The sequence below is a fragment of the Aythya fuligula genome, chromosome 5 (genome assembly GCF_009819795.1).
Source record: "Aythya fuligula isolate bAytFul2 chromosome 5, bAytFul2.pri, whole genome shotgun sequence".
NCBI classification, from domain to species: Eukaryota; Metazoa; Chordata; class Aves; order Anseriformes; family Anatidae; genus Aythya; species Aythya fuligula.
The window spans coordinates 55,914,145-56,202,502 of NC_045563.1; the positions used below are offsets into that span (position 1 = coordinate 55,914,145).

Below are 288,358 nucleotides of genomic sequence, written 5' to 3' on the forward strand. Positions count from 1 at the left end.
TACTTCTCTTGGAGAACCTTGCTTTCTGTCCCATAGAATTTGAAAGGTCCATCTACTGTTGAAAAACCACTTCAGGAAAAGATCTATTGCTCTTCTTTGTAGGTAGCTTGTGATTAAATAAACACTTGAGAGAAAGCTGCTTTAATGCCTTTTCACACAGTCTACCTGCTGCAAGACATTACGTTGCTTTTTACATTCATCCATGGTAAGTACCCTTAGAGATGAGAAAAATAACTTGAAAACTTCCTCGTTAGTTATAATCACGACTCAGTATATGAGCTGACATGATTTAAAGGAAATGTCTTGATATTGCACAATGTAGTAGTTCATTCTTTTCTGCTGCTTAGTAAAAAATGTTTTTAAGAAATAATTTGCATAAAACAACCGAGCAACTATGTACTAGTATGTGCCTTTCTTTTTTTCAACTTGGCTTCATGAAAGGACAGCAACGGAGAAGCTTGTTTTTGTTGTCTGAAAGTACGTTGGTGTTGTGACAGGTCTTTAAACAAGAACGGACTATCTATGAATACTTAAACATAATGATCAGTCTGAGGAGAGAATCTTTAGGGAGATGCTGTCATTTCCTCAATAAAAGATTAGGGATGGGGGGAGAACAGTATATAAAAGTGTTCTTATTGTAAATATTTAGAAGAAACCTTATTATGCTGAATAGTCTTGCAGCTGTGGTATTCATTGTAGATGTGGGAAGCCCTTGAGGTTACAAACACTCAAAGAATGAAGTCTGAGAGGTGTCAGAAATGGATGTTGACTGATCTGTTTTGATGAAAGCTGCTTAAGAAATTTTTTTGGTTATTCAGCTTGTGGAAGAAGTTAATGCTGAACCAGTATTTTACTTGAGGAGCCATTTTACTGTCTATCCATGCGAGTTTAATGCTTTTTCGCAATGTCTTTCGCAGGATGATTTTCCAAGACTTCGTTTCCCATTCAGTAGTAACCAGTAGAGATGCGGAGGACAGGACAAGTCTTTAAGAGTGAAAAAGATTGTCAGAGGAGAAAATAACTGTGCTGTCCCACCTGAGGGGAAAAAGTGTAGTTATAGTGAATCACTTCTCCCTTTCCACATCTATTCTGGAAAGGGAGATTTACACTGCTGTGGTGACCGAGCTGATATGTGAAAGCTGCCTGCCTCAGCACAGATTTTCCATATGCATTTGCCATGTCAATCAAACACATTTCATTATCTTAAGCACATAAATATTGAATGATCAGGACTAGGGATATAATACGCTTTTACTCTACTTTCATAATAGATTTGAGATAAATCATAACTGTGAATACTAACTTGGAATAATTCCCCTAAAGGGGAATGGACTTGGTCCAGTGGTGTAGTTCCTGGAGAAATTGCAAAGAAGATGGAGGAATTAGGCAGTGATTTGTTACTTGGTTTTTGAACTAAGATTTTCAAAGTGGCCCTGTTTTTATAAAATAACAGGAGCGACTCTTCTGTTATGTGTGAAGTTGAAATCACTTTCTGCAGGTAGCTGCTAGATGACAATTTGCATGAATATTGTTTTGCATTTCTTCATAGGAGATCAAGTACTCTGGAAACAAGCTGACTGTGTTGTGGCTTGCGTTTCTTTGAAATCTGGACAAGCTTGAAAAAGCTGTCTCAGGTAGTTCTGTGCAGAAGCAATTTTAGTACAGAGCCTCATGCAAGATTTCATTTTCTTCAATTTCTAACACTGATTTGTAGAGTGTTTAGTAGATGATCTGACAAATGCTTTAATCACATTACAGTATTGCAAACCAGTAAAACAGGGATGACAACGTAGCATGTAAAAAGCTAAGCATACAGGCTGTGATGACTTGAAAGACACTTGCTTCATTCACTGAAGAAATGTGTAATGTCTTCCAGAAGCAGAGACAGGGCCCTGTTTCGGAAAACTAATTAGAGGGGTTTGTGGCTGCTTCAGGTCCTTAAAAGCTCACTGTTCTCCTCTGCCTCTTGCTATAAATATTTAAGCATGCACTTCACCTTCTGGAGAAACTGTTTCTGTGGTGACTCTTCTGGGCTAAGCCTCAACAAGGGGTGGAGGAGGGTGCGTGATATTAATGCAAGTGTTGCAGTGTGTCTGAACAGCTGGCTTCACTGCCCACAGAGTATTTATGAAGTGGGTCACTTTACACCAGGAATGGTGTTATGAGCTCTTTCTGCAGGGGTCTGTCCTAGATACACTTCACTTCTAGAAAATATTACTGTCAGTGAATTAAGTGGATGAGGAACTTCAGCTTGCTGAATTCACTGGCAACACAAAATGGACAAAATTTACAACTCCTGACAAGTGTTCAAAACTGCCTTAAAGAAAAAGGGGGGGGGGGCAATTTTAAAGTGGAAAAAGTTGCTACACATTTCATACTGAGATCAGATAGAAATGGTATCTGCAGAATAATCTAAAAGCCAAGTGTATATTGGAAATGGTGAGTGCTTCCTTTTATGTGTTCTTTGAGCTCCAAGGAATAACTTAACTGGAAGAAGGTCTATATTTTAAAAGGAGGAAGTACTTCAAAACCAGCATGGCAGTAGTATATTTCCTCAGACTCAAATCTTGCATAACAAGTATCCTAATATCTTTTATAAAATATTGGTAGTAAATGAAAAGAAAAGGAATTCTGTTCATTGGTGTGAGAAGTTAAATAGATGAAATATTTTGCAGACATTGTCAGAGTTCAGTTCATTACAATGCCTTGGGGTTGAAAGGGTAGAAACAGTTCCTCTGCTTACAACAGAGTAAGTTGCAGAGTAAAACTCTCAAATGAAAATGAGGTTATAAATTCTACAGAGTAGTGGTACTGTAACTGATAACAGTACTATCTGATAAATATCATGCATAGGGAAAAATCAAAGTAATTTGTTAGTCTTGAAATTGATGTGAATGGAAGTTTGTGCTTTTAGTGTTTTTTGAGGAGCAAATTTGGTATATACTAGTGGGAAATGAGAAGCAATGTTGGGTTTTTAAAGTATTGGATGATAGAAAATACTGATTGTTCTCAAGCAAGACAATGGCTCAGAAGATTAATTGCTACTTGAATTTAATTGTTTTGGACCTGCTTATCAACTGCCTTATTAGCATGCATATCTTAGGTGTACAAAGCTGATAATTAAACCTTAATGGTACTGAAGAAGTGCAAGTTACAAATAAGAACAGTGTTTTAAGTGTGGTAAGCCTCCTAAAATACAGTCTAAGACAACTTCTGTTAAAGGGCATCAGGGTGACACCTTGTTAACTTAGGGAAAGAAGGTGAGGTCAGTGAAGTTCTTGGTGAGGAACCAGTATTTCGCTTGTGTTCAGGATATGGATTAAAACCATATCCTTGACTGTTTCTTAGGGAGGGGGGAAAAAAGCAGTCTTACATATCGATTGCCACCTTAATTGGAAATGTCTTGGATCTCTATTATAGAGCTTCGTATTTTTTCACAGTATTTTTTCAGGTCATAGCTAAGACGTATAGTTCTGGAAAACATTAAATTTTCAGCTTGGTATTGTGCTTATTTTGATGTTACTTTATTGCATCAGTATTTGTGTTTATATTGTGTTGTTTTTCTGCAGCGTGTTTTACCCTTGTAAGATGAGGGCTTGCCCAAAACAAGCAATAATGGAGTGTAGATGCACCTTTAGCTATTCAAATTAGATATTGGAAATCGAGTATAGTGTAACCTGAACTGATTTTGGCCACTTGAAGATTCCAGGCATTTAAGGATATTGAGAGATAAATCCGTGTATTCCCTATATATTTCTTACCTGTGGTTCCAAGCTGTAGTTGTTGACCAGGTTAGAAGGAAAATGTCAACAGCCCATGCAGACTGAGAATTAACAGGGATGTATGTGTAAGAGCCAAATGGGAGAAAGCTGCTTGATTTTCTTTATAGATCATGAGATCATAAAGCTTATTAGGACATAGTATTGCAGAATACTATAATTGCAGAACTAGATGCTTTTTTTTCTGTGCTTCCTTCAATTATTTGTAATGACCATGACTCTTTTAATTCTTTTTAGAAGAGATCCTTTGTCATCCTGATGTCTCTGCCACACTAGTTTCTATTTGTAGGAGTTAACATAAGATATACCAAGGCTGTTGACCTAGAAAATAGGAGAAATTGCATAGTGCATTCCTAGAAAATATACCAAATCGATCTAAACACCTGATGGTCTTGATTGATTTCTTACTGTCTATATTCTGAAAACATTGCTACAAAAATCATACATTGATGAATATATTCTTATTAGCATACTTTTGAGATGTAGGATATTGTATGATTGAAATGCAACTTGGTGCTTGGAATATTAGTTCTATAAATGGAAGTTCTATTTGGGAAACTCCACTAAATATTCTACTTCTGCACATAACTCCCAAGTTTAAAAAAGCTTCAGTAGTTTAAAAATAGTTAGGAAAAAAATAGACTTTTCTGTAAGATTGACAAGATAGCAATTCACTGTGTTTCAAGAAAATGTTAATATTCAGGCAGTAGTTTTCAAGCAGCAGTGTAAACTTTGCTCACCTGAAGGAATTCACTTCCACTTCCTTGGCAGGGATTCAAATTTTTACTTATTGTGCCTGCTTTATTTGGCAAAGTCTAACAAACACTTCTTTTAATGCCAACACCATATTGCATTTGTCCACTTAGTGATGATCTTAACTGGTAAAACAATGAAATATAGAACAGTCATGCCTGTATGCACAGACTTGCCTTGGTCTATTGCAAATGGTGAATCGCTCATCTACCTCCAGATGAAGGGTCCATCTGATCCATAGAGGTGCATATGGATGTCTTTGCTTTATAAGGATTTAATCAAAATAAATGAATTGTCAAAGGAGGAAGAGAATTCCTTTCCTCTATGTGTCATATTTGCAAAGAATCAAATGTAAAATACTGCTCTACAGGTCAGTGAATGCTATCAAGGTGGAGGACCAGAGCTGTCTGTAACTATGCTCTCAGTTGTCTTGTACGGCTCTACCAATAGGGGAGTGGAAGAAGATCAAGTGCCTGTGGCACTTGGAGGGGAGGTGGGGGAAGTGTTCTTAGTTTGAATGATATCAGCCTTAATTCATGGCAACTTCAACATCCTAAGATGGTCTCTCAAATACTTCTGTAGATACCAGTTAAATGCTTGCTTGCATTTTTTCACAATTACTGCAGGTGAAAAACTTTACCAGCTTTAAGAGCAGTCTTCCATTGTCAACAGCCTTTCTAACAGGTACTGAAGTAAATTGACACCTCAAGCCGTTCTTCTTCCAGCTGTTAGACATGTGAATGCTTTAGTGTCATGTGGTATGTGCTTACTATCCAGCTGTGCTGTAAATTGCTAAATAATGTCCTGAAGTATCTTCGATGACAAAGTGGAATATGGAATAATGACAAATATCAATACACACTGAAATATGATGAAAATGAATCTGGTAGCAAAAGCAGTTGCTAGCTTGGAAGATGGGGAATGGTGTCACAGAATGAGAAGAACGGTACCTAATGCCAGTATCTTTAATGCTATGAGAAGTGTATATGTAAGTCAGCTAAAGAAATAGGCTGTTCTGCAGTGTGTGAGAGCATCGCGAAATGTCAACTCTCAAAGGACTCCGAGTGCAGTGCAGAGGAACTGCTGCTCCTTGTCCAGGCAGTGATACTTGGCTTGTGTACTATCACTGAAGTTCTTTCTGTAGCCTGTAGTATGTTCCTTGGTGGCTGGATTTAAGCTTCCATGAATAGATGATGGCTTGCTGCTTCTGAATTCCTGCCCTGTGGGTTGCAAATGACTAAATATTTTGTAGGGGAGATGGTTGGAGCTTGTTGCTGGAGCTTATAATGGAGAACAAGAATCTATACAAGTATCTTTTTTTGGGGGGTGATCAAAACCCTTAATGACAAAACTTCATGTAACTTGGTACATTGCTTGGGTTTGATTAGAGTTGGCTCGCTTATGAAAGTGTTTATAACTTTAGGTTATTTAGTGAATGCTAAGCTTTCAACGGACCAAGGTTGCTAATAGTATCTTATTGTAGGAGATTTACTTTGTTTAATGTATTGAGTCAGGTAATGCTATGGACAAACCTTATGAGGTGAGTTCAAAATGTCTATATATAAAATACTAGCAAATGTCCTTTAACTGTTAGCCAAGAACTGAGTGCTGCATGAGTCTCTGGATGGATTTATCTATCATGCAGTTTAAACTCGTGTGTGACCGCTCCGTAAGTAAATAAAACTGGTTCAAACGTATTTAGTGATAAATTGCAAAGATTGTTAAATGGAACTTGGGGAAAACTAAAAGGGTTACTAAATATTCTTTTTTGTAACAAAACATTGACTCACTGGGTTTTGCAGTTAAACCATTCTTCAAATGCTTTAGCTGAAACTGCAGACTTTGTAAAAGGTTTTGGAGAAACACTGACCAACAAGTTAAAAAAATGCTTGAACAGTATGTTGAACAGTAAATGGCTTGGTTCTTAGTTTTATAAGCCTGTTGACTTATACTTGGTATTACAATTTCTGGCCAGCTACTGAAATCCTAAGAAACAAGAAAGATCAGCCTTTTTCTGGCATGATTTTTCTCTGCTGTCATTTTCCTGTGGCAAGCAGTTTAGCAAGTCACCCTTATTTCTGTATAAAGACATAGTTCTATAGTTGCATCCTTTAATAGTCAGGGATAAATTTAGGGATACACTTGCTAAGCAGTGCACACCATATGGTGGAATTTGCATTTATTATGGGAAAGCAAAAAAAAAAAAAAAAACTTCCTATATTGGTGTAGTGGCTCTCATACACACATGTAAGCATAAGCTTTATCGAGATGCAAGTTGATGAGACAAATGTGCGTCTAGGTTAAAATGAACTTATTTAATGAACTGCAATTTCCTCTCATTAAGAGCAATTGCTGAATGTCTGAATGTCAAGCCAGCATGAGGCAAGGATAATCGTGGGGGATAGTACTGTGAATAAAGTAAATCCTCCTGGAGAGCACGAGTCAAGAGACTTCAGTGGGAGGTAACCAGCATACAGTAAATCGATGCACAGTAAATAAATGTGATGGAAGGGGCACATACAGTACAAATGGTGTAAGACATTGTTCCGTGAGTGCTTGCCATTGTTATTGGTGAAACGGTATAGATGATACGAGCTCTTCAAATACCGGATGGGAGATGGGAATAACTGGTGAGTTAGAAATGCAACAATGAGTGGTATAAGCAAGGGGTGCTCTTTTTTACAATGCATGCTTTATACTTAGTCTTCTAGTCTGAGCAAAATGAATGGATGTATTGAGATGGCAATTCAGCTTCTAGTTAGCTCTTAATTTTGAAAGATCTTTAGAGGGCCTTCAGCTGTACATGCAAGCCAGGAACATTTGTACTACCTCATGTGGGAATCTACTCTGATTCAACTGTCTGTACAAATCTCTTTGCTTGGTTTTCATCTTGAAAGTAAAGCTAGCCTATTCATCTGGGTTTTCTGCATTATTGTAAGTGGGACTGTGAAGAAAGTTCCACCTGACAATGATGATGAACTTAGCCAATTAACTTGTCATTAAAAAAACCTTTCCTTTAGAATCACTTCAGAGACTGCTTGTGCTCTGCATGTGAAATGCAGTGAAATGTAAATGTCTTGTTAGTTGTCACTGAATCAGCATGAGCAGTAGTAACCCTGTTGTTACATATTGGGATGAAGATACAGGGCTTTCTCTGCAGAGTTATCAGGTGACTGAGCTGTCAATGGAGTTGGTCAATTTATTGGTCTAGTTTTTTAATAGGCCCAGGGCAGTATTCTGTACATGTGTCTAGTGAGGTACTACCTTGCCTGTCATTGTATTGTCAAATATTTTAAAATAAAATTCATATGTACAGGATACTTTTTCTGAACTTTATGCACTGAGATTATGCCTGTGTGTCCTGGTTTCAGTTAGAACAGAATTTTCTTCCTAGTAGCTGGTGGAATGCTGTGTTTTGGCTCGGGATGAGAAGAGTGCTGATAACACCCCGATGTTTTAATTGTTGCAGAGCAGTGCTTATACCAAGCCAAGGACATCTCAGCCTTTCGCTCTGTCCTGCCAACAGGCAGACTGGGGGTGCAGTAAGAGCTGGGAGGGAACAGACCCCGGACAGGTGACCCAAACTAGCCAAAGGGGTATTCCATACCATCTGGGGTCATGCTAAACAATATATAGGGGTGGCTAGCCGGGGGAGGGGGCCAGACTGCTCGGGGTTAGGCTGGGCATCGGTCAGTGGGTGGTGAGCAATTGCATTGTGCATCACTTGTTTGTACATATTAGTAGTAGTAGTACTATTATCACCATTGTATTATTATTATTGTTATTATTTTCCTGTCTTATTAAACTGTCTTTATCTCAACTCACGGGCTTCACTTTCCATTTCTCTCCCCTGTCCCAGAGAGGGAGGGGGAGGGGGAGCGAACGGCTGCGTGGTGTTTAGCTGCCGGCCAGGTTAAACCACGACACTGTGATGTACAACAATTGCTAATAGAACAGTGTTCAGAGTGTAAATCCACGCCGAAGTGGGGGAGTATGGATGCTTACAGTAAATGTAACAAACTGGGTGAAAATTTCATAGTTTAAGTGATTAAAGATTTTTTCTGCCAGAAGTCTGGAGCTTTCAGAATGTGTTTCCCTAGTAAAAGTTTGTAGCTGTGCAGTTTTCATACCTCAATATCTCATAGGTGCAAAAGAAAAGCAGGAGTAATTGCTTTGTCAGAAGGCAAACTGTCCAAGACCATCATTCTTGTATTCAGCAGGCTCTTCTTGAATGATGTTACATAGTTCATGTCCTTTTCCAGGTGCTACCGTGTAATCTAGTTCTTACTGACAGATGGCTTATCCATCTATTCCTGAAATGTCACTTTATTGGCGTACTTGCCAGTTGAATATAGAAAGACAGAAAGCTTATGTGACTACTTAGCCTCAGCTTGTGATGAGTTACAGTCATCATGAGGAGGCTTAGGGATGTCAGAAATACTTGTGTTTTTTCTGGGTTTAAGTGAGATTCTAGGCCTTTAGTCACCCAAAATGAATTCACTGGTATTGCGTCCATAGCTGCTGTTCTTCTAACTCAGTGCAGTTACATTTCATTACTCACTGTTTGTTTTGCCTGGCTCTGATGCAAGGAGTGCAATGTCTTGTTGTCTTTTCAGTCTGGGTGGGTAGTTCAGATGGCTTTTTTTCTATCTAAAAATGCACAAATCAGGCACTTGAACTGCTGAACCTAAGAGATGAGAGATGATTAGCCTTCTGTCTAAGCATATGTGAGAAGACAGGACCTTACACTTTGAGTTAGATGGACTCTAATATTTAACTGTAGATTCCAGGCTGTGAATACTAAAGAAGCCTGTAGTTTTTCTCCCACAAATTTACTGCCTCATTCTCCAGGAGTTTTTTGTTGCCTTGTTGGAGAAGGGTTCCCTTTTCTAATGATGTACAGGCTTTGGGTTGTTCACAGCTGGGTGTTGTGGGTTGTGCTACACTTGTTGGTCATCATTTAAGAAAGGTGAAAAATGACAAGTAACAGTTGAGCTGGACAATGTTCAAACTCTATTTGACTTAGAGGTACTTGGGCTTCTGTGGGGGGTTGGGATAAGTCCGACTGTGGTGTCTTCAGCTTGTAACCATGATTTGTCAGCGCTGTCTGCTGTATCTTTGAGGAGGAGGCTAAATATTAAGTATTTTCAATTAAAATATTTTAGTGTCATGTGTAAAGAGAACTTATATCCAGTTGAATGTGTGGTAGTTAAATACCTCTCTGAAAATTTTAGTAGTCCATTAGGCAAATGGTATTTCAATATGGTGTATGTATTACAGCTGACCCAGATATGAGGGCTACAGGGAGCAGGGAGAAAGTGTTCCAGGGAAAAAAGCATAGTAACCCTTGCATAAAGTACTGTTGTTATGGTGACAGACAACTGGTAAGAGGCTGTAAGCTGAAGACAACTCAAGTTGAAAACTCATCTCTTCCTTACTGATGCAAGGGAAGGAGTTAATTTCATATTTTCTGCTCAGGTAGAATATACTACCAGTGTAATCAATATTAACTCCTGCTATATCCTATTTACGGGCCCAGGAATACTTTCTGTCAGTTGATAGAATCAATAAGCTCTTGACAGATAGTTCTTGAGAGAGGTACCTACCTTTCAGTATGCATATTGTGTGGGGCTTTGTTAGATAATGGAGACGCCATGCTGCAAAATTACCATTGTAATAATGACTGCATGTGTCATTCTAGAGAGTTGTGTTCAACTATGCTTCAGATCATTTTTCTTCTCTCAAACAACTCTGCACTTAAAATACTTGACTTGAGCACTGGTATCCTGGTTGAATTTCCATTTTGCTCTCTGTATTATGTTTTACAGCAGTTGTGTTGTGATTCGTTTTAAAATCAGTTGTGCTTTCAACCTTCTATCCCTTAATCTGGCTGGGGGGCGGAGGGAGTTTAACAGTTGCTTTCTTTAAGTGTTGGTTATATGAAGACATCTCATAGGCTGTACATCTCTGGCAGATGTGTTGCACCGGTTCCTTTGTCTTTTTCCTTTCTCCTCTTTAACCTTTATGCCCTGTGCTCTTTTCAAAAGTTTACATTCAAGTTATTCAATTTTGGGAGGCATCATAGGGAGGTAAAAAGCAGGGGAGGACTGAGTCAAATGTTAATATTAGAACTAAAAAGCTGTCTCCTTAAAATAAAAAAAAAAAAAAAAAAAGCTTTGTTCTACAGTTGGTAGAAGATGGCTACTATGCTTTACTCTTCCTAAAGAGGAAGGTGCTTTATCCTCCTCTTGTGATTTTGCTAAGTTCAGTGGTGCATCTGCTGAGCTGCAAACAGACTAAATATGTTCCCGTCAGTCAATTGTTACATAAATGATAATAGTTACGTTAGATATTGAAACACATAATTTTCTGTTATAAAATTACATCCCATTGATTCAGCCATCATGAAAAATCAGAAAACCAATAGCATCTCTCAGATGGATTGAAGGACTAAGATGATGTTATGGTAGTGGCTGTTAAGGGCAGGAGGGAGGGAGGAGAGTGTTTTTAGCACAGTCTTGTAACCTTTTGGTAGTACTTCTGCCTATGAATTAATCTTGATGTTAATTGCATAATCTGGGTCACTGCTAGCCAGCTGACTTCTGCCCAGCTTTGCTCAATCCAAATGTTGTTTTTCCCATGCTTTCCTCCCTCATTTTTCCTGTTCACCTCCATGTCAGGTTTTAATCATGGAAACTGCTTTCCAGGCTGCTCACCTTGCTGGTTTACCACAATGAGCTCATGGTCTCTGCAGCTCAGAGCTGGTGGTCCTACCTGAAGTGGAAAAGGAGATGGACAAGCGGATGATGCTGCTTGCAGTTTCCTTGTTCGGCGTGGTGGTGGTAACAGACCAGGTGAAACAAGCACCTGAGAAGGCAAGCTCTCAGCCAGCCAGATGCTCTGCTCACCTTTTTGCTACTGGAGAGTTGCTTTGCTTCTCCTTTGCTTCTGCTGTGAGATGGCTTTTTACTTTTTCTGAAGCACTATTTTATCCTTGGTTTTTGGGTTGCATATGCAGGCCATGATATGAGCTTGTAATTAGAAGCTATTGACTTAATTAGATATTTGCTTTAATGCATAAGCTCCAGTGAAAGTTCCTCAGCAGTGACAACAGCATAAATACAACTCTTGTGAAAATCAACACACTAGGCTTTAATCTTAGTAACTGCACTCTAGAGCACAAAAACAGGTATTAAAATGCCAGTGTATGGAAAGCCCTCAGGAACTTTGTTCCTAGCTTTCTTTTTTCAGGTTTCAAAAATAAATGGTTTGCTTCAACAAGAAGGTTTAATGCAAGAGTCATTTGTGTACAGTTTTCCACATGATGTTCCTTTTTACAACTTTTCTGTAAACTTTTCTGCCACATACACACAGATGTTTCTCTTGTGCATGTTACCTAGGGGAAAATGGTGAAAGGTGAACACTTCTCCAGAACAAGGAAAAAGTAACTTGCTTTCCACTTTGTTTTCTGATGCTGCTATGAACTTACTGCCACACTTGGATGTGACATGTGCTTGCTACTGATGTAATCTGTCAACTGTCCTTACATTTTTCTGTGTGTAATAAAAGGCTGGGTGTCATGGTTGTATTATTTCTTCCTTTTGTTAGGATTTACATTTCTTAAAAATAGGAAAGATTTAATGAAATGGTAAAATTTTTGAGAACTTCACATAAAGCATGTTCAGAGAAAGGTTCCCTAGAGCTGTGAAGCCACAGCTATACAGCTACCAGAAGCACAAGGGATTTCCTGCTTGGGGCGGGATGAGGGATGAACTCTGAGCATCCCTAAGGAGTTGGGTGTAAATCTGGGTTTGGCTCTATGTACAGAGCATGCTCTAATATTCATTGTATTACCCATGTATTTTCTGGGTGGCATAGACCATCTCAAGCCTTTGGAAGCTTAACCTTTGAAATTTTCCCTTGGGACAAGGGTTGTGCAAATACAGGTTGTTAATAAAGAAAAACAATACAGCTTATAGGGCTGTGCCCCTTAGCCTACAGCTCTGTAATTCCTAGGGACTGTAGTAAATAATGCAAATATTGTGCAGAGTTCCTCTCAAATACCAAACTCAAGATTGACTGCCGGAACACCTCCCTGTGTTCACTTTCATGATTTACTGAAAGATGTTGTATGCTGAATACTCTTTTAAGAAAGCCGTCACAGGATTATCTTCTCTTGATGCTTGCACTGATGCAGAAGGAAGCCTCAGACATCTGAGTGTAATCCCAGTTTGTCACTACAGTTTGTACTTGAAATTTCTTGACTCAAGATGTCAATCCTCTGTGCAAAACAGGTGTAAAGAGCAATTCATTATGCTTCAGGAAAGAGATTTGCCTTACAGATCAAGGAACAGCCTGGAATCTGTTTTTTCTTAAACAAATCGTATGCTAACATCCCCTCTGAAAATGTGCTGAGAGCTACAGCTTTGAGTAGTGTCAGATCAAGTGATTTGCCTGGCTTCTGAGTACGTCAGGCACAGTTTTCTTAACCGTTTTTCCAGTCTCAAGTAACACGCCTTCTAAGGGAACTAAACAAAAGAATTTTGGAAGATATTAAATTCCAAGTATGATTAACTATGGGTCAGTGATCTGATAGCTGAATTGGATGAAAGAGTAGAAATTGACTCTAAAAATGCTGGCAGAAGCTTGAAATCCCTATAGCTAATCATCAGCTCCTTTCGATCAGTGTAAGCAACACATGATTAGAAATAGATTTACAAAAAAAGCTTGTAAGTAAAATTATTATTCAAAGCTTGCAACAGTAATCCAAGTTTAGAGGGAAGGTGTTCATTGGCTTTTGAGAACATCAGATAAATAATGAAGTAGGAGTGGTTTAAGATTTGGACTGTGCTAACATCTCCCAGTTTCTTTAGAGCTTAATTATAACTCAAGGCACAAATGCAACACTTGGTTGTTTCTTTCATCAAGTATTCAAAAGAAAGCAATACATATATGAATGCTTGTTTACAGGATTTGTATGAAAACTCTTAAACATGGCCTTCCGAGTGCTTGCAGAAGTTGATGGGTTATAATTATAAAAGACACCAATGAATTCAAAAGGAACCAACCACAATTTTTTTTTTTTTTTTGTGAAAAATGCTTAGGGGAGAAACAAGTGTTTTTTTTTTTTATTTCTTGTTAATAATAGAAAAATAAAGGAAAAATGTTTTAGGCTGGAATATCTAAGTACTGAGTTTCAGACCACAATGTTGAATCTGATGGTCACAATGTTAAGCAGTTGCACAAATTGTTTTTCTCAGCCTATGTGATATGTCAAAAATCCAGAGCAATATGACTCTTGCAAGCTACTGGAAGCCAAGGAGTTGTTAAAGAGACTTCCATGTGGTTAAAGTTGCTATTACTTGGTTTACTTTTTCATGTTGAATGACAGTTAATCAGATAAAAATCGTAAATTACTCTAAGTTGTAAGATACTTGTATTGGGTTGCAAGTGACTGCACTCGAAGTTGCATGATGTGATAAGCTGCTACTGCTTCTGGTGCTTGTTGTATGCTTAACATTTTCACACAACTGAAGACTGTCACCTGTTTGAGTGTTTCTTGTTTCTTCTACTCCAAAAAGACTTAATTTATCTCTTTTCTTTGTGCTTTTAACTGTATTTTTTCATCTTGTAACTGCTGCTAGCAAGTGTCTTCTATTTTTCCCCTAGTACCAGGAAATAACAGCATTCAGTTGAAATCTGTGTTGTCATCTACAGCTTCACTGAGACCTCACAGCATTCAACATCCAGTAGTTGTACTGGGTTTTTAAAACTGCTCCTGTTCCTTTCTGGGCACCTATACGAAGGGGTTAGACTTGGATCTGACAGTCACAATAGTGATTGTTGCACACAGTTCTTGAAAAATCAATTAAACGTCCAACTAAAAACAATTACTTTGTTTTGTGCTTTCTGTCACAAACTTCCAGTTTCAGTGTCTGTCATGGCTGCATAGGAACATGCAGGTCTTGCACCTGAAGGTGGTTATGTGGGTTCAGCAGTAGTTATGAAGAGAAAACACTAAGATGAATTTGCGGAAATATTATTTGTGCACTTACTCATATGTTTTCCTCTAGAGATGCTTGTTTTACAGTAGATTAAAAAGAATTTAGTACAAAAGCAGAAGCCTTGTTTCATGTTGTGGTTATATTACTGCTTTTTTACTATTGTGAGGAGGAAATCAATTCCATGGGTCAAAACATTTCCTTTTTAATCAAGAAAGCAAAATGTAGAGACTTGGTCTTGTGAAGATTTACAGTGTTGTAGCAAATGTACGCATTCGTGAGCATTAGGAACTGTCTCATGCAAAACACATTACATTTAATAAACCATAAATGAGCTGTTCTTAGGGAAACCTGAAAGAAGGCAGCATTTCCATAAGCCAGAAATGTTTGATTGTTTTTTTTATAACAAGTTCTCCTTAAAAGAAGGAGCATGGGCAGGATATTCACAGTGAATTGTGCGACATGCCACCAGGATGGACTAATGTGCTAAAAGGAAGCTACCTCCTTCAAGTTCTATATTCAAAACCAACATTTTATACAATGCCCATTTTGCTCTTAGGCCTGTCATTGCTGCTTGGTTCATTTTAGTTATTTATGAGGTAATTATATTCAGCTTCAAGTGTGTAATGGAACAAATGACTCCCATGGCTCAAATAACTTTGTTCTGCTGCAGTATGGCAGTCCCATGCATAGAGTGCTTGCTATTCAAGTTGGTATGTTTGTCGGTACCAAATGGTGTTATGACAGTAACACTGAAAAGTTGTACAATTCCTTACAAATGTGTAGCTTAATGGCTCAATTTGTGAATAACTGGCATTGTTTGTTTATGGCTTGGATCACTGTGGCAAAACTGGAGGAAAAAAAAATAAATTAAACTCACTTAACCAGAAAGCTTAGAGAATCTGTATCTCCAGCTGTTGGGGCATAGTCCTGGACAGGCTGTTCTTGGTGAACAGGCTTGCGTGTGTATGTAGGCTAGATGATTTCCAGAGGGCCCTTGAAATTAAATTTCTGTGAAGAGGTGAAAATTCAGGACAAGGAGGAAATTTCCAAGAGCTGTCTTGCCCCAGCTGAATTGAAGATGATGGGAGGGTTGGGCAAGGTAATGTCAGTGCTGCAGCTTGCTTCAGTGCTGAAGAGGATACGTGAGAAGAAGCACGTGCTGGGATGATGGCATTGTTTTCTGCAGGCCTTTGCTCTTTGAAGTGTTCACACAAAGTGCTTCCTATGACTGAGAAGTCCAACTTCTCTTGTACTTCCCCCTCCCTTCCCTGGCAAGGTTTAACAGTGTATAATTTTCCTTAGATTGTATAATTCCAAAACCCCATGATACAGGATAATTAGTAATACAAAGTGCTGTGTCTATTCAAAATTATGAAACAGCATTTTTATCTTAGGAAGTTCGATGAGATCTATACTCCATATTCAGGTCGGACCTGTTCTCAAATCTTGAGATCTGTTAGGACAATTGGGGAGGTTGCAGATGCCCCATCCCTGGAGGTTTTAAAGACCAGTTTAGATGAGGTCCTGAGCAACCTGACAGAATGGGTGGTGTCACTGCCTATGGCAGAAGATGAGAAACCAAGTGAGCTTCAAGGTCCCTTCCAACCCAAGCCATTCTAGGACTGGGAATGTAACTATAACTTTGCAAAATGATAGCTCTTACTCATACTCGATGTAGTGTGATAAAGTAGATACTGATATATACATATCTACTGTGATAAAGTAGATACTGATATTCTTGCTGAAACTATTCTTTAGTAAAGACCACGTGTTCAGTTTTGAAGTGCACTGGTGCCATCTTGGTGCAAAACTCTCAAGGCCTAAAAATAAATATTCTGCACAGGAAATCTGTGCCTAAGAGCATTGCAGGTACTGTAGTAAATATAACCGAGACTAATAAACAGTACTTGGCAAAAAGAATTCAGGTTTTCAGCAAAGCAGCATTTATTTCACAACATAGGTTTTTAAGAAAAATGTTTTGCTGTTCCTCTTTTTATCTAAGTAGTTTCAATGAAATGTTTGTCTCACAGTACATCTCTAATGCCCAAGTTCTGAAAATAGTGATGCGTAATACAACATGATCAAAGGGTTCTATTAAGCAAATGTCTAGTGAAGTATGTGATCTCATAGAACCTCTGGAAGTACTTTCAGACTGATTTTTATTGAAGAACTCATGAAAAAACTAGCATTTGAAGTCTAATAATATAAATGGTGTTTTTTTTTCTTTTTACCACGGGAAGTTTTGCAATGGGCATAATTATAATGAGGAAAGGAGAAGAGGTGATAGGAAAAAAAAATGCGGTCAGGGTGAATGAGAGGCAGAGATAAGAACCTTCTGAAACCGAAATCTTTACTGAATATTTGAGATATGAGTATATAGAAAGAGAGAAGGTTGAAAACCTTACATTTCAGTATGCTAGGTAAGCCTTTTTGGTCTATGTCAAACACAAATGAATAAGTAATGTAAACTAGAAGTCATTTTTCCTGGGTTTTGTGCTTATATTGTACTGGGGAAAGATACAGGCAAAATGAAACTGTTCACATGCAAATAAAAAAAATCATCCCATCCCCAAAGGACTAGAAAGCAGTAGAAATGAGTTGCTTTTCTGTAAGAAATATCTTCATCTGAGTATCAAACTACATATATACAACTTGATATTCACTTAGTTCTAGTTTTACAAAGTAAAACTAAGGGCTTTCAATTTTCTGTGCAGCTCCCAGATAAAATGTGGGAGTTAATTTAAATGAGTAGCTGGTGTGGATTTATGATGCACCATTATGGGAAGCCAGAAAGGGATTTGAGCAATCCTTAATGTGTTTTTTTCTATTACTTCTGTACAATGTGTTTGCGCATATATGTATTCGTTTTGTCTCTAGGTTTATGCTTTTCCTCTGTGTGTAAGTGTAACTTGACAGCTTCAAAAACAAAGTGTTTTTAATGAGGAAACGAGGTTTTTGTGTGGAATGAAGGCAAAAACTTAGTGATCAGGCAGTTGGACAAAATGTGCTTACTAAATGCTAGAGGTGAACTTCTGGGTCTCTAGTAGGTGACAGCACAGTGATCAGTACTATTAAATGTTAGTGGCTGCATAGACAATAAGGATTTTTGTTACCAGTGATCTTTTTCTATTAGCATCAGTCAGGGGTTTTTTTTGCACTATTAGAAACACTGTTTACAGTTTTCATGTAAAATAGTGACTTCTACAGATGTGAAGGAGTCATAAGTAACAAGTTATTAAACTTGTTGGAACTATTAACTACTAAGTAGAAATTTCAGACATGGAATTACGCCCTCCAACATTTTTATGTGAAACCTCTCAGACTACTTATTGAAAATTGTAAACAGTCTGGAAGGGCTTATGGCAACAGATAGCTGAAGATGTTTGTAAACCAAAGATCAAATGATAAAGCTTTAAAAGCAGAAAAAAATGATAAATTGAAATGCAGCTCCTTAAGTAGAAATTAAAAGCTGCGCATAGTCTACCATGTTGCTTTAATAGCTTTAAAGTCTAGTTAAAAAAAATGTGCCAACTTTAGATTTAGATCTACCTTAATTTTCCATGTAGCTTCTGTATTTCCTCAATTAAGGTCCTTTTGGATTGTGAAAACACTGCAGGCTGACTTGATCTTTCTTCTGGGGACTAAACAGTGTGGAGTTCTCAAGGAATTCTTAAATTTCCTTGAAGATAGTTGGCACTCTGCAGTGGAAGTTGATATCCAAGCTCATACGGGCACAGATGTGCTCCAGAATCTTCTTACACAAGAAGACAACATAGGCTAGAGCAAGAATAAACCCCCAAAACGAACATTCTTCAGCAGAACTTTTTAGAAATACTGTCAATTTGGTATTTGCAAATCCAAAATATTCCTTCAATGAAGTTCTTACTTCGTATCTTCAAATGTACAAACTCCTTTCTCTTTACAGTTGAAAGGAAGGCAGAGTAGAGCTTAGACAGGTATAACTTACGCATATTTGAATACAAATGTTTGTTAAAAGTTTTTCCTTAATTTTTTTACTACTAGTAAATTTTCTTCTCAAAGGGAAATCATACACTGAATCTTTCATAACATGTTCAAAATATATGAAGTTGCAGAAACTATACCAATTGAATAGTACTGCATAGAAAACTAAGATCTGAAAATGCAAATGGTTTATAAATGTCCATAGCTCAAATTTTTCACTGAATTCCTGGCTCTTGCTGTATTTGGGGGTAAATAAATTGTTAATGTAAATTTCTCAGAGGTAGGGGAAAAGGTGTTTGAACAGTAGCAGATTATGTACTGTCCAGGTCTGTTTTACCTTGTAAGGGAAGCAAAGCAGATATGAGTGTTAGCTCTTACACTCCAACACTTCTGAGAGTTTCAGTTGTATGAAAGAACAGGAGTTTGCTAGCCTGATACAAATTAAAGGCTAAAGGTTACTGTAAGTGAGCAGAGGTGTATATTACTGCAGATCAGTGAAAACATTAAGTGCAAATGAGTGAAAATACTCTTCTCAAGCAGCAGCTGTCTTGCTGGTCCTTCTGTTTTCCATCATTTAGAAGAACACTTGCCTTAGGGCAGAGGCTCAGAGATTCTAGGACAGCATGTTCAGCAGGCTCTGGTTCCATTGCCTACCTTGTCCAGCAGAAGCAGGTAATTTTGTTTTGGCAACTGAGTTATTGCAATGCCGATGCAAAGTAGGTCCAAAATGCGATGTGGCTGTTTGAGGCATAACCACCCTGTGACAATATCAACAGGTCTTACTAACTCTGTAAGGTCAAAAAAATCAGTGTCACAAATGGGAAAGTGACATAGTTGATCTCTCAAACTGGAGGCAGTACTCTGGCTGCTAATATGTAACCTTGTAACTGCACTACAAACAGTGAGAAAGAGAAGGGAGATGCAATGAACTTGAATACTGTGAGAAAATTATAGCATATTTTGAGGTGGAGTCATTTTGTGTGCGGAAATGAACAGAAGTGTCAGGAAGCCACAGTGAAATGTTATTGGAAGGGAAACAGCAACTACGCTGGTCTTTCTATAACTTCTTTCTTCTTACATAAACTATCTTGTGATTTAAGAACTTCATGTGGTTCCCTACAGGAAATTCATCTTGAAGTTGAAGATGACAGGTATTCATCCCAAATGTTAGAAGAAACAGGTTGAACAGGAAGTTAGAGTCGATAACTTCATATCCTTGGGAGAGATCAGCAGTGATATCTCTGTTGCAGTTAGGGAAGTGCTAGTACTGCAGCTTGAGGCTATACAGGATCTAAGTACTGTGTTACAACCTGACGTAAATTCTCCAAGATGAGTGAATCCAAACAGGCTGCTGATCTTACGGAATAGAAATCTGAAACCCACAAAGTTGACTAACTTGTCTTGGGTTTATGGCGATAGTTCTGCAAGCCAACTCTAGGTGCATACAATGTAGCTAATTCCTTTCCTTTTCTGAAGCGAAAGTAGTGCCACAAGAGTAAATACTCTAAAAGTAGTCTTTCTGTAATTTACAAGTCCTACTTAGATTTTGAAGTAGCAGAACAATTTTCCTGGTAGGAGTGGAAGCAGAATACAACTTGCATAGAGGAGGAGCTAGGTAACTTCATGGAAAGAACAGAGTAGGTGAAGGTCTTGGGAAAATTAAAAATTATTTAATTTCTCTATTTCCAAAAATTTGTGAAAGGATTAGGTAGCACTTGCACTATATGATTCTGTGATTATTTCTTGCCATACAGGAATCAAGAACTGCTTAGTATGACACACCATAAGGTTCCTCAATGATTCTTTCACTGTCTTTGAAAATAGGGGATGGAATCACTGCCTGTGACCACCAGGGACTAGGTTTGAAGACCTCAGTGATTTGTACTGTCCTTGTTTGCCAACACTAACTTGTCAAACTCCAGTTTGCACTTGCTTGACTGCAGAGGTAAAGATGTAGCTCCGAAACAGAATTTTCAGTAGTAAAAATGATCCCCTTGGGAGCCACTTAAGAATCGGTCATTTCTGAAGCTGAAATACATGCTCCTTACACATTGGACAGGATTTTGAAATCTTCCTATTTCAAGTCCATGATAGCCCTGCAGGCTGTTATCACTGAAGGAAAGTCAGCTAGGTCTGCTAAGCTTATACAAAGTGCCTTGGGCAGCTTTCAGTAAATATGAGAAGACTTCAAGTAGTTAGGCTTGTTTTGATTCCTTCTCTCCCAAGCTATTAGGTCCTGTTCCTGAAAGCTTCTTCCTTTCTCATGCAAAAGAACTAACTCTAATGTCAGCACAATTTTTTTCATTTATAACCTTTTTTTTCTTCTTCATTAGGTCTTTGTCTCGGGCTAGAAAAGCGTTCGGTACCCATCACTGGTGTTGACAAAGAGGATTTGCACTGTTTGTAGGTGCATTTTTGCTTCCTGAAGTCTTCACGTTGGTCCTCGTCTTCTGAAGACTTGGATGTCTTTAGAATTTATCTTGTGTTTCCTTTATTTAAAAAAAATCTCAGGTAGACTGAAGTATTAAATCTGTGTATTGTATTGCTTGGGTTTGCTTGTATCCAAGATATCTTCCAAGGTGAGAAAACTTAGCTTCCTTAGAGCACACAGCAGAAAAGTATCATTCTGTAGGGAGCAATCAGGACAGTGATTTTGTTGTTGGAGCATACCTTCAATTGTTGGTTCACCTTTCCACTGTAATTGATATTAATATCCCCTTCTACAGAATTACGTGTATAGTATTCTATTAAATGAGTGCAAATGGAGGGATCTGGACTCATCTTTTTGCAGTGTAAGATCTGCCAGCAGTTCAAGGGATGCTCACTAAAACTAGAGGCCATACTATAATGTTGAAGTGAGGATTCTGTTGAACAGACATCAGAGGATCTGTGTGTGCTATGGTAGTGTTGAAATGGGATTATGTTTGTTTTCACTCTAACTTCAAGAGAGCTATATTATTGTAATTTTTGAGGTTGGTATTTAAAAAGAGTGTTTGGGAAAAGAAGAAATAAGTAATTAGGTGTGGCAGTTTTTCTAAGGCTTTTAATATATCCAAAGGCTTTTATATGAAACAGCGCACCTCTAGCTGCCTGTCCAAAGTGCCTGCTAGGGTATCATAAGCTGGCAGGGAGAAAACATCCAGCATAGTGGAATGTAGGGACATGCAGGTCCCTCAGTCCTTTTCTGGAGAAAATGTGATGCTGAAGCTGCAGCTCCATGGGCTTTGGAGCTGCTGCACAGGCTTGTTTGTTGTGCATGTGCATGCTCCAGTTGTGTTCCTTACCCCTGCTTGTACCCTCTTCTCAATGGAAATACAGGAGGCTGCAGGCAGGCAATGCATGGGACAGCTGTTGCAGTTCTGTAAGTTACAAGGGAACAAATTTTCCAACATTTGGTATAAAACTGTCCACAGTGAGTTTGCTGCAAGCAGTTCTGCAAAGCAGCTCTTGACCTCAGGTTTTGTTATATCAGTGACATAAGATGTGTTCAATTCAGAGAGCTTCAGTCATACAACAGTTTTTGAAAACTGAAATCCACAGATTATTGGGGAACATCAGAGCTTGAGAGCTCACATAATTTTCAAAAATAATTCAGCTGTTTCTGTACTTGTCAGGTCTTTGACCAAATGGTGTTGAAAAACTTTTTTTGATTCTTAAGCAGTCTGTGCACATGATTCTTGCTATCCTAGTGTAATTGAATGCATGAATTACCTTATCAGAGGTTTCTTCCACAGCAGAACTTGTAATGCAGTCACCCCTTTTAAGCCTGAAATCACAGAGCTCCAGCCAAAAGGTTAGTTAGAATCAGTGTTTTTCCCTAGTAATGAAGAGCTAGGAGGTACTGAAGGAATTGTTCTTTCCTCTAAACAAGCCCTGATGTTTTGGTGGAATTATGGAATAGTACTGTATTCAGTAAAATAAGTAGTTGTTCAACCCTTTCTCTGAACAGGAACCTACTGGTAGGGAAACAGTTGCATTGTTTTTATGTACTTTGATTTACGGAAGAATTTTAACAGCACAGGTGGATAGGATCAGGGATTGAGAGGAAGGGACCAAGGAAACAATTGTTGACATTGTTATAGGTCTCTGAACACAACCGCTGTGGGGTGGGGGGGAATACAGGAAAATTTTATTTCTACATGTTGGGACTTGTGAGAACATCACTGAAATGCCAGACCTGACTCTGACATTTACTTTTGGCTAGTGGTATGTTCTCTATAGACAGTGAACTGCAACCAGCAATACAAAGAGCTGAGCCACAAAATCACGTCCTTTGTTTCCCCCCAAATTTCAGATGTACGTACAGTAGGCCTTCCTGTTACTAAAAGATAAGGCCAGATGGGGGTGGGGTGAGGGGAATGGTTTCTCTCTGGTTAAATTGCTCTGATATTTCCCATTACCTTTCTGTTCAACAACAAGCATGTACTATCATGAAGCAAGTCAGACACCTAGTGTCTACTTGAAATTAATTCATTGAGCAAGTCTATCATTCACAGGCTAAGCATGCTCAAAGTGGCTGCCTGGCACTGAGAAAATAGTGTGCATCTCAAAGACTGTACATGTGAATTTTTCAAGAAACAACTTCAGTAATCTGATGGTAAATGCAAATCCAACTTCAAAAAATGCAGATGTGAAATAAACAGTTGAATGACTTAGTGCTTTGAGTAACATCCATTGTCTGTAAGGAAATATTATTGCATTTTACAAAATCTTATTTTTAAGTAAGCAGTAAGAGAATGTTTGAGGACTGTTTAATTTCCTGTTGCTTAGGGAGTACTTAGTATGTTATGCTTAATAAGTCAAGTTCCTTAACCAGCTATCATTCTAGAGTTTTGTGAACCTAGGCAGCTCTGTTTTGTCATGGAAATAAATCTTCCATACAACTAAATGTTTCTGAAACCAATTGAATATATGCTTGTCTGCATGGGTCTTAAAAGTATGAAAAAAATATACTTTCATAGTTCCTATTTTGGTTATAGATAAGGTAGAAACAATGTCTTGATGTCTTGCTTTGTTTGTGAGGTCTTACTGGAAACAGTAAACAGTTGTACAGAGCATTCTGTTGCACCCATTAATATCTTAGATGAAATTTGAATTCCGCAATTGATATCTAAAATTAATTAGCTGAAGTTACTAAAAGTAATGCATAGCTTTCAATTTTGTGTTTGTTAGAACCTGTGTAAAAGTAGCATATAACTAGAAAAATATATGAAGGCCTTTAGGAAGTTTGTCAAGCATTGTGGAGGAGATTTCAGGAGTAATTGCTTTGTAACTAGGGTATGTTTCGGTTTTGGACTTTGCCACCAGGGGCTGATCTTTGTTTCGTTTATCTCTTTGCTGTTGGTATTTTGGTCTTCTCTTTAGGCTACAAGCAACACCTTAGTGGAAATCACACATTGCTTCAACCATGTGAACATGTTGTTAGCAACTGCAAAAGGTCTTTGTGTGACAAAGCATAAGGTTTGTAGTGCGTTATGGGAATGGTCTCTTATCCTAGTAACTATCTGATATTACAACGAATGCTGAAAAGTAGTTACTAGATGAATATCAGTAATGTGTAATAGGTCAACCTGGTTTTAGCTTGCTGTTATCAGCAGATCTTCGTTAGTGGTCTCCCTTCACACTTCTTTACTTCGAAAGTAAATTAATGCAAACTTCCAAGTACTGTTTTCTTATTGGTAATACTGTAACATAAACTGATTGCAACTGTCACTGTTGCTCACAAACAGGAATGATCCATTTTGTGATATGTTTTGCTGACTGCGTTCAGCATGCTAAAAATCAAAATAAAATGTAATTGGAAATGTATTAACATTATCTAGGAGCAAAATAAACATGAGCATTTTGCTCAAGACAAAACAGTTTTTTAATGACTCAGCAGTATAAATGATCTTCTTGCATTTGAATGACAGAGTATGTTCTCGATGCATTTTGTATATGTCTTGTCAGCAAGTATATATTCAGAAGTTTGGCTTAAATTAAATTTAGATAACGTATTTCTACAACTAAGAAGTGCTAAGATTAAATAGCCTTTGGGTTTTTGGACTGCAGTTCATTAAGTGCATGTCTGCCTTTAATGGTATTCCCCAATTTATTTTCCTATTATAATTGGTAAAGTTAGGTGATGACAGTGTGCTGTCTGGCTACTTAATTTTGTTCTTTCTTCCCTGGGGAGGATGATGGTGACCTATTTTAGGGTAGTTCTTCATTGAATCATGCACTAATGCTTTGAAAACAAAGAATTGCAGTAAACTCAAGGGAATTTGAAAATTTTATGGGATAGTTAATTCATAATTAAATATTGCCTCCCAACAACACTAAATAAGAAAATGGGAAGTAGAAAACTATGCTTTTAAGATGGATTATTCAATATTGCAGGCAAAGCTATTTGCAAAACATTCAAATGTGTTAATTCATCAGCAGAGTGTAGCCAGAATTGGTTCACTTATCTACCAGCTCAAAACAGATAAAGATGATACAGTAAAATAATCAAATTCAAATAGTGCCTCAATTGATTTAGCAGACAGTCTGAGGTATTCCTGGGTCTGTTAACAGAAGACAGATGGAGTTTTCTTCCTTGCCTCTTCTTACAATGTAAATAACCACTTCTGTGGAAATATAAATGGCTCTTGAATTAATTGATAAGATAACGTTAAACATGTGCTATGGTAGTATAAACTTTTTTGCTATTTAAAAACTGCTCTGGTTCATTACAGCATGCTGTATTTATGGTCTCTTTATGTATTAGGTAAAACATAATTCTTTTGTTAGGTATAAATGAAGTTCTAGATGGAGTTTAGATGTAGAGCTTAGGGATATGGTTTAGTGGGGATTGTTAGTGTTAGGTCAGAGGTTGGACTCGATGATCTTGAGGTCTCTTCCAACCTAGAAATTCTGTGATTCTGTGATTCTTTATGCATTGAAGCTGTCTCTGGTACAGATATTGCAACACCATTATTTTTGAAATCATCAATGTTAAGATGTGACTTAACATCTTAACATCTTAGGAGAGCTTCTGTGCAAAGATGTTTTGGGTCAGCTGCTTTTTCTGTTGTATGCCTTTTCTGTTGAGAAGTTCTTTCTGGCCATTGATGTGGTGGGTTGTCTGTGACCAAAACCCTCAATAAGGATTGTAGCTATTCGTAATAAAAATGAGGTGGTTTTATATTGGACCTGTTTAGATATTGTTTCAGAACTAGTTCTATTTTCTTCCTTTTGTGCCTTCTCACAGTTTGAGGTTGTGTTAACAAACATCCAGGAATAAGACAAATTAATTCAACTGATTAATCAATGCTTATCTTACTGCTTCTCTTCCATGCTGTTTGGTTTATCTGAGAAACATGCAGCCAGATGCATTTTTTTTCCTTGAAGTGCACTGAAGCCTCTGCTTTTTTTTGTCCATTGATATCTATCAAGTTTATGTCCTCACTGCGAAGTCCTTGCCAATTGCTGTTGGACTACAGTTGGCTTGTTGAACGATATAGTCAGGCTAAAAACTATTATGTGAGAGTTGAGATCCAGAGGTGTTTGGCATATATATTCAAACAAAGATAGTGCACTTCTAAGCAGATGCTGCACAACCATCTCTAGATTACTTCCCACATTCTCAGTGCTTGGAGCATGCTAGCCTTGTAATATAAACAAATACGCTTATCTACTGCGATTGAAACGATATAATTCCAGTGTAGTTTAGCTTTGTTCTAAGAAGGTGAGAACTAATTTCCTCTGTTTTGAACATCTTGTTTATCTGTGGTTCAAATGGGTATGACAAGAGGTTCAAATTAACACATGGATTCCCCACCGACACTCGAACAGAGAAGTCTCTGGGAATAGGCACAGCTCTGTCCAAGCTGAGGGCATTAAGCTTGGGTCTTCAATTAAATGAAGGCCTAAGCACTGAAACTTTGGACTAAGGGAGAATTGTGTCAATGCATCTTCATTACCGTATACATGTAAACATGTACTTCTCTTGAATTAAGAGTTTTTTCACAAATGAGACAAATAGTTGTCTTGACATTCTCTTATTTGTAGTCTTTGAGGGACAAGTATTCATAACTTGGTTGGGCGTGACTTGAGTTTTAGATCATAATATCTGAATGGTTCATGATAATTAAATTTCTATTATCTCTAAAATACTGCTAGTGGTATAAACCCTACTTTCACATTCCAAAACCTGCAAATTTTGATGCTCTGTTGACAAAGCATGAGAACCATGAGACTACTGTAAATAACTTACCAGAATGTATACATATTTGACCAGATGTATTAGAGTATGTCTTCACAGAGCAACTTTAAAAGAGTCAGATTGTTTCAAGACTTCAGAGGAACAGCATGTTTTGGTGCTTTTGATTGTTCAGTTAAGTGCCTAATATGAGTACCTTCAGGCACTTAAGGTTCTGAAAATGGTTTGTTCCTATGCTATTTGCTAAGATTTTGTTCTAATACCTTGCCAGAAGGGACAATTGGATAGCGTTTTTCCTTCTTGTTACTATAAACCTCTTGGCCAATAGAAATAATATTAAAATAGATCAGGCTCCTGGTTTTTCCATCTTCTACTGTTGGTGTTGAAAGAGGAATGAAGATGCCAAAGGAGAGATGCCGAAGATGCCATACCATACAGGACTTGAGCTGCTCACAGGCTGGCTCAGCTCTGCGCTGCCAAAGCAGGTGCAGTGTTAGGCCCTGCACATCTGTTTTGCTTTACTAACATGGAAATGTCTATAGGTATCTGCTGCTGTTCTGGCCTTCCATGGGCCACAGGGAAAAGAAGAGTAGGGTTTATCAAATTTCAGCACTACGTAACTGCTTTCAGTAGATAAATGAAAAGTAAATAGTCATGATCAATATGCTGTCATCTTCTACCACTGTAAAATGATCCTTACCTGTTAGCACAGTTAACTGGTATTTCAGGGTTTTTACACACACCCTGTAACGCATAAATGGTAAACCAGTTTGGGGAATCTCTAAATTGATGAAAAAATGAGAAGCACTGCCTACTGTTAGCATATGATATACATAAACACGTAACATAAAGGAAAAAAAATATACAAATGAAAAATGGTCACACTGCTAAAGATTTAACATGTCTTAAAATGATTTGCATATTCAGAGTTACACAGTAGCTATGTAGAAAACATAATAGTAACATAATAATTAGATGCTTCATTTTTACAGTAAGCTACACTGAGTTCAGTGTCTCTGGAGAAACCTAAAGCATCAGATACAGACTTGTACAGGAAGTCAATTTGTTTGCATATGCTGGAAAAAATCACAGATACCCAGCTAAGCACAGGAAAATGTGTCACTAACAGCCAGCATTTTCGACTGGGGGAAGATGGTTTTAGAATACCATCATGTTACTTCAGCTATCAATAGCAGTATAACCAGACTTGATGTAATTAAAAACTGAAATAAGGTTCTATTAACACTGCTGTATGTCAGTTCTGCTTTTTTGCCTTTCTTGGCATGAGTTGTGCTGGAATTGCCTTCCAAACTATGTAACATTGGCTTGCTTGTTTTCCCTGTTACATAACCATTTCTAAAGTTTGGGGAAGTGCTGTGATTCTTTGACCAGGCTGTCTTTTTTTCCCCACTCCTGATGTGCATTAATTGAAGTGAAATGAAAGAACTGCTTCAAATTATTTCTGGCCTCTTGGAAAGCCTCCCCTGTGACTGAAATTCTGAATTTCAGTGCCCCTTGACTGTTTCTCTTAGTAGCAATAGCCTTGTTCCACACCTGGGTTTCCTGCTTTGACTGTAAGTCACCTAGACAATCTCCTTCTGCAAGTTTCCTTAAGATGGAGAAGTGTCCCACTGGGATGTTTGGGGTTTCCTTGGCTGACAGCTGGGTGCTGCTGAAGGATACGTTTCCCACGCAGGCACGGGGGAGCTCTACCTGCTCCCAGTCAGCATGGGGATTGGAGAGGTAACTGCCAAAGGCTTGGCTTGAAACGAGGGTATTGTTAGCTGGAGTTGCCCTGGCAATTCCTCTCTATCAACTTGAGTTTACAGATTTGGGATTTGTCCCCTTGGTACCATTTAAGAGACTTTTTCCTACAAACTGTGTGGCCACGTAGATGGTTATGCATTTACTGCTAGCAAACAAGGTAAGCAAGTGATAGGCAACTAATACCTCATGCATCATCCGTAGGTGCCTTTTCTCTAGTCAGGCTTGATTTTTCCCTAGCACAAACTCGCCTGTGGCACACTCGGGGGAATGATGACTCCTGCTGTAGCAGCTCTGCCGTCCTGCAGGGAAACGGAGCCGTGCAGTTTCCCCTGCCACCAGCGGGTGCCTCCCTCGGCACTGCTTAGTGGCGTCTCCAGCTGCCGGGGCAGAGGCTGGAACGAGGGGAGAGGAGCGGATCGGGTCTCGGGAGTTCTGCCGGGGTTTATTGGTATCGCAGCTTGGGGGAGAAGCGCAGAGAAAGCTTCCAGGGCTGAGCCGGTTGGCTTAACGTTACTACTAGTGGTTTTCCTAAGAAGGAACTTGGTATAATCAAGCCTTAAAAACATGGAGCAGAGGAACCAAGAGCTGTTCGTTGCTTGTTTTCAAGGACTGATGGAGTGTGTGGTGTGTCTACGTCTTGCTGCGTGCATCCTGGACATAGACCTGAGCGCTCACCCAGGAAACCGAGCTGTGGAAGAAGCAGCTTCCCCGTGCAGCTGCCAGGCTGGCGTGCGGGATGCACTTGAGTTCATTGGTACTGCTTAGCCCCTCCCAGCCGGACCAGTGGGTAACAAAATGGGAATTAGACTCTTAAAGTTAGTCCAGAACTTAGCGGAGATACAGATGTCTCCACTTAGCCTTTCTATTTTTGTACCAGCTCTGCAGGAATGCTATAATATTGTTGTCACTCCGAGAAGAGAACTTGTTAAAGAAGTATTTTTCTACCTTAAAGAAGAGCTGCAATATTTAGCAAATGCCGCAGAGCTGGAAGAACAGCTTCATGGAAATGGAGTTTCTCAGTCAGTAAGGAAGTTGAAAGCATTTTGCACTATTACGGCTTGGGGTAATATTTTTATGATAGGAAGTTATTTTTTCCCCAGAAGGCAAAGAAGCTGAAGTTAAGGTGGTTTGTTCTTTTATTGACTTCGGTTTTTATTGAGTTACACTGAGACTGTTTCACAATGTCAGAAGTGTTAATTGAACTGGATAAACTTTCTTCAGATGAATTTGGGAGCAAAAAGGCTTCCAAGTCAGACTTTAAGGAAGGCAAATTGAGTGATTTATGTGCCGATTATCGTGGTTTTCAACTTCACTGCTCGCATTCTGCACCAGCTGGTAAGCCTGCCTTTATATAAACTGTTTCCTCAGCTCTGTGTTCATTGACTCCTGTAACGTGTGAGTGAACTATAAGACCAGATGAGCAACACGGCAGTCTTTGCTGTCACATGTATGCAATCTGAAGTTGTTTTTATTTAAGATAAAGGGTGGAACACATATGCAAGCGAACACTTTTCAGCATCATCTGAGCACTCCAGCACACAAGGTACTGCTAGAAGAGCCCAAGAGGCTGTTGCCTTGTGTTACCTGGATGGCAATCTGTATGTGGGTGCTAACATGGTTCTAATCTAAATGGAAATCAGAGCAGCCTGAGGAGCTGTGCTGGCTGGCATTACACTTGGTGCAGTGTGTACCTGAGGTGTGCCCTCTGGTGCTTGTGCTGTGCCTCCTCTTCTGCTTTCCTCTGGCTTTATCACATCAGGGCTTGTGAAGTTGGAAACGTGCATGCTATAAGGCTCTTCCATGACCATTGTTACTCATCTATAGCTTTTATTTTGGGGCAGGTGTTAAAATAGCTATATATAGCTACTCTAGCTGATAGAGCTAGAACAAGCCGCCCCCCCAAAATGTCAATTAACTAAGTGTCTTGAAACTTGAGTTTCTCTAAAAATTCAGTTACAAAAACACACACAATGTGGCAGTCTTTATTTTTTTCTAACAGAACCACAGTTGATCAATATAATCTCACGTAAGTCTTGAATGCCTACTAAAGCATTGAATGGAAATATATTTAGGGAATCCTGTGTAAGAATGACTAGTATCTTGTGGACTACATGTATTTGGACATGCACTGCTCCTGAGGAATAATCTGGTTTTTAGTTCCATGCTTTTATGATCACTGGAACAAAATGTAAGCAAGAGAAATAGGCAATATCTGAATATATGACACTTGTCCTGTAACAGGATAACCTGCAAGATCTGGAAGACTGCAACTTCCATTCAGCTCAAGTAGGTGAATATGGATATAACTTTGACATTTTCAACTCTGAAGAACTTCTGGAACAGCTGGTCCTTAAATTCAGTTCTTGCACTTGAAAATGGACAAATGCCATGCTATCTGTTCTCTTGCAAGAAAAAATATATTATGCTTTCCTTACTAGAAACGGTTTTATTTTTTTTTTACAACTTTACTATATTTCTTATGTTGTTTTTTTCATAGCAGAAATGCTTGTGGAATCTGGGGATTTTATGGAAACAGGTCTTTGCAAGTTCAGGAATTGAATTTGTCTGTTTCCTGGGATCCTGCAATGTAACTTCAAAATTACCTCTCCTACCCCAGACTGTCATTAAGGTACTTGTGCCTGCAGTAGGTGATGCGCTTTGCTATATTACCAGAAAGTCCAAGTAATCTGTTCTAGCCTATCTTGTCAATCAATTCAAAAATGAATATTCAGCTTGAGCAGTGTATTTTAGTGGGATGGTAACACATTTGCAGGAGAGAGGGAAAAAAAATAAAACCACCTTGTGGGATTCTTATGCTCAAAATAAGATACTTTTTTGAAGAATTACTTATTGGAATTATTTGTTGAAAATGGTATACTTGGGCTGGCACGATAGGATCATCTTGCATAAATGCATTTCCTATGTGTTAGGGGGCTTTTTTTTTTGTTTTTGTATCATGAGAAGAATGAGGTAAATGCTGATGCTTCATATTTCTGATTTGGATGAATGGTTGTGGTCCATGGAATGGAGTGCTAATGCAGTTTCTCTTCCTTTGGAGCTTTTCCTTGATATATTTTGCCAGTGTTTGAAGCAAGCAAGTCATCCGTAGTTCAGTCTTGCGTTGGGTTGGCAGAAATCTGAATGAAAGTGGCCAACTTTCATTCGGATTCCACATGTCATTTCCTAAAAGGAACTTCTTGATCACCTATGGCTATTTAAAAAAAAAAAAAAAAAAAAAAGCTTTTGCTTGTATTAAAACAAATCTGATTTCTTCAAGATCCATCTGTTTCTTAGCAGTGCTGTCTCATAGGCAAAATGAAACCTTTTAAGCAATGGAAACAGGAAACATTTTTGTCAGGCAGTGACAATAGGATAAGAAATTTTCCAAGATGTCAACATGCATCATGCCTCAGGGTGTTGCACCTGGTTTTTCTGGTGCTGGCTCCTGTGTGCCATAGTATTCTACTCTCTAAAGATTCCAAATCTTTCACTTAGTCTTGATGGTTTTTAAGAAATTAAGTATTTTTGAAAATGATTTAAAGAACTGTTCTAAAATCATACCAAGCACCAACAAATGATAGCATAAAGTATAAAACATTAGAACTCAGTGTAAACCTAGAAGAAGCATTAGAATATTTTTCTTCTGCTCACATGCATTGAGTTGTTCTTGAAAAGTAATTTATCACACTTGTGCTATGACTTATCATGTACAAAACAGAATTCAATATAGAAATACGGTCACTTCAGAGAAAGCCTTCTCCTGTAGTGTGCCAGTTGTTTAATTATAAACATGGCACTCAGCAGTGCTAATGCAGAAAAATGAATATCCTGAAATAGTATAATGTTCTATAAACAGGAAATGGAATTGTCATTAGAAGACCTGATGTTTATTCAGAGTTACTGGACACAAAAACTTCTTAACTTTGTTTTTTGTTCCTGGTTTAACCAAACCCTTATCAATGGGATATAAATGTTCAATTGTTTTCCTATGCAAATCTTCTTAAATAAAATATATATAAGCTAACTTTCTGTATATCACTGTCTTCATCACTGATGCAGGTACCAATCCTGAGGCATATTTATTTGGGATCTGCGATCAATAATGTCAATAATGTCAATATATTCTAAAGTAATACCCTAGAATGTGAGGGACAGTATTGTCAACCTCTGTGTGTCCTGATTTTTCCACATGGACCATCTTGATGGTTTGATGACTAATAGTGTAATATCAAGATTGTTTCAAAAGATAGAATTTTGAACTGACCTTCTTTAACAAAATGCTTAGTGACCAAGTGAAAGGCCAATGTCAACTGATTGCCATGGCACTAAGTTCAGCTGAACTCTGAGTGAAAGCTTGAATGAAGCAGACATCCTTTAAACACATGGTAATGTTGAAGCTGATGGTTTTTAAAGAGACCAAGCAATCCTTAAGAAAATAAAGTGATTTTTTTTAAATGTAAATACCTTATTAAAAAAAGAAACTTCAAATAACTTTATTTTTAATACATGATAACATGAAATAACGTGAAGGCCTCTGTTGCAGATAGAGCAATTTGTCTTGACCAATGGGCACCTGAAGGTTATTTCAGCAAAAGAAACGCAGAACTAGATTTCTGTGATCTAGACCTTTTGTATTTGCAGTTCAGAGTTCTCACAAGAAGCAAAGCCAGCCTCTATTCCAACTGTAAATATTTGTTCAGGCTTAAACCTTATCACTGATAGGTGCTATTCTGTTTCATTTCACTACTGTGGAAGTGACTGGAAACATGCAACCTACAATAATGGCCTTATCTACTGGTTTTTGTTTTATGACTGCAAGACAAAAAACGTTCTCACGCATTTCTTGACTTACCTTCTAATATGTGCCAGAATATGTTTTTTGTATAACTTTCTCGTGAATAAATATTTTTATTAAATATCAACACATGAGCGTAAGTGGGGATGGAGTATACATGTAGCCCTCAGACCCTTGTGAAATGAGAAATGTTCTAAATGACATGGCTTGGACTCTTTGACTTCTGTCAGAACTATTGACTTAAGAAGGAATGAAACGTCCAGGCTGGGAACAAACAGAATAATAGGGTGGTCAAGGAAAATGTGCCTTAGTGGGTAGAGAAGATAAAAATTAGTAAATGCTTTCAGCAGTTACCAGTTGGGGAACCACGACCATCAATGTTATAGGTGTGCATACATAGTAACAACTGTGTGTATTTCAGCAAAGGTAGAAGACTGACTAGCCTTTGGGAGTTAATAAAGCAGTGGTAAATGAGCAAACTCCCCTGCAGCTATCACTCCCTCTTTTCATTTCTGAGATGGTTATAGGAGGGAGCAGCAGACTGAACTGAGTGCTCTTTATCATCCCTGTATGTAACAGCCCTCTAAGTAACCTGTCTAGACGGCTTGCTATACCACTCCCTCAGAAGAGCTCAAAGTGGACAAATTGCAGTCTCACCTCATAAGAATAAAGTCATATTATTTATGATATCAGCTGAAAGTAGAAGCCAGAGTGGTAGATCCCTGTCTTTTAAATGGAGCATTTCCTTTTACAAATTGAAATATTTAGTAGTTCAACCATGTGTAAAATCCAAAACCTACATGTTATATATGAGTTTCTTCTGATTGCAAAGACCTATATGAACGTAACTCCTGCTTAACTATGCTTGACAAAATGTTTCTATCTCTTCTGGATCATCAGAAGAATCCTCCTAAACTAGTATTTCCTATTTCTACAGTTTATCAAGTTTTAGTTTCTGAATCAAATTTTCTCCTTCCCTTTATTAAAATTCTGAGAAGTGCTTTGTTTACAGTGCAATGTCCAGAGAACTGCATAAGTAAGGTGTAGTTTCCTGCAGATGTAGAACTGCACAGGAAAAACAAGTGAAAATACACCAGACATGGAAAACCATGTCTAATAGTTGCAGTGCAATTGAAGGTCTGTATATTAAAATAAATTGTGGATGAAGCTGCAGCCTGTTGTAGAATCAGAGTTTGAAACACTTCCACTAACCCAATTTTTTGAAACTATGCAAGCATTTGTAAAATCAACAATTGTAACAAATGATTGCATAAAGCTTAGGTGCTATTTCATACTTTCTCACATTTCTTCTTACACAATAAGAGGTCAAGGAGTGTGATTTTTTTTTTTTCCTTGATATCAAGAAGCAACTGAGATCTTGTTTTGAAGTTCAGTGTTCTGAAACCATCTTTCTGTTTGTGTCACAGCAAACCACTGCTTTGCTGAAAGATGTCAAGCAACATAATGACGTCAGAAATAGAACAGAAATGATATTAGTCTCTTACCCTCAATGCAGCAGTATGTATTTCATTACTTATGGATAACAGAATTGCTACAAACCTTAATCGCCCTTATATTGAATTCAAACTTTATCTTGGAAACAAATGTTATGTCCATGTCATTGCTCAGAAATAAGTTCTCACTTTGAAAACAAAACAGGTATCTTGTGTAGGGATGTATCTTTTGTAGGGATTGCAGGAGAAGGGAAGCTGGGGTAAAAAGCACCTCTGTTCGTGTATTTATGGAGGCTGGAACATTGCATAGAATGCTCTAAGGCTTAGTACTGACAACAGTCAGTCTTACTATTCAGCCTTAAGATGTACTATAGGTACACATGGAAGATAGTTCATTTTGGCATGCCTGCTGTACCAAAAAGTTGATTAATAATGTATAAAATAAGCCTGTGGCTAATGAATAATTCAGAGATTGTATAGAAGCTGAGTGTACTGAGGTATTCACCTCTGCCCCTGGGGGTCATGACATGATCCTCACATAGCTACAATAAATGGAAACTAAGCTGAATATAGAAACTTAATTTTTCCCGGAGGCATCATTTCTTTTCTGTGCTCTTCCTTCCTATAATGAGCTATTTACTTTTGGTTCAAGGGTGGGGTAGGTTAACTAACTCTAAGTAAAGATACATTAATGATTTATAATCGCAGGTTTTATTTCCCAAATTCCCTCAGTAGCAATAGACGAAATATGTCTACATAAAGAATGTTGCACTCACAGGTATTTCAGGAACTTTGAATTTTTTGAAAGGTGAAGTCGACATTTACAAAACATCAGTATAGGCTCAATAACCAAGGTCAAAAAAATGAGAGTTAGAATCAAGCCTGAGCAATCTTGTTGTAGCACACTGTCTGAAGCCTGGAAAAGCTGACTACAGTAATGAAACACCTGTGTCTTGTTAGCAGAAGTGATGCTATGTGGCTTTTCTTTCTTGTATTCTTTACACAATGAGTTTATATTGACAAATTGGTGTCCAGTATGCTATAAGGACGCAAGAAGACAGCACAGATGGGGGAGGTCACTGTCGTATTTAAGGTCTCCTTAAAAATTTTAGGGTAAGGATATATCTTTGTATGGTACTATAATAGAATGATGTTTTGTGGCACTGACTACCAAAAAAAAAAAAAAAAAAAAAAGAAAAAAGACTGAAGTTCGTGAGTATTATAAACAGAGTAAGTGTATTAATAACTTTGGTAAGTTATTAACGTATCAAACATGTTTGGTAAATTCTAACCTAGATTAGAGATTAGTAGCAAGTTTTTCACTCTGAGGGTGGTGAGGCACCAAAACAGGTTGCCCAGGGAGGCTGCAGATGTCCCATCCCTGGAGGCATTCAAGGGCCAGGTTGGATGTGGCTTTGGGCAGCCTGCTATAGTGTTTGGCAACCTTGCCCAGAGCAGGGGGTTTGAAACTAGATGATCTTTAAGGTCCTTTTCAACCCAGGCTATTCTATGATTGAGTAATGCTCTTCAGGCAAGGTAGAATACATTTGTATTTGATATTTGAAGCCTTACTGTAAAGCTTGACAGCTCTGCCTAGACAGCATGCAATGAGGAAACAAATGATGTCAGTACATAATCTATCAGCTATTGCTTAGAATCAGTTTCAGTTTCTTTTATCTTAATAGAGAAAAAAAAAACAACTTGGGGTTCTGTTACACCACCATGAATATACAGACACTCTACCAGTTTCATGTTCCTCTAGACCTTAATATTTCTTGATATACTATGTCCTCAGTTAATCTGATTCTTTTTAAAAAAATAAACTTCCTGAAAAAACATGTTTAGTAATATTTAGAAGGGACATCATGGGACACAGAGAGAGAGTTATCTGTGCAGGCAGATGAATGTTATAAATAGAAAGAGCTTTGAGTGGTGCTGGAAGAGACAAGTGTGTTTTTCCAAGAGCACATGGTGAGAAAGAATTTGGCTGCCTATTAGTCTCAATCCTAAAATGTTCTGTTTAGCTGGTAAAATAATAAATTGAGATGGTATTTTTAGGAATTAAGCATTTGTACATGCAAAGGTATTATTAAGTATTTAGGTCTCCATCATATCTATGCTTTGACTCCTAGGAGATGTGCTGAGGCATGTTACTTAGATCCAAATACAGGCATCTTGAGCCAGTGCAATTATGCCAGATCTCTTGAACTGTGTACAGTTTGTGAGGATGATCAATGTCAAGTGTCTGTTTTAACTCTTTGACTGAATGCTGAAAGTGACTATTTCTAAAATACATACATCCTGTTCAATATTAAAATTAAAGAGCTTGTACTTCTTTGCAACAACAAAAAAAACAGCATCCTAAATTAGATTATGCATTGTAAGTCTTTTAAGTAATAAAAGACCTTATTTATCTATTCTTTTACTTCTATCTTGCTCTGTAATGCTGTGTGTTCTATGGAAACTGATATTGTAGTTATCTATTAACATTTCTGTCAGGATGTTATTAAAATGAAAAGTAGTTAAACAATGCTTAGTTAACTTGCTTCCAAGGAACATTATGATGTCCATTGAAATGTACTAGATTGGTCTTACCAGAGCACTGAAGTGCAATCTACTTCCTATAGTACCATTTTTCTTGCATGATTAGAAACGAAGAATTTTCTTATAGTTTTTAGAAAGTAAATTCTCATCTTTATCAGTGTGTTTTTGTTTGTTGGTTGGTTTTCTGGTAGTTGCTTTAATTATCTTTTTCCTTAATTATTTTTTTCTCCCTCCTTTTCTGTCTAGAATAAGGAATAACAGCTCAAGCCAGTCTTTCAGTCATTATGGTTACGAAGGTTGCTGACAGCTACCATACAGGGCGTAGCATTGGGACTGTGAATAAGAGGTTAAAACAAATTTCTTCTTTCCTTACCTAGGCATTGATAGATGACTAAAGAGTGGAATTCCCTGAAGTCGTTAAAATAACTTAGAGCCTATTCTGCAAGCTTTTTCTCATTTCATCTTAGTATATCTTTGCCTTCTATGTTCCAGACATTTTGATGTTGACATTCCAAAGCTGTTCCCACCTCTTCCCATTCAAAAGTTTTCATTTCTGCAAGACTATAAAATATTAAAGGAAAATGCTCTTGGGGGGGGGATATTCGTTTACTCCATCTCTCCTTCACTCCAACATCATGCTGCTGAACCTGAACAAGGAGTCAGATGAATTATTTAAGTGAACCACCATCAAAGTCCTGTGCTGCTGTGTCACAGATTTATGCTCAAGATTCCTGTTGTCAGATACTATTTTGCTAAGGGGTGAGATATACGAGGTATGTGTGGCTTTTTTCTAAGGTTCCCTGCTAAGACAAGCTCTATTTGCACAGCTTAAGAGAGACAAAACTTAATGAATAGAGGCCCTCAGCCTGGAGGCCCTGCCAAGCTAAAATGACTTTTTGTTCAATGGCATTTTGATACTGGATTGTCACTTTTATTTTTGGAGAGAATTCCTGATGTAAGTCAATCAAGAATGTAATTATATTCATCTGTGTTTTTTTAAATGACTGTCTTCAAAAAAATGCACAGACTCTGGAAGTTGTGTTTGAGAAAACAAAGAGCTATTGAAAGAGAGAACCTAGTTTTGCTATAACGTTTGTGTTGGCTGGTCAGTGTGGCCCTGTGGAATGCCTGCTATGAGTCTCTGATGGTTGCTGCTTATTTCTATTGACAAAACTTAATATTATTTCAGAAATAAATAGTAGTAAAAATAGCAAGTATATTCTGGGTAGCGCAGATATTTTGTTTCTTTCTGTCAAAAAGAAAGACAAAAGATTGAGTTACTCAGGATTAAGGAACTGAGTGTGTGTAAAATTAATGCCCTTCTGGTTTGTTTATCAAAACCCAACAAGACCATAAATCCTCAGAAGTCAAGGATCCTAAAAATTAAGTTGAATGAAGTTTATTCCAAATGCTGACTTTATTATTATTTTTTTTTTTGCTTGAGAGGAACTTGGCTTTGTCCTCTGAATTTAACTAAATGATGTAACATTTTTATATTATTTTCCTTATTTCTGGAGAAGCAGTTTTGTCGTTAGTAGACACTTCTCACACAGGATGTATTTCTGGCTTGTTCATTAACGTCAAGAAGGAAATAGAGGGGCACTGAAAAGCATACAGACAGGTGTCCCGTTGATAGATGTTCTGTCAGCCTCAGATTCACGTAGGCTTAAATACATTGTATTTCTTCCCACATTCTGTTATTTCTGTTTGTGTTATCAGTTACAGTGGACCTAAACTTGCTAAGTGCTACTTTTATTTTTAGGAAACCTTTCCACACGTTTTCCTTCTGATTTTCTTTGTTTTGCCAGGAAAGCAAAGTAAAGATGACTTGGGATCTCTGGGGGGAATTGTTATGCTTTTCTGTCCTTGATAGGATTTCAAGGAATTCCCCTACTTACGTCAAAAGTCCACCTCACTTGGTATCCTGTTTCTGGCGTGGAACAGTATCTCCCCTTACAAAGGAAAGGAGAATAGGAACGCATCCTGTTGGCCATGTTTCCAGAACCTCCTCAAGGATATCCTACCACATGATCAGAACGAACAGTGATGAAATCCTGCAGGAGGTATGGCACCCAGCTTGAGAAAATCAGTCGTCAGCCTCATACATGCACAGTTTTTGTCACTTGAGACCGAAGTTTCCAAATCACTGATTTTAGCTAGTTCAGAACTGGGATAAAGTGTGCTTAAATGGGCTGGGGCCAGGGGAAGACCTACTAAAAAAAAAAAAAAAAAAAAAAAAAGATCCTCTGATGTACGCTGAAAAGCCTCCAAACTGATTTTGACTCTCTTTTATGCAAATCATGTTTCTAATTTTCAGCTGGTCTGTTTCTCTCTCTCTTTGTTCAGGGTCAGAGAATATTCTCTGACTGTCTGATCAATTCTCTGTTCTGTCTTCCGATCAATTGAATATACAGCACATGAAACAGTCTTCCTCTCTTACTAAATTCCTAAGGTTTTTTCTTGACCTTTGCATAACTAGTCATCCGTCCATCACATTTTATTTGGTTTCATCTCACTTATGACTTTTCATTTCACATGGCATGTCTGGATTTATTTTTAACATTTGTTTTCTTGCTCATTCCTTTACACCTCTCACATGACAACTTATCAGAGTATATCATACATGTAGGCTTTAAACATTGGTATTCAGTCCATTTCTTGAAACCAGTTGTCTAACTGTACCTTATTTTTTAACTACTCTTTTAATACTTTAACATACGTTGAATTAATGTTACTTTCCCTTTCTCTTCTGGTGCCAATAGCACAATTTTACAGCTATTATTTCTGAGTAAAAAAGTAAATTTATTCTCTCCTTTTTTAGGTCTAGAAAGCTGTACGTGTAATATTTTTTTTTTTTGGGGGGGGGGAGAAGGGAAAAGAGGGAATAAAGAAAAGAGTTTGAAATTGATATTTTTAGACTTTTTTGGGTGCAGCTGACAAAACTATGCAAGATCTGGTGTGATGTATGCCATCTATATAACTTCAAATGTCTTCAGTGATAAGGAAATTGCTGTTAGGCAATTTCTGGAAAATTGAGGTGTGAAGAGATTGAGGAGCCTCAAATCAAAAAATAAAATAAACATTAAAGTTCCTTCTGATTTTACACAGAATTAGGACCCCTTAGCATTTTTGGGAAACAGGTCCTGATTCATTTGCCTAAGCCCATAAAGCAGCTGGGAGATCTAAGTTCTATAGAGCTGCTTGTGGGTTTTAATATACATACATCTACATAGATGTATTTTCAGCTGTTCCCAAATTATATTATGAATTTGGTGTGCTATATAATGCTTACTGGATGATCTTCAAGAATAAAATGTCCCTATAACAACATTTTCTGCCTCTAGGCAGCAAAAAAAGTTTGAAGGTATCCGTGACCCCTTCTCACAATGTCAAATATACATGTGGAATCAGGGTATACTCTGATAAGTACAAAGAGAAGACCACTACTGGAGTTAGGCATTTTTATTTCTAGGTTATAGGCTGATCTTTCCAATTCAAAAATAGACACAATAAAGAAGAACAAGGCTTCCTGCTAATGCAAGGCTGAGTTCACTATTGGTTCACAGAGTTACACCTGTTTGCTTCAGATGAGGGATCTACCTCAAACTCACCATGCAGACATAAAAAAAAAATAAATAAAAAAAAAAAAAAAATTAATCCTGTAGGATATTACCACAGGGAAGTTGAACTGTGTGCAGAAAATCATCTGAACAATCAAGTGAAACACTTCTGAGAAGTGAGTTCGGGAAGTAAAGAAAGAAAATTGCAGTTTAATCTTCATAAGAAAATAGTTCTGATGTAAGAAAGTAGTCATTTACTGATACTCCTATACTTGAAGCACCTATCTTTCTGTTTTGAGTAGTAATAATAATCATACAGCAACTTTAGCTATTTGTGAAGGAGGAGATGAAGTGAGTTTCAAAGAGATTTTTTCCTTTTCTTTTTTTTTATTTTAGAAATGCAAATTGATTTCTCTGGAGGGAGGAATGCTTACAGACAGCTTTGCAAAAATGATTTTGTAACTAACAGCCTAGAGTAGAAAAAAATGGTTATAGCCTTTCCTCCTGAAAAGATAAGGGAGTGAACCAAGGAATCTCTTAGATGTGCCAAGCTTGTGACAATGTGCTTTCTGAAGAATTTTATGTGGTAAATTGAGATGTTAAAACCTGGAACAACTCACAGTGCATATATACATACGTTGACTTCTTGGAGAACAGATTGGGAAGGCGACCACTTGGCACTGTCAGCGCTCCTTTGTTCTTTGCAGCACACGCAATGTGAGCATGAAACCAAGGTGTGGGTGCAATTGAGGCTTTGGATTGGTAACAGCAAGTCATATGTAGCTGTGTGTGAACGTTTCCTTTTGCCTTTTGAAAAGATACTTAAAAATAAGGCATAAAAAAAAAAACAAAAACAGATGAATGTTAGAAACGTGAAGCTACTACACGTTCCAAGTTGGCATGTGAGCTTTGTTCAAACTGTCCTCCAAAAATAGTTCTGATGATAATGCCACAAGTTTAATGATGTAATGAAACTCCTCTCTGCCACTGCACAGGGAAGCAGGGCAAACGTTTTCTCATTTATCTCTTTTTCTTTAGTAGGAAAAAGCCCTAAATATGTTCTTTACACTGAAAGAACACACTATCTCGCTAGTTATTTAGCAGGCTTCTGCAGGCCTGTCCTGCAGCACCAGCTTACAGTAGTAAACCATTGCGATTTTTTTTATGATGGCTACTTGCTGTCAGACTACCTGAGTACAACCCAGACCTGAAGATTCCATTGACTGCAGAAGCAATATTAAAAAATGGAAAGGGGAGATAAAGAAACACAATCCTGACGGTGTTTAAAAACTTGAAATAATTGACATAAACCTAATATGAGGCTACAAATTTTGGTAGAACTTGTCATCCAATAGTGCTTTTTCAATACAAATCCAACTATAAACCAGCCAACAACTTTACTGTAACAAGCAACCCAGTGTTCAAATCAACTCCAAAAGTATTCGTTCATCACTCTGAAGACTATCAGATGTAAACAAAAGCTACTGCACAGCGCTTTCTTAAATGTATTTTGGAAAAGCTATTTATATCAATCAAGGTTTTGAGTGTTTAGAGTCAAGATGATGATTTTGTTCCCTAGGTGGAGTTTCACTCTTATCTCATTATTTTCCTCTTACTGTTACAATATGAATTATGTTTTGACTTACTTTATAACCTTACAAAAACATGAGAAGGACCAAAGAGCAATGCAAACAACTCTTTTTGTTATCAATAGCGACTTATTTGCATCTCTTGGGAGAAAACTGAACTCGTGAAACTGCTGCTATGCAAGCATATTGTGGTAGTATATTGCTTACGCTATGGTTTAGTATCCAGCACTGTCTAAAGCTGTTTGTGCTTCTCTTCTGCAGTGTCATGTATCTAAAATTTTCTGTGAAAAGGATACTGAACAGCCTGACTGTACCAAGTTCTTTGTTTTCACCCTCTGTGCTGGCACACACCAGCACTGACTCTGAGGCTGCTTGTTTGAGAAAGCCTGCTTTCTTAAGTGTTGGCAGCATAACACGAGGATATGATGCAAGTTAAAATTCTGATTGGTTTGAATGTTGGTTAATGCTTAAATGTCTCCAGCAACTTATAGCTTCATTGCATCAATATACTAGAACTATACATCATGAAATTCACGTACATTCATTTGTTATTCCTTCCTGAAAATTTAAATCTTAAAAAAAAAAAAAGTCAAATTTTACAAGGAGTTGCAAAATAAATTATCACAACAGTGTCTTTAAATAAGAGTTTAAATCAGCAAGAAGTTCAGATAATGAGTTTTAACTTGGTCATGCTCTTGCAATTTACATGTAGGCTAAAATCTGATATCAGCGTTTTGAGGTGTGGTTAAGTACCACACGATGCAGTAGAGAGTTGTAAGCTTGGTCATCCATAGTTTGACAGCTTTTTGTGAAAGTTTTGTTCTGTGAAAACTAATAGTGAGCATCATGTTCTTCAATGGCAGAATATGGATGTTTCCTGACTAAAGCCTTTCTTTTTTTAAGTACGTTTAAAAAAAAAAAAAAAAGAAAGTAAGAAAAAAGTTTATAGATTTGGGGGGAAGATAACTTGTTAAAATGGCCATTAACAAGGGCAACTTCCACCAGCAATGCATGTTAATTGAGTCTTTGTCATTCTTGACACTTTTTTCATTATTATAAATGCCTTTGCAATTTTAGCCTAGACATGGAACAAAGATTTGTGAAATACCTTTGAAGACAATGGCGTGTTTTAGTGATTTTAACAGCCTCTTGAAGGTTGAACCTACAACTTAAGTTTTTATTTAATTAAGAAACCTTGATATAAATCATTTCTTTGTACTCACTGCATTTTGGAACTTATCTCAAACTATCAGATACAGTAACACTTCCACAGTAAGAGGGGCCTTGGGTTTGGGGCTTCTGCATCTGTGTTAATGAGGAATGTTTCCCAGTATTGGGATACTGAAGAGATGGGAGCTATGCTATACTGCTGCAATAGTTAGAAAATCTCTGAAAGAACAGAGAAAGTCAGCTGTGCAGCAAAACAAAGGGCATTCTGCTCCACATCATTCACTCTGATGGCATTTGCTGCAGAAACTGGACGTGGTAAAGAACGTAACTAGTGAATAAGAAGTGACAAGATATTTCTTCATCTTTACTGCTTCTGACTAATATATGTATTTAGCTTGGGCATAAGTTAATATTTGTAAGGGAAATCCTCAGACTTGGCTGTTGATGTCAGAATATCAACAAATTAAGCAGTATTAAAAGGTAACTTTTGAATCATTCACGTATGAAAGATACTTTTCACATGACATGTAGAGTAGTTATTGACACAATGTACGTGGAGAACTATGACATTAGAAGGCCTTGTTATAACAAACTTTGCATTTGAAGAACACTGCAGAATGATGTGCAATATGTATAAGCTGCCAACATGGTAAGGGGCTAGCTTAGCTGAAAAACATTTGAAAAGTGAATGACTTGTGCAACTGTATTCTGAAATGACTAGGGCTCAGTATGACGCAAATTTCCCTTGACAGAATGCACTGAAACAAGGCTGCTCTGGTGGTATTGTTATTTCTATAATCTCATAAATCTAAGAAATCATTAGTAGATGTGACGCTGTAAATGGCAATTGTGCTAACTGCCTTACATATAGGTATTTCTACAGAGCTCACGAAATGGGAAGTGCCAAAATAATGATCATACTACTACTACTTCATCTCTCTACCTATGATCATACTACTACTACTTCATCTCTCTACCTATGATCATACTACTACTACTTCTTCTCTCTACCTATACTTGTTACAAACATGTATTTGAAACCTGTCTATCTTTTAAGGAATAGTTATTGCATTTTTATTTTTTTCACAATGACTACATTTCATACAGCATTCAAATAGGACATCTACACAAACCGGGAGGCAATGCATAGACTTAGTCAAGGAAACAACTGGACCATAAGTTTTCATTTGCTTGTTTACTTTTCATCGTTTTCTATTTGGTTTCTTTCATGCCGCTTCTGGGCTATGGATAAACTAAGCTTCTTACTGTTTCTGCGTGTGTAACAGGAGGATTGCACTCTTCACAATCCCGTGTCACCATCTGAAATACTTACATCGCTTGTCTTCAAGGCTTGTTTCTTGGGTTTGTACTCATTGACAAAGGACAAGTTGTGTTCTCAGTGCATGTTATTTGGTATGATTTTATTTCTGAATATATTTATTTCTGAAAGTCATACACAGAATAATTGATGGTGTTCAGGATGGCATACAGAACCAGTATAGTTTGTATAATTTCTACTACTGGCAATAATTTGTACTAATGCACCAGTGATTGATACGGAGGTTATAAAGTTTCCACTATTTTCTTAACTTGGTAATAGTGCTGTTATTGTTGCACTATAGAGAAAAGTTATAGAGGTCATCTGTAGTTTTGATATTTTGACTTTGATTAAAAGCTAACTTTTTTTGTGTCAAACTGTAGTAAATATAGGAAGTTAAAAAGCAGAGTTTTCCCGTGGCTGAACTTAGTAGCTCAATGTGAACTGGTTAGGACAAATGACAGAAAGCAGTTATCAAGCTACTGTTGATGGTGATGGAAGCACATCTGGAAACATGACACTGGAAACATGAACCCACAGTTTCAGTAAAGAAACGAGTCTTACACATATATCAATGACTGGTAGACTCTGGAATCAGTCATTAAAAAGAAATAAGCATTGTGTCACTTAGCTAATGAAATATATTGCTTATTTATTTTTGATGCTGGAAGTCCTCTTTGATTTGCATTACTAAAAATGGCTGTGCTAATATGGTTCTTCTGAGACATTCATTCTCTGTTCTTATCATGCAATCCTTCTGTAAAACATAAAAATGATTAATGCAGGCTGAGGTTCATGGCTAATTTCTTCTCATCCTCTGTATTCCTATATCAATAACCTCTTTGACTCACATTTTTTTCTTCATTAACGTGATGGAAGATTTGTACCTTGAAATATGACAATACCGATCAATAAGTACTGGGTAAAATGTGCTTTGCCTGTTCTTATTTCTGTGTTAGTAGTACTGTTGATTTATATTTATTTTTTTCTGTAAAAGGGTCTTGTGACAAGAAAAAAAAAAAAAAAAAAGTTCAATCTTTTCTCTCTTAAAACTTTTGAACAGCAAGTTGCATATTCAGTTTATCTGCAGTACGAATAACATTTTCCAACAGGCCGTGTTTGGACTAGCTAGGTAGGCAATGTCCAAGCCAAGAAGTCTAACAGTGAGAAGTGTTATTTCCCTGCCTTACCCTTAGCCTAAGAGTAGTCTAAGAAACCTGAGGAAACTGCCTCCACCGAATGGAGGGTAGCAAATTAAAGCAGGATTTTTAGTATTTTCTCCTATTAATAATACTCCTGTCCTCACAGTTCATGTGCCATTTAGTTCATGTTCCTGTGTTATGGTTCTCACTCATCTTAAAGAGGACTTGAAAGAGAGAACTGGTGCAGTTGTTCAACAGGCTGTCTTTAAAATGAAGAATGAAAAGGAACTTGGACTTCCAAGGATATTTTGTTTCAGCAAAATATCTTTTTGGACCAATTCTAAGTCTCTGATGTTGCATATAATAATAATTGTATAGTTAATAGAAATTAAATCTATTCATGTAATTGGATTGAAGTTACTTAATCATCATGATCTACAATGTAGAAGTTTAAAGTAGATTTTAACTTTTAGCCTCAATTATAATTGCTAAAAATTTATTACATATTCAAAATGCAACTGTTCTGCAGTTGTTGGAGGTAAAGTGAATGTTCATCATGCTTCTAGTCAAGAGCTTTTACTGTTCTCCCTGAAAACAAAACAACATCTGTTTTTGTTTGAGCTTGCATAGTTTGGGTGTTTGACTTCTTGAGAAATACGCACCAATCAAATATTTTCAGCTTTAAAATGTCTAAATAAGCAAGCAACAAGGCATCCATGACAGAGAACTGGCATTGCTACATGGATAGGAACAATGTCTACAACTTCCAGTGAGATGAAGTAAATTATAAGTAAAAATAGTCCTTTTCAACTGTGCAAAATTAGGTCTCGGCTTTTTCTCCTGACTTTAATCTTAAATATTTGTCATACTGTATGGGAGTCTGAGAAAGATATTCAGCTTCGATTACTTATCTTCACATCTGTAAATTGGAATAAGATTCTCTATTGCTAAAATGAGGATGCAGAGGTATGAAAATCAATTAATTTTCAGAATTCTGGATAATAGAACTGTGCGATGTTGGTTCTTTATGACTTCATACAGAGGGTTGTTCCAGGTTTTAATACCTTCGCTTTTTTGTCCTTTACTAGAGAATGAAAAAAAAAAGTAGAGGTATGCTTTGCAGAGATACCTCCGATCAAATGAAGACCATTCGATCTATTATAAAAATTATTATCAGTTTAAAAAATATAATTTTTTTTACTCTTCATCCTTTGTTATCAGTTTTCAGATAGTATGCAGAGGTGTTAAAAGTAAAATGAAACAATAGTACCAATATGGCCTGGGGGCCAATTCAAATTATATTCTCTAGGGGAAGTAACGTCTCTATCTGCACATTATTCATGACTCCAAGGTTTTTCAAATGCATTTGTGAAATAACCTGCATAATCTTGAGCTGATCAGGAAAAATATTGTTTCTTATAGATTTTTAAAATAGCTGCTGTTTTTTGCTTTGACAGGTAGCAGTTTGGGGAGGACTAGTAGTAAGTCCAGGTATAATAACCACTGAATAAAGAAAACAACAAAACAAAAAGAAGATAAAGCTAGATGTAGAATTAATTTAATGAAAAATTATTATTGATTTTTTTTTTGTCAAGAACCTCAGCCTATTCCTCTAGTAGTAAATGAAATGTATGAGACGTTTTCTCCAGAGTGAAGTCTAACTGGTAGAGCTTGGTTGATGTGTGTTTGTAAGGTCTTAGGTGCTTAAAAAAGAAAGAAAAGAGGGATCTCCTATTGAGTCGTAACATTAATTCCGTGGCATGCACATAACACAGGAATATCTTGTGGTATGTCGTGGGTTGTCATGAATGCCTGTATGCCGAAACAGGCCCCCATGGCCTTCCTCTTTAGTTCAGCAGTTTGAGCACTCAGTCCTCCCAATGCAATCACTGCTTTTACTGGACCATCTCATGATACCTGGGGTCCCTGAAGGCCATACCATTCTGTCTGTTATGGGTTCATGCCAGAAGACCATTATGCATTTTCAAGACAGGAAGGGTTGCAGTTTACCAGTCTTCCCCAGGAGCCCATCTCTTCTCCACAGTGAAGAGGGGCAATTAGCACTGTTCAGGTTCACATATGTAAGCTCAAAATTTCAGCCTGTGCAGGGCAGAGCCAACAGTCCTCATCTGCCTTTCTCCAAGAGGTTAAGGAGGTCTGGAGTCCTGGGAGAGAAATACCCAGTGGTGAGATCAGGCAGCACTGTGCACGTGATGTGTTTTGGTGTGGGAGCAGGATCTTTGTGTGGAGACACTCACTGTGGAGACAGCGCTGGCCTTTTGGAACCAGAGCACTGCTTTTGGTGAGCCCATCCCTGCAATGCAGATATCCCTAGTTCTTATTAGTCCCCAGAGCTCAGTAGGGCTGCATGAAATGGCAAGTATTACAGGTTGCTAAAGCTGTCCACATTTCCTAGCTACAAGTGGCCTGTACCAGCCACCCAGCATGTGGACTGGTCCAGTCTCCATAACGGAGTGGTAGGAGAGAGAGCTCACCTTAGTGAGATCTGCACCCCTTCTGTGCCTCCTTTTTCATGCTCTTGTAAGTAAATTGGTTACGTCAACTACTGTTCTCTCAGCTAGCACCCCTTACAGCTCTGATTGTATTTGTAGGTTAGACAAATTTTGCTATAGCCAGATTACATACATTGAACCCATATATTCACAGCAATAGCAGAGAGGAAAAGGTTTCCTTGAAGCAGGTGTAGCTTACTTGCACTGCCATTAGTGCAGTGGCTGGCCCTTGCTTCCACTCTGGGTCTTGGAGGTTTGGTTGCAAGGATGATAACCTTACAGCAACATCTCAGTGAGTCAGTTTTTGGTGGTCATTCAAGGCACAGGAAACACTGAATAGACAAGTCAATAATCTACACATTATCTCTGTCTACTGCATATGTTCTACCTTTGTAAGCAGGCAGGTGAGCTTTGCCATTGGAGTGGGTCCAGCGAGGCCAAGTCCTGCACCTCCAGCATCCCCTGTCCCTAGGGTATGCCAGTCAGCAGCCTAGGCATGTCCTGGTCACAGAGTTGGAGTTAAAGCTTTTACCTGCTTTGGTCTTTTAAAGTTTATCCATTTCTTTTTGCAGTAAGTGGACATATTGTCAACACGAAGCCATTTGCCTCACTGGCCATAAGCTACAAGGTAGACGCCCCTTCCTGTGTGCCTTCTCTATCCCAAGTTTCTCAAGAGAAGTCCTCATTCTGCACTCATTATTGGCAGTCCGTGTTCTTGTCCTAGAGCAAGAGGAAAACAATGAGGATTTGTCTGTAGCTTTCAAGAATATAATGAGGATGATACCAGGACTGTGTCTGGTTCTGTCTTGAGCCTATGGGGGTCCTTGTGGAGGATAAGGCATCTCCTGGAATAGTGCTGAGCGACGAACTCAGGAAAAAGCCAGTGGCATGGTCCCATTGAAATTAATAATTGGTAACCACTGAACCATGTTAACTTCTGGATTGTGCAAGGGCATTGTTTGGGAGCACCATGTTGGCTGCTCAGTGTGCCAGAAACTGTTTGTTTTAATAAAAATTGTAATAATTTATTACATTCCACATTGCTAACAGTATAAGGGCAAAGGCCATTGCATGCTTGTTCCCACAATTGATTTGCTTGGAGAGAAATAGCCTCAGACCTTTGCCATGTGGAAGCTACATAGAAGACAGGCATATGCAACCAAAATGACATTGACAAGTATTACTTCCTTGTTCAATTCCTAGTCTAGAAAGGATAGAGAAAGCAACTAAAACAACTGGGTTTTGCCCTCTGAAAGGTTGCTCGCAGGACATGCAATGTTTCATTTTACGTGCTAAAAATTTATTTTGTAGCACGCAGCAGTCTGGAAGGGGGGAAGGGGTTTGTGTTGTTTCTGTTGTTGTTTGGGTTTGTTTGGTTGTTTTGTTTGTTTTTAATCAAAATCCTATTTTCATAAGATATATATTGTTTACAGCATTTGTGACAAAACAGCAAGACCTTGGGGAAATAGATCTCACAATGATCTGTTCTCCCAGAAGTTGCCAGATGGGATTTCTTCTTGGGGGATTAACTCCTTCCTCCTCCCTGTCTTCTCTTTAAGATAAGTGCTTCCTAAACAGTCTGGGCAGTTTGACTGCTAAACTCTACTACTTATTGAGTAATAATCTATCGTGTACTAAAAGCTTGCTTTAGGGATGGTCCCATATTTTTGGGAAAAGCTTAGCCATCTTGTTTCCAGAATTTCAAATCTAATGTTTGTGTTCATTCCTGTTACACAATGGGTTAGATGCCAGAGGGATTTAATTAAAATTATTGTTCTTTACATCTTTTTAGGTTAAAGTGGATTGGTCTGATTTTTTACTAATGTCCTAGTCTTTGTTTAAAGACATCTTAGTTCTCTACTCCATGAACTGGAAAACTAGTTTGTTTAACCTGAAAGCACAGTTTCCTGAAGGGTAAAAATGCAAACTAACGCATTTACATTTACATGCCCTAGGAATATTAGATGTTTGTGGATATTTAGATGTTTTGATCCTTCCACTCGGGCTCATCTTTAGGCACCTGAATAACTTCAGTTAATCTCGCTCCTATGTTTGAAAATGGAGCTGCATTATGTGTTTGGGGGACAAGGACAGGGCAGTTAGATGCCGTTAGCTACTGTTACCTACTCTGTTTGTTAGCCGCTTATCTGTACTACCTGCTGTGCCAAAATGAAACAATTCCATTGATGATCTTGTCTGTGATCTAAATGTGGACGTGACTGATTATTATTGCTCTTCACAAGGTGATTTCCTCAATGTATCTCGTGTTCATTTATTTTCCAAAACTAAAATTTCTTTTTTATTATTATTTTATTTGTTTTTATTTTGAACAGTCAACTGGAATCACTTCACTTTAGAAGCTGGAAGACTTTCAGAGAGATTTATTTTGATAATTGTTCTGTAGAAGGATTTGATGTGTTTCTGTTCTGTGTGAGTTTTCTGTTTTTGTTTTTTTTTTTTTTTTTTTTTTGAACTGTGTAATTAATCGATAGTATAGATACTAGTTGAAGTTGTTTCAGGTATATGTACTGTTCTATAGCTGTCTTAATCTCGGCTTATTTATTTCTTGAAAAATCAACATTTGTATTAATTTTACAGTGATTGCACCATACTTTCATGTGTCTGATTCTTTTGGTAATTTTTTTATTGAGGTGAAACTTCCTTATATCCACCTGAAGTGGGTTCCTGGTTCGAAAATCTCAGATCCACCCCCCCCACCCCACCTCCCCCCATAAAAAAAAAAAAAATCTGTGTCATAAGCCTTAACCATTCTGAGTCACTCTTTGTCAAAGCTCTTTTTACCTTTTAATGGCCATAATTTATAAATTTGAGTAACTGTTATAACCTAGCATGATCATCAGGTGGGTATTTTTTATCCCACTTTGATTACTATCTTGAGCTGTCTTATTTTGTGCTGGTGTATTTTGATCACATTGAGCAAGGAAGTTTTTGACAAAATGTACACAGTTATTTTATCAAACAGACTACATGTATAAACTCAGACTTGTTCACAACTTCATAGTGGTATTCAACTTGATGTAAACATTTATACTGACAAAACACGTAGTATACTTTGGCCTTTCAAGGTAAATGAGACAAGTAAATTCTGTGAAGAAGATTTTCTTAGCATTTTGGATATAGGAGAGGTAGTGCATGAAATCATATTAAAATTTGGTATAGGAGAGGGAACTTTTTTGGAACCTTTCAGGAATCTTTCATTGCTTGGATAAGAAAAGGGGATAAATACTACTGATTCTGAAAGGACTGATTAACTATAGACATTGCAATGAATAGATGTTTTCCACCTTTGAAATGACAAAACAAGTAAAAAGCAAGCAAGGTTTAGAATAATAGGTGATAAAAAGTCACCTGTAGGGATAGCAGATTATTTCTATTGCAACATTACAAAAGCTTCAGTTGTAATATTATGAAACAGATGGATGAGATGGGAAGGTATAAGAACAATAATTTCTTTTAGTAATTTTTCATTTTGAGAATATGTACACATTTTCCAGGGAGACTTCAAATTCCAAATACTGTGAAACACAAATTGTCTGATAAAAATGTCAAATTTTGGAGTAAGCATTGACAGAAACAAAACCAAAGGCTTAGAGATAAATGAAGGATTAAATGCAAAGTATGGTTTGAGAAAGGTAGATATCAGTAGGTAGAACTTTTAGGTTCTACCAATTAAAACAAAGTTTCTGCATTTAAAATATTCCATGTGAACCAACACAGGAAATTAGTAGTTAAATGAGATGGGTAATCCCACTTAGTAGAAAAATTGTAAATGCTTTGATATGGCTTGAAAGAACAAATGTTGCCAAAATGATGTATGGAGTTGTATTTATGCATTATTGCATGTTTTATGTTGAATTGAAGCAACATGCTTAAAGTAATGGAGTAACCTTGCATTTCAAACTGCCCATATTAGGAAAGCAAGAAAAGGGGACCGTTTAACTTTGCTATCTCTTTTTCAAATTGCTCCAAAAATCCAAATTACTTACAAAGGTAAAATGTAAACAAGCTTTTTGTCTAAGAAGCAAAATTGCATTTTTTTTCTATAAATTAGGTAATAAAAGGAGGAAATGAGAAACATGTTAACAAACACAAACTCTCATTGAATCTATGTAGTATGGCTACTTCATATAGCAAGAACTCAGTTCTTCCTTCTTACATACCAGTATTCCCAACTAAAATGGGCAAATCTAAACTAAAGCCTTTGTTACAGGACTTCATCTCTTTTTTTTTTTGTCATACAATAATTCTTCTGTTCCCAAGCTAACATGTTTATTTGAAGCATGCATGTCTGTTCTTGACTGTGCTGTTGCCTCCAATTATATATGATTATAGGCAGTGAGTTGCTGGCAACTGTCCCTGTATTAAGAAAATGGGTTTTACGTGTTTTGTCTAGTTCACTATTCTTAACCATTGGTCCTTGGAGGCCCTTATGGTCAGCCATAAAAATATAACTGGCAAGCACAAATAAAGTGATGGAGTGAAGATGCTGGATGGACACTGGTCCAAGATGTGCAGGTTCAAAATTGACTTCAGTTTGGCCTTAACTTCAGTTTGGCCTGTGGTTCTGTAAGTCTCATAGCTGTCTTTGTCAGAGTGAATTTTTTTGGTTCCCGATTGATACCAGAGTAATACTTAGCAATACAGGACCCACATCAAATCTGAGTGTTGAGTTAATCAGTTCATAGTATTAGATGTTGGGTATTGATGAAAGCTTTATTTTATTCAAGCCTTCGAGTCTTTATTGAAAATAGTGCAAAGTTGTGGCTTCCAGCATTTTGATATGCACAAATGAGGAAGGAAGAGTGGAGCAGTTTATCATTTTGTGGTGATATTCATACCAGTTTTGAAAACGTAAATATCCTTCCTAGGGCAAGTTGGGAAAAAAAAAAAAAAAAAAAAAAGTGTAGGCCCTTTGTCTGAAGAAGAGGAAAATGTTTTTCCAGCTGAGATTTTTATTTTTGTCATCCTTTGTTTTGAAGGTGAAACAAAATAGTAGAGTGATCATAGTTTATGAAAGAAATTGTAATCCTATTTATGAATGTGTTCCTTTTTGTTTTGCAGTAAGACTTTTTTGGAGAAGGTAAAAATATATTTATATGTTTCAGTCTAAACTAAATGGACCTTTCTTCACAAGAAAGCAACTTTTTTTTTTTTTTTATGGCAGAAAAAAATAATTATCCAGTTCTAGAGTTGCTCACTGTGTTTCTGTTTTTTGTTTGTTTGTTTGTTTTTTAAGTGATTTGGTTTCTTTGGTGTTTATCTGTTAGATTCATTTCTAATCTTTTTTGCCTAAACAGTAATTTCACCAGCAATAAACCAAAATGTTGTTCATTACCACACGGTGCTTTTGCAGAAGATTGAAATCTCATCTGTAGTTCTCAACTTGGCTAAGGTTTGTCCAGGATTAGGTAATTACTTTTATAAAAAGGACAGGACAGCACTTTATCACATCACGTCATTCCTGTGTTGCAGTAATTGCTTTCCTGGTTCCTTTAAACTGATTTTTAAAAGCTATCTTTTCTCATTTATGCTATCTTTTGTCTTTCAAATACCATTTAATAAGTATGGTATTTTAGGATACCTATGCATCAAGAAGACTCACAGTCTTATAGTTCAGAACAAGTTTCAAATTTTAAAATGGCCTTTTTCATGTTTTTAAAGCTTTTTCATATGATTATTCTATAGTCTACTGTTCTGCAATATAATATTTCATCTACTATAAGGAAGTATATTTCATTAATTGTTTCTGTGGTAGCCAATTTCCTTTGCAAAAGGGATTTCAAAACTGACGTTATGAACCCCTTAGCAAATAAGTTATACTCAATACCAGTTGTTTTTACAAAGTAATAAAAAGGTAATTTTCAAAATGTTAAAAGGTATTTGAAAACTTTTTGTGCTGTGCAGGACTGATTTTCTTGATTGAAAGCTCAACTTTCTTTGTTGAAGGAGTTGAAGACTAAGGGATTTAAGGGGGAAAATTGTTATGGCTATTGACCACCTTGAGACTGTTTTTGTGGCTTTTGCTATTTGTGTTACCTTAGAAACATAAAAGCTACTTGAAGAAGGACAGACAAGGTTCACCAGGCCGCCTAGATGTCACCTCAGCCACTGCAGGGTTGACCTAATATTTCCCTGCTGCCCCTGCCCTTAGTTCTTACCCCGGGAGAGACCTTGACCAGAGATCACTGGTCTTTGGCTATTTTCAGGTCTCTGGAGTCAATGTGAGGGTAGCGCAGAGGAACAAATAGTGGAACTCGGTCCTTCAGAAGTTCTTCCTGACTTAGATGCCAGAATGAAATAACCAAGGACTCCTTGCAAGGGTGTAACTGAACTTCGCTTGATAGATGTCATATTTCAAAAGCCCAAGCCTGTCAACGGTTGACAAAATGCCATATCTGCCTTTAAAATAAACAGAAACTCTGCTGTGTTTAGTTCTTGAGGGGAAGAATTGAATACAATTAACAGTTTATGCATTATGTAAACCACACGTTAACCTTTTAAACCAAAGATTTGCAGACTTTAAACAGTTTAGAAAATTTCTCAATAAAATTATCTGCTTTCCTTCACAGTATACAGAACACAGAGAGAATTTTCTGAAGGGAACTGTGCTTTACCCACACACTTGCAGCATGAGCTCACCAAACTGGGCTCTTCTGTGGCTGCAAGAATGCAGGGCCCCTGCTGCTTCTCCCAGCTGCTGTCCCTGCACCACTTGGTACTCAGGCTGTCCCAGGGACAGTCCTCTGCTGTGCTGGAGCATCCCTGCATGCTCATGGCAGCATTGGGAAGATTTGAGATGGAAGTACAGTCTGCTGCAAACCATGCCCAAGTGAATTCAAACCCTTCAATGAACTTTGGATCAGTCCCAATGTACATAAAGCAGCCAGAGATGTCTGATGATGGGATGGAAAACATTAAAGAAATCCCCTGCCATCTGGTGTTGTAGATGTCTTGCTGCCATAATGTCCTACAGAATCCTCTGTGTGTTGCCTTTGAGAGTAGGTGTAAATATTGTTCTTTGACCTAACTGTTAAAAGATGTGATTACATTTGGGAAGAAAGGTGTAAGGTCTGACCAAGATATATGTGCAGAGACAAACCAAGAAGACTTTACTTATAAGTAACCTGTAGTTATTATATATCAACAATTATAGCTTCAACAGTTAGTTAATTCTTGCAAATATTTCTTAAGTAGCACTTCTTAGCACGATTTTCCAGATGAGATTACATTAGCTTCACTTTATGTTACTACACTTCCAGCAAGTACTATTCAGATTTTAAAATAAAATCTCGAATCTCTCTGGCTAATGTAAGCATAACTGTTTATAGAGTTGAGCAACAGAAGGATAAGGGATGGAGTCTTATAGGCCAGGTTGCAGGGTGTTGGGGTTTTGGTTTGGTTTGGTTTTTGTTTGTTTCTTTGTTTGTGCTTGGGAAAGTCGTTATGACTTCACTAATTAATCAGAGAAATAAAATAAGAGGAAGGATCTTTCTGAATTAGTTAGAAAACATATTTCCAAACCCCAATTTTATGAAGATTGATTGCTGCTTTGTGCTTAGCCTTGTCTCAGTGTTTATGAGCAAAAGACTTGTGCATACAGAGGAATTTCAAATACAGAATAACATGAAGACAATTGCTAAAGTCATAATTACTTCATAAATTAAATGATTTTGTTACTACCCACATCACGCTTAAAATACTCATTATAGTACAGAAGTGTGGTGTGAAACAGCTAACATGACCAACACAAATTTGCACTACATGTCCTTGAAAAATGCCAAGCAGTAAGCTCAGTAGCAGATAACTTCTACACATTTCACCACACTACATGCTTTGAAAATACAAGCGATTTATGCTGTCGTTGCCTTTTTTCCAATGAAGAACTGTCTAGGAGAAGTAAAATGTGTGATACAGGCCAAACTAGATTTTTTAATTATACATTTACCAAAAAAAATACATATGCATATGGAACAGGAAATGTATACATATATTCCTGTAATGTGTGTCAGCAAAATGTTTTTAAGAACAGCAGTTATTTCCTTTTACATACCATAACTACTGTGAAAACAGATCTTCCAGAGCACCAAAGTATTCTGAACATGCTGTTGTAATGGGCATGTCTAGGAGTCTCAAGATTACAGTAGCAGGTTTCTTAGGAAAACCTATTGCACACAAAATGCAACAGTTAAAACCTAGGCAATAAAACATTTGAGGTCTATTTTTGCATTTATTTTGAACTTTGCAGTTTGCATCATGTGATAAGAATGTTAATTCTGTGTAGGTGTTCATATGCATGTGTTCACTTACCCATGCACAGCTATCTGCTTACAGATAGTTACGTGGTCAGTTAAAATTTGGAAGGAAAATGTTAGTTTTTATGGCTCTATACCAAGAATTTAATTTTAACACAGCTACTGGTAGAGACCACCCAGGTAGAATATAGCTTTTCCTCCAGAAAAAATAAATAAATAAATAAATAAATAAAACAGCTCTTCTATTGAGAGCAGATTGAAAACAACACTTTTCTGGAAGAACTAGCTTTTCTGGAAAGCTAATTTAAGAAAAATAATAAAAAAGGGCAAGACAGAAACTCAACATAGATACTGTAGTACCCACCTGAAATATGGGAAAAGGAATTTAGTGTTACTTCTATTCCCCATTCAATTTCCAAAGCATCTTCATGACTATCTGTGTGTCAACTGTTCTGAGGGGAGTACTCTACTCTTTTTCTCATTAGAAGCTTCCTGCTGATCTTGAGAAATGGCATGCAGTAAACTTATCAAAACCATCGCATTCTGTAAAATGTTTAAGTTTGGGCAAATAGTCATTTTCTGCTCATTAAGATATGCCATTAGAGAATATCCCAACAGTTCCATACACAGGTAGTTTTAGTGTTTAAAGGAGATGCATCAAATGTTGATATTTTCTATATACCATTAGGAGTGTAGTGTATTTTGTTATAGTATTACTGAATTCAAATGATAGGGGGTTGGCTGATTGTTTTAGATCAATAACAATAGTGTGATTTTTTTTTTTCTATTTGCAAAAATACATAGTTAGTAAGTTTGTGACAGTCATAGACTACATTCAATTTTTAAAAGTTATGCTCAATTTTTGTATAGAATTTGTTCTGTATGGTACTGTTTTCCATAACTGAACATGCTATAAAGATGTGTGCTTGGATTGTGTGTGCAGTAGTACTAGAAGAGATTTGTGCTCTTTGAAACATTTTGGGAAGTGTTCGGGCTAATCTTTGTTAAATTATAACTGTACCATATAAGATGAGTGGAATGTGACTGGGCAGTAATATTTACTTTAAATTTTATATTTTGATTGGTCAATCCTCTGAACTGGCTTTACGGAACAGTGATAAAGATTCACTTAACTTTTTTTTCTCTTTTCTAACACCAAGTTCTTGGTATGTTCAACTTTTTTTCTGACCTCAGTTTACACACAGCTGTACTATCTCCTTATTAGTATTTTTAGGTGAACTCTTGTCATCTTGGATCAAAAGTCAAGTGGCTTGAAACTTCAGCTCAGATGATCCAGAGATATGGAGGGGAAATGGTACAATATGTCCTCCCATTATAATTTGCTGGTATTTGCGATTCAACAGATTTATTGGAAACAAAATAAAGTTTATGGGAGCTTAAAGATTGCTATTGCAAATAGCACTGTAAAAAACCTTCAGTGATTTTAATTGTTCTTGGAAGCAACGAAGTCACTAAACTTGGTATTTCCTCTAAGAAAATATTATGACCTCAGGATAATGTCACTAGAAATATTCCATTACTTTCCAATCCCGTATAAGGGAAACAAAGGAAAACTAAGACCAGTAGTATTATGTAAGATATCCAGACTAAAATCCATTCCAAATGCATTTCAATACAGCAAAGCATTCCTTTCATCTAGTCAGTGACAATTTGAGGTGAAAGCTGCATAGTTTTTTTGAAAACCATCTAAGCAGTGTCTGAAATGTTGTAAGCAATGATAACATAGGATTTTTTTTCCCCCTGTTACCAGCTACCATAGAGTTCAGTCTGTTTTATGTTACACTATAATCTAGCAACTCAGCTATTTCAGGTACCTTTTCCAGTGAATAGAAGTAGAAACACTATAAAATCCTGCATGGTAAAATTTATTTCATTACTGGTTTTTTAGGTGATATGTGAAAATTACATTTTAAGTAAATTGCATTGAAATGAAGACATTGATGAAACAGAAAAGATTTCCACGGATAAGTAGTTATTCTCTGCATCCTTCATTCAAGCATAAAATGCCTGAAGCGTAGCAGAAAATATTAGAAATATTAGTCAAATTGAGCCTTGCACCGTGTCTGGATAATAGTGGATAACTGAATACAGAGCCTAGGAGTTTGTGTGAAATCACACAATAAGATAATTATAAGGATAACTCTACTCTTTTGATTGCTTAATTCATTCAGGTTTAATAACAGCCATGTTAACAAAAATGAAAAACTAATGAAAGCTCTGTATTCATCCGTCTGGCAAGATGCCAATGCTTTTATATAGGAGAACAATTGTGCTGTATCTTGTTAAACATTCTGGGCCTAGTTTTCCAGCGTGAAGGATTTAGATTTATTTTTATTGCTTTAAAATAGCATCACTAGAATAATATATGTAACTCAATTATATTTCCCTGTCTTGCAACCTCATTTAATGCTTTGCAGTGTCTTGTCCTTTGGGACTTTTTAGATTGCTGAGTCAAACTGTGATGCTGTTACATTTCAGATGCTTAAATGAAGATACTGGAAAAATGTTGGTTGAGACAAAGATTATCTCGAAAAAAATTTGCGAACACTCGATGCACACAAAAATACTGTAGGAAGTCTTTACCTTTGTGCTTATTCTGACTTCAAATTCATTTTATCTTGTTTTTTTCATGTCCCGGTTTCAGTTAGGATAGAGTTCATTTTCTTCCTACTAGCTGGTATGGTGCTGTGTTTTGGATTGAGGATACATATTTTGTACATAGTAGTAGTATCATCATGGTTATTTTCTCTTTTTTTTTTCTGTACTATTAAACTGTCTTGTTCAATCTCCCTCTCTCCTTCACCTCTCCCTTCCCCAGGCTAGTTAGGATAGCTCTTCAAAACTTTTGAATACCCTTGGGATCTTCAAACCAGCATGTTCCTATTGTTAGAATGGCATCCAGAGATCTGTTCTGAGGCAGGATAGTTGTGAGTGGCATGGGGCATGGGAGGATATGAGCAGGCACCTAGAACAGTGGGCACATCCAATGCTTTGGAACTTCAATCCTGAACAAGTGCAGAATACTAAAAAAAAATAAATAAATAAATAAAATAAAATAATTGGCAAAATGCTTGAAACAGCATTCTGACAATTACAGAGTGATACAGATCGCTGCAACATGCTGGGTATTGGCCTATGCTTACTGAGCCACAACCAATGCCACTCCAGCCCCTGCCTGCGACGGGCCCTGCAGCCACTCCAACCTGTGTGATGGACCCCAAGGCTGAGCCAGGGAACCAAACTGTGCCAGTATCTGTTGTCCCTGTAGGCAAGATGAAACAATGGATGAGAAAGGTTGTTTAGAAAGCAAAGGAACTTGTTCTCAGACAGCGGAGGAAGGAGAAAAGGCAGGCTACTCCAAAGCGGCTGGGCTGTCGGATGAACAGGAGGGCAAAGAAGAAGATAACATAAAAGCATCAATAGCTACCTGATGCCTAAACCAGCATGAGCTACAAGATTTGTGAAAAGATTTCAGTCGTCTCTACAGGTGAGCTTATTGTCACCTGGCTGTTGTGTTGCTGGGGTAGCAGGGCCGACAGCCTGGCTGAGGAGAAGTTTTTTCAAGAGGTCCACCAAGTCAAAGAGAATGGTTGGGAGAAGCTTCACCAAGAGGTCCACCAACTTAAGGTGGCTGTCTGAGAAAACCACTGCTCCGATTTCTAGTGGGCAGTCCTCCAGATGCAGTGATGAGTACTATAACCAGGACTTAGGGGATCCTGCCTCCAGCCAGCAGGAGGAAAGGGACAGTCAGACTTATTAGATTGTGTGGATTCAAGGGCCTTGCATGTCAGACCCACAGGAGCATAAGGCTTTGATAGACCCTGGTGCACAGTGTATTGTAATGCCATCCAGTTACAAAGGGGCAGACACGTTTATATTTCTGGAGTTACAGGGGGATCCCAGACAGAAGGGTGAGTGAACAGCTGTGTGGTGCTTAGCTACCTGCTAGGTTAAACCACGACATTTGTTGTTTGTTTGTTGTTTGGTTGGTTGGTTGATTTGTTTTTTTTTGTTTGTTTGTTTTGTTTTGTTTTTCTTTTTCTTTTTCTTTTTTTTTTTTTTTTACTTAAGATACTTTGGATTTCTTATTGTATTCATCATCTGATCTCTCCCCACAAGTTACTGTTTTAGAATACCTGATGTTCTTTTTGCTTAACCAATACTAATTATTTGATGCAAGGTGACTGTAGTACAGTTCCTATTCAGGGATTCCCTCTGACCTCTTCCACTTGCCCTGGCCTCTCATATCAATTGCAGGGCTCTCCTTTCAGTTGTAGGCTCTGCATGGCAATATTTAACTTTCCCTATCGACCAGTTCCTGGCACAATCACTCTTTTTTGGCACTTGATGGATGTAGGTATGCTGTGAAACACAGGCTCACTTTTTCGTGGAAGGTCAGCACTGTTCCCAGCACATAGCTGAATGGAAATGGAGAGATGAGAGATGGCTGCAGGCCCCATTTCCATGATTAATGTTCATGTTTTCCTGGGCTACTTTTTAGTTTACATTAAGTTCTCCAATATTTAAAAGGGAGCCGTGCATTTTTCTGGGGTTATGCCTGGATGTTTAAATAAAGGTTAGTTTCCTCTTTCTGATCAGCTTAGCTTCATCAGTTTTATGTATTACACTAATTTCAGTCACTAAAGAAGGTAGAGGATTTGAAATAGGAATTAATGAGTCCATTTTTCAGCAGATGTTGGGTCTTCCCCCCTCAATTCTTTTGCTTATTTCAGCAACTTGTGTGTGTTTGTTCTGCTACAGCTAAGTTTCCAAATGTAACATTAGTTTGTTAAGCAAATGTAACATTAGTTTGTGGTGACAGAGTTATTTTATGAAAATTGGTAAATACTGATGCTAGAAGTAGGGTTGCACAAGCTTGCTGAACTATGACAGTGTTGATGAAGTTTAACGGCGCATTACAAAAGGAAAGACTGGTCCAGTGATTAGATCAGAGCATCGGGGCTTCTCAATTCTCTTTCCAACATTGCTACAGACTTGGGTGGCTTAGAGTAAATCAGCTGAGCTCTTTAGAACTCTTTTTACTCATTCATAAAAATGCTATGATACTGCTGTCTAAGGTAGCTGTGTGCCTCCTGCTATTTAAGTTAAAAACTTATATTTTATACTACTATTGCTGTTAATTAGCAATGTATTCATAAAAAGAAGACGGGGAGGCAAACTATATATATGTGTGCATATATATGTATGTATGAAACAATAACAAAAACAGGTTATCTGTACCAAAATATCATGATATAACTACATTGTCATTGCAGTTACAGTTATTTAGATAATGAAGTGCCAATGGCACAGAACTGAAGGTCCAAAGCAACAAACGATAGGGCTATCAAGAAAAATGGTTGTTATTATACTCTTATTTTCTTTGATTACAGCAGTAGAACCGGTGCTGAGCTTTTAACTTGTGAAAGTTTACCCCTTCTGTGTAAGTATATGCCAGCCCAATTGAAGGGGTATGGCAGAATTCCCTGTGTTGGATTATGTTTAGATTTACTGTTAAAATGATAAGAGAGTCGTTGACTTTATTTGGAGCACATCAGCAAAAACTAAAATGCATCTGAAAGGTCTAGAAAGCCACTTCAATTTAAGTACCAATTAATTTTGCTTTTGCAAATGTGTTTAAAATCTTTTTCTAGCATTGTGTGGTATATTTGTGTTTTCTGATTTAATGCACAGGGAATGTGGATTTTAGAATGATGTCAGTGTTATAAGATGGCACGTCTGTAGGACTTGTGATGCTGGTGGGCATCACGGAAACGAGCAATACCCTGTGGCAGCAGAGCGGCATCCTCGCACTTCTCTCCCTCCTGTTCCTTGTACTTGCTGTCAGCTGCAATATGTACCAGCTCCTACGTGCATTGAGCTCTTTGCTGAGCTGATTCAGCTTGCAAACCCTGCAGGCAAGCCTTTTCTTTTGGTTGATGTAGTCATCTGTTAACTAACTGCAGCAGCCCAGCAAGGGGCCTGATGGATGCCAGAGCAGGAGTGTGTGGCTGGAATAGGGGTGGGGTGCAGAAATAAAATGCTTTTTGTGACCAGCTGCAGTGACTTACTGCTGCCAGAGCTGTATATAGCTTGTTCTCTTTAAATCACCAGTTTCTCATTTCATGGTAGATGTCAGCATTGACAGATTTTGAAGTCTATCCTGAAGTTTATAAAGATGGTCTCTGTCTTTCATTTTGTCTTCCTCCTTTACTCTTTTATTGAACTGAAATGACTTTCTACTGTGATCATTAAGTAAAATGATAATGCAGGCTACAGTTTAGTAAGTTTCTCTGCACAAATGTAGTCTTCTCCGCCTCTTTTCTTCTCAACATCCGTAATCTCTGGCGGAAATCCTGTAGTACATCATCTCAAGTGGGTGGTCAGCCTGCACGTGTTTGAGAGCTCCCAGATTGGCCTTTGGAGGAGGTTAGGGTATGTGCAGCGTGGGCTCTATTGTTCTCTTCCCTGCTTAGATGCTTGCGGACAGCAACATTACACAGAATTCAAAATATTTCTGACCATTAACATTTTTTTTCCTACTCCATTGTACTGAATTTATAGCTATTGTGTTTTTGGTTCTTAAGAATTTTCTACGTAAATGGCAGGCGAGATAGTCATCGGAATGCTGGGCTATACTTGCTCCCTTTCTGTCTCATTCCATAAACATGTGGGTTCATCAGACATGACTCATAAGGAGTTGCAAAGTCTGAAAGACAAAACAACAGGTATGGAAGCTTCCTCACAGAAATGTGGGTGCTCAATTGTTCTTCTTAGAACTGCGCTGTTTCAAAACAAAATAAGAAACTAGTATGATACACTGATATGCTGCTAAAGAAACAGAGCAGCTGGCCATTTTCCTTTTGTTAGAGTAGACTGTCCTGAGTTGGATGGGACCCAGAACAATCATCCAGTCCAACCCATGGGTCTACGCATGAATAACAAACCCTATGTCTGAGAGCATTGTCCAAACGCTTCTTCAATTCCAGCAGTCTCACTGCCTTCACCGCCCGCCTGGGGAGCCCGTCCCAGTGCCCGACCACCTCTGGGTGCAGAACCTTTCCCTAACCCCCATCCTGACCCTCCCCTGTCCCAGCTCCATGCCGTTCCCTTGGGTCCTGTCACTGTCCCCAGAGAGCAGAGCTCAGCGCCTGCCCCTCTGCTCCCCTTGTGAGGGAGCTGCAGGCCACCATGAGGCCTCCCCTCAGCCTGCTCTGCTCCGAATAACTCTGGTGACTTTCTGCAATGCTTTAATCTCATTTAGACTCTAATGGCACCCGAGAACATCTTTTCTTGTTACCCTTGAACAAACCAAGGCCGAGTCTAGTGCCATGTAAATCCAACTTGAGGTAAACTAGATCCTGTACTGTATGAAGATTTCTTGCTCTGTGTTTCTTCCTATTTCAGGTCAAAACTGTTCCCCCAGATTGTCTAAAGGAGACTGTGGCAGTTATTTTCTTATGCTTTGAGCATTAACAAAATGCTTATCACTGCTGAGAACTTCTATTGTCAGTACAGATATAAGCACAAAGACGTACAATTTCATTAACTTCTTCTCCAGTTGTTGACTGTGCTACTTATGGCTCAATTGGAAAGAGCGTAGAAGTCCTGCTGACATTATTTGCTTTGTACTTACTTCTTGTCCTTATGTATTACCACGCTTGCTCTGTATTGAAGAGAAAGCTGAGATTTAATTCGTACTGAATTAGGAAAGTTTCAATAGTTTAATGTACAGGAGCATTGCCTATCATTGCAGAATTTTGGATCAGGCTATGTGTAAAGGTACACACGCCTTCAGACTTTGTTCTTAAAATTTCTCACATATTTTATAGTGCAACAATCTAATAAAATTGAAGGATTGGTCACCACTATATTCTTCTTCCAGTTCTGGGTTTTAAAACATGTAAGGGTTAGATATGTGCATCTTGATTAAAGAGATCTCTTATATTGCTCCGCCCTTCATTCTGCAACAAATACGTGCTTTTCGTACAAACGTTTTGTCAAATGCAAGCATTTTCATCAATTTAAAGAGCATTAATTTTTTTTAACCCTGATATTTCAGGGTTAAAAACAGAAGGATAAGAGAAGGATATCCTTCAGAGGATACTGTAGAGTCTGAAACAGTGAGAGGATGAAATGTTTATGGCACTTTGAGTTTTCTGACAGGATGGTTTAAGTGTGCCGTGAACCTATTGTATGTGACCAGTGTTTCAAATTCGTGCTTTTTGATAAAAAAAAAAAAAAAAAAAAAAAAAAAAAATTTGAAGGTCAACATCAGTGTATCATAAAATGCACATCTGTAGTGAAAGAAGTGCTTTTATACCTATCAAAAAAAAGTGAGCAGTTTGAAGTCGCATGAGGTTTTGTTGTACACATCTAAACCCTTTAATAGGTTTCATCTGAATGCTGTAGATGCTGGGGTCTAAAAATATGTTTGTTCCACAGCTACCGGATAGAAAAAGGACTAAAATTTTTGGTTGCTGAAATGTACTTTTTCCTTTAATTCACATAGCTTACTAGAACTGTTCATGTCCTTATAAAGCCAATGAATTTTCTATGGGATAATACTGCTTGCTTTGAACTGCACAAATGAAATATTGGAGTTGAGATGAAATAAGTGTACCAGAAAAGAAATCAATAGAATCCTGTGGATTTACAGTACAATGCGCATGTGGATTAAGGGAGGGGGGAGGGGGAGGGTTGGAAATAAAGGAGTGTAAGGTGGACGTAAGTATTTCTATTAATATCACACCTTGGAGAATGCCTATCAGTAGGCACAAGCTTTGCTGTTTCCCTGTATCACCAGCTAATGTAGCTGTGTATGCACCAGTGTTTTCTTGTGGTGTAGTATTCAGTGTTAAATGGATTTGTTGTGCTTTCTGTAATGACTGATTGACCAGGTGAATTAAGCGCTTCCTGCTAGACAGTACTTGATATTTGCCCATGCAAAAAATCCTATCGTATGTCTGAGTGGTGTTTAGGATTGCTTTTAGTAGCCTTGGGCCCATGGCATCATCCACTAAGCCGTGGATGGCCTCCCTGAGTACTTACTGTGATTTCGTTCCAAGCATTATTGTTTTGCCTTGTTACTGAGTACTCAAAGATTTTAGCTAATAGTCTTCTGTGTCAACTATAATAAAAGCTGTGGCCATTAAGATAGAGAATCTAAGTTTGATAACACTGAATTGCTAATCATAAATAGCAAATGCTTTAAAAATAAGAATTCAGATATCTAATAAAGATTGTTGGCTCAATGTTGATTTGGATAGCTTCAGATATTTTTTGTCACAATATTTTTCATTTCATCTTTTCATTCCTTACAAAAAAGGGAATCCTCACTTGTCTACCAAATGAAGTTAGTTAATTTTTGTTCACATCTAGCTTCATTTTGTATTGTTCAAAAACTATTTTCCGTACTCTCTAAGCCCTTTGAGAAGCACAATTGCTTCACAGCACAAGTCTCCAGGCTTTAATCCAGGTATTAGATGGGCCCCCAAATCAGTATCTACTCAACTCATTCCCAAAACCTCACTTGAGCAAAATACATGACGGAAGTTAAGTGTCATTTTATCAGGGTTGTGTTCAACTAGCTTAGCAGTTCAATCAGGCTTTGACTGAAAAAAAGCTTTTTGTTTGAAACATATTATTTTAAATGGGTTTGGGTAAGAAAAATCTTTTTTCCATTCTACTCTTATTAAAGCAGAAATAACACTGAATTTTATTTTACTTTTCTTTAACTCAATGACTCGGTACCATGATGTCATTCTGCAGTTCCTTCTTTGACCTTTGATTCTATGAATGGTTTATTATCAGCAACGAGTGATGTTATTTCACTGTTTTTTTCCTACTCATATACAAATACCTTGAACAACTTAAATCCCACTACGGTATCCACTAATAATTTTTCTCCCATCGTACAATTTATCCAGTTATTCTTATCTTTTGTTCCTACCTTTCTAATAGGTATCAATCTATTTAAAGAAAAAGCTCATTGTATCTCATGTATCTCATATTATTTTTTGTGTTTTTAAGGTGTTTTTTTTTAAGACACTGATAAATTGTTGAAAGGTTTTTGGAAACAACAGCACACGTAAGAGCTTAAAAACTAGTCACATGTTTGTCTGCTTAGTCAGGTGCTTGTCACATGCTTCTCTGCTTCTAGTAGATTTGAGACATGACTTGTATGCTCAAGGCCGATGTTTGTGGTTTGGGGTTTTTGTGTTTGTTTCATTTTTTATTAATTACTAATTCATACATGAGGCTTTGTATCGTTATTGATAAATAGCTATTTCCAGGTAAATGTGCAGTATTTCCAGGGTGTACATGACAGATCTGCTTAAATAGTGGAGTCACCTTTGATCTCTTCATATCTGTTACACAGTGGCCATTTCAAGTGTTAGGCCACTGCAAATAGCCCTACAATTTCCCATTTATCCTTCTATACAAAAATAAAAATAAATTGAAAAATCGTCATTGGAACATACACTTGTTATTTATTTTCTAATTATTTTGATGTTTCAAACAGACCCATTCCTGAATACTACTCTGAGCTTTATTTCATTAAGTGTATCAAAGGCTGGGAAATACTGGCTTACTTTTAACAGTTAATTTTTACTATTTGTATTTTTTGTGATTAGTTCAGTGAAAAAGGTGCCTGTGTTGAAGCACATGAATAATTCCAAATTGGTAGAATGAGTGCCCTTAGATGAATGTTTGTGCTCTGTCTATGCACTTCTTGCATTTTTTTGACAGATAAAATTGGTAACCTCTCCACGCTTGCAGTGGCTTTATGACACAAACTGTACATCATGTGTTATCCACCTCAAAATTTGATTAATAAAACAAAACATAAATCATACTCCTGCAACCAACTGGAAAAAAGTATTTGGTCAAAAGGATATAGTTTCAAAAACCAGACAAGTTTCAGAGATTCAAAATTGAAAATAGCTCTGGAACATAGGGGATAGTTCCACCTTTTTTCTCCATTGCATTTATGCAGAACGGACACTTATTGAAAAAGAACTGGATTGTATTCTTCTTTTTAGGAGAGATTCTTCGCTTTTCAAACACGCAAATCTTTGTATCTTCCCAATTCTACAAAACCCCTGCATGTCACTGTAGAGGCATTAATTTTGTAAGCAGTGAGCACACAGTGCAAGAGAATGACTGTGCACTCCTGTGTGCTGCTGTTGTGCTGACACAATGTTCCTTACAGAGCACAGATAAAATATCACTTTTGTTCACTGAGTGAGAGATGATGCTATAAAGTACAATTCGATCTTGCCTAAACTGCTTCTTTACTTATGGATCAGAAAGTGTTCATTCTGGTTTGAATCATGATAAAATAGGAAAGATAGTCAAAGTAGTTACAATTTGAAAACAAAGAATCAAAGAGTAAACGATTTGTACGAACGAGTCAGATATGATATACCGTCATCACATCTGCTGAATCTTCTCAGAGCTCACACTGAATTCATAGAAGTTTACATGTGCATTTCTGAGCCTTTGACTTAAGAAATGAATAATAACTCTGTTCAGATAGACCAAAATCATTCCCTAAACCCTATAGCTAAATATGATAAGCAAGAAATATACAGCTTTGGGAAAGAATCTGATTTCATTATGGCATGCTGTTTTTTGATTTGGCAAGTACTTTCCTTGCTGTGTTGTGAAATGAATTTATAGCATTACAAAACTAAGCCGAGTGTGAAATATAAATGAGCAGTGTATGGGAGCAACACTTCAGCTTTTGATCACTGGTTTTCTGAATTTATGGAAACTCACAAGCTACCAAGAGCTTGTATTGTCCATACAGGCAATAAGGCAAATTAGGGTTAAAAAGTAATATCCTCTGCCCTGTAACATGGCAAATCAGATACTCAGGTTTTGGTATTCACAACTGAAATACTAACTAGAAGATTTTTAAAAGATGGGGATGTTTTGGAAAACACACACAAAAAATCAAGATGTTTTCATAATATATGAGCACGTAAACATCCCTAGTAGATCTGGTGGGTTGTGTGTGTGTATATATATATTCAGTTAGACATACCAAGTTAGTTATTTACTGAATCTAGTAAGTATTTATTTCAGTAATAGATAAATACTGGTTATACGGGTTGTTTTTTTGTGTTTTGATGTTTCTTTCTGGTGCATTTAGAATTTGAAGGCTTTGAAGAACAAAAAGCTTAAATTTGTATGCGTGTGATTCAACAGGAAAAAAAATATTTGTTGTATCCTTAAGGTTAGTCAGATCAACCCAGGATGATGTAACTTTGGCTCCATACCCTTAAATGTCGTTAATTATCTACCCCATGTGTCAAGTGCAATGAAATCTGGGAAACTGTTTTAAGGTGTAGAACATCTCTTAGCACTGTCAGAAAAGGTGATCAAAGTAATGAGGACTGAAAGGAAAATAGGTTATTAAGGATTAGATATGAGACAAATTGAGCTATGTATATGTTTGCATATATAGAACGTGAAAACATCTAAAGCAAAAAAATAATTTTAAATTATTATATAGAATAAAAATTATCAAAGACTAGGTTAAAAGTATTCTATTTTACCTATTTTTTTCTAATGTTGATTTTGTCAGTGAGAGTTAAACATGCTGACAAGACCATTAGAAAAACAAAATGTATTTAAGCACTTCATATTTGAATTCATTTGTTTGTAACTACTGATTTTATTAGTACAACAATTTAAAATGGATCTAGCTGAGCATCCTTGAAAATGTTGCTGAACCCACTGGGATAAAAGTAATAGCAAGATCTTTCTGGAGAGACATCCAGATTAGTTTGCTCTGTGTGGTGCGAGAAGTCTGACTACTTAACATTCGCCTGTGGATTCCTCACTTAATAAAAAGCAAAATAATGCCGGAGGGGAAAAAAACAAATAAAGCCTCAATAGAGGGAGGAACTCTGTTTTCTGTTACTGCCAGAACCATTGTTTTCTCAAACAAACGCATGCCCAGAAAATGAGAATTTTTGAGAAAATAAAAAAGCAACCCAAAAAAAGCACAACTAAGCCTTAGCATAATGCACTGTGTACTCACATCCTAAGTGTGCTATGTGATCTTGGATGCCTCATCTAAATTAGAGCACAGCAGAGCCAAAAGTGCCAGGGAGGAGGGAAATGGCTAAAAGCAATCGGACAGGGAATGGACCTGACAACTAAGATCAGATAGAAGGTGATGAGGGGAGGGATGCAGTTTTTGATGTTACCCAGGCATTGGAAGATGCACTGTGACAGGACTGAACAGGCAGAAATACAAAACAAAATGGGAAAGGAGACACTTTGCCTTGCTGCCATGTATTGTAGAATTCAAGAGACTTGAAATGGGATTAGATAAAGAGGATATGTCGGGACCACAGAAAACCTGGTACTGATATGAGAGAGCTGCAAGCTTCATGCCGCAGGAAGCTGGCAGGCCTTGCTAGGAGAAAAATGATCTCAATCTGACCTTTTTCTGTATACTGTTTCCAATATCTCTGTGCTGATACCCCTCATAAACTAGGTTAGAGAGGCATTTTCCTGAGCCAGCATGCCCTTGATAGTCAGCTGATGATTTAAGCTATGCTAGATCAGCCTGGCAATGGCAATTTCTGTAAGTCTCATGTACCCCAGTATCTTCCAGTCTCTCAGAAAGCCTGCAGTGTCATGGTGGTCATTGGAAGACATTTGGCTGCCCCATTGCCTCTGTGTGACTACTTCACAGATGGATCCAGATGAAATGGGGGGGGGGGGGGGGGTTGTGCCATAACCTTGTACATACAATGCAGGATGGTTGATAGCATTTGTTAAGAAAACCTGGGTACTTTGGAGATATACAATGCTTAGGTGAGGAATACTTTAGGAATGCTTTTTATCTTCAGTCACGTGTGAGGCAGGTTATGTAAAATGCTACCACAGATACCCACAAAGAGTTCTGTTTTTTTTTAATGGAGGTTTAGTTGTTCATCTGCAACATAGCCTGGATGCCACGTTGCTCTTCTGCAGGGGACAGCAAAGGTGAGTCAACTGCTCCTCGCTAGGGACATTTGTGAGAAAAACACTGTGACGGAGCTGTACGCTTGCATGTCAGGCATTTCAAGATTGGTGAGCAAACGTGCCTGTAAAGTGAGGAGAGTTTTATGTCTTAAGCTGCACATCCTTCTATTTGACATCTTAACTCACAGCATTCTGCAGGACAGAACCTGGGCAGGAAACCAACAGTTCCTGGGTTTTCTCGCTAACAAGGTAAAGGGAAGCATAGATTCAGAACAACAGAAGATGGGTTGGTTTTTGTTTTTGTTTTCTGCTTTGTTGTTTTGTTTGTTTTTCTTACCAAGTAAGCCCAAAGCTTTCTTGAAATCACTGCAAAGGAGAACAAATTTAAATAAGCTTTAGTTACAATCAACACCTCTGCAACCTAGGTTCTCCTCATACAGAAGATGGCTAGCAGTTGCTGGTGTACAAGGCAACCCCACAGGCCTTTTCCTTGAATAAAGGATTCTTTTTCAGAAGCATATTGATGTAATTAGTAATATATACAAAAAAAATGAGTCATATCAGAGTTTTAGTACCAACTCTTGGCATTTTTATTGGATACTATTATTTTTGAACGAATGAGTTTATATAAATCACTTAAAATTATGAGATTACAGCTCTAATAAATCCTTCTGTTCTGTGTTTGACTGTAGAAATGACTGAGACATCTTTAGAGCCACGAGTTACTTCCAAGTGACACCACTTGTGCAATTTGAAGGGCTAAGAATCTGCCTTTCCCATGGGAAAAATCTTAGGAGAAGTTCAGTAGGTTTGGCCCAAGCGAGACTTTGTGACTTCTGTTGTTGCTTACCCAATCTTCTGATGACTTAGCTCACAGAACCTCAGGAAGTCCTCCTACATAGCTTCTCTTTGTTTTCTGTCTTTTAAGCATGATAGCAGACTACCCACTTAAATAGTAGCTAGTATACAGTTCTCATCAAACTAAACTTCTTCATATGCTAAGTGTTCATCCTAAACTAAAGAAAACACTAAGCACAGATCTTCAGTCAAGATTGTCTATATCTGGTTAATAACAAAGATAACCAATTGATAATCCACTGATTTAATTTGGCGATGTCAATTCACAAGGCACTTCACATGAAGGTTTAAGTTACATGCTTATTCCCTTTCATATGAGATGTGCTTATCCCCTTTCTTATGAGATGAGTCATGACTCATATCCACACACACACAAAAAAGGCTGGAAGAGGTTAAATAACTTGCTTTATTATGCCATATGTTCATTGCAGATCCAGGAGAAAAGCTCAGACCACCCATCTTCCAAAGTCACTGCAGAACTAGTCCTTGCCTTATAATTCAAATAAACATTATAAAAAAATTCCTCTTGAGAAAATAAAATATAATGTCAAGTACATCTATCAGTAAAATCTTTTACTACATGAGTTTTCCTTGTTAGAATGGAGCAACTTCTCTGTTTACTGTAAATCATAATTATGCATTCCTTCCTAGCCCCGCAAATGCCATAACTGACCTTTGAAGGAACTGAAAGGCTTCTTATTTGTTAAGGCACAAGCATGCACATCTGGTTTTTGCTGCATCAGCTGACAGCAGTTGTAACATTAGGTATGTTCGCAGATCTCTATTTTTCACAGTTATGATGCTGTTTATCATTTCCACTTGAAGCTTCATTTTGTTTGATGAATAAAATAAATATGCACTCACCTTTATGAATGCATTTCACTCTACATCGATTTTACTCATTAACTGAGAATTTAATTAGTTATTATCACAACAGTTCACTGGGATAAGATAAATTTTCAGTCTTTCCTACAAACTGAATATTTTTTGTTTGACCTCTAAAGCAATAAAAAAAAAAAAAAAAGTGATCATTATAGATTTATCAATAATGAAGGCAAGTGCAAGGAGTAATCTACAGAACAGTTTATTCATTTTCCAAGGAAAATGACCAGCTTATTACCAAAATATCTCGGATTCATGAAGGGGAATTTAAAGATACTCTTCTCTGCTCAGAGGCTGACATAGCTCTTCATACTGGGAAAAGCTGACCTTATCTGGTTGATCTTACCCTTTTTCATTCTGAGACCTGTATTTTTGTGGCACTTTGGCATGTTTTATACCTGGAAATTTCAATACAGTTTGGATTTAGGTTGATTAGTTACATGATTATTCTTCATGACAGGAATTAAACTAGTGTCATATTAGATATTGTCGAGCTTCCATTCAAATCAGAATAGCTATCAGGTTCATTTTCTAAATCCAATACTATTATCTCTAAGATGCTGTGATAACAAGTTAATGCGAAAGCTGTGTAACAAAAACGTGATACAGAAATAAATATATAGTGATTAAAAAATCTTTTTTCATGTAACTGTCAATTTAAATCTGTAAAACTTGTTTGCAACAGATGACAGTATTACAAAAAGTAAACTTAATCACTTTGGAAGTGTAGGGTAAATATATTTCTGTGATCTGTTAGTAGTTACCGTTTATTTGCTACCATGATAGATTTTACTTTGAAGAATTTCTAATATAATTGATTGGGTAAAAATGTATACGTCCTACTTATTCGAAATTTTTAGGCGTGACATGAAGGCAAACTTTCAGTTTCGATGGAGATTAATTTGTTGTGAAACAAGTGGTTATGGCAATGTGATGACCAAGGCAGAAGGTCAGGGGGGTTTTACATGACTGGATTAAATTTTTAAGGCTTGTGTTAAAGGATGCAAAATCAAAACATTGAAGGATTAGAAAATTGTGCTTCTGAAGTTGACAATGCTAAAATAGATGTTCTCCCCCGTGAAATTAACTTGAATTACATCCAGGGCAATTTTGCCCCATGGGAATGAAAAAGTATGTGCTAATTAATAGAAGATAGTGTGCAGAAGATGTTAATCTGGTTTCCACTTGAATTTGCAACTTTTTGTGATTGTTTTGATTGAAGGCATGTCAAATACAGCCCTAATATGTTTTTTTATTAGCTACCTTAAAAGTGTTATAGAATCTTAGATATATTGTGAGAAAAAGTGGTTGTATACTAAGGACATGCAACTCTAATTTTTATGCGACCATAAGTGAGTGCAAACTGCACTAACAGGCTGCAAAAATAATTAAAAAGACAAATGAAGGTATCTTCACAAAAATGCATCAAGTATTTAGAAGTACTGGACTATCTGCTTTTCTTGTGGTACTTCATTGAAAGACCTTTTATGTCTTCAGGGTGGGAAAAAATAACTCAGGAACCTATACTAGTTTTATTTTAAACATAGTCAAGAACCATTCTGGAGTAGTGTGTGGTTCTGTTTAAATACATGTATGTATGTTAGTCACACTTAAAATTATTTTTTCTTTATTCTTCAGTTTCAGAAATTCCTAGGAGGACTGTAAGCCTTTAACACAACTGTGTTAAAAGATTCTCTTTCCAGTTGTTAATGTGATAAATATAACAGGAACTGTTGGAGCTATGCAGTGAAGTAGGATCATGCTGTCAGAGCCTAACACTAAGAAACAGAAGGGAAGGAAATGATGAGAAAATGAGCTGTGGGTAAATTCAGCATTTTATGGTTTTCACTTTTTTTCCTATATTTTTATCTTCAGTGTTCCAGAGGGCCATTGAGCTTCCTGTTAATTTGCTTCACTTCTACATGGTCAGATGGTACTGTCACTATAGGACATTAAAAAAAATAACTGTAGGTCTTACCGGTACCAAAAACCTAGCAGAAACACAGGTCAGAGTTCAATTTTTAGATTAATCTATGGGTCTGCTGGAGTACAGAACTGAAAATAAATGAATGTTAGAGCTCATGGCAAAAAAAAAAAAAGTAAAGGAAAAATTACAGCAAATGCAACTTGGGTCATTTCGATGTTCTTGATCCACGGGTCAGAACAGGCTTAAAGCCTTTATGCTACTGTGGAAAGCAGAGCTAAGTGCGCTGTGGGGCCATTGGCTCACTTAAGACACTGCAGCTGATGCTCTGCACACAACAAAATCAGTTTATGCCTGCAGAAAAAGTCATGGCAAGATGAAATTTTTCAAGCTGGGGTTAGTCAAGAGAGGAAATGGTTTTCTATAATCTGCTCAAACACCTACTATTTGAGATTTTAATAATGAATTCTACAAGGCAGCATATTACTGTCTATGATGAAATTCCTACGTGAGGTCAAGGGCAAGCTGGTCATCTTAAAGACTGATTTCAAAATTAGATTGATCTGTTTTTTTCCCAAGTGTCTTGGGGTGGGGGTTTTTCACTCTGGCAAAAATTCTGTAGTTACCAGTTCAGTAAAACATTTGAATAAGAAATTGAAATGCTTTAAAAAAAAAAAAAAAAAATCCTTTGATAGTTAAAATGCTGTGTTTATCTATCTCTGAAGAATCTCAGTGAGATGACACCCCTGGGAAGCATCGCTGTGTCCCCCTGTTCCTACTGGGGTACAGAGGGGAACTGCTTGTCTGTAGCCAGGGCTCTCTTCTGTTTTTCTCATGCATATGCATATTTTGAAACAAACCAACAAAAAACATAGATATGAAGGATGGAAGCCACAGTCATAACCTTCTATGGACACACATGTACATTTTCACCTCATTATAATGACACAGATACATTTCTCCTGAAGCCAAGTAACCCGGATGAAGCTCTGTGTTTCAGGAAGGTACTATAAACTCTCCAAATCGATACCAAGGACTGGCAATTATTTTTAGTAATTCATTATCATGCAGTGGGGATGTGTAGCATGAGCTCTGGTTAGATGGTAAGAGAAAGATCTTAATGCATTCAATGAATATTTGGTCTTATGATCATTTCTTTTGGGGTCCGTTTCTTAAAGATTACAGTGATTTTTTTTTTTTTCACAGAAATGAGGATGTAGATAGATAGTAATGGGCAAGTTTTTATTGACTGCTGGACTGTTCTTTTCCATATGCAGTCATCATGAGTCCTTAACACACTTAACATTAAACTCCATTCAAATGAATCTAGCTTTCCCAAAATTCATAAATTTCTATTGTTAGGATTACATCCATACTCCTCTCTGAATCTTTCTATGTAAACTCATGTAGCTGCTCTGGGTGAAAAATAGAAGTGGATTTTTTTTTTCTTGGAGACAGAGAAATCTGTTCAAAGCTTTAACGTTTCATTCCTAGCACCTCCAGCAGGGGTACTGATTGGGATCTTCGTACTGTATAGGATGATGCAGGGACAGGCTACATTATGTAGTGTAGCACAGTGATAAATGACTTTTTCCTCATCACCTCACACATAGAAGAAATATCTGACAGAAAGATGTCATTTTAGAAGTAGATCGGACAGTAGCAGCATCATTTGCAGCCTAGGAGGTTGTACAAACCTTTTCTAGTGTAGGGAATTTTAGGGAATCTGAATACCTGCCCCCGGCGAAGCCCTGGGGTGTTCTGAACACATCGGGGATGAACTTCAAGCTCCCTTTGCCTCTTTTCCCCTAAATCTTATCTTCTAAGTGTATATTAGTTGTTACCCACAATAACTAAAACAGGCTTTATATAAAAAGTATAACAGATGCGTGTTTTGGTGGAACAGGGGAAGCAGTTCTAGTTTGAAACCACTTCCTATTACATTTTGTAGATGATCTTAGAAAACCTGTGAAACAGTCAAAATCTAAATTAATTGTAATTCATATGATACGATTACTTAGCTTTCTGAGAATATGTAAATTTAGTAGGGAACATGAGGTAAAATATAGATAGATTTTATGAACGATTAAATGCATAAATTCTGTGAGTCTCAGATTTGTTTGGCAAATCCTGAATACTGCCCTGTAGTAAAATTGTGGTAGAGGTGTTATGAAATGTCATGTCTTCTGGCTGAGGCAGTGTAAAACTGAAACAGGGGGCTTTATCTTTGTTTTATGAGAGAAAAAGAAAAAACATCCAGGGAAAAAAGCCAAATGCTTGTAACCTTTCACTTCATCCCAGGAATACTGGAGTGTAACTTCAGTATTTTTTTCCTTTTTTTTTTTTTTTTTTTTTTCTTTTTCTCCCCTTTGGTTTGTTTAGTGAAATAATTGTATAGGGAGTAAAATACTTATTGAAGCTCATATAAAATATACTAAAATATATTAGGTGAGATTCCGTACGTGCCTACTTATAAATAAATTTAGAGCTCCCTCTAGTGAGATTTCAAAATAGTGTTTTCTTTGAGTTCTCAAGTTTTAAAGTAAAATCAAACATGAGTATATCAGGTGAAAAGTACTAAACAAACAGGGATAATTCAAATGTAGGAGCGTGTCATATTATTAAGCTGTTCGAGCAAGTTGTTATGAATTAAAAAAAAAAAAAAAAAAACTACTGCCATTTGACTATAGTCACAGGGAGTTGTTTTCTGAGACTGAATGCTTCTTAGTGCACATGGCTTATGTAGTTGCACTAACTGTAATTTAGTTTTGCTTCTCGAGTTAGATCTTTCAGTACATTTATCTGGCATGCTATATTTAAGTATGAAGTAAATTGAGCTCTAAAGAATGGAAAGGAATGTTAGAATAGGGAAAATAACTACTTTGTACGGTAGCTTTTACATGTAGCTAGGATTTGTATTTGCAAAACAGAAATTGTACCTTGACTTGTACCAATAGCTAAATCAAATGACAATAGTAATGGTTAAAACAAAACCAAACAAACAAAAACACCACAAATGGCAACAAAAACAAGAGGAAGATCACAGTTGCGAACTTGAGCTGAAGTAAGCAGAGAGAAAGTATTGGAAGTCCTATCATGATTTGCTGTAATGAAAATAGAATGACGAAGGCATTTGTTGAATTTAGATTTTGGATAATATCTAACTTACTTGGAATGCTGAAAATTGTGATTTGACCTATTTACGTTTTTTAATGCAAGAGTATGGTAGAGCATGAGTTTTGTTGAGCATTACAATTAAATCTCAGACTTGTACCTTTTGCTACTGTACATGGCTTGCTAACACCTCCTTAATTTCTGTACAGGGTTATTGTAACTATACTCAGTCAAAAACCACAAGTCCGTTCTGTATAGAGAACTAAGAGCATCGAGCACTGCATTTTTTCCTTATGGACTTTATTTTCAAAAGGGATTATATGCAGTGTGAACAGAAATACACAAGTTTGTTGTACCACTTAGAGATAAAAGAATATACCACAGATAAACAGGAAAAGGCAGATGAAATTCCTATGTGATTATGTTCTCCACTGTGATTATCTTCTGCAGAAATTGAACAGAGTAATTAACCTGGAGGTGAACTGAGTACAGATGCTTTAGTACTGAGAGTGCCTTGCACAGTGACCTTCAGCAGCAGCCCACCAGGTCTCCAGGACCTGGTTCTCACCAGAGGACCTGGTGACCTCGGAGCAATGGGTGCCAACATGGGCCCTACCACAGCTCCCTGCCACAGTGGGCGTCCTATGGAAGCTGTCTATCTGTGTGCATGCACGTGGACAGGTTCATGGCCATGGTACCATCCTCTCTCCTTTTAAAAGCTCTCCTTTTTATCGCTTCTGAGATGCCTGACAGGTATTCATTACAATGCAGGAGCATAGAGTTGTAACTGTACTTGGTGTTCATTCGTTTGTTCTCCAGCAATTACTGCTGACACTTCACAAATGCCTCATTGCTTTGATTTTAAGGAGTCTGCTCATTGGGTAGTCCTATGGGAAAGTATTAAAAAAGACTGTCTGCTTGGAATGAACACTACCTCAGCACAGAACACAAGAAAGATGATTGCTTTCTAAAACCCACTGATTGTTGAGACGCAGTTACAATTTGCATAAACTAAAAGATGAAGTGTGAATGTATACTGAATTAAATTCATCCCTGGTTTAATGCCTGTAAGTTATGTTGTAACAAGATCCAAATAGGCACAGCTGGATATAAAAATGTATACAATGCAATTTATTGTCACTGGTGCTTAGACTTAAATATTTTCAGTCGGCAAAGTGTATTTGCTTGATTTTTTTATTATTTTATTTAGAGTCTTGTAAATCTCACAAGCCAATAGCAAGCCAGTTAGCCAGACAAATTTATGGATGTACTTTTTCCCCCACTCCAAGTCCAGTAAGTCCAAGACCCTTTCTTGGAAGGACACCCACTAGGAGTCCTGAAGGGCAGTCTGCTTATTTCATGGTCTTTGGACAACCAGCCAGATAACCTGACTGCTATCCTCTGCAGCTTCCCGTTTCTCACCCCCAATATCCTGTGACCAATTTCTAGTCCCTCTCTCTGTTCCTGTTCTCTGGGACTTGAAGGACTATTTATAAATGAGTTTCATAGTTCAGGTTCAGCTTGGGAATCACAAGTTTTTACTTTTTCCTAAGTACAATATCTCAGTAACTTGGGCCTGTAAACTTGCCAAATCTGGTTTCTCACGGGTTTTCCATTATTTCCTGCCTCCAGTCATTAGCCTGCGAAATGCCTTTCCTGTGATATTTTGGCTCAACAATGTTGACAGCTGCGAATATGAAGAACTGTCAAGGAGTCCTTCAAATTAGGTTAATTTTGGCTTTGTTTTGAGAAATAATTGGGGGGTGGAAGGGGAGGACAGAGGGAAGGCTCAGATCTTGAGTTGATATAAATAACCTCTATTTTAGGCCAAAATCAGATTTGTCCCAAGTCACTTAGGGAAGAGAAGTATCCGGTCTGCCTATATCCAGTCTGTTTTCTTTTTTTTATTGTTGTTTTTCACTCTGTCAATGCCCAGAGAGCCCAAACAAAATCAGACACTTGCTATAATAGGAAAAGCTCATGCGTTTTTTGTATGAGAAATAACCAGTGTTCCAAAGTGCTTATGAGCTAAATATAACATAGATAAGACCTAAGGGAAAGTGGTATCATCGCATTTTATGGGGTAAAAAATATGGTTGGAACTGCTGTCACAGAAGAATAAAAAGGTTTGTTCTCTCTGTTGGGTAGAGGTACAGATAGGCTCGCTCTATCTAGCCCTGAGCTTCCTTGCCTGAAGTAACAACGCTTACAAGGAGAAAGGGCATCTTCACTTGGGTACAGTCCTGTGTCAGTGTGTTTAAAGTGTACTGGACCATGACAGGCTCTTGTTTTGCTACCTCAGAAACAGATGAGTCAAGGTACTTATTGACTGCATCCCACTTCAATGCTTCTTTCTGCTAATATGCATTGTTCAGTTTTGCTGCTGCCAGCAATTTGTAGCCCTTACTTAAGGCCAAATCCAGATGAGCTTAATTCTAGCTGTTGGGTTTGATCATGCTGGCATTCATTAAGCATGCTTCTGCCCCTCAAAAGTCTCAGTTCAGACTTGGTTATGGAAGTTCAGAGTTTAATTGCAGCTAGTAAATGTCATTCAGCACAGAAAGTGCATAAGCAAACACCTTCTAGAGTTCACTTAAGTGAAATCCTGCAAAAGTTTGGATTGACTGAGTGTCTGTGCCTAATAAACTGCTTAAGGAAGACAGAGAGGAATCAAGAGGTTCTGGGTTTTTCTGTAAGAATACTTAATAAATAGAAATGGTATGGTGTCTTTTCCATAGGATTTTCTCCAAGTTAGCTTCTCCTAGTTAGCTTTACAGAGCTAGTCTGCGCTGACGGTGTTATTAATTGGTGCTTTCCAAGGGTTGTTTCAACTTGAGCTGATTTGTATGATCCCCTAATCTTATCACTGATCTGCAGGATCAGCAGAGCAGTGCAGCTTGGCCACACTGATCTCTGACCCTCATGTGTCTTTGTCAGAGAGAAGGAAGTAGGATTAATGCAGTAGCAGTTTCTGCTAGATACGGTGCAGTACCAGATTCTCGCTTCGGGGGAATTTTTGTTTGGATAACTGTAGGAAGACTTTGGCTCTCTTTTGTTCCCTGTGTGATTGGGATAAATATATTCTTGAAACAACGTTATTTAGGCTTCAGTACATGATTCTTTAGAAACTCTATTTTTTTTTCCTTAGTCTGCATATACTCTTGAAAGAACATCTCTGAAGTTGATGGGTTTGTTATGTTTTCCTTAAGATGTGGTGCGATGTTCTTCATGTCCCTGTTCAGGCAGCCTTTGTGGCATAAGGACCACATGGACACCAGGGTTCTTTTAGGATCAATAACTTCTTTATTGATAACAATAACTTCAACTCTCTTATTCAGGACATAACTTCAACTAACTCTTACTGAGGACAGGCTCCCTTCTGATACCATTCACTCTACAGCAGTACTTTTCCACTTGCTGTTCAGTGGCCAACAACTTTTCCTGGCAACAGCAAATACCCAGCAACTTCCGTGTCTTAACGGCTGGAGAACAAGCAGTCAGAGACAGCAAGGCATCTCCTGAATCACCCTTCTTTGGTCCTTCTAAACTCTTTACATTCCTCATGGCCTCATACTTACGAGTCCAAGTCCGATGTTATCACCAACCACAGGGCTTGTCGACCCACATGGCAATACTCCCACATTAGGAGACTCACAGTACCTAGAATGAAAATTGGTGACTTACTTAATTTTTTATAGTTTTCTTCTGTGAGTTTGAAATGAAACCTTTTTTACTGGATGCTTCTTTTTTTTTTTCTGAGCTCTCTGAAGAACTGGTGCAGGCTCAGGAAATGAACAATTGTATCAGGAATATTTCTCAGGACCTTATCCTACTGATTTCTTTCCAAAGGTCCCTCTGAGGACTCTTTTTTGCAAGGTCATGGTATTGAAATATTAATGCTTATTGCTGTTTTGGCACCCTGTCCAAACAACGTGTAGGAATTGTGCAGTTGCAATTTGTTTAATTTATTCAGTAAGGAATAATAAGCTTGTATTAAATGGAAGAGTTTAGCTAGTTTTTGTGAAAAAGATTCTTAGCAGTTTTCTTTCAAGTTGTAATGCTGTTTGTTGGATAATGGAATAATGGTATGTGTCTTAGGGAAGTAAAAAGATGATAGGTTTAAGTGTGTTTTTGCTATTTAAACATAGCTAAAACAATAAGTCTTTCAATAAACTTCTACACACGGAACTGATGGGTTTTCCAAGCAAAAAGCATTTGGACTGCTTTAGATGAATAGTTCATCTTACCTAATGTTGAAATGAGAATTAGAAAATGCACAATGGTGATGTAACTTCTTAGAAACCAAATTAACATAGTTGTAATTAAGAATTTTTTTTCTTTCTATATATGGTGCAATGAGCAACGTAGAGCCAAATATCCCTCTAACCAGAGGCAGCAATTTTACTGATGGAAATAAAAAACTAAAGAGGACCTGGGGCTTTCCATTAGCACCAGTGAGGATATAAGAGTTAATAGCATGCACAATTTTCATCTGCTGACATAAATTTCATGTGAAAGTTGTTCTAAAACTTTTCTCATGTTTATTAGCTTAATAAACTAAAGTCTCATGAAATTCTGATTAGATAATCATAGAGTCAAAGCACATTTTGACAAGATGTCTGTAAAGGGCTAAATGGCAAGCAGAACTGAATATAATTATATTGTTTAAGGCAAAAATATAACTGCTCTTGTTGCCAGACTTACTACAACAGAAGCCGATATATTTCATTAAAACTACATTGTTTTTTTGGACAAAATGAGAACCTATTTGGACAAAGTGGGAGAAGGTTCAGTAGACCTACCTAGTTATGAAGAGACTGGTTTGTTTAGCACAAGGAGGAGTCCAAGAGAGGATCTAATTGCTATTTTGCATTAACTAAAGAGCACGACGGGGCATATAGGGCCAGACTCTCATCAGGGGCACCCAGCAAAAGGATGGGAGTCACAAAACACAGCAAAAACAAATTCAGAGGGATTTAAGGCAAAATTATTTGCTGCAAAGTTGCTCGGGGGGGTATAGAGTTGCACATCCCCTAGGCCATAAGTGACCAGCTCAGCCTTTGCAAGTGGGCTACCAGGGTGTTAGGAGGGCTGCAGCCAGCATGCTGCAGGGCTACCTGCTGGGGCTGTGCCCCTGCTTGAGGTCTCATGTGGCTCCTTCCCTATGGTTGGTCCCAGACCCAAAGTAGAGTGGCCATAGGCACCAGCACCCACTACCCAGGCAGGGGAAGAGGCTGCCCAGCAACCTGACTTGGAGAGGTCTGCATGGAGAAAGAGTTTGGACTAGATTGCCTCCATAGGTGTCTTCCAACTTACCTCTTTGTGATTCTTCAGTGGCTTAACCCCTCCCCCCCCCCTCCCCCAAGGAAAAAAAAAAATAATAATAATAACCTTTTGTTTGCTTGCTTTTTTCCTGGAAAATTTTCAAATCATTGAATGGTCTTCCTCCAATATTCAGAAGTCATTCAGGAGCTCTTCTTCATTTAATATTTCTGAGACAAATTTTGAAGTGTTTTCATAAGGTTTGTACTAAATGCTAACTTGTAAAATCTGAACTACAGAAATGCCATGCTATAGATCTTGGACCCTTTTCAATCTATCAGGGGTGTGAACACAGATAAAGATGGCAATGAAAATTTGGTTTCAATGCCTGAAGTAGTAGTCAAAGCATCGTTGTCCAGCTTCCTGATTTCTGTAATTCTGCAGACATGTTTGCTACAGGAAACATTAGAACTGCACATTTTATTCTGCAACCCTCTAGCAAAGAGGTTTGCAGAACCACTGTCCAGCTTACCTCTGATACACTCCCCAGCCACGCTGAATCTAGTGAGTAAGACTGGACTTATGCAGAATATTTCACATGGAAACGTTCACAAAGCAGTGGACTACTCATAGAGAAAAGTGGTTTTCCTTTCACAAGTCTTTGGAAATTTTTACAGACTGTTCAAAGAAATAATAAAAAACTTCCAACATACTCTTTTCTGACATATCAGTACTAGATAGGAAGTTCATTTCTGCAATGATTCAAAACCAACACCCAGCACTGCAAGAGATTGCACTGCAGTGTGACAGGACTACTCATCTGAACGATCTGTTCTCAGATCCGATTTCAGTCGTGTGATCCATTTAAGAGATTTATTAAGTATTGTTTCCCTTTTTAATGTTGTTGACATTTGTACAAATTCAAGCACTTAGTGAATCAAACAGCTGATGCATCAACCTGTTGTAAACAAGTAGTATGTTGAACACCTGTCAGTTTACCTTTAATTTTGCATAGGTAATTGCTTTCTTCTTTGTACTTCTTTATTTCTCCTTGGCCATATTTCCTGTGTGCTTGGAGGCAGCAACTATGCAAAGGAAGAGGAGTATAAAGGCAATCACATCTATTCAAAGCTTCGTATACATGTACATATTTTTTTAAATAATTTTTTTCTATATTTGGCAGATTCTAAGCCACACCGTCTCAGCTATTCAGGGCCTGTGCAGTAGTAAGGAAAAATGCACCCACAATTCCAATATAAAAAGCATTTTCTCTTAGTTTCTAAGTACTTTCTAGGAATCATTTCAACAGTTAACACCCAGCAGGGTACCTTGAGTTTCCTCCCATCCACAAACACAGCCTCCTCTACAGGACTTGTTCACCAAATGTTTAGATGGTTGCATTCAAATTTAGCACTGTGAAAATAGTATGGAAAGCTGATTGTGGATTGGGATGCACTATGACACTATGGATTTCTGTTGGGGGGGGGGGGAATGATGATAAATTGGTATTTCAAAAAAGAAAAGCAGACAAACTTGGGGAGAAAAATCATGGAACCTTCTTTTGCCACCATTTAGGAAATATAAGTACGGTTTATATTAATTTGGAAAAACTGACTCAAGTTCTTTAAACTCGATTGTCAAAAAACTTGAAAGTTGAAAATATTGCTCAATGATCTATGAAAGTGATGAACTCTGTACTTTGGAACTGTTCTTTCTTAAAATAATATATATATATATATATATATATCACTGCTAAAGGAAGAAAAAATTCCTCCACTAGAGATTCATTATTCGGTCTAACAAAGTATGTTAATGTAGCTGTGATTCTAGCTTCATCATAGTGTGTCAATGTTTTTTTAAATCTCAAAACATTTTTTCTTTCCTTCTCATACCCATTTAATGCATTTACAAAGATGAGAGAAAGAATCATTAATTGTAGAAAGAAGACCATTGAGATTAAGCACTAAGGCAAAATGCATTAGTTCTGTTCATTTTTTCAGCAGATTTCCACCCACTTTCGTAGAAAAAATACTGAAGTCTAATATTTTCTGGAAGGAAGATATCTTGTTAAACCACATTATGAGTAGTTTAATGTGCATTAAAAACATATAAAGCCATTATCATGTAGATATGGATTATAGTCTGATAACAGGACATGACAGTAGGAAAGATCACTGGTTTGAGGCCTCTTTACCGAAGGCTTCATAGTTCAGTGGTACATTATCACATTTTTCAGGAAGGATTTTAGTTATGAAAAACTGAAATATGCCATCCTTTTAATAAAGGTGTAGATATAAAAGGAAAGAGGGTAAGAAAAAAGGCTGATCTTCAGCCTTACCTTAGGTAGGGCAATTTAAGGGTCTATTCCTTCAGCTGAACCATTCTTTGCCCACAGTTTTTAAATATTGAATAATGTGAAACTAGAATCGTAGATCTGTTTTACCTAAAACGCTGACAGGAAGACTAGTTGCAAGATCTCATTTGCAAGAGGGAGAAATGAGTTTTGCTTTCTAACCTTTTTCCAGAATATATTGCAAGAAATAGTGTTTTACTGGCAGGAGTGGATTAGATGGCCTTAATATACGTAGTCATTTGATTTCTCTAGTAGATTTTGGATCTGGAGGATTAAAGATAGGTCTAAAATATCATATATATTTGGCTGATCCCCCATATCAGGCAACACAACAGTTTTCTTTGTTTAGGCAGTAGAAGAACTGATATGTTCCACAACTAGTTTTTTAGACCCCTGATATTTTCCCCCTCTCCCATTCTTTCATTGCAATTTTTCAATTTGTGCAATAAAATAACGCAAAGACCAGTTTTTGTTAGTAATAGTAATCTTAACTTAGCTCTAGAGCAGACCAACCAGAAGAATTTGATGATTCCAGTTCTTTACTACCAGTGATTTTTGCTACTTAAACTTTATGTAATCCCTTCTTAGTTTGACTTTTTTTTTTTTTTTTTATTTTAGATGCTGGCCTTGCAGGTGCTCAAGTAATTACATGTAACCTTAGTGTAAACATTTGCCCTTAAGCTATTTTGTCCTTTATTGAACTCCTTATAAATTGAGTTCATGAGATTACGTTTCATGAATACTCATTTTTTATTGCTTTAATCTTTTAGGAGAGTCTAAATTTAATGCACTCCCAGCAATGGAGGAGGCTGTTTGCCAATGGCTTTGTTTCAACAGTCAGATAAAACCACATCTCTCAATGATTCAAAATGTTAAAAGTATAGAGGGCAATACATCCATAAACATATATCTTACCTTCCATATCTTTATAAAATTTTGATTTCAAATCTGTTGATTTAGTTTCTTCCTTATATTTTCTTTTATTTCATGTCATACAGTATCCCCATCCTGAATTTTCTTTGTGTCACCTGTGTAGTTTGCAACCTACGTATTTGGAACCCCGCTCAATAGCTTAGTTACAAGATACAAGGGATTTGCATGTGTTGCAAGTCTGAGCATATTGAATGTTTTTTTTTTCTAGCAATCAAACGTGATATTCAGCTAGTTTTTTTCTCCACTTGTCTGTCTTTTGTAAAGCTAACAGGTAAAAATATATTTGAGAGGTGCAAGAGATTTTTGCCAAGGTATTGCAAAGAACAAGAGTGAGAGCCTCCTTTGAGACTTGGTCTCCCCAGCACCACCTGTGGCCTGAATCCCAGGAAGCTGCTGCCCCAGCTTACATTTCTGTGAACAGACATATTCAGAGCAGCCTGAGCCTGGGAAGTGGGCAACCCCATGCCTCGTTTTACTGTTGGAGCCTGGTGCTGTCTGCCTGTTTACACAAACCCTCAGCGGGATGTAACTCACAGAGTGCAGCTCCTCAGGAAACTCTTTAATGCTTTTAGCTTCTGCACAACAGCATACCAGCATTCCCACCTCAGCAAAACAGCTGGATAGGTCATGGGCCTTGGAGAGAAAAATGTAGAAGCTGTCACAGCTGTCTGTGATAGCAGGGGTGCAACACTGATCTTAAAAATTCAGAGCTATGTTGCAGAGCATGTAGCTGAGAGTGAACCTCCTGAATTCCAGGTGTCTCCTGTCTAGCAGATGGTTCCTTTTCTCTTACTGTTCTAAGAGGCACTGGTTTGTATAAATTATTAAGTATATATCATAGTGGCAATTTTCACCCAGCTGAAATCCCATTCTATCAAATACCTTCTCCTGTGGTCGGATAAATATTTAATCGGTGTGAAGTGGACTTGGGGAGAGCTGGTCTGAGTTATTCCTTATGCTTTCTAGGACAACATTAATCATGAGACTTATGGCTGCTCAGTGCTGGCAGATGCAGTTAAACTAATAACCATGGAAAAGGAGAGAAAAACACAGGGCTGAACGCGCAGGTGTGGGACATTGCCCAAGCCAAGGAAGAAAATGGAAGGAAACATTAGAGTTCCTTTGAAATCTTGGCCTTTAATATCCTTATCATTCTGCTGCTTGTTAAAATAGGGATACCCTTAGTCCTGTTGATTCACAGAGGACAAAATAGATGGATCTTGATGGTATGGATTTTCTAGGTTTGTCTTTGCAATTACTTGTATTTGGGTTATATTCATCGCTCCTGGTTGTAATTTCAGGTTTCAGCAGCTTGTTCCAAAAAGAAAGAAAAGTTGAGACTTTTGTGTTTTAGTATCTCTTTAGAAATACAGGGTTGAAATGCAAGTACTAACAGTGAATGGCTCAGTATTTTTTAATTGAGGTCAGTTAAGGAACTAGAAGCAGGGCGCCTTTCTGAGGGTGGAATAATTCCTGTCAGCTCCTGCCTTCTGCGGGCAGGGGTCTGCTTCCAGCCCCCCTACAGACAGGAAAGCTTATACCAATGTTGTCCTGCTAGCTCCGCCACCTGTGTGGTCCTCTTCTACCAGGGTTCTCTGGGTACTCCAGGACCCATGCCTGCATTGGTTTTGAGAAGAAAAAAAACAGTCTCTGTGCATATAGCTCGCTAGGTGCTAGACTGATGAAGTAGCACAGGCGCAGCTTGAGCTAACCCGTGCCAAAGAGGAAGAGCACTAGCAGTCAGCTCTTCTCTGAGAGGGTGACTTTTGGCTTTCCCTACTCATGCTTCAGTCTGTTTACACTGAAGGAGGACCCCATGGCACAAGTAACTCACACAAATAATGGACTGATTGATCTGAAATACATCTGAGGCTCACCAGGAAACCGCAGCATGCTTTCTGTTCCTGACGCCTGTCCCAAAATCTGCATCTCGGACAAAAGCAGTGGCGGCCAAATGACAAGTGCCTCGTATTTACACAAACAGCTATTGAGGCTAGATGTCAATGAGCATTCCCTCTACCCCCCATGCTTTACTGTGGGTAGGCACGCTTTATTTCTCCAGTACTGAAAAAGGAATACAAATGAAAGTCAGAATAAAGTTCAGCTACCCAAGCTCCATTCCTCGTTTGCCTCCCACTCTCATCTGCTGCTCTCTTCTGCGAGCACAGGCTCCTTGCTGCAGTGTAAACAGTTTCCCCACTGCGAGCCCTTTGCTACAGAATGATCCGTCAACACCACGATTAATTGATGTATGTTATTGCCATCCTTGCTGTGCTCTTCCTGCCCCCACCACGTGTCGCTGGGGTGGTCCTCGTGTTGAAGCACAGGGAAAAGAGCTCCAGGCACACAATGTTTGTAGCAGTAGGGATTGTCTCGGTTTGTGCACGTTCCTAACAGGAGAAAGTTTGCAGAGAGTGCAATGTGATTTTTCTTTGGGGGGCGGAGGGTGGAGTGTCAGCAGAGCCCTAAGTTTTAAAGAAATTGTGAAGAATTTGAACTCATTTTAACCACTCTTGACACCACTAGCTGTGAAGTTAGCTTAACTCTTTTAGGTTTATTCTGTTTTTCCACTATTTTGTTCAGAAGATGAATGCATGTATATAGTTCTTTTATGCACATTGATATTTTTTTTTCTTTTCGGTTTGATGGTTTCATGAGGTATGGGCAAAGAGGAAACTTTTTTTTTTCTTTTTTTTTTTTTTTTCTTTTTCTCGATTTTAGTTTCACTTGATTTCTCAAATACTTCACTATTCCACTGTTCTGACATTCTGGGTGGGTGGTAAATATCTGGCAAACTCATAATGCTAAAGTGTCAGCTGATCTCTAAAGAGATGGCTGTGGTCCTCGCTCCACTACAACAGATGCGTGATTTGTTCTTGCCACTGCTTATTGTGCTAGTATTATTATATCGTTATGACACTATCTTTACCTCTGCTATTAATCTGACCTGGTGAAAAATAAATCTCTTTTTTGAAATATCTAGAATTAAGAAGAAATATCCAGAAGTTAAATTTTAAAATGCCAAGGAATTCTGCATTTTTTTTAATTAGACTGACCAAAAAGCAGATGTCTTCAGAATAAAAAGTATCTTGTAATCATTACTATTTTTTACAAGGATTATTTTTCAGACTGGATTTCTATTGTTGCAATATGTGATTTAGTTATATTTTTTAACCTTACCTGGGGACACTAAGCCAAGATGTAAAATGTATGGTAGTACAGAACCATAATATGTCAAAAATTTCATATATTTCTGGATAATTTATAGTCGGTTTTATTTACACTATTCCACATGAATCTGTTTAGATACATAAAGTCCCTATCAGTTACTAAGTTTACTCAGCAGCTGGTGCTGTTTATACTGGCCAGTGGATGTCACTGTTACAATACAAATCTGACTAAAAATAGCTGTAACGTTGTAGATTGCCATCAATGAATCATAAATAAATAAATAATTTCTTTATAAACTGTCACTGCTGTGAATCCCTTAAGCAGGAGAGAAGAAGGTAAGTAGAGGCAGGTAATAATCCTCTGCAACCACTCGTGGGGTGGGAAGCATCTTCTACTCAGAAGCTACATTTACAACTGAAAAATACAGCAATAGATACTGCCCTAAGCTATGTTCCATAAATACTGGGTAAAGATAAAAATATATATAAAAAAGAAAAATTCCTTTGTGTGAAAAGTGGAATTGACATGAGGTAGCAGACTAAGATATCTTTTGACAGCTTTTTGCTGCCTTTTGTCAGCCACAAAACTCGTGGCTTTTGTTCTTCGTTGCTGTTGGAATGCCAGTTAGTTTAAACAGAAGGATTGCTTGGGTTGATGCCAAATCTATGCCATATACGCACACGCACACACAGACTATGTATATATACACACACATATGTGTATATATTTAAAATGCATGTATATTTTTGTTTCAGCTGCCATGCACGACTTAAAAAGTGTTGCTGTTAGAGATGGAGAGATGGCAGAGTGGTGAGAAAAAAGTATGACTTGCAGGGGGCTCTGAAGATTACTTGACATCTGTCTCCCCTGAAGAATCTTAAATCCCAACTCAGTCCCCTGATAGAGTACATAGTAAAGTATTGTGAAGGACACTAACTGTCCTGTTAGTGTGACTCTTTTCCTGGAAAAAGCAGTGAGATATGTGTACATGTGTATTTTACATATTTATTTTACATTTTTTTTATTTTATTTACATATTTTACATATTTTACATATATATTTGTGTAAGTAAACCTCTCACCAATTCGCAGGTGTTCCCTAAGCAACCCTTTCCACTCTGTGCTGTCCAGAACCATCCAGGTGGTTCTTAGCAGCTTTAGTTGACTATGGGTTTTGCAGCTATAAGGTTTCCCAGGTAAAGTTCTAAGCTGATGTTGAATTGAGCTTTGACTTATGAGATCTTTAACAACAGAAACATGGAAAAACATGGGGCTTTTAACTTAGGGCAATAACCATTTAAATTCAAGGTGTTGACAGTGTGCTCTACATCTCTTAAAATGTCCAATTTGTAGGGATGCTGCCTCAACACAAGCACCTCGCCACTTTTCTTCTTATGTTTCAGAGCCTCTTGCTTTAGTCACGCCGGCTTACCCACCTTAACCGAGTTAGAAAATCAGGTTTTGCTAGTAACCTGCTAAAAATAAATAAATAAATAAAATCCTAAAGTAGTTAAAAATATGATACTGCTTTTCTGAATCTTAAAATGAATCTTAAAATAGCGGGTATAATGGCTGAATCCTACCTATCTACTGGCTTTTCTGATGCAAATACAGGTGTGAGGGGGAATGTCTGCCAGGTAAGCCTGTCTGTCTCTACATGCATGTTGTATTGGGGACATATTCTGGAATATTCTTCTCCTACGATATTTTGGGAGACTGGAGGGTTAGGTTCAAGAGGCACTGTATAAGCCTTCAAATGCAATCTTGCTGGAATAATCTCTTTATACTTCTAAAGGAGTAAGGAAGAGAAGAATGCTTCAGTATTCATTTTAAATACTATACCACTGTTCTTACGGCTCTGAGTGCACATCATAAAGCCATCGAGCACTTCTACTGTGTGCTGTCAGCATGTGCTTTTGAGATCTGCCCAGAAACAAGAAGTGTGTGACAGACTGAGGTGAGCTGGCATTTTCATTCTGAGAAACTGCAGTGCTTGGATTTGGACAACGAGGAGCTACAGAAGTACTGTGTAGCTGTTGTGTTCACTTGGTAGGGGGAAATGAAATCTACTGATTTCAAGTGCAAAGTGTTTGTGTATATTTCAAAGACAAAGTTACAACGAGTGTGTGGAAACAACTTGCAGATTTTGCCTTGGGTGCTTTGAGACTGACAAATATTTTTTCTGATCTTGACAGTTTGCTTCAACTGTGAAGTTCTAAACGATGCTGAAATAAGATATAACACAGACAGTTCACCTTACTTCTGCAGCAATAATAATTTGCAGCAGAAATATTCAGCAACAATGTTTGCTTAAGAGCTATAGAAACAGTTGAGCACAGCTGAGCAGGCTATGGAGACACAGCAATTTAGAATGTGAAATCAAAATGCAGTATGCAAGCAAGAAATAGGTACACGCTGTGTTTTAATTTTCTTTTTGTGATGATCATGGAAATAGAATTGATTACTCATGTTTCTCCGTGCACTACCAAGCATGTGTTTCTTAATAAAATGCATGCAAATTAACTGAGAGACCAAAACTGCTACACATGAGCATTTCAAAAAAGTTTTTAATTTCTGAGAATACTTTTTCAGGGTAACTATCATGGATAATTGAATTGCACGATGCTTTATTTTTTTAGTAGTCAGGATAATTCCAAGCTTGCATAACAATCATGCATGTATGTGTAACAACATTACTGTTCCTAAAAATTTTGAAGGCTAGAATCCTACTTTATACAATGAAGGAAAGGTAGACTTGGGAAGCAGTGTCTGTGTACTTTATTGTCCTACTGACTCAAAGATAAATAATCTGATAGAAAGATATTGTATGCAGTGCTTCTAGGTTTTTGTTATTCAGGTCTGCAGGGTCACATAAATGAATGTAGTCAGTGGGATGAAGCAAGCCTGAATTTAATTGGATGATAGATTCAGTTCAGGCTCTCTTTATGTATATTGTTCTAATACGGAACAAACAGAGCAACCCAAGCTGTAGAGAACAAATTTTGGAAGAAGCATAGGAACAATGGTGTTCCTATTTCTGTATTGAGTTTGGGCAGAATTGGAAAGTTCCTCGTTTCCAGCATGGGCCCTGGCCACTAGCTGGTCCCCTTACCAACTCATAGGAGCCTCCACAAACACCTTTCTATAGCCTATAGACTAGATATAGACACAAAAATAGTACCTCTATATATTGCTTCATCTTCTCACCCCACAGTTAAATGGTATGAAAGGATATCATGCTCTTGAACAGATGTCTTATAGGGAAATAGTGTGAGGAAGGGATGAAAAACAAATTCTTCACTTTTTATTTGCTTTGTCTAAAGAAAACCATGTTAAAACTGCTCTATGCCCTTCCATCTACCATGAAAGCAAAAAGAAAAATGCCACTTTTTTTCCTAGGAGAGATATATATTTTTTTTTCTATCCTTTTCACTGGCGTTTGCATGCTTTCATAACTTTCCATTTAAAAGTGGGGGTAGAGGGGAAGAAAGTTAGGCTACTTATTTCCTCTTCAGAGATGAAAACCTTTATTCTGCTGTAATAGCTTATAAAATTATACCTAAAGGTGTATGAAGCTGACAAAATTCATATTATGCCACAAATAATTTTTTATTTTTTTTTAATTTTAAAATATTTTTATTTTAAAATTTTATTTAATATTTATATTCATTATTTAATAATTTTAATTAAGTTAATGTTTTTATTTTATTTTTTAATTTTTAATTTTCTAAATTTATTTTTTTAATTAAGTATTACATCATTTAAATGCAAAAGATTGAGGATAAGACTATTTTTGTAGACAATGCAAAAATACACAGAGATAACTACAAAAATAAGTACTTAAAGAAACTGAAGAATTTAAATTCAGAAAGTGGGGATGAAGAGGAAAAAAAAATATATGATTTTAGGTAATTCTGATCTGAATTTTGTTTTTGCAGGTGCATCTGGCTAGTAGTTCACAAGTGTCTGCATTCATACTGTAGTATATTATTTTTTAACATTATGTACTACATATTCCAAGAATTTCTTTTCTTCGGTGTTTGGCATATAATAAGTATTTGTCTGGGATGCAAGTAATGCACAACTATCCTGTTTGCAGTGAGTTCACTTGGATCATGTTAGAGGTGTAGAAACAAATGTACCTTTTGAGGACAAGTCCTATTTTACAGACAGACTGTGTATAGGAACAAAGCATAATCTAGTTACCTGTTGAAATACATCCTTGAGAACGTTTACATTTTGGCTCAAGTCCTTTTAGCTCATGAGGTCTATGACAGTGCCAATAAATCAGCGTGGTGCTTGTAGATAAGCAAAGCGCTCCTTTTCTATCATCTACTTCCTGATGTCTCTCTTTTCTTTGGGTATCATGCAGTCACATATTACTTTGACTTTCTCAGTTGAAAATTGACGAGACAGTATTTGAATTCTAAAATATTTTTCTTCACGACATTTAAAAGAGAAATACATAAGCATATTTTTGTTATTTGACCTTTTCAGCCAGATTGATGAATTATCACCACCAAATCACAAGCAATTTGAGGTCACAAGTATGCTTGAAAATCTGGCATCACCTTTCTGTCAGCCACAGGTATTACGAAAACCTAAGTAAAATACTCATTTATGGAACAAAGCACTTCAGAAGCTCTGTAACAAAAGAAAAACAAAAAAGCAGCTACAACAATAAAAGTATTTTGTTTTGAAAGCCCACATTTTTGCAGGGGGATTTGATGCTAAATTCTATAGCTTTAAGGACAGTCAGATAATATATAAAAGAGCATCTGCACTGTCCATTATTGCTTCTTTTCTAGTTAGATAACAGTATAGTTCTCCTCGGGTCAGGATATAGGATGGCTAGACCAGATGGCACCGTGCCACTTTGGATACAGAACACTGCCTATAGCACTAACGGCAGGAGGCATGAGTCTTGTGGGAGTTCACCTGGTAGAGCCAAGCAGACAAGTTGTGTGGTGGTGGAATGCAGAAGTCCGTGGGATGGGTTAACCCACCTCAGTATGTTTGTTCCAAAATGACGGGGAGGTGATTGATGCATGGTAAATGCGGGGGGGGGCCTCATAGCTCACACGTTTGGCATCGATCCACTCTCAGATGCTGCTATCGGAGAAAATACATGCTAGTGGCAGAGCTGGAATGAGGGTGTAAGGCCCACCATGCAGCCATAAAACAGCCTCATCATGCAGCAGGCCAAATAAGGCCAAAGCTGTATGTGAGCATGGTACTGAAGAAATAAATTTCTGTGAAGATGCTAACTGAAACACCCTGTTACAGTTTTGTTGATGAAAATGCAAAGAGAAAGTAGGCATCTTTGAAGAAATTCTTAGTGGTTTCTTTTGCTTCAGAAGATGGCAGGTTGTCTGACAAGGAATGCAGGCATGCTGTGAGATAAATTTAAAAGTAAAATTATCATATCTGAAGCTACGTCTGATCGCTTCAATGCTTTATACAAGTTGGAAAGGAAAAGTCTGATATGGCCTGTATAGCAGCATTGCATTGCTGTGCTAGCTGCTGCCAAGAGGATGTTATCAGTGTTTGGGCTCAAATATTTTATTGTCTGTATTACTGTAATGCCTAGGACTTGCAGTCACAGACTTAAAGATTGCTGGTGTGAGTTCCTTGAAGAATTACAAAGAAAGAAAATTTGCCTTTCCTGAATGAACCTTATCAGTTAATTTCACTTTTTCCACACATGCAAGTAACGTGACAAACTCCTGCACCGTTGCCATACTGTTTTTATCTCGCTGTGCACGGAGACAGCCAAATGACTTGCAGGTAGAGGTTTTGTGTATGAAGTGGCTGGCTGTGTTCATAAACAACATTCATTTGTCTTCCCTCTTCCATTTTATTTTTGCTCCCTTTAAGCATTTAAAAGGTGCCTTTTCCTTACTTTTTTTGTTTGAGGGAGGGAGTAAAAAACTGTAGTTGGAGAAGAATCAAGTACTTGGACAAATAAATCCAAATCATAACTATGAGATTGTAAACCAAACTAGCTTTGGAGGTCATGAAAGGCTGTCAGAAATGGAATAGAGGACTAATATCTAAGCCAAGAAGCTAATGACCCAAAAAAAAAAAAAAAAAAAAAAAAAAAAAAGCAAATCCAGGAGCTAACTTTTAAGCAACAACTTATAATTTTTTTTTTTTATAATTTTTTTTTCTTTTTTACTGTAGATTTAGACTACACAGCTAAGAACTGACAAATTTGTAAAAGTTTCAGTTATTGTTTTAGACATTCTTAAGGAACATGGTTTTAAAGAAAAGATGCACAGATTTTCAAAATAGATCCTAACAGTGGAAACAGACATTATACAATAGGTTTATTACTGATAGTGATGTTTTTAGTCTATTATTTGGTTCTTTATTTAACAAATTAGGCTGCTAAGCCAAAATGGAATTACATTGCAACAGTTCATAGGCTGAAACTGCAGAGCTGGAGAACTCTTCTGCTATTTGTTTCAGATAAGAAGCAAAACAAGAAAACAGATATATAACATGAAATAAAAATGACTGTTAAAAGTTGCCTACTTAGGAAATATGGGTAGGGTATATAATATATATATATATATATATAATATATAGGATATATTGAATGCTGCTATTATAGTTCTCTTTCATGCTCTTCACCTGCTTTGTGACATTAGTGCTTTCTCTGTGATCTTTTCGTATTGTTCCAGAAGGACTTTTTCACTTCTGTAAAGGTCTGTTCTGAGGATTACAGCGTGTTCCACATTCAAGGATGCCAAACTCCTTAGACTTCTATTTTGGCCTAAATCTTTTAGAACAAAATGGAGATTCTTTGCTGAAAATAAATAAATAAATAAATAAAAATTAATTAAATTTAAATTGTGGAAATTAAATTGTGGTAAACGTTAAGTTTCTCTCTGTTCCTTGATTTAGCTAGATAAATTATGGCCAACGCTGGAAAAGTAACTCTATTTAAAGATGTAAACAAGAATCTATAAAGCATAAGCCTAAAAATAAGCATGCAAGTACAGTGAGCTACAGAATCAAGGCCCAAATGCTTTATATCAGGCAGAAAACACAGTTAGACCTTGTGGATATAAGAAATTCCTACCCAGTTAGAGAGAAAAGGTCTATTAAATTACCATAGAAATTAAATATTAAAATATGGAAATCAGTGAGTTTGTGTCTTAGCAACACAAAGTAAAATCTTTATAGAAATGTTCCATTTTTTAATTCATCTGTTACAAGCTTTAGCTCCGTGATCTTCTTTCTAGACCTTTTCCATTGTGACTGACAGCTTTATCAGACTTAATGAAGGACCTCCTCATCATGCTCGTGCCTATGGCAAAATTCCTACTGTCTTCAGTAAGAACAGAACATTGGCAAATAATTTTACTGTTCTGCTAAAGAAAACTGGCAAATATCAAACCAGATGAATTTTGTATTGCAGAGCTTTAAAGTGGTACACAAATGCCCTCCTTGCAAGAGTTGTGCTCAACAATTCTCTAACCATTATTTTTTCATACTTTTTAAATCTGTTGATAGAAAATCAATAATTTTGGATGGTACTGGAAACATTAAGTGTTAGACAACATTTTAGACCAAGGAATAGCCCTGGTGTTTTCAAAGATCTTGCAAAATATTACCGTATATTACTGGCCATTTCGCATCATCTTGCTATTTTGCACTTCGATGAGTGACAGAAGTATGGATTCAACCAAGTCCTTCAGTAAACATACGGAAAAAAATGCATAACTTCATAGTTTGTTTTAATAACAGTTGGAAATTGTGTGTTTTCTTCATAATTTGAATTTGCTATTTCCAACTTCTTTGAATTTATTTATTATGTATTTTGTTAAAACCATTGGAGGTCATCTAATCTACCCTCCTGCTTTGGAGCTTTACCATTGTCATTGCTAATCTGGGTCAGACATAGTTTGGTCAAGCCTTATTCTGGAAATATTCAAGAACGGATATTTCACTACTTTGTCACCTGTTCTTATGGTGCACTAGCAATATAATATTATTTTCTTAATGTTCAATCTAAACCTCACACATGGCTGTTGTCATTAATCAGATCATCTAGCACTAAGTAGTTTTTACTGTTATCTATGTAACTGATTTTCAGTAAATTGTAGGCTGCTAGAATTCCTTACTTTTTTCCAGTTGAGTTCATTTTCTTCAGACTGTGGCAGTTCTCATATTAAAGACCCCTGATCATCTTGGAGACGTTCTATAGAACAGCTACACAGTCTTTCAACACTATTCCTGAACTAAGAGGGTGTGGAGGGGCAAAGCTAGACAGAATTGCATATGCAGCTCAAGTAGTGCCAAGGGAAGGTTAATAACCATTTGGTCTGTTGGCCACATTTCTCCAAAGGTTTGCTTTATTTGTGATGCAAGTGCACTGTTAGTTGGATGCTGTTCAAGGTGGTGTTTCCCATAACCTTCAGGTCTTTCCCATCAATGCTGCTGCTCAGAGTGAATTGATGTACGGGGTTTTTTCCAGGTGTGGAATTCAGCATTTGTTGAACCTCATGAGTTTCTGCAGGAGGAAGCTTAGTTTTCTTTCTGGGCAATAGGTAACAGCTGGCTACAATTACTTTTTGAGATGCCTACATTACTCACGGAAATAATTGGTGTATGCCACTTATCACAGGATAATTATGTTTTAATTTAAGGTTTTAATTTCATGTGGCTTTCTGAAAAGCACTGTGAAAGTACAAAGTTCAATTTAAATCATCTCTCTCTCATAGCATGTTTTCCTAGCAAAACAACATCCTGATAAGTAGAAAGTAAAAATTGGAAACTCAATCTTCCTTTTAGTAGGTGCAATTTTTACAGATCCCAGTAAACAGATATATACATAAAGCTGCACATTCTGTGATCAAATGAAACCAAAGGAGAAACTCTTAGTTTCTAATCTGTCCTGACAAAGACTCCATCTCATGAAAAAGACACGTCTGAGTCTGTAAATCTGTCTATAAAACAGAGTTCATGTCGAAACTGAGTACCTCAAACCTGAGCAAAAACTCAAGATGATGTACAGGCATGTGAACTTTAACTTTTGAGTCACAATCTTGATTCTGGTGATTATAGAGTTAGAGTGTTTAAATCTAGTTCTGTTTGATCCTGATCTTTTAATCGAGTCCACAGTTTTGATGTATTTTATAAACGGTTTACAAAATGTCATACTGAAGGATAGTGTGAGTCTTACCTTGACATGACTCCAAAAGAGTGTTCATTAGTGAGTGAGGGGGAATTTTTGAGTTCAATTTAACCTTCAGAGTCGATGTTTGTGTATACGAAGCTTAAGAATTTGTACATTTCCTATATCTCTTAGCCATTAGTTCATATTGTTCTGTTATCTGTAATATAAAAAAGCTACCTAAACTGGACCACTAACTCTCCTTTTCCGAAGAATTAATGTTCCAGATTGTGATATTATCATACTTTAATGCTATCAAGCTTACTCAATTGACAGTGTCAACGATTCAATTTAAACCACCTTTATATTTTTATTTCTCTTTGCAGACCTTACCCCCAGCTGTCATATTTGTAGTTTCATGCATACATGCTACATACTGCTAAAAATAGAGCTGCATTATTAAGAAACAAGTAGAAAAATAACACTTTTCTGTCTTCAGGTTTAATTCCTCTGCTCGGTTTCTGAGCACAACCTTAGTTTTAGCCTTAGTCTTTCTCTCCTCATTGTTTTGTGTACTAATAGGGTTGGATTAACCTGTATTCAGGAGTTCTGTAACTCTCCATGTAAGACCCCAGACAAGAAATGGGAGTAGCTGATGGCCTCTTTACACAGGCTCTCTAGCCTGTATTTTTATTTACTAACACCTTTTTTCTTTCTCCATAGTGTAGGTTATTATCATACAAGAGCAGTTCTCGTATTGGTTTCCTCTGTTAACAAAGGGAGCAGAAAATGTTTCTCCTCTACTTCTCTCTACTCTACCTTTAAGTCAGAAGTGTCAGCCAAGGTCTCCTTTAGGATTAGGTCTGGCCTACATCCTTCCAAAGGTTTAGACTATTATGATGAAAAACTACATCTGCTGCTTGCAGACTATATATGATTAGTTATTACTAATTTTACAGTATCTTTTATGTTCTGTTTGTATTTTTTTGTTGTTGTTTTGTTTTGTTTTCCTCTTGACTGTCAGTTGCTGGGTTTACATTTCAGTTTTACTTCCCTACTGCTTCATTCTGATGTAATTAAAGCTTGAAAGTAAAGAACTTAATTCTACCATTTCTTTTGGCCTGCTTCTGATTTTCCAGCATAGCTTGATGAACAAGAGCCAGCTTGGCTTCTTGGCTCCGCTTGCTTTATTCTGCTGTGCAACACCAATAGTGCTGTCTCTCAGCAGGAAAGAGCTGTTCCCAGCAGCTTTGGAAGCAGTTTTCCTGAGATTGCAGGAGTGGAGAGGAATGCCTCATCTCTTACGTTCAGTGTGCAGAAAGACACCAGAGACTGACAGATGAGTAGGATCATGTCTTAACAGCACCATAGCTTCTGTATCTTTTCTTAAACTGACAACAAACCTTTTGCAACTGTTCAAAAACCACCCCACAACATTTGGTCAGCTATCCTGAGGAGGTAAGTTTTTTGTTTTTTTTTCTTCTTTTTCCTTCTTGAGTTACGATAACAGTTGGACCTGTCAGCTTTGTCTTACATAAGTGCTGCCTGGTATACTCTAAAAGAGATTCCTGGGAATGCCTCCCTTCCATTTAAAAAAAAAATCTATCTACATACAAGCACCTTTGTATGGATGTATTTGTTTATGCATGACTGTTTAGTATGTTTTCGTAGTGTAAAAATAATCTTAATATTTATATATTTATATATAGTAGTTATTTAACTGTACTGGTACAGACCAAGCAGTACAACTTCCTAGTACAGACCAGCCTGTAGTAAGGGGTGGCAAACATGTCATTTGTTAAGCAGATGGTATGCTACAAACCCCAGTCAACCATGGAAAAGTTTTAGCTTGGCTTTACTATCAGACACCATCTCTAGTACGCCCTTAGCATGCAAGCAGACCTGCTGACTCTGTAGGAATGAAACAAATTCTGTCACCAGCTGCAGAGGTGATTTAATTAACTTCTGGGAAGTAAGTAATGTGTGTGACCCTCAATGGAGAAAAGGGTTGCTAGGTAGTGCTGGAAGTAGGGTGGAATATGGGACTGAGCATGCAACTGACCAAATTGAGGAAGAACAAGGAAACAAGATTACTGTGCTCAGAAAGAAATGGTAACAACATTCAACCATGGTTGAGTGATGCTAACTCAAAACTTAGCGCAGCACAAGCCATGAGCAGGGGGAGGCAGGGAAGGAAGTTAAGGCTTATAATTTTGCATTTTTCATTATTTTGAATGATCCTGTTGGCATGCATCATGGAGAAAAGGGAAATTAGGACATAACATAGCAATGGGACGCAGCAGGCCTCAAGTGTGCAACATAGTGTCTTTCTGTAAAAAGCTATCTGTAGCAAGATTAAGACTAAGCTTGTAAACATGCGAAAAAATCTGGTGACATAACAGGAGTTGGATGACAGGAAGAAGCGGCTGACACACCAAGTTACACAGATGTAAGGGCATTTATTGCTGTGGAAAGGAGGTGCGATTTCTGTAGGTGTTAACACCTGGCTTGTTTTCAAGGGAAGGGGCAGCAGAGCGGGGTGATGTCGGGGCTGGGGCTGAGGGAGCGGGGCCCGGAGCCTGCCCCATTCGCCCTCCTAGGGGCTGCCTCGGGGGCGGCCGCCGCCATTCCGCGCGGCGGGCCGGGCCGGGCCGCCCGTTACCACGGCAACGGGGGCTGCGGGCCGGGCCGGGGCGGGCCGAGCCGGGCCCGGGGCGGGCCGGGCCGCCGGGCTCCCGCCCCCCGCAGCCGGCGGGCCGGGAGAGGCTGCGGGCTGCCGGGCGGCGGCACGGCACGGCACGGCAGGATGGTGCACCACTCGGGCTCCATCCAGTCCTTTCGGCAGCAGAAAGGTAAGGTCAGGGGCGGGGGGCGGCTGCGGGGACGCTGCCCTCCGCGCTCCCACCGGGGATATAGGGGCAGCGGGGACACCACCAGGACACCGCTGGTGTCCCCTTCGTTGGCAGGACACGGGCTGTGCTGGCCGGCAAGCGCTACGGTGAACGCATCCTCCGCCGGGGTTAGGGATGCTGTGGAGCCTTGGCTGTGGTTGCGATGGAAAACGCTGCTTTGCTCAATGAACTCCCAGTATTTGTTCCTGATCTTGGAACCCCTACTCTTTTCCTGCGTTATATTCTTATTTTGTTTCTCTAATTCTTTGTCAGGTAACGCGAAACCCAGCTTTCTTTCATAACCAGCATCTTTCCCTGCTTCCTCTTGTTTCAGTTGTTAAACAACTCTTTTTTTTTTTTTTTTTTTTTTTTTTTTTTTCCAATGAGTGCATTATGCCATAAATTATGATTTAATACGGCGTTCTCCATACATAAGTCATGGGCTCCCTTATTGGATTTGCCCTCATTCAAGTTCTTGTGTTTGAATGGCTAGTGAGAAATAAATAATTCAAAGCACTTATTCCATTCTGGTAATCCCATGATAAATTTAGTTCCTTGCTGTAGAGGTTTTGCGTTTACTGCCTATCCTACATGCAGTAACGAGCAGTGCTGTTGCACATTGCATCTAGTTTATCAAGTACAAAGTTAATCAAATGAGATAAGAGTTTTTTTGTTTTTGTTTTTGTTTTTTTTTCAAATGTAGTGGATGCGGTTATAAAAGCATCAAGTGATTTGAAGCTATGCTGTAAATCCTTAGTTTTTGTTCTAGTTTTGTTTTTTAATAAGAAAACAGTTTTTTACATTACAGCAATGATTAGCTGGAGTCCCTGTCAAGGCTCTTTGGGAGCTGTTCAGCTGCTTTGTAATAATATTGGGGAAAAATACCCCCAAATTAACTTCATCATATTCTAGTTCAGGGATGGTATTTAATTGCTTTGAAACCAAACCGCGCTGCATGATTTAAGAAATTGTGTGTTTGTGGTAGTCATAAAACTTAATAATAATCTAGTTTTTAACCAGTAACCTACTGAGAAGCAGATCCTTCTCTTCTCCTTACACCTGAAGAAATCCTGAGTAAGGTACTGAGCCAGTAACGAGGTTCTGAGAAAGGGAGAAGGCTCTTGTGGAGCTATGTAGTCTGTACAGTACAACTGGGGTGTCTGTCACTTTCTTGGTAATCTCATCTGCAGTGTGATGTGTGCTAAAGCTACCTGAATGAGTTTGGTTTCAGCTTTTCTCAACCTGCTGCTTCTGACAATGCAGGGGGACAGCATGAAATCTTGGGCAAAAGGATACAGAAAAACTAAGAAAACATAAATCACAATCAAGAACTCATCATCTAATCAGGAGGTGTTTGAACAAAGCGGAGAATCTAGCACCTTGTCGTTGACAGAAACGGATCTCAGCAGCAGGGCATCATGTCATTGCCTTCAGTTTTTCCTAGCTTGGTCTTTTATGTTATTCTCCTACTTTAAGATTCCAGTGGAGTTCTATTCTAACCTAGCATAGCTGAGGTTTTGACTAAATGCTCTATTTGTTTTCTAGCTGCTCACAGAACTGTGCCCTAAATTCCTTTTTTTTTTTTTTTTTTTTTTTTCAGAATCAGTGGTAATCCCCATGAAATGGCCAACTGCCCATCGCAGCTGTGCCTTATATGCTTCACTTGCATTGAGACCAAGCTCCATTTCTTTTGGGGGATTGGAAGGGCATAATTTTTATGTGGATTCTCAATCATATAGGAAAGGTATAAAGCAACAAAAACAATAGGTGATAAAAAAACAAAAGTTGATGTTAACCTTTTTAGATGCAGCAGCTGTGTACCTGCTGTCATCTAATGCAATATTCAAACCAACTTGAAGAGAGGTAACGTTTAAGATAGGAGATTGAATGGGTTAGAGAGCATTGTGTTTCCTTACCTTACCTGCTGTGAGTGCTTTTTACTAGCTGAGAAGACAAATAGCATTTTTTGTACCAAAGCTATCTTTGAAAGGCTTGAGAAAATTAAAACCAAGTTCTCCAGGCTCTCAGGTGTGTGGGAGTCCTCGACAGAGAAGAAAACCAAGAAAAATGCATGTATACCCCAAGGATTTGTCTCTCGTTGGAGTTTGTTTTCTTTCTTCTGTTTTTCCTCCTTGACAGAGAGAGGAGGTGTTCACAGTAGGAGGCTGCCACTGTAACGTGCCAGCGTGGTTGTGTCTTGCTGCTGCTTCAGGTTGTGTACGCAGAGTGAAACCCTCAGTTTTCAGAAGCAGCAGTATAGCACAGCGTAGTGTTATGAAAACGCTGCAAGGTTTGAAGAAAGAATCTCCTTCACCCCTACAATTTTTGTTCGCCTTCTGAGATCTGAAGGTATCCCGATCAAAAAGAGCAATGTGCAGAAGGTAAACTAATCCATGTGTCTGCACAGTAGTGCATTAGATCTGTTGAGCCATCTGTAGAATATTTCATTGCTATTTTTAACTTCTGTTGTGGCAGAAACTGCTTTTTCTGAAATTACTTTCCTCAGAAATATTCTCCAAGATGTCATTACTTCATATACTGTGCAGTACCTTTATACTCCTTATCTCTTCAGAGGGGGATTCAACCGATGGCCTCGTAAGAATGATGTAGGGGGGAAAAGGAAGAAGTGTTTCTTAATTCTTTAGAAGAGAAAAATCTCCCATCAGATGGTAATTTGCAGTTCTGCTTAATACCACTAAGTAATAAATAGCTGTCCAGGAAGGACAACCAAGAATGAGGTAACGTTGCTGAAGACAAAGACTATCTCTATAGACATTTTGCAGCTTAATAATTCCAGGGAAAGACAGCTGGCTGGAATTTAGTAGTTGATCTCAAACACAGTCAAGTAACATCCTTTTAAACGCAAAAGATCCAAGTGTATGGTGGCCTTATGGTAGACTTTGTGGGGCTTGAAATGGATACGGGGCTGGTGCAAAGCAACTTCTTGTTTCCTTAGGAAGCTTCACTGAAAAATGCTTCAGAAGCAGAGGCAACCTAAGGCTTAGAAGAGACTCTTCTTTTAATAGGCACTTCATTGTGAGTGGGTTTGAATGTTTCTGGCCTGACTGACGGAAGGCAAAACCTACATTCTGGGTGTGGGTCAAAGCCATAGTGATGCTTTCAGATTTTCAGATCTAGATTTTTAGCCCTGATACATAGACCACAATTTCCTCTGTGCTCTGTTGGGTTCTCTTAGTGACTATTGTTCTTTTTTAATGCCTCTACCAAAGCTTTTTAATGAGAGCTTAAGGCTGGGAGAAATAAAATAAATTCTTGCTGTAAAACTGAGTTTTTTTTTATCATATTGCATGAGTTTTAGGGACATGGATTGCAGATGAAATCCAGTGCCTAGCTTGAGGTACTTCTTATTCTTTCTGTTCAAGTTGTGTAACAGGACAGAAAGGCATTCAGCAGCTTCAATTCATGGTATGGCTGATTTAGCTCCTCAAGGGATTTATCTTGAGATTGCCTGATTTCTGAGCAAATCAGGTATTTCCATGAAGGATACACTCCGTGATGTGAACTGATCGGTGCCAAATATTGTTTAATTTCTTAAATTTGTTATCTGAAGTTGTAGTGAATTTTAGATAGTATGAGGATTGGATTGAGAACCTCTAAAAAGGTACAGCCCTTGTCCTTGTAAGAGAGCACTTGTTATGTCATTAACTGCTTTTTGTTAATGAACAAACACCTTTGAGCTTCTTAGAGGAGCACTACTGTTTTGGAGTAGAGCTTTTTTGTTGTAATTTTTTACTCTAAGATCTTAATGACCTGCATTATTTACAAAATAACTTGTGAATTCAATATGTCTTCAAGTTGTAAATTTAAAGGAGGGTTTGTAAAGATCACCCTTGTTTATAGTGCTCCAGAGTTTTCAGCATTTAGAAACTTGGAGGTCTAATTAGGATTTTTTTTTGAGAATTCTCCAAGGATGTTTGATGTTTCAGTGCCTCTGGTGGACCTAGTACACTTCGTAATCCAAAGAAGCTGCTGAAAGCTACTGGAAGATGCAGTCCGTCTTGCAAATTCATGAGAAGTTGTCTTTTACCTGTTTTTCGCAAGAGCAGAAAGAACAGGTTTTCATGTTAGCATGAGGACAGGAATGCTTAGGGCTCGACTCTTTCATTTGCATTCCCAGGAGCAAACTAACATCTACCAAAAATTTCAAAGCTATCCTGATTCTGAAAGCTGAGAGCAGCACAGCTATTAATACCCTCCTTTAAAACGATACCATATTCAAGTGGTGCTGTTTCTAATGCTCTGTCAGTGCGCTGAAAAGCCAAGTCTAATTTTTAAAAAGACTTAGACCTGAATATATTTGCTCTTATATTTGTTGCCTGGTACAGCTACGCAATTTAAGGTGCACTTCTCCTTTTTCGATCAAACATCTTAGAAGAGCCCATAATCAGTCTTTTTATTCCGGATTGTGCCATTGTGGTATAGAACTTGATTGAAAATGGTCATTAAATAAGACATTTTTAACCTCCTGTTATACAGTGCTCCAGAAGTCTTGTTATGTTTTTCCTCACTGAGCAACTATTTAAAATGAGAAACCAAAGGAAATCTGAGTTTCTGGTTTGCTGCATTGCTCTGCCATCAGGCTGCAGATGATGACCCTGTGGTAAGATGTCTGGGCATTAGCTTCCTACGCTCTGCTTTAAGTACAGCTTAGCAGGGTATTAGCTGTGGTCAAACCTTGTACCTGTTCCAAAGCTTTTCGGATCTCCCTCACTAAGGACCTGTTAAAACAGGCAACCCGTGCCAACACTGGCTTTCTTCAGAGCTCTCATTTTAGCATTTATGCTTCATTGCACATCACTGCAAAAGTACAAGTTCTGAGCCTGCCTTTGTGTTTCATTTTGGTTTGTTTCACTTATTTTTTTCAGTTTTGAATTCTGCTAAGTGAAGAAGATCTATGAAATAGTCTGGCAGTGTGAATTCTCTTGAGTATTTGTAATAATAGTTTTAGTGTACTGGATTTGATTTTATAAAATTTTTCAAGAAAATTAGCAGTAGTCAGCAGTTTGTGATTAAGTATCTTTTATAACTTCAACCATGACAAATTGAACGATTGTCACAAATATAAGTACCGGGAGTCCCAAGTCCCAGGCTCTGCAGTTAGGTAGCAGTGAACAAAGTGATGTGTTTTTTCATTGAAAAGTTGGGGTTGGGGTCAATGACTTGAATTTTTGGTATGCTGTGACAGCAGAAACTAATTGTGCTAAATCCACGTTTGACAAGCAACAAGTCTGGTTTTCTGCTTGGGACTGTCTGCAGTGAAGAAGGTAGGGTGGCTGTGTTGTCTTGAGCTGGATGCTAGATGAGATTTGCAGGAAGAATGATACGTGTGTAGCATTACCCACGATACAAATCTTGCCTTCCCTTTACAAGCTCATTTTATAATCACTTCATTTCTGTGGTAGATTATTTACTGAAGATGAGTGTAACTCAAAACTAAGCTACAGTGTACAGCAATATGTTTTAACAACTCTGAGCCTCAATGAATGCAAATTCGGCTCTGTTTGCTCAGAATGAGATTCTGAGTCTGCCTCAATTTGGGTTATCATCTGGCTTGTGAGGGCTCGAAGCCAGTGTGACTACTTAAGTGAGGAATTGTTCATTTCCCTGACTGGTGAGTTTGCAGCTTAATTCACGATTCATTTGACTGTTTTAAACGGGGTTTGGAAGACGATATCTTAGTTATGCTTTTGGGTCATCTCCAGTAAGCAAAAGCCAGGAAAACAGTAACATTTATGATGCAACTATTTTAAAGGGAGGATCACTTGAGGAAAAAAAAAAAAAAAAAAAAAAAAAAAGAACCCATGCAAACATGCTGAATTAGCTTCTATCTTTGCAGTTAGGGGAAGGGAGCATAGCTTGAAGAGCACTGTGTATGAAGAGTACCTGCAGAAATCACTTCTGAACATCAGCACGCTGCTCGTTGTATGGTATTTGTTTTCCTACTTAGTAATAAAGTACAGCAAGATGACACATGGGTTTTCTTGCTGCTTTGTTGCAATTCTTACTGGATTTCAGCGTAGCACTGATTGCTCAAGGGAAATGCACAAACAAAGGAAAGTAGAGCGCTCACAAATATATATTGAAAAATTCATAATTACAACACAGTTACTGAAGAGCTGTAGCTAGTCACGCACACTCCAGATAATTACTGTGATGATGGAAAGATTTTGAGTTGTAAAGTGTTTGAAATGTCACTGCTGGTCTGACTTAGTACAATTACTCTTGCTCAAAACAATTACGTACTCCTTACTGTTTGTTTAGCAACTTCCTCAATATGCCTTTCTAAGTCAGAAGGTGGGATATGGGCAACATTGGCATCGTTTTCCTTCTGCTTCCTTAAACCAGTGGAATTGGTACCTTTGATGATGTAATTTTCCTGAACCATTAATCAAAATTTTAGGAGAAAAAAGTCCTTCTACTTGTTATCTTAGGGCTATTGTGTGGCACTTCGTTCCCTTTCCTTTCTGTGTGGTCATTCTGAAAGGAATTGCGCTATATGAGAAAATAGCAGCAAAAGAGCAAAGGGAAAATGGTCTAACAGTCAGTCCTAAGAATTTCCCGAATTTAGGAATACGTTGAGAGGAGGAATATATAAGCACAAAAAAGTGAATGACAAAATATAGAAGGGTGAGGAGCGATGCAAAGACACAGAGATGGTAGGTGGGGAGAGATGTATGTATATAGAGTAGTAGCAGGCAGCAAGCACAGACGCGCGTGGGAGCAGCGCCGCTCAGATGCTGCACCGCTGCAGCCTCATCAAGCCCTGCCTTGCAGCCAGCCTCTGCGATGAGTATTGATTTCCAAGTCAGTTGCCAAAAGAAAGTGAACAAAGTAGCTGATAGAAACAGTTTTCTGCTAAGGGGTGATCCAGCGAGGATGGGAATAGTATCACGTGCGGGTGGGCGTAAAGCCAAAGGCTTGAGATGGAGAAATAAACAGGTACCACCCGAATGCAAAATGCGTATGGCTGAACACACAGCAGAGGCTGGATTTCTCAGCTGAAAGGAAAACGCAACACCTATGCACTACCTTTTCCTCCCACTTGAAATTAATGTGGCTTTGTGGGCATCATACTTAAAAATGGAGTGTGGTGACATGTCTTGCTGGATGCTGAATCGTCAAAATGGAGAGGCCTAGGGGGTCAAAATTCCTCTTGTGCAGAGTACTTCCCTCTTGTTGATGCATTTAAAGATAGATGAGAGATCAATCTGTATATAAAAATTGACTTTTGGCATATATGAAGCATTCAATGAATATATGTATGCCTCTAAAGGCTGGTCATAAGCTGATGCTTTGTAGAGGAAGGTTGTGATTTCCAAGCTGTTTGGGTGAAATTCCACTCGATGCTGTAGCACCTAGGGGCTCTGGATTGCTCACAACCAGATTTTTATTTTAAAATTTTCCAAGATGCAGGCAAGTATTCTGACAGGAAGTTTAATGGCACTTGGATGCTTAACATGCAGTAATTGTTAGGAGTTACATGCTTAATGCTGTTTAAAAGGTATTGGAATTCAGTGCAGTCCAATAATTAGATCTTTAATAAGCTGACCTTTAAATATATAAAACTTTTTTTTTTTTTTTTTTTTGAACAAGGAGTCTCTTAAACCAGAAGAGTCAATTCTTTCCCCAAAATATGACTTTAGATCTGAATAACTATTCCTGCTTAACTCTTCTATAGATGCATTCATCCTGATACAGTCATGGCTATAACCAGAGTTAACCCAGAGCTATCTCATGGAAAAGTTTCAGATTTTATCTTAGGTCATCCATCTTTTTGAGCGTAACTTGCAGCTAGTGTCTGTTGGTGTATCACTGAAGTAAATGCAGTCTAAGAAGACAAAATGCTGTCTGGGACTGGTGGAATGGCCTCTCCCGGTTATCTTCTGCCAAGTTTTGTCACCGTATGCTTGTGACAGCAGGAGTGTTGGGTAGCTTCAGCCTGCAGCTACCTGAGCGTGCTGTCACCGGGCTGAAGTGTGGGTGGAAAGTTGCACCTTTTGGGTTCTCCTCACATGTGGAGGAGCTGATCAGCACAGTGTCAGGTGGGGGAACCCCAGAGCTGTCCTGCCAGGCCCATCACAGCAGAGACATGAGCCCAACAAAGGCTTGTCCCCACATATGGAGAGGAGCCCAGAGACACGATGGCAGCCCCAATTACCCTGGGCAGAGAGGTGAGTCCCAGTCCCAGGCTGTCCCAGTGCAGCCCTTGCTGGGGTGCATGTGGGGATGCAGGGGCAGAGCACCTGGGGACTGTACCAGACTTAGCAGGGGAGGAAGCAAAGCAGCAAAAGAGGGATCAACATGGTTTGGGATCAACATTTTACAACCACAATAAATTTTGTTGTTGTTGTTGTTGTTGTTTTTTTTTTTTTTTTTTTTCCTCATGTGCAAAAGCAAGGATTTTTCAGAAAAAAAAAAAAAAAAGTTTTGCTTGGCAGTTTGCTTATATTGCAATAAGTAGGTGCTCTGGTCTTTCCAGCAATCACCAATGCATTGCTCATGCTATTGTGAGGTACCTTGGCATGTAAGATTGAGTGAAAAAGGAGGAGAGAATTTTCAGAAGCACAAATAGTCCATAGGAATAAATGAATAATGCGCGGGAGCTTAACCATATTGCTATTAATAATTCACTCTTTTCAGAAATGCAGAACTTTGAAGTTTCTGTTTGAGAAATCCAGCATCGAAGTAAAATGGAAAAGCTGAATGGAAAAACAGCCTGTCAAAAGGAAGCACTTACTACTGCTGTCTTGCCTGAAAGCCGCTTGTGCTCAAAGGTCCATCACAAAAACTTCATGACAATTGATTTGGAAGCTATCTTGAGCATACTCAAACATTAAAAATAAATAACTACATTTCTGGATGCACTCCACGCAGAAGCCCCATGTACTCTCACTGATAGCAATGGGATTTCAGTGCCGTGCCTGGGAATTTGACTTGTGAATGAGCTACTTTTTAGGATGTTACTAAAAGTAACTTTTTAAAAAGTAAAAATAACATGCTGTTAGGGATCAGTCCTAGCTTACTTTTCTTTTGTACTGTAGGAAAGGAGCTCCTCCACTTGCTGTTGTTAAATGTTGTAGGAAATCTAGAAATAAGGATGAGTTTGACTTGCATTCGATTGACTCACAGCAGAAAATTATACTGTCCATTGCTTAATTAGCCTGCAATGATATGTTTGCGTCTGGAAGGTTTACACAGAGCTGCTGTAACATTTTCAGTAAATGGAGTGGCAAGATTAAGATGGAAGCAAAATAAATAGGAAGGAAGCTAGACACAAAATAACATTTCCTTTAAAATATTTTATCTTCCAGTGAAAGGTTGTTATTATTATGAGCAGCGTGTCTGAACACTGACAGAGGTTTCCTGGAGAGGTTGTGGGGTCTGCAGCCTCGGCAATGTTCACCACCTGACCAGACACAACATCAGGCAGCCTGCTCGAGGTGATCCTCCTTTGGGCAGGGGCCTTGGACTGGGTGACCTCCAGGTTTCCTTTCCAACCTCCACCATTCTGAGATCCCGTGGTGATCCTCAGCTAAGGTTTAACATGAGAACTCGTGAGTTACTAATAAACATTCAGACTACTAAAGGGTTTCTTTCTTTTTTAGATGACTAAGAAGCCTGACTATGAGTTATACTTGAAAGTTATCCTAATTTAGTTCAGGATACTTATAGGTTTTCTTAATTTTTTCTGCTTTTCATTGTCGTCGTATGTTGCTTTTCTGCACATTTTTCATACAGAGAACAGCAATTAAAATGGAATGAGCTAATTGAAGTAAATAATTATGTGGTGCTTAAAAAATAAATAAGACTTGTACATTGTAGAAGCAGTGCCTGCTTGCGTGGGGATGTGGACTAGCGCCACAAGTGCAAGTCCTGTGAACCACCAGATTTTTCACAGGATCAAATGAAGCAAAAAGTGCTTTTTTTCTGAAATGCCAATATTCATTTCATCTGAAAAGAGTTATACAACTACTCTGTGCTGTTGACTGAGCACCTATCACAAGAAATCAGTATCACTGTGGCTTGCAGTCTTGTGACACCTTAGTGATTTTATTTTATTTATATTTATTGTTTACCCTTTATTAGACTTAATGACACAGTTTGGTAAGATTTGGAAAATTAATGCTTGTGTTTAGATCACACAGGACTTCCCTAGGCCTCTTTGATGCTGCTGCATCTCTCCTAGGTGTGTCAGTCAGTCAGGCAAATAGCCACCATCCTGCCTCCCCTTCAAATCCTGCATCGCTTTGGCAGCCGGATGAGTGAGCTCTTGGAGGATCTTGGCATGTCCGATATTCTTGTGGTTAGCTAAAAGCAAAGAAAGGAGCTGTGCTTGTTACCTACTATCATCTAGTTTATATATAATCTCATAGAAATCTTTCATTTCAGATCTAGTGGACATCCGTAGGTAGTTGATGTCAGAATTTTTATGTAGATGGAATCTAAGTGGTTTTTTTGTTTGTTTTGTTTTTAGCAGGATGGAATGAAAAGGCAAAGGACTTGATGAAAGCTGCTATTCAGTGGAGCAGAAAGGCCTTGAAAAGAAATCTTCCTTAGAAAAGAAAACTTAGAGAAGCATTTTTACAAGTGCTAAATTCTGTCTGAGGTTAAAAATCTCCATGCAAGTCCTACAGTTGTTATAATTTCTTTCAGAGTAGCTTTGGGCTGGTCTGAAAGTCTTGTAATAAAAAGAAAATTAACTAACAGCTTTGGTATGGGTGGTTAAGGATGAGTATAATCGGTAAAAGTATTAGGCATGTAACCTCTTAACTAAATACTTCATAAAGTACAGGAAAAAGAAAACAGAAAACTGGAAAAAGAGAAACAGCTAAAATATGGGTATTTTTTAAGATGAAGAATATGACGTCTATTTTGCATTGAAATGGACAGGCTATGTAGTACAGAGGATACTTTTTCAAAACAAATGTTTTTTAATGCAGCTGTTTTTGTTTTTTTTTTTCAGTGTAAAGCAATTAATTCAGAAATACAGAAATCATTAGGTAAAAACAGAAGGCAATGGAAGGAAGAAAGAGAAATGTGATGCTTGAATGGGGGGGGAAGATGACTTGTAGTTTAGAGTACATCAGTGGGAACAAGAATATAAAAGCTGTGCTGTGGATTTTTATTTTTATTTTTTAGTTCTACTGTAGAAAAAAAAAAAAAGAGAGAAATAACACTTGCTTTATTTTCTAACTTTTAACTGTGAACAATTCTCCTGTTCATGCTGAAGCTCCCAGAAGACATGGATTTTAAGGCATCAACTTCAAGTGCTGTGCAGAGGTGGAATAATTAGGATATCATTTTAAATTTCTTTCTGGTTTTGATAATTATTCACTTGTTTCTACTGCCAGTCACTTTCTTTTTACTGGAATTTTTAATAAGCTGACTTTAAAGCTGCATTAATGTGACCTTTTAGAAGAGTTGATAATGTTTCGAGAATATTCTGGTCCCCTGAAAATGTGGTCTTAGCATGGCAGAGTCACCATTTTGAACATTTCTGACCAGTTCTAGTGGTGGAGTTGCCATTTGACGAACAGGTAACCAAAAAGCATCAAGTGACAGAAGGATTCCAAGGATACTTCACTTAGTGTCTGGTCAACTGGGAAACGCTGTCAAGAAAGTGTTCAATAAATTGAAGCTGTAAGATAGAGTTCAAGAGAGAGGGTTTGTCTCATAAGTGTGGTAATCTGTGATAAGTGAGATAATAAGAGGTAATCTAATTTTATAAACTTGCAGGTGTTGGAAAAATACCCCGTAACACCAGGTAGCAACACCAGATAGCAGAACATATAGTGAAGATCCAAAAGAAAATTAGTGGCTTTATGCTATCTGTTGATGCCTGAAATGGTGGGTATTAGAAATGATGGGAATGAAAGCATGTGCCCCACCAGGACGAGAAGTCTTTATTGCTAGACTTCCCTACCGTACCAATATTTATTTTTGTGTTGTTCCTAATTAGATCATTCCTTGTGACCAAAGTATGGTTACAGCTTTGGTAGCAGTCTCTGTTGACTACGAGCAGGTATTTCTTCCTTTGCACTCATCTGCGGATCCTTGTGTATTACTGGGGCCTACACAGCCCATTTCTGTGTAGTTAGGAGATTTTAGTTGATTTTTCAGAACGTTTGTTAAGCTGCCAAATATAAATTCATATTTTATATGTCCTGTACATATAACCATACTTCAGAGAAACCATCTACAAAAAGACGCTAGCTTCTTCAACCATCACTTGTGTGTTAGTTATGTGAGCATTAATACACTGTGAGAAAGGAAATCATGTCAGCTGAATTCAAACCAGTAGCAGTTTTGTCCAAATGTTTCATATTTCAATGCATTAATAATATCTGCAAAAGGTATACTTCCAATAAAAATATATTTTAGTTTAGAGATTTTAATCTTTAACCTCTTAGTTTTAGCATTACTAGGGTATTTTGCTCTTCTTCTTCCGTTCATTTAAAATTCACTGTTTTCAGGATTAGCAAAGGGAGAGGAATAGAATTCCTTTTGAATGCTTGGTTGTTGCTATTTCTCCCATTCATTTTTACTCCCTGTGTTTATGAGATGATAATTTCTTAAAGTTTCTCTCAGAAAAGTGTGTATTGGTGTTGCTTTGGTTATGCACTTTCTTTTCTTTGCCAGTTTTTTCTTTGAATTTGTGTTAATTTCTTGTAATAATACATCTTCTGTGAACAGGTTTTCATTACCAATTCTGTTGATTTTTCATTTTATATTTGATAAATGAGTGCTGAAGTCATCTTAAAGAAATGTAGCCTAGAAATTGTCTATAACTGTTGGATGTTTTATGTTGAACGGTAAATGTTGAGTTAGTAATTGTATTATGTTTTTTAAATGCATACTAAAACTAGTCAGAAAGCAGATGCAAATCCACATTGCTGTTGCATGCTCTCTTGCAAGTCATTCTGCTTGTTGTGTTGGACAAGGGAATATGCAGTTGCAAATGAGCAACTTTATATGTTATATGTTGCTACTGAGACTTTTTTTTTCCCAATGAACTAGCCTTATGGATACTAATGAAGTAAGAACTGCTTATTGAAGCATAGAAGTAAACTACTCAGAAGGAAACCAACGTAATCCCTTTGAGAACTACTTCAGCATCTATCAGCAGTACACTATAGCTCTAGCGTACTGATGCATGTTCCTAGTCTTCTGTTTTTGCAAGAACCTGACCAAAAATCACAAGTCATTTATAGACAGACAGTGGCTGAAAAAATCTCAATATACTGATTAATTGCTCTTTTTCATTTTCATCTTTTCCTAATAATCCACTAATCTGGGCATCCTATAGGTAAATATCACACTGCTATATAGAAGCCAACACTGACAGAACTATTGATGGCTCCCATCCAAGAGCCCACAAAGAGAGAGAGAGAGAGAGAAGATCCCATGCATTCTGGTTATATCCATGGGAATATTTTTTTCCAGTGCAGGAAAAATCGCTATTTGTCAGAGTAGGAAAGTGGTACTTTTTTAATAAATGCCTTGTGAGAAGTTATTCTGTCAGGAAAGCACTGATTTGCAATCCTTCTCCTAATTGTCTGTGATGAAATTCTCTCAGTTTTACATCTGCCTTGTAAACTTTAGATAAACTAGTCCTGAGGGATTAGGTTTTACATGAATTTTGGTTTATGAAAAAGGGTGATCTTGAGGCCAGTACTAGGAAACGGGACAACTGCTTAAGGAATAGAACTGTTTCTTAGTCTCATAGTTGTAGATGCTGAATGAATGCATGGCACAAAGTCAATTTTCCACAAGTAATATTTTTTCCCAGTGCAGGAGGTTGTGCAAAAACTGTCTGATCTTGGGAAAAGGACTGGCTGAAATGCAGTGTTGTCTTTCTTCTGCAGTGAGATTTTACACAGAGCTGTCTATATATACCCACATCTCTCTCTTCTCTAACTCCCCTTTTTAGGTGGTGGGCTTCCCTGCAAATAGTGGAGTGGACCTGCAGTTAGCTTGTCTCTCAGACTTGTCTTCGCTGTGCTAAGTGTTGGTTTCTCCTGTGCCGTACATCCCAGCTTCCTTGTCTTGGTAGCCCCCCACTGGAGTCTCTGCAGGGTGTAGACATCTCCTGTACAGGCAGGTCCCCAAACTGGGCACTGTTCCAGATGTGGCCACAGCAGCATCAAGGGAGGGGATTATTCTCTTCCCATCGTGTGCCGGCTGTGCTTTTGCCAAAGTAACTCAAGAAGGACTCAGCCTTCATTTCTGCAGGGGCTCACTGCTGACTGCACTGGGAGTCAATGTTTTGGCAGGTGTGCTGTCAGCTGCTATGGCCAATAGCCATCGTTAATTTCTCAAATTAATTATAGTCAGTATATCTTGTTGGCTCCCAGTATTATTACAGCTAGCGCTTTTGTCTTGGGATGCTGAAACATTTTAAGGGTTTGAACATGTAGCAGGTCATATAGAAAACTCTGGTTTCAAGGCTCCCAATACGGAATGCCCTTTGATTTGACATGGTGTGGATGACTCATGGAAGGGCAGATCACCAACTCTAGATGAGCTCTGCTGGTTTTATTCATTTTAAACCCAGCGTACTGAAAGAATAGTACCTCAAAAGTTGCCATCAAAACAAACAAAAAAAGCCAGCATTTAAAATCAAGTAATGTGTTCTGCCAGTAACAAAACAAAAAGAACAAAACCCGCCCTCCCCAAAGCAACTTCTGGGTTTGTTTGGGATGAGGAGAAGCACTAATAGCACACTTCCCATTAGTTTGTTGGTAATTGCCTGTTAGATGTCAGGCTCTATCAGAAATTTGTGTACTTAAGAACACTGAGCTGCTAGGGAAAGTGGTCCAGCCTCCTGGAGTGAAATAGACTTTACAGAGAGAGCTTTGCAAAACATTGAAGGCAACTGTGAGTGCGCTAAAGAGGAGCAGTTATATCCAACAGAAGCAACTAATGAGCCTAAAGAGATACAAAATACGTAATTGTGACCATAGCTCTTCAAGTTGTTGAGGGAGCCAGAAGGATTTAGATGTTGTTTGCTACAAGGCAGTATTAACTGCTCGTAGTTTGCAACAAGAAGGATGAATTTTTTTTTTGCAAATCCTTTTTGTTTACATTTGATTTTTTTTTTAATAAGTATATGTATATAATAGTGTATATATAACAAAAGCTTTGCGACCCTATCAAACCATTCTGTTAGTGTGTACTGATATCATATAAGATTCAAATCACTTCAAGTATGTACTGGCTAAATCCAAAGTTGCATTTATTTATTTATTTATTTTTATTCATTGTATTTGAAAGAAAAGGAAAAAATTTCTGCTAAAAATGTTTTTTTGTTGATTAAGAGTGACTCTTGAATACATGTAGCTTTACTGGACCTTTACACGAGTTTTACTTATGAAGATCACATTTGTTTTTCAGTGAGATCAGAATTTTTAAGACACCTTCACTTGACACAATAATATGGAATACATCCAACATTTTTGTATGCAATGACTTCTCAGATCTTGCATCTAACATGCATTTTTATAACATTGATTTAGTAAATGGCAAGGAATGTTTTACATTTAGCTCAAGGATCCATTTCCTAAGTGTACAAGAGTTAGTTGGCTAACCAGAGTTCAGTCACTGTTCCATCCTCAGGAGAACAAAGCTCTGAAGAAGTCTAAATTTTCAAGTAGCAGATGTATCTTAAAATTTCATTTGATTGGACAATGAGTTGAAAATAAAAATTCTGTTCTTGCTGCTTGATTTTATTGAATTAATTTATATTTTTGCTATAATACCTGCCAGTATCTAATCTGAAAGACTTGAAAATTCAAGTCTCTAAATTCTTCTTCAGAAATAATAATGTAAAAATGTCTGCATATATTTTGGATGCTCTAGTTATTTTGTTGTATAAAGTCTCTAGGTCATCTTCTTGAAATCAGAAGAGTTATACCTTTCTAAAAATAATAAAGGAATACATGTATTACTATGAGTTTTATTTTTCAGATAAATTAGATATTTATTTCCATTATCAGTGTTATTTGTTGTGTTTCAGTAACAAATCCAGCAAGAATGCACTCAAAATGAACAGTGAGTGATAAAGTGTTCCTAAGGATAGTGTGAAAAGGTTTTCCATCAGCAGAATGTAATTTCCCTAGTATCTGGAAACAGCATTTGAAGTCAAAAGCTGTAAGATTGTGAAGAAAGGCAGTAGGAATCACTGCAGCAGAAATGTTTAACCTTTTTGCTTTCCTGCAAGCGTAATGTAAGGTTAGTTTTTATGTTATCTCATATTGAATCTAAGCATTTAATCAGAACAGTACTGTGGTATTAATTCTGTAGCAGGTCAAAAAATCTATTTGGTGAACTTGGTTCATTTGTGCAGTTTTGGATTTCTTTTTATGGTGTAAGTGGGAATGTAGTTGACATTGAAAGCTATTTTTCTCTTTATATACCACTCATTAAATTTCAAATAAGAGCAATTATTTTGCCTTATTATACATTCATTGAGGGAAAAAAAAGATGAAACAATAGTATTGACATTTCACATTCTATGTTAAAATGCCTTCCTATTTCTTTTGCAATATTACCTGAACAAATTTAAATGCAGAACAGTGAGTGCAGCTGTATGCCTTTCATTTAAAGCCAAGGAAGAATACAGAAATTTTACAGTATTAAAGGGATGATCTATTAAATCAGTTCACTTGCATTTCATTTGCATCAGTTTTTTCAAGACAGTAGAAGTTACTTGAAACTCTTACAACTTAAACCCTCAAATCATTATGTATCTGCATCTCTCCCTTCACTGATTGGAGGTAGAATCAAATCTTTACAACATTCAAAGAAGCTGTATTCCACTCGTGGTTAGCAAATCATGTATATGATTTCATATGTGAAAGTATTTTCTTTCTACTAGCTTATTTTATAGCATGGTTGTTTCAGAGAAAATAAATAAATAGGAAAAAAAAAAAAAAAAGTATTGTCTTACATTTCATCACTCCTGACAGGTTTTATGAATGTAATTCTAAATGTTAGTTCTAGAAAATGTGTGTCAAAATGCGAGAAAATTTTAAGCAGATTAGGTTTTTAACTTGTTTATGAGAGAGAACTGCTTTCTTGCCTGAGACTTTATCAGAATCACTTTTTGACAAAGATGCCTAAATTCATGGATACTACTTATATGAAATATTCTTTATAGATTACTTCTGGGATACAGAAATCACTGTTCCTTACCCAAATAATTCCATTTTTATAGTTCTGCATGCCCAGCTCCCATAATTATTTTTTTTTGCATCCACATTGACTTACTTATGTTGAAATAGTACAAAAGTTCCTCACGTTGTGATAAGGTTTCATCTTCTTAGAAATGAAGTGCCTCGCTCCAGTAACAAAATTTATGTGCTCATGTCTACATCATACTATGTAACATGGATTCTTTATTTTTAATTTTTTATTTGAGAAACAATTATCGGTCAGCCTAGAATTTTGTAAGTGAAATACTAAACTTAAGGGTTTCATCTGATACCTTAAATAAGTAGATCATTAATTGCACAGAGTATGTGATGATATTTATTCCAACATCAAGACTCTAAGAGCAGAGAGAGGCAAGTTTTGCAGTGGGAGAGATATCTTCTATTAGCTAATATAATTAGAAAAGCTAGACAATCTTCGAAGCATGTAAGCACTTTTTGAAGTCTCAACTAAAAGCTGCAAACTTCAAATTTAAATGAAAAAGTTGTGAGATTAGTAACATATTAAACAGTGTCCACTGTCTTGTCTTTCAGAAGGTCTAATTGATTTAACTGAATTTTAAATCACGGGCTTCTTGCTATTTGATAACTCTTATGCCACTGTGGTTGAGAATTTTATGCACTTGTTTTATTATAGGAAAGTTTGATGTTAATGAACATAAATTTCAAAATCTTGAATACTTGTCTGTTAACTTTGAGCACACCAGTGGTCCTCTCAGATAATGGGTGGCTAAGTAGTATTACTAGTAATAATTAATATTATTATATTAAAATGAAATTATAATTAAAATTAACTAACAATAATTAATAAGTAATATTACGAAGTTGAGGCTATGGAGCATTGCACTGTAGTAGTTAAGGAGGTAAATGCTAACATCAAAGCTAGGTTGAAACTTTTTCAGATTGCCAGTCTCTGTTTCTAGGTGTGAAATCAAACACTTAAGGGTTAATAGAAGTATTGAGTTATGTACTGAATAGTTTTAAAGGACATTTTACTTTCAAAATACCTTCCACTAAATTTTATGCAACTCCAGCTGCAGTATCTGCTGAGAGCTGCTTGTTAAACAAAGTCAAACTATTTTTTCATGCATACTTGAATTTAATATCTGTGAATTTTTCTGCCTTCCTCAGACTATCTTCTCTTTCTTGTATTAAACATGATTTTTTTCTTCTTCTGCACTCCATTAGCCTCTTAACTTTTTACAAATGAATGCTTTCTGTATTACCAAATATTCTAACAAACAGATAAACAATATAGTAGCATCACCTATGATTAATTTCTTCTTTTAGCATTAGATAACTGTGTAGCAACAGAGGAAGAGCATATTTCCTGGAGCATTTTATAGAGAGTAAAATTCCAGCCATTTTGCTGTGCTCTCATCTTTTTGTAAACTAATTCTCTTCGATGTGACCACCGTATATTGTATGAGAATATGCTCAGTTCAAAACTGGGCTAAGCAGAAGATCAGACTAAAAACTTTGTCTAAGAATGAACCTAAAGTCTGTCTCACTCTTAAAGTATGATGTAATATGCATGATAGGTTCACCAGGATGCTTCATTTGTGGTTAAAATCTAGTACAAAGTCTACAGTCTAGCTTAGTCTTTGTAGCTAGATCCTGTTCTCTGTGTTCAGTGGGAGAGCTTTATCTGGAAAGACCGTTTGTCATCTAAACTAATTTCTTGTGTGTGCGATGTTTCAACTTTCTGTAAGAAGAGATGCAGTGGATATTATGAGATGTGACAAAATAGTGGTTAAAATGTATTTGTGCTTAGGTTTGATATAGAGAAATAGAAATTATGTTCCAGCTGAGCAATTTTGCCATTTCATAAAGGTAAAAAACTTTCATAAAATACATTATTCTTGATTTCTTAAAGGATGTTATTCATGAAAGGAAAAAATATCTTAAAGTAATACAGAAATCTAAATTAGATGCATAGATGAATAGAGAAAACTTGCATAGTTCTGTACAGTTGGCTTAATTGTGTTTGTTGAAAGGATATCATTTTCTTTTTAAATCGCAGACTAGAAAAGAGCACTGGTAATTTTTTTTCAGATACTTAACCTTTAGAGTTTTTAAGTGCTTCAGTAATGATCTCAACTTTTCCCCTGTAATTTTGGAAAATTATAAAATTACAGATTTTTAAAATAGCTCTGTACACCTCCACAGCATGTCTCAAGACACATTGAGCTGTCTTACGTGGGCCTGATGTTCAGGTAGGTGACTCGAGATTGGTACAAAGGTTGCTGAAGGAGGCTAAAGAAAGCCTTCTAATTAACAGGCTTTTCAATGTGTCTTGCTGTAAGAAGCCTTTGTCACATGCTAAATCTCGTCAGTCACTGAAAGCTAGCAGGGAGCTACAGCATGCTTCGTAAAGAAAAAGTTCTTCAGTTCTGCAGCATCACCAGCTGTGGTGATTTGCAGGTGAACAAGAGTTGCATGGCAATGAAATCCATGTTCATCATGTGCTGGTGGCTCATTTCAGACCTATAAGTAAGAGAATCACATCTCAGTTTGTGTGTGCAAACATGTGAGGACATAGACTGAATTTCATTTCACAGAGGCAAACTAGCTACTGGTGTTAAGGGCAGTCTTTTGTTCTAGGTGCCACAACTTGTCAATTCTTCTACAACTTGTCAATTCTTCTGGGTCTTGTATCAGCTCACTGTGTGACTCTTGTTCAGCCTTTATGTGCCTCTTTCTGTAACATCAGGCATGCAGTCATCCACTTCTGTACCTTATCTGAAGGCATTTAGGAGAAATACGTGTAACTCTGGTTCTAAATAGTGCCTTGGGTTTTACTAAATAGTGCTCTTGGGTTTTACTGGTTCTATCACCAGTGTTCACTTTCTTCATTTAAAGTTTCCATTTTAAAAATTTCTGGAGGTATACTAGATTTTCACATGACCTGGAGTTTTACTAGATATACTAGATTTTCACCTGAATGAGTAGATCTACATAACAAGCAAATTCAGAAATTATTATCCTAGAAATGTGTCTGAGCTTACCTCATCATCTGCAGATACCTGTAGGGAGTGGAGGCATCTTCAGTTTAGAACCAAGGAATTCTTGGCTGGCTGAAGTTCCTCAGCAGAACTTGTCTGCACAGTAAGTGTTTCTAGCATTCTTCTGTGCCATGCTTCTCAGTGATGAGGTGACTGTGGAGAAAAAAAAAAAAAAAAAAGCTGTCTTTTAATTACAGACATTATTAATTAGGAGAAATGGAGATCGTTTTCACTGAGGTATTTAATTGGCGTAGCCATAAGTAATGACAGATGTTACAATCTCTCCGGGCTTCATATTCTACATGTCAATCTTACCAGGAGTGTTTTTAAAGTAGTGGTAAAATACATGTGCTTTTTCTGAAAAATCTTTGTTCCACTTAATAATAAAAGCAAAGCATTTCAGATAACCATGTGACAGTGAAAAAGTATCACCATAGCAGCTGAAAAGCAAACTGGCAATATACAGTGAGCTTACAGGAAAAAAAAAAAAGGTAGTAAGTTGAAAATATGTTGGACTGAATTCCTTAAAGTATGAGCTAAGTTATTTGTCTACAGCATAGCTATTGCATACGTAGACATGGTTTCAGCTTCTGGCCAGTGCATGCTCTCTGGGATCCAAAGGATGTCATTTGAGGGAGTCTCTACTTGGGGCGCATGGGATCAGGTGCTGCAGCTCAGTCTGTCTGATGCATCTTCCTGAATTTTTAGGCAGAAGAAATGGATGCTAACAGATAGCTGCAACAAGTTACTGAAGCAAAATTGTTTTTTTAAATAAATGGGTGAATGCATCTTTGACATAATCAGTCTCAAGAAAGAGGTAATTCAGAACCTGAGGATCTGAAATGTTTGGAAATTAAACTTCTAAATACTTGAAGCAATCGGGTCACTGATGTAGTATATGATACAACTCAAGAAGTCATTTAGAATAGTTTTGCTTTTATCCTATCTTCTAGATGCATATAGGAAATATGCCAGATATAGTTAGGAAAGGATGTAAAAAAATTTATGGGAATAAAAATATGACAAGTAACTGGAAGACATTCAAACCGCTAGTCCTTCCTTGTCACATCTTATAGTAGAAATAAGACTCAAAAATAGTTTTATTTTCTAACCAGTAACAGCTAAATATAGTGATGGGTCTCCTCTTGAGGGTTTAAAAAAAAACAAACAAACAAAAAAAAACAAACACAATATTATCATTCATCTTGTGCCAAAGACAGTGGTTTTGTGCAAACAAAAGATAGCACCAGCAAGTTATGAAAACCTTGTAAAGTGAGTTGGCTTAACCAACTAAGAACATGAAATTTATTTTGGGCAGTATTACTAAAAACTAATTGTTTCAGGCCATCCTTCTGCTTGCTGCGTAGTCACAATTCCAGTAACACAAAGCAAATTGCTCTGGGCAAAGCTCCATTGCAATGGGAAGGAACTGTGGGAGCAGCACTTCCACCATACAGACCGCAGTGAGAGGGGAAGCGAACAGCAATGAACCTGAGTTGCCAATGTTAAAATTCAAGTGGCTAATACGGCAGCTAATGTAATACCAGTGGTCAGTGTGGTTTAAAGGCATCAAGACAGCATTAAAAAAAACTATTAGAAATGAAATAAAGTGAATAAGATGAAAGGGAAAGAGCCCTTATTTGTTGCAGACTGAGATCGTGAAGGGCTACGCAAGTCAAAATAGTAAATATTTCTGTGTTTGGAATGAAACAGAGTACAAACACCGATGTGATGCTGTGCAAGGAATAGAAAGTTGAGCTTTTGTAACAACGGATGGTGTTCGCAAGCTGTTCAGAGACTTCACAAGCAGCCAGCTTGGATCATTTAGACTCAAGAATTTTGTCATGTGTCTAGGCAACGTGTGCGGATGCGCATTTGCTACTTCTCTGTACTCTAAACCAGTGGGATGCAAAACAGCTTCAGTCTGAAATCTAGACAGATACATTGCAGTTGTGGTGAGTCTCTGCCTTGCCTTCTGCTGTACTGAATATTTTGGGGCAGAGGCCAGCTGCCTGCGTCCGGCGGTGTTTGTCACGTCCTGATGTGCATGACCTACAGACGGAGTTACCCAGGCTGCGGGTTTGGAGGTAAGGCGTGTGGGTTCGGCAGCGGGGTCATGGGAAACACAGTTTGGAGAGGGACTTAGTGAAAATAACTGCGTTGGATGGGAAGAAAAAAAAAAAAAACATTTGTGTGAGCAACAGAGGGTTTTAAACATGCAAATAAATGCTGGAATTATTTTTTGTTTCTGCACCATGAGCCGGGGAGCTGGGAAGGTACAACACTTGGAGTTACATGGCAGTAACTAGTTGCCTTGATTGAAACTAAGATGTAATCTAATCTTGTGCTTTCATGTTATTGTTTGAAATTTCTCCTGTATTTTCTACCTGGGTACTTGGTTATGGTCTAGTTAATGAAGCATTTGTTACGGATGCCACTGGTGCCAACTGGAGAGTGCTCTGCTCTGGCTGGGCGCACGTCGAAGCTGCTGAGAAATGCTGAGAAGTGGTGCCTCTGGTTGTGTCGTACTTCAGGGATCAATGGAACCTAACAGAGGGGAATTCAGGAACTTGCAAGTCAAAGGGGCTTAGAAAATGTGGTTTAAATATTTTGAAACTGTGGCTCCATACTGGATAAGGCCTTTAATAATGGGTAAGGCCATAGATCGGTCTACATTAATCAACTCCCTGCCTAACCACTTTTCTGGGCTGGTTTGTACAGAGATGATCGAGTCACTTTGTGTTCCAAGGGCTGTTGGCTTCCCCACTGCACTCTGCCTGTGCCTCCTTTGCTCTCCACCTTTTGAAGCAACATTATCTTCTTTTCTGTTCTAGTGTTAAGGAATGGAAGCTGAGTATTTTAAGTGTGTAGACAGCTATTTTGATATATTTTTCAAACGTACTTAGTCCTATACTAACACAACTTAACAGGAATTTAAGGTCAAGAAAACCATGATGCAATAACATACATTGCAGTATCTTTCTACCTGCTTGGCATAATTAAAATAAGCGTAAGTAATGCATAGCATTGCATAGCATCAATCTGAAACACAGCCTTAGGAAAGAATTCTCCAACCAGAATTTCTTAGATTTAATCTTTGCTGAACACCGATTTAGTGGATACCTGCCAGAATAGCAAAGCATATGTTCAAAAGCCTGGCAAGACTTGAAGAGCTTTGGCAATACTGTGCCACGCTTACTCTGTAGCTAATTCAGCAATGTGCTATTAAAAACAAACGGTACGCCTCAGTTTTCACTGATAAATTTTCCAAATATATAACTGATATTAGTCAAGTCCTCTGTAGATTCTTTAGTAAACAAAATTGATTAGTGAAAACGCCTACATAGAATGTAGAAGAAATTCTTCTGACTGTAGGAATCAAGATGCTTTGCACTTGGAGTCAAAAACCTATTTCTCTTCCTGAAGTGCCAAAGATTGTAACTTTTTATCCAGAATTTATAAAGCTATTTTGGATTGTGAGCATTATGGAATGCCTATGCTACTTAATTATCAGCAAACCAGTGTCCAAACATAGTATTAAAAAATAAAACCAGGAGTAGTCTAATAGCACTCTGTTTTACATGCTTGTGAAACCCAACATTACCCATCCTGTTGTGCAGGAAGGCTGTGTCACGCGTTCTACTCTCTAGCTCAGAGAAGGGTGCCATGCAGTGCTCTGTTTGGTTCCTGGTTTATAGCCTTTTTATTTTATGGTATGAATGATTGTCACAGCTCCCTAATGCAGAGAATTAATTTCAAATGAGAAGTATTATGACAGTGCTTAAGGGACCGTGTCTGTTTTCTGTCTGTTGGATGTGAGAGTGTGTGCCTGTTCCTTGCAAAGTGATGAAAAAGCTTCCATATATTGCCACTGGCTCGTATTTTAAGTCACTGCTGTGGTTGTGCAGCCTTTGCTCCCTTCTCTGCAAGGATAACCAAGCAGCTGTCTTCATGTGCTCCTCAGGGTAATTGTCAGAGCGATACCTTGTACAGCACGGTTGAAGTAAGAGAAAAGAAAGCTGTAGAGCTCCAACTATGAGCAGAAGCGTTAAGTTCTTGCTTGCAGTGGTTTCTTGTCAGTATTAAGACCTTGTCAGGAGCTCAAAGCTGTCTGCCTGTGTGCATTCCTTACAGAAGGCACAGCAGGTTCACCACAATGCTGGCTGTGGAGCTCAGAAGTGCCTGGCTAGCTCTCCGGTCTCGTGGCTTGGTGGTAGAAATCCAGGTTCTGCTACCCATAAGCATAAGCATGCTTAAGGGACTTCCTAAAGAAGGGTAGTGCCAATGGTTTTACTTTTTTTTTTTTTTTTTTTTTATTCCAACGTAATTCAAGAGGCTCTCTGACTGATTTAATAGGTCTTTTTTAAAAAAACAAAAGGTGGCTGAGACTTTGCCTAGATTCCAAACACTGGGAGAGTAATATGTATGTGGTGTATAAGACCAAATGCAGGTTGCAATCATTCAAACACATTTCTTTTAAAATTCTGATTCTAATCTAAAGGATTTTAATGGAATATGGAAGTACTGTATCCCCTAACCAGGTAATATTAATGATAAGCATTTATAATACCTCATTTGCATCTCATACATGACATATTTTATCCAATTTCTTCCAGAAACAATGTCCCAGCAAAGTAGGAATTGCCAATGATTTACTTCTGAGTGCTTGTCTAATACCACATCTGTTTTGGATTTATCGTACTTTACTCAGGAGCGTGCCTGGCATACGAAGTACTCTTACCCAGCCATCAGGCAGCAGTCACTGCTTTAAATCTAAGCACATAAAAGTCTTCAGAGGAGGGCAAGTATAATCATTTGTATAGGTAGTAAGGAATCGGAACAGAATTGCTTCACTCCAAGCTGCAGGAAAATACAAAAGGAGAACAAGTTACGTAATAGCGACCATAACTCAGAGTAAAGCAAAAGTCTCCTTAGGGATGATATTAACATTTAAGAGAATAAGAAGAGACTTTAAAGATATTATGGCAGAGTGCCAAACGCCAGCTCCCATTGTCTTTCTCAAAAGCATGTGCCCACACAGCAGCAGGTACCGACCTGCCTTGGAAACAAAAGAACTTGAAAAATACATGCATAATTGATTTTAAAAGCCATCCACAATATATGTCCTTCCCTCATGGAAACAGAGATGTCAGAGAGTAAATGGGATAAAAGGATATATCCAGTCTTTCAAATTTAAACCAGGCATTTCTCCATTTCTAGTGTTCTGCTGAGCATACTCTTCCTTTTCCTATCAGCACAAATAAAGCCAATATGATGGTACTGGAAATCACTGCGCTTGGAACTCACGAAGAGAAGAAACGATCGCATAAATGACTGTGCGTGTTGGGTTCACTTGTGATTGTGCTTTCTCCCAGTGGGAGAAATACCTATAATAATGTGGTCTTTGCCCTCTGTGCTGATATCTGAAGACAGCTGTTATGTTGAGACTTTCTAAGATCTTGATTTCTTTTTCCAAGTCCTTTTCTTACTTCAAACTGATGTATAAATGCTGTCATGCCTTCAGTATGCATTTGACTGAGCAGGCAGTGGTTTTGGACTGCAAACGTAACCAGTATCTGACACCTTGCTTGGGATTTGCAGAAATTCTCAGAAAATGAGCAGGACTCAAATTGTGAAAGGTCATGGCTTTCTGAAGCATGTAAGCGTTCTTTTTTGTAGGAATTGATTTGGAATCTGTCTCAGTGGTCCACAGTATTGATTGAGTAGTCCACATATTCCAGAAAAATGCAGCCAACTTCTGGCAGAAGATTTTGGTTTCTGTCTCTGTGGGTTTTACTGGAATAGCCTGCTCCATGCAATATCATCTTTACTACTATAGGCATCAATATTTTTCTCCTGTCACCATATTGAAAGCTCTGATAGTACAGAAGTCATGCTCAAATGAACGCATAAATTTTGCATACCCGTAAGTATTTTCCGGTAGACATTTATTGTCTCAGTCTGTGCTATTAAATGATTCACGGTCAAAGGGAGCAGAAATATGGCTCCTGGTGATGGCTTATGGACATCCTTGCTTTGGGAGAGTCAAAGTGTCTGCTGGAGGTTTAAATCCCAGTAGAGTGAAAAATGGGAACGTGATTGCGTTGCCACAGCTGCTTCATTACACAGCAAAGTGGCTGTAGTGGGGCAGACGGTGAGCCAGGCAGCAAGCATCAGGTTGAGTATCGAATGTAGTGCTGGCATGCTTCAGGTGTTGCAGTGGGTAAGCAACCTTCAGCAGAGGGGCAGAACCTGCCTGAGCAGAGGTTCAGACCAGCCAACCTCCAGAGGACCCTGCCAGCCTCGGGGGTGATTCAGATAAGCGGCAATAAAGGCTTCTGAAAAAGATACAGCTGGTTTCGCTTCAGATTGGGAAGGCAAACTTGGATCTTCTTGGTGCAGGGTGGCATAAGCATGCATGAATTAATAATCACCTGTTTCTAAAATTGCTGGTATAGTTTTTAATGCCATTTAAAAGGGCAGCACAAGTAATAACAAGCATGAATATGATGAATGGTGAAAAAATCCAGCAGTTTTCTCTGTTTCTCATATAGGAATTATGTTACTAAGTGTATGCTGTAGTCAACTTTATCAGGTTTTACTTCTAAATATTTTATAAAGGATATTGCAGATTGCCTTTCTCCTGCATGGCACTTAAATTCTAAATTATTGTATGATAAATTGTTTGTCGTGCATCTAGGCTTGAAAATTACTAATTGCAAATAGAACTAAATTCGAACATCTTCTGTTAAGGTAACAATCATAATTTCTGAAGCCAAAATTGACGGTTTTAAGAGCATGTACCTTTAACAACAACAACAAAAGAAGTAATACATGAATGTGGGAGTAGGGTTGCAGTGTTTTAGTGCTGTCTGCTGGAGCATCCTGAGTGTTTTTCAAACCATGAGCTTAAGCCCACCTGTAGGCAGAGAAGAATAGTATGGGATGAGTCAAATTTAATACTGATTTTGGTGAGCACAGAACTGAATTCATGGTGACCTCTGTTTTTCCATAGTAAATACTTTTCAGTGTATATAGACTTTAAATCAGTTTTTCACAAAGGATGACCTCAATATTTCTACATTTGTCAGGGATTGTCTATCAAGCTGGTGACAACCATGCAAGAAACCTAGTTTTTCTTATCCTGAACCCTTATCTTACTCATCCCCCAACGAGTAATGGGTAACATAATTTCACCTTAAATGTTCATTTAAAACACTGATTGATTGCAATATCATTGAGTGCTTTAGTTCTCCCTTAACAGATTTGGATCAATTTTCTGTAATTGAGTTTATTCTTGATATACTAGAGAAATTTTACTTCACCAAATAAATCGTGGTGATTCCTAGTCTTGGCACTGTATGTTTTGTGTATTTTTATTAAGTATTCATTACTGTGACAGTATTTAGAGGCATTCTGAAAAGCATATAACCATATAAATGCATATTATAAGGCTGCACAAAGAGCTTTTAAGCCATTAGTGCCACTGTTGTAGATAAGTGCTTAGGGATTCTTATATCCAGGGATTATTTGACTGCTTCACATGATGAGCTATTAAATCCTCATGTGAAATTTAGTACAAATTTTTTTGGTGATTACGGATTAGTTTATCATTGAGTTTAGCAGCGGACTCGTTTGTCATCTTTGCAAGTAGATGAGAACTGGTAAGTTAAGCAGTCGGGAAGACTGGCTGATCCTTAGCTGTGGAAGCACACAACAAAATTGAAAACACACCCCACGCCACCCCTGAAACTTCCATCTTATGTTAGATTTTGTCTAGAAGATTGGTCCACAGCTTGCTTCTGAAAGAGTTAAAGCCTGTAGCACATTTTTTTTGTTGTGGAGATAAAGCCTTTGAGGCTGTGAAATCCTAATGGAACTATTGTAAAAACTAAGCCATCTGAAGGAAAGACTTCTGCTTGTACCAACCTTTAAAAGCACCGTGTAAGCATGTCTTCAGTTTCTCCACTCTTTCATATTTCTCCAAGCTTATCAACTAACATCTTTTTTGTAGTTTGGGTACCGGAGGCTGGAGAAGAACTTTCGCGAATCATCCGTTTAAGGCAACTTTAAAATAATATATTGATTTTTAGATTAAAAAGCCAGGTAAAAGGAAACTAGAAGATGTGATTTCAATGTGTTGAATGCAACTAAGGCTTAACATCAGGTGCAGTCTTAAAATCTTACAAAAGTTGATAGGGAACTCACTACGAACATAAGTTGTAAATAGCTGAAACTTTTCATATTGTATTTAATATAATGCTGTATTAACTCGGGCTTCTTCAGTTATTCCTGGAACCATAAAGAAATGCCAGAAGGTAAGTGGGTTCTGCAGGCTCCATTGCAGGTATCGGATGGCACATCCTGCCATGTTTAATCAGCTCTCTTGCAGTTGACTGGAAGAAGAACCTGCAAACTCAGCAGCATCATCCAAATGCTCCTGGATGATGCTCAAGTGTGAGGCACTGCCAGCACACCTAGGCAGACAATACTAAAGCAGCTTCATTTTGGCTTGGAGTTCACAGGGGACCTGTTAACAGCTGCAGTCAGGAAATGCCATTGTTCTATCACAGCACAGGGCTGGAAGGGTCCCCAGGAGATCACTAGGATGTTCCTCATCCATAAGTTGTGATTACTTTATTATTTCTGATATATTATTTCAACCTATTCTAAACAAGAATGATTTAAGAAAAGGAGGAGGGGTGTTAAAAATATATATATATGCACTCTATTTTAGGGCTAGTAATCTTGCCTGTTAAGAAGTTTTTCTAGTATCGAACTTGGTTTTCTTGTAACTTAAGCTCACTGCTCTTTTCACTAAGCATTGTGGACAGGGAGAACAATTTATGGCTCTCTTAAATGCATAAGCTTATGTGCTTGAAGACTATTATCATGTCTTTTGTCTATTGACTAAACAACCCCAGTTTGTTCAATACTACTTCACTGGTCATGTGTGCTCACTCTAATTCCATCTCATATCCTGCTTTGTAGACTAAGTGATCAATTTTTCCTTTCTGAAAAGAAATGCTAAGTATTTCAATCAGTTTATAGTGTCATACATTGTTAATGAGAAAACTTGTATATACATATATTTGACATGTGGTCAGAGTAGTGCCCGACTGCTTTGGAATCCAAGCAAAGACAGTTTTGCATAGTCTCTGAAATCAGAATTGCATAAAAAGTATAATCAAAATCTTTACAAAATCAGGATAAGAGGATATACAGTATGCTTCCCTTACACCCACAAGACCTGTTACTCTATTTTCGAAATAAAAACAGGGCAGTGTGATATGACTTGTCCCTGAGATATATGGACTGGCGTCCACTCGACTTTCTTGGTTCCTTCTGGTCAGCAGTGTGCAGCCGACCATCCACAGATCTTGTGATCTAAAGAGGTTAGGAAAAATAGTGTAAGCAAGCTCTCAGAAAATTATATTCTTGTTGTGATCAGTGTTTGTATTTGTGATAATTCCAGAGGTTTTTAACCAGAATTCCTTTTTCAGTCTGTTTCACTACAGTCATGTGTCTTGGGTTTTTTTGTTTTGTTTTCGTTTTTCCCCCTCTTCTCCTCCACCCACCCCACTCCACCCCCAGTAATCTTCCTGGATTCCAGCAGTGTGCTTTTAGTCACTTGTCAGAGTTTCCTTGTGCATGTATCAATAAAGCTGGACAAAAAGACCAGGCTACAGCATGCCTGAATTAGTAATGTACAAGGGTAAAAAGGTGAAGGGTAGAACGGATGAAGTACATAACTCTGGAATAAACTATTTAATACATACTAGAGATTTTCAGGAGTTTATGCTTTGACCAAATGTGGGTGTATTTTTTCTTCCACACTTTAAAAGCAAGGCTCTTGAAAATTCATATATCCCCTTCCTAAAGCACGTGAGCAAGATATCAATTCAGTGAAAATGTCAGAGGAATTCTTTTTAACATTAGCAAATATGTTTTTCCCAACACTTTTGAAACAGATGAAGCAGTTTTTTGGTTGCATCACTCCCCCTCCCCCCAAATGTTGTCAAAATGGATGCACTTATTCAAAATTTTATGAAACTTCAAAATGTGAAATGCTGGTTGTTAATCTATAGGAGTTCTTAGGCATTAATTTTATTGGTGCCTTTTGTAATTTGTCTCGGGTAGGTATGTTTTCCCCAATTTTTCTAACAGTGTTACTGTTACTTAGTGCAAGCCAGGAGAGGAACATCTACATAACAAAGAGAGGAGGATGAGAAGATTCACATCAGAAGCAAAATTCTTCCTTCTGCTATTTCCAGTAGCGCAACTAGCACCAGAATTGTCTTTGCTTTCTGCAACACGGAGAGCTGCAGGCATGTGGGTGGTGTGGGACGATCTGGCACCTTGACAGAAAACAGTTTGCACCCTTAGAGGTCCACGTGTTGTCACAATAAAGCTTAGATTTTTGGAGGGGGCTATGAAGTCCTGTTCAGTAAAGACTACCTAGCTGAACTGCAGTATATGAATAATGCATTTAAAATCTGTTTGCGTTTTGTTGCATGTAATCACGTCAGTGAGCATCTTTTGGTTTATGTAACTAGATGCTGACCCTAAAGTCCTCACTAATGTGTTTGCATCATAACTGCACACCTGGTTGTGCAGCAAAGAGGCGCATTCAGTTCCCACAATTTTACAGTGTTTGTAAGTGGTAGTGCTGTGCTTAAATGGAATCACATCGCAGAGCTCTTCACGGGGCTGTGTTCTGTGAGTAGCGCTCCTGCCACTATTGTCATATTTTTGGACACATGAGGAGAAATAGATAAGGTACAGCAGCTCCTCCCGGTGACAAGTTATTAGGCTGATGCACCCTACAGAAAACACACATAGCCTTTCATCTGCATGGGTAGTATAAACAACAAATCAGTGTTAAGGTGCTAGATGAGTTCCTTATCTTTTTCTCTTATCTGACAGATGACAACAATAAAAATTAAGAGAAATGTGCTTTAGAATAGTAGCAGCATAACTTACAGACAGGAGTGGAAAAGTGTGAGCTCTGTGATTGTATTAGCACAGTGTTCAAATGAGAAATTTTAGTTTTAATGTCTTTAAAAAATAATGTGTCGTTGCTCATGTTTACCATGTTAACCTTTTGTTCAAGAATACCGACTTACTTTATTGTCTCTTAAAAAATCTATTTGAATCATGTGTTTATTTGGAATATGATTGAAATTGTAATTAGATTTAAGAATGTCTTATTAATTCTCTTGTAACAAGAAAAAGCAGCTGTGAAATTATGCAGTACAGGTTCTGTCAAACCTAGGAACTTTTGGATTGATTGTTTATATTTTACCTCATATTCTTTCTCTGAAATATTGCTTTGAGATTTGGGATTTTTTCAGTCATAAGGATTGACAAGAAAATCCATTGTGTGAGTTCTACTGGAACTTGCACAAATGGCTCCCTTGGAGAAGAAAGGAAGGCAGCTCGACCTGTCCAAATTATTTCCTCAGTACTGTTTGCTTTATGTTGCTTTTTTAAAACAAAACCAAAAATCAACCAACCAATGAAAAAAACACTTCCATCTAAACAGATTATTAAAGCTATTAGATGTTTGTTTTTTTTCTGAGTATCTTATCTTAGTTTATTTTGATACTGATCTTTAGATTATATGTTTATTTTTGACCATTTCTTGCCTCTTTATTGTGAGACCTACCTCCACAAAAGTAGCAGTTTTTTTTTTTTTTTTTTTTTTTTTAAAGTAATTACACCTATTAAGATTTAGTTCTGTCTTTGCAGCGGGTTTACATGGCAAGGTTTCAATTTCATCTTCCAATTTTGAATTTCACCAAATTTCATCTTTTATTTTTTACAGCCATGGAAGTTGCATGCATACTTGCATTTAGAAATAGTTTATTTCATACTCCAGGGCTTTGTTGTGTGTGTTGCATATTCTGTAACCTGCCTGGCCATAAGAAAGTACTCGCAGCTTTTGCAGTGCCTGTTACAGAACTGCACCTTCTGCAAAAGGCCCATTATTTTGCACTACACACAAGAGTCTATCTCTGGCACTGCGCAATGCTTTTAACTTCTGTTGTTGTCCATCCATGCAAAACTGTAAATTGCCATCTGCATTGATCTCTTTTCATCTTAACATTGACAAATGTGAAAATGACCAGAGAGCTTTTTGTTACTATTTTTATTACTTGACAAAATGTTAATTTATGTACTCATTAGTCTTAAAAATTCACCATACTTGTATTTTTTCCATAGTCTCTTCTATCTGCCAAACATAGACTAATTCTCCTCAACAATATCTGGATTTCTCTTTGAGAACACTAGTTTTATGGTTGCTTTTCAATATAGTCAGGTTTAATCCAAAGCAGAATATTATTCCAAAACAAATCTCTTTTGTTTATTGGCACAAATTCAGGTTTTTGTTTGGTTTCATTGCAGCAGTTTAATTGCAAGCCTCAGTCAAGTCATCATTCGGAGCACTTTCCAACTGCCTGGAATTCTCAACTGTGATTTTGCAGGCATCACTTTGTCAACAGAATATAATCCATGTACTTGCAGGTTTCTTTGAATTCAAATCAAATGTGATGTGTAATTAACCAGCCATTCCCACCTTGGGGTCGATTTCTGGAATTCAAATGCAAATTTATGTAATCTGCAAGATGATTTTTTGTTGTCCGTTTCTCTTAAAGAGCTAAATTCCATTGAGATTTGTGCCAAAGCCTGAGGAATACCAGGGTATTACTACTCTACTGATTAAGCAGCTCTTTTTAACTCAGATTTGCTTTGCATGCCACATTGTCCATTTTACCACAGGCAGATTTTACATAGGTTTGATATATTGTTTTGCAAGGAATATGCAGAAAGCTGAGCAAAATCAGCAGTTAAAATGTGCATTGGGTCATAAGACCCTGCTTCTGCCTTGCTGACTTCTCATCTGACCAACCATCACAGAATACAGATGTTAAAAAAGGACATGCCACAGTCAACCTTGCCTGTAAAGGAGCTGGCTGCTACAGACCGTTCATCTCCTAAGGTGAAAAGTGGAGCCATTTGGTATACAGGGAGAGAAAGCACAAATTTTCTGACTTGTATTCCTTTTGGGGCTGTTTGCTTCTGTTGTTATTTTTCCTTTGTTTGGCTAGCGCATAAATATTATTTGGAAAAAAAAGAAAAAGATAACTGGACTCAAACCCCTTGATACCTATTAATTTTATGCTTGGTGCATTTAAGCAATATCTTGCTCTATTAAAAGGCAATAATGCACTTTCTTCCTATTCCTTAACCTCATTATGTTCTTGCTAAATCAACTCAATTGTAGCAGTTCTGGTCTCCTGAGGATTCTCTGAGAAAGCATTTTCAGAAGAATTTCAAGACTGAGGCCTGTGGAATAGCCTACTTTGAGATGAATATTCTCAAGATTTACTGTTGTTCTTTGGGGGAAAGAGAAAAAACAGTATTTTGTTTCATTTGTAATGTTTTCTGGCAGAAGTGTTTGTTACAACGTTGGAGATATTCCAGACTAGTTAGCAGCCTGCTGAAGCCTTTTAATTCCCATGTTCAGTTAAGCACAAAAATATTTTGTTTTATTTTTATGGGAAGTGTTATTGATGACTCAGGCACACATTTCGTTGCATTGAAATCAATGTTTAAGTGACATAAGAACAGATATTCTTGGAGATAGGCTTTATAGAAGGTACTGCATAAAGCTTTGGAATGATGTCATTAATTAAATTATTTTTGTCCCTTTTTTTCCTTTCACTTTGGCTCTAAAAAAAAAAAAAAAAAAAAAAAAACTAATACCTTTTTCATTAAAAATAACATGTAGGTGGTCTAAACCAGTTCCCAGATATACAGAAAGAATTGATTTGGGGCCTGTATTATGTAATCGAGAATATAAGGGGAAGAAGTAAGGTGTGAAGATCTGAAGGAGAAAAAAAAACGGCATTTTTCTAAAGTAAGCGGAATATTATTGATTCTGAATGAGGTAATGAAGTTTTTCTTAAATGGGAACACTACAATTTTTTTTTTTTTTGTTTATGTGGCAATCCAGACCATACAGGGGCCTAAAAGTCTTCAAATAAGAGCTAGAGGAGCCTATACATGGTGTTTTATAATAGAAACCTGTATTTTTTCCCAATTCCATGAGCATAAGGTACAAAGGTATGCTTAGATATTTCATGAAATACATTTTTATTTCAGAAAAAAGTATTCTAGTGGTGGTTCATTACAGCAACCCTTAAGTACTGGCATTGGCTACTTCTGTGAATCTTGCAACCTGGGACAACTTCTATATATATCTTAGATAAAATCACACCTAAAAAAGTGGCTGTATTTTTTTTTTTCTCATCCTGTGTGTTAATTATGTATTTTTTTTTATCAAGGTAGAGCTGTTTAAAGTAGTAGACCTCACTTTAATTTTCAGTTGATTGTTACAGGAATTATCCTAATAGGCACCATGTGGGATCGAGGACAGGCATCTGTTAAATTTAGGAGAGGTTTGTGCAGATGCAGGTCATTTGTTGATTCTGCTGCCAAATTTCCTGGTGCTTCCATAGGGAAATAGGTCTTTACTTCATAGGCCAGAGTGCAAGAGGTATATAGAATGGAAGAAACGTAATTTCCTATTCTTTGTGATCATGTAGTAGATCGGTGTGTGTGTTGTTGGATGTTTTGTTTTACTCTCCATTTGGTATAGTTAGGACAAAAATAAGGCCATGTCTGTTTAAATAGAGTTTACAATCAAAGCTATAGAACCAGATAATATTGTTTCCAAAAGTAACTTAAATGGGAGGAAAGTCTTAAACCTAGGTTCTTTAAAACCTGCAGTGTTGTGGCATTATTGGTTTGCTTCTGTTGGCACAAAGGCAAAATGTCTGGGTGGAGATGGTTTCGTTAGAGACTAAAAAGAGTTCCGTATTGATAGGAATATCACAAGCAAGCCCAAGCCCAAATAGCAGACTTAGTAATAGTAAAACAGTTGTTGGCTAGGTTTCTTTCCCAGCAGCGTCCTCTAGGGATCATTTTTAACCCTAGTTGCTATATTTAGTAGTGAACTGGAAGTTTACTTAAAATCATTGCTGCAGTAGTGTGCAGAGGTCATGAGGACTGAAGCACTGAATTGAGTACCAGCCAACAAGAAGCATTTCAGTACAGAAGTTGGAGGCTTTTCCTGGGAAACACTGTCTTGGATTTAAATTTTTGCAAGTGGCAGCTATTTATAACAGATCATCACTGTCCGTGGAAGACCTACAGCTAGGAGGGCTAAGCATGACTTCGGAGCTCTTGTGTTTCAGGTTGTTACAGTGCTGTTGGAAAGCTGTGTGTTGTTCTACTGCCAAATCAAGAAAGAACCACAACATTTTGATAGGCTTCCATTAATCCTTCATTATAGTGCTATACTGTACTTGTATGTAATAGCTCATCAAAAAACAAACAAACAAACAAAAAAAGATTTAGTGTGAAAATCTGTTGCTACCTAAAAAAGTAAAGTAATAGCTTTCTGCTTCTTTATCTGTTAGATACAGCACTATAAAACCGAAGCTTAAAAATTGAAGCATAACAAAACTTTTTTATTGGAAAGATTTGTGGAGGAAAAAGATTTTTCACCACTGAAAACCACTATAGCATAAATCAGTATTTTGAAATAATTATTAACTAAGCTTTTTTTTTTTTTTTAAGTCCTATTTTGTCTATTGTGTTGAAGATCAGTTGGATGATCGCACCAGATCATTCCGTTCTCATTTCTAAAGGCTAATTCTCACCCATGTAACTGGGGAAAAGAAAACCTAGCACAAGTATGGCATTTACAGTTTACTTGTTCATTTATGTTCCTGTTTTCACAGTATTTGTAACTGGGAAAAAAATAATCATGGTATTAAATGGAAACAATCTTAAAAGGCATGATTGATGATATCATTAAACTTCAGATTATTTCATAAACACCTTCATAAATCAATTTTATTTGTGGTGTGGGATGAAAATGAAAAATGCCCTTACAATGAGTTATCATTCAGGATGTATTTATTAGCTAGCCTAGGAGTTATATTCACCCAGTGGCTACATTTGAACATTTAATAGAAATAATGTTGACCTATTCATTTCATAATGGAAAAGACAGTTAAAGGCAATCTGGAAAAATACCTTTAGAAAATTGGGATTCATAAGCTTGCTTGATGCACTGATCGTATATAAGAGAAATAAGATTTATCTTTGAAGGCTATTTTCTGCCTGGTCTTATTTGTCTTTTCTTCACAAGGAAAGGGTTGGCTAATCCTAGTTTTGTTCAGGCTTTTTAGTTGGGTTTACCTTATCATAAGGATACTTGACATTGGTTTGTTTTTCTATAAGAACATAAATGGGCTCTGATATTCTCCAGTTTGGTTTTACCTTTTTTATGAAAAAGGAAAATGGGTGAATTTCTTAGTCAATTACAGTTCTAATGTCTGAAACAGAATAATACCCTTTGTATTTCTTGAGATCTCACAAATAAATGAGAAAACTAGTATCTGCTGGTACCAAAATAGTTTATTCTTCATTGTTAGGTATCTTTTGATCATAATTTCCCAGAATTTTATAAAGAAATTGTCATACATTGTTTTCTTTTGGAGGTTGCTGTTGCCAACCAGACTAAGTTTATTCTTTAGCAGCAAGTACCTGTTATATCCATTGAATATTGAAACCCAAATTTTATAGTGCTCTTTAGACTGAAGCTGTTTTCTACTTCATACTCAAGAAATGTTTTCACATAAAATTTAAATGTCATGAAAATCATTGCAACTTCTCTTTGTGTTGTATTTCATTAGAGGGCCTAATTATGGTGATACTGACAGAAACATTTGAAATTTCTGTTTCTCAGTCTGTTTAATGTGTTTTATAAATGACACTTCATTATTTCATTTTAATTAGACTCGTGTGGTATGTGAAGCCAAAGGATTTAAATTTTTTTCCTTTTTTTTTCCTTTTTTTTTTTTTTTGCTTTGTTTTTACAATTAAGAGGGCATTTTTATCAAAAAAAACTTATGCTGACATGAATTGTTGGTAAGACCCTCATGTTGTTGACATTGGTTGTGAACCTTATTATATACTGCATCTCTAAAGTTGATGCTATTGATTTGGCTTTTATAGCAGTTAGTCCTGTTTCGAACTAAATTTTATGCTGGATTAATAGGCAAATTATTAGGCTGTTCTTTTTGAAATTACCAGTGATCCGGTCTTGCTAAGTGCGCTTCTGTCGTTAGGCTGACAGTGTGTATGTGCTACCTATAAAACTTTCCTCGTATAAAACGCAGAGCAAATGAAATGCAAATAAATTTTTTGTTACCTTGTAGTAGAAATGATTGGCTGTATTTCACAGAATGAGGCTTAGGAGAATTTTTCCTTTATGTTTTTAATGGCCCAATCCAGAAGGCATCTGAGAGCTGGCTTTATTTAGCATTTATTGAGATGGGCATAGTGTTGAGTGTGCATTAAATTGTGCGTGCTGGTTTAACGATCAGAAAAGCTCATCACACTCTAGCTCCATCCTTCCTGCCTGCTCTGCCAGGAAGCTATGAGAAGATGTAGTACAGCTGGCTATCCTGGCTTTGAGCCATGCGGGGATTTGCCTACATATCAGGAATCCCCTCCTTTCCCTCAGAAAAATAACTCTCTCTTAGGCAGAAGTGCTAAAATAAAAGGCAGGATCTAATTACACCATAAACTTTAACCACCTTTTTCTCCTATGTGAGAAATTTCTGTATTCATGCTGTGCTCGTTTCCATACTCATGCTAAGTGCAGGGAGAATGTTTTATAGAAAAAGATAAAATGAATGCAGTTTGAAAAGAAAAATGATTATTTTTTTCAGGTCATGGTCTTGCATGCCTGAAAGCTATCTGAACTGTGTGTTTCGACCATTTTGCTGCAATGCTAATATTGCTACAATACAAATGATTGTCATCTTTACCACAGTCGAAAATGTTTGCACAGGTCGTAAAGATTTCCTCCCATGAAATCCCGTTTCCCTTGAATTTGACAATGGACAATGTAACCTTGAATTTGGTTACTTGTCTTTTATTGCAGTTCCAAATATCTTTGACTGAGCAAGTCAAGTACTGTAAAGTTGCAGTTGAGAAGGTCCAGATTCCAGAAAAAAAAAATAATAATAATTAAAAATAAATAAATAAATAAATAAAACACTTTATGGCAAAGAGAGGAAGAGAGTTTCAGTAAATCAGTTGAGCGACCCAGTTTATGATGGTAGCCACAAGCTGTGTGTATACCAGAGCTGAATAAGCGTTGGCATGCAGTAGCAAATGCCACCAAAACAAGCGGGTCGTGGAACTGGACTGTGAAGCTCCACCAGAGAAGAGAATGGATTAAATGGTTAAATTTGAATCATGGAGGCAGATCATACTGCTGTGTGCAAACGTGAAATGAGGTTGCTTTCTTTCTTCTCTCATGTGACTCATTCTCTCTAAGCAGAAGCAGCATTGTATGTATTAAGGAATCAGCTTGAAATGATGTAGAAGAATATAAAGTAAGACAGAGCAAAAGGAAGTAATTTTCATTTAAATTGAGGCAGTGCCTCATAAAAGAATTGTACTTTTTAAAAATGCGTATCACTTAAACTGTTGTCAAAATTGAATGACAGTGTGTGTTATTTGCATTACCTTAAATTTCTTTGGTAATAAAATGATTCATCGTGCTACATACAGTGATTCCAATAAGAATGCAAAAACATTTTTTTTTTTTTTGCCAATGCGAATAATTATACATTAGGGTCCATGATTCCTGTCAGTATGTGGCTGCTGAAGAAACTGATCGTTACCCAGAATAATTACAAAGTACATATCTTTCCATATTATTCTGTAGTATCCATTGCTCTAACTGTAGATTTCAGCCTAATAAACATGTCCATTAATGAAGCACTGCAAAGAATACTTCCCAGAAAACTTGCAAGTAGCCTGGCAGGCACTGTCTGGTGTTGCTCTGTGTGATCAGGACAGGGTCGGGGTTATAGCCCCGTGCCACCACGCACTCTATTGGCACTGAGCCTTCACTTCAGAGTCATTAAAAGCAGAGCCCTAACTTAAATTAACTATTTAATTGCATGGCACCTTCTGAGGCAGGAAGACCAAGAGCAGCTACACTGCGTGGCAGATCTGGAAGAACTGTCCTCAGTGGACTGATGAAGTTCTGTGTTTCCTGGTGGAGCGATGCTTACTGTGGTGCAAAGCATGGTCAGTGAGCTCAGGGAGGTTTTGAAATGAACGTCTCTTTTAAGGCTTTAGCCATTGTAGATAAGTACTGGAACTATCCTGCTAATCAAAGGACCTTCATTATGGACTCCCATTAGAGCTTCAGAGAAGAGACATCCTTGCTGAGTGTGACGTGCTTCTTCGAGTGGCACAGATTTTGTTGAGGAAAATTCCTCAGAATTTTGTGGCTCTCCAAGCAACAGATAGATTTAGATTGCATGGTGTTTTTTCTGTTTGTTTGTTTGTTTTGTAGGTTTTTTGATTTTATTTATTTATTATTTTTTTTTACATAGCACAAATGGAGAGAGGTAAATCCCAGTCTAAGAGACTAGGATTTTTGAGGAAGTGCTACAGTGTAAATTATTCTCTCAAGCAGAGAAATAATGTAGTAAAATGGACTCTCTTCATTAATTGTCTGAGGATCTTTGACACTGTGTACAGCGATCACAGAAGATCTGTTAATTTTAGACAGATAGGAGGCCTTAGCATTCTTCATAAGCAAGCCATAAGACTATCCAACGCAGAGGTAAATTGTACAATTTAAAGTACTGTTTGAGAAAATGCTTGACTTCTGTTGTGTCTTCTGAAAATGTATATGGCTTTCTTGTTTTTTGGAAAACACTGAGAATCAGTTTCACATCAAAAAGGGTGAAAATATGAATGCTAAATAAAACAACATGCTAAGTTTAGTCAAAAGCAATGTTTTGGGAGGACCCAGTATGTTAATGAACATGTGTGACTTGTAATATTCATTTATGTATGAATATTTATTTATTTATTTATGAATATTTATTTATTTAAATATTTATTTATGGGGATTTAATACCCACTCAGAAATGCATGAGACAAGAAGGTCATTTCACCAACAAATGATGGTATATTAGTTTTTCATTTTAATCATTTTCCTTGCTATTTTTTAATTCTTTGGTATATTGCTTTTAGTAGTGAAGTGTAGAATCTTAAGCTTGGTTTTCTTTTGAGACAAACTGATTTGCATTTGATACAGAAAAATGAATTGTGAGCTTTCACTGAGACTTTCTAGTGTCGGTATTTCCATAGGAAGAGCAGTTCTCAAAGAAGCTCATTTCCTGTAGCTAGCATTTAATTTTAAATGCCTTCAAAAAGACAAAATATTAAACTTATATGTCTGTTTCACTTGTAAGAAACAAACCAAAAGTAATCTGGTCAATAAAGCAAGTTACTGTATTTTCTGACATGCACTTTTGCATGGAATGCCTACTATTTGTTGAGTGTGTGTGTATTTAATTGCTGCTAAATTGTTTCATGTCTGCGTTTCTGTAGTGTAATTAAATGAGAAATATGAGAAATTTTCATAGTGCTCAATCTATTAAGGAAAGGATTATGTTTTCATAGTATATTGATGCCTCAATCCGAAGTTGTAAGACTAATGATGCCAACAAAGATGACGATAATGCTTTCTTTTGGTGTGTGTTGATGAACAATTCTGTACTGGGACTACGACTGGGGATGTTCTGGTGTTGGACTAAGGTGGACTCAGAGCATCCTGGAAAAGAACTTTTTATGCAGAGAGGCCGTACATTATGTCTTGTCTTCCCCTTATTTATTGTGAATATAACATAACCGATCGTGCTTTTCTTGGACAAGTGCACTTGGATTGTTTACTGTTCCAGTCTGAATCTCTAAAAAAAAATCATGAATTTTAGAAATTATTACTACATTATTGCAATTTAGTGTTAACAAGCATTACAATTTATATAAAGTATATAAAGTTTTTTTATTAAAAGTTTGTGAGATGTATTTTGGAAACGGAGAGTTGAAATGTTAGAATAAGACAAACTCAGAGCAGGGATTGATATTTGCATAACTTTTAGATGATTCACTGAAAGCATTGATCTTCACACTTTTTCATTTAAATTAACAATCTGCTCTTTCAGGTGTTCTCATTGGTTTTACACAATTGACTAGTATCAATGAATGGTGTGGCCTGAACTTGAAGCTGGGCAACACATATGAAAGCCCATGATTGTGCATGTGTCTCAGAAGAAAAAAACTAGAATTAGCTAATAGATTTGTAATAACTCAGAAGTATTTTAGGTGTATTTCAAAGGAGAAGCTGGTCATGAATCCTTTGGGAAGTTCATGAACATTTTTTGCTTGTATGTCTTTTTTTGTGTGTGTATTACGGAGGATTTTTATTCATGAAATTTTGGTAGACAAATTGTAATAGGGTTAACACTGGGTACTGTCATTTGATTCCTAATGACTGGATAACATATATACCATGAAACTACAGGATTAAGAATATTGTCAATGTGAATCCTTGGTTTTTGATGTAAGAGTAAATGAAGAATTCCTGGATTCTCTTTTTAGCTCAGCATTCTTCTTCAAACTTGAAATATTTAAAACATTTTTTTAGTCGGGGAGTTGCTCATTAAGTGGATGAAAAAACTTGAATTTTCAAAATAAGCAGTCTGTCTTCATTGTTGCTTAATACAGCTTCCTTTTATCTTTTGTCTTTTCCAGGTATGAATACCAGCAAGAGTGAGACAGTGAAAGAACATCCCTTACAACCCTCTAGAAGATCGCTGCCATGCTTAGCTCAGAGCCAAACTCATCCTCAGAGTCTGAGCAAGCATTCTTCATTTCTGCAGCCAAATCGTGTGCAGCCACAGCCTCGGCCTCAGCCCCTAAGTGCAGGGACATCTACAGCTACAGTGGATGTAGTGTCAGAGCGAGGTAAGAGACTGTCTCTCAGCAGCTTCTTCCAACACTGGGTATGGAAGGGCTCCTCGGGAACATTATTCATAGTCCTGTGATACCTTAGATACGGTTTTTTAGCATCTTCCATTAAATTACAGTGGCATCTGATAAGCTTTGATATGTTTGGGTATCTACAGTTTGTTGAGGAGATGGTGACAGAGTTGTATGCAACAGCTAGAAGAACCTTGGTGCTGAGTTCTTGAGTGGAATCCCTATGTTTGAAGCGAGGCTTAAAAAATTTTTGCCTATTTATCTAAATTACAAGCTATTTGTGCTCGCTGAAAATAAGACAAGGAACTGCTCACATATGCTGTGAAACAGCATGAAAGTTTCAGTAGTCTGTCCTAGGATAGAGAGGAAAAAAATAAATACTGGGCCTTCTGTACTAAAAGTCTTTGAGTATGAACATGTTGGAGCAGACTTCATCATTCACTGTCATGATCCAGGGAAGAGTGCTATGAAGAGAATGAGAGAAAGGAGAATATACCTATGAATGTTAGCTTGTGTTGGGCACAGGCTCTACTTTTATTTTATGATTGCTATTTTAATAGATAAGCATGCCTTAACAGAGATACTAGTGTAGCTGCAGATTTCAGTCATTGTGTATGTACGCTATTGCCAAACACTCTTGTCAAATCTGTGTGAACCTGTATAGATCAAATTGACTGGCTTCTGCTGCTAAATTTTGTAAAGTCTTTCCTTAATGTCGATAGGCACTAAATGTTACTCTAGTAAGTTATTTTACCAAGTTAAACTTCTTGCTGGAAGAGTGAAAGTCTTCAGTAAAGTGGTAGTTTTTTTCTTCTGCCAGTGGAAAGTACTTATCAACACTTGAGCATATTTCTTGTGTTTTGAGTCACTGACGGCTTTAAAAAGTGTATCATGCTTTCATACCTGTGTATGATGATATGACTATTGCTTTTATTCCAGCTAAAGTGATGGAGACTTTGGAAAACAACTTGATCAAGCTGTCTAATACAGAATACAGTGATCCATTTTTAGGTAAGTTTATGTCTGAACTAAAGTAATAACGAATTGCCGATGCTTCTATTACACTTCTGGTATTTCTGTGTGGAAGAGCAATACTCATCCTAAACTGCCAGGTTGTTTTGAAATGGGAGAATAAATGTGACTACTGAAGTGTGTGCTATCATAGATATTTTAAGGGAGACATTTCAGAAAGTTCCGTAATACTTTCTCAATTTTTAGACCAACAATAAATAGTGATTAAAGAGACATATATATTTTCATACATTTAATGTAACCTTTTTCCATAACAGTCCTTCATAATACAATCACTTTGAAGCATACTTTAGAAATTCCTTTGAAATTGTGGGTTTTTCTGCTATTATTATTATTCCTGTATATTACTTTATTCAGGATTGTCATGGTTGCAGTCGTTGTTATGTTGTTTTTGTTCTACATATTCACACACAAAGGATCTGGGAAAAAAAATTACACAGAAAAATAGCTGTAATTGGGGCATATTTGTACCTGCACTTAATGCTATTCTGATGCTGAAAGCCAAAGAAAGTAGAAAAGCCTTAAAATAATGTCATCCTTGCAATGTCAAACAGAGACTATATACACACAAAAAGAATAACTTATAGGTTCCAGAACTATTTTTTTAAATTCCCTGTCTGTATATCCCCCATTAGAAGTACATAAAGATTTTGCTGTACCTTGCACAACTACTGTGAAAGCTTTTTTTGTTCAGAGTCAGCGTAGCATCCAACTAAAAATGTTATCTTCATGCTGAAGGAAAGAGATTTGCTTTCAGAAAGCTATTTCGGCTTAGCTCTCACTCGTTTTTGTATTGATTTTTCTTGCTTCCTAAAATATATGATAGAGAAAAAATTCTTCAGAGTCTCCTAAAGCAGTGGCTACTGGAAATGTGAGTGAAACTGATAGTTCCTCCAAAACAAAGTAAAAATGTTTCAAAATCATGACAGAGTCCAAAAACTTAGCATGAAGATTGTGTTAGAAAACCACACGTCTCAGGTTCCTGCTGAAGTTAGTGCTGTCCCTCAGTGTAATTGGTTTCATTGGGTAGGCAAGTATGGGTATGAGAAGTTTACACGGTTACTCTTAATTTCTTTTTTCTTTCTTTTTTTTTTTTTAATCCTGTTCTTTTATTTCATTATTTTATTTATTTCATTTTATTATTTTATTTATTTCATTAATTGCTTACATATACACATATTGATATTATTGCGTATTTACGTGTGGTAGAGGAAATCTTTTCTTTTAGTAAGTGATGCACTATTCTTCCTTCATATCCACTTGGTTTTCACCTGAAAATAAATGTGGAGACCTCAGAGACTGAGGAAAAGATAGATCAAGTCCCATCAGCTCAAAATTGTATTAAAGTTTTCTGTGGATGTTCTCTTCTGATTATGGCCATGCTATTTGAAGAGACAGAAGAAAATACTTAAATGGTAGCCTTTTTCTAAGGTAATTTGCATGTGTAAATCGAGACACTCCCCAATTATATCACTGAAATCAGTGGAACTATTATATAATTAAAGAAGTGTGATTGGTTGGGATCTTCACCTACAGGCACGAAACAGTATTTATAAATAAATCCCAGAAAGGAGTAGTAGAGGTTGTATTAGATAAAATCAGCATTAAGCTCACCAAGAGAAATCAGAGACAGTTAAATAAATAAATAAATAAATAAATAAACAAACAACCTTTCTGTAAACCTTCAAAATTCATTCATTTTTTTTTTTTCCTTTTGAGGATCTTGTTTATGTGGGTAAGAAATTGTCTGCAAGACTGAGCCATTCTGTGATTCTAAAGCAAAAATAGATTTTTTTTCCTGAATCTGAACAGTCAAGGGAGTATTGCTGCTTGAGCTTTGATCACCAAGGAAGTGAGAATGATGCAGTGCTGCTCCAAGCTTTAGTCGGCATTCTGGCACTTTGATAGAGTTTGCAAAACAGTCTGACTAATGGGTATCATCTTTTTAAGAAACCTTTTCAAACCGTTCTCCTGAGAACATGAAAGAATGCTGAATTAAGTGTTTGTGGTGAATTTTTAATTAGACTGTATTGTGGAAGTGTACACAAAATAGACCAAGTGGCTTTCTTCTCTTTCAGAATTGTAACTGACTGGATCTTCTACCTTTTTGTGAGAAAGGGATTTATAGGCATCAGATAAACGATTTGAATTCAGTGGAAAGCTTCTCCTTTAATTAATTGACTGTAGCTAAGGCCATAAATGTGTTGCACTTATTTAGTCAGTAATACTGATGAATTTGTAAAGTAGGCAGATCATGTATTACACCTTTGTTACAGTTAACGCAGCCAAACAGAATCAAGGACATAATGGTTTTATGTGTTCGTTGTTTTGTGTGTTTTTTTTTTTTTTTTCTCCTCTGTCAGTTTTAGGTGGTAAGTAGTGTTTTTAATTTGAGGAATCAGGAAATTCAAGGAAAGAAATAGGCCCTGAGCTTTTGTAATGTATAATGTGATCTGTGGGGTTTCAGATGTGCCGTAATGCTCTGTGCTTAGCCAAAGCTTAGTGCAAATTCACATCCCGCAAAGGTTAATGGGGCCTTTAGATCTTACACAAGCTGGAAAGCACCTGATGCTTGGTTCTGGACCTTAAATAAACAGGATTCATTGCATTTCTCAAAGGGTGGTTGTAGAAATGTTCTATTCTCTCCAGAGCAAATCATGCTATTGCTTTTACTCCCTTGAAAATGTTCCTTCTCTTCCTAAGTTTTTGAATTATAGAAGAGTATTAAGTTATTTTGTCAACTGTCTGACCCTGTCTCTTATTTTAGCTTGAGTTTTCAATAGGCAAATCTGAAATCTGAGCTTGCTGTTCACCAAGGACATTAATCACTCAAGCTTCAGGGCAGCTTCTTTTATGACTTGTACTTTTCGAATGAGTTAAATGTTCCTCATTTTAGAGTGCTGAGAAAACAGCTTTTTACCTAAGACCTTCCCTAACAGACACATATGCCTGCTAACCAATATAGTATGGCTCCAACTCTGGATGTGTACGTGGAAAAAACAGTTACAGTGAATTTGTTCTCAACAGAAATAAATTTGTCAACCCATTTAGCTACAAGTAGCTAGTCAAATCCAATAACCACACATGTGGGGGAATTTCCTGAATAAGTTTCTTGATGAGAAAATCCAAGTTCGTCAAGACTTCTTTGAAAATATCTGTGGGAGAAGATTTCTGACAGTGGGGGAGATGTGCGGAGTAACCAGTACCCTGACAGGCAAGCTGTCTGTCAAGGAGTGGAAAGCTGAGAGCTGAGTTACTGATTTCTGCAGGAGTGGTACACACAGCAACTTAGTGACATTGTTACAGTCTGTAATACCTGGAATTTTTCTTGAAAGATGCCTGAAGTTTTTGTTCTAGTATTAAACTGGAAAACTTCAGAGCAACTGTTATAGAGACAGTATTTACTGCCTAGCTAACATCTTTGATGCCAGACACGGGGGAGATGCTTATGTAGGATGACAGACACACTCAGGCTGTCTCAGTATGGTATTTCAGGTAGGAAGAACAGGATGTTTGTGATAGAGCGCTTACCTGCAGTGCGTTCTCATACTAACAATATGGCCGTACATTTTGTGATGAAAACTACAGGATCTGTATGACTTTGTGTCACGTTGCACAAATTAAATTTCAGGAGACAATGCATGTTATGTTGATGTGATAGTCACAAATAATTAAAATGTGTAGTTATAGCAACATGAGAAAACCCTTTCCCATGCTATTTTAGAATTGGGTGTCAGGATCTTATAAGAAGTAAATAAAAGAAAATTTGAAAATACGTGTGTTGTATAGGTAGATGCATGGAAATCTGGGTTACACAAGAACATGGACGTTAATATTACTGAATTTATTGCCATAAAAAATATTACGATGTCATCCATTTTTAATAGGTTTGAAAGTCATACCAATGCAACTCAAGCAGTTGACATTCACCCTCTCAAAGGGAATTCAACATTGTGCTTTCTTTCTAAGTCTTCTCTCTGTGGATATTTGCTTGAACATACTGGTTTATATTTACGTTCTTTTCTGATTTTATTGTGCTTTGTTTTTCTTCTGAAAGATGTGCTCAGCAATTAGTTCAGTAGTGCCAGCTGGATTTAAATGACATAGGAGGTTTGATTTCAGTTACTAAATTTGCCTTTACTGCAGCTACCAATAATAGTGGCTCTATGTAGAGTTACACAAAGTAATTAAGTGGGAAATATTTACTAGGAGCAACCACATACAGAAAGTCAAATGCCAGAAATGACATGAGCTCCTTCCTGTAATGCATAGTATGGATTAAAAATATATATATATATTAAAAAAAAAAAAAAACAAAACTGTCTAAGGCTCACAGAAACAGGAAATAATCTTCCACTGAGTAGTGTGTTCTTTTCTCAAGTCATTCTCTGTGTTCAGCAGTAGGAGCAGAAGGGCAGATAGGTGGCATGTTTTTCTACCTGCTAAGTTCATTTGAATCACTAAAACTACTGTCATTAGCATTGCCAGGTTTGAATTATTTTATGTCCACTTCCAAACCTCATAAGCCAGATTTACAAAGGGATTTCTTATTACAATACAGATTAATGTTGTTTAAATTCCTGTTTAACGCGTAAATAGCTAGGGCATCAAGATTTTGAGAAGTTAGGCTGTAGCAAAAGTACAGTTAAACTAGGAGGAAAAACTTGTGAATCTGATGCTCAGTCTACTTGTTAACTTGAAAATCTAATTTGCTCGTTCTGACAGAAATATATGCATATAAGTAACTTTCTAAACTGTGTCAAAGTAGGCAGAACTATGACATGCTGAAATGTCTCATTTCAATTAAGATGTCAAAAATGAGCAATGGATAATACAATCAATAGAAATTGGCATTCAGGGTTTAGCTATAATGAGCATCTAATTTTAATTTATTTGGCAGTTTTTATCAGCTGCCTCATTAGCAATTAAAACTTCGTAATTCATTTATTCTTTTTTTTTTCTTTTTCTGAATTAGGTCAATTATGAGTGCTTTATGCATAGTAATGCAGAGGTTGCAAAGAATATGATTCAAGAATATGACTCAGGCTTAATTTCTGCTTCAACAGAAAAGTGATGTTTCCATTGTGGTTCTTAGAATACATTTTTCAAAACCTTGTTTCATCTTCAGGTAAAGTCAGCATGGGTTAACTGTGGTGACATCTATTCGGACTGTGTCCTGAGATGGCAGAAAATCTGCCTTAGGATACTTGGTAATGTACACAGTGTCTGAGGGCATTGTGCAGCTGCCACAGTAGAGCTGGTTCCAGCCTGGAGAGCTGGCAGCATGAGTGATGCAGCTAAGCAATCCATTAGGAATGTAATGCTCACTGGAACTAGGTAAGGATTAGTCTTCTGAAAGTATAATATTGAGGTTCAAAATATGTAAGTACTTTGGGCATTTAATCCACCTGTACTAATTCTGTATGCCATTTTAGCTCCTCCAGATAGCTAAAAACCTGCCTGGCTCCCTTTTTAAAACTTAGATATATTCTGTGTAATGGTTACAATTGTCAGAAAGCTCTTGAGAAATCGTACACTTAAAAAAAAAAAAAAAAAAAAAAAAAAAAAAAAAGCCTGCACTCATCAGCTATGCTAGCATTTGGTATATAAGTATGTATATGCAGGTAGCTGAAAAACCTTTAATGGTATATTTACAATAATGGCCTAAATCCATCACAACCTCATTTATCTGAGTGTCTAGTGATATCCTCCTGCAGGTTATTTATTGTTTCTGGGACTAAAATTGGGGCAAAAGGGGATTAATTTCTTGACCAATAATCTAATTCTTTCTAAAGCTTACATGGTCCAACAAGAATCATCTTATCAAAATTTGTGAAATAAAACTATCAAGGAATAATTTTTATATGACTTTCCCTTTCAATAGTAGTGTCAGGTTTCAGTTGAAAAAGATCTTCTATCCTACACCAGTTATCTAAGTTATCAATGGATAGTGTGTTGCAGGGAAATTGGGACAAATACTTTTTATGTTTTAATTATCATAAAATTAAAATGCGCTCTTGGCCCGTCAGAATTATGCAATAGAAAGAAAGGAAGCTAAGCATTGAAGAAGATAAAAGGTGAAAATGCCAACTGTGGACCTGGAAATTAATTTTGAAGTGCTGCTGTGCTGTTGGGTAAAAGACTCCTAGAAATGAAAATCTCTCCTTTTTTTTTTTTTTCTTCTTACAAGTGCCCTTAGGGTAAGTCTCACTATCATGCATCAATCTTAATAAAACTGTATGTCAGAAATAGTAGATATCTGTTATGATGAATAAAGACTGAAGTTACTCATCTTGCCTCTATGTTACAAGGTAGAAAAACAGACTAGTAGGCTTTCAAACAGCTTTGAGTAAGAGATGTTATCCACTTGATTAATGCTTAATTTTTAAGACAGAAAATCACTTTGTACCTAAGTCTGGATCCAGGTTGACGGTGCAGATGGACTTAAATGTTCAGATATGCTAACAATTTTGTCAGTGCTATAAATAGGTACCCAGTTAAAGAGATGTCCTTGATTTACTGAATTGAATAGAGAAATTCCCATTGACTTCATTGAAAATTGAAATATGATTGGTGATTGCCTCTAGAATTACAATCTGTCACCCTTTTCTCTGACTTAATATTCTCATCTTTATTTAATCTTTTTTTTTTTTTTTTTCCACCACAACAGCAAGGCACATGTAGGGCAGGAGTTGTTACCAACAGAGGAGAGAACAAATCTGGGGGGAGGCAGTTGCCTGAGGTCTGTTAAGGAGCAATGTGAACTCAGTTTTCCTTTCTTTCTTTTTTCTTTTTTTTTTTCCCCCCCCTCCTCTGGTGACTTGCCTACTCTCTCCCCTCCCCAAATCAGACAGGCTACTCGGTGGTTGGCACTAGAGCCCATCCAAGAGCTACAAAAGCGGTGTAAGCTGGCAATTGTTCTTGCCAGTAACAACCCATTCAGTTGTTGTAGGCCAGGGATGGCATGATGGGAAATAAAGAAATGAAGTAACCAGTGGATTACCCACAATGTAGAGTGAAGAGCTTGAAGCAGGCAAGTTTTTCTCATGATGTGTTGTGGAGTTGCAGCCAAATCAAGTCTCTGTTTGAATTTCAAGATGGGTACTTATAATGCAAGAGAAAGAGAGAAACAGTCCATTTCACTGCCTTTGGGCTATGTTGCATTAAAAACATCTTTCATCCCTGAGCAGTACAGCTCCAGCCACAACATCCAGGGATGCAATCTTGTTTTGGCTTGTGGCAATCCCAAATGGCAGTTAAAATGCAAAAATAAATAAATAATAGAGATTGTAGAGGAAAGGATAGCAGAAAATAGTGTTACTTTATAGACTAAAATAATCCAAAAATGTCATGGAAGTTTTAAAACTGCAGTTATTTAGGAAAAGGTTGCAGAAGCTAAATGACTGTGTTTGTATAAAATGTAGCATGCATTGGTGACCCTAGTAAGAATTGAAGTACCTTAGGTCTTATAATTTTATCTTTAAGAGCATGTCATTTTGGCTTTGTGGGTGGGAAAATTGCCCAAGAGAGATTTTATCTTTTACTAGAAGAGGTGGATATCTTATTACAGAAGAAGTACTTGGTCATAGAAGAATTCCATTAATAGCATTGACTGCTTTTTTAAAGTTTCATCTCATGATCTTCCAAGATCATTTTCTAAAATGAACAAATTTCATTTTGTATTCTTCACAAATTTTGGAACTGTTCAAAAGAAATTTATAGGAAGTTCAACTTAAGAAACAAAATATGGCTCCCAAAACCACACACGTTTCAATTCTTCTTTCTAACCTGTTCTGGTATATAAATGCCATGCAATCCATTTAAAGTTTTCTTTGGAAATTAATTACTTATGTTAAATATTTTGTCTTAATGTATGCTGCAGAAGAGACAAACGGGACAGCAAGTTTATTCAAAGTATTGCAAAGCATGCTTCCTGACATTAATGCATATTACCATAAAGAAAAATACACACACTTAGATATACTTTTTAAATGTGGATTGTATGCTATGTCTCTGACATTTTTTCACAGGCGTAACATACAGTCTAGTGCAATAGTTAAATGTTGTGCGTTAATCTTCATTCCTCCCATTTTTACTATATTGATACCATTACCTTGTGGAATAGTGTTTTCAGTGCATAAAATAAGTCATACACTGTTAAAATGTACAGTGCTAAATGTTGTTAAGTTTTACAATCTTTTTAATTCTAAATTTGTGGTTTTTTTTTCACTACTAAAATTATTTTAGTCTATGTTTCAGACAACGTAGCTCGTATCTCTGAATGGAAGGTAATCTTCTTTAGAGAAAATGGATGGCACAATTTAAAAGTTGTGGCATTGAAAATTTAAAAAAATGGTTAGTAACTAAAGTATATTGAGCAATAAAACTTAAATAACTTAAATAAAACTTCATAATTTAAAATTATTTAAATAAAACACAATGTACATTTTGCAAAGCTTTTTGTTTGTTTTAGATCTACTCAAAACTCTAATCCTATAAAACTTTCCCTATAAAAGTGGACTTTTTTTTTTTTTTTTATGTAACTGAAGTCTTTCAACTCAAATGGCGTATCTAGCTGTAAGAGGTTAGATTTCATAGGACTTTTTTCTTCTTTTCATTTTACACATCTGGGAGTGAGTCAGATCAGCGCATTTGTTTAAGTATCCTGTTTCCTACCTTGTACTACTTACAGCATTTTGCAGGCTTTTTGCTATTTCCCTGTTTGTTGTCTGGAGAGTAACCTGTATATTAAGTTAAAACTTTCTTTAGATTAAATGAAGGCTAAGTTTGGTGCTCTCACAATCAAACAGGCTATTTCATATATTAAAAAGTCCCCTCACAGATTTACCGAGGTTAATATCAACGTCAGAAATCACTGAGGGCTCATTTTGTGTAATTATAATGTAAGTAACTAAACGGCAGAAAAAACAGCTTTCTGTAAATGTTCCAGTTTAATATTCCTTCACAGAAATGTTTAGGCTACATGAGATAATTGTGGTTGTTTTTTTCTGTAATATTTACTGTGGAGAATTTAAGGGACAACTTAATGAAAAATACTTTGTTGTTGCAGATGAGCTTTTCTGAATATAAAATTCAGGAAATTCAAGATTGTGGTTCCCACAGCAACCATGGCTTGTTTCTTGGCTTCTATTTAGGGTTTAGAATTACTGGGATAAATGCTGTTCCCAGTTCCCTTGACTTTTCCCATGTTGATATGAAAGCTGAGATGAGAACTTGGCTCAGGATTTATGGGTAACTTTTTGGTCTGAATAGTTTCTATTTGCAATTTGTCCAAGATATAATTGCGTGGGAATAATTATTCCATCTTTTTATCGTTAAAATATTTTTTTTCGAAACTAACTATTTTCCAGCATTCAGTAGAAGTTATATGGTCCAATATTTTACAGGCATTATCCTTCATTTCACTCCTCTGAGTGTGTATGCTAAGCCTTGTCATGATCTTTTCGATGGAGAATGTGAAAGGAAATTCAATGTCTGAAAAACAATCCTCCTTCCAATAGAGGATATAGAGAGACTCGAAGACTTAAGTACAGTCCATCTGTCTTGCCTGTGGTTATGATGCAGAAAGAAATCTGACTTGTAATAGTGGGTCTTAATAAGCTTTGATGAAGGTCCTCAGTCATGTACTACTATGATGGAGTATGCAAATACTTTTATAAACACTTCTGTTGAGTGATTAAAAAGAAATCCACTGCAGAAGAAGAGTACTTGTTCATGGTGTCAACTATCTTCTACAACCTCTGGGTACACCTCTTAAGTTTTCACCGCAATACGCTAATATGCAAATTTTCAAATACTGTATTTAATGATGAGCAGCATGTGCATAGCAGGAGCTAGCATTTTGATAGCTTCTGTAATTTAAAAACACACAGTAACGTTTCCCTATATCCAGGATGCACCTGCCAATTTAATAACATATTTTGAGTCTTGACAGTTATGACTCAAGCACCAAAGCAGCTGAATATTTGCATTGTGATTGTTGTATGTTTTTGGTCAGTTGTTTTTTGTTTGGTTGGTTTTAACTACTGTGAAGGATGTTGTTGGATTTTTTTTTATTTAAATGGTAGTAGAGAAGAATTTTCAGTAGGATTTCTACTAAGAAGAAAGTCAATTCTAATTTAAGACAATCAGTTCAAATAAAAAGCTTTTGCAGGAAAGACTAGAATATAAGTTATTGAAAAGTTAACACTTCAGAGGAGTATTCTGCTGCAGATATAACTTTACTGTCAGTTTCTTTCCACGATAACCTAAAATGAGCCCACTATTTTCTTCTGTTTTTCCTTCAGATGTAGGAAAGGACAAAGACACATACACAGATGATTCAGAGCATGGGAATTACGATGTTCGTACAGATCAGTCATTGCTCATTCAAAACAAGCTTGCCAGACAGAAAACAGAACCTCGGACTAAATCATCTTTAAAGGTAATGGACAGAAAAAATTATTAAATTGTATCAATTGCCACAGTATGCTTAAATATTTTTTAAAATATGATTTTTAATGGGCTGGTTAAGCTAAAGTTTAAATTAATAGACATCTCACAGAAAGAAATGTAGGAGGCTCCTGTATTACCATTTGACCTATAGAAGCAGTGAATAGAATTCTCTGTAGCAAAAATGACCAACGTTTTGTAGGATCAAAGGATCTGATGATTTGCATTGACTCATTTAAATGACAGTAGTCTTTTTAAAAAAATAAAATGTAGAGCATTTATGACATAGGACTCCCAGAATGGAGTGAAAAAATCATGTCAGCTGGGAGGCCTCAAGAAATAAGTAGAGTTTAGAAAAACTATTACGTGTTGCAGATAATCAGTCAAAAGTGATCTGAAGTGTGTAGGGTTTTCATTCTAAGCAAAATCCACGAGGTAGGTAGAAACAGGAAAGACAAAATTCACTTGCTTATAGGAAAGTGTAGGAATAATCTCAGGAACTTCAACTAAATAACTGAAAAAATCTCTCCAGATAAAACTGACAAGTTATCTCACCTAGTAATTAGTTAATCATAGTATTCATCACAATGCATTTTCTACAACACTTCATCCTTTCTAATGCCAAAGAATTATGATAGATTTTCAGTTCAAAGCAGGTTTTTTTTGTTGTTGTTGTGGACTGGGAGACCCTTAATTCTCTTTTCTATCAAGCATAATTTCTCGTAAACATAAGACAAATGACCTGTTCTCAAGAAGTTCTGAATTATTTCTTTCTTCAAGCACTAGTGATTTCAATTTTCAAATAGTGGAATCTGCAGTACAGTTTTTACCAGCAATTCTATGTTTTTTGCTATATAAAAAAATCAGTAATACTGTGCTACGGATCTACAACTGCCTCAGTTACTTAAGGAGTCTGTTTTTCATAGACGCTACCCTTCAGCAGGATATTCATTACACAGTTCTGGCATCCATTATGCTTGTGTACTTCATGATTCTATCACTGAATGCATGCTTCATGAAGAGTCTTTTAATCATTGTAAAGCTTGTTTTCTCAGTCATGCTGTATTATCATTTCTACAGGATTCTCTAAGACAGGTTGATGTGATCTCTGAGACCACATTTTATGGGATGCTTTGGAAAAAAGGTTTTTTTGTTGTTTTTGTTTTAATTATAATAGCTATCTAATAATCACTTAGGTTGGTTTACAGATAATGGTATTTACAGTTTGGAAACTTAGGACCTGAAAATGAAGCTTCAGTAAAGACAGAGAAGGTTTATGTTTTAATCTGAACTACAGAAATGAGAACATGTTGTGTTGACAGATTTTTCTTTGTTTTTGGAAGGCTAGATGAGTTAAGACAAAGAGCTTTTCTTTTGTTTTATTTTTTAACAAAATCTTATTTGGTTGTGTAATTACTTAAACAAAGCCTTCTATGTTAAATGTGAGATAAAAGAGAAAAAAATGCAGAATGTGCAGGATTTAAAGTACGTTATTGACAATTAAATATTTTGCATAACAGGTAAGGCTGATTTAAAAAAGAAAAGGCTTAGCTGGCAGATATTGTCCGTCTGTCTGTCTAGTAACAGACTTTTCAACAGACCCTTCATTCTGCTAACACAAGATAACTCCTCTATTTTCATGTAAAATATAAAACGATCACTTACTGTGTGATTCCCAAGAAATGCATTTAGGACTGATACAAAGTTTATAAGCAACCAGTAAGTTAACTTTCTTTCAAAGTTTAAAGGGTACCCTTGTATTTGTATGAAGTTTAAACAAAAATACAGTTTTTATGTCTCAGTCTTTGTACTTCCTGACCCTAAATCCAAATCATCTGAAGCCACGTCTGGCTTATAACCTCAACAGCAACTTTTATCACAGCAATTCCTTAGGAAGTTTCCTTTGGCTTTTCTACTGTTTTTGTAAATGAGGCAACCAAGCAAGATTCTCCTGTTTACTGTTTGCCTGCCTCCACAGGAAAAAGGCATGGGAGATTTTGATTAGTCATAGAGTAGAAGAGAAGGTTACTAGTCTTTCTTTGGACTGTTGCGCAAGTCCTGGCAGTTAGTGGAAGATGTTGAAGGGAATCTTTCTCTAAACCGATACAAGACTAGCAAAAGGACTCATCTGTTTCCTTTTGAGATGGTTGAAAGTTACAGTGGAAAGCAGGGACGAGAGCTTTACAGCTGGTAAGTACTCATGTATTTGGAGGATTGACTGATTTATCAATATATTAACAAAAAAGAAAGTTTTCTTAGTCTTACCAAAACATGAAGATCAGAAATACTGCCTTGATAGGGTGTACAAGGATAAAAGCTCATTATTCTCTGCTTATTTATTATTCTGATTTAGGCTTGTTTTAGAAGGTTTTTATTTTTTTTACACTCCCGAGAGTTTCAGGGACAAATAACTAAAAACAGCTATTTGCAATCAATGCTTGATGATATTATTTATCTCAATGATAAGCTACTTGAATATTTCAAAAATAACAAACTTGTCCTGCTGGCACAATGAAAGTCAATATGCATTTATATATTTTTTAAGCTGTCTAGTGTTTCAGATTGCATATATGATGTGCACTCTCCATAAATCTAATTTGCATCACTGCAGTTTTAAATCTTTAGAAACATTGGATAATTTAGATATAGCACCTGGATGCCAATAGTCATCTTGATAGTCATCTACTTTACTCATTTCCTTTGTTATGATCTATAACTCAGAATCCCCTTTAATGTGAGAGGGTGAGATCAGTACAGAATCCACAAATTTCATATTGACAAACTGAAAAGTGTTAAGATCCACTAAAAACTATCTTTATTAGCTATCTCTGCTGTCTTCTCAGCACCAACTGCTACTGAGATTGTATAGGAAGTACGACTTCATGTATGTGATTGTCACAAGATCTCATGCAGAGGGGTGATGCCAGCAGGTGGCGGCTGAGCAGGAAATGGAAGTAGTATCTGCTATTGCAAGTGAAATGTAGGGAGCAAGCAGGTCCCTAATGGTAAAGCTGATTATTTGAAACGTTCTACCTTCATGAAGAAGGGAAAATTAGCTAAACACATTTTATCACTTAAATGGGAAGCAACATACACCTAATGAAGTAGTGAGGTCAGTAGCAGTGAATTCTTTCTGTACCAATGACTATAATATGTAGAGTAGTGAGAGGAATATGTGAGATATTTTCCAATATTTATCACTATGGGTTCAAGAACTGCAAAGAAATGTACCTCTATGGTAGCCTAGTTTACTGCTCTTTTTAGTATCCACTGATAACTGCTATAATACTGCATGTCCAAACCAGTTTTGTATTGGATAGGATCTGACACAAGTTCTCTTTCAGTCTCTGGAAATGTTATGTGACTTCTAATAAACTTTAAATAAGACCTTAAATAAGCAGTTGCCTAAAACATTGAGAATTTTTTCCATTTAGCAGAACATAATGCTGAAAATTCAATACAATTTCAGCAAAACTCAGTATGTTCAGTGTAGATTATTACAGTCATTATTAAAAGTTAAAACTACCAGTGAAAACCTTAAATATATTTTTTATGCTTTTTATTGGATTCTTTTGGACTCTGAACATATCCATTACACTTTTCTGCAAAACAAATATTTACTTTTCAAAGTTTTATGTAGGTGGTCTTGAAAATTTGAATAAATCAAATTTAATATCTGTAGAATAAGTATATTCTTCAACCGTATTTTTTCTTTTCCACTCTTTTGCAAGAATTATCTTCTGTTTTCATTTTCTTCATGTGTAAGTGCATGTGATTGAATTGCACAGTTTCTTAAACTCGATTTGTGCTATGTGTTCTAATCCTGTCCATTTATCACTAAATTCATCTACATTATTTCACTCAGAATCTTGCTTTTATGTTTAGTGGGTGCCAGGCATGCATGCTCAAAGAGAAGGTTTGGCAATAAAGTTGTTTTAGTGTATAAATAAGAACAAGATGTTGTCAGCTGACAACAATGTACTGGAAAGGAGAATAGGAAAGGGAGTGTAATAGATAAGGAGTAGACTGTTAATGCAGTTTAATAACAGAAAAGTAAATAAAGTTTAAAAGGAATGATAACAGATAAAATCATTATCCCAGAATAGAATGACATGGTCAAGTGTAACACAAGTTAACTTCATGTTTATGCTTCCAGTGCATGGTTTTCATCTGCTGTGAGGTTTGATTTAAAAATAAATAATAATAAGATTCAGGAAATGAAGGGAAAGTAGTAAGAAATTCACAGTGAAGGATGAAATCTTATGAAAGAAAAAAAGTATAATTTAAGAATGAAAGTTTAAAAAAAATACAAAAGAAAATGTTTAGTGATCATGTCACTTCCTGTTTAGGTCTTCCTGTTAGACCTAAAGAGCAAATAGAGGTTATTTGAATATTTAAAATGAAAAGCCTCCTCCTGTCCAAGCATCCTCCATCGCCACTTCCCTCTATAGTAATAACGAGCAGACTTTCAATGTTTTGCAGTAAATCCCATAAACCTGAAACTAAAATATATGTACTTTTCATACTTACATCCTAAGTCTAAATAAAATGAAAAGGAAAAAAAAAAAAAAAAGGTAACAACTAGTTGTATAGTTTATTCCTAAATGTTAAACTACAGTTTTATTTTCAGGAGATAAGGTATTTCTTCCTCCCAGCTCAGAGGAAGTTCTGCACAGTACAATGTGGTATATGCAGAAATACATTAGCATGGGTAATTATGGCAGCATTGATATATGTCACATTAACCAAGCTATGTTGTCTCTGATGCCCAAGATAGTCTGGATAACTCTGTGAGTACAAATAGGTCCCTAGTATTCTGTTCTAGTTTCCTATGGTTATTCAAAAAAGCAGGGCTGGGGGGAGAGCAATATACATTTAAAATCAATTATTCTGTACTTTTGGAATTAGGTAATGGAAAGGATAAACATAAAAATCTACTTTAGTTTATCCATTCCCAAACTCTTTAAGCACAAGATGATTACTAGCTTAGCCATATCCTTAGAAAAATTCTCAAAAAGTGCATTTTGGATTACTCTTAAGTAGAACATGATTTTAAAAATGTTAAAAATGAGTCTAGTACTATTTTATTTAAGTGCACTGCTGTAGCCTAAAATATTTTTTAAATGTTTTCACTACTAGTTCCATGTAACTTAAGAAGTCTGTTATCTTGTTGGAGTTACAGGTTTGATTTTAATTATCTTGAAATAAACTAAGCTGTGATTTGGAATCTCACTTTTGTTTATGGAAATCAGCCTGCTGTAATTAGCATTGGTAACATATTTGTTTCCAGAAAATACTTAAAGCTGAATTGAGTCATAAAATCTGAATGTAGACACAAACCATTGAAATGATATCCTTAGGCATTAAAATTCCTTACGATGTTAATGCAAAGTTCATGGTAACAGTATTAGGGAGAATTAGTAATAAAAATAAGAGGGGTGGTGTTCATGAACCAGCTAATAATCTCTTTACTTAGTAACATTTAATGAACAGGAGTAAATGGTATTGATAGAAAAATTTCCCGTATTTCTGGTAGAATAACCATTCTATTTACAGTTAGAATGGGAAAGACGTTCATTTAGATCTTGCAATTTTAGGTGGTTATATCACTTAAGAAGTTCACATAGCACATTTCTGCCCTAGTTCCTCAAATTGTTTCCATGGCTACATCAATCTCATACATGATTTAATAGTCCTGAACTCATCTTTGAAGCATCTCTTAAAAATCAAGAGATGAAGAGATCCAAAAAACTGTTTCTCTCTGCCTCACCTTTGACTACCAGTGTGTTTTAATTGTTCTTCTTCTCTCATTGCTCCATTCCAAGCAGATTTTCTCTGCAAGCACACAAAGTGCTTTTAAATGCTGTAGGGTGTTAAACACAGCCCTATTTAGGCTGTAAGACTCCATGCCAATAAGCTTTATGGTGATGTTTATAATAGAGCTTAGGGTGTCATCAGTAGGTCAATGAACATGTTGTTGCTTCCATGAGGAAGCAAAAACATTTCAAGGTCTATTTAGGTTTCTTTAAGTGTTCTTCACATGCTTTTTGGTTCTACAGCTTCTGCCAAAGTGGTGCTATTATGGAGTGGTGATGCTCGGCGGGGTAATATGTTTGTGCTCTTTATTATATATGGAAGGCATTGATATAGTACTTACAAAATCTTGAAATAGATTATTGTCAATTAAGTTTCTACAGTGATGTCTGCTATTTGAAGATAAATTTGAAAGGTCTATTAAAAATGAGAACTATTCACTTGTAAACTAATTTACTTATATCTAATGAATACTTACACATTTGCTTATATGCTGGAGGCTAATAATTTGTATTCACAGAGTAACTGCTAACACCTTAGTGCAAAATATTTTACCAGATTTTATATATTATTTGGATGGGGGTGGTTTGTTGTTGTTTTTTGTTTATTATCATATAATAGGATGTTAGATGGGTAAATTGTACCTCAAGTGAACTTCTCAAACCTGGACACTTGAAGTTTGACCTCAAACTTGGTATAGATGCTAGACAAAGGTATGAATACTGTGCTGCAGAATTGAAGAGAGGAATACCTTTAACCTAAAGCATGAAAATGAGTTTACCTGAATTATATTCTATTCCTACTGAGATTCCACCAATTGTCTGTGAATGATACAGGACAAATTCTTTACTTTCTCTTTAGCCATGCTGACTTGCATGGAAATATGGTCAATTGATTTCCACAGCCCTCTTGTATGTGGGAGTTCTGTTTCTGCTCCTTCAGCTGATACTATGCATTATCTAGACATGGTTTAAGTGACCTTGACAGCTAACAGACTATCTGCAGGGAAATGTTAATATTAAAGAAGGTAAAGCTGTGAACTTGGAAACAGAAATGTGTAAGTTCCACCTAACCTAGTGCCTTACCAAAGCCCAAGGGGTAGTAGGAACTGGCCAAGCAAGAGAACCATTTGCTGCTTTTCAATCTATGCTAATGTTTGTAATTTTGCATGCATTAGAGTGTCAGTAAAGAAACTGTATTAAGAATATTTAAGTAGTTTGTTGTTTTCTTTTCTTTTTTTTTTTGAAGAGGTAACACACAAAAGATTAATTCTACAGACTATATAATTAAAACTTTGTTTAATTTATGTAGTCATCTTTATCATTTGAAATACAGATTTGTTTTGTACATCAGAAATGTGAATTGTACATACGTTATAAAATGACAGCATAAAACATTGTGACTTATGAAAGGGAAAAAAAATGAGCCACACCATTTACCAGAATCAAACCAAATTTAAAAGTTTTTTATATTCTTCTCTCACATGTCTTCTTTGAAATTACCTATATTTTTATTGTCTTTGCTAAATACCATGCACTACGTTAACAGAGAGACTATCTGGATTCAGCGCTTCCACTTCCAGTAGCAGCATCACTCTTTCTGTTGTTGCATTCTTCCTTTCCCTTCCCTTCTTACAGTTTCCCTGGTGGATTTGGGGGAAGCAAAGGCATTTGAATAAGTCTCTTTTTAATATGGTAAATTTATCAAAGTTATTATTCCCCAGCGCACTTAGCTGTTAGAATTCACCAGCTGTCTTAGGAAGGAAATTATGTTCAATCCTTATAATAAAGAGATCTTGAAGAGAGAAATTCAGTAAATTTCAGCTGTAAGAGAAGAATTTGGGGCTCAGCTGTCTGCAGCCATCTATATTTTGTATCATAGGTTCTACTTTCCTGGTATGTTTATTTTCCTTTACATAATTTTACATATTTAAATCCAAATTACATCACTTATGTGGGAGGAAGTTGAACTTCATGTCTACTAGAGGCAAAATAAACAATGTTCTGTGGAGTCTTAATTTTTGTGTGCTGTATCGGTCAGCACTGACATAACTGAATGCTTCCATTGTTGATTATGGCTGGGAAATGATTCTTGTATGTTCTTATAAATGTGAAACTTCCTCAGGTTCTTTTTAGAAAGTAAATGACAGTCCTTTAAGTCAGAAATTGAAACACAGACTGTTCTCAGCCTGAGCTACACCCCAATGACCCCAATGTAAAAGTTGTTTCTTGCTATTTGGGTGCCTTGGGTCAGAATAACCTGCTCTGGGCAGAGTCCAAGACACTTTGTGCATGCTGCCAGACTAGCACTTACCCTGTGCTTTTGTCTGTGTGTTATTTATGACTATTGATTTTGAAGTTGGTAGGCAAAACTATGTCTGAAATATATTTTAATGCAACTTAGAAGTGTTAGAATACTTGTCAGCCTCTGTGCTAATGTGTACATGTGTATAAAGTAAGAGAAATTGTACTTATTTTCATTACCATTGTTGGCAAATTTCAGGAACCTATGAAGCAAATCTTAAAATATCTAAATACTAAATTAATACTAAATACTAAAGGTCTACTTTCCAGCTCCTCATCTAGCCTTCATGTATTAGATTATGTAAATGAAAACTATATGTAAAATGGAAAAGCTAGTCAATTTCTTCACGACAGACCTGATTTACTGCATGTTTTAAGTTAGAATAAATGAATTTACTGAGAAACACCTGGCATCTAGTACTAGGGCTTTTCCTAGGTTAAGTTCACAGTTAGGTACTTTGATGTTTTGCCTGAATAAAAATTTTTTAACTGTTCAAACTAGAGTCAGTTATGATTGAATTTAGGGAAATGTTAGGGTGATGAACCCAATACGTGGAAGAAAAGCTTCAGCTGGGGATTTCCATGTACCTGGTTAATTGTTGCTGTACTATTTCATTGTATAAATGAATGCAAAGAAAATTTGAGTCCTCAAATGGGTGTTAATCCCTTAGAATAATGAACATAAGAATACAAACTGCAATAGGCTATTTCTAAAATCAGTCAAATGAGTACTGATTGAACTTGCGAACTTAAGAAAATGAAACTTAAATGAAGAGGTTCCTTTTTTATCATGAAAGGAAATTTTATAAGAGGTTAGTCTTTTGCCTTGGCTTGAATGCTTTTAGTGTGGTTCAACATTAAAAGCTGACTTTAGGTTACAATATAGGCAATATATAATATTTTTTATATTTAATATGTTCAATTTTAAATATTATAAAATGCTATTATAATATGTAGCATATGCATAAAGTGTTATTTGTATATTTGTAACAAAAATAATAATATTTTTCCTGTGATCATATTTTATGTTATTAGGTTGTGTCTGAGTGTAGGTAATTGTGAGGTTTGTTAATGAAGTCTGTTGTAAGAGGAGGACTGCACGTGTTTAGCCAAAGTGTAGTGGTTGCTTTGAAACAGAGTGATTTTTCATTTAAGTAAGGTATGTTAAGAGTGCAGTTAATTTTAGATGGATATTTGAGTCAATTTGTTTCATTAACAGCATTAAAGTATGTGGTGGTTTTACTCGGGTGGGCAGCTGAATTCCACAATGGCTGCTCTCTCACTCCCACTACTCAAAGAGGAAGGGAGAGAAAATATGACACAAGGAGCTCAAGGTTTGAGATGAGGACAGGGAGATTGCTCAACAATTATTGTAACAGGCAAAACAGACTCAGAGAAGGGAGATAGGCAGCAAATCTTAAAATTACTAACAAGCTAGAGAAGCAAGAAACAAAGAAAAAAAAAATACCTTCACCCTATCCACTCTCTTACACCTCCTCCCCCCGAGCGGCATGGGTGAAGGGGGATAGTGGTCAGTCTATAGCGCTTCCGTCTCCGCCACTCCTTCTCAGTCTTCCTCATCCCCTGTGCCACAGGGTCTCTCCCACGGGATGCCGTCGTTCCCAAACTGATCTGGTGTGGGATTCCCACAGGCAGCAGCTCTTCAAGAACTGCTCCAGATATGGGTCTGTACCACAGGGTCCATCCTCCAGGAGCAAACTGCTCCAGCACAGGTCCCCCACAGGCAGCAGCTCCCTCCAGACCCCTGCTCCTGCGTGGGTTCTTCTCCACGGGCTGCAGCTCCGGCCCGGGGCCTGCTCGTGCGGGGGTTCTCCACAGGCCACAGCCTCCATCAGTGCAGGGCCATCTGCTCCACCGTGGTCTCCTCCATGGGCTGCAGCGTGGAACCCTGCTCCACCGTGGTGCTCCATGGGCTGCAGGGGTACAGCCTGCTTCACCATGCTCCTCGCCACAGGGGACTTCTGCTCCAGAGCCTGGAGCACTTCTCCTGCTCCTTCTTCACTTGGTGCCTGCAAGGCTGTTTGTGAGGCAATGTTTTTTTGTTGTTGTTGTTGTTGTTGTTTGTTTGTTTTCCTTTCCCTTTCTTAAATATGCTCTCACAGAGGTGCAAACAACATCACTTACTGGCTTGGCTCTGGTCAGTAGCAGGGCCCTTACATAACATGGGGCAGCTTCTAGATTCTTCTCACAGAAGCCACCCTTATGGCCCTCTGCTGCCCAAACCTTGCCACATAAACCCACTACACAGTAATGATAAAATACTACATATTTTAAGAAACCACATATATTTGTAGGATTATGGCCATGAAGCAGTAATTGAAGTTATTTTCACCCAGGTTCAAAACAAAGAAAACAAGAAGGCTCTCCCACAAGTGACCTGTGGAAATCCTTATGAAAGGTGTTGTGGAAACTGTATGATTACATGGATTCAGGAGTAGCTGGACAATGTTATGTAAGAGAAATTCCGTAGGATATTACCAGATACATAGAAAGAGAAGCTGAAATTAGCTGAATATCGGGCTAGAAATAGAAGGAAATAGCACTTTTCCTAGTACATGCTCTCCCCTAGACGGGTTTCTTTCTGTAACTTTTATTTGTAACCAGCTTAGAGATAACACTTCATAATGGTTTGAATGTACTTCAGACATTGTGGTTTTGCTGCTGCACAGCTCGAGTTGTAAAAATTTGAACAAGTCAACAGGAATTTGTGTATTGGTTTCAAAAGTAGCAGGTTCTTTTCACTGTTCTGCCCAGTGTAACAGTGTTCAGTGAGGTGTGTACGGAAATACAATTACACCTAGCAAATAAAGCTGTGATACAGAGTAAACAAGTTTGGGAAAGGGATAGTGAAGAATTTGGAGCATCATCCCCCTGTGAACCAGGGGACCGAGAATTATAGGCAGGGGGGAGTAGAAGTATCTGCATTTAGATACCACTTGATCTGTCTGAGAACAGAGTAGTTCATAAGTCTCATATACACAAGCAAATAATTATTTAAGATTTAAAAAATAATAATAAAAAACACAAACCTACAGAGACGGGCAGCCTTTAAGCGTTTGAATGCTGAATGAACATGAAAAGGTTGCAATAGACAAGTCGTCTCTCTATGTGGTTCTAGTTAAGGGGATGCCCAGGGAGATGGTGGCATCGCTGTACCTGGGGATGTTCAAGGGAAGGTTGGACGTGATGCTTACGGACATGATTTAGGTGACGTTGGTAGTAGGGTGATGGTTGGACTAGATGATCCCGAAGGTCTTTTCCAACGTTAGTGATTCTGTGATACACAGAATATACGTCCACACACAAGGCAAAAAATAAGCCTTTCACCCTTCCCAAAGTTTGCTATTTTTCTTGTTTTGCTTTTTTGTTTCATTTTGTTTAAAGAAAAAAAAAAAAAAAAAGAAGAAAAAAAAAGAGGAAAGAAAAAGTATTCTTATGGAAAATTAGTGAAAAACATTGGAAAAACAACCTCCTGCCCCAGTTCGATTACAGTTACATTATCAATACATTCATTTTATGTTGCATTTTAAGGCATTCTTGTGATTGCAAAATTTGACTTTTAAATGGTTGGACCTGGCATTATTACTCTGCTGAAACTGAGAAATTTTGGCAATCACCTCAGGTAACCTAAGTAAATGAAAAGCTTTCAGATGTTGCTGGTGGCCTTGCTGAGGCTTCTTTCAGCACAGTTTCATTTTATGTTAAATCAGTGTTGTCAGTGGGGCTTTCAAGCATTTCTATTTATTTCTTATCTAACTTTAAAATAAGAACTCCACACGTGGATTTTAATTAATTTAATGTCATATTAAGTTCATTGGGGATTGATTAATTAATTTGTCTGATTCTAACTGATCTGTGAATTAGTAATGGAAATGGTATCATGGTCACAGAGAAGTGTGAAACATACTTCAGGATGTTATAATAACAAATGAGGTTCTTAAGACTTCTCTCCTGTCATGTACCAATCGGATTTCCAGCAAGCTGCTGCCAATCCCCAGTGAACTCAATTTGGTATATTTAGTGCTTCACTGGAGATACCATGGGAATCTGTCATTCCTACTATAGAACACAGCTACTTTTCCCTAACTGGGAAAATGAAAACCTAATAACGTGGATTTTTCGAAGAGGTTGTTGTTATGTTTATGTACAGTTTCCTGAGTTCAGCTGTCCAGATGTTGCTAGATGATGTTTTATAAGAGAAGCATGTAAGTTTCTATTCTGTTCTGTTTATTTTCATCGTTTTTATTCAGTGGAACTGAATCTCTTAATGCTAATATTTTCATTTAGTCCATGATTATTGCTAAAAGGTTCTGCTGATTTCTGAAAAATCTGTCGACCCTACATGGATTATTGGAATGATCATTCTCAGCTCCTGTGTGGCACCTTTCCACCAAGGAAATAACTACAGGAAGGGAAAATAGGGCTGCAATCTAGTGGAAAATCTACATTGCAGTATATCTTTAACTTAAACTTTTCAGTGATATAAAGTGGGGAGAAAAGACAGTGTACCAATATATTACAATGCAGCATAATTTTCAGTAATTTTCAAAATTTGTTAGTGGTTTTGCTGCTAATGAAATACACCGAACCTGAAGCCTACCATACCATGTCATTTGCTCTTAAATGCTTCTGTAATTTTGCTTCCTTTTTTTGGAAGGCTTCCATCTTGCTGTTCTAGAATATTTGTTGCTATGTATCAGGTGAAAAGTTGGCAGAAGTTTAATCTACAGAGCAGAATGGTATACTGAAATCAGTGGAATTAAAATATTTTTAATTGCTGTAAGTGGTGCTATTTAAATTAATTGGGGAGAGAAAGAGCCTGTAAAACAGCTATTCCCTGTCTGTAAAGATGCCTTTGCTTATTAATTATAATCTGAAAAATAGTGTCTTGAAAAATCCCACCACGTTGGCTAAATCCAAGGAAATTCTACTTGTACCAGATTTGGATGGAAATGCAAACTCTTTTTATTTCATAATTTTGACAAATATTTACGTTGTATTTTGTTTGACTTTTTTTTTTTTTTTGGTGACAGAAAGATGCTTTTTTTCTATGTTAAATCAATCAGCTTGTTTCCTGTCTCATATAAATGGTGAAATTCATTGAATGAGGTCAGTATTTTGAATTGTACATTTCTGGACTTCAAAGCAATTATGTCATGAAATATGCCTCAGTTAATATTTCACTCTGGTGCAAACCTCTGTCTTATAAACAAGTTTACAGTTTTGTGAGGAAATGCTTCACAGCCTAGATATTCTTTAAAGTTCTCGAGTTTAAAGATTTTTGAAGAACAAAGTGAAGTTAAAACTTTGAGCTTGCAAGATGAACTGTATGGCAAGATACCAAAAGGAATATTAATTAAAAAAAAAAAAAAAAAAAGCAGGTGGATACTGTTTCTGGAAAACTAAGATGGAAGAGGATTAGAGAGAAATATGAACATTGGTCTGTTTGTTTTCAAATAAACTTTCTAGGTGAAAATCTTGAAAACAAATGAGGTGGGTAAGGACTTTGTACAAAATATTTCTTTCAATGTTTTTCTTTTCCACTGTGCTTAGTAAAGGGTAAAAGAATGAATCTCAGAGCTATTGGCCTAAACCAACAGTTAAATAATAAATGTGCTATTGCCCATTATTCCAAAAGACTGACTCACTGCACTAGATGTAGTTAGTGGCTAATATACTTTGACTGGTACATTTAATTGAAATTACTGCTCCCTATTCTCCTTACACACTATGGAGCTCCTGCAGATCAACCCAAGAAGCATCTATTCACCAGATCAATTATTTTACTGACACAGGTATTCCTCCTAGCATAGGTGGAGAGTGTTGCTCAAGAATTACACTGACGTGCTACACCCAAGTGGAAGTAGCACTGAAATCCTGAAATCAATGTAGTTTGGGTTCACTGCACGATTGTGGTAAATGGCTGCACTATTGCACATTTCATCTGTGCATCTGTAAGAACAAGATCCTGTGAAAGCAGTTTGAGATGAACAGATGGAAAATTTCTTTCTACTGACAGTGCAGATCATTATTTATCGAATGCTGCCCCCAAAGATTTCTGTTCAGTGCAGATGAACCCGAGGGCATATTTGCATGCTGATGTTAATCTGCAGAATGAAACAATAGTTCTTAATTAACTTTGTCCTTGCAGTAATGTGTGTTTTTTTTTTCAAGACAGAAGAAAAGCATGTGTTTCAGAACTGAGGGGGGGGGGAAAAAAAGGCTAAAAATTATCATCTAAAAGAAAAGTAGAAGGGTCTTACAAAAGAAGTTAAATTGAATTTGCAGAATGTCTGTACAGAAACTGCATCAGCAGAAACTGTAAGAAATATTCCAGGTCTCCCCCGTGGGGAAATTTTGAGCAGACTTTTCATATGTGATTTTGCTTCATTCGCAGACCAAAAAAAGCCGATTCTAGTCTGCTTTTGTGATTTACTTACACTTCATTGCTGAAGAGCAACTTCTACCCTAAAGAAGCATACTTTGTACGCTTTTCAAAGCGGTCAAGTCATTGCAAAGAGGAGTGGTAGATGGAGGATGTAACAGGTAGAAGGAGTAATGAGGGATTATTTGCAAGCAGCAAGGAAAATGTAACTATGAGCACTTTTGGCACTAATGCTGGTACCCTTTGAGCAAGTTGAAGACAACAGAGTGAGGCCATCTGATTGGTCTGAGTCATTAAAAAGAGGGGTGTCATTAAGACAATGGGTCAGTGATGCCAGTAAAGAGCAGGCCAGAGAATACCACAAATTCAGACTGTAAAAGCCCAGAAAGCTGGGCAAAACTAGGAAAATCCAACAACCCTGCTTTATTGTTGAATTTTGTCTTCCAGGGACAGAATGGTATAGAAACAGGATTTCTGCATTACAGATGATGTCATGTTATTTTTGGCATTTCTTTCTTTAAATAGAAAGAGTAAGAGATGAGAATGAGTGGGCCTGTGTACAAGGATTGTGCTACTCCAGTCATAATTTCAAATGTAAATTGTAGTGTAAGTTGTAAAACATCTTCCAATTTACTTTGAAGTTTGCACTTTTCTAAATAAGATTTCAATGTTTTATCATGTCAGATGTCTATAGAATGGTTATAAAAAGGGGTGGGAGGATAAAAACCTTTCCTCCTTTTTTTTTCTGTGTTTTTGCTTGTATTTTTTTTTTTTTTTTAATATTAAAAGAATTAGTGACAGCAAAGCTTCAGGAAAGTTGGACAAAGTTTGGGCTTCTAAATCTCATTTTGTTTTTACATTAATAAAATATATAAGCAGGTATGCTTAGAGAAGGTAACAGATGATACTTATCAAAACAAACCATAAAAGCATCTGGAAAAGAAAGATGATGCCATCACCAGCTGCTAAGGAGAAAAAGCTTAATTGTACTTAAACTGAAGCTTAATGTATTTAAATAATGATCCCGGAGGTGTGCTGATGCAATTTTGTAATGACGGGTGGTCTGAGAAGGATATTTCTTTGGTTTTGTCTTTAGGAGGGGAAAAAAAAAATCTTCTTCAAAAATTTCAGATTTTGCAGACAGAGATTTTTCAGAAACACTAAATTTGTAAAGTTAGCTGTGAGGTATGTGGGAGTATAGAAAAAGAAAATCACAAACAAAAAAGCTGGTATCCAGTATTTGTACTGCTGATATCACACACTAGCATATGGTTCTGTTTATCAAAGCAGCATGTTATCGTTGGATATAACTCCGAGTTTTATAAATTTCATATCAAACAATCCAAATACAGTCAATTTTCGTGACTAACATCCTATTTGCTAAAAGATAATGCACTATGGATAGATGTCTGGTCGTGCACGTGTGTGTGACACATCTTTCTTAAAACTACCATATGTGTTCTGGACAGTTTTTGTTAAAATGAGTTTGCATTCTCCAGAACTCAACAACTGTTTCTCAGTTTACTTTTTCAAATTTCAAACTCTTCACAGAATGACACCAGTTGATATAGTCACTGTCTATTCTGATTCATGCAAAAACAATGTAAAAATAGCTTTCAGCAGCAACATGTAAAGCAGGGTTTTCCATATCGAGGTCAGAGAATCCCTTGTGTTTACAAGCATGGTGGGAAGGAACTAGACAAGATTTAAGCATTGCTAACATGGCATTAAAAAGAACTTCAGCTGGAATATCCAAGAAAACATTCACATCAATCGTGTTTCTCTTCTAATTTGTTGAAACTTGGTTTAATTTATTTGCCTTTAAATTTTATTAATTCCAACTGGGAAGTAAGTATTAATAGGAGCTCACATCCATACATACTATACAGTAATTTTTTTTTGGGGGGTGCACAGTTGAAAGTAATGGCTAGATTATGATTGTTACGGAGTCATTTTAGTTTGTTTTATTCTAATTGGTTGGAAATCCTGGTCTAACAACACATAAGAGCTGTCTGTTCTTGTGACTTGTTCTTTATATAGTCATCTTGTAGTTATGTGGATATTTCCATGCTTTAGGAAGTGCTGTGTTGCAGGGAATTCATGACAGTTCTGTTCATCTTTATGAATGACGTGTCTACCATATTTTTATCTTATCCAGACCGATGCCATGGCATCATCAGGCCTCTTCTTCAAAGATGGAAAAAAGCGCATTGATTATATCTTGGTCTACAAAAAGTCAAGTCTGCAGGTAGAGAAAAGAAGCACGTTTGAGAAGAATTTGAGAGCAGAAGGGCTGATGTTAGAACGAGAGGTGAGTTTTGTAGCTTATGTGGTATAAAGCTATTTATTTAGATACGTTATAAAGTATTTAAAATACTGTCTTACTTGATTGAATGTATAAAATTCCTAGTGTCTTACAAGTCTTTGCGGTCAGGCTGGTCCCTCTGTTTAATGCTATTATACTAACAGTTGTTTGATAGCATGTGTTTAACATGTTAACCTGCTCCTGCATGTTTATATGCTTAAATGCACATGCACCTACACAGTATAGAATCAGTTTTAAATAGGAGCAGGTTTAGTGCAGTATCGAGGGAAATTTCCAGCTCCTGACACCTACAAAACAGAAGAAGCTTCAGTAACCCATATTGTTACTTTAATACATAACCTCTGTCTTTCAGCAGGATGCATGGCATTAAATCCCTCTGTATTTTAAAAGGGCTAAAGATGTCAGACTAATCCATCCCTAGTTTGTGTGTCCTAATCTGCATTGTGCTCTTTGAGCTAGAATAGTTTACAATTTAAGTGCTATTGTTCAGGCTTCTAAATTTTCCAGAATACACTTGAAAATAAGTAGAATAATAATAATAAATAAATGAAAAGCTAGCCTGTTATTCTGGTTGTATTAAGAAGAAAAATCTGATTTTGTATCAAGTTTCAGTACTGTCCCCCTTTTTCTTTAAAAGCTGAAACTCCTGAAGACTAAGAACTTCAGGTATTAGTAGGGAATTAATTTTTTTGTTGTTGCTATAAGGGAAGAATTTTGTCATCTTAATTCTTATCTATAACAATTTATTTTCCCCAAATTCCAAGTTAATGTATGATTAGGCTTCTAATACATTTGCTGATACTACAGAGATGAACGTTTGTTTCTGTGTGCTCACAGTCAAACTTCAAATGAGTACTAAAAACCAAATGTTCTCTGCTTTGTCAGACAATTATGTTATTTTGTTTTGTTATTTGTGTTTGCTTCCATTTCCTTTTTTCATTCTTTCTGTGTCTTAGTTTGAGTGCTGCTCTGTATTGCACTTTGGTGTGGATATTCAGGAATTTTCATTTCCCTACTGTGAAACGTGAAAAAACATTTCAAAGTGTTAAGTTGTTGCTGTTGTGGTTGGGATATCGGTAATGAGAGCATTAATATAAAAATGAAGGAAAACAAAGTCAGGAAAACAGCCTTGGAATTCTGCTGTTTCGTGAATTACTTAAAAAGCAGACGTGTATTTGCTCTATCCTGAAATAAGCTCCTATACTTCACGTGTCTTTTATCCTGTTTTATTCTGCTCTTCAGCTCAGCAGAATTACCTTGCGTGTTCCGTATTAAAGCAATGAGGTTTTAACTGTTGGAAGTCCTTGCAAGTACTGGCTGACAATAAAGCATGTTAAATATTCATAAGTAACTGACCTAATGGTATTGTAAAATTTATTTTTAAGGTTTTAAAAATTGATTGGAGTCTAATAGAAAAAAATAAATATTGGGATGTTTACTGAAATTAGAACAATGCCAGCTGGAATCAATTCACAAGCACTGACCTTTCAGACAAAATATGTCTTTATAAGATAGTAATTCTACATATCAGGTTATTTAAATTTTTACAATATTGTTTTTTCCACATCTTTTGCAAAAAAAAATTAAATCCTAGAAGCAATATTTTAGAACTATGACATGACATTATGTCACTAATAGGTATAATTTTGAACATTTAAAATTGTATTAACTCTTCAATTGAATTTTCTTTTATCTTTACTTACCAAACTGTGTGTTACTTAAGTTTTTGGGTGGCTTTAATCAGACTCACCTCTACCAAAATAATTACATATAAAAATGCATAAAACCGTAGAGTATCCTGAGTGGGAAGGGACCCACAAGGATCACCGAGTCAAGCTCCTGGGTCCCCAAAGTACCACTCAAAAAATCAGATCATGGGTCTGAGAGCGCTGTCCAAACACTTAAGGAAATATAGCTGGGAGAGGAGTTTAAAATTGAAATATTGATTAAGAAAGATAAATTTAGGAACCTGTAATGCTGAAATTCTTGTTTTGTGTTCAGATAAATACATTACACAAAACATTTGCATCGAATATTACTTGTAATTTTCTGGAAGTTCTCAATTCTTACAGAGATGACATTTATAAGTTGATAGAAGGCATCACAGTTACTTCATTGTTCCTGGATTTTCCATTTAGGCCAAGTGGGACCTGCAGACTTCCCTCAGCTGTTCTTGTGGCTCTTACATTCTTCTTGAATGGGACACACATTAAATGGTCATGAAATGGCTCATCAAAAATGATTTTTGAGGGGATGTTTATTTATTCCATGTCAAAATGCTGCATAAAGCCTTTCCCTACTTCTGCTGTGTTTATAAGCAAAGATCTGTCCTACGGGTTCCTTTTTGACAGTTTCTAGGTTATTCATATTACAAGATTTGTGGAGGGGTTTTTATCAATTTTCCTTTGTTCGGGTCAGAGCACTTAAAGTATTTTCAGATCTGTGCAGCAGCTTCATGCAGGAAAGCAGAATTTGCCTCTGAAGAATGCTTTTAGAAACTTGAATGCCGTGTCGTTTTGAATTATTAATATGTGTTTATTTGTTACCTCTTTTTGCAGCCAGCTGTTACAAACAGTGATATCATGTTTGTTAAAATTCACTGTCCATGGGAGACTTTGTGCAAATATGCAGAAAGAATGAACATCAGGATGCCTTTCAGGTATTGCGGAAACCATTTTAAGGAACTTGTAATATAGTACTTAAAATATTATAGCTTTGTTACTTACCTTAAGGCTAAAATTCAATCCACTCGCTGCACTGTGGTCAGGCATGTTTATATTTTAATTTAGCGAGATGAAAAGGAAAGAGGAGAGTAGAAACAAAAAATAGGTACTGTTCTTTTTCAAGTTAGCCTGTGGTATTTGTTTTCAAGCTTACCTTCCAAGTCAAATCAAACACAGACTGTTAGAAAGTATTGTTAATAGTTGACACGTTAGTGAGAAATCTCAAATTCTTGGTCCTTTAATGTTCCTTTGCCAGAATAATAACTTGACCTCAGTTCCTCATCTGTGTGCTAATCAAATTCTATTGTACCTATTTGCAATAAGGAGTGTAGGACAAGTTAACCTCTCCTGTAATAACACAGATTTTAGAAGGAGCAAGTGTTCCTTTTCAACTCAATTAAAGCTGTTTTTGCAGAGAGAGAAGAGCTTTGTTGTGTGCTGTAAACTTCACTGGGAGTCAGAATGGTAACTGGATGCTAAAGCTGTGTGACTCATGGAAAATACCCTTTCAGAACTCCTTTCTCACTTAAATTGCCAAGTGCTCTACCTCTTATGTCCCTGCTGACTTGAGCTATCACGATGTGGCTCTCTTGAGTTAGTCCTAAGCCAGAAACTTAGTCATTGTGAAGCATCCTTAGCTCAAAGCTGGTTTTAAATACCCAGTTTTATACCAAGTTTCCACATCATTGCATTAAGTCCTTTCCATTAAATAATGTGTTCAGTATCAGTCATCTTCTGAATGCTTAAGAATATTATTATAGTTCCCTTTGAGCTTCCCTGGTTTGAGTAATTCTTGTTTATGTTTTAAATATAGAAGTGTTTGTATATGTGTATGCATGCAAACTAAATTCCTATTCCAAAGAGTTCTTTCTTGCTTTTAATACTTGAAGTCACAAATGATAGCTTTTAGCAGTGGTTTGAATTCTTCCTCATTTTATTAAATCCATAGATCAGCAGTGCCCTTCAGAAAATACTGGTTAACTTTTACACTACTTTATTTTGAAGCTATTCTTAGTTGTTGTGTTAGTAATTGACAGGTAAATATATTCTGTCTTTTCCAAAGTGTCTGAGCCATGTTTCTTTGGTTTTGGGTTGATGCTTCAGCTTCCTTCTATCCTAGGCATATCAGATACACAAAAAGTAGTTAAAATGCTAAATTCTGTTGCTTGACTTTGTTAGTTTGTAGAGTGAAACAATTACCTGGTAAGAAAGAAAGAAGCCTGCTGCCTACCTCCAGCTCTGTGAAAAGTATGGAATTGATCACCATTTTTTTGTGTCTTGAGAAAAGATTTAAGAAGGAATTAAAATGAGATTGCAATGTCAGAATTGTGTGAATATTTCAAATAAGCTATTTCTTTCATTTCTGTACTTTTTAAAATAACAATAAGCGTGGCAGTTTTATTGTGAACACAAAGTGGACACAGCAGATTTGAACAAAGGTCCACCTTGCTTTGCCAGCAGCCAGTCTCAGACGTTTAATACAGAAGCAGAGAAGTATTTCATGATGCCCTCTGGTTCCAGAAATCTATGGTTTAGAGACTTTCTGAGACAGAGCTTGTCTTCATGTGTGTTTTTATTTGCCCCTGATGGCCTTTGCACGGATGTAAAAATAGCCTCTTGTGCTTCCATTACAGCATCACATGGTCGCACATTTTGTAATTTCGTTACATGTTCTGGCAAAAGCACTATCATTCACTTAAGTATTGAGCTTACTTATTTAAGTTAGCAAGGCATATGGAAGGCATATATTTTTTTTTCCTGAGGTAACTATTTTCTCTCTTCAGTGGGTAGAAGAAGCTTAAATCATACCATTGTGCTGTAATTGCAATGAACTAGTGCTCCCTTCTAAGAGCAGATTATTTCTCTTCAGCTTTGTCTGATTTATCAGCAGCTTCTTTCTGTCTATTTTGGATGCGTAATTTAAGAAGAGAGCTAACCTTCCCTGCAGTGCTTCAATGCAGTACACCCTTATCCTCTTGTACAGGGTTGCAAAATTTTGGCTTTCAGCTACACTCCTTAAAATATCAGTACCACGTATGAATAATACATGAAGAAGAAGTCTCCTGAATTATACTCATACTTTTTAGTATGCTCAATCTAGGAATCGAAACAAAATCAGTGTTTTTATTACACAAGAAGTATTTCTGTTACTGAAAAGTAACTAATTTTTTTTGTCTGACCAAGGGACTAACCAGCATCCTAGAACTCATTTTTAGCATGGCATTATGCCTAAATGTGTTGGCAGATACATAGTATGCGTCATATATGCAATCTAAGATGGAATCTCAGTGTTTCAATTACAAAAGGAAATTTTCCTAGCATTTCAACAGATTACAGTAATCACCATTGCTGTCTATATGCATTCAAATAGGACAATGTTTAAATTATGACTGCGTTATACTTTGATTTTAAATAAATTTAAATATGTGTTCTGACAGGAGAAATGTAACTGTGATATGGTTACATATCACAGTTATGGTTACCCAGACAAAAGCTTCATTGTACCAGTGTCTAAAGGAAGTCCTTGTGAAACATAAATTATCAATGGGTATAATGAAGAAAAAATATGTTTCTGTAGCTTAGCTGGACCCAATATGTGCAAAACAGCTAAGGGTGATGAAAGGAAATGAGCAAAGTGTTTTTTCAAATATCTGATGGCAAAATCCTGTAAAAATTCTTCATTATTTCATTTAAAATTCTGCCTAGTGGTACTAAATATCAGGCTGCCAACAGTCTACAGACTGGTAGATAACTTTGTTATGACCACTTATTTTCTAGGCTCTGTTTCCTTTTCACTCTTTTTACTATACTCATTTTGTTATTATTTTAATATAAGTAATGCACCTTAATGAATCTCAACTACTCTTGAGATGGGCAGTTGCAGATCTTGTGAACTATGTTGGTTCTGGGTTAAGTTCTCCTCTGATGGAGATTTCGTTGGCTAAGTATCCAGAGTGGAAGTGCCATTTTTGTGTGTGTTACCATGAAGGGCAGGGGAAAATAGCAACTGACAACAGGGTTAAGCCCTCATAGTAATGTATCTACCTAAACTTGTTTTAATTACTAATAAAAAATAAAATAAAACATGCAGGAGGAAAAAGGGTTTAGGTGTAAATATAAAGTATGACTTGAATTAAAAAAGGAAAAAATGTCCTGGTGCCAAACTTCACTGTCCCCAATGATTGCCATGGTAAAGATGCAGATATCCCAAGGAATCTGTAGGATCTTGGCCTTTGTTTAGCTGAAATGTGGCGGGAAAGGGTAGAAGGAGGCCAGAGGAAAATTAAAAACTGAAACAAATTATGGAAGGTATGACATTGCAGCAAATATGTCTCTATATTGTTTTCAAACAAACTGTACTCTGAAGACTTCACTGGCAATTTCTGATATTGTTTCTCTGAGGTTACTGTGACCAGTGAATGGTGGAGAGAAAAGAACCGTAACATAAATGTGTTTTGTTTCAGTTAGTGCTCTTAGATTTGTAGGGCCACATGTTGTTCTTCAGTTGGATGCAAAAAGCCAAGCGAAGGGAAGGTGATGGTACACCACTCCAGAGAGTGAAGTTGGGACCTAATGGTGCTAAGTGCTTATGGTATTAATGCGCAGAGTGCATAAAGCATTTATTAGCGTGGGAGTGCTGGTAATTCTTCTAAAATTAGTTCTATGGAATAAAAAAAAAAATGCTAAGAAAGATGCCATGAAATGAATATGAGCATGACAGCATTTGGTCCTTCTCTAATGGGTGTCTTGTGAATGAATCATGGATTAGTTATTGTTATTAGCTACAATGCAAAGAAGTAAATCTTACTCTGGAGCAAACTTTAAACTTGAAAATATGTGAGGTCACAGTATTTTAAAGTGCTTTATTCATCTTTCTATTAATATGAATGTTTTTAAATGTCCAATGTTCTTTTATGATGTATATGTCCTTTTCAACTGTCTCCTGCTTGATTATTCTCAGCTGATTTCTGCTGTTCTTTCAGGAAAAAATGTTATTACACTGACTGGAGGAGCAAAACCATGGGCAGGTTGGTGGGTGATGTGTAGATTCTAATTTTGTCAAATAGTCACCCTGCTAAAGAAAATCCATTTGCAGTTGTAAATTTATCCAGGAAACTTGGAAAATTAGATTATTTCCCTCAAAACTCAAAACATGTTAGCTCCAAGTGCTAAAATATTCATCTGTAACAAGATGCATTTCTCTAAAGCTTTGCCAGTTCTTGTTTTAGAAATGCAAAAGTGTTTATGCCAGGAAAAAAGTGGCCCTTATCCTGGCAGCAAAGATTTAATACTGGATCTATCTCTACAGTTACGTCTGCTGTTACTAAGACATGTTACATTAGTGTGGAAGATACTTTTGAGTGCATGTCTTAAGTAAACTCTGGTAGTCAGCTATTTCCTTAAATGCATAAATGTAACTTTTCTCATGTGCATCCTGTTGATCAACTGCATCGATGATGCCCTGAAGGCTGGTTTGAATTCTTATTTGATAGCTGACAGTTTGCTGCAGTGAAAGACTTTTAACTCTGAGATTTCATGAGGTTACTATCTTCTAAAATATCTTTCAGTCTGTCATAAATGGCTTTCTTTCCTGAAAACCGTCCAGCTATAGCATTTAAAGCCCAGGGAGCTAGTAGTGAGTAGCCAGGCTAGGATGGCAGGGCTGCCAAATGAAGGCCAGTGCACACAAAGCTCACCTGAACCTGAGGCTGCTGCTTCGGTGAAAGGAGCCTGGAGGAGCTAGGATGGGGAGATACTGTGAGCTGTAACTGCTCCCTCTTGCTCTAGTCAGGCAAAATGATGTTTTGTAAATCCTAATTACCAACAGAAAAGATGAGATTTTTTTATTTTATTGTTTTTTACGTGAGGGAAAACTCCCAAAAGAGTTTTCTGTGGTTGGTTTTCTTGAGATGAATCTTGATTACATTTGATTTAAGTTCTCCCATTTTTACTTTAGATGATGAAGAACTCTCGTTATTTCTCAGGAATAATTTATATGGTCTCACGGTATCAGTTTGCAAGATAATGTTTTAACAAAAATAGACAAAGCACTGCTGAACATCAAAGTAAGAAAAAACTGCATAAGCAAATAAAATATATTAAAATAAAACAACCTGTTACATAAATTTACAACTGCATTTTTCCTCTTCCCAGTCATTCACATGCTTGCTCCATTTTACCATGCGTTATGAAAAATTTAAGTGATGTGCTTTGCCTTTGAAAAGGCAAAATTAACAGAGCTTTATTTTGTCTTAATTTATCTGAAACCCATCTGGTGAGTCCTAGAAATGAAATCAATTTATTTTCCTTATTTAGAAGGACAGAAACATGCTTTTGAAGTTGTGCAGTACCCGTGAACTAAGTAATAAGCAGTTTTAATGCCAGATTGATTCTACATTCAAAACAAATGTTTTTACCTGTAATATACCCGGAATTTGGGAATCTAGTTGTTTGTTGTTTTTTGTTTTTTTTCCTCTGGCACTTGATACAATCCAGTGCACAGAGGAACAGTGTGAAAAAGAAGCTGTGTCTGAAGTTGCAAGCTAACTGTAAGGTTGCTGACATATCCATCTCATCATTCTAACTTCTGCTACTGTCATCGTCTCCCTGCATCCCAAGGCTTTTCAAACCTAACTTCTCTGTAATTTATCAAATAGTTTTTAATATTTCTAAGTGGAGTTTGCAATAGCTAGGCTGAGGAATATGTATGAAAATATTTGTGTATCGAAGGTAAAATTTTGATGCTACTGAGTTTCTGTAATTAAGAAAATGGGTTTAGACTATTACATTAGGCCCTGCTGTGACATATACACTTCCCTGAATTTTATTGGCGCGGTAATATGGTAGATGAATATGTTTATACATGTCTTTAAGTCCACAAAAAATTATTAGGAGCATGGTTAAAAGAATAAAGGTAAGTGTAGTGCTTATTGATATACTGTGTTTCTCATGTGTGATATCTACATGGTATCTATCTACAGCCAGTTTATTTATTTGCATACCTTAAAAAAAGGCAAAATTGTATACAATAGTGTGAAGCTTGATTTCTGTTCATAGGGCTAGTCTACAGAAATTGTATTTAATAATTTAATTTTTAATAATTTTAAGTAAATAATGCATGTATCAAAAATAGTCTGAACTCCCTCAGATTTATGACTGAATAATCTTATGAATCAGTCTTATATGTGCCATATCAGACACCCCAACACTGGTTAAGGGATGACATTAAGAAGAAGAAAATGAATAGTTGCTACAGTATGCAGGTTCATTCTTGCTAGTGAAATGTTAACATTATTTTATATTTGTAAGGCTAGAGAACCAGAAATGAATTTGTTCAGCAATTTAGTTGCAGTATCCTGCTTTGCAAAAAGACTTCTAAAACTTTTTTGATTTCAATTTGTACACTGAAATAAATCTGTTAATATCATTCCATAGGATACATGTTGCAGATTTTTTTTTTGGTGGTGAAAACGTTGCAGTATTGTGTCCCTATATTGAAACTGTCAACCATAACACATTTACCATTACAAAGCATACCACAAGGTCTATACAATTTGGTGGCACGTGGTTGACAATTTTTGACCACTGTCTTGCGTGTTAGAGTACAAGAGGCAAACACTGAGCAAGCTAATGGCTGGTGATCGCTGTCAAAAATGTCTTTCTGAAGAATGGCATTTGCTCAGTTCTGGTGTCTTGTTCCACTATAACCATGAATCCTGGTCAGAAAATTCCAATAGCAGTTTCATAAGGAGAAGTAATTGCTCCTTTAAGTCATTGTGGTTAAAGAGTGAAAGGCTGTGAGGAAGAGATAGGAGTGATAGAAGGTCACTGTTCTGCAAATAGCACAGTAGTATGGATGTATTGTAGATCAAGCTTCCTTGACTCCTTGAAACTAAAGGCACACCGGAGACTCAAGTCATGTTAGATTAATTCTCAGTGCACCAAGTTCACCTTTGAGGTGCTTTTTTGCATTGGAGTCTGCTGAGGAAACATAATCTGCAAGGATTTTTGGACTAAACAGTTCTCCAAAAACAACAACCAACAAAACAGAATGTAACAGAACATTTGAGTACAAAAGGTGAACAAAGCTGAAATTACAAGCATCTTCAAAAATATTTATTTTCATGTCTGAGACTGAAATGCTTGCATGTTTCAGAATAACACCTTGTAGTCTCGTAGTTTCAGTAAGAGTGTATCTGCACACTGTTCAGATGCATTCCCAGCAGTGTTTCCAGTAGGACATTTTTAATCTCATTGCATGAACTGACTTCAACAATGATTTCACCAGACCAGACCTGTTTGCCTTCACTCCTACTGAATAGACTCCACTGAACAGATCTTTCTGAACAGAAATCTTTCTGAACAGCTAATTTTGACCTGGAAAGTCATTCTGACTAAGTGTGCTAATATTTAGTCCTCAAACAATCAGTCAAACATTTATCCAATTTTTTTTTTTGCTTTGAATAAAAGCTCCATGAATCTTTAGTGTCATCATTAACTGTAGAGTCTTGTGAGCCAAGAAAAGAGGCTTGTTTGCTGAATTAGTTTTTATATGAGGAAAGATGTAAATTTCAGTGGACGTACTCTATGCTGTCTGAAGAGACTGGGTTTTGGAGTGACGAGCCATAAGTAATGAAAATAAGGTAATGAAAACACCTTAGCGTAGTAAGTCATCTTGTCTCCTAAGAAAAGTTGCATATGTAACATAGACATGATTTTTAGTTTATTCCAATAGTGCTCTTCATCATATTGCATGTTGAAAGAAATAGACTTTGTTTTTTAAAGGGCTAATTTCTTTAAGATAAAAAATATCGGCTAGTGCTTTTTAAATTTTGGAGATGAAACATGGTCAAGGTTCTTTGCAAGACCAATTCTAAAGTAATTTCATAACCAAAAATCTGATATCAGTTGCATTGGATACTGTTCTTCCTGATGTATCTATGTACTTTCCTCTTTAAAAGAAAAGACTGTTTTTAAATCTAAAAAAAAAAAAAAAAAAAAAAAGTCAGCATGTGTATAACGAGAAAGGGAAGAAAAAAAAAAAAAAAAAAAGAAGAAAATCAAGTGCGAACTACCTGCATGGATTGTGTATAATTTTGTGCTGGAAGAATTTCTACTGAAACCATTAAAATAATCAACTGGCACATTAAGGTATTATTTCAGCAGAGGAGGCACTGAAGGGATGCACCTGTGTAGGAATTGTTTTTTGTGTTTCAGCTTTATGAATATATTTCACATGAGTTTTTTGTCTCGTACTGCTTAGTGTCAATAGATTGCTGTCCCTCAAGTGCAGTACCAATTAAATATGGAGTGTGCACGGACTCCTTGGTAATACATAGCAAGAAGAATATATTGAGGATTTTAAATGTATATGTAAAATTATGATCCCACATTTAGTTTAGCTTTCTGTCTGACATGGTGTTAAACAGGGGTACACCTTTTGCTATTTTTATTGATAATAAAACGTTTTCACAGAAGTGGCTTTACTGCCTGAGAGCAATTTGCTGTGATCATTTATTCCTCTTAATTTTGAAATGGGGAGCTGTGCTTCTGTTTAGCACAAGCAGTTACTTCCTTCCCTCAAATAAAAATCTAGTACTAAGCATTACAATTTTTGTGGCTCTGAGATCTCTATGCTTTTTATATCACACATTCATGGTAATTGGTAATTGAGTAAGGCCCATATCCCACTGACCATTATTATTTGGGGAATGTTTTTCCAAAATCCAATTTCTGTCAAGATCTCAGACATGATTGATAATACAGCATACTGTAATGAGACCTGTTCCTTAAATACCCACACTTTATAGCAGTTCAATATGAGAAAAATAAAGGTCAGCAAGAAGTGCAAAATGGAAGTAATAAGGTAACTTCTAGCATTTGCTTGAAAATGAACTGTGCTATGCCATATTTTTCTATCTCTAAAACTTGTGCTGAGATACTTTTTAGCTAGGACGTCAGTGCAAGAAAGACCTTTACGTTACCAGTATATGATCTGATCAGGAGTAAAAAATGATGTTCTGTTTGTGTTACAATGCCAATTTTTAGGGAACTGCAGGAAGCAGTATCAGGTTTTTGCTGGTTTTATTGGAGTTTTTTTGTTAGTTTCTCTAAAGACTGTATAACAACTTGTGTGTAGTGTAGCTTTTTACTTCATTTGGTATATCAGTATATCATATATCAGTATATGGTTTCCTAAGGTAATATCAGCCCTTGGATTTTGATGAAAAAAACAGGGGAAGGCTTTATTCAGATCAGAAATACAGAACAATTTGACAGTGAGAAATCCTGTATTCACCTTTAAATTTAATGATTTTTACTGTCCAAACACCAGGGAAAGGAGGGAGCTAGGGAAGAGAGGGAGAACCAGAATCCCACTAATGTTAGAATGAGAGGCACTTGAGTCAATTCTGCAAGATCAGATCACGTAAAGAAAAATACAAAATGAAAAAAATAATAAAACAACTGTTAATTATACTCCTTAACTCCTTATATTATTTTAATGGGAGAATTTCCTGCTTTCATTTAATTTCTAGTATGATGTCAGTAAATATACAGTGATGGAGTTCGAAATAGCAAACGGGTAAGAGGTTGTAAATTTGATTTCTTGCTATCTCAGTTTGCAGAGGAATATGAGAGAGCTGAAAAGCTGGCTGCCCAGAAATCCAATGAAGCTTGATAAGGAGGCCCTGCCTGATCTTGAAGAGACTGATTGCTACACAGCACCCTTTAGCCGTGCACGCATACACCAGTAAGTGTTGGAACTGGAAATACAGTGCCAGAGACCAGAAGGATTTTTTATTTTCTCACTACTAAGCAAGTGCTGTACAGGCAGCCATGAACAGATGGTCACTGGCAAATACCCAGTATCATGTCTGCTATTTTCTATGGATTTACTCTTAAAACTAAAAGCTGTTCTCTGTTACTTGCTGTATGACAGTCACAGGGAGTAGTATGGGCAAAAATTTGACTGAAAAATCAACACCACCTTTTTGGTTTAGAAGTTTTGCTTTCCATTACATTACAAAACGCAAATACCTACTCAAGTTTGCTTAGCTTAATTACATATTTTACTTAGGCAAAACCTGAGACAGCTGTTGAAACTGTGGAAACACCTGGAAACGGGCTAAAAATAGTGCCAGGGTTTTTGTTATCAAATGTGCATTTGAAAAATGCTTTTGTCTCTGAAAGAATTTATATGTATGTGTGTATGTATGTATATATATATATATATATATATAATTTTTTAAGGACAAAAGCAGTCTTGAATATTCTAGCTATTTGTTTATTTTTAAATTATTTGGTGATAAGTCTTTAGGAAATGAAAGTTCATATAAAGCAAAAATGTAAGCTGGGCTAAACAGACTGTTTTCTTTTAAGTGAAGAAGCTATATGCTAGTGGACTGACTATACCCTAGAAGGACAGAATAATTGCATTATCATCCTAATTTTTATTTTTTTTTAGTAATTAACTATATTGCACTGGGACAATCACTTGTTCACGGTGTTATTTCTCAACCAGCTCAGCTGATGTTATGAATTGCAAGAGTGTCATCTTTGGCACAGCTGAGTAAGCAAAAGCTCCTTCATGTCAGATTTCTGGCATTCAGAATCCTGAGCCATCTGGGAAAGAATATTTGCGTTATTTGGCTCCATCCTAGGATTTTCTGTGGAGCTGCTACTAAAGTGTCCTGTGCCTGGAGCTAAGTGTTGTTGGGTTTTTTTGTTTGTTTGTTTTGTTTTGTTTTTTAATTCCCTAAATAACAATGGTAGTAGTTCTCTGACTTGCACCTCTGCCAATTTATCAGTAATATGAATTTCAGAATGATCATTACTTCTGAATATTATTTTCTTAAAATTTATATCCAGCATGGAAATGACCTAGATAATAGGGCATAATAGAAAAGAATTGGTTTATTTGCTCATTTTCCCCAACAATCTGTGATAAAGACAAATTTGGGGGGTGATTGGAGAAGATGCTTTCGGAATGCAAAATCTTATGTCTTGTGCAGTAAACAAGAAGTATAAAGATACAATAAATCACTCTAAGAAGAAAACATTGAGCAGCTATATTTCAACACCCGTGCATTGTTTTGAATATTGAAAGACATTCGTTATTTCTCTAGTTTTACAATAAACAATAAAGACAGCTTCTTCAGCAACTCCACGAGAAGTAGAATCGTGCATCACATGCTACAAAGAACAAAGTATGAAGATGGAAAATCCAAAATGGGTAAGAATGCTTTATCTTTTTTTTAACCCATTTTATACCCTTACTTGCCTGAAATAGTATTTAGTGGAGTAAACTTGATTAATTTTGCCATGCCCTTGAAATCTTTGTTCAACCAGTAATACAGTTGAATGAAAGCTGCAAACAATTGCTCTGTTAAATAACTCAGTGAAAAATAGCAATAGTTTTCACTTAATACTCATTTTTTTAAATAAATATGAGAGATTATAATAGCTTTATATGATCAAGAGCCTTACAAAAGATAAGGCGTACCCCAGAAAACTGACAAGAGTTTTTTAGGACTGGCCCTGATATTGCTAGAACCCAGCAGTGCCAATCCAGCAGAATCAGAGCTGCACTTAAATTATATGATATCTCTAGTGCAGCTTAGAGACGGTTGACTTAAAGGCAATTCAGTTTTTATTGACACTTCTATTACAGTACTGTATTTCAAAAGGTCTAGTTACTCCTTTTCATTTGCAATTAAGAGGGAATGTATGTATGATCTTCTGTTTCGTTTACAGGAATTAAATTAAGAATTTAATATATAGATAGACAACTAAAGCCTTATAAAGACAACAGCAATTACAGAAAGTTGTTGCTTGATTTCTGGGAGAAAAGCAGTAGTAAGAAAATCTTAGAAACTGAGGGATGAAATCTAATGCTATTGAAATTGATGATGGCAAGTTTCATCTTGAGATTAGTGTAATTTGTATGTTATGTTTGAATGGGCAAATCTGAAATGTGTCATGAGAATTTATTTCTTGGGTAAACTTGGCTGTATAGGTATCCTCTCACAGGCTACTGAATCTTTTTATTGTTATTATTATGGTTACTGCTTATTTTTTATAACGTGCTTTGATAGTAAAATAAATCTGGCTTTAGGAGGACTCTAGGAACTGATCCAAAATGCTGTAGCAGAGCATTGATCTGGTACAAACTCCTTCAGCTGGTTCATATTTAAAAGTAACAGGTTAGCTTTTAACTCTGCAGGGGTTTTGCTGCCTCAAAGATGGTCTATCCATGCCACTCTGTGTGTGCCAGATCATCTGGTCACCCATAAAATCTGTATCGTATGCTCTGATTAATACAACATGAGTGTAACTACTTTCTCACACTTGATCTAGCATGAGAACCAGACCATGAAAGCAAAGTTGCAGACACTGGCCCTCAGAAAGTTGTAGTTTGACAGAGCTAGGGAGCTTAAGGTACCAGTAAGACCCACGGTCAGTGCAACAATTGATGACTGTCATGTTTAACAGCATCCTGAGCATCTAATGTGAAGTTGCATTCTCATTTCATAACCTGACAATTAATTCTTGGTGCGTGAAGTTCAATATATATTGTAAATCATACTTGAATTAATGCATTTTTTTTCTTTTAGGTATTAATAGATTACTAAATAATGGAACTTATGAAGCAGCATTTCCACCACATGAGGTAAGCTCATTAGTTTTGTATTTGTATTTATATTTTGATAAAAGCTTGCATTAATATTTTGATGATATAGTTATCTATTTTGTCTTGCAAATGTTTTATTTCACTAAGTAGCGTTGAGTGTTTTTGTTTTTTTAAATAACAGCTCTTTAATGTTGGCTTTTTGAAATACAAAAAAAATATTTATTTTTATGTAATGCGTTGTGATAATCCTGGAACATTTCCTAGAACATTATCTTACTGATCTAGACTATTATCTTTTTTTCTAAGCAGATAGTGCCTATGGAGTTCTTAACAGCAATGTTTATTATTCGAAATTGTTGCAATTAGTTGTGTTAAATTATTTTTCCCTGACACCATTCAAAATGTTTTGTTTTTTTAAATAGGTTGTGCAATGGATCAAATTTAGGGAAGCAGTTTACTTATTTCCTATTTAATCCTTTCTGTATAGTTCCGGATGGTTTCTACTTGATAATTCTACTAGGTTAAGGTCTACTGAAGAGCTGAAAAATCAAAAACTTGTCTTTGAATTCAGGGGGTTATCAGAGAGTCTTTGTGCATTGAAAGGAAAGAAGCAAGCCACAAATCTTTGGTTTGATCAGATAAATGCTGATCAGTAGCTGGTAATTGCAGCCATGAACTCTGGTTGATTGGCTGAATACTGTGACTTGATCTTGTGTTTCAAAGGATTGGCCTATGCTTTACAAATTGAAAGTAATTTTTAATATGGTATAAATAATTAAATGCATGGAATACAGAGAAGGAATATTTTAGGTAAATAATTGAATATAATTGTTAACGCTTCAGTAGGGCATTACAGACTGTAGGAAAAAGCTAGTCATATTGACAGAAAAAAAACTGTGAAGCTTTCTCTGGCTTCCAAATCCATGCTCTAATATGCATTTCCTGTATATATTCCTTTGTTTATCACAAGCTTCAGTTTCAGAGTTTCAGTATAAGCTTAATGAAGTCACATATTTAAGCTACTCATCTTAATTGCAGCTTAACTGGTGCTAAGGATAGTGGTTAAACACCCTGCACTTTTTTTTTTTTTTAATCACACAGGCAAATGAGAAATTCAGTCCCAGAGTCAACACTGTGAGACTTGGACTCTGTCATAGATAAGCAATGCAGAAGGAAGTACGAAAAAAATACCTAAAATGTACATGCTGGCTAATGCTTTGTGCATTGCATTCATTTAGGCGACTGTGAGAATAAGCTGATGTTCTGTTTCTAGGAACTTCTCAGTGTTGCAAAGGCCACTCTGTGCTAACATTTTGGTATGGCTCTTTGCTGACTTCAATGCAGAACATTGTTTTTAAGTCATTCTTAAACCAGAGGGGTCAGCAGACTCCAACAAGCAAATAATACTCTTTCAATGTGAGGAATGTTCACTATTTCAAATAGATTATAAAAATCTAAACGACTAAACAGCTTGAGTTTACCAGGTTCACAAATCTGTCTCTTACCAAGAAGTAGTTTGAATTACTTGCAGTTGTTTGATGAACAATTTTCTTCACCATAATTGAGAGTTGTCTAATGAAAGGACATTTCGGGGGGAAGAAGTTCAAATAAACATGTCCTGCCTCAGAATTGGGGTAAAATGGCAAATACAAGCAATTCTGTTTAGGATGGGTCTAGTGAATCCGTGTTACTTCTCAGCTGCTGCGCATGAGGCTGTTCTTTCAGGCTGTCAGGCGGTGTGTAGATGTCAGGCAAGGACTCTTTTTGAGCCAGATTGATTCTGTTTTGATTTTAATGCCTCTGAGACTTCTGTGCAGGCTTCAAAATAATGCCAGTTCTGTTGTTTCCGTCGTCTTAAGAAATATGTACCACAGTCATAGGAAATGTCTAGGAGAGAAGGATCAGGTTGACCTACCAGAATTTTCTGAAATTTTATGGGAAAAAACAAAAAGATACCACAAACACATCTCATGCAAATTTTTGAAAAATTGAAGTAGAAGCACTGTTCTTGAAGTAATATAGAGTTGTATAGGTCTTTATAGCCTTGTGCTAGTATGATTTTGTCATTAATTCTTAGAGAAATTGGCCATTCCAGAAGTGTATTTACCATCTCTCTCTCATAGGCTCACATTATCTGTAGGTGAGGTTTCCTAGAGTTGTCCCTAACAAATTGAAACTTATTTAATAAGCATAGTGAAATCATAATTTAAAATTATATTCAAATATCTAAGAAATGTACTTATATTCTATAGAGTCTGGCAATATATTGTTATTTATTTGTGCTTTTCAGGGAAGCCACAAAAGCAGACATCCCATCAAAACGCATGGAGCTCAGAATCACAGACACCTTTTATATGAGCGTTGGGCACGGTGGGGAATGTGGTACAAATACCAGCCTCTTGATTTAATCAGGTATTAGTACTTTGAAAAGCAGCTTGCTACGGTGAAACAAGTAGCCCGATAACAACACATAAATCATACTGCTAAATCCATTGTCCTTACACTTCACTGTAAAATTTAGCTATTCTCTATGATCAGGGAAGACCAGAATTCTCTAAATGGCTTCTTATGGACGGTCTTCTGTGCAAGGCTATTGATTTCAAGTGAGGCTGAATAAAGGCACATAGATCGAGCTGCTTGACAGTTCACAGAGTGAAAATACCCATGAAGTGGTCTGCTGATCAGAGACACCTGCCCCTCATGACAGCACTTTTGAACGCAGAGACTGTTACCCACATGGACAGAGTTACCAGATCCACTGGGGATCCAAAGTTTCCTTGTGGGTTTAAATAAAATTCTGTTTATATATGTGTAATTAATGTCATAGGTTCCCAACTGTAAAGAAGAGAAATATCGTTAATTGCAGTTAAATAACTGTGTTGTTTGGGTTTTGGATTTTCCTCAACTTGGATACAGAATACCAGTAATTCAGTTTTCCTTGATGTCTGTTCTTACTCCTGATACGACAATCATAAACAATGATTATGACCAATGTTGTTCCAGTGAAGGCTGTGGAGCTAAGAATGTGCTACGCAACAATTCTGTGCTAATCTAATAGGATCATCCAGATCCAGGATTTGCTTTTTTTCACTGCTACTTCGTCTTTTATAGTAATTGATATCCACATTTTGAAGAATTAAAGCTGAAACTTCAGCTTGTGTTTTCAATCTAATATTTTCTAACTGGTAATACTTCAAAATATGTCATATTATATGATTATCCATCATAAATTATTTTTAGAATGGAATACTTACGCCATACAAGCTTATGTTATTCCTTTCAAGAAACTGTTTGTATCTGTGTGTTTGTGTGTGTAAATTAAGTTTCCTGCATTTTAGCAATGTTTAAATTAATGCACCTACCTAGTCATTGCAAGGACGTGAAAATTGCAGAGTGCTTCAGTTACATCCTTACAAAATACATGTTCTAGTAGTAAGTCTGCAGTTAGTGTCACTAGAATATTGTGCTAGCCCAAATTAAAACATTTTGGTAACATGACAATAGTTTTACTGTAAGTTTGTAATGGTGATTGCTTACTAGAGTTATTCTGCTGCTGTGAAGTTAGATATTGTTCACCACAAGTTTTAACTTGAAAAAAAAATGTATGCTTTCCCTCTTCATGTAGGCGATATTTTGGTGAAAAAATTGGACTGTATTTTGCCTGGTTGGGATGGTATACTGGAATGCTGATTCCTGCTGCCCTGGTTGGGCTCTTTGTTTTCCTTTATGGATTATTTACGATGGATTCCAGCCAAGTAAGGTAAAATGCCATTTAAAAATATTATAATAGCCTGTTGAATATTATCAGTCTTGCACAGGTTAAATCATTTTACTTTTAAATGCTTTAAAGATTTGGTAATCGCAATACTAAACAAATAGAGCACTGGGTTCTTCAATCAAGTGCATCCACGTTGTATATCTGTTTTACATCAAGCTGGGTGCATGCCATTTACAGCAAGTGCTCTTACCACTGCATCTGCAATGATTCCAATTCTGTCTGTAAGAGAAATGAACAAATACTGATTCTAATGTCACATGTACTGCAATGGTTATCATTCTAGTCAAGGCTTATGGGCAAAAACTAGACATACTTTACTTTTTACTTCCATTTTGCTTTTAACCTCCAGAGTATAGTAGAGCTGTAAAACTTCAACTTATTTTGTGAATGCTTTTTTTTTTTTTTTCCTATACAAAAGTTAATAGCGTCAAATTTAAGAAAATTTTTAACTCGGTGTAAACTGTGGCCAGGAATTACAGCTTCAAGGACATTGCCACCACATGAAATGAACCTATTTTTCAAGTTTCTGTTCTGTTTCTGCAATCACTGTTGTGATTTGCTCTGAGAGTGTCAGTTTAGAAATAGCGATGAGATTGTTAGAGTTAAGTGCTGGCTGTAGTTTTAGGAACTGTTACTGGAGGAAGCACCCTTATTACATCAGGTGTCATCAGACAGAAGGGTATCAGTGGTTTTACAACTGCAGTTGTTGCTCCAAGCAGTTTCAATTCATAGGCAGTAAGCACAATGAAATCAGATTCCATACAAAGTGTTTCTTGGCCTTTGAGCAGCAGTACTTCACATTTCTTTATGGAATTGTCTTTATTTTCTGACAGTTGTTATATTCTGCAGTGCTGCAATTAAGGCTTTTTTTAGGCAGTCTGTTTTATGCCACACTCCTAAGAGACTTGGCAGCTTCAGACTGCATTAAATGCAATAAAATGCAATAATACCAGCCATGAAACTATGCACAGTTACCTTGCTTGTAGGAGGCTTCAGGGAATGAGTCTCAGAAGGACAAAGGTAGGCTAGCTTCCATATTTTCCCGTCTTTCCCTTTGGGTGCAGTTGAGCAGCTGCAGACAGAACAGGCAGATTTTCACTTGCTCTCAATGGAGGCTGATTGTTTCAGATCCTATCCTGAGGTGCCTCAATGTCATGCTAAGGAATCAACAAGGGGCTTGGGACTTTATTCCAGAAGCAAGAGCCTGAAAGTTAGGTGATCTGCCGTATAGCTTCAGATGCCTACAAGGGGAGGGGAGTAGTCATATATGTACTCACTGAGGTGATCGGCTCTGAGGCAGACATGTTGTACAGCGGAGCAGGGAATTGAGGAGGGTAGTGATTTTTTTTTCTGGCATCGAGGCAGCCGAAGGAGCCACCGGGACCTGGCAGCCCTCGTGAGGGAGGCTGATGAGGCGTATTGGGTGCCAGCAGCAGCATCGGGCGTTGTCGCCATTTTGCAGCCAGTTCTACAGGCAGCTGGCAGAAGTTGTGTAATCACCAGCGCTTGTTCTCATGGGGGACTTCGACTTCCCAGATGTATCCTGGAAATACAGTACAGCTCAGGGGAAGCAGGTTAGGAGGTTTCTGGACAGTGTGGAAGACATCTTCTTAACACAGCTGGTTAGCGAGCCTGCCGGGGGGTGGCCTGCTAGACCTTCTGTTCACAAACAGAGAAGGACTGGCGGGAGGTGTGGTGGCTGGCACCTGGCTTGGGCAGAGCGACCACGAAATGGTAGAGTTCTCTCTTCTTGGTGAAGTCAGGAGGGGGAGCAGTAAAACTGCTGTCTTGGGCTTCTGGAGGGCAGACTGTGAGCTGTTCAGGACACTGGTTGGCAGAGTCCCTTGGGAGGCAGTTCTGAAGGGCAGAGGAGTCCAGGAGGGCTGGGCGCTCCTCAGTAGGGAAATCGTAATGGCGCAGGAGCGGTCTGTCCCCACGTGCCTAAAGACGAGCTGGTGCAAAAGATACCGGCCAGGCAGAGCAGAGAGTTGTGATGAAGGGCTGTGGATGTGGTCTGCCTTGATTTCAGTAAGGCTTTTGACACTGTTTCCCACAGCATTCTCCTCAAGGAACTGGCTGCTCATGGCTTGGACTGGCGCACGCTTCGTTGGGTTAGAAACTGGCTGGGTAGCTGGGCCCAAAGAGTTGTGGTGAAAGGAGTCATATCCAGCTGGGGGCCGGTCACCAGTAGACTCCCCCAGGGCTCGGTACTGGGGCTGGTCCTCTTTAATATCTTCATCGATGATCTGGGTGAGGGGATCAAGTGCACCCTCGGTAAGTTCGCAGACTACACCAAGTTAGGTGCGTGTGTCGATCTGCTTGAGGGTAGGAAGGCTTTAGGAGGATCTGGATAGGCTGCACCGATGGGCTGAGGTCAACTGTATGAAGTCCAACAAGGCCAAGTGCCGGGTCCTGCACCTGGGGCGCAATAACCCCAAGCAGAGCTACAGGCTGGGAGATGAGTGGTTGGAGAGCTGCCAGGCAGAGAAGGACCTGGGAGTATTGGTGGATAGTCAGCTGAATATGAGCCAGCAGTGTGCTCAGGTGGCCAAGAAGGCCAACGGCATCCTGGCTTGCATAAGAAACAGTGTGGCCAGCAGGGCTAGGGAGGTGATCGTCCCCCTGGACTCGGCTCTGGTGAGGCCGCACCTCGAGTACTGTGTTCAGTTTTGGGCCCCTCGCTACAAGAAGGACATCGAGGTGCTTGAGCGGGTACAGAGAAGGGCGACGAAGCTGGTGAGGGGCCTGGAGAACAAGTCCTACTAGGAGCGGCTGAGGGAGCTGGGCTTTTTCAGCCTGGAGAAAAGGAGGCTCAGGGGCAACCTTATCGCTCTCTATAGGTACCTCAAGGGAGGCTGTAGCGAGGTGGGGGTTGGCCTGTTCTCCCACGTGCCTGGTGACAGGACGAGGGGGAATGGGCTTAAGTTGCGCCAGGGGAGTTTTAGGTTGGCCATTAGGAAGACCTTCTTTACTGAAAGGGTTGTTAGGCCTTGGAATGGGCTGCCCAGGGAAGTGGTGGAGTCACCATCCCTGGAGGTCTTCAAAAGACATTTAGATGTAGAGCTTAGGGATATGGTTTAGTGGAGGACTTATTAGTGTTAGGTCAGAGGTTGGACTTGGTGATCCTGGAGGCCTCTTCCAACCTAGATGATTCTGTGTTTCTGTGATATTATTATAGCTAAGATGAAATAGTGTTAATTTCAAAATATTGATAGAGGGTGTGTTGATGCAGAGGCCCTTGTCGTGTGCTTATGGCAGTCCCAGAACATCTGTAATCTGTCTGTGTTAATTCTGGGCAGAAGGTCATCTCTGTTTACAAAGGTGTGAATCTGTGCATTTACTCTGACTAGTCGTGACACAACCGTGTCAGCTCAGTGCATTGCTATGACCAAATGAGTGAGACATGCTGTGAGATGTAGATTCAAGAACAGAGCTTACCTAACTCAAGTTGACTGTTATGACCTGATAAAACATATGTAGGTATTTTCTCTATCACCCATGTCACCTCATTACCTACCTGCTGCGGGTGTTCCTGCTTGAGCAGGGACTTTGGACCAGATGACCTCCAGACATCCCTTCCAACCTTAACCACTCTGTAATTCTGTAATTTTAATGGACAGTGACAGCAGATGCTGTTCCTCACCTTATTTGTTTGCTTAACCCAGAAGAGGGTAGTGAGGTTTAGACAGAAACTTTCCACCTGTAGAGGAGACAGGAGCCATCCATAAGCAGGCAGAGAGACCACACAACCTAAAAGTTATCACCATATTCTGGGGATGTGAGCTGCTTGCTTCTAATGTGTCTGCAGTCACTTAAAGAAACTACTATGTAAACATTCATGTTAGTTTTGATATATATTATTTGATTTTGAGCACTGCAGCTACAAATTTTTGCAAACAACTCTGTTTATCAGCCATCCGGAAGAAACTGAGTCAGATACATGACTCTGGCAAAATCTAAGCACAGGCATTGCAGTCACAATGCGGAATTAAGGCTTAGTGCCAGGGCATTATGGCAATGTTGGAAATGCTGCATTACCCCAACTTAGTATTATTCAGGGTAATGCTTTTTCATGTGAAACTGAGGTTTCATCCTACTAATATCTGTAATTAGTAATCAGTGGATGTTAGGAAGTGTTGATTTACAGTACAATAAATTCTGTGGGGGAACAAAATGTTTTCATGTGTCCTTTTACCACGAAATTTGAATTTACCAGTTGATCAAATTATTTTTGTGGAAGCATGCTCTTCCCAGTAATGCCCTTTCGGGATGCTTGGCTCGCAGGTAGCTATCGTGAATCCCCCTCTAGTGGCGGCAGGCAGAAAACGAACGTTTTTAGAGCAGGCTGCCCAGAGCTGGCCTTGAATGCCTCCAGGGATGGGGCATCCACAACCTCTCTGGGCAACCTGTTCCAGTGCCTCACCACTCTGAGTGAAAAACTTCCTCTTAATATCCAACCTAAATCTCCCGTCTTATCTTAAAACCATTCCCCCTTGTCCTATCACTACCAACACATGTAAACAGGTGTTCCCCCTCCTGTTTAAACACATTTTTATTCTCAAGTTAGTTATCAAGCTATTACATGTTGATTACTCTATATAAAATAAATCTGATAATTTTAAAGAAGGTTGCTTTTGATGCATCTGTGCACCTCATTAATTATCACTGGTCTAATTTGTCACACTGTTGTCAGTCAAACAGAAAGGCCAGGCATGAACACAGCACAGCTTTAGGCATATTCACATTGCGTGCTCTTTTCAGATTTCACATATGTAAGTGAGAATAGTCCAAAGATGTTTATTTTGCTCTGTTATGGTGAAGATTTGAATTGCAGTAACAATTAACATAGCACTTGTCACGAACACTTGTGCAACACGTGTATTTACAGAGTAGTGCTCAAGCACGTAACCTGTCACTGGCAGTACAATTTGCTGAAACTCCATGTTATCAAAAACAAACGTAGACTGTAACTCAAGATATAGAATACAGAGAATCCAGCATTCATAATGTTGAATTTAAATTTAGAGTAGAGTAGAATTTGGCCTTATATGTGACAACAGTCTGCATTACTGTCAAACCATTATATCACTTTGTTGAAATATGATTTTTCATGCTTGCTTATTCGCATGCAAATGCTATCAAGAAAATTCTCATTTGTGACACACTGTAAGCTGTTACTCTGCACTTCTGAAATGACGGGCTGTGCTCTTTCTGGCTTTCAGGGTTGCTTAGAACAACTTCTTAAGCCCACGTTATGTTGTACGGTTTTAGTGAATCACTGTTTATGATGTTATGTGAAGTATGAGCAAAGATCACAAATGTGACACCTGGGCAACACTAATCTTTTATTTCTGTGTACCGTTATGTTGGACAGGATTTAATAGGTGCATTCATTTGGTAATAAACATAATCTTCCATATAGTATTAGAACTGTGACTTCAGGTTTAAGAGGAGGAGAATGAAAGCATAATGTTTATTGAAGCAAACCAAGAGAGTAATTTCCTGGCATTTCCTTTATAGCACTACTTTCCTAGTGTGATAGGATCATTTCAGGCATGTCAACATCGCTGAAGGTGATTGCTGAGCTTCTCTACTCACTGCAGTTAAAATTTGCCTTTAAATTCAGCTTGCACTTCTGGTGCTTCTACTTTGCCTTTGTCAAGGCACTTAAGTACTATGTTTTCAATATGAATAATCCCAGTGAAGTCAGAGACTTCATAACCCCCAAATCTCAAGATCTCTAAGCAGTAGAATGTCGTTTGAAGGTATTTTACCCCCAAAATAGGATATTAAATTGTTCTTTTTTTTTATTAGCTATAAACATAAGTTCTTCCATATGTAATAAAAATGCAAAGACTTAAACTGCTAATGCCAGAAATGCCTGTCAGTGGGGTTTTACACGATGACCTCGTGACCTAGGTACGTATGCAATTATACTGTGGGACAGACCTTCAGCTGATGTAAACTGGGATAATTGACTGAAATTGGCGACGTCCATCTTCTAGTGTTTGGTATCTTCTACATCATATGGATAAACATGCAGTAATTTGCATGTCAAGTAGTAAACAGTATTTTGTTCTTCAGTTTGTGATATTTCTTTTGGAGAAAATGGGATATTTACAAGCACAAGTATCAGATAAATATCAATAAGATATTGCATCAACTCTAGGGCCCAAAGTTTTAGGGTAGTGACTGACTTGGGGTTAAACTTTTTGTGCTAAACATTCACTTCTAATTTATTTTATTGTATCAGTTTTGTGGTGTAGGCATGGTGTTAACAATTAGAGGCCACAAATGGTGCAGCCTCAGAAAATCTTGCGAGTGCTTAATGCATGTTTGTAACCTTTGTTTTCCTATCTTATACTAAAGCAAAGAGATCTGCGAGGCAAATGAAACCATCATGTGCCCTATGTGTGAACGCAATTGCACACTACAAAAACTCAATGAAAGCTGCATATACGCCAAGGTAATTATTAGCTTACTGCTATCATGATAATTTTTGTCTCAAGGTCCATTTTTATTATGTAATGGCAGCCCTTGTTCCAGCAAAGACTGCAAAATGTGTTGTTTATCTACAGAGTTTTCAACCTCTGCAATCCGTGCTTCTAATAAGGGAAAAATCTGAAATATTCAGAGATGACTCTAAAACTTGTTTTACTTTTTTAAAACACTTCCTTCCAAAATCCTTAATATTTTGATCAATTTATAAAGTCCCCTGAGTAACAAAACTTTTCTTGGAATTTTTATCCTACTTTCCCTTAAAATTAACTTCTTGCTTTGTTTTCCTTGGTTGCTTGGTAATTGCAATTCTGCTCCTGCTAAAGGAATTCTCTAGCATTACCTAGGATTTCAATGTGTCTATGGTGTGCTTTGCTTTTTCAAAATAATGCAAAGAGTTTACACAACAAAATATTTTTCTACAAGCAGCTATCCTGCAAGCTTAACTAATCATAAGCACTTCAGTGCAGCGTTAACAAGTGAGTAATATATATTTTGATGTGTGTTAATGTTCATAACACGAAGAGCAGCCTTGCCATTTTTCTTGTAATTCTTTAGCCCATAAGACAAATCTTATTCAGCAGTTTGTATTTGTGGAGCGGTGATTGTCTCTAGGTTGTGGCAATGCAACAAAACTAAGCAAAGTGGAAGAGAAAAATCAATTTTCATTAGATTTTGAAATTTGGTGTTTAGACAGGACTTGGAGTGAAACTCAACATTTCAAAAGTATGTGTGAAGCAATATTTGAAAAACATATCATCTTGAAAAACGATTTGTATTTTTTTAATTTAACTTTCTATTTTTTAATGCAAAATTTTAGAAATGGACAAGTTGTTTTTCATTTATGTTATAATGTTATATAAATATAATATATTTAAGGCCAACCTGTGTTTGATTTTTAAATACTGCTGTAACTTTATAACAAAATATGGCCGCATTAATTTTTGTCCTAGCTTTTTGAACTCATTTCATAAGTTTTTACAATGTGTACTGAAGGTAAAAGCTTTTTCAATTGAAATAACATTATGCAAATCTTACATCCCATCTGAGAAATGTCCCTGGGGAAAATAACATAGGCTCCCAACTTTTCCTGCGAATGGTTTTGCTTTGAAAAACTGGCTGGCCATAGACTGGTGCACAAAAAACAAACAATTTTTCTTCTACTAGGATTTGCCTCCTCTGGATCTCCACCAGTTCGATCTAATCATGTTATGTATGCTTTCTGCATACACGGGTAACATGTACTTCAAAAAACTGATTCTCAAGGGGTAGAGAGAGCCTTCTCTTTGGGAAGGAATACGATTACCATCTGGCCATTTCAATGGCGAAAAAATGGACTTTTTATAACTGAGGATATAACTGTAATGCCTTCATTCACCATGTTGTCTCTAAAGAAAATTACACTGCAGCTTCACTCGTTTCTCTCGCTAGGAAATGTCAGGTTTCCAGAAGGGCTTGTGATCCTGCTGGATGCTGCTGTGTTGTTTGAGTGGAGCAGCAAATACCCAAACGTATGTCAGCAATTCCTCTGTGCCTGCACAGAAAGTAGTGAATGAAAGCAATCTGTAAAGCTAGAGAACTACAGTCTGATTTCAAATACTCCTTTGTACTTTCTGAAGCATCATTAATAATATAAATAGAAGTAACCTATTTGAAAATAAGGCATCCAATCTGCTGAGAAATGGAAATGGCATTTCCTCCTTTCTTTCCTGTACCTGAAGTGGAACTTGTCTGCCTTTCCTTCTGGTTTTGTTGCTGTAGGAACATGACTTATTTATTCATCTTCCCCACACACAAACCAAGGACTGTTTGCAAGAAGCTCTTCCTGTTTCATTCCAGGGAAAGGCATTCATATTCCAGGATGTGTTCTGATCTTTTTTCATTTCTTTGAAATAACCCATTGTGTATCAGTATGCTGAGTTTATTAGAAAAGTGACTTCACTTTGATTGAAGTCACTTTGATCTCCCCAAACCTGCTTATGTCATGAGACCTGTCCCATTTAGACAAGGACTTGGGTTCATATTTCATATTACTAGAACTGCTGTCAGGATTTCCTGCATTAAATTTGCCTTTCTTTCCCAATATTTCCCAAATTTCCCTTTAGAGTAGTATTTTGGATAAAACAAAGTAATGCAGAACAAATCATATACTTGAAATGTTTTTTTCATCCAAGTTTCTTGCAGGGCTGGCAGACAAAATACAAAAGGTGCATTTTTCCTTCTTGCTCCTGCCCGTTTATTTCATCCCCTCCCTTCTTTCTTCATGTCCATTTAAAAATACCCCATTAAAAATGAAGTTTGTAATTTAAGGGAAGGGCATGCTACGTCTGAGTTGTAATCTGCATTGCTGAATGCCGTAACTGTCATTCTTGCCCACGTTAGGTGGATTATTTGATGAGCAGAGGTGACTAGCACAATGCATAATGGCTCTTTGGCTGGTACTGCTCCCAGCACACCTTGCCCTAGGGCCCAGTGTCAGGATATTAAATCTGGGTGGACTTGAAATGTGTGAAGTCATGTGTGATGGTGACAATATCAGTCAGGTGTGCTGACTGGCTGGCACTGAGTCGTGGGGTATTTCACTTCTGCTTGGAGGGCTCTGGTCAACACTTACTCCAACTGCACAGTTAGCCTGTAAGACAGTCAAATCTTAATTCTGAGAGCGGTGCTGAATAGTATAGTCCAAACACCTTCCCTCAAGACAGAGCTATGTCAAGAGCAAGATACATATTTTCTACTTTTAACAATACTAAAATGCTGGGCTGGGTTGGGTTGGGTTTGTTTGGTTGGTTTATTTCCTTGGAAAGATGCACTCTACTGAGCAGAATATCCAAAATCACTTGCTCACGCACATGTATAGTCAAAACTGAAAGTATTCATGAGGTGTACCCTACTGCATTTATTCACCTGTCACATTTTTGGCTCCATACCCATTATGGTTGTATTTTCCTTAATGGAACCATATTTTGACGTATTTCTATGTACAAGTGATCCCACTATAGGATTCGTACAGGGACCATTTTGGATTTATAGATACCTAATACCAGATAGTAAATTCCCATTTCTTCAGAAGCTTAAAAAAGTAAACAAAACAGAAAACTGACATACTGATTAAATCTATGTGGTATTTTCAGTAAATTCTCACAATATGAGAGTTAATTTACTCAATAAGAAATAAGATAGAGACAAAAGCGGTACTGTTTCTATTAACTTTTTTTTTTTTTTGCTTGCTTAAGTTTTCTCTACCAAGTAATCTTGCTCACCCAATGAAGCCAACTTTCTCTGAAAGAATGAAAATCTGTCTGCATGGGCAAGGGCAGCCCTTGCTGGAGCCCGTTAGGTAATCTGCTGGAGGCGGGCTGCCAGCCGCTGCATCCCCAAACACCTCGTGTACAGGATGTTCCTACTGGCCAGAGTAACCTCAGATAGGAGAGAAGGTCGTGGTACAGCCCAGCTCAGTCTGGTTACCTGCCCAGTTCCAGTGGCATAAGGAAGGGTTCCTTTTCATGAGAAAATGATGGTTGGTTCTTCAGCCTTCATTGGAGTCAACACCAGTGAAAGTAAATTCTTTTCAAGAATATGATGTTCTATTCTGAGTTCAGAGAGCAGGAAATAGCCATAAATTTTTTCAATGGTATAGGACAATACATTTCAAAGCAATTTGCTGCACTTTTTTATCATTAGTTATTTATTTTTAACTTCTGGTGATCATCTTTCTAACATACGTCTTTTGACAAGGTGGTTTGCTCTATTATCTCACAATGGTTTGTGCTTTGGGTGTTTCTTTTTTTTTTTTTTTTCCCTCTTATATAAGAATGTGGAATGTATGCTTTGTTTACTAATGCTCAGCAGCACCTTAAACCAACTTTCGTTAGAAGAAATTCAGGCCTGCTGTCCATGTATAAATTACATTGCTGTCCACTGGCAACCTTAAATCTGTTGAAAGTGCATTGATCTTAATTTCAGCTTCTTAGCTACTGTTTCTTCTTATGACTTGAATATAAGAAGCTCTGGATTTTTGTAATATAAATTCTGATGTTTGCATGAGAATTGAGACATCACATTCACTCATTCAGATGCTTAGTGTGTTCCATAGGCTTACAAAAACTACTCCTTATTTTCTACTGGTAAATCTTGGATTTTACAGCAGATAAGCTTATAAGGAAGAGTGAGATAAAAGATAAATCCAACAAAAAGGAAAACATTCACGAAGCGAAATTGCGTGCAATTTAGATTTGCATTTCTCCAACAGTGTTTTAGAATTTATTTTATATTTGTGGAAGTTGAGGGACACTAGCCTTTTAAGAAGGAGAATACGCTAACAATTTTAGAGGCTGAGATTTCTGGATGAAGATGAATATATATTATTCTTACCTGCAGAGAAATTGCAGGATAGCTTAGAACCAGTAGGAAATTAAATCAAAAGGGACATTAAGTAACATGTAGAAGAAGAAAAGTGAAAAGTCTGAAGTGATTTAAGCTTATGAAAATCTTAAAATAGAAAACATCAAATGGAAATTTGACCCAGGATAAGAGGAGAATTCTGGAGCAATTTTTAGCCCGTCTGGACAGAGAGCAGCTCTTACTGTCTCTGAAGCAAGTGCTCTGGAGAGGCTTGAAGTGATAGGCTATAAAAAAACAGTGAAAGAATGGGCCAAACATTGGTAGAAGAAACGTGTGAGTAGGCCTTCTTGCTGTAATGCTTGGCTTTTAAGTTCTGCCATCAGTTATGTACTCTGGGCTTCTTTGGGGCAGAAGTTAAGGTAGCAATATTGCTTGTTCCTGATGTATTTGTTTTCTATTCAGGTTACACATTTGTTTGATAATGGAGGGACTGTCTTCTTTGCTATTTTCATGGCAATCTGGGGTAAGTAATTTTTGATTTATTCTTTTTTTTTAATCAAACTGACCCTTTGGGGGATTGCTGAGTTAAAGGAGATTATAGTTCATAGTAAAACTTAAAGAATGATTTTGTCACACAAACATTTTTTCCTCTTTTCATCAACTTCAATTTCTCTGTACTCAACAGTACGTGAAAGTAATACCTTTTATACCTTTTGTTATTAATGTAATGACTGTCCTTAGTATCTTAAATATCTTTAAGCTCAAATTTTATACCATGCATGTTAGAAGTCTTTTACAGTGGCAAACATATAGGGTAATTTACTGGTCTGGAGTCAGTACAAAAATCAGAGTCTATAGAGAATTGTTGTAGAATAAATGAGAATGCTAATTAGAGGGAAATGAAGGGAAGATTTGATGATAAATGTTTACAGCAGTTTAACTACTTATATTCAAAATCTCTGTCTAAATATCTATTCAATATGTTCATTCTAACATCACACACCATGTCATGGGGCATGAAGTAGGGTGCCAGGACAGGTGTGGTGGTTCCAACATGACATACTTGGAGGAATTAGCTTTCGATTAATATAATAATACTTGGCTGTTGAAAAGTAGGAAAGACTGGTATTAAAAGTAGGACATGATTAATTTTTACCAGTATAAATATTTGTCTGTGCAAACCCTGAGATAAAAACACCAGATCATATAAATACAACTGTCTGAATTGAGGCCAGTGTTTTACAGTTTTAAATAGTCAAATGGCACAAAACATCTTTATTTACATAGCATGTACAAGTAAGGATTAATGATTCTAACTTACAACAAAGGAGGAACATGTTACAAATTTTAGAGGCTGGCCTGGTAAAAATTAAAACCAGTATACAAGCAGTAGTAAAACATCAAAGCACAGCACAAGATAAGCATACACATTCAAACAAAAAATCATAATTTGATCGTTGAAAATCAACGCACTAACTGAAGGGCACGCTTCAGTTGCTTGCCTTGATGATATTTCTTCATTGGCTCCTGATACTGCTGTGCAATTACTGATAAGTAATTATAATAATAATTACTAATTATTAACAATTACTAATTGTAATAATAATTACTATGCCTTGCAATTACTAATAATTTGTTTCATAAACTCCTAAAATACATTGCACTATAGGTGTTAAGGTTCATTTCTATGTAGAGAACACTGGTAGCTTCTTAGCATCTCCTTGTCTCTATCTTTGAGTTCTCCAAAGAGAGAACTCTTCATTTTAAGCTGAGGCCAGGAGCATGAGGAATTTTCGCATGTGATGCTGCGTATGGTTATCAGGAAAGATGGCATAATATGTGCTAATGAAACCAAAAGCTGAGCAGTACGTTTTTGGTCATATCAAGCAGGTGCTTGTGTCTCAGTTTTTCAGTCTGTAACCAGCACGCTGGAAACAATGTTAGAAATCAGGTTCTGATTTAGATAGGAAACATGCAGTTTTCATGACTGACCACTGTAGGAATGGCAGCACTGCACTTAGACACTCAATTCTGTAATCTTTGATATCATTTGAAACAAATATGTGTTTTCATTCATCTGCTGTGTGACTGAAGTGTTTTCTCTGCTTGGTGTGTGCATGCATGTAATGTACTCACAAATCACATGAACGCACATTACAACGTTCCCAGTGAGTTAGTGAAATCACTCCATCAACATTACCCACAGCCTCCTGAATAACTCAAACATTTTAAGATATATGTTACCCAGTATGTATTCCACGTGAGTAGTGTTGTTTTTTTTAATCTGCAATTTGTACTGTTTATGCTATGTCTTTTGTTATGTCATTGTCTTTACAGTTGTGTCTTTTTCATGTTCTTTCTTTCTATGTAGACATTTCTGGAAATTGCAAACGGATAAACAAGCCTTGCAATTGTTTGCATTTTATTGTCATAGTTTTACTTGTTAGCTGGACAAAAACAGCATGTTTTTTTAGAATACCAATATGCATGTCAGACATAATTTCTTTTCTTTCATGTTGAGATAATTATTTCTTGTCTAACCCTTATAAAACTTCATGCATCGTTTCTACAGATCTAGCCTGCAATGCAAACAACAGATCAGTTTTACAGATGAATAGAAGTTGTCTTTCATTCTTCCCTTCAATAGTGTTTCTAACTGCATTGTCATAGTCAGAGGTGAAATTTAGTCCATGTTACTTGGTAATTCCATTTCCATTCTCCCCAGCAAACTTCAGCCTCTGACAAATGCCAATAAAACTAATTCTTTTTGTCTATTCTCTGAGAGAAGTACAAACATAAAGTGGGGGGAAAAAAATGCCCTGAGTCATGAATCAGATTGGAATGATATTTGGAATACTTTCACCTTCAAGCAGTTAAACTGGAGGAGTGGGGAGAGAAGGAAGCAGGTTGTATTGATGCTGAAATATCATTGCAATCCTAGTTGAATTTTGTTCTGTTGTAGTGCCTGCACATTTGGCTAACATTACACAAGGGAGAATTTTACCTGTGTGCTATTTCCCTGTGTTATTCCTGAGAAAGCAAGTCTAAAATCTTCCCAGGAAAACTTCGTCTATCATCTAATTACAAAGCAGAAGACTGCTGCCTGCCTATTAAGTGTCATTGTATCTCATGGTAACAACTGGGAATATAACCCAAAGCAAACATTACGGTTCAGGATGGGATGGTGTCATGTCAGCCATAGGAATGTCATCAGCTGGGCACCCTGTGTTGTCTCCCTCTGCTTTGTCTGCTGTGCTGGTTTGGTCCCCAGGTGAACTTCCAAAGCTTGTATCATATGGTCCAAGCGAGTTGTCTAAGTGGAGAACTGTAAGCGTAATGTGATTATGGTTTATATATTGCTTGAAAGATTCTTATGCCCGTCACGGTTCAGTTCATCAGTCTATCACAGCTAAATCCAGTTAACTTCTTTACTACATATTATGGTCTGAGTAAGGAGAAGGTGAAGGCCCTGACACAAAATCTGAGGATAAAATGTCTTCCCAGGAACAACCACTGAGCACTACGTGGGTGGTCAACTTGAAAAGCTAGTTCCTAATCTGACTTTCTGCTCCTAATTAGGGTTAAGTTTAGTATTATGTATAGGGCTGCTTGGAAACAGAAGAAAGCACAGAGTTGTGTTGTGTGTGGGGTTGCGTAAAGGCTCCCAAAGGGAGTTCAGGTCCACCCAAAGGCTTCCATTGGGAGCACTTTTTGATGGGCGAATCTGGCGACGTGTATGTGTTTTTTAGGGTCCTAATTAGGGTTAGGTTTAGTATTGTGTTTAGAGTTGTTTGGAATGAGAGAAAGCGCTTACTTTCTCTTTGTTAAAGTAATTTACAAGGAGTTATTGGGAAGGAAGAGGGTGGCAGAGAGTTAAGGGGAAAGATGTTTGTTTCAATTTAAAAAAAAAAAAAAAAAAAAAAGGTACTGTCAGTTAAAAAAACATTTGACTGGAGTCGATTATACAATGCTTAATAATTCAGTAAGACCAAATCATTTAAATGACTCCGTACAGAAATTTAAATGTTCTTTGGCAAAACTCTTGTGCTATTTCTTACCTGGGTCATTTCTTGTATCATCATAAAGCCGTCTGTGGGAAAATGATTCAGATCTTTTCTTACCACATATAAAATATCCAATCAGACCAATTAATATAGATCCCAAAATGGCTCCTACTATGACACCAAATATTACTCCTCCTTTGTTGGTTTTCCCTAGGATATAAAGAAAGGAAGAGACAGTTTAATGAGAACAATAAACTGTAAAATCAGATAATTCACTCACACTTTATAGCAGTGGTAAGAAATCTCTAAGGATCTGAAATGCTTTGCAGATTATGACTAAAGCAAACTCTCTGCTGAAATTATCTGCCTTGTAAAGGAAAACAGACATCTGCCTCATTTTGAAGGGAGTAACCAGGAATGGAAGGGGAAAAAAAAAGACCAATGAGTTTGAGTCAAATAACAAGCTTCATAGTTTAACTGCAGAATCAAACACTCTCCTTTGATTTAAAGAAATAAGCAACAATCACTTTCTGAATGCAATTACTTGTAAGAATGTAAACCAGCAGTTAAAATAGCAGCCTCTGAATCTCAAGTGACTAAATTTTAGAGTACCAGTTTTTAAGTATCCAAGGTAAGATATCCAGTAACGCTTTCTATACCTGTTCAATTAGCAGAATAACTGCATTCCTCAAGATTTTCCTCAGATTTCATAAAACTTTTCTTCAAGGTATTCTGTTTTTGTTGAAATTGAACTGACTCTCCCACCCCACTTCCTTTCCACTCATGTTATCTAAATATAGGGAACATTGTAGTTGTTAGGACTATGATAAGATATGAACTATGATAGGAAATGTGGAAGCATGGTACTTCTTCAGTTCTTAGTACAAACCGTACTCTACTAGATATCATGGAAAAGCCTTTCAGTCCTGTGTGAAAAGCCTTGAAAGCTAATTCAGGGCAAAAATTACTGCATCTTGTAATCTCTTCTTTTCCTGAAGACTTAATTCAGAACAGCAGGATAGAAAAGTGCGACGACAGTTTTATGTTCCATTGTTTTCCCACACATACTCAATTAAATGCAAAATGAGTAATTCCTTTGGAAGTATTTATAAGAAGTCATCTTTGGTCACAAAAGTTTCTGAACTTCTGTAAGTTGATATATTATGCATTTATAATGTTATTTCTATGCATCTGCTTTTTAGGTCCACTACTGTAGGTCCAGATAAATGAGCAGTGTCTGTCATTAGGTTTCTTCACTCTTGGAATTGTAAAACAAACAAGCAAACATCAAATACATATTTTTTTAAAGTCATTAAATCACTTTTTATTCTGTCCTCCATACAGATGATCTCAAGAGATGTTGAAAAGCGTATTGCAGGATTGTATGCAACTGTGATTTTATGCTTAAATAATCAAAATGTAAAAAGAGTCAGCTGATTTATAGCTGAATGTGAGAAAACTCCCAAAATACGAGTTTCTGTTTTGTTTTGGGTGACTTTTAGTCTGGACTAGTTCACCTATTAATTCACACAGCTTGTGTAGCATCCTGTTCAATTTAAAAAAAAAAAAAAAAAAAAAAAAAAAAAAAAAAGAAAAATTGATTTCAGAATTATTAGTTTATTAAGCCGCTTTAGTTAGGTGTTTACCTTCATTGGTACCTTCTGGATTAGACGATGTAGTAGAAGTGTAGAATTCAGCTGAATTCATAGTAGAATTCAGCTCTGTAGTATGCTGACTGGTGTTGAAGTTCATTGTTGGACTGTCCTGCTTCACCGTGGGGGATGTCAGAGCAATACTTGTGGGAAATGTGGTGGGATTGATCGAAGAGGTGTAACCGGGGAGTGCTGCAGCCGAATGGGTACCCTTAGTGACTGTGGAGTTGGTTGGTGTCACTGTGGATGGTAGACCAGTAGAATTAGCTGCAGAATTTGTGGTGACTCTAGAAAAGTCACCTGGTATTGTAAACGTTGCTGAAGATGTTGAGTTTCCTTTGAAGTTTGTGGCAGAGTTATTTATTCCATCGTTTGATACCATAGTGAATGCTGAAGATAAATTGGTAGCTACGGTAGTGGACATCAGAGGTGTGCTGGCTGTTTGACTGCTCATCTCTGTTTCTGTCGTTACAGTTGCAGTGGCATTTGTTGGTGCAGCATAACTGAAAACAAAAGGTTTTATGGCAAACAGAAAAATAAAAGTGATTCCGTAGGAGGGCTGCATAGTATTGACGTGAAAACTTGATTTGTTATATAGAGAACCTGCAAGAAAAGAAATTGTGTTGTTGTTTATTATTATTATTATTCTGAGAAACAGAACTACTTGGTAAAGACATGCATAAGCTTGTTTAAAAATAAAAATAAAGCCTCTTATACTGTAGAAACCTCAGTAGTTCACCACATGTTGATGCTGAAAACTTTACATTGAGTATTAATGAACTTAATATTGACCCAAAACTATATTGATTATCAACCAAAGCTTTTTACACAAAAAACTTTCATGCTTCTATAAACAAGCTTCATACTAAGACGGGAATAATCCAAAGCCACTTTGTATACAAAGTAGTACTGATATATATATTTGGGTGGCATGTTCAAGGCAATGTTTTGGTCAGGCAGAAACTCTAAGAGGATACTAAAGAGTTATGCTCCATTGCAAAGACATAAAATTGTTACAATTAGCCCTGAAAATTGATGGGTAAGGTTTTGTGACTCTGGGCAGTGAGTGTCATGTGAATTCTGCCAGGAGCAAACGGAAAGCTAATTCAGTCCAGGAATTATGGATGATGCTGAATCTGTGAAATGGAAGCTTCTTTTCCTATAGAAAACTGGAAGCTTCATATTATACATTATCTTTTTCAAATATATTTAGAACAATGAGGGATATTCATCTTGAAGTCCCTTCATCATAGCAGATATCCTGTTCAGTATATCAGGGATTTGGGGGGTGGATGGGGTGCAGTTTTATGTTTGAGACAGGTTGAGATCATGCTGTTCTTGACTGCCATACATAACCTATTACATGACAGCACAGTAAAAACTATAGATAAGTTGTATCTTCAGCTTTGTTAATTAACTAGGTGTCCGTGTATGTGGGTACTTTACCATCTGAAGAAAGGAGATGTACACCTGAGAAAAGTAGCTTTATTTCCTTTGTATTCAGCCACCCTTCCTACTGTCTTGCACTTTCTCCTGTCTTTTATTATTATTATGTATTTAATTATGCATTTTCACCAGGTTACTTTGTTTGTATGTTACGTGGTCAGGGCAATGGAAAGTAACTGTAAATAGCAGTCAGCCGTGGATAATGCTATATCAATGGGTAGATGGTAATTACTTATCATGTCAATGTATCTCAGTTTGTATCTGTTCTTATTTCTTTTGTGCTCTATTAAATGCTTTCTGAGTTTTGTGGTGAAAGTGGTACCATTAATTACTTGAAATGCATGTGCATTTATAAAATGTTGCTTAATCTGCGTATTAACATTTTGATCCTCTTCTCAAAACTCCTTGTTTCTTAAGTTAAGGTCTCTTAAATGGCTGGGAGAATCTATGCTCATTAAACATATGCAACTTATTTAGCAAAAGATAAGAAAAAATGGAACTTCTGTTTCAGTTAAACTCAGGATAACCACTCTGACCCCAAATGAGCTAACCAAAGAAAACCCCTCTGAAGTTCAATAATGAGCCCCAGTTATATTTACAATTTGAGTGATAGGCTGTTAGCTGGTTATGAAATGTTGTGCAATCTGAATCAGATTTTTATTTGGTAGTACTAATAATAGCTACAAAACAGTGAAAAAAATAGTTAATATTTAAAAGTTTTCAAACACTCTTTCATTTTGACAGTACTCTTGTTTTAAGTCAGTGACATGATCTTTCCTTCTTTGTATTAGGCAGCAAAGTGAATTTTGTCATACCTTGTTATCCCTTTGCTGTAACTTAGCTATGTAGGGGAATTGCACTCAATTGACTCTAGCTGCAGTTTTCATTTGTAGAGCAGTGTACAAAGGAGTCAACATCCTTGCTGAACAAATTATTAGTATTTTTTTGTGATCATCTTTTTCTTTGGTAATTCTGCTTATGGGGGACCAAAACGGTGAAACCTGCTTACTTTGAATATTGTATATCGTATCTCTAAGGCTGTAATGAATTGTGCTTCCTGGAAACCCTTTGGCTTGTAGTAATTAATTCTTCTTTTTTGAGTATAATGTTAATGTTCATAAAGTTTAGACAAACCCCAAAGTTCCCTGAAGATGCTCATCCGCCTTGGAGCTTAATATGCGAATAGCACTATTCCAAAAACAGAGCAGTACTGTAGACTAGTCAAAACTTGCAGAAGAGCCCAAACCTTAAGTTACCTCATCAAGTAAGTGTTTAAGGAAACTATGAATAGATAGTGGTTTTTTTTGTTTTTTTTTTTTTGTTTGTTTGTTTGTTTGTTTTTTAGGAAAAAAAAAAGTCTCTCCTTTTTGATTTACTGGTGCTCACGTTAATCAGTACCAATTCAGCTGAAATCAATGCAGATATTTATTTATTTATTTTTAGCAGGATGAATGAATTTTTTACATGAGACAGTCACCACTGTGTTTCTTTACTGGATTTTTCACTCTTCACATGTTGCTTTGTTGCTAGAGTCAATTTGAAGTTATTAGTATATGTGCATGCACACCTATGCTCTGGAGGAAGCCCTGGTCCTCTTCAAGTCAAGTTTCCTTGTGACTCCCCTGGGGTCACGCACTTCACCGTGAAGGTTACGTTGATATTGTATCTGGCTTTTTCTCCTGAAGTAGGTCAGATTTCTACTGAATATTTCTTCCACACATTGAAAAATATATCTTAATGCTTATGTGGTTATTTTCTGTATATATTCACTGGTATTGTAAGTATTTAAAAATAGATTTTTGGCATAAGTAAAATCGCAACATGTATTTTATGAATATGACAACCCAGCACCTAACAGAGGTAGGTGTAAAGTGTGCAAAAACTCAGCAACTATTGAGAAAATAATCACTTAAACTTCTTACGGGTAAATAATATAATCTTTAGAACTATAAACTCAGAGCATCTTTTTTTGCATGTCAGTAAACTGAGCCTTGTACTTTTTTCCTCCCTTACAGTAGGGGTTAGTAAGTACTATAATTTATGTAGTAAACAATAACATGATGAGCAAATTATTAATGGGTACTTCTTTGTTTCTTGTGGTCTGGAGTAGAGCGTTCGGATTTGCAGAGCTTGTACATGTACTGTGCTTTTTAAGGTTCACAAAAGCAGATTTTTACCTTTACTTAAAAAAAAAAAAAAAAAAAAAAAAAAAAAAAAAAAAAAGATGGAACAAATATAAAGCTAAATATTAAGTTTCTCTTCTAGAGTTCATCTTCTGGATGGTGCCAGAAATGTGTTGGATATTTGTTCCAGTGTCTCTTTGCTCTGAAATTGATTGCTTTCCGAGGATTAGATATTTCTAAATATATTAAGCAATGAATATTTTTCAAGCTTAAATGTATCTAAGTATTGAACTCAAAAAATAATTTATAACTATTTTGTAAATTATAAAATGGAGTATAAATACTGCATTCTACAATTTGGTTAACTTTTCTCTTCTGTTAATAGCTAGCAACCTGACATGATATATATGTACTAGCAGAGCTGCTTAAGTGTGCATTGTCACTAAAAAGCACGAAGAATAATAGACCAGCAGTACCTTTCCTTGCAAAAATTTGGTCTAAGTTAGCATGCACGGAATACTTCCTCCCCCCCCCCCAATTTAAAATGGACTCTGAACTGACTCAGAAGTACGCTCCACATAGAATATGGCTGCAGCAGTACCTAGTGCCTTCCTGACCACTATATAAAATAGTACTGTAGTTATTAATCCGATTCACTACTAATAAGCTTTAAAAACACGCCTTAGACTTACCTTTGAGCTCTCTAAGATATGCAAGTCCCTGTTGAAATACTGCTGTGGCACAGAGTGCAGTTGGTCTGGTGGGAACACTGGAGTGCAGGTGCTGTCCATGTGACAGTGTCGCACTTGTCAGGAATGCACAGTACAGGTAAAGTTAGGTGGGGCAGTGCTTTTCTGAACACAACAGAGCATTTGGGAACCAGACTGAACAACTTCCCCGTTGTCATGTCTGAGCTCTATCATTACAGAGTTCACAGAAATTGCAGTATTCATGGTAAAGTGGGTAGGCAGTACTTGTTGCTTAATCCTTTGGAAGCCTTTTGAACCCTTTCAGAAGGGCGACTACTTTTTTGTAAACTGTATTGTTCCATGTACTATACAAATAATAATTTATCAAAAAATAACTTATTATCACAGGGTTTCCTACTGTACACTCTGTGAGAGGAAAACTGAAAAAAGAGGCTTCTACAAAATAAAGCAGAAAATTAAGAAAAGTATGCTGTTAGAAAGTTGTGTCTATTTTAACTTATGTACTGATTTAGCTTATCATTTTTTTTATTCTTTTGCTCGTTGTGTGTATTTGTTCTAGACTGGTATGTGGTGTAGAATGACTCAGAAGTGTTTTTAGTATTGCGTTACTGCTTGAGTGGAATGCCGTGATGCTGTTATCTGTATCCACTTTAAATTTTTAAAGAAGCAAGTGCAAATGCAGTTTCATAACTTGTCATCAAGATATGAGGATATGGCATATAAAGGAGATAGTTATATAGAACAATGAATGGCATTTTCATGAAATACTGCAGTGGACAAGCGGAAGGATTTCTGTGAATGGATCAAGATCTACCCTTTAAATTAATTGTCCTGCACAAGGTTAACAAGGTCTGTTAAGAGGAGGGTGCACAGGATCTGATCCTATGAGTTTGGTTTTCTTTGGACTCTAGCATTCCCATAAAGGAGATTTTCTTCAGTGTGCATCAACAAGCTTCAAATTTAAATTTCTTGCTTGTCTGGGTGAATTTACATCTAACAGATTGATCGGGATATGTGAAAACAAACACCACAGATTTCTGCCCAAATTTGTATCTTATGCAGCATTAACCAAATGACAAGTGGTATTATTAGGGTCAACAGTATGCTTCCCGCTAGCACAAACATTAATATTTTCATAGGCACATGGTTTTTGAAAATAGCAAGACCTTAAAAAGCATTAAAAGGGCTCGGGTTCTGTTGAAATGTTACAGTTGTGTGAAAGTCTCTAGTACTGCCCTTGGTTTCAGCACTGGGTGTGTTAGGGTGCGCTCTCTCTCTTATTTGTTGACAGTTCAGTTCACCTCTTATGAAAAGTAAAAATTGTTTGCTTGAGTGACTTAAAGAATAATGGGGAGGTGCTCTGTTTGTGACTCAGTTCTTGGCTAAGTGTCCTATACCTGCAGCGTGGTGCCAAGATGCTGGCCTTCCCTCTGTTCCTGGAAGACGAGATCTCCTGCAGTGAGCACAAGTGTTAACAGATGCAGAGCTGTGGCCATCTGGAGACAGGGTGGTTTGGGGTACTCCAGGCATGGGAGATGAGACTAGGCTGTCATTCAGCTGTAACCTGCATCTATGAAGTAGCAGATTCAATTCTGAAGAGTGTGTCTGCGTGGTACCAAGTTTGTAGGACTGCTTTTGTTGCACATATCTGCTGTCAAGGAGCCCTTCTGATTAAAACTGAATGAGGAGTGGGACCGAATTTTCAGAAAGGACCTACGTGGCCATGGGCAAGCTCTGTAGAGAGGCAGTGGAGATGGTTCCCTTACTCCTTACTAAAAATCCTCTTTGCAATGACTTTTTTTTTTCTCAGGGAAACAAGCACACCATTCATCTTGACACAGTGACTTTTAGAAAAAAGAAAAAAAAATCAGAGACACGTTCACATAGTAGTCTTGGGTTCTCCAGATTTTGTTTTGTTTTATTTCTCCACTATCTTGTTCCCATTAATATCATTTAACAGCAACCGTTTGTCTTTTCTTGTTCTTGGCAATGTCAATTTTTTGTTACACTTAAGATTGTATCAAAGCACAACCACAATCTTTCCTGCCTTTCTTAACCAGCAAACATCATCCTTTGTCTACTGGAAGATTACAAACTGAGTAAAGCACATGCCTAGAGGTTTTAGTTCAGTACAAGTACTGGTGGTGTAAGGGCAGTAAACATAAGGTAATTGAAATAAGAATTGAGAGAAAGTTTTATAAGTGCACAACTGACAGAACTGCAAACTGTATTGCAGAGCCCTAAGTGAGTGTGCCTAAAAAGTAATAATAATAAAAAAAAAAAAAAGAAACACACATCACATATTCCAAGATTTAAATTTCAGAATTACAATAGGAGCTGTAAAATGGGAAGCAGTGTGTCTTGGGGAAAGCAGGAGAGGCACCAGAGAATGTGTTCTTTAGGGAAGTAGAAGCTCGCATATGATCTTCTAAATTGCCCATTACCCGGAAATGTCAAACAGCCAGATTAGGCAGAAAGAAGCTCTGCCCTGTCAACGCCTTGTTAGATCAAGAATGTTCTTGTCTTGCTGTTGAGATGGTTGGATTAGTCATCTGTTGTATGTCTCGTTTGTCTACTGAAGAAATGGATAAAAGTCAAGGCTTGGCATTTCCGAGCTGCGAGCTCAGGGGAAGGGATGAGTCAGTAAGAAGTGCCTAGCAACTGGGGACTGGAAGGGCTCGATTGCAAGGAGGTCTGACAAGGTGACGTTAGCAGGGTAATAGAGCGAAATAAAGGCAAGCCAGGAAACATACACACTTCCTCTAGAACTGGGCAGTTGCTTGGTTTTGGTTTCTCTGTCTCTAAATGGGCTACTTCTTTAACTTCTATTACCTTTGGTTGTAACTAAGTGAACAACTTAATTTGTGCAATTACAAACATATCTATTCTGGCAGAAGACTAATGGATATCTTGGGAATGCTTCTTAGAGCAGGCTGACAAATAGAGGACCATCTAACACTGTTTAGCAGAACGTGTTGGTCTTTTTCAGTCACATAGAAAATCATTGTTTGTTTTCTGTATGCCATAGGCTTACATTGCTCCTGAGTCCTCATAGAGTGCATGCTGGGAAAGGATTTTTTGTGCACAGCTGTGGGTTTCGTAACATTTCTGAGTCTCACACTGTACTTGTTGCGATAGCATTTCCAAGGACAGTGAAAAAAGGCTATTTTAACCATAGATTATTGAAGAATTGTGCTGCTTAATTAAAAAAATCATAGAATGGCTTGGGTTGGAAGAAGGGACCTTAACGACCATCTGGTTCCAACCTCCCTACCACAGACAGGGATAACTCCCACCAGACCAGGTTGCCCAGGTCCCCATCCAACCTGTCCTTGAACACCTCCATGGATGGGGCATCCACAGCTCCTTTAGGCAACCTCTTCCAGGGCCTCTCACTGAGTAAGAATTTCCTCCAAACTTCTAATCTAAATCTCCGCTTTTATAGTTTAAAATCATTCTCCCTTGTCCTATCACCATCTGCCTGCATAAAAAGCCCTTCTCAGGAAGGGCAAGCCCACATTTTATAAGGAATCCCACCAAAACAAGGTGTCTTACCCTTTTTAGCTCTTGTTCTCGTAGTATTTCTATGGTAAGGAATAGGCAACCTCAGTGGCAAACTGCATTGTTTGGGAAACTTAGAGTTATTTATTGGTTGTAATTATTTTGATAGAAACTACCAAAACCAACATGAAGGATATATTTATGATCTTATGGAGATAAAAAAATATTTATTTAAAGAAATATCTTAAAGGTACACCAATAAAAAACTGGTATAATTGTGAAAGAAGCATCATTGTCCTTACTCAGAACAGATAAATCAAGATGAAAATCTAGCTCTGCATTAATAGATACCATTGTGTATGCTTATTCTTGTTTCTTCAGAGAAATATAAACTGTACAGTATATTTTGAATAAAATTAAAGGCAAAATAACCTAAAAAGGGTGGTAAGTGCTTCTCTCTCAAGTGCTTATACAGCAGAAAGCAAGAAAAAAATATATAAATTATTAGATGAACATTGTTAAATAATTTTCCAATATTAACAATTATTATCTTGAAGAAGAAAACTTTCAGTTTTCTGATTCTATGGGAAACCAGCCAGAAAATGATTAAGGAAAGTTACCATGTTACATATCTTATGTATTGTTGATTTTCTTGAGATCTGCATGGCCTTTCTTTCTTTCTTTTTTCCATAATTAAAATGCAGTTCATTTCCACAGCTACAGTCTTTCTAGAGTTTTGGAAAAGAAGGAGAGCTGTGTTAACCTATGATTGGGACCTCATAGACTGGGAAGATGAAGAGGTAAGACAAAGCAGAAGTAAATCTGTAGATCTTGCAATGACCACTATTTAAGTGTAAATAACAACATACTGTATGCCAGTAATCTGAATTTGCCATTCAGATTGTATTTGCATTTATTACATGAGTTGTAGAATACACCAGTGTACTTGAGACTATACAAGAATAATTGTGTATTCTGAGACTAGTGTTACAAATACTAAATATTAAACATGTCCTTTGAAAAACTGAGCACAAATCTTTTGTTTGTTTGCTTAGCTTGCAAAGGTTTCTTGAACAATGATGATAAACCCAGCTGTAATAGCCATAATAATGAGGTGGATCCTTGAAAGAACAATTCAAAGTTTCAGCTTTGGCAAGCCCAACCATTGAGGCTCTAAGTCTTGTGGAGTGATTGATGTCTGCAATGCACATCAGTATATTCTGGGAAAGAGGAAAGAATGTTTATGGTTTTCCTTTCTGGGACACAAGGTTGTGAAGAGGCACAATCTTGTAATGAATAGGGTGAACAGACAGCTCAGTTCAGCCACACATCTGGGCAAGGATGCCACAGTGGAAGTAAACTAGACTCCTGAAAGTGAAATGCTGCACATACAGAGGACAGAAGCTATGACTGATGTCAGCTCGGATCCTTACAAGATTCTGTGGTCTCTGGTACTGAAAGTTCCTAATCCTCTCTAGAAATAGAACCAGGACGAACAAAGGCACAGAGAGAAGATTTTAAATCCCTCTGAGAGGCATAACTTATTCATTTACATTCTGCTATCAGCATCAGCACTGGTCAAATGATTCTATTTGCTCTATAAATCACTAGTGAGTATAGCTGTAATGTGATGTAACTGGTGATTCACATGCAGCATAAGTCAATAGAGACTGTATCATGACTTAGTTTATGACTTTCCACAGACTTGTTGATACAAGCTAGGGGCTTTTAATAAATGGTTTCATGTCACAAAAAGTACCATCATAACTGACATCGATTTATAGTTTTGTTATCAATTTCTGTAGAGAAACAAGTGTTTAAATACTATGAGCCATGATCCTTTTAATACTCTCACATAGTAGGGAAGGCTTGTAATGTTTCTTTCCTTCATTGGTCTCTGGCATGGTGTCTGAGCATTTTCAGAAGAGCAAATTGTTTGGATATTTGAATTGGAACACTATAAAAAAAGAATTGGTATCAGTATAAATTTCTTATATCAAATATATGTCTGATTTGTGATTGGTGACATAAATGGTTCAACAAGTGGAATCTCTCTTGTCATTCCAGGAAGAACTGCGCCCCCAGTTTGAAGCTAAGTATTCCCAAGTGGAAAGAGTAAATCCAATCACAGGAAAACCTGAACCTTTTCAGCCTTTCCCTGATAAGCTCAGTCGACTGATGGTGTCTGTCTCAGGAATATTTTTCATGGTAATGTTTAATAATATTGGAATTATTGTAGTCTTTAATCTTATCTTGATGTGGATACTAATGAATGCATTCCTGAATATTAGTGGATATACGTAATACCAGGAAAACTGCTTCGCTCAATCTTACTGCTTGTTGAGGGATATCTTATTTTTAAGAGATGTAATATAGTTGCATTGTAAAAGCACAGCAAAGAAATACTGGAATTCAGCAGCTTAGTATTTTGGTTCTCTCAAAGTCTGCTCACCAAAACAAATTAGAGTCTTTAAAACACTTGTTAATTTATTGAGTCAGTAGAAATTACTTCAGATACGTTTTTCTTTGTTCTAATTTTTCTATTCATAAACATGTATCTGTAGATTTCACTGGTCCTCACTGCAGTGTTTGCAGTTGTTGTGTATCGTCTGGTAGCCATGGAACAATTTGCTTCCTTCAAGTGGTATTTCATCAAGAAGTATTGGCAGTTTGCAACATCTGGCACTGGAGTCTGTATCAATTTTATGATCATCATGTCACTCAATGTTGTAAGTCCAATTCATTTAAAGGAGGTATTAATTTAAAAGCAATTTATATGTTACTGAGTTTACTCTATATAAGAAGTATGCATATCCTTGTCTATTTATACAGCAGTGTTCAAAGCTAGTATTTCAGGGATTTTTTGCTCTTCTAATATTGCATGTGTCAGTGTTTTTCTCTACTGCCTACTTAATTTATCACTACACTTCTTTGCTTATGTCACCAAGTCATGCTCATACAGAGTACTTCTTTCTACATTTGCTTTTTTTTCTCACATCACCTTTTGCAAAAAGTCACTTCTCCATATGGATTTAAATTATTTTCTTGAAGTAAAATCTTCTTTTTTCTTTTTTTTCTTCATTGACTACTTCTGAATTCTCCCCTTTCTTATTCAAAATGCCTAGTCCTAGAAGGACTGTGATATATGATCTCGGTTTAAGCTTTTCCTGTTATGTAAACCACAGCTTTAATCATTGCTTATGGAAGCACGTTGTGCATTGATATAAACTCTTACTTCTTTAACTGCAAGAGCATGTATCATTTTTCTATTCCTGTGTAGGCACAAATATGTAAGACAGAATAATAGCACAGCAAACAATGGCTTTCCTTTCTGTTAAGGACACTGCATACTTAATGCAGTAAGAAAGCAATCTTCAAAATAGAGCTGTCATATATTTACTTCTGTTGTTACGTATGATAATTCTCTGTCATAGAAAGTTCATTCAAGTGAACAATCAGACCAAAATTATGGACAAAGCTAAGATGTACAACCTTCACTGTCCTGATAACTTGATGCCACAGGGCAACAAAACAGCTATGCTGTGATGTTTTTTTCATTCTGCATTTGACATCACAACATACAGGATTCTCTGTACTTACAATACCTCTTATTTCTGCGTTAGGTGTACGAGAAGGTTGCCTATCTTCTGACAGATTTAGGTATGTACATCTTTATTACTTTCTTACTAGCAGTGATATATATCTTCATACTTTGATAAAATAGTTTTTTTTGAAAACTTCATCTATGCATACTAAAATACTGGCATTTCTGTTAGCATATTGGTAATATCAGAGAAATAAATGCCGTGATGACTTTGTTAAGGAAATGACACAAAAGAGGAAAAAAAAAAAAAACTTTGTGTTTTAAAGTGTAAAATGAAAAAATTGTTATAACAAAAATCAAAACATTTTCTTTGTTACAATACTAAAACAGGTTTTTTTTTTTTTAGTTCTACCCAAATGCTTTGTCATTTTTTTAATTGGAATTTAACTATGGAAAAATTGTGTTAATATAAAATTACATGGTTCAAGATAAAAATGTCATAAATTTTAAAGTAGCTCTAATTCTGTAACATTATAAATTTATGCTAACACTTCTCTTTGCTTTTTATAAAGCTTTTGATGTATAGAAAACAAGAAATTCCAGACAGCATTTAAAATCTCCTACTATATGAATGTTATCTTTCAGTGTTTCTTCTCACATGCTGTTTTTTTTATCCCATGTCCAAGTACACAGCTGATCTTATATTTTAAAAGCAACCTTGCTGCTTAAATTTAATAGCTCCCTCTTCTGGTTAAAATATTGAAGAGCATACGTGAAACAACATGCTTAAAAATTTGTGCATTACAGGTAACAGGCAGTTGAACAGATTAGAAAGATTCAGTAAGTGTAGTCAATTTATTCAAGTTACTAAAACACTAAAGTACTTTTTTCAGATCATAATTTTTTCCCTCTTAACTAAAATTTTAAAATACATTGTTACATACCAAAGAATTGGAAAGAAAATAGTGATTCTATTTACATAGATGACCTCATTTTTCCCATAACACATTTTAAATAAAAACAGTTCATCTTGAACTAAGCGTAATGAAACAGGTTCCATCTGTGAAATAGGTAGTTCTTCCTAAAGTGTCCTGCTTCCAAGAGCAGGAGAGAATCGTACCTTCTGAGGAATATCAGTGTCCATATGGAGAGGCAGTATATGTAAATTTGTAGGATGTTTTATTTCAAAGCAGGCCACGTTTTTAGAGGTAAACAATCACATAGTAGAAAATATAACTTAAAAATCAAGGCAGTTTGGATTTTTAAATCATATAAATATTTGGAAATTTTATTCTATGTACTATATTCCAAACTTGCTGCATCAAAGAAATTTGAAATTTTTGCACACACACACAAATAAAGTTATTTTAATCATTTGCATCTAGTTCTCATTCCTTACATTCTGCATTTGTTCTAATTCTTTATGTTCTGCATTCTGTTCTAATTTCTTTACATTCTGCAAACTGTAAGGAAAAACATCCAAGCCAGTGTAAACCTACACAGAATATTTGTAATCCTGATAAACATTTTTGCAGTTCTTTCCAAAAGCACAGAAGGAACTCCATTGTTTCTTCATCGTATTATAAATTGTTTTAAACTTTAAAAGCATTAAGATAGAGGAAGTGTCAAGGATGAATTAGTGGTCTTCTGGAAGTATTTAGAGGGTGAGATATTTGAGTGAGAAACCAACTGACCATTGGTTGTCTCTTTTCCATCTGCTTTCCCTGGCAGTCCCTGTCTATTGATCTGCTGATACCACATGCTTTTGTGTAACTGTGAAAAATCAAGATTCCTCTAGCCTTAAAATTAAACATTCACGCTGAATTCGGAACTTTTCCATAGAAGTGGAAATATACCTCCTATGAGAGGTATCTTCGCTCTGAGCTATTCTGTACCACAGGACTTGTCTCTTCTGTTTCCACACAGAGCCATCCTAGCCTGAGCTGGGCATTTTGTGACCTGCAGCTGGAATACTTGGAAGGGGAAAAAAAAGTTAAATGCAACCCAGTGGGGCCCTATGACTTGAGAGCATCACTTGTTTTGTTAGTGTTGATTGATCTGTGTGCACTTAGGCATTATTCAATTTAATTTTTGTTTATATGATATATACTGTGTCTTTCCATAGAGCACCCAAGAACAGAATCCGAATGGGAAAACAGCTTTGCCTTGAAAATGTTCCTCTTCCAGTTTGTCAACTTGAACAGTTCTATCTTTTACATTGCCTTTTTTCTGGGCAGGTAAATTATCTTTGCTAGCTGCTTTTGAAGTAAAGTTCACACAGAAGTCTACTCCTTGGTCATTTTACAGGATTTAGGTTTGACAGTTTCTGAGTGTAAATAATAGCGCAAATTGTTTCTAACTGCATGCAAAGGCAGGACTCTTGAAATCTCAGGAAACAAGACAGTGAAAAGTCTACTTTATAAATGGGTGTATGTAAATGTCTTTCCTACCAAAACAAGAAATCAGAACTTCTGAAAATACAGATGCTTCCTAAATGTGCATCTGTATTCAGCCCTGCACTAATAAACGTGATTCATATTTTTTTCTCCCTTATTCACTTTTGGTTACTTTTCCTAGGACCCATTTCTATAAATACTAACTATCGTCTGGCAGGTATTATACAGCATTAGGAGGTAAAAATTCTGAATCCATGTTCTGTATGTCTCTTCAGCTCAGAGCAGGAGTTATCATACAGTTCTAACCTCACCTTCACCTGAGTTGCTCTACCATCAGATTTGCCTGTCTGACAGAGCCTACAGATGATTTCTGAGTAGCTTCTATAATGTTTTATAATGTAATTTAAGTTCAAGATTGTTTGAAAGAAAAAAAAACTTGAGTAAAGATTGTTGGTAACACCTGATTGTTACATCCAGTAACAGTCATTTGTTACAAGCAATACATTTGTCATACAGTTTCTAAATTAATATGTGTCTTGCTGTGTATTGTGTCTTGTAGGACCCAGACCTCTTATTTTTTCTTTCTCATCTGCAACTGTCATTGAGGTTATTAAGAATTTTGATTTAGTTCATTATGCAAAAATCTGTTAGATCTCTCAGAAGCATTTAGTTATGATGTGTTTGGAAGTCATTTTATGCTTTTATGTCTGAGGGTGCAATCCAGTGCACATTTCACTCGGCCAAGCAGATCTCTGTGCTGTAGTAAATTCCTACATATTGCAATAGTTTATCTTCTTAAAAGCAGATTAGAGAGTTTGAGTATCTAACATCTAAAACCTCTGAAGCTAGGATTTTTGTTCCGGACATAATAAAAGCTTAGGATTGCTTGCAAAATGATGGTTCCTTTGCTTGTTTGCAATCTGAAACTACCATATCCCACAGATACTGGATTTAAGCCTATGTGATTTAATCTGTTTATATTTCATGAGTTTGCTCAGTGGACGTTGTGAAATAACTACTGATACAGAGCGTTCTTGGAATGTTCACTGAGAAGCAGAAATCTTATTTTCCAGATTTGCAGGCCGCCCAGGAAAGTACAACAAGCTTTTTAACAGATGGAGACTGGAAGAGGTAAGCAATCCTGTTTTGTGTTCCTGTGAAGTTTACGTGAGCAAAAAGGAAAAGCCTGTAGGACATGAACTATGTCCAGCTTGAAAGTATTATTATTCCGTTTAAGTGTGGTGAAGAGTGAACTCTTATTTATAGCAAAGGATAGGAAACAGGAGATGTGTTTTTCCTTCTGTGTTCTCCACTGTGCTGAGTGACTGCACGACACACTCAGTTCCTTCTGCCTCTCTCTTTGAAAATCAAATAGTGATATTCTCGTACCTTCCTGGCACTTTGGCACTACTGAGTCCTAGGTGATTGAGGAATTTTTGGATAGAGGACATATACATAATGCCATTGGCTTTCCTTATCATCTCCTTAACTTCTTACCAGTATGAAATGATTTAAAAGATGAAAACTATTATTTTCAAAATTTAGCTTGAAAATATGTTAGAATTGCACCTTCCTTGGGAAGAGTAGCATGCTGAAGCTATCTCCCGATTCTGAAAAACACACTTCTGCAGAGCCACAAAGTAAATACTATAACTTAGTAGTCTGTGGGCTAAAAATATACTCTGTAATTGCCACGCATGTTAATATGTTACTTAATTTAGCATACACTGTTCTGGCAGTTGGTATGGTTAAGATACTGGTAGCAGAGATTCTGTTGCTAAGTCTCAGTTTGGATCTAGGCTATTACAAATAAAATACTACTTCATTCTTTTTAAATCAAAACATATGTTTTGGTCTAAATGATATGAACTATATTGTTTAACATATATCTAGCACACTTGCCCTTAGCCCAGGTAAAGCACTTCAGTTCTCTGAAAAATAAAATATCTAAAGAGTGTTCCATTAAATTCTGTGTTAATACTTCTGTTATTAATACTTTTATTAATATTTTTGAGTATTTTTCTCCATACTTATTTCAGTATTTTCTATTCACCCTGTGAAAAAAAATAAAAATTAACAGAATACTCTGACTTTAACTACTAATCTTTTTCTTTTTCATTTCAGTGTCATCCCAGTGGCTGCTTGATAGATCTGTGTCTGCAGATGGGAGTTATTATGGTTTTAAAACAAATGTGGAACAATTTCATGGAGCTAGGCTATCCGTAAGTTCTGTTGCTAATATTTGTTTTACAGATAATGGTTCCATATTAGTGCTGATTCAGCAACAGGGAAACATCTTTATATGAATGGAAGGTAAAATACCACCTTTAATTAAAATTTATCAGTCTTGATGAAGATCATGTGCAGGTGCATTGCTGATCTCTAGAAGTATACTTTCAGAAGGACGTAAAATTGAATACTTAAGCCGGTTCAGGTTTAAGTGTTTTGCTTTATCACTCAAAACATAACGTTAGTGTTGATTTTCAGCCATCCCCAAAGGGTGACAAGGAATTGTTACTAGTGTTTACATAGTTTTGTGTTCAGTACTGGCTCTGAGGCCTAAAAATACAGTTGTGAAATACATAACTGGGTCTACATTCTTTCGTTACATTCTGTAAGAAAAACTAGAGTAAAAATAGTAGACTTTTGCCAAAATAACTGTTTCAAGAACAACGCTTGCCTGGAGAATGTTTACAGTGTTTGCATCTCACCATCACATACTGTAAATTTACTCCCATGGGAAGCAGTTAAAAAAAATAATAAATAAAAATGTTTCTCTGGCTACACTAACTAGCTAAATTGTTTATTTTAAGTTCATTTCATTTGGCCTTATACAAACAGAGCTGTCCAACTACTGAAAAGAGTAATGGGCTAAGAGTTACAGTTCTTTTGAAACTGGAAAAACATATTTTCAGCAAAGGAAAAGGTTGCTCATCAAATATTAATTTAATCCAAGTCTCAACCTTGATAATGTCAGAAAAGGTTACACTTGCAATGTGCAGGCAGTCACTACTGCATTGTTGTGAAATGTGCATTTCTGAAAAGAAGAAATCTACTTGAATTATCAGGCTTCCTGTCTTTTCAGCCCAGCAGTATCTTAACACTGTCGAGAATTTATTTTAGAACGTGCTTGTGTTCCTTTACGGAAAGCAGCGTTTTGTTTTGACAAAACCATTGTTTGCAACTGAGGTCATTCAGTAACAAGACAATCAAGAGTGAAGCATTAAATCAGTTTGAGCAGGAAAGAAATCATAATAAAAATACTTCAAAATTATTTCCCATATTTGGTCTTTTTTTTTCTTCCAGTAATACCTAGAAACAAATAATAGCCTTTAAGTGGTACCTTTGTCAGTACTTTATAATATTTTCCTATGTATAATACTTCAATGTATAAGACCATTTAATAATTATAACTGCTTTGTGAAAGGACCTCTGCACAGCTTCATAAAATGTCTTTAGCAGCATCTTTTTGGATACCATGTCCTGCTTCAAAAGGAAAAATGTCCTGTAGAACATCTAGATTTATAGGTTTGTTAAAAAAAAAAATAATAGGTATATACTTCTGTTCAAAATATTCTAGTGCCAGCGTTCCTAATGAGCTCTAGTTACTTGGTTTGTCTTTTACAGTATTAATAATAAAGCATTTTTCTTTTAATGCTTTCAGTATATGTGATTTTTTCTTGTTCTTTTTTATTGGTACAGGTAAAAATCCTTAAAAAAAAAAAAAAAAAAAAAAAAAAAAGGCAGGTTCTGTATTCTGAAAAGCTTGTTTGTACAATGCCTGACATGCTATGTTAAAGACAAAATTTAAATCATCATGAAAAGTTGGAAAGGTGTGAAAAATATTTGAAATTTATTTTACACAATATTGTAAATATTTCCAGAAAAAAATACTTAACACTTAGGTGCCATTCAAAACAATAGCAGCTAGTATTGCAAATTACTGAGCAAAAGCAGTCAATAATACTTCGTCTAATACAGTTTATTACAGAATTGGTGGTCACGACGCAAAATGAAGAGAAGAGGACAATCCATGGAGCATAAGATTTCTCTACCTCAGTGGGAGAAAGATTGGAATCTGCAGCCTATGAATCTCCATGGCTTGATGGATGAATACTTGGAGATGGGTGAGCAAATTTATGGAGATGTCAGGAGGGTTTTTTTTGTTTTGTTTTGTTTTTTAATGAGAAGGGACTGGGCAAGTGGGAGGGGAATGTTTTATGTTAAAAGAACTTTTTGCACATCCAATTTCTAACCACAAAAATGCTTATCTAGTTTTACAGTTTGGCTTCACCACTATCTTTGTTGCTGCCTTCCCACTGGCACCTCTCCTGGCATTGCTGAACAATATCATAGAAATAAGGTTAGATGCATATAAGTTTGTCACCCAGTGGAGAAGACCTATGCCTGCAAGAGCAACAGATATAGGTGAGAGAACCTAACTATCACTGTCTGGTACCATTTCTCTATGTTGTTGTCTTTGTAACTTGCCCCTTGAACTGGCACGTAACCTACAGATACCAAGGATGACTTAACAGGATGACTGTCCTGTTAAGCAAGAAAAACAAACTCAGCTGCTTAGCTAAAAGGACTTCTCAGATTTTCTTTCCTTTCCAATAAGGGATTGTAGCAGTTACACGTAAAATTTTGAAAACAGGCCATTTGTTCAGATGCTTAAATGGTATTGCTTAAATGGTCCTTGTGTTAGGCTTCTGATTTGTGAAACTCCAGATCCAAGGTGCTCTCCAAAATCAATTGAATTTTAAAATGAAATACAAGAATCAAATTCAATTTTGTTTCAAAATAGAATTAAATAAAAATACAGAAGTGTCTTTCCAGAGTCTTGTACGTGGCCTTTATTGCATTCATTGCTTAGCTATTTTTTCTCAATAGGGTGTGCCAGACTTGATTCGAGTGTAGCCTGTCATGGCAAGAATGTGAAGATGTGGCTTAATCTTGACTTTTTTTCTGACTCAATATTTCTTACTCAAGAAGCAAGGAAAAGTGTATGACAAACAATATCACTAGTATGACTTTTTATGACTCAAAATCACTATTAAAAACTAATGGTTTTGTTACTTATCTTGTTTGTAGGTATCTGGTATGGGATTCTTGAAGGAATTGGAGTTCTGGCTGTCATCACTAATGCCTTCGTTATTGCCATTACTTCCGATTACATTCCACGTTTTGTCTATGCATACAAATACGGTCCCTGTACAGATCAAGGATACAGACAAGAAAAGTAATGAAGATTTTTTTATATATACACGCATATTTCACTGGAAGTACACTTCTGCTTCTGTCTTTGTGTTGACATATTTCATTAGTAATATTTCATCCTTTACATCTTTATGATTTTTTTCACATGTTTGGTGCAAGTAACTTAGCCATTCCAGAGAGTTTGCTGACCAGCTCCACAGCTATATTGGCAGAAAATCCTTGCTTCTCTTCTAAATACATACTACAAAATTCAGTGTACATTGCCCACAGTTTTCAGGTACTTCCTAGATGAATTGTTCTTTTCTGCAATGGTTTTGGTCTGTGTTCTCCCACTAAGTTCCCACACACACATCTATGTTCCCAAACACTCTTGGATCCTAATGTTCTCTGTCTATTTCTCTTCAGAAATACTTTCTGCCAAGGTCCAGAAAGATTGGCCTTGCCATTCTTTAGAACAGTTCCTTATATCATGCTTCTTGACCTCAAGCAAGGTACCTTTCCTTTTTAGCACAACCAGGCTGGTTTCCTAAACTTCTCTCCAGACACTTACTAATGTCTCTGAGTTTGAAGGAGGTGTTCTTTGAATACTAACCAGTTATCTCAGGCCACTGTTTCATGATCACTGCAGCCAAGGCTGCCCTTAAGTTTCATATTTCCCACCAGCTTATCGTTGTTGGTGAGAATAAGATACAGCAGACCACCTCTCCTCATTGGCTTCTCTCTGTAATGAGGGCTACCTGTTTAATAGAGAACTGTGTAATCCTATTTACTCTTTTTCTTGTTGTGATTTGAAGTACTACAGCAAACCTCAGGGAATATAACAAATACATTGTCTTTTTAAATGTTCTTTGCCTTTTAGGAGCCCCTTCTTTACATTACAGGATACATTTTCAGTAGGACAGGATGGCTTAGGTGTCTGGTTTTCCAGGAACATGTAAAAATTACACTCCTGCAGTCATAATTCAGTGTACTTAAGTGATTTATGACATTAACACCAATAAATTGTTACCTCCAAATGTCTATTTGGTATATACGCATTGCTCTCTTTACTGTTCTTCTTTGATTTGGTTCATAAAACCTGTCATTTTTTCAGTATATGTTGCATGAGTAGTGGCAGATTATGCAAGGATATGAAATTATTCTCTTCTCTTCCTCTCTAGGCATCTTTGTAAGTTCAATATTTTTAAGAGACAACAGTGAAGAATGCTGTTTCTAGCAAAATGGTTCATTTTATAGCTGCTAGTAGATAAGCAAAAAAATGAGAAGTAATCAAAACATTTTTAAAAATTATGTTATCCCTGAAACAAAAGTTATTTGATTTCTCCCAAAAACACTTGGCCTCTTTACGTAGAATTTTAGAATTGCTTTTTTCCTTATAAGCAAATAAAACAGTATGCTCACAGTATGTGAATACGCTTACATACAGAATTTACGTTACATAAACCACTTTATAAAGAAAATCCTGATGCTATATCTTTTTCTTTCAGATGCTTAAAAGGATATGTCAACAGCAGCTTATCAGTATTTGATTTGAGTGAACTTGGAATGGGATACTCGGGATACTGCCGGTATATTTAGATTCTCCCCCTGCTGTAATGTAGGCCTAGACATTATTATAGACATTAAATTGAAAGTCGGTGATTAAATTACTGGCAAAAGAGTTTAATTTTTGCCTGTAAAAGTATTGAAGTTCAAGTTTGTTCAACAGGGAAATCTCAGATGCAAAAGCTGTGTTGCAGGATGCAGTGCTAAGATGCTGGAAACCCATGTTCTATTCTTAGCTTTTCGAGGACTGCAGTAAGCCATGTGTTACAGGCCTGTATGAATTATTTCATTTGGGAAACTCCCAATAAGGCTAAAAATTCTTGTTTCATTTTGGTTCAGCACGCTGAGGTCTATTAATTAAAATATGCAAATAAAATTTTTGTTATGTCTGTAACCCAGCCCAATATGACAAACAGTTATGCAAGATGAATACAAGAAATTCAGCATAAAGATTAAATATGACAATGCATAATTGTACTACTTCATGTTTCTTACTTAGCTTTATAGTGAGAGTTAGCTTGGATTCACTAAGCCCTACAGTCATGCTATGTTTATACAAGACTTATCTTGAGAATCTCAACTGCTTATAAGAAAAGATGAGAACCAATTTAGAGCCAATGCATTTGAACTTGATACTCCAAGGTGTCAGCTGTGTAACCAGAAAAAATGTTTGCTCTGGCTTTTTGGAACCAAACAGTACCATCTTATAAGCAGCTGTATTTAATACCTGTATTATAGACTACTACTCTTCATTGAATGAAGTATGCTTTCAGTTCAAGTTCTGTCATTTAGGCAGCTCTGGGACAAGCTTGAGAGCTCCTCATCATATTCTGGGTTTTGAGCACAGACTAACTTAACAAGATTTTGTTTGTCTTACAGGTATAGAGATTACAGAGCCCCACCATGGAGTTCAACTCCATATGAATTCACTTTGCAGTTCTGGCATGTCCTGGCAGCACGGCTGGCCTTCATTATAGTTTTTGAGGTTAGTTGTGGAAAGGAGCTATCTCTTCGAAGTTCAGGTTGATTTTTTATAATAGTCCTGTAAAGGAAGTGTCATTATCATTAGTTGCTAGTTCGTTATAGCTGAAAGAGGATAAAAAATCACTTGCCCCCAAACTGTTGTCAATCAGCTGCTTCAAAGTGAATTGACAGAGCATGTGCAGATTTTAGAGTCCCTCCAAAATCATATTTTCTTAAGTCATCTAATAAATAATGTTAGTTCCCAACAAAACCATTGATGTTTTATTGAAAAATCAGACATGCAACTTCTGTGTACATTAACCACATTTATTACAAGTTCAAGTGTGTGTCAGGAAAATGATGTGTGGCTGTACCCTGATATAAAACTAGAAATGTGTACTAATTTTGAAGAAGGTACGATATACTGTCCGGGGAACTGCTTAATTACTTTGACTACAAGCTCTTAACAAGGACTGCTTGTATGTAATGGTTGCTGTTGTTACTCTAACCAGCAGATCCTGCTGTCTCATATTAATTTCAATCACTAGTCATACCCTTAGTTTTACTTTTGTTAAGATTGCAGCATTTTCCCATTTCTGACAGACTATTTATACACACACACACGTGTGTGTGTGAATATATATTATCCAGAGAGAGATTAAAAAAAAAAGAGTCACATTTTAGTCACGAATCAAATCCCTGTTACAGATTTGCTACTTATTTTTAGGCCCTAAAATTTGGTTCTAGAAGTGAGTATGCATCTTTGAAGCAATTACTTTCTTTCTTCTTTTCAGCACCTTGTTTTTGGGATCAAGTCTTTCATTGCTTACCTGATTCCAGACATGCCCAAAGACTTGTGCGACAGAATGAGGAGAGAGAAATACTTAGTCCAGGAAATGATGTATGAGGCTGAACTAGAGCATTTGCAGAGAGAAAGAAAAAAGAATGGGAAACAATATCACCATGAATGGCCTTAGTCAATACCATGCTGCAACAAAAACGCTGTTTGGAAGTTGAAGAGTGCAGTTTCAAAATGAAGTCAGTCTGTCATCAGTGTATGAGATTGGCAATGTATATATGTTCCTGCTGAGCTGTACAGTTGCAGGCTTTGGTAGGAAGTGGAAAACAGTTGCTTCCAAAGAAGAAAATGAAGAGCCTTATCAGCAACCGGTCTGTGGGGAGCACCAAGTACTGGCACTCCAGAATGTGCAGATGGATTGAAAATTTGGATACTGATTTTTAAAAAGGCAATGAACATTCGTGCTGTTCATGAAGGTACTAACAGCGTAATACAAACAAAAAATTGCCTGTAAACTTATACAGTATGGGTATGACAAAAACAAATTACATGATATCCACTACAGCTTCTGATTGCTCAGCTGCATCTGTAATGCCTCTGAAGAAAAAAAACAAGTGTTGCCTTTGTGGCCATAACTTGATATAAATGAGCTTTCAGGCTTACTGTTTTGTCAGGTTTGTCCTAGTCTCTTGTTGAGATTGTGGATGTGGTCCTACCCTAGAAAAGGGGTATATGGCTGCTTAATATATACTATGCAGTTTAAGATTTGCACATCAGTGTCATTAATTTATCCTTCTAGTCGAAAACCAAAAAATCTAAATTCAAAGAGAAAGCAGCACTAAGAGAACACATTGCATTGCCCACACTGCAGCTGTATTTGAAAATGACATGGCTGTGAGTTGTCTTTCCACTTTTATGTGCAGAAAGGCCACCTCCACACACATTCAGGATGAAAGACCTGTCATTTCCATGCTCTGATGTAGCATGCAGATGTCCAACTGTGTTACTGTTCTCTTTGGCCTGTCTGAGCAGTGATTCCATGACTTCACAGAATGCTAACTTGAAATATTCTAATACAGTGCAAATGACTTTGTTCTGAATATACAATTAACTATTTATAGTATGCAAGCTTATGCAGATATATATCAGACATGCAGTATAACATTTTGACTTGCTTGTTCAGGGAAGGAGAAGCAGAGCACCTTATAACAATGCTCTTCTTATTGTAATAGTAAATGTTCCAGTAATGTGCACTTCTTTTATTGGGCTAAATAAGTCAAAGCATGGGAATTAGATGCAGGCAGATATGTATACAGATTGTATATAAAAGCACACACACACAGTGGTTACTTTTAGATTTTCTATTATTATTTGTATGCCTTCTTATAGTTTTGGGAGCCTTTTTGGATAAAATCACTCTAAAAAGTAGATGTTCATATATGAAGAATCAAATTTCATTTTTTATGTGCATACAGTATGGGGTAGTGTAGCTTATGGTCATAGTCACATTTTGGTGATGAAACTGTCTATTAACATTTCATAATTTGGGAATAGGTAAGCACTTAGTTTAAAAAATCAAAACAAGCGGGCAGTGTTCACTTGCAGAGAAGGGAGTGGGGAAACCAAGTTACAGTCATTCTGTTTATCTTCTACAATTTTAATGATCATTCTTTATACTGGATGAGAAAAAAAAAAAAAAAAAGAGCCAACAAAAGCACATCAACTATAAAGGCTGCAAGTTTTAACATTATTTTAGGGATAAAGCTGCAATGAAATCACTGCTGACAGATATGAGAAGACATGAAATTTTACTTGTTAAAATAGCATGTTGAGCCAAAAAGTGATTCCAATATTCACTTACATATATTAGAACAATTACTTCTTTTTTTCGTATAATGCCATATAAAATTAATTTTAAGATTAAAGAGTCCATCAAAGTAGATGAGTAATATCTGCCAGTGGACCATACCTTAAGTTCTTTACTCATTTCACCACATTTATGAAATTCTGTGGTTAATTCCAGCTCTCTGTGACCAGACAAGGCAACTATAGGAGTATCTGCACTATTACACAAAGGAGGAAGGAGATTGAAAGGTATGATCTAATCAGATATATTAGCCATTAGATCTAAGATAATGGGCTGATGGAACTCAGCTTTCCATATTTTGGAAGGGCTGGGATTTTTCTTCATATTTTGGGTTGCACACTAAGTTCCTCAGGAGTCCTTATCAGAAATATCAGCCCTCTCCTCAGCGCTCATAGATTCTTACTATTTAAGTTAATTTATTCTCTCACTGTTTAATACTGTGGAATATCAAGCACCACTTGATGGCATTAACCAGGTGTCACAGGTCCCATTTTTGTGCCAGGTAGTGATAATACTTCAGTTCTTCAGAAGGTCACAGATGAGCTCTCTTTTTAATGTTTTCTCTAAAAACAAAGTGCCTTGGCTGGCCCAAGGTATAAAGATTTAGAATAAAATCTGGCAAAAATCAGAAATATTGATTATTTTATACTTTCTTGTTTCTGATGTCGATATTGCCACATGTGAAAATATACTTAGGCAAATTCCAACTGAATTTCCAAGTGCATATGAAAGAAAGACGTTTTGTATTTGAGTATGATTTTGGATTTAAATATATATATATTCTTAATGATTTTCAGCACTGGTGTACAGAAATATAACAAAGGCAAGTATGTAGATCTGACATAGTGCAGATTATGCACTGGAAAAGCACAAGAAATTTTGGAGAAACACTGTGTGTGTTCCTTTGTTTCTGAAGGACATGAACAATGTCTGAAGGTTTTGCCACTACTAGCCATTTGCTTAAGCTGAGAACTTTTTGCTAGACTTCATTTAGTATGCTGTTTGCATAGACTGCACGTTATTTTACTAAAGTATAAGGCACACACTGTCCTCAGGAATAATGTATTTTATGAATGGTGAATGATCTTTTCATATTCTAAGTATTGTCTTTCCAAAAAAAATGACCAGTATGAATAGACTGTGCATGCAAGCTGCATTTGTGAAATCTGACAAAGCTTTAGAACTTCAATTTGTGCAAAAGTGCTTTAGATCATTGCTGATCTAATCTATGACAACTTTGCTCTATGCATGCGCCCTTACAGAGACTGCATGAGCAACTAGATATTTTTAAATACAAAGAATTAGTCCAAAATGTCTTAATAATTCCTAACCCAAATCAGTGTTTTGAATCAGACAAAATAAATTTTCATTTCAGAAATGGCAAAAAATCCACATACATTATACATGTTTCTATTTACTTCTCATTCTAAATTTGTGCCCAATGTGTGGGATCTGAATTTTGGTTAATAAAAAGGAAAAGAAAAAATGCGTGGAATTTGAATGCACACAAAGATTCTGTTTCACTGGCCTCCTTAATGAGAAGTTCCTTCTTAGGGCTCAGCGTCCCTCTCCATAGAGAGGGATGCACTCACTGCTCAGTATTTACAGCTGAGTACCAGCAAGGTTGCCTGCAGTTTGAGCAAAGGCTCTCTGTTTGTTACGCTGTCATCAAATTTCCTTACCAAAAAGACAATGCAGTGATTGGGCATCCTGACAAAGTACTAATATTTGGAAACAAAGCAGACCACACAATGGCTTTTTTTTTTTTTTTAAATCTTTTCTTTCCAATCCACTTTATATTTAAGGATTTGTAGAGGAAATTTAGCTGAACTTTTAAGTTTATATTAATGATGACAAGGCTAAAATTTCCAGAGTGTGATGATGGACGATAAGTGGTTTGTGGGTTTGATTATTTTATGTTTTTTTTAGAAGTACATATCTTCAGACCTACAAAACAGACACATCAGCTATGCCCTTTTCTGACAGCAACTAGTCTTGAATTATGTTCTGAGGATCTCATTTAAGCTCCGTAGTGATCTAAAGAAAACTCAAAAGAAAAATGTCTGTTGGGTCTAGTTGGAAGTAAGTTAATAGGTACTTACCTTAATGCATCAATTCATTAATTTCCTGAGGTTTTCTTCATCAAAAGTTCTACAGGAGGAAAAACATCTTGGGAAACACAGCTTTAGGGTGAGTGTTAATAAGGGGAAAGGTAAAAATCAGTGATTTTTTTTTCTTACCTTATTAAGATGACCAGTCTAATATAAGTAGTACACATCTGCAGTTTCTTTCACAGCTGTTTCTGCTTCAAACTCCAAACGCAAGTGCTGCCAGAGAAAACTGATAGAGCTATGGAGTCTGGTGACACTACTTCTGAGGTCCCATGTGACTTCATGATGCTTATTAATCTTTGAGTTTGTACAGGGGCAAATTAGTATGTCCTTATTTAGAAGCTATTTAGAAGCATCACACAATTCTGATTGACTGAAAATGATCCTTGTCCATAAGAAGGAAAAAAATCGAGCTGTTCTCACATAGTTAACTTGAATGCATCACAAATTTTTATTGGAACTACTACAAACCAGATTTTTGTATACACTGAGCAATGGTTAAGTAAATTAAACTTGCTTTGTACAAACAGCCAAATGTGAAGGCAGTAAAGTTAATGGAAAATCAATCATAGTTTCTACTAAGTGTTGCATATTGGAGAAGAGACCCAAAAAGAAAGATTAGATAATTTTGGAAAAACAACAATCCATGTACTAGTGATCACTTAAAATCACAGTAGTACCTCCAGAAGCATTTAATTTTTTGTAATCCTCGTGAACCACTGCTAACATTGATTATTGGGGTTAAGATTGAACCAAACCCAAAAGCAACCTTTCGTAAATGTTTATTCAGTGTTACAGCTGACACTAGAATTCAGAGTTCGCCAGTTAGACTTCTGAGAAAGATGAAGTTATTTTGTTAGTTCTAATGTTTAGTTGGACTAAAACATATGTCGTAACATTTTCTCCAAGTGTTTAAGTGACTTGCAAACCTGAATTTCTGTGGCAGAAAATGTAGCAGCTTTAAAAGCTCTCTGTCTTGTTGGTACTCAACCTCCTGCCAAAAAAGCCCACCTCCTGTTAGGGTGACATGAAACCAACCAGCATTTTGAGGCTGGGGATGATCAGAGGAAGCAAAGGTCTCATGTTCGTCAGACCATGTTCATGAGGAGGCAATGGTCTCGTGACACAAAGTGCTGCTACATCTGTTCCGTCTGCCACTTTCCAAATCACTGCATTTTTCAGTCCTTCTGTCCCTCCCTGCACACACATGTACATCCTGAAGACCCTACACAATTCTGGCATTTTTTAAATGTGAATGAATAGATGTGTATGGACAGTTTTCTCTAATTTTGACCCTGTAACCACATTTAATAGAAATTTGTATTGGCATGATTTTGGCGTAGTTGCGATAGCACAATGTTCCCACAGCAGCACAAATATATAACAGCACAACAAAGAACTCTAGAGAAATCACTTTGCTGTTCCATATTATGCAGGAACTTTTTTAATGCGGGACTGGGATTTTGTTTTATATGGTATATGGTTAATGGTATATTCCCTCCTTGCTGCACTGGAAATTATCTTTTGTCAGTTCTGTTGGCTTGTTCTAACTTCTTGCCATAACCTCTGTGATATTAAATGTTCCCTGTAGTTTGCACTCTTACTGACATGAAATAGTCGTTCAGATGCTACTAGATAAGAAATTAGGATTAAACCCAACGCAGTCCAAAGCTAATGAGATTTTAAATAGTGAGAACATGATGGTTTTTCTGTTAATAATAAAAAAAATCAGATCACCTTTTTATTTTATGTTCTATTTAGATGATTGAGAATTTTGTACTGAAAAGTTGATGAAACTGTTGACTCTAATTTTTACCTAGAGTAGTATCACTGAAATTTCAGTTGTTTGAAATAATCTCATGTAAAATCTAGCTACGTAACATAGTTCAGTCATTTATACTCTGATAGTCCTGGCTAACTTGCAATATCATGATCATAAAAGATTTCTTAAAATGTGTATATATTTGAAATTTATGTAATATTTAAATACAACTTGGTTTCTAAGTAAGAAATTAGAATATAACTTCAACTATTTTTTCTATTCATAAATCCAAACTTTGTAAGTAGTATTTAGAATAAGATTACCACCAAGTGTCTCAGAGAAAGTGACTTTTATGCACTACAAGCTAGAAGTTCCTCTGTCCTCTCAGCTTTCATTTTCTTTTGTGTTTAAGATTATTTCTACAAGCCGGTATGTACCCCAGAACTAAAAGAATTCACTAAGGAAAAAGCTGTTGTTCTGATTAACTATTGTAAGACACTTTTGGCATAAATTTGTCTTTGAGATGCTGTTTACTTTATCAAGGTTTACATGTACAAATGCAACTACTTACTGTATCATACACATTTGAATATTGCATTTTTCAGTAATAAACTTGGATATCTTTCAAGGAGACTGGGCTTCATTATTATAAGTACTCAAAGTTATGAAAAAAATATACACTCTAATAGTGAGCATTCATATGCCTTCAAGTCATACATTGTAAGGAAATAATTTTAGGGTTAAACTTCACTCAGACACTTGTTAAACATTGAACAAATACTGTGGTTTCAGGGTACCTTTAGACTCGCTTTTCAAATTTTCAGTCACTTATGGTCTACTGCTTTCACTAATGACTAATAATTTCTTAAATTTAAGCTGCTGTTTGAATTGACATGTTTCTAGTTTCTTAATCTCTTTTTCTTTCCCACTCAGCTGCACAGGCTAGCTCTACTCTGGAAAGATCAATGGCTCAGGACATAAAGCAAGAGAGAAGATAAGACAGCTGTAATCAACAGTGAATATTTAATCAGAATGGTAATTTTTTCTGAATTCCAATTTAGCCTTAAATCTTAGTAGAAGACTGAGTATTGAACAGCTGATTAACAATTTTAGCCATCAAATGTCAGGCTACATGCTGAATTTAGCAATAACCTGTAGATTGTCTGACCCCTTTACAAATACAAAACACATTTGGGCTCAATGTGCAACTTTAGTTGAAACAAACCTAGTACAGAAATACAGCATTAAAGATAGATTTTTCAGCATATTTCTGCAAAGGTATTCTGAGAGAATAGAGTTCTCACTTCTTTTTGGCCATGAGATATAAAAGATATAGCAGTAGTGTTCACTAAGTTTTGATCTGTCTTGCTAACTGTATCAAGGATAGAAGCAGGAACAGAAAGCATGCCACGTGAGACAACAGGCTGCCAGCCAGATTCAGCTGTAAGCTTTTATGAGATTATAAAAGTGGTGTGAAAGGGAGTAACGCAAATATTGACTTAACTCTCAGTTTGTTGACCAAGTGTCTCCCACAAGCAAGACAGTGTCACTTAGAAACTGTTATTTTTGTCTTCTAATTGAGTATCCTGGGACTGTTCCCAGAGGTAGGGCATGAATACACATGGGATGTAATTTGGAGGACCAGGTAGGACCATATCTTCATCATAAAGATGGTCCCTGATTGAACAAAAACAAGAACTGGCTTCTTCAGAGAAACGTGAGCTAAGTATCAGCTGAGTCTGTAAGTGACTGAGTTGACTTTGATATTTTCCATCTTTTTCATTTAATGGTGGATTCAAAAAAAAAAAAACATCCATAAGTTTATCCAGGTAAGAGGTAGTCTGCTGAGTTTGATTCACAACCTAGTGGACTAGGTACATTCTTGCAAGACATTCTACTGCAGAAATTATTTCACCTAATCATGTGCCTTTTTAATAAAAATTCAACATGGATTCATGGATTCTCAATGAGGAGACATAAAATGTGGGTTTATTTTCTTTATTGCATACAGTTAGTAAATGGATTCTGCAGCTTAAAAAAAAAAAAAAATACACAAACATTCAACCAAACAAAAAGCCTGAAGATAATCTTTTCAAGCTGAAAGGATGTCTTTCCAAGACTAATATGGATAAAGAACAATCCTGGATTTGAAGTAAAATCTGTTACCCTCTTCTATAGCTTTGAATAAGACATTATAAAGACATATTTGTTCCACAGAGGAAGCAAGCACGATTAACTCAGTCAACAAAAGACCAGTCTGGTCTATACAACGTTCCTGTGAGGAGGCTTTTTGTAATACCTAAGAATAGGCACATTCTAGCTCAGCTTAACCTCCATCCTTTCCCCTGAGCTCTCTCCATCAGCTGTGGAGAGAGCATGCCCTCCATCAGAGGGCAGTTCACAGTCTCACCTTAGTGAGAGACCCTAGAAGCTTATCTGAAGGCTTGCTTGTTTTATCACAAGTTCACCTTTGCACGTTTCCCTTCAATGACTAGTTACTGAACAGAGAATGTGGTATAGACGTATCGCAGCTACTTCCTAGTAGGAGTTTCCATGAAAAGATTCATGAAACATTTCTTCTGAAATAGCAGTGCTTCCAAAACCCTATTGTTTTATGATTTCCCAGTTCTGTCATGAAATTCATAAAAATCTGGCCTTTATTGCTATAGAGAGCAATTGTTCTCTCTTGGTCATCTAAAAGCTGGTAAATGCAATATAAAGAGCTCTTCATTTCTGAAGCTGGAGAAATAAAGTTTGATTAAATGTCCCTTGTTCCTCCACTTCTAGAGACGAGATTCTCTGTTCATATTAGTATAGGATTTTTCCTCAGGATTATAACCAGGTAATTGGTTTCTTTTTTCTTCATTGACACTGTTCTTGAAGGTGATATCTTCTGTTCCAGTTTTATTTGTAGTAACTGTAGGTAGATTTTTTTCACAGTCCACCTGAAAAAAAGAAGAAAAATACTTTAGTAGTTTGAAGAGTGCAAAAAACTGCTTTTTGTGTGTGTGTGTTGCTTAGAGGGTATCACGTTACATGGTGAAATGTTTTTTCCTACATTTCCCTGCAGATTCAAGTGCTTCGCTACTTAAAATGACTGTCAGACCCACTAATGTGTGCTGTTTAGTGTCCTGTCTCCCCACACTCACACCCTATCCCCCCCCAACAGTCACTGATTTTTCTCGTTTCCCCATGGAAAATCTCTAATAAAAGCAACAAATAAAAGCCACAGAAACAGAACTCCTCTGTTGATGTACAAGTCTTGAAATATGTTTTTGGTGTGTTACCAATCACTGAAATTTAGTTTTTCATTAGCATATTTATCTGCATTTTAGTGGTCTGTCTATTTGTCTGGCCTACACTTGCCTCAGTGGTTTCACACGGCAACTACTTAATTAATGTTGTTATTCTATATTTTAAGCAAATACAAGGGGATATATACATGTGTGACTTTTTTTTTCTGCTTTTATTAACATGGGGATTTATTTCTCTGTAGAAAGTCTCATTTGAACACCTTAAAGCCAAGTCAAACAGCTGAAGTAAATCTAGAGCCACAGCTGTTCTCCAAATTAGACCATCAAATGTAGCGTCAAACTTGATGCAAGCTGAGCGGGGAGGGACTTTATTGCCAAATACTGTGAGCCTTGCAGGCTAAAGATTACTTTCAAGATTTTGAGATACTCGTAGATGTCTCTGTACATGACTTGTATTTCTGAGCCTAGCAGATTTTGCCAAGAAGGAGCAATGTTGTTTTCATGCAAAATGTTGCGATAGCACAAGAAAACAGGGTGCTTCTCCCTAATGACACCTGGGGAGGAGCCAGTATCTCCCCCAGGTGCCTGCAGTTGCCTCTCTGCGTGATGAGCTGGCCAGGAGCATGGAGCAGCTCTGCTAGCTTTGGAGACTACGATGGCAGCGGGAGAGCTCCATGGCCACGTGAGTGCTAAAATTTTTCTTCCTGTACTCGGTGGGAGGAGGCAGCAGCTGGGTGAACCCCTCCCTAGGGTGTAAAGTGCGGCTTCGTCCCTGCTCGGTCACCTGAGGGGCAGGTCAGCCCTGTCCACCCATGGGGAAATAAGTAACCTATTGCTGGCTGGAGCTGAGGCTGGGTTTGGCTCGTCTCACTTCCAGTCACGCAGTCACCCCTGCCGTGACCGTAGCGGGCGGCCACCACTGGCTCCTCAGCTCTGCGCGAGTACTCACGTCCTGGCTGTCGTGCCGCACGCCGCACCACAGCAGCGTCTTGAGCCTTTCGGACCAAAAGCAAAACAGGTTGCAGATGGGCTTAATTAGCACCGGGGGGATGTCTTCTCCTCTGGTAGGGCCTGAAAGGAGGGGATAGGGAAGTTGAAGGTACGGCTGCAGAAAGCTGGGTGTGAGCTCTGGGTGCCCCAGCCTGTGAGGTGGGCCCGCAGCAGCCACGCTCCCCTCAGGCTGCGCTTCGCGAGCTGCTCACAGGGCTCCCCTGCCGCTCTTCAGCCTCAGAGCTGGGTTCTTGTATAACAGGGCTTTGTTTTTCTAAAACACCAACCTGTTAGAAAGCTGATCAGCAGCCCTGCGATGGCACAGCCCAGGCAGCCGATGGCACTGAAGTAGAGGTAGGACAGCGAGTACCAAGTGTCTGCCAGCAGCGGCCTGAGGAGACATGACAGAGAGAGAAAAGCCGCTTGTAATGGCTGCTGCCATGAGGCGTGCTCGTGCTGGGCTGAGCCCATGGTGATGGGGAAATACCTGTTGGCGGCTGCTGTGGGGGCCACTGTGGTCAGCAGGCTCGTAGCATTCGCCAGGGTGCAGTTGAGAGTCGACAGCTCCAGGGGAAGGGTCTTGGTGGCCGGCGCGGGATAAATGAAGGAGCCGATGCCAGCCCAGAAGGCCAAGGTGATCCCGGTTAGGAGGCCAACGATAGCGCCCTTGGCAGGGAGAGAAAGGAACAGTCAGAGATAGGGAGTGCATGGGAAGCACATCTCAGCAAATGTTTGTGGTTTCCCTGTCAGCATATATCATCTGGGCGCTCTCCTGGCCGAGGTGTCAAACACCTCCTCTAGGTAGGAGAGCTGCAGCAAAATGGTGGTGATCAAAACTACAGTGACAGAGTAGAGTCTTACTGCCAGGTAAATGTGGTGGGACCACCCGTGGGGCTGTGTGAAAAGAGCTCATGCTATGCTTTACCTGAATTAAAACCTGAGTTAGTGAAGGCAGAGTGACTGAAGTCATTCTGCACTTCCCAAGGTGGATATGGGTTTGAGGGTGGGGGGGGGGGGGCATGTGTTATGTTGATTTTTTTTTATATAAAAGAGAAGAAATTAAAATATTTAATTAAAAAAAAAAAAAAAGTCAAATGCTGATCTAATTATTCCACAGTTAGGTAGAGTTAAATTCAAACTGGATACATGCAGACAGTGAGAAGGGGTTTCTAAACAGTTCTCAGGCTCTAAGTCTGATGGCCAGCTTTTGGACTCTAAATCCACGTCTAAATCCACAAAATAATTTTCATGGTGGGGTCTTAACCAAAATACACTGAGGTGTTTTTTGTGTTCTTTTAGTTAATAAGGAATTTTTTTCTTACCTTCCAGTTAACACAAGGAAAGATAATTCCCAGGGTAAATAATCCCAGCATAGGACCCCCACACATCCCGTGAATGGAGAGTGCAGCCTGTGGACGTAGAGAAGAGACATAAACCTAAGGAACAGCTGGGGGAGCTTAAGCAATTCTGATTGCCATCTGCAAGTTTCAGTGAGGGAGAAAGGACAAACAGTAACTTTGACACACCATGAAAGAACTGCAATCAATATCAACTTCTTGGCAATGAGTAAGTAGCAAGAGATTTTTTATGATTCTTTTTTTCTTAATTATTTCTCTTAGCAGATGAGGAATTAATAAGTGTCCACAGACATTGTTCAGGTAAGCTAGCAGGCCCCAGGGATGTCAGCATTACTGGTTCAGTTCATTACATTTCAGTTTGTTAGTGTTCAGTTTGTTGCATTTCTAAAGATCTGGATACCTGCACAATTCCTCCCAGCAGTGATGCTGCTGCAGCCATTGAAGTGCACAAGGCGCCATATAATATACCTGGAAAAGATCAAGCAGAATGATTGTCAGTGCTGGTTCATAGTGCAGTCCATTTGTAATTGATGTAGTGTCATAAGTGACCAGGCAGCATGGAGGAATTTGCAGTATGGGTTTTGATATGTAAAGCAGACCATTAAGCACTCAGCACTGTGAAGTTATGTTGGTTTTGTTGCCTGATGGGGTTTGTTTGTTTGTACTTATGAAGTAGAATCTAGCAGTGGAATTGCAGTAGAAGTTATATCTCTTGTAGAAATGTTTCAGTTGCTATTGCCTTTAAATAATATTTTTTAATGATCTAATGATTGAATTGAGCAATGATAAACTAAATAGCTTTTTTTTTTTTTCATTTTACACCTGTTTTAACCTTGTAGTAGACAACTCTGTTGTAGAAGTCTTGAGTCAAGATTCAACAACAGAATTTCTTATGTGCTAGCAAACTTTTGTTACTGGATGTAAAAATGGTCCTAACTGTACTAACTGTAAAAGCTAAAAAGTAAGTGGTAAATCTGGAACAAAATGTTGGTGTGGTTATGGAGACAGAGTATTGGTTTTGCTCTTCTGTGATGTTATCAAATTCCAGTAGTGGGTTGTAATGCTAATACAATACTTATAAAAGGATTATGACATTACTGCAGTGCTTCTAAAACTTATCTTAGAAATTCAAACCACTTTGGACTTGGTTTTGACAGTTTTTCTTTTCATTTTCACATGTTCATTTTCTTCTGAAAAAAATTGAAAACCTATGTTTCTCTAAATTTGAACGGAAAGGTCTTACTGTGCTTCTTACTATGCAGTAATAATTTTCAGTAATACTGCTATAGGGCAATGTGGTAATTGCACTCTTTCTGTGTTGTAAAGGAGTTTCCAGAATCTTCTCTAGTATCTTAAGTACATAAAAAAATGAAATTTTCAAAAAGATTGTGCTTTGCCATTGTTGATGCTAGCCTGTATTTGCTTCTGTACCATGTGATATGGTACAGAACGTGCTAAATTTTCATAAAGCATTAGACTGATAAAGGCTTAAAGGATAAGGTGGGGTTGGAAGCAGAAATGGATTTCTGAAGTGGTCAGTACAGGCACTGCCCCTCGCTAATTGCACGACTGCTCGGTGTTCTTTGCTTTGGAGTACAGTTTCATTATCCTATGTGAAAAAACGTGCAAGCTTCTGCAAGTTAGCAATGGGCTTCTTTGTTCCTACCTTTCTTCATTTTTAGCCCTCGAACTATAGACTAACTGAAGTATCTTTAGCTTTATAGTTCAAAAGTTGTTCTAGCAATGCAGTCCTTAATTTTACTGCAAGGAAGGGAGCACAATTCTGTAGGTACTGCATGTGTTCACTGGCAAACTTCCTCAATTCACATGACGGAGACATCACAGCTCAGTGATGTGGTTGTTCAGATGTTAGTAGACCATATTGTGATGCACAGTTACTAGAAGTATAACTTCTTGGTATTCAACTTAAGTTCCTCAGATAAGTAACTAAAGTTAAAAGCTTCATCTCTGACTCGTTCTGTGGTTAACAGAGATGTGAGAAGGAGGAAGAAGCTTCTCCAGGGGGTAGAAGAGATCATAGGTAGGCTGATTACTCTCTATATAAGCCTTTCTTTTGCTATAGACCAAGTAGAAAGCCTTAAGGCAATAAAGCTTCTTGCCAGAGTATATAAAATTCTGCACTATTCTTTCCTGTAATAATAGCAATTGGGAGGGACAGAGACCTTTGCCTTTAAACAGATAGATTCCACTTGGGCTACCTACATAAGCCTTTGCTGATCCATGTGCTCTTCTTCTCAGAGAGGTTTGGCAAACACTGCTTGACCAAGTCTTCAAAGGTAACAGTTGCTAAAGCGTTGATGCTTGCCGCCACTGTGCTGTAGGAGAGAACAAGTATGTTAAGTAAATGCAAAGCTGAAATGAAGTTGTATTTATAGAGAAATGCCGCTTCTTTCTCAGCATTAATAGTATAAAATGTACTCTTCCTAGTCTGCTTCATGTACAGATCGCCTTGATGAAAAGCTTTCTCTTCCTAACTATGATACTATGGCTCTCGGGTTTTCAGTTATTTCAGTTAGCTGAGCTCTTTTATGAAGAGAACAAGCATTTCCTCAGCTTTACCATACACTTTTCTTTGTGTTGGTCACATTATTCTAAAACATATTTGAGATAAAAGACGTATTGGAGATACAGAGCAAAACTTTGGTATAATATAATACAACTTGGCAGAGTGCTACGGCTTCTTTCCACAATGTGCTAAGAAAAACAGCTGTGTATTACATAGTGCTTCTTGTTTTGGCCCCGTTCTGTGTCCTCAAGGAATCAGTGGTGTGTAGCTAAAATGTCACTTCATACCTCAGCGTTCCACTGAATGCACAAGCAACAAATAGTCCTGGAACTCCTGGCATCGAGGAAAAGATGTCCATAACAAAATATGGCATGAGCTGGGGCAGAAGACACAGAAGACCAACATCAGAAATCAGTTAAGATTTTCCTGGGTAACAGGAAGTAGCTGCTTCTGATCACGCTGCTTAATTCTGGTTTTGTTCCAGCTAACAAGTCATGTCAGATTTTGAGAAAAGCCTCAATTGTGTAGCAAAAACACTCCATCAGATTAGTACTGCAGGAGTGTTAGAATATATGGATACTAGCCCTGATTCAGCAATCACCTCAGTGCCTGCAGAGTGACACAAAGCATCCCACAAAATCTAAATGGTCTTTATTCATGCAATATCTGTGCCCAAAGCAGCTCCAAAGTATAATAATCTTATAATAATAATAATAATTTTAGAAATAATTATTATAAATATCTGTACCTGATCAGGAGCTGAAATGAAACCAGCAGTCCAAGGGTCACAATTCTTGTAGTGAGAGTACATCACTAAACCACAAAATACTGCACACACCAGGACTATCCAAAGTCCCAGTAAATTCAGGTAAAGTGCCCTAGAACAGAAGAGAAGTTCTATTTAACACAAGATAAATATAGGAAACTGTTACATGTTAATTATTCATAATTTTTTGAGACACCTTGATCAAAGCTAACTGTACTACAAAAAAAAAAAAAAAAAGAAAGAAAAACGCAGGCTGTTCTTGCTATGCAGCAAAAATACATGCTCTAGGTCATGATGTACTGTTGGAAGAGATTCATGGAAAGCCAGTAACTGTTCTATGCAGCACAGGCTGTACCAGACCCTGGGGCAGCCTCCTCACCTGTATGAGAAGATTTTTGTCTGCTTGGAGCTGTTGCTCTTCTCCCTTTAAGATGTACAGAATTTTAATTTGCATGGATTCCATTGTGGTTGTGATGCTACCGTGTGAAGCAACGTGCTTTTCTTTTTTAGTCAGGGAAATGGACATGAATGGTAGCATCTGCTGGGGAGGTTGTGTGACTGTGGTTCAGTAATCATGTAGTTCCAGGGAGCTGCCAGGTATTATACAGCCTTCATTGTGTTTGGTCATCACCTTTCATAAGGTCCCTGGTTAGGGCCAATTCCAGTTCAGAGCTATGCTGCTGGGACTTTCACTATTCTCCAATAGGCTTCACTATTCTCCAATAATTCTATTGTTTTTTTGTTTGTTGTTGTTGTTTTTAAATGTATGTTTTATACTTTTAATCATTCATGATCCCATTTTATTTAGACGATGCCTTGTTCTATCATACTCCATTAACTGATTAACCAATATCAGTAAAATACAATATGGATAGAATTCCTGAAAGAATGTTTTTCCAAAAAAGATACAGCCAGTACTTCTTTGGGTGTCTTATCCAAACTCTGCAGCTGAAGATGAATTTGGCAGCTTGACACCAGATAAATGAACTGCAAATTTAGCTTACCTACTTTAATTTCTTAATGTATTTATGTAGTTTAGGACCAGAGGGAAAAGACTGATAGGCCAAAGTTGGCTAACTACCACCCAACATTGTTCCAATATTTATTTAGACAAACTGTTGGTATAATTCCATGTCTGTCAGTATGCTTGATTGCTAGGATAGGTTAAAGATAGGCAACTTACACCTTAGCGTGCTTCTCAGATTTGCAAGAAATGCATCTCTGTATTGTGGACTGATTAACTCCATAGAGCCCCAGCCATGTAAATGCTCCGCCAACAACAATTGTCCAAAAGGTATGTCGTCTTAAAGGATCTACGTCAAAGCTAGAAAAGAAAAAGAGAAGCAGTTCACTTACTGTGACAGAGTTTCATTCAGCAAGAGGTAGATGATCTTCCAGGCATATCTTAACCAATCAATCATCTGAATCAGAAGTACTGCACTGATAATGCTGTTTGGCAGTACAGATAGTATCTGATGTGTTTTGGTTTAGGTTTGGAGGGCTTTTTTTTTTATATTGGAACATAATAGTGTCAAGTCAGGATAAATATATATTATGTAGATCGAGTCAGGACTAAGAAATAAATAACCTCTAGAAGGTTTATGTTGAAATTTCAGATCTGCGTGTTACACCAAACAACCGGCAAACCATCCTGCCTGGGACCCCATTATCAGCAAGCAATAAAGTCATACACTAAACTCTTAAAAATGCTCCAAACTTTTAGTTACATCATCCTGAAGTATCATTTTCTTTAAAAGATATTGCTTCAGCTGCAGTGTTATCTTTTTTTTTAACAATGAAATTTCATTACTCAGCAATTCTAACCATTACAAGAACATCTTTCTGTCTTACATCTGTCTTCTTTGCAATTCTGTTAATACGTGTTGCAGATAACATTTGACCTTGCTGCTATTTTCTGTCAGTGACTTGCCTTGATCAATGAACTTTTCAGTCAATGCCCCAAACAGCAAAATGAAGGGAAGTTTGCTATCCGAGTGCCTTGGTTCCCCATTTCTAACTGCTGTGGTGAGTGTACGTCAGATAAAGTGCCTTTTCTATGAACAGAAAATGGCAGATGTATATGACTGGAAGGATTAATTGGGTAGGTTTGTAACTACACAGAGAAAAATGCTGGAGCTTCCTTTGAGTTCAGCAGAGCTTTCATTTCTTCAGAGTACGTAATGGAAAGAGGAATTTCTCTCTCCTTGGAGGTCAACTACGTTCCCAAGAACTGAAGAAATAAGGACTAGGCTTTTCTGAGATGGTTGCCTGTTAGTAGGTAACTATAGCATGGTAGAGTATTTGTGCCTTGGTCAGAATAGGGTTTCTATATGCCAAGGGTACAAAAATAAAAGGTTTGAACCATTGTTTCTTACTCAAATATGCTTAGTCGTGATCCTTCATAGGCATCTTCCCAGACCTTGGTCGATCCACCGCTCAGAATAGTTCCTCGAATCAAGACCGTCACGAAGCCAAGCACCATAACCACCATTTGAAATGCATCAGTCCAGACAACAGCTTTTAATCCTCCCTGAAACAAACAGAAACTGTATGTTCTCATCTTCTTTCTTGTCTCTCAAACATAGCGGCAAGTAAAAGTACACCTTATTTGAGGAGCTCATGGACTACTATCCAGCAAATCAGACCTTTTCTTAAACTTCCTTTATATCCTCCCACAAAAGTTGTATTTCTGCAGATCAAATGATGAGACGGAGCCTAAATGGCTTGCCCAGAATCATATGAGAATATCTGACCTCCAGTTAAATGTTGTTTTTTTTTTCTGCCTTCTTAATATGTATTTGAAGAACACATCATGGTGTGGTACAAGCTTAGGGAGTACAACTTGGCTGATGGTTGTACTTCCCGTAGCACTCTTTATACTTCTTAAAGCCCAGTGGTCCACAATTAGACTAATGACACAGAATACCCCCCAGAATGTTTGCAGCTCAGCTTTCTTTTGTAGATACTTTCATATTTTATCAAATCTGTGCTAAAGCAGCATAAGTAGTATTTCCAGCATGGGTTGAAATACCGACAAACTTCATCAGTGGTAGTAATGTCATGACAACTAGAAATTGCATGTATCCTGAGCCTAAGTGCTCTGCCACTTCCACTGCAGTGTTTATCTTGTTTTTGTTACCCAAAGTCTCACAGTGCTTCCTCTCAGAAGCAAAGCTCTCTCCATGACCTGTTGGCCATCCTTCCTAGGTTTTATCACTCTGCACTTGATCTGGGGTGAAGCCAGAGGCACATTTTTCATTAAGGTGTTTTTCAGTCTGTAACTTGTAAAAGATAAGTGAAACACCTCAAAAGATATAGTATGGTAAGGGAAGGTTATCACTTCCTTATCTGCACTCTGACTTAAACCTTGAGACATGTAGCGGAGTATTTGAGAGATTTTTTCCCCTCCAAATAGACTTATTCATACCACAGTCTGAAAGAAATTTCTCTCATGTTCTAGTACTTGAAACAAACAGACCATGTTTAGAAACCTTACCTCTGTTATAGGCTATCATGTTGAATTAAGGATGGTTCAATTAAAAATCTGTATCTAAGCTGTTTGGTTGTGCATGTTACATACCAGAGTGCAATAGAAAGTGCAGACAATTCCTGTCGCAACAACGGAACCCCAGAGATCAAATCCAGTGACTGCAAAGCCAAAGAAAAACAACTGGTTAGCAAAATGGGGGTAGGCTATCTGGATGGTAACAGAAAAGCTGTGATCCTTTAACCGTGGAAGGATGAACTTAAATAATTTTTCATCTTGGTGTCTGTTAGGAGCTTTGCTGGATTGTTCAGGTTTCTTAACCCTACTAGACACTGCTTTGCATTGTTGTTTTCTTGCAAGTTAGCTTTCAAGTGTGCAAAAGTAATGCATAAGAATAAAAGCAAAAAAAATAATCTATTCTCTGTGATTAGGAATAGCTCGGTGCTAAACCATACTGCTGATGAATTGTTTTAATGCATAGTATTTTGCAAGTACATTTCACTTCACAAAGTTTCTATATAAAAGATGTACAAATTTCAGTTGGGTTATAATGAAATATCTCCCATCAGGCACAGTTTGTGAGAGCACATCTACTTATAAAGGTTCTGTTAGTAAGAAGATGAGTATGACCTAATAATGAACATGAACTTCAGCGACTCACATCTGTCGCATTACATACAGCTGAGCTCTAGAGGGAGGAAACACGATGGCATGTGAAAGGTGGTATCAGACAAATCAAATGCAACTTGGATGATGAACAATGCAAAGAGCCTCCTAATCTCTTCCAAATCAATCTTAATTAAATCAGGTATGCCAGGAGTTAGGCTCGAGTGGTTCCCTGTGCTCTGTGATGGTAAATTCACTAATCCTTTCTATGGTGATGGATGCTGTATGCCTGGTTTTCAAGATGAACGAAAGAAGTATGTGAACAGCAGCATAGCGTCCAGCTACAAGGAATGGGCTTAGGCCCATGGGAATCAGAATGAGAGTTCAAATTTTGGCATCGTGTCAAAAATGCAGTAGGATCTTTCAACATAACCATTACCTCCAGGAGCTCGACTTTCATCTTGCCTGAAAGATTACATCCCTGCCAGAAAAAATTCCCTCAGCATCCATAGGGGCATTAACTCAGTATCATCCCTAAATGAAACTGCTCCCAGCTGCTTTAATGACTGGTAAGATGCCTTACTCTCCCACATCTCTACACGCAGCTGTGCAATTGCAAACACCTTGAGACAGAAGAATCTCAGCTTTGTGCCTTAGGTACTAACAGTAATAGCAGCACAGGGAGACAGGGAACGGAGGAATCAAAGTACAGAATACGGTCTTGGATCGTCAGCTTGTACTGTGAACTTTGTCAGGATGTTGAGAAATTGCTCATCGCTAACTTCTTTGCGTTGTTACTAAGTGCAGAGCAGAACAGAGCAGCAAATGTTGGGCACAGTCTACTTTACTGGTGTGAGAGGGGCCTCGTGAGTCCGAAACTGAGAGCTTCTAGGTGCAGGCAAAAACCTTGCTACAGAAGTTTTGAGAGCTTTCTTGTTAGATGATTATTATCCACTTTCCTCACTTTAGTTACTCTGCTTGTGGTGTGGTTATTTGGGGTAGCCATGTAGGCATGGAAACTCACCTTGGTTGAGAGCCAGTGATGGAGCATAAACCACTATTCCTGTGTAAAGGATCTGAAGGAGAAAAAGTTCATGAAACACAAGTGTATGTGAGTCATCAGTGATAATGCTTCTATTTAGAAAGGGGCTTAGAGCAGAATACCAGATCTAGAGGCTTTTTTAGATCATTTTGTATTATTTTCTGTTTCTATCTTTACAAGATAAAAATGCTTGTTTTAACTCCTTTCTCATGGAGGGACTATTTATCCTTCTTGGTATTTCTTACTTCATTCATTGCTAAGATGAGTAGATGTCCAAAATGTTCTCATCAAATACAGGGAGGAGGACTGAGTAAAACACAGTGATGGGGGAGTAGCTTGTATTGGATTTGGGAAATAAAACTTCCCTTGTTCAGCTGCTTGCAAAGTAGCTAATGTGATGCCCTTCATGTATATGTTCTGACAGACTGAGAGTGAAACCATCTGAAAGCAAATGAGCGTTTGTACCTAATGATAAAGGTCCTAGAATTAATAAAAATGGCTTGGAAGTAAAAAGAAACATCACTCGGTGTCCCAAAGGTTTTCATTGAATGCATTATTAATATTTTGAGAAACCTGTTGAACATTTATATCCAAGGGCAAAAAAGCTATGTGATGTTTACAGTGGTGTTTTGGGTCGCTCCACAAGTGTTTTTGGGGGTAAGTAAAGCTAGTCTCCGCTCAGCCTCTCTGCCCAACAGCCAGGAACGTTATGATTTATTTTATCTGTACATGCAGGAGTGTGGACTGGCTGTCTAGTTAGAGCTGTATGGTAACGTAGAGCAGTCTATAAATGTGGAAGTCTGTACATGCTGAGCAGTGATTTCTGCCCTGTGGTCTGTTGGGCTTCGACCCTGAGACCTGTTGCTGGGATCAAGCCTTTTGGGACCGGGGCTTGGCTGACCCTACCCCTCCTGCTGCCTTGGAGCAGCTGGGCAGGCTCTGCCAACTCATCTGCCTCTCCCTTGTCCTGGGCAGAGGCTGGGAGGAAACCCCAGCTGCCTCCTCGAAGGGTTGCCACCGGGACCATCACAGGGCTGGAGCCATCTGGGCATCCCCCAGGAGGTACCGCATGCAGCAGCCTTGCACTGGGATAGCCTCATCCCAGTGTTGTAAATGGGTAACAGTTGCACTATGTGCACCTAATACTGCTCATCTAGTTTCTCAAGAAAGACATAAGTCACTCTATTGGACAGAGGGGGATTTCAGGGAAACAGCGGGACCAGGAATTTGAGAAGATGTGCAAGTTTAGGAGAACATCTGAGTGTTAAAGACAAAAAGAATGACATTTTTAATCATAAGCAGGAAGAAGAAAGTAGGAAAGCAACTATCCTTTCGTTTTAACATTCACAGTCCAACTACAAAAAAAAAGGAAAGCTCATTAAAGTATCTCATTAAAAACAAAAAAGTGCAGTCTGACATGAGTACTTCAAAATAAATATGTTGAGTGAAATTATCACAAACCAAGAGGCAATATCTTCTTACCGTCTGCACGATGTAGATCAGTGTTGCAGCGAGACGGACGATCTTGTTAAATCTTAACTCCAAATACTAGGAAAGAGGAATTTCAGTAAATTGCACATGTAGCATCTGTGACACAGCTATTAACCTTCTGTTCTCCCTGAGTAACAGCTTGCTGTGCAAGTAAAACTACTGGCAACTGACTCTACTGCTGTGAGTAATGAACAGGAGAGCATAATTGCTATCACACATAGAGATAATTACATTTCAGAAATCTCTTCCTTCACAAAATGTTGAAAATTATATGCTGGGCTGCAGTATTCAGTATCTGTTTGTACTGGAAATACCTGAAAAAGCCCAGGAGCTACAATGAAAAATAAACTTAAAACTTGAAATGGAAGTATATTCCGACTGTCGGAAGAGGAAACTCAAGGTCATCTCTAATTAAAACAGGACAAAAAGAGTGGTGGAGCAGATGGAGGAGCAGCAATGTAGAGGCCTTTGCTGCCCCCAAGCTAAGCTGGCTTTGTCATTTGCTTTGTCTTAATATAAAGCCCAATCTGCCTATGACCTACAAGTCAGGTTCTTCCAGGCTCCTGTGGGATGTAGTGAGGTGTTCCTTACTATCATGCGACTTAAACGCGAGCTCTAGCTCCAAAAGCTCAGATTTGAAACCAGAATCACCACCTAACATCTCTATGTAGAGTTGACTAAAAGATGAAGTCTGCGTTGCTAAAGATGTGGCAGCCCTGTGTGGGCTGGGTCTCTTCCTGGGTCCTGCCCGTGTGCGTTCCCCATCAGACACTGGGTACACGTCTCTAGGCATAATATTTTAAAAGCGGCCTGTTTCTCACTAATTTTGTTCATGATAATCTCTTTTGTCTCTTGCATAATAAGCCTCACACTTTGCTGTACAAATGAATAGCTTATTTATATAATTTGACTTGTTTCCAAAATTAATTCAGGAGTTCATTAGCCATCTTTCCAGTATGCTTCAAGGGAGTGTGATTGCCATGACACCTCCCGTGGTTCAGATAAGGAAAAGTAATTCTCAGATCTTGCATCAAAACCAGCTAGAAAATGCAGTCAGATCTAGTAGTGGAAATAGATGGTCAGTTTTATTTTTTACTGCCTGTCACTGAAATACTCCCAAATACCCTGGCAGAACTGTTTGACAGGACAGAAGTTTCTCAGAAAGGTTTGGGCACAGAGAACAAGGGCAGCCTTCCCGTTACCAAGAAGCTCCTTCTGAACTAACATGGCTTTGCTCAATCAATCCTTGCTCAGCCAAAACTTTCCATAAACGTGAGCAGCAAAATCTACAGCGGGTTATTAAAAGGGTTGTAGGGGTTCCCAAATATATAAAAGCATTTTCAAATTTAATTTCTGACTTCAAGTTATGCAGTAACTAACTAGTTTGTATAATGCAACCCGTTTTTTAGTATAATTCTGGTATCAGTACATTTGTTCTGTAAAATATTGCAAAAAGTCTTCTGTCATGGATTGTTCTCTAGAAATATCTATATTCCTCATGCTGTATTTATAGTGGAATAAAAGCCATTTAAAATATATATTTATATACGTATATTTACTTACCTCATAAGTGCTTGTAATGCCGGATTGGTAAAATACAGGTAGAAAAAGCTCAGCAGTAAAAATGATGACAATGGTATACGAAAGAAAGAAAAGGACGAAGGCTGCCCCGTAGCGATAAACTTCAGAGGGTGTCCCCAGCACTGTCACTGCTGACATGAAACTGGACGTGAGAGAGAAAGCTATTGGTCCATAGGACATCTGCTTACCGCCCACCAAAAACTCCTTGGAGGTTTTCTTTTTTCTCCCTTTAATTGCAAAAAAGACTCCAATGCTAGCACATACTAAAAATAGTAGAGCAAAAACAACATAGTCCCAAACCACAAACTTGTTAATTTCTGGAGCTATAAAGTTCGACATAGCACCAGCTGGGCAATTCTCTGATAGAGGAATCTGATATACTGCAGCTGGTGCTCTGAGCAGATCTACTCTTAGCAGCAAAGGTGTAGCTTATCTACAGCTTATCAACGACAAATAATAAACAGACTATTCAGCTATGGACTTTTTTATCCTAGTCACCTCTGATGAGGAAAGGAAAAAAAAAAAAAGGCTGGGGATGAGTTGGGAAGGTGCTGCATGCACTTAGACCCTAGTGCTACTGATGTTTCTGGCAGGCTGGGCTGGGGGATGTAGCTGTGAAACCTGTACTACACTCCCTTTTTATCTGCGAGGTTTTAATTTACGGTTAAATATTAGCCTGACAGATTGACTTGATCTGACTCTTTTCTGACCTCTCAGCATTTTTAAATAATAAAATGAGAGCAATAAAAAAATAAATAAAGGAGAGGGAAATGAAGGAAAGCTCGTTGTACAGACCTATGACCCTACTGGTGAGTTTGTTTTCGAAGCAGCAATTCCTTCACATGGTTAAAATCTAAACTTGAGCATCAGCGATAGGGTTCGCACTTGTCCTCTGGCGTTTTAGGTGTGTTCCTTGATGGACGCTCTGCCCTGGAGAACCGGAGGCTTTTAATGATGCAAAGTAACTCTAACGCTTCCCTCAACCCCATAGCCCACTTGCTGGGTGACCTGATGTGTTTGGCTACCCCAGCAATGGCAGAACCAAAATGTACTGAAAAGCCAGCACAGACAGAAAGGGGCCGTGCTGTGTTTGAGGACGACCTTCATTGACCACCTGAGTTTCACTGTTGACTACTAAAAGCAGTTTTACTTATAGCTCATGTGGGTTTGTGTGAGAGGTGCTGATTTCATTTTTCCATGGACAGCTTGGTCAGACCTGCAGGGCCAAAGAGAAGCAGCTTAGACAATATCAACACTTCTTAACTACAGCTTTGCCATAACTTCTAGAATTCAATTAATTAGGTTTTCCTAGTGTGTTTTTTTGTTTGTTGAAGGAGGTAAATACTAATTCAGCCGCAGCCTACAGCACAGCAATACGTTTTTCCGAAGTGGACAATGACTTCTCATCCCAAAGGATGGACTTCTTGTAGAAAGAGGCTGTGTGTGCAGTCATAGCCCTGGGGTGAGGGTGGAGGGTCAATTGTAGAGATGCTCACAGGAGATGCAGTAGCCTGAGGTGGCCTTTAATAGCCCAAGTCCTTCTTTTCAGCCTTGCCTTGGCTGGGGATGGATGCACACCACCACACCTACTTAAGTTATCCATAAACTGAGGTGGTCTTGCTGTGTTGGTAGTACCCAGCGAGTTAGTAGGCATCCAGAGCTGATGTTTTGCGTGATCTTGTCCATCTGTTCAGGAGAAGAAGTACACGGACAGCCACCCTCAGCTCCTGGTGCAGAGTCAAAGCAAATCCAGCCTGTGGCTGGATCTGACTTTCCCCTCTGTCTGTGTGTTCTGCAGAGTATGGACATTTTTTGCAGTTAATTTCAGCAAGATTGAGTATAAAGGGAGGGATGGCCAAGCCTGTTGCTGCTGAAGAGCGTGAGTTCAAAAAAGACCATGCAAAGATATTTCTCAAAAGGCAATGCTCCGTCTATAACTGAAAAACTTTTAGATCCCAGAAGTTCTTAAAAAGTGAAGAACACATTTGTGAGGTCTATCCAGGCCATTGAGGAAGCTGGGCTATTAATTAAAGACATGTTTGTTGCCACAGCAACTGTTTGTGTGCTGGAACCCGCAGTTAGCACGATGGAGGGACCAGATGAGAGAGCAATAAACCAACTTGTGTTCAATCAAAGCGAGCCGTTATAGGTAGTGCTCTGTAAACTCATCTGACCGCCCTACAGTAATTTGTTTATCTAAGTGTACCCCATCACTGGTTAATATTTCTCTTTTGTACAGAACATGTCTTGAGGTGTGTCCACTTTCAAAAAAGCATTAACTTTCACTTGCCAGGTTTTCTTCTGCTTTTTTTTTTTCCTTCTTCTTCCTCTCCGTATAACTGCAAGAGCATGGACGTTTGCTGCAGGTTTGGGATTTTGATTCATACCTACAGAGCCTGGTTAATAAATATTTTCGGCAATTGTAAAAGCCATGCCATTACAATGGCAAGGTTCTGGGGTCAAACATCAACCCAGGCTGGCAGGAGGCCGATTTAATGGGGTATGGATGCAGGCATGTAGGGCTAAGTGAGGAGAGTGTCTGCGTGCCTCTTCCTGTGCACCACGGCTCAGTGACGACAACGATGACACGTGAATTCACGAAAAGCTGTAAAGAAATGAACTTGTGGGTATTTCCTCTTAAAAGTGGGCCACTAAACTGCATTTCATTTAGTAAGGCAGCAGCAGTCTAAAGTTGAAAAGGGTGAAAAGCTGTGGTTTGTAGGGCCTGGGATGGAAAATAGTAATAAAAAAGCAGCAGTCTGGGTCAGGAGATTTCTGTGCCAGTCATGTTATAAGAGCAAATGTAAGTGAAAGATCACCATAACATCTATTCTAGGAAAAGAAGTATATTGTAGCACATTATTACTGGCTTGAGAACATTATTAAGATGGTCTGTTTGCCATTAAAAAGTACTGCTAATTAGCAGTTGGGCCAACTGTGCTGTCACCCAATGACAAATAAAGCTGCCTGTTGGCTAATACGGGCTCCGCACACAGGAATTTGTGTTTGATTCCAGGAAGCTTTTCCAAGTAGTAATATTCCTATTAGCATAAATGTAGGCCTACAGAGATCTCTTTTGATTTGTGTTTTTTAATTGTGTTTTTTTTTTTAAATAGTCTTTTGAGAAGAAAAGTATTTTGGAGTGATAGTGTTCTGCACAGGAAGTAGGCAAAAGTCAATGGACAATAAACTGGAAATCAAGTTAGAAATGTCAGCTGTATGTTTAGGACGCTATAGCCCTCTGATATATTTTCAGCATATATCAGTATTGTATTGGTATTGTTCAGAAAAGACTACATTCCAGTTTAAATAAAGGAGAGCTTAAAAATACAATTTCTAAAGGAGATATATCCCTTTAAATCAGTACCAAAGCACTTGTTATTCTCTTGATGATATCCTCATCTGGGAATAACTGAAATTGTATTTCCTGGGAAAATATGATAGTTTTATATTTTTCCTGTGGAAACCCCTGTGAAATGGAAATTTAATTTAGCCAGGACAGCCGAAGGAAGCAGCTTGATACCTTCAAGTTTCCATATAACCCTTCTGCTAAAGACTGAACAAGAAATCCAACTCGAGCATTTAGATTTTCCTCTCAAGGCTGTTTGCAGCTGGATGGGCATCCAGGGCTGAATTACACGTGTCAGGAACGTGGAGATCCTGGTTCTGCAATACGATTCTCACAGTTGTCAAAACCTGTTGCTGCACAGGTTAATGGAGCGAGGCCACGAGTGCATTCACCTTTGTAGCCAACTCTGTCTTGGCTTTTTTCTGTGAGCAGAGGTATGAGAAGACTTAGACTGATAATATCTAAGCATCTGTTAGATTCTTCTGTCTGGATTGATAATATTTAAGCACTTGTTAGATTCTTTCATCATATTAAATTCACTTAGCCACAATTATTTATTAGCAATTATTTCATTTAAAAGCTTTGCTTTAGAGACTCCATTAAAGCACGAGGAAAATCCTGCTATTAATTCAATGACTGCAGTGTCTCGTGATAGCTCATATTTGGATAGTTATAATAATTATGGGATTTCCTTATTTTCTGGCAAATTAACCTTCAGAGCTTGAATTTGCTAAGTCCTTTCTATCCATTTTAGCCTATGAGGCCAGTTAGATATTAATATAAAAAGAACATGTTTGAACTGAGACATCTGCCAAGGCTTGGTGCCCACATGCCATCCACGTGGGATGGCATCATATTGCACAACCACTGACAGCATACATTGGGTGTAAACCGCTCGCCTCAAGGCCGCATTTGACAGAACTTAATGACTAACTAGCATTTCAAAAGTGATTAGCACCAAAAACTTTCTCACTGTGACGGATTTGTCGGTAGATTTTCAGATAGCTGGGGGCGATTACTTGCAAGAAATGCTTTTTATGGACTTCAGTGCTGCTTGCTAATGATGTCTACTGATGGCAGGACTTCAAGGCTTTTGAGAAGAGAAGAGATGTCCAGAGAAGAAAATGTATAATATATGAAATCATTGGAAATGTGTAAGGTGAAGAATTTCTGAAGAGTTATGTTTTACCATTATATTTTAAGTTGTTAGCATCCTTTACCCGAAGTTGTGGTGTTTCTCAGGTGATAGCATATGAAAGGAGAGTATTTTCCATCAGGTATTTGTTTGAAATTGTGTCCTGTCTCAGGCTGTGTGCTTTTGTTCATTTCAGTGAGATCTTTTAAGTGCTTTTGTTACCTATTTTGACATCTTTTGGGGGGTGGGGTAAGTAATTGGTTGTATTTGTCTTATTTGTTCAATAAATGTCATCATGTAGGGCTGATTTTTCAGACTTTTCTGTAGTGGACTTTTTTCTTCCATTAAACCAAGCTCTACCTGTAAACCCTTTATCAGTCTGAAAAGGGAGATAATGGCTTCGTTGTAAATAGATTTTTAGTGTATTGGTAATATTGGAAACCTTATATTAATTTTTACATAGATTCTTCAAAATTTTAAGTCATATTCCAGCTTGCAAGACCTTTTTCTAGTAAATAGTTCCACGTTGGGGAGTGTGTTGTGTGGGAAGAGGCAGCTTTGCTTAGTAGAATTGCATATATGCAACTATATTGGGGGTTTATACTGAGTAAAACAAACTCCACGATCAAAACTTTGCATGACATTCTTGTGCATCAATTTGCAATATCCCTTTAGATCACAGCTCCTAAACTAACTTAGCTCATTTGTAACTATTAGGATATATCAAGTATCAGTCTTGATATGTGTTCAAGCCTTGAGGGTCTGATTTTGGGTAGAGGGCTCTTGTCAGAAGAGGCAGCCCATTGCATTTTAAAAGATGCTAAGAATTTTAAGATCAACCTTGCTCTTTAGTAAAGCAGAGTCTCCTTTTCAACAAATGGGAGAAAAGTATCAACTTCTGTTTAAAAAAGAAAAAAAAAATGCGATAGTCTTTCTGCAAGACAGTATCTACAAAAATGGCGAGCTCTAACCATGGACAGTGGACCAAACAGTTTACTGCAAAACTTCTAGAATATAACAGTTTTCAGTCCCAAATGCCTTCCTGGTTTTGCCCAATGATTTCTCTTAAAAAATATCCCTTTATGTTCTGTGGAAACATCCCTGTTAAAGTGGTTGGTTAGTCAGCCTTCACAAGCATGAAGAAATGCTCTGTGAACAGTTTCCATGATGCTTTCCTCTTGAGGCTGAGAAAGATTTTATTCTTCTTGCCTCTTTGATCCTAGCCTTCTTCATTAACAATAAATACATACTGGAAATCCCAAGCAGGGTCCGTAATATTCTTTAAGGAACTAACTATAACATATTCAGTAGTTCAGTTAATGATGAGTAGGTGACAGGTTGGGTTTTGGCAACTGCCCATTCAGGACTCAGCACTACCAATGATTTGGGGCAACATCATTAGATGTGGTGAAAGAAGAGGGCAGGTAATGGTGAAAATGGCCCCATGCTTATTGTGAAACAGAAGGACAAGGAGAGCCCACAGAAAATCCAAACATGAAGTATGTTGTAAAAGGTGCACGCAGATAAATGCATAAACCAGTAAATGAGTAAATAATAAATGCATAAACCAGTAAAAACAGGAGATGTTCTTGGATGGTCAGATGGTCTGCTTGAGACACACTTGAATTAATGGGACCCGAATCTGATTGAGGAAGACGATGTGTGGCACAAAGCTGGCCAGATGGTGCCCTCTTTGCCCAGCCCCTCCTCCTTCCTTGCTACCATTAGGTAGCCACAGTGACGCTTGAACAGATATCTAGGACCAAACACAAACAAAAATTAATCCAAGATAAGAGTGTGCTGAAGTGGCTTTCTCTTTGTTGTAGAAAATTTGCTTTTGCAAGAAATAATGTAACTTTATTCCTTAAGTCCATAAAATGAAGGCAGACAAGTGCATCCTGAAATTCTGCACTCTCCTTTCCTTATGATAGAGAAATTCAGGGTCTTGGAGATAAATTCCTTGTCTTGTATGATAATCCTCATGTAGCACTGGAGAGTTATGGTCTTGAGACACCAACTTCTCCCTGAATCCGACAAAGAGATTTTACCTATTTTGTGTCTTTTTGTCCTGAATGAGGAACAGTGCACTTCATAATCAAGTCAAACAGCGTCCAGACAGCATCTTCTAGTACCCGAGCTGGCGCACGTGCACAGGCTGCTACTACAGAAGTCTGAGTATGCTTCTGTTCTTATGAATCTTTTGCTATGATTTTCCTTTGTGACAGCTCCAAAGTTTCTGTTTTTTCACATGTGAATACTGGCAGCTAGTCTTGCCTGTCATCCTGCTCTGAAAGTAAAAAATTATTTTTTCTGGATGGGAGACATTTCCCATTGGAGTAAGCGCTGGTTTCAGATGACAGAAGTCATACCTCTCCGAGGCAGCCAAGCATCGTGTAGTCTGATGCTCGATCATCAGACCATGAATATTCTTGCTAGCTTCAGCTGAGTTGGTCTGTTGAATACTTTTGTCATGAGTAACAGGTCCAAATCCTGACCCTTGATCACAGACTGATCGTTAGTACTGACAAGAGGTTGAGTTTTCCATTCCTAAGTGGCCTAAAAAAATTGTAGTTTCTGCACTCTGGTGCTTGAGTTAAATGCTTGAGTCTGGGATTTGTCAATTATTGTAAAATGAGAGTCATTCGGGAAGATAATATCAGCTCAGGCTTAACATTGGACATTGACTTGCTGGTGCTGCTCCAAATGCCTAGGTCTATGCATACATCTAATTCAGCTTTCAAAATTAAGTTGTTCTTGTGGCTGTAGAGTTTGAATATTATTCATGAAAAGTGACAGCCTCTCTTAATAGGGTTATAAAAATACGGATTGCATATTTTTCTCTAAATGCTTCTTTTCTTGCAGGACGTTCCTCTATTTGGCATATACTGTTTTCACCAAAAAGTGTTTACAGTGTGGCTGTCAGGTAAATAACTGTTCACTGCTGGAATATTTGAAAAGCACTTCTTCCTGCTGATAATGCAGATAATGAAATCGAGTCTGTGAATGAACTGATTGTTTTGCTATATAGTAGGCAAGCGTTTCACTGCACCCTGACTGACTGATTTTTCAGCTCGCCACTCAATACATTCTGATACAGAACTGTGAAAAAGTCATTGGTGGATTTAAGTCAGGTATTAAAGCAGGTGGCTGAAAAGGAAATGGAAACTCGTTTGTTGAGAAACAGCAAACTTCTGGAGCGCAAAATGCATTCAAAATCCAAGGTGTGTCACTAAGAAGTCGCTGTTAAACTTACAGGTTACTATCTTTCCCTTATGGTGGACTTTGTCTTTGCTTAAGAGGCTCCTCTTTAATGATTACTTTTTCCTCAGAAAGACACGCTTATTTATCTATACAAAGATCATTACAACCCAGTAATTTGGGGAACTGGAGGTATTGCTTATAGTTTCAAAATAGCTTATTCCTCCGGGACACGAAGTCCTCCCCGCAGGACCGCTCTTCCCTGGCGGCGCCGGGTCGTGTGAGGCTTCCAGCCAGGGGTGCCCGCCGGCACAGCCAAGTCTCAGCGCTCCCCCCACGTCCCCTCCTGCATGCTCGGGTGCTTTTGGGTGCACGGGGCCAGAGATGTGGAAAGCCAGTTGCATGCTTGCTGAGCAGGGTCACTCGGGCTGCACGGGGGCTGCTCTTGTTGCGTACCTGCTTACAGTGAAAAATGCAGAGCTGGCACCGAGAATAGGATCCTATTCTTCAGTGGCAGTGAGCTGGCGAGCTGTATTAAAATAAGTTTTAGTCTGGAACATCGGATTTCAAATAATTGGGGAGTTCTCAAAAAAGAAAAAAAAAATCAGCTGAGGATGACTTGCAGTCCAAAATGCACTCTGTGAACTGTGATGTCTGCACAGGCAGTGCTGGGTTGCAATTAGGAAAACTCAGTGTGTAACTCTTGGGGGAGGGAAAAAAAAAAAAAAAAGATGAAGTCTCAGCGGTGCCTTTCAGCACTTCCCAAAGAGGGAGAAATAGTGGACAGGAAAGTAGCTTGCTATTTATTTATCTATCCAGGGTAGTGATTTCTTTTCCAGTAATGACACAGATATAGTGCAGAAGGATGTTTTTCTCCCAGTATGGGTCAAAATAAGTTTTCAGGTATTGCAGCCAAGCCCGTGGGCCGAGGAGCCCCTGCAGTAGCTCCTGTAGCAGGTACGAGCTGGATGGAGGCGCTGACCCTATTGCAAAACAGGAGAAGTCAGGAAGGCTGCGGTGCTCCTGGTGACTGGGCAGTGCTGTCACTGAGGAGATAAGGCTGTCCTTTGGATCATCGGTCTTCCACCTAGACACTGTGGCAAATACTCCTTAAAAGATGGGACTAGGGGACATCCCATCCTGTTTCGGATCACTCCCCAGTTACCACATTGGGATGTTTTATCTGTGATTGTTCTGTTGTGTTCAGGAAGTGCAGACAGTCCTGAGGTTTCAGAGCAAGTTTCCAAAACTGGTCTTAGAGAATTGTTTGTTTGTTTGTTTGTTTTTTGTTTTGCTTTGTTTTTCCAGTTTTGCCAACAAGAGTGTTAGAGAGGGTGGGAGAGAAAGGCAGAGAGAAGGGAGCCAAAGGAAGGCACAGCTGGGGAACTGGATACTGCATTGGCTGTTTCAGATTCTTACAGGGCTTGGCAAGGAAGAGCAGAGTATTAATGAAATAAGAAAAGTTATTTCATTTGAATATAGAAGTAGCTTTGCAAATGAAGACTGCTAGCTGGCTTTTTGTTACATTAACTATACAAGTTTTACTACCTGTTAGCAAAGGATGTATAGACTGACAGCAGGATGAGCCAACTGAGCCCAGAGCATCTCATCAAAAGGCAGCAGACAAAGATTGAACGAAATTGCAGTGTTGTGCCCTAGCTTGTTTTAAAATGAGGATAACGTGCAGCAAAAGTAGAACACTACGTATGCTGAGTTACCGAGCTGGTCAAAAAGCACTCAAGGAAGTATGTCGCCACTGGGAAGGAAGCAGAGAGCGGAGATCTTGCTGCAGGTGATTTAAGGATAAGGAAGCACAGAGTGCATTTGAAAAGGATAAAAAAGCAGTGTGTGCTTCGCTATTTCTGTGCTGGTAAAAGCCTCAGAAACCAAAGTAACCTCAACATTGCTCTTCAATTGTTAATAAGCAGTAAGAATACTGCTTCAGATCTGCAAAAAGCATTTAGAAACAGTTTCACGGCAAACATAGGAATACAAAAATGATGTACATTTGAGGATCACATATAATGAAATCCTGTAGTGTGTGTGGACTGCTTTAATGAGTGTCCCCACTTAGCGTAAAGCTGAGGATCACAACACGCCTTCACATACCCCTGTATTATCATACTAAAGGAGGAGGGAAAATTCAGACAGTTCCTGAGGAACAAAGTGGCTTAACAGTGAATAGACCTGGCATCTTTCATTGAATTACAGGCTTCGTGTACTCCAGTGAAATAGTGCTGTGCAAAGTACATTTTCCCTGCATATTTCATAGAAAACCCAATCAAACCAAATCAAAGGAAGAGATTTTTTAGCAAGACCTTGAGATCAACTGTTGATCTTTTATTGTTTTTATTTATTTACTTTTTCTATTGCTTTCACTTTTCTTTCTGAACGTACTTCTTAAGGGATCGCTTCATCATGTTTTGCCTGTATAATTTCACTCTCCTTATGTACTCACATCCTTATCTTGATATAGGTTGCTGAGTGAGCAGCAATACCACATTACGAAAAGGGTTTGTGTATTGTTCTGCAAAAACAATAGCTTCTCGTGATCTGCAAACATACTCTGATGTTCTGTATCATCTTTCTAATCCCCAAATTAATAGCCCTTCTTTATTATTTTTTTCCTAACCTTAAATAAAGAGCTAGTCATGGTTACACATAGTCCAGAAAAAAAATTTTTTTGAAAAGAAACCAAGTTTGTCTGCAACTTGACAATATATTTCTCTTGAAGGGCCCAGGAGGAGAGCTGGCCTGGTCTGGTCTTGCCTCTAACACGTGTGGGGTGAGGAGGAGCAGAGTCACACCACTTCTCTGTAGGTCTGTGCCCAGTGGACCTTCTCTTGCATCCGAGGCCCTGCAGCACTTATTGCTTTGCTATAATTCCTGAATTAACTTAAACAGTGCTAAATGAGCTCTTGTACGCACCTTTGTTTGGGCCATCTTTAGGGCTGCAGAAAGCTGCTCTCTTTTTTCATCCCTGAAGGGCCAAAAAGCAGAGAGAGAGAGACTTCTGGAGGGTACCAAAAAATAATGTGACGTGAAGCAAGTGGTAGCAATTGGAGAAAATGTGTTTGGCTTAATGGAAAATAGAGAGAGCCCCTGGACAGCAGATAGCAGCTGCCTTCATGTGCCACGCCACGTTAGCCTGTGCTTGTAAGAGCTGAGCCTGTGCTCTGCTCCTCCTGTCAAGCTGCACGGTGATGTGCTGCTGCACTCATCGCTTTGAAATCAAGAAGAGGGACGTCACAGCAGCATGGAGAGCTGTAAGAAAGCCTCTGCAGTTTGCTTATGTGAACAAGTACTCCTCCAGCTGTTTGTCCTTTCTGGTAAATCACTCCGCTCTTCGTGTGCTATCGACTGCAGGATAGCAGGGCTGCTTATTTTAACTTGTTTGGGGATGAGAGATGTGACTTAGGGGTAGCTTAAAGAAATGTGCACCCTGCTTTTTTGGGGTGGAGGGTGCAGGCGGGGAAGCAGAAAGGCTGCGTGTCAGACACCAACTCAGGGTGCTCTGGCAAAGGACTCCAGCTCATGGCAGCGTCGGGCAGTCTTGGTAGGATGAGCGAGAGCAATACCTCGGGGTAGCCCCAGCTAGCATGAGCCATAGGGAAGGAAAGGCCCTCTCAGCTGGATGCACATGTCAGCTGTCCTTCTTATTTCCTTTTGCAGTACATGAACAAAAGCTCCCTTTTCAAAAATGAACGTGCTGGTGAGGCCCTGGAGAAGTGTTTGCAGGGTACCGGGGCTGTGCCCGTGGCAGTAGCAGGGGTGCAACTGGGGCTCTGCAAATCCCCCCAGCGGGTGGGAGATGGGGGCTGGGATCATGCTCTGCATGAAAAATCCCCGTGTGAAGTAAAGACAATTACAGCAAAAATTAGGGCTCGATTCTGAATTAGCTCCCAGAGCTGCTAACTTCCCTCCTGGCTGCCTGCTCGAGCAGTTCTCTCCCAAGTAATGGAAAAAGAAGAGATCGTGTTACTGTTTAGGTGGCTTCCTGAATCGCAGAGGTTTTGCATCATCATTTATTGGCAATAAGTTTCTTGTATTCCAGCAAATGTCCCCAAGTATCATATTGCATGTGACCATATCTTCTTATCAAAAAAAAAAAAAAATGTAAACCTCACAGCTACCTGGTTCCCCCCCTTCTGTTTTGTTCCTTTGTGTGAGGGGGTGTGTGTGTGCATATATATCAAGTACCCACCTGTATGGATGTTTGTGAAGTAGAGGGGCCATGCAGATTTGGTGTGTTTCTTCTTCTGTTAATAGTGTTTGTTTGGGAACTTTTGTTGTTGTTGTTTCTCTACTTTTCTCATTTTTGATTTCTTTGTGTGGTTTTGTTTCTATACCACAATTCTTTGGGGGCAGTTCTTAGTGTAAACTGTAGAGGTGGAACAATATTCTCATCCAGGCTGGGTCGTGTTTTCATCCAAAATCTTGACTCATCTTGAACAATTTTGGAAATCTAACCCCTGAAGTTAAGCTGGGAAAATAAAAATGTAGTGATAGCATGTGGTCCAGGACCGGTGCTAAATTAGGCATTGAAATTTAAGGACGTTGGAAGTCAAGTTAGGTTCACTGACAGATTCTGGATCTAAATGTTGGCTACATACGAAGACCTACAGTGGAGAAGTTGCAGTTTTAAATGCAGAATATTCTGTCCAGGAAAGATGAGGTTTTATTCCTCATATGAGAGATGGTGGATTTGATACACATCTTTTCAAGAAGAAAAATGTTTCCTTTATCTTCTTTTCTCTAAGTGGAAACAAGACGTCTCTCTTTGGTGCATGTTGGCTCCGTGGTGCCTTGATAGACAAACAGCTGGAAAATGAGAGCTGGAATAAATCTTCTGCAGCCTTGAGAATGGATCAGTTACTTTGCTCCTACTTTATAATTCTTTTGAATTTGTGACAGGCTAACCAAAAAATTCAGGGTAAGTTGCTTGCTGTCAGGAGTCAGAGAACTTCGCGCCACAAGAATCTTGGACGTGGGGTTGTTTTGGACATGACTTGTTTTTCAGCCTTCTGTTTGGTTGGTTGGCTTTCTAAATTTGCAACTGACCTTGTTGCTGCCTCCCCTCTAGTCATGGTTCCCCCAGCATATAATAGCAGTCTGCAGAAATTTGGATAATCTGTTTACTACGACTGTTTGGGTTTTTCCCTGCGTGGTTCAAAGCCTGGTTGTTTTGGTGGGCATTTGTTTTCGTTTTTTGTGTATTTTGATGTTTTATTTTTGGTGTTGTTTTGCGCAGTAACATCTGTGAAACAGCAGCTCTCTGTTGCTTTTCATTTGGAGGAAAGAAGGAAAAAGCAAACCAGAGGCAGCTGTTTCTCTGGTTTTATTTTCCAAATAGTGTTTGAGTGCAGGTTAAGACTTAGAAACAGGGCTTCCGATCCGATGCTCGCTCCTGCTGACTGGCTGCACAGCTCTGGGTTGGTAATTCAGTCTTTCGTGTCCCTTTTCCATAGGGAGGGCAGCAAAAAGTGTTGTGGTTTTTTTTGGTTGGTTGGTTTTGTTTTTAATAATAAAAAAAAAAAAAAGACCAGATGTGCAAATGGAGATGTAGGAAAATGCACAATCAATCAGCTTTTTAACAGGTAGCCAAAGGTTGTTGTTCACTTAAGTGGTGCTGCACAGGGAAACACTTGCACATGTGTCCAGGTCCCACTCATAATGCAAAAACGCCCGTGTTGTTCTGTCCCTACTCCTTTTCTCAGCTCCATCTGTAGCTTTCCACAGGTATTTGGAGTTAGGACCTGAATATTCTTTACAGGCTGTGTAGCTTTGATTTAAAACTGTGGAACAAGCTGTAGGACACTCGGTTCTCAAAATACTACCTAATCTGGTATTTCAGTTATGCTAATGCAGATGAATACTCATGGAAGTGCTGTTGCTCTCGACTCCCACTGCATGCATTCAGCCTTTCTGAAATCATTTAGCAGAGTGTATGGTTCATTTTCACTTTTCTCCAGAAGGTGAGTTTGGTGACTAGGTACAGATCCATAACACAGAAACAGCTGATAACTGAAATGGCTGGAGGAGAAGTGAGAAAGGAATGATCTGGAAAAGATAACAAAGGAATTAGAATTTAGTTGTATTGAAATCTTGGACCAATATTGGTTTAAAACAAGTGGCTGAGTCGGTCTTTTCCCATTGGGGCCATGAGTGAAATTTATAAAACTGGGTTTCCTCAGCTTTTACATGATCCAACGGAAATGAAGGCAGCGTGATTAAGCATCTTGCTTACATTTGAGTAGTAGCAAGAGTCACGGGAAGACTTGAACTTCACTTTCATGTTTATATCATAACATTTTTCTTTAAGAGTTGGGTAATTTAGAAGAAAGGGCTTAAGGACTGTATATAATAGCTTGAGTATGATTGGGGTAAAACATGTATAAATGCGTGGGTGGGTACATCTCAAAAATAACATAGCAGAAAAAGACACAGTGCCGCTGAGCAGCATCTTTGAAAGGCAAGGCATGTTTCATGTGTCGAGATGAATTTTTAATGGAAGAGCATGGTTTGATTCTGAAGATGAACATGCTATGTTAGCAGTGATTTTTTGGCATGAGAAAAGCCTATTTTAACAGTCTTGATGTAACAAATGAGTCTTGGCATACGCAAGTGCATGTTTAGGTTTCCTTCTTCGTTTGTGCTTAATTTACATGAATGTGAATGTAACAGAAAAAGAGAAATTAATGTCTAACCATTTGAAAATGAATTACAAATGCTTAACCTTTTGCAACTCAAAATGTATTTTCCATGGTCACCCTTCTCCTGAATGCTCTTTGATTTTAATTTTGTTTTGTCTAAAGATTGTGCTGAGTTTAAGTACAGTTCTTACCTGAAGATTATTCTGACTGTAAGTACAGCTAAACCCTTGAGAGAAATACGTGTATTTACTCGTCATCTTGAACACTTAGGGGCTACTGACAGTAGTTTCTCAGTGCAAGAGCAAAGTTCATAAGGAGTCTCAGAGACACTGGAAAGGGCTGCTCTGGGGGGGGGGGGGAAGGCATGGATTGCAAGGTGAAGTTTGTCCATGTTTATCTGGTACTTGTTGGCACAGTGTGCTGTGTTGATACACCAAGCACAGCAACTGTGTGTAGAGCTAGCTGCAAAGCACCTGGCTCCAGAGTGCTCCATAGCTGCTGTGGTACACAAGAGAGTGCTTCTGTACTGTTGAGGGTGTTTGTGTTTGTTGTGTTGTGTTTGTTTTTTTTCTATCTGCTTCACTACAAAGCTTTTTGCTGTCCCAAAGGATGATGTGGCAGACAGTGTAGTTGCTCCCAGGACAAAACTTGGGAGGAACCAACCCGGGAACTTGGCAGGAAAGCCAGGGCTGGGCACACAGGACTGTTTGATCTTGGATCTTATGGCCTCAGGACAAGGTGGAGGGACTGCAGGACTGGGCCAGACACCAGAAGCCTCCTTGTTGGTGCACTTCGCATGTTGTGCTAGCTGAATTGCCATAATATTTCCAGTTGTTAGCAGAGGAAAAAACCTCTTCAGCTCAAATTCACTGCCTAATACCTACTGACTCTTTATTTCTCTTCTGTAGCAATACAGTCATGCTCTCCTCCTCAATCACAGCCCACACTCTGTCTGGATGCAGACAGAACTTCCCCTTCCTACACTGAAGATGCCTGTTATGTGGCAAAATTTAAACTAGGAAAAATACATTTCATATATTACAGTGATCGCTCGTTTCTTGGACAACCAAAGTCTTTTTCTATACACTTAGCTGAAGTACACATTACTGAAGGTGGGTTTTGTATTGTTTTCTGGGGGGAGTTTTGTTTTGTTGTTGTTGTTTTGTATTTTTGGGGGGTGTGGGAGGCTAGGATTTGGGGGAGTAGTTCTTAAAAATGGATACTCAATGTCATCAGGAGGACTGGGGAAGGAGAGCTTCCATCACTGCTCCTCAAACTGAGCACGTACAGTCCTGTCACTTTCAAATACTTCAAGCTCTTGACAGCCTTGAAAAATGTGTGATGTGATGGGACTTCCCAATAATTGAGGTGTTATATGACGGGACTTCCCAATAATTGAGTCACAGGGTGAATGTTATACATAAGGAAGTGGAGATGAAGGATCGTTTTAGCGAGGTGGGGTTAGGTCTATTCTCCCACATGCCTGGCGATAGGACGAGGGGGAATGGGCTAAAGTTGCACCAGGGGAGGTTTAGGTTGGATATTAGGAAGAACTTCTTTACCAAAAGGGTTGTGAGGCATTGGAATGGGCTGCCCAGGGAAGTGGTGGAGTCACCATCCCTGGAGGTCTTTAAAAGATGTTTAGATTTAGGGCTTAGTGATATGGTTTAGTGGAGGACTGTTAGTGTTAGGTCAGAGGTTGGACTCGGTGATCTCGGAGGTCTCTTCCAACATAGAGGATTCTGTGATTCTGTGTGATCCTGTGATTTTATCTGAGTTAAATACAAACCCTTATGGCATATGACAAGAAAGCTGTGAAATGGAGGAGTAAAATCATTGCCTTAAAATAATGGGGCTTTGCTCCCGTTTCTTGGCACACTCAATCTCTCACTCTATTTTCAGTAAGATTACCTTCAAGGTATATTTTATAAGCGATGTTTTGGCTGGGATGCAACCCCCAAAATATTAATTTCTTGTCTTACCTCACTCCCACATACACAAGTGGAAATGGAGAAAAATGACCTCAGGTAGAGAGGAAGTTGTGCTTATGTTAGACTGAGCATAGCCAGCTGAGCTGCCGAGAGGCTCTGAGCTGGACAGGGGGTCTGTTCTCCCACAAAAGCCTCAAATCAAGGTCAGCCTTTGGCATGTATGTATGAAAGGAAAATTATATGCATTATTTTTGTGATTCTCTGATGCTGTGTTCATCAAGGTCTGCCATTTTATTTTCTTTTTTTCAATTTGTGCAAAATGTAAGAGGCATGAATGATCAGTCATTTGACTCATGTCCTAGAACACCAACATTCAACAGGTATTATATTCTACTTGAAAGTTAATTAGTGGGTCAAGAAATTCTTCTAATGTAGCTTTTTTTTAACAGTATCTAAAAAAAATGCAGTTTTAGAATGATACAAAATTTTAAAGTAACCTCATTGTCATAAGTGTTACCTACAGCAGTTACAGATTTCATAACTAAAAGGGTTGGCTGTGTTCGTATTCCATTCTTTTCTAGAACCAAAAGCAGCATGATAACCTGAAGTTGAACTCTGAAATCAGGACATAATTAAATGCAACAGTAATCACCAAAATTAAATAACTCTGAGGTAATAAATGTCATTGGGAGTATATATCAGTATCTGTGATATTAGGAACATTATGTCCTAAACACTGATCTATCAGACACATTCTCATTGCACAGAGATAAGAGATAGCGTAACAAGCTTCTGATAACATAAAAAGGGCAGAGGTCAGTGGAGCTGTACAGGCACATGCCAGTATGCTATCTGCCTCTGTATCAGCATTAAATTAGTTGCCTGATAGTTCAGGAGGTAAGTGTGGCCACGTTTTGTTCAGATGTTCTATTATTAAATAGATAATTAAATAGAAAATGCTAAATCCCAAACCATACCTGTGATATCAGGTGCTCTGTTGTTTGGAATAATTCAAGGCATGGATATATCATGTAAAAAATTCTCAGCAGCTTCCCACAATGTTACACAGAATTGATCAGTATTGAGGAAATACTTTTTTTTTTTTTTTTTTTTTGAAGGTTCACAAGCTACTTGACACTGAGTGTAATTTTACTGCCGTCTTGCACTGCAACAGCCCAATCCATTTTTTGCTGTCTGCCATCTCAGCTCCTAAGTCAGTTTTTACAGGTATAGCAAATATTTCGGTAGGAACAGTTTTGTGCAAAGAAAAATGTAAAAGACTTGTCAAGACTGTGACTGGACTCCCTTGAATTTAAACAATTAATAAACAGAAGCCAGAAACAAGTTACATTTTGGTAAGCAATAATTAGAATTTTGTCTAAAAGCCAACTGATGGGAACCTGTGCTAAAGTCATCCCTAAGATAACTCCCAGGTAAAACATAATTTTGATGCTCGGTGAAAGATTTCTTTGATTATTGCTGTCCTGTACTAAGTTGTCTGCAAGAGGACAGGCCATGCTTCCCTGCCCTAACTCTTCATCTGTTGGACTGGAATCAGAACCCATCTAGAGAGCTTTCCTTGTTGCACATCATCTGCCTGAGTTTGCCATGCGTGATGATGTGAAATGAAAGAAAAATGATTTCCTAAGGCAATCTTAGGAAGTGTTTGGAGGGGAAAAACATTATATATAAACATGTCAAATTGGAAAACTGTGATTGTATTATTCTCAAGATGCCTCAAAATGAGATACTGCTGCCCAATCTCATAAGCTCTGAGTTCTCCACGGCTTTAGTTCAAACTCTGTTTTCAGTTAAGTCTTGTGTGAATCAATAGGAAACATTTTGAAAACAATGGAATTGCTTTTTAGTTCAACAGACTGCTGTGCCCAGTAGCCTACTTGATGCCACAGTAAGTGTCAGGATACATTACTTTGATTCATAGACAATGGTCTTTTAATTAACTACATAAGTTTCTATACATAAGAAACTACAAATCAAGGATTTCTCTTAATTTTAAGGAAATAAATTGCCAAAGAGCCACTGGCATTCCCACCAGGAGCACTTTGACAGTGGTGGTTATCGAGCTTTGAAGATGATTTTGTGGATGAACTACATTCATACTAATGCACGTTTCTCATACTCAACTTACACATATCATGTCTGCTATGTATTAATTCTAGATCTTTTTCATAAGCTATTTCAGTATGTTTTAATTTTTCAGTTTATGAAGCTCCTGGTATTAAATCTCCATGTACTAATTCATGCACCAAAAGGGAATGGAAATATCTGTGATGTTGTCTTTCTTCTGTTCCTGCTTTGTTGTACGTTCTGGTTCTCTTACCTTTCTCTCTACTCTTTTTTTGGGGGAGAGGAGCAGGACCTTATACAAGTTGTAAATTCTTTGAGGAAAAGGATTCGTATTATTTCTCAGAAAGGCAGAGCTTCACTCCTGATTATAATTATACAGGAATCGTGAGGGAATAAATGCCATGAGGGCCTCAGAACTGAGCATAATTCCGTGTTTTCAAGACTGCAAAGTAGTGTTGATGAGTTCAAAATTGCTTGTCAAGATAACATCACTGAAGGAGTTCTGACATAGTCACTGCTTTTAATTCATTAGAGTTCCTTTCCTTCCACCAACTCTGGCATCTGCCACAACTGTCTTACTGTTTGTTTCTGCTCTGTTTGTTTTTAAGAAAATGTGTAAATCCCACTGAAATCAGGGGTTCTGTAGATGGGCACTCAGATCCCATCTCAGCATGCCTGAGCAAGAAACAGTGTCCTAAACTGTTAAAACAGAACAATCTGCAAATCTCATTTAATTTGCAGTGTTAGTGTTTCATCTGTATCTTGGATATCAGTATGATATCAGAAAACAGTATGCATGTCATTAGCAAGTATCTGAAGTATAGAAGGAAAATAGAGCCTCCAGAGTCCCTTACCCAGACTTTATGCAGAGAAAAAATGAAATTCTTTTTCAAGGAACTCAGAAGAGTCCTTGAACATGTAAACCTATTTCTGTATGGGATCCTTGGTGGCAGTGAGTGTGCATGTGTAGTTTTTGTGATATGTGTCATTTCTGTGAAGACATTTGTATGTCAAAAGAAAAGGTGGGATGAGGCAAAAGCACATTGCAAGGGGCTGTGATTAAAATCCCGTATGGAGGACTTAGGTCCTTATAAAATTTACAGGGTCTGGGTTTTAGGTGTTTTTGTTTTGTTTTATTTTTATTAATAAATTTTAGGGCAACATCACCGTAAAAGGGACAGTTGTGACCCAGACTTCATGAAATTGCTTTCTGTATGTTACACTGGGATTATTTTAAAATCACTGCTATTCCTTTAGAGCTCAGATGGTTTTGTCTGTGGCATCATAAATAACCAAAGATGGAAGGGATATGTGTGTGCAAGGATGTGTAAGTTTGTAAGATGCCCTGTACTGCCTGTTAGTTGGATAATATTGGATAGTTTACAGTTTAAAAAAAAAAAAAAAAAAAAAAAAAAGGAGGAAGGAAGGGTGGAGATGGAGGGGCAAAATGGAAATGCCTGATTATACACTACTGCAGGCAGCATCTGGTACTAACATAGTTGTAAAGGGTAAGGTCTCCCCAGAAATCTCCACTGAAAGCTTTTGAAAAATGTTCATATATGACTGCAGCAAACCTCAGTATCTTCGTTAATACATGTTTCTTCAAACTGATTCAGACTCCCTTGCTCAGGGAAAGCAAACTGGACGAGCTGCTTGTGTCAGTCGATTTTCAAGTGAAAGAGTGCATCTGCTTGATAGATCTACCCATCACTAAGAACTGACAGCAACATGGAAAATGCAGAAGATTTAGTCATGGGCATTTCCCCTGTCGTTGTTGAAGGTAGTTGCTATGATCTGTGATCTCATCACTCTGGAAATATATGAGATGCAGGAGACAGCTTGAGAGAGATCTTTTGGGGCAGATGCCTTTCCTGTCAGACAGCTGGCAGCGTGTCAGGCAGACATCCAAAGAGATCTATGGATAGCAGTAAAATTTAATCAGCGATAATGCAGTGGTAGATGTGCGTATATATAGCCAGATCAATTGGGGATTGTGGGATCTGCGTTGTGTTTTTTGTGGTTTTGTTTTGTGTTTTTTTTTTTGTTCAGGGTGTGGGGCAGTGTTGATTTGTTCTTAATAGTCCATCATCTGGTGCTTTCAGTGTACACTTTCAGATGTAAGTGTAACCTATGTAAGCTTTTGAAGATGAAGATAGTGAATTTTGAAAACTGAAGTTGAAAATAATGGCAGAATTATAGGGAACTGTTCTGTTCTCAGTAGTACAGGAAGGAGTCCTCAGTTGATCATGTTACTTCTCAGAGTAAAATACTTGAACAAAAAAGAACACCGCTGTCCCCTAGACCCACTGTGTTTACCTGGTAGAGTCTGGGAAGACTGTTCAATTTACCACCAGCAATAGCAAAAATAATTCCTTGTGCAATATTCTTATGTTAGACACAAATATGTAGAATGTCAAAATACTGTACTTCCCTCAGAATACCTTTTATTCTGCAAGCTGGAGGACATCCATGGCTCTGGGATTCGTGTTCTTTTAAGGTTATAAGATGCCTAATCCTGAGAGAAATGAATGCTGAAATCTGCTCTGTGTCATGCCTTTGGCCAAAATACATAAAACTGTTACAGGTTGATTGTTTAGATGTCAGACTTGGACTCCCCACTTAGAGACTACTTACTGAAATGAGTTCGTTATCTTAATTATTAATACCAACATGCGAATGAAAGAAATAGCAGTTGTCTCTTCTTAGTAGTACCATGTAGACACACAGAACGTTTCTTCCTGCTGTAGTCATAACAGTTCATAATTCTTGCCTTTTTCAAATGCAGTCCTAGTTATAACACTTCTTATATGTGGACTGCTTGACTGAAAGAAGGCCAGACTTAATCTTTCTTTTTTTTTTTTTTTTTTTAAATTAATTTAATGTGCAAGGTAACATACTGCAAATGTTAGTTTCTAAATTGTAACAAAGAATGCATTGTTCTTCAGCTTCCAAACTGCTCACACAAATCTGTCTATTATGTAAAATTTTATTTCAAGAACGGTTGTCATTTTAAAATCTAATCTAACTCATAAAAAAAATGTATTCACACAGGAAATCTGACTGGGTGGTCATAGCTGTTCATGATGGCCTAGTTATTTAGAGTTATCTTCTTCTTTTACAATATTTGGACTTCTTCTGGTACAGCTCTAGCAAGGACTTTGCAAATCTTAATGAATGGTGCATGTAGCTGTTCCTCTATAATTCCAGTTTCTGCAGCAGAAATGAAGAGTCTCACAAACACATGGAAGACCTTAGGGAACCCAGCAATGGGCAGAAGCCATGTCTTGGCATGCACCCAGAAAGTGTGCCACAGAAAATGGGAGTCTTTCCTCGTTCTGGGAAGAAAATGCTTGGCCCCTTGCAGCATTGTGCCATGATGTGCAGAAGTCATTCTCTGGCCTAGGTGTTTCTGGCTGCATGTGTATTGTTCAGGTACAGTGACATATGTTCATTTTCTCTCCCGTATTCTGAGAACTCCTCAGGGTAACAAAATTAGCAGGAAATAACACAGCATGCTGAAAAATTTTCTGCCTTTTGCAGTCTTTCATCTGGAAAATAAATCAGGTAGAAAGAAAACAGTAAATCAAGAACACTTTGGACTTCTAAAAAATAAAGTTAGTGTTAATTTAGTTAGGAGGGGAGACTACAGAAATGATCTTTCCTTCTCCGTTATTTTTTCTAGTTTTTCAACTCCCTTCCCTCCGCTCCTCATGTGGAAAACAGAAATCCAAAGAAATGGAAAAAAATGACCACAGAGACAGAAGTGCTTAGTGTAGGGATCGTGTAACCTGGTTTTCCAATTGTCTGAAACCCTTGTGTATGTGTGTTGATGCAGGTATGCCTATGTGCCTCAGCTTTAGAAGCAGGTCATTTTTTTCAATACTCTAGCCATTTCTGTTAATGTTCTCAGTTCTTCTGGGTCCTGTGACTGGGAGTTAGAAATGTAATTTGTTTCTGCCCAGGGCTTTGATTCTCCTTCTGCAGTAGACAAGAAAATCCTCTTAAAGTTGATGAAGATTTGTGGATGTCTTGTAGGGGAAAATTTGGGTTCCTGCTTGCTGTATGAGTCTGAAGGCTGAAAATTTGACTAGAGGGATTATTTTAGTTTACTTATAAACAAAAGGTAAACTTCATTATAGTAGTCCAAATTCTTGTTTGCTCAGAAACTTGTTGAACACCCCCTTTCAGGTGCTTCCACATAGAGGTTGCCTGGGTAAAGCCTTCTGCTCCTTTTAAAGGAGAACATGGAGCAAAGGGCAGTGTGATTTTCTCGAGAGGAATTAAAAAGTGTGCAGATTGTATGCTTTACAATGCAGATTCATTTAACCTAAATTATTCTTTCAGACTGAAAGGAATGCTGTCCTGGGAAGAAAAAAAAAAAAAAATGTCTTGTTTATACTGAAGATTTATAAGGTATTAGTAAAACTGGTTCTGTCAAAATAGATCAGACAGGAGATAATTTAATACTGTAGATGCTTCTTATAGTTGTATCACCCAAGTAATTTATCTTCCTGGCCTGTATTTTACTAAATGCGAAACAATAAACTGAAATCTTTTTTCCCCCCTCTCAATAGTAATAGCAAGTGCACTTAGGACACATAATAAGTGTTCATGCTTTTAAGGCTTCCAAGCCCTGATCTCATCTCAGCAGTGATGTTGATGGCCTTCCCCTGGGTGCCCATAGCCATGCGCTTCTTGGAAGCCCGCTGAGGCCAGTCTCAGATGAATAATATTCACAGTTTAAAGTGGTCTGAAGTCTTCTGAAGAGCAATATGATAAATTCGCTTCATTTTACATAAGTACATCAAAATTATTTTTTTAAAAAGTTATGCAGTGGTGCTTTTAATTAAAACCTGGGATATTGCATTTGCTTCATGAACATCTTATGGCACTGTAGAGATGCTGCTGTTCAGCAGTAGCTCCTGCCTATGTCTGGAGAGCAGGATAACCTCGGAATAAAATTAGGGGAGGAAGGAATCTTGGATAACCAGCAAGTTTACAAGCATGTTCATCATGGGTTTTGAAAGGAGATGGAGAAGGAAAATTTTGGAGGTAATGAAAGCCAGAAAACTTCCCCAGTTTGTATGAGGTTTTGGTACATTTAGATGGTTATAAATGTGGTACCAATATTCCAATAATTGCTGGGGAGCAGAGGGCCACTTTGAAACACTTCGAACCATCAATCTAACATCTGCATCTTATAAAAAAGCATGCAAATAATACTTAGGGCAAATCAAAAGAGTACATATGTTGCAGCAATGGTGTAGCAGAAGACAAATGTTTCTTAGGAAAGAAAAGTTTGGTGCTGTTTTGTTTCAGCTGGTACACACACTGTGATAAGCAAGTGTTGCAATTAACATGGCATTTCAGAAAGAGTCCAATAAGATTTCAGCATGAGAGCGTGTTCTGTAGTGCTGACAGCAGATTAGGGACAGAACGACACAGGACTAAACCACTGCTGCCTCTTGTTCTAGGCTAGATGGGGACATCCTTCTTCTCTTGGGAATTCACTCTTTAGTCTTTAGTAGCAAAATTACTGTGCATGCTCTGATCAGAATGCGTATTTCACTGGGAATGTTGTGATCTTTCTGTAATGTCAATCAAAATATTAGTTATTTCTATGTTTTTACTCCGCTGGCTTGTGTTTTTGTTGTTTTTTTAATTGCTTGTAGCTGGATTAGTGTTGTAAGTGTGTTGTGGTGTGTGCTATCATAAGTAATTATATTAACTAAACAAGAAATATTTCAGTTCTGTCACTACATGGCCTCCACAATCCATGAAGAACATGCAAGCTGCAGTCAAGCCTTACCTTGTCAAGTCACAGGCTTTATCCAAATCCTTGTCCAAATCTCTCTGACAGAATTGCAAGTATCGTGCAGCATAGAAAACAGTGGCAGCTTGAAGGTCCATAAGCAAGCTCTCAGTAAACCTGAGGTGTGTTTCTGAGATTGACTGCAAAGCTCTGTGTGTATGAATCATTTGTGGAGACTGTAGTGTACTGCAAGGAGAGCTGGACCAGCATTATGCTGCTTGAAGAGGAAGGAGGGTTGGCCGAAGGAGTGTCACTAGGTGTCATTAGTGCTGACCTGTTGAACGCAGCTCAAGAGATTGCTTTCCAGTCCATCTTCTCCCTCTCATATCCATTTCGTGATATTTGGATACAGGGTTTTCACCGTCCGTCTCTGAGGACTTTGCTTAGAGAGTACCTTGATATCATCTGAGGGCTTTCGGAGTTATTCCCAAACACAATCATAGTAAATCACTTTTCTTGCCTTAGCACACTTGGAAGGTAGAGTCTCCATGACAGAGTACTCTAAACATGTGTTGTAATTCTACAAGCTTGTTCACGTCCAGTCCAGATTTTGGTTCTACGTATAGGGCTTTGGATTTGGAGCAAGGGAATGCTGTCGGGGCTCGAGCAGCATTTGGTCCTAATTCTAAAATAATTCAAACTGTGTTTAAATGCTTACTTGGAATATCTCACTGCTTGGAGATTTTGTGCTGGCAGTTGCATGAGTTACCTAAATTGTAGAATCATGGAAAAAGGGTATTTTTATTGAAAACTGGTTCATTTTATTGTAAGCTGGCTAAAACCCAGAAGACGTTGGCTAGGAGATGAATTTGTTCAAAATGGAAAGATATTTTCAGTTAACTTGTTGTGGGGATTCATTTTCTGTTTCAAATATATATATTTTTTTTATATTTCTAAAATTGGTTCCGTCCTTGAACTCCTATTTTTCTGTCTGTATCTTGCTGACCAAAGCCATTCATGAACGGCTTCTGCGAGCATTTCTTTATTGATGATTACCAGACTGACCTCTCTGTTTTCAGTCTGGCAACTTCTGTTCAGGCTGAGATCTTGGTTTGTCTGAGATATTTCCCTGGGCCTAGGGGTTAGTTTAAATTCGCTGTGACAAGACTGGGCTGCGCAGTCCTCCACTCCCAAAATAATCTTCACTCCTGTGTGCTTCTCTCCTTCCTTGTTACGTACAAGGACTTCAGAAATGCAGTCTGGCCCTCTTTGAAACTTCTACCAAAACATTACAGGAAGGACAGTTTTCCTGACTCATGCTCTACATTACTGATAAGTATAAGAGGACTTCAACAACTGTTTTTATACCAAGTACTTGTTTCTGTCTGCACTGCTTCACATCCGTGTCTTAGCTGTTGTTGATTCTGCTGCTGTTTTGCCAAAAGGATGGAGAGGTGTTATTTCCCATAGAGGGCTGAAATGTCCCAAAGGAACCTGCAAGGCTCTTGGGCTCCATGTCCTGTACCCACCTCTGTTAGGACAACTAAAAAAAATTTATAAAAAGAAAAAAAAAAAATGGGGGGAGGGGGGAGGAAGTACTGTGGTCAAACAGGTGGTGTGTTGTGATCACTCACGTTACGATGTTCTGAATTTTGTGTTCTCCCATTTGTTCCCTGTATTAACCTGTTGTCTTATTCTTAGATGGTAAGAGATGTGAGGTGGGACATGATATATATGATAATATTGACTATTTATGTGCTCAGTTCATAGCATAATGAGGTTGGAGCCTGTAGGACTTGTTAAAATATAACATCTATATAGATTCGTAATGAAGACAGGGGAGTTGAAGTCTCCAGCCGGTTCTCAGAAATGAGTGGGAAGAATGATGGAAAGAACAGGACTTGATAGATATTACAGAATATTTGGCGAGGTACATGTCAGAGTGAAAACTAGAACAGCATCTAAAACTACTGTGTATAAGAAAGAATTCAACAAAAATGTTGGGTTTGGTAATGGAAATATTTGCTATTGAAGTTAAAACAGTTTTTAAATGGCAAATTAGCAAGAACACATATTTTTAGTGTAATGGTAAAGCTGGTGATCCTGATTTCTGATTCTGTCAAAATGAACAAGCAAAGTCATATGCCAAATATGTACATCTATACAGAGAGGTATACGGATATCCGTACGCGTAATATCCTATTCTCTTTATATAAGGTTACACCCCGGGCACCCTAACCAGTTGCCAAGTAATAGCACAAGAAAAGAATCATTTTCAGTGACTAACTGAAACTGAATGCAGCTCATGTGCTCTTGAAAGCAACAGCAAGAGTTAGCCAGCGGCAAGGAGGAGGCACAACTTGTCCCAGCAAAGTGTTTGTTGAACAAATTGCAGTCGGTCTCCTCCTTTCCAACGCAAACTCGTAGGGCCTTTGACAGTGCTAATGGGAAAACATTTTTTTTGAGCATTGTCAGATGGAGCACTTTCCAGCATGCCTGAGTGTTGATTTCCCCGAGGTAAACAAAAGGAACCTAATTTGGGGATCTGACACATTTTAGATGGATGGCAGTGTTTAGGAATTAAGTGGCAGGGGTGAGGGGGTTCCCCTGTGCCTTTCCACTTCACACTGCAGGGACAACTTCCCTGGCAATGAAAAATCTCAGGATCTTGTTTCCAAGCAAATGAGATGCTGGTGACTAAAGTAATCTGGAAGCATGTGGAGAGTTTACAGTGAGGAGTATGTTCATAAAGTTGAAGAAACTATCCTAAATTGTAGAAAACACATTTTAGTTAGGCAGGTTTCTGGCACTTAGCTTGAGTTTCCCAACTACTTGAGAACACTCTTGAAACACGCTTGGAAATACAATCATAGCTAGCACGAGCTGGTGGCTTTGTGTCTGGAGGAGTCAAGTGGAAGGAAAGGGGGTGGTGGGTGAGGACAGGGGGAAAGCAGCCCCTCTGCGAAGCCCACCTCTCTCCTAGCACTGCCCCTCAGCCTCTCGCTCCAGGAGCTGCCTCCAGCCCTAATGTCCTGAGGTCTCTGCAGCTTTGTCTGCCCTTAAATTGCCTCTTTTAAGGCAAGGCTCAGGGCCACCCGTAAGGAAATAGGGAACAGCTATTTCTCTAATTGCTGTATTGTCTCTGCATTTGGCTTCTGATCACCTGCTCTGGAAAGGCAGCACATGTATTTATGATAAACAGAGTCAGGGGCTATTCCTTGTACGGCAATATAGTCTACTTCCTTGGAAGAAACCATAAAAAAAATAATAAAAAAGAATGAAAGGAAAATAAAGTCAAACACAGCTGCTTCAGTAAGTTAGATAACAGTGCTCAGCTCAGGGAACTGCAGCTCCAAGGTTTTGTGCGTGTGGTGGTGTTCATGTCAGAAGTGACAGGTAATGAGAACATTGAACCTGTACGGTGAAGGGTGCCGGTGAAATGCTTGCGGGGTTCCCTCTCTGTTCAGCTCACGGTATGTACTTTAGATGCTGTTTTGTGCCAGGCTGGGGGAGTTTTTGGTTTTCTTTAATCTCCTGAACTTCAAGTGTCATGTTCCTGGCTCAGAGCACCCTGTTCACATTCGCCTCTTGCAGCCTAGCAAGCCAACAGCCAGCTCTGCTATTTTTCATCTATAAAACAGAATAAACAAATTGATCTGCAGAAATATTTCTCATTTCTTGTTGCAAAGCCACAGAGTTTTTCCCACCATGGCAAGGAACTCAGTGGGTTCGGCACATCATTAGGGGTTTGTTGAATGCATCTTCAGGTTGAGAAGCTGGATGCAGTATTACATGGAGAAGTGCCTCCACTTTTGCTGCACAGGGAATTTTCTAGAATGTGATTTTATTTGAGCTGCTGCCTATAATTCAGTGATGGCAACCAATGAGTTGATGGTTGAATTGAAGCCTTCGGGCTGCTTTCCTCTGGAGGAGGGTAGAGCATTCCTCATGGCTCACTGGAGCTGATGCTGAAGCAGGATTTCTTCCTAGTGAGGTCAAAATAATAAAAAAGTTTTATGGAATACAAAGTTCTAATATTTTTTTTCAGGCTGATTGCACCTAAGCTGGTTTTGTGGCTACTGTTTGCTCTGGTGTTTACTCATTCTTGCAGTATCTCCTGACTACCAATATATTTTTGCTTTTTCCTGGCCTTCAGGAGAAGCCTCAGTCAGTTGCATCGTCATGGGTAGCTTTCAGCAGGCACCTTGTTCCCTGCCCTCAGGGAGCTTTGGAGCAGCTGTACAGTAAGAAACAGATGGAGCTCTTAGTAAAAATAAAAAATGAAAGGCAGTCCTAAGTAAAAATACATAAATTAATTAAAATGTTTTTAAAAGGGCAAACCATAGACAACTGGCATTGTATTTGTTGGTTTCTAAAGACAAACCCCGGCGTACTGCTCTATCAGCTGGAGCCAGACTGATGGCAGTCACTATCATCTGCTGGTGTCATGTCTGTGTTAATCACTACGTCACCCGGAGCTGCAGCCCTAATTCACGGTAATTAGGCTTAACCTGAGCAAACATGAAATACCTCCAAGTAGGAGGTTCGCAAGTAGGTCAAGAGGAGACTTTATGGTCTTGATACAGAGGTAAAGTTTATCTTAAATTTTTGTCCAGGTGGTATTAATGCAGTGAACTCGGCGGTTGCTGTGGCATGGTGTTGTTCTTGCAGAAGTGCATACCTTGCAGAACTGGATCTTGAGTCAAAGCCAAGGCTTGCATATGCACACGTGTATGGTTTCTGTGGAGTGCAAGGCAAGTTAAAAATTTTCCAATGTACTTTTGTAAATTATGAGGTGACTTTCTGCCTTCAGATTGATCAGGACATATATTAATAATGTTTGAGTACAAATGAGTGGCGTATTGGGTCCTTAACAGCTGAGTCATGTGAAATGAAATGTTGGGGACATTGTGATCGCCGAAACATGTTAAGGTTTAGATGGCAACGTTGGAAAGGCCTTGATCTTCATAGTAGGTTTTGTTTCTAATTTCTTGAATTATTTGATTTTCTACTGAAGAGGTTCTATTAATGTGCCCTTTCCCTAGGCTCACACAATGTGACATACGTGTACATGTCATCTCATCGACGGGGCTGCTTGGACACGGGTTCAGAGCAGCTAAGGAACAGCTGGAGGGGGCAAGTGGAAGCATGTGATTTTCTCATGTTTATCTTGGCATTTTGAAACAGTCTGAACTTTTCCAGACTTGAGTATTCATTAATACCAAGGAGAGGAAATAAGTCATTCATGTTCAAGTGAAATAGAGAATTAACACAGAAATATTTTTGGCTGACTGTAAATCTAGCATAGCTGGGAGACTCATAGGGGTTGAACAAGACCATTAACAGAAAATAGGTAACACTTTTAGTGTAGGGATAACACAGGTTTTAATATAAGGGAAATTTCTGCACATCATACTATCTTTGAAAGCAGAACGTAACTGGAATAAAACAAATAAGCAGACACTTCACTTCTAAATTCTTGGCCTTTGAGTCTGTTACTAGGACCTAATTAGAAAAGGTTTCAAGAGCAAGTTTGCAGATGAGACCTGCACATGTTTCCACCTCCCTCCACCACTGGAAAAGCTGTTCTCTGTCTCTCATTCGTGATCAACCTGCAGGAATGTGTTCAGAAGGCTTACAGCCTTGAGTATCCTATGGAAAAAAATTTCTTCCATCATCACATCAGCAGAGAAGTGGTTTCAACCACATGGAGCCCTGACAGCCATTACCAAATGGCCCCCTCTTCCTCTGCTCCCCTTTTGCTGGTGGGGAAGGCTGGAGAGCACAGGCTGAGTCTGCTCTACCACAGCCGGGCCTGGCCATCTCAGGGAGGCAGCAGGGGGATTTTCTGATCTCTGAATTTCTGAGTGGGAAGCCTGTAATTACTGGTCTTCAGATGGAAAACATAGCTGAGGTACCCCAACCCGTGTGTGACCACCGTGCCTGCCTGGTGCAGATCTGGGCTTGTGGGTAGAACAAAAAGGACAAGCACCTCTCAGCTTTGCATCTCAGCCCTTTCTCGAGTTCCTAACAGCTGCCAGGTTTAGTGATGCCAGAGCTTGTCTTTAAGACTTTTCAGCTCTTAGCCAGCAGGAAAGCTCCTGCATGAAATGTTAACACTCCCACGTGTGCTGGCATCTGCACAATAGCTGCTGGCTGTGCTCCACCACATCCACACCTGGGGAGGGGCAGCAGAGGGTTCTTCAGGGGACGTAGGTTCCCTTTTTTGCTAAGGTGGAGGAATTTGGCAGCCTGGCTGCTGCCAATCACGCTATGGGGCTTTCAGGTGCTTTGGGCTGTTCACTGGAGTAATATTGTGGAGTTAAAAACATTTCCTGAAGGAGAGCCTTGTCCCACACGTGGCCGCAGTCCTCCGGACCTGCTGCTGGGGCTAGCATGGGGCTTGGCAGCCAGCGTGTCATTGTGGCAGTGCCTGGGGCAGATGGATCGCCCACTGACCCACACAAACACAGCTGAGGACTCGGGATGCGATTCATGGTTGGGAGAGGAACACAAATCTGATGGAGCCCCTCTTGGCCTCATCAGAGCTTTCATCCTCTTTGTGCTGAGCAAACCTTGGGGGGATTTCCCAGCTGACGGGACTGCGCTTACACCAGTCACTGCTGCTGTGTCAAATAGCCTTGGTCTAGCCGGTTGCTCCATGCAACTTGTAGCAACTGCTTGCAACTTCTTTTTTCGTAAAGTACTTAATTATTAGTACTTTGGTTTTTTGTTTGTTTTGTTTTTGTTTACACATCGATTCTAGTTTTATCAATAAATACAGTCAGGGGTCTTTGTTCAAGCAAAAACGTGCTGATAGTTGTAAAGGATGCCTCTAAAAAGGACAGTAAAGAAAGAGCAAGGAGCAGTTTCTAGATGTTTACTACTGTTGTCTCATCTTTTGAACTCCCTGTTACTGTAACAGATTGACTGAGTCCTGGAGATTTCAAGTTTGCAAGACAACTTAGAAATCATATACGGGCCATGTTATTAAAACATGCCTAAACAGTATCTCCCAATTTTGAGTCTGAAAGGCTTGCAATTTCAACAATCCAAAAATATTTAATTTACTGCAATTTAAAAGCAGCTTCAAGTTACTAATAACTACATCCATATGTTTTTGCATGCTAGGATGGTGAATATATGAGCTAGCAATAATATTTTAGTTGCTGAATATGTACATCCCAAAAAGTTCATCTGGATATTTTTATTTTTTTTTAAATGAACAACCATTTCTATTGTTTCTCATTCTATGATTCAAATTACAAATGTTTCAAACATGTGAGCTGGGCCTCCTAAATAATAAGATTTTATCTTGAAAATAAATGTATTAAAATGTTTTAAATGTCAAAATAAATTGGCTTTCACCTCTAATTTATCATTTCTGCCACAGAGAGGGTGGTACCCAGATGCAGCTTGCTGCGTGGTAGGGTAGACTAGGACTAGTATTACAAGGAGTGAAGCATATTTAGCCCTAGATACAGAATGAATTGTGCTTATTTTTTATAATACCGGTTTCAAGGCTTATGTCTAATACAGAGATGTCTTGTGTTCTGAACAGAGATAGGATATCAGGGTGCTTAAATCCTCTTCCAGACAGGATAAATTATATTATGGAGTTTTATTAGCCTATTAGACTGAAATAAAATCACAAATAAATAAAAAGGGTACAATAAGCTTGATAAAAACCAACCCTTTCAGTAATTTCCCAAGTTATCTTCAGTACATTGTGTCTTTATTGTGGCAGAAAGAAGTCAGTTCTTTTCTTATCATTTCAGGAAATGCCAATAAATTGGTTGCTCAGCCCATAGCACTAAATATCATAATGCATGTATCAAAGTTCACTTAAATATATAATACTTAATGAAATCAATATACAATAAAATTCTGGATTGCTCATCTGCTAAGTTCAATAGACAATACACGGAAACATCATCTATTTTTCATGTTCAGGTTTCTGTCAGGCTGATTCATTCAAAACAGAAAACTGTGATCTAGTATCTAGCGTTTTCTCATTGGCTCGTGCAAAGCTCCTGGAGGGTCCATTAATGAAAAAAAAAAAAGAGGTGCAAGATCTTTGTGAAGCTTTCCAGAAGGCATCTATTGGTTTTAGATACCCCAAGACATTGAACTTTTTAATCTTTATAGGAGCACAGCCTGGTGCAGAGACTGTGCTATTTCTGGCATTTAAGTCCGTCCCACTCCGTGACACTGTAGTCATAGGTTTGTTCAACTAGCTTGGGTTTCTCCATGTGGTAATAATTTGTTGTACTGATTTTTCTAATTCTTCCAAAGAGTTCAAGAAAGAATCCTTTTTCTCCAGAAGAAAGTCAAAATTAGCAAATTGATGTTCACTTCCTTGCCACTTTTCCAGTAATTGCTCAGAGCCCAAAAGATCGTCCACTTGTCGTTTGACGCCAAGTCCATTTGAATCCTACTGGCAGTTTGTATAGACTCTGTAGGACAAAGACAAATGTTTGGCATATGTAATTATGCTTTTAAAAACACATTATAAACTCAAATGAAATTGGAAATCATCAATCTTTTTTTCCTTCAGAGGGAGGAAACAGACACTGAAAATGGAAATATAAACTTGCTGGATTTTCCAATCTCGAAAAAAAAAAAAATAATACAGGTTTTTGTTCCCAATTTATGTAACACCTTTATTTCTCTACATATGCAGTTTCAGACAAACTTCAAATTACTGGGTCTTGAAAGGGCCCCCCAGACAAGCGATTCCTGCTCATACTATGATCTGACAACATCAACAGCTAAGTTGGCCAATTAAATGTTTACCAGATGTTCATTGCATTGACACTTGCCAAAATATATCCTGTAATTGAGACTTTTTACTCAGCTTACAGTTTTCCTGCAGTTTCCAGATTGTTTCCAACACTCCACAGTCAAAAGAGGGAATGCTGCATAAAAGCCAAGCAGGACCATTATATAAGCTCAAAAGAAGATCTTGGTGCAGGTTTCTTAACAGGAACACTGATACAAATGACATAAATACATTTTAGATATTATTGGGAGAAAAAAAAAAAAAAAAAAAAGAGAAAAAGAAAGAAAGAAAGAAAAAAACTTTGATTTACCTCTGTTGCACTTGTGATCTATTTTTATATGATTGCTGCCCCAGTTTTAGAACAGTTAAAGGTTTGAGGGGTTTGGAAAGTGAAACAAATTCATTGTCTGGAAAAAAAATTTTGATTTCCACTGTGTGCTGGACAGAGATTGTGTGTTTTCTCTGTGGCTTATTTTCTCTGTGGCTAATTCTCTCTATAATATTTTTCCCTTCTTTTTAACAAAAAAAAAAAAAAAAAAAGGACACAAGCGCACACAATAATGTGCGTGGAATGAAAGATAAAAGAAAGCTGATGAAGCGGAGAAACTTGGGATTTTAGGCAGAATCTGAAGGAAACTGGTTTTCTTGAACAGAGACACAAAAGCATGGCAGAAATAAAAGAGAAAGGAAGGAAAACTCTGGGGAAACCTAGGCAAGCTAGAGCATGAGCAAGCCCTGCTTTATATTAAAAAATAATGTAACCAGTTAAGTGTGAATTTAGGAGCTGAGATTGGTGTGCTTAATCACACCTGTGACAGGGACCAAACCTGCAGAGCAGTGCAGATTTGATTACTGTCCTTTGACAGTGCAGAGCACTTTGAACCATCTCTGGAAAAGATGGTTTCCCCCTAAAATAGCGTATAGATTGTTCTGGTTTTTGATTGTTTGTTTGTTTTAATATCCTTAGTTAATTGATATTCATATAGCTCTAAATATAAAATCCGTGTACTAAGAAATTTCCATGCATTTGTTTTGGAAGGTCATCTAATGCACAAGGCCTTTTTCAGGAGTACAGCGTGTTTGGTTCTCCATCATTTTGCTAGGAGAGGAGGAAAAGAAAATTCCTAGTTTTACAACTGTAGGGAGACCAGAATCCATTCTCAACCTTCTTCACAACATGAGATCAGAAATTACTCAAGCACAGATTAGTTGAAAATGAATAAATTAAAGCTAAACTGCTCCACATAGACTAATAAATAAAATAAATGGCCATAATCCCGGATGAAATACTCAAGTACTTCAAAGAGTGCATCTACTTGGCATTTGCTGCTGTGCTGAAGCTCCAAAGGAGATTCATTAAGTTGGAAATAATGCCCTGTATCTTTTTAACTTTTATTCTCATGATCTGAAAACAAACGGATTGAATACATTAATTATGTTCAAAATGCAGAATTTCTTTTTCATGAGAGGTGTTGGTGCTGTCTGTAGGCAGGAAGAAAAGCTGAAATATCACAGTTTCTTGCAGCATAAAGTCTGAATATTTTGATTTTGCAAAAGCCCAAATGAGCTTTGTAGTGTTTTATCAGAGCTGTAATTGAGCCATGCTTTTTATGTTCACCTCTACATTGACGTTTAAGACTTTGTAAGCAAACTACATTTCTCATTGATCTTGTATGTAATCAAAGTTATAGAAAATTTCCTTCATGAAGAGTTGTGAGGCTGGGAGGTTATCTTCCTTCTCAGTTCTACCCAGGGTCTTTCCTTGTCTTTCCAGCCTTTCCAGGTCTTTCCTACCTTCACTATTGCAGGATAACTAAGTTTGGAAGTATCTGTTTGAATCAACTGAAAAACAAAAATATAATACAGCCTCAAGAGGTTCTCAGAAGGAATTGTAGATATGTGTAATGCAGGTGGTGCTGAAAAGCAGACAAAATGAGCTAAGCTGTGCTCCCATGCAGCTCAGTGGAAAACCTTTTGAAATAGGTGGGAAAACCTGCAAGCAACAGAGCGTAATATAATCAGTATCTGCTTTCAGGATTTGCCAGTGAGCTGTGGAGAAGATGTATGGAGGGTATAGTCTTACAGAACTGTACTAATAGTTGTCAAGTAAATGTATTTTTTTTGTATTTTAATAGAAACCAGACTAAGAATTGATACTTTATTAATCAAATATATTTCTGTAGGAAGCCAGTTAATTTGCAAGAGCGAATCATCTACAGGGCCTAAATTAAACTATTTGATCATATAAACTCTGAATATATATATATATGAGATTTATTAGATTTTATAAATAAATCTGAAGGAATACACGCCCTGAGCTGTGGGGCTGATCAACAAGATCGTTTGTTTCTTAAATGTTCCATCTAAGTAAATATTGGCTATTCCTATTCTAGGCTATTCTCATCTCCAATTTGTTTAGCTGAGCAATATGCCATGTTCTAAGTTCTGTTTAGTTAGCTGAATTCAAAGGGATGTGTGACTATTACCAAGTGCTTATAGGTCTTTGCATCATCTTAAATCCATGCCAAAAAAAAAAAAACAAAAATCAAAATAGAAAATAACATGAATAAAGTGACTCAATATGAATGCACTATAGCACTACCGACAGGATGAAACTCAGCCCTTCAAACATCAGGATTAAACTGAATACCCTGTTTCAGCCCCTAAATCAGATCATACCTCAAGGAGGTAGGTGAACTTGCTGAACTTTTTTTGTGCAGCAGTCTCCCTGCAATTCTGACTTCTCTTCACAGATGTAAAACTGTTTTGCCTTCCTAACGCTCCACAGTACATTGCCCTGACCTTGCAGTGGCAGCATGCAGTGAAGCTACTCTGAAGCCACTGTTCTGCTAAATAACTTTTTGCCTGTTAAAGTTACTTTATGAGTCAAATCAATTGAAATCTCTTATGCTAGGG

At 37.5% G+C, this 288,358-nt stretch overlaps 2 protein-coding genes across 6 annotated transcripts; one reads left to right on the top strand and one right to left on the bottom strand.

The window, feature by feature from the left end:
* The first annotated feature begins 29,614 nt into the window (after positions 1-29,614).
* ANO3 (anoctamin 3) lies at positions 29,615-236,083 on the top strand. Of its 5 annotated transcripts, none has more exons than XM_032187907.1 (27): positions 29,615-29,783; positions 143,275-143,487; positions 144,442-144,513; positions 154,842-154,978; positions 171,668-171,820; positions 174,394-174,494; positions 178,542-178,586; positions 184,178-184,309; positions 185,685-185,791; positions 187,173-187,228; positions 189,480-189,601; positions 190,815-190,949; positions 197,337-197,433; positions 202,272-202,332; positions 215,963-216,045; positions 217,313-217,453; positions 217,810-217,974; positions 218,869-218,905; positions 220,915-221,026; positions 222,259-222,316; positions 223,310-223,407; positions 225,167-225,312; positions 225,461-225,613; positions 226,280-226,427; positions 227,893-227,973; positions 228,830-228,935; positions 229,708-236,083. In XM_032187907.1, the coding sequence occupies exons 1-27, from the start codon at positions 29,630-29,632 to the stop codon at positions 229,888-229,890; spliced, it is 3,096 nt and encodes a 1,031-aa protein (XP_032043798.1). In that variant the 5' UTR covers positions 29,615-29,629; the 3' UTR covers positions 229,891-236,083. The 5 variants fall into 5 exon arrangements, with proteins under 5 accessions (XP_032043798.1, XP_032043799.1, XP_032043802.1 ...); XM_032187911.1 differs by lacking the exon at positions 29,615-29,783 and adding an exon at positions 99,706-99,894; XM_032187909.1 differs by lacking the exon at positions 29,615-29,783 and adding an exon at positions 101,193-101,288.
* Positions 236,084-238,235: 2,152 nt separating this feature from the next.
* Positions 238,236-252,893, bottom strand: SLC5A12 (solute carrier family 5 member 12). The gene is made up of 15 exons (XM_032188771.1): positions 252,537-252,893; positions 250,965-251,030; positions 249,465-249,516; positions 247,928-247,995; positions 246,723-246,877; positions 245,531-245,671; positions 244,330-244,459; positions 243,869-243,957; positions 243,278-243,390; positions 241,455-241,522; positions 241,019-241,105; positions 240,184-240,362; positions 239,984-240,087; positions 239,656-239,777; positions 238,236-238,397 (listed from the first exon to the last, which is right to left on the bottom strand). Exons 1-15 carry the CDS (start codon positions 252,891-252,893, stop codon positions 238,236-238,238), a joined length of 1,893 nt encoding a protein of 630 aa, XP_032044662.1.
* Positions 252,894-288,358: the final 35,465 nt, after the last annotated feature.

Coding starts and splice junctions, on each gene's coding strand:
- SLC5A12 (XM_032188771.1), bottom strand. CDS start 252,893: ATGTCGAACTTTATAGCTCCAGAAATTAACAAGTTTGTGGTTTGGGAC. Junction 249,517..250,964: donor TGATCTACATCGTGCAGACG/GTAAGAAGATAT, acceptor TTTCTCCTTCAG/ATCCTTTACACAGGAATAGT. Junction 244,460..245,530: donor TCTGAGAAGCACGCTAAGGT/GTAAGTTGCCTA, acceptor CTTCTGTTCTAG/GGCACTTTACCTGAATTTAC.
- ANO3 (XM_032187907.1), top strand. CDS start 29,630: ATGTCAGAAGTGTTAATTGAACTGGATAAACTTTCTTCAGATGAATTT. Junction 184,310..185,684: donor AGCCGTGCACGCATACACCA/GTAAGTGTTGGA, acceptor TTATTTCTCTAG/TTTTACAATAAACAATAAAG. Junction 202,333..215,962: donor TATTTTCATGGCAATCTGGG/GTAAGTAATTTT, acceptor TCATTTCCACAG/CTACAGTCTTTCTAGAGTTT.